Consider the following 288,358-nt stretch of genomic DNA (forward strand, 5'->3'; position numbering starts at 1 on the left):
AGGGCATTCATCAAGGTTGGTAACGCCAGACGATCTCACATGGTTACTTAATGCCCATGTTATCAAATTATTGGATTGGTAAAAGTTTCCGAGATATTTTTGGGTATCGAAATTCAGAGTCGCCTATAAATGTTATTGCTATTGCTGCTGACCCCGAAGTCTTGACAGACCTTATTCAAAACTTGGCAACGTTTTTTTTCTTAAATTCTTGGTTCCAGAAGTTCTGTCAATCTGTGGTCCATTTCCCTCATTTAAACGTTTCGCTAAAGCAATTATTATGTTAATCCTAGCAGAATTTAATGGACTATAGTGCCAGGAATACACATTGAGGATTTCCATTCATTTGAACTGGGGGAAAATTGATTTAAACTTAGCCAGAGTCTAATTCATTTCTTAGTCTGCGTGATTAAATTGTTTCTAAATCATTCTGCGCTACTTTTTGGCTGATGGGAAGAATGAGATAAGTCTTTGAAGAACTGCATTAGACTCACTTGCCCCAGATGAAATAGAAAGAGGAATATAAATCTTTTGTAATCACATGTACTGAAAGTAGAATCTTCGAACATTAAAGCCCCGAACACACGCGTTATTATTTATAGACACAATAGGTGGCCAGTAATTATTAGACTGACAAGTCACAAAATAAAATAAGATTACGTACATATCGTTAGAAAATAAGTAAGAAATGTTATGGAATCGAAAATTGTTTATAGGGCCAACAGTAAGATAAAATGAAATGGGGTTTAACGTCCAACTTTTATGCACCAACTGTAGCACCATGGGCCTTTCTGTTTGACGTGTAAAGCGGGCGATCCTAAAAACCGGTCGCCACATCCTACATACGACCCATGCATCTCTTCTTACTACATATTTCTGTAGCCTTGTGATCGTCTAGAATTTGTCTCTAGCTGTCTTTACTTCTGCTTCACGTTGTGTATTTACTTCTTATAGTTTCTTAAGACGTTTGTCTTCTCAGTTATAACAATGCAACAGTTCGCTTCTACATTTTATATATATATATAGCCGAATACATGTATACAAGCATAATAAATAACAATACAAGCTAAAACCATTTCTCCACCCTAGCCAGCCTCGCGGCTGTCTAGGAACTCAGATGGAACCTCTCTGGAATCTAATGGAAGTCTAACTTAAACCTTTACTATGATTTCTTTTACAAGACTCCTGTTATTCTCACGCAATTACATAAACAATTAATTTGTGTTTTAAATAAACTCATACCATAGCTAATATACTGACATTAGAGAATAATTTGTAAAGATAAAAAATGTTGTTTAACCCATCTTATTTCTCTATTCTTTGTCTATAAATTTAAAAACAATGTCGCAACGACTATATTGTTACACAACTAGATTAATGAAGAAGACCATACGAGGTGCAGTGTACGATAAGGGAAATATTTTGTTCTTATTTCGAAATCCAATGGTTAAGGGTGTACACGGGACTTCGATGTTAGTTGTGCATTACGTAAGATTTAGATACAAAGCTGACAGTTATCGGATAATAGTTTTAAAAAAAAATGAATACAAAATACACTGAACAATTCGGTCAAATTTCTTTATTCTTAGCCAAGTTATAACTGTTATAAAGAATAGCCTAGTCTCAATTTTCATTGAACCGTTGTTACGATAATAAACAAAGTCTCGGGTATCCATTTCTCAATTAGATTATTAAATGACGACCGTGTTTTAATCCCTTCAACATCACAACCATCCGATGGTCTAGAGAGTTGATTGTGGGTTGTCATGTGTATAAACGTCTTATTAATAGTTTATATAACATTTGAGGCCAAAAGAAAGATCTGTACATCACGCATCTTTAATCTAGTATATGCGAATGCAGCCATGTCGCGCCCCTGCACACCAGGGCCCCTTTGAAATATATGCCCATCTAACCCGTGCTTAAAATGCCTTGCCGGTTTTTTTCAGTAAATGGATACTCTCAACCAGAAGAAAATACACAAACGCCTAGTTTGTTTCTTTTCAGGATTCGGACATAAGAGTTCTTGGGTCCAATGCCATGATTATATCTTTGGTATGGTGGATATATTGTCGTGTGATATCCTAGTTAAGAGTCGCGCCCCTGTGTTATTTCTACTTTAAGTGGTAATGATGAGATTACCATAGAGATAGTAATTGGTAGGCCGCGGGAAATAAATTCGCTATGATTAGACCCTACAATATTGTTCTGACATGACAGACCACTTATTTCCTCCATGAAATATATTTCATTTAGTCTAGGGTTACATTATGTTTCCGGTGTTTGGTGACAGTTCCCTCGTTTCCCATAATTTCCTTTTTCTAACACTACTTATTCCAAAAAATAATACAAAGATACAATATTCAGTTAAGGGGTCTGGGGTTTATATAAATTCATCTTCCTTGGAAACTAATATTTATAAAAATAGTAGTAAGGCATCCGGGCTCATTGGTAGGCACCTGGGCTCATTGGAATGCATACGAACTAATAGGAAGGTATCCGGACTAGTATGAAGGCATCCGGACTAATAGGAAGGGATCCGTACTTATAGGAAGGTATCCGAACTAATAGGAATGTATTCGAACTAATAGGAAGGTTTCCGATTTAGTAGGAATTAGGCATTTCCAAGAAACACCATCAGGTATCAGAAGCACAACAGGATTATCAATCAGGAGACAGTAGGATTATCAATCAGGAGACAGTAGGATTATCAATCAGGAGACAGCAGGATTATCAATCAGGAGACAGCAGGATTATCAATCAGGAGACAGTCCTCAGGGCATACTAGGAGGTATCATCAACCAAGATATGGCCAGAAACACCATCAGGTATCAGAAGCACAGCAGGATTATCAATCAGGAGACAGTAGGATTATCAATCAGGAGACAGTAGGATTAACAATCAGGAGACAGCAGGATTATCAATCAGGAGACAGCAGGATTATCAATCAGGAGACAGTAGGATTATCAATCAGGAGACAGTAGGATTATCAATCAGGAGACAGTAGGATTATCAATCAGGAGACAGTAGGATTATCAATCAAGAGACAGCGGGATTATCAATCAAGAGACAGTAGGATTATCAATCAAAGGACAGTAAGTAAAACCAGCAAACAATGGTATGGGTTTTATACCATTATAGTAGTAGAGGATACATCCTATTTCATATAGACATAGTTGGCCATGTATCACAAAATTAAGACATACATAAATATTTAAAATTAAAACGTCACAGCAAAGCAAAATATGTTATTATTTTCTTTACAATCTAGACAAGGAGTAGGGTCGTCTGTCCAACCTCGTAGGTTTTCTCCGGGTCCTCCGGTTTCCTCTCACTACTAAAGGCCCCTACGCGCAAGCGAATTATTGAAATAAAATTAAATCATATGTTAGTCCCGAAATGACCTAGTTTGTGTCGAGTGGACGTTAAACTCTCTCGCTCTCTCTCTCTCTCTCTCTCTCTCTCTCTCTCTTCTAATATAACTTGACTGTACACTATACCGGTTTGTCATTACATTGTAAGTTTAAAAAAGTGTGACGTGACATAACTAGTTCCCCGATAAACATCATCTTACCCATAGCTATATTCTGACAAAGGTGTTGGATGGCTGAATGGCCTAACGCGTGCGCTTTAGATCATTAGGTCTGTCATTTGACGCGACAAGGCTAGAGTCGCATGCCCAACCCCATGGGTTTTCTCATGGTCTTCGGTCTGTCATTGACGCGACAAGGCTAGGGTCGCATGTCCAACCTCATGCGTTTTCTCATGGTCTTAGGTCTGTCATTGACGCGACAAGGCTAGGGTCGCATGCCCAACCCCATGGGTTTTCTCATGGTCTTAGGTCTGTCATTGACGCGACAAGGCTAGGGTCGCATGCCCAACCTTGTGGGTTTTCTCATGGTCTTTTCCAGATTCCTTCCACCGCTAAAGACCCCTATGGGTTAAATAAAAAAAGGCCAATTATATGAAATGAAGGGCGATGACTCCGCGAATAATTGAGATGACAAGATTATAAAGCTATGGGTTAATTAAAAAGACCAATTATATGATGAGAAGGGCAATGACATGGTTATAAAGCCACGTAACAGGTTTCATTCAAATCGGATAAAAACTGTAGATTATAATGCGTTCGTAAGCTACTTTCACAAAGTTATAGATAAATAAATACAAGACCCTTGCAATCTCATTCATATTTCTGACGTAGATTCATTACATCAGATAATCTGATTTCTGTAATCCCCTGTTATATAATTAACAAGTACACTGGTCAATGTCCAGTCGATGGACAATTGTCCAAGGAACAAGCTTGCCACGATGCACGTCGATTGTACGTGAAATGGTGGAGTGGAGCCTTAGGATTTTTTCGAAGAGCGCCACCCACAAGAACATGAACAACAAGATGTGTAGATCCAAGTCCATAAATAATATATAGCGGTCCAGTCTAACTTAAAAATAAAGTGTCCAAATGTTCGCTCGTTCGTTAGTTGGTTAGTTCGTGCTTTAAAAAATTCCAATACTATAAAACATACAAGGATTGTAGTCCATTGAAAAAGTTTTTCTTGTTGTCCAATGTTGTTGTTTGTAGGGATTAACGTCCGCTGCCGCCGTGGGTGCTATCGCAGACTTGTGGTATTATTTTCGTATATTCAGCGAGGAAACCGAAGTAAACCCACGAGGTTAAGAAGGAACGCCTACATGCAACCGACATACGTTCACACAAGGAATGGAAACCAAGACTGGAAGCCAGAAGGGACCGTAAATTAGCTAGAGAGAGAGATCAATGGGGTTTTACGTCCACTCGACACAAACTAGGTCATTTCGGGACTAACATATGGTTTAATTTTATTTCAATAATTCGCTTGCGCGTAGGGGTCTTTAGCAGTGGGAGGAAACCGGGGGACCCGAAGAAAACCCACGAGGTTGGACAGGCGACCCTACTCTTTGTCACGTACAACCGGGGATTCGAAACCACGCCAGTCGACTCAATGACAGACTTTATGATACAGCGCGCGCACGCTAACCATTCAGCCATCCAACCCCCCAAAAATTAGCTAGAACACGAAGGGCAACACCCCAGACCACTAGTGTTAATCTATTATCGTTTTCAAGTACAAGTTCGTGAACACTATTTACGTGAAATATTAGTGACAAAAGTTCAGTTAACACCATTAATGGACTTGTTACAACATCCGAAATATCACTCTTTTGCGAATTGGGTACTTTTATTTTGTGTATATATTTATTGGGGAATAAAAAAATGATAATATAATAATGTCCACATTCATGCAAGAAAAGAAACACAATAATCGACACATCACAATTTTATCGCTGAAACTCCCAGGTCGGTGCCACCAACCATATATTACCATGGTTTTCCACAGTTCAAGGTAAAACCATCGATGCTTAGCGGCGTAATATTGCTTTATCCGTCGTATTAAGGCATCGTTATTTGTGGGAGTCGTATGATTTATCGCTGTCATTATGAGATTTCGATAACCTTCTGACATACGATTATCGATTCTGTCTTCAATAACATGAAATGGATATCATACGTTTCCAACTCGTTATTTCTGAATCAACGAAAATAATTCACTCTTTTTGATTTTCCATTTTGAAAATAAGTCCCAGTTCTTTTCAAATGAATCTGTCAAATTCTAGACAACTTGAGTCAATGTGGATGTTTTTATTTCAAATGATATCTAAAGAAAATGGAAGTCATTACCACAGATACGTGCAAGGAAATGTCACTGACCATGAAATAAACATATCAGAAACTGGTTTCTCAAAGCACCCAATTGACCTGGAGAGAAAGCTATTAAAGATATCGGGGATCACGTGGCTAAGTGGGTAAGACGCTAGCTCGCTAGCCTGGAGGTCGGGTGTTCATCCAGATTTTCCGGCGTGGTTCTCCCTTATCAGTGATGCAGGACGGAGGGGCTGACAAGGAAAGCTGTCTAGTCGTGGTTTCCCCCTTGTCTTTGATGCAGGACGGAGGGTCTGACAAGCACATTTGTGTAGTTGTTCGGATGGGACGAAAAACCGAGGTCCCGTGTACACATTGGCGTGCACGTAAAAGATCCCTTGGCAGTTGGAATTCGATATAAGAGTAGGCCGTAGTGCCGCTGCCCGGGCAAAATTTCCCTCATAGCACACTGTATGGCGTATGCCCGTCTTCATTAGCCCAGGTTAGGAGCAGAACAGTAGGACGTTAAACCCCATTTCATTTCATTTCATTTTCGATAAAGATATCGCCTTTCTCATAGACTTATATATAGTTATATAATTTGGTAGGCCATAGCAATATAGTCTAATAAAACTAAAATAGTGAGAAATCTAATCTTTGGATCAAAATCCAATCTAGAATGCAGGGCCGTTTTATTGGCGAAGCACAATTTCCGGTGTTTTGGAGTTCTGTGAAAGTTTTCAAGAAGTTGACTTCCGATAACACGATATCACGCTTACACTTTTATAGCCAAAATATAACATAATTAACATATTTATATTTATCACCGCATATCAATATTATTAGCAGTCAAAAGAAACATCCAAAGTCGATCAAAAGGTCAACGAACCTTCACTGTCACCTGCTCCAGACCATCATCTGACATGTAAATTTCGTGCTTTAGACTGTTGTGGGAAAACATCAACAAAACAAAACTTTTGAAACAAATCGAAAGTGGTCAATGATCAGAACGATAACTCAGTTTTCCCATACAATCTTCTCGGATTCACAAGGCTAAATAACATTTTTTTCAAAGCACGGATGTCAGATATTCAAAACACGGATTTTTTTATCCGGTGAGCCATTATGAATCCCTTGTGAAAGTTGAATCTCTAAAAGGATTATAAATATGGTTCAGTTCAGTTCCGTATTACAAAGATAATATTACGAATCGAATATTTATCACCATTCCCCTTTTTCTGCGAACGATATAAAAAAAACCAGCGCCACCTCGAAGTGTTGGGTAAAATCTTTTGATAGGTCTCTTTTTAATCCTCATTGATATCTTTAGTTCGTTTTAAAATACTTATTTAATCAAATGTGTTTTGGAGGCGTGGTTTCGAATCCCCGGTTGTACGTGACAAGGAGTAGGGTCGCCTGTCCAACCTCGTGGGTTTTATCCGGGTCCTCCGGTTTCCTCCCACTGCTAAAGATCCCTATGCGCAAGCAAATTATGAAAATAAAATTAAAACCATATTTTAGTCCCGAAATGATCTAGTTTGTGTCGATTGGACGTTAAACCCCATTTCTCTCTCTCTCTCTCTCTCTCTCTCTCTCTCTCACTATTCAAAAACTAAATACAATATTTTAAAAATTTATATAGAATCGAACACCCGACCTCTAGGCTAGCAAGGAAGCGCCTTACCCAATCTGATCAAAACACAGATCCTATTTCGTTTCGTTTTTTATAGTTCAAAATTTCGTTTACTTGTTTTTACTACACTAGAACCTGGAAGAGTTGTTATCACTGATGTGTTCTGGATGATGTGAGGGATTAGCCAATGAAACGGTTTGTTACGGCGAGCTTTTAGTGTGAGGTGCACGGAACTGTGGATAATCCACTAGAAACATCAAACACTCTCACACTCAAACACTAAAACACTCTCACGATTCAAACACGAACAAAACTGCTCTAGGTCTCAACATTCCTGAATTTAATGTTAATTAAGTTACCTGATGGATGTTACATCTATACAGCAGACTTAAAGGCAATATCCACTGCTCTTAAATGGCTTTTATCATACCGCTCAAAGAGATGACATTAGCAGCATTGAGTCAATAAAACAAAACATCATCTAGATCAGAATATATTGTCCAGAATATTCAGGCAAGTGTTAATTCACTTCGAAATAAAAAAATAAAACCGTAGAATTTACATGGATACTATCCCATGTTGGCGTAGTAAGAAATGAGGAATCTTGCAAGTAACGGACTCAACCTCCGCTAGAGCGAAGATTTAAAGTGAAGTGTAGCGGCCAGGAATTTAAAAGTAATTAAATCAGAATGGAAAAATGAGATGGCAAGAGCAAATAAGTTTCAGATTAAAACTAAATAACAATCTAGTTGTAAAGCTAGAGGTAATCATGTAGGTTGATCTCAAGACTGAGAATTAAAATTGTAATAACGGACCATAGCTATAAACCAGTGAAATGCAAATCCCGTCACAAGTTAACCGTTCGTATGTTGTCACCGAGTGCAATAAAATGGAAGAGAAAAGACTCCGATTAAAAAATTACTGGAAGAGACTAACCTTTAATATACCATCCAGAATCTGCCCCCTTTGGAATATGACATATAAGATTGATGAAACTATTTCAAAATTGATAGAAGAATCGGGAATTACCTGTAGCACTGCATGTCTAGTCACGGAAAAGGTAACCGGTTGCGTGGATCAGGTTGGCGACTATATAATGTTCTTGAATGCTTTAATAATTACAGAATAAATTAATAATAATAATACACAGGAAGGAACTATTGTTGTAGGACAAGAACAGCAGTGAAACCTATTGACTAATTTAATATATTGAAATATTTTGGATTTACAAAAAAAAAAAAAAAAAAAAAATCAAACAAGGGACACAACCATTTGTTGACATTTTTGTGCATATGATTTTTTTAATTCTTAGAAATGTTTGAATTATTCTTTTTCCGTATCGACGACAACAAACATCTCCTGTATTAACTTGACTTTACTATGGCGTGTTTTAAAGTGACATTTTTGTTTTGTGTATTCATCCTAATTTATTTTTAATAATCTTAATCAAACCATGATATCATCCATACACGAATTTACAGAGGCTCCCAGTATTTGGCATACGATGGAGTTTTGTATCGAACCAGCCAGTGTCCAGGTTGGAAAAGAGAGAGAGAGAGAGAAATGGGGTTTAACGTCCATTCGACACAAACTAGGTCATTTCGGGACTAACATATGGTTTAATTTTATTTCACTAATTCGCTTGCGCATAGGGGTCTTTAGCAGTGGGAGGAAACCGGAGGACCCGGAGAAAACCCACGAGGTTGGACAGGCGATCCAGGCTGGAAAGCTATAACTTCTACAAAACGTGGTATGGTATACCAAGAGAAAAGACCCAATTGTTTTAGCGGCAATTAGGGGATCACAGTGGTTAAGTGGGTAAGACGCTGGCTCGCTAGTCTAGAGGTCGGGTGTTCGATCCCTGCATTGGCCGAGCAAGTTCATCCTATTTTCCGGCGTAGTTCCCCCTTGTCAGTGATGCAGGACGGAGGGCCTGACAAGGACAGGTGTCTAGTCGTTCGGATGGGACGAAAAACCAAAGTGGCGTGCACGTAAAAGATCCCTTGACAGTTGGAATTCGATATAAGAGTTGGCCGTAGTGCCGCTGTCCGGGCAAAATTTCCCTCATAGCACACTGTATGGCGTATGCCCGTCTTCATTAGCCCAGTTCGGAGCAAAACAGTAGGACGTTAAACCCCATTTCATTTCATTTCATTTTCGTTCCAGAATTATCCCGATTGCGAATTTCATTACTTAGGCTTATATCATAGTTTGGATTTAATACAGTCCATGGAGCTTGATAGGAAAACACACTGTCAGTAATCTGATAGTTATCATTTGCTCTGTGACCGAACGGTTGAGTCTACAATTTAACTGTCCCCGATATCTCAATGTCAATTCGTTGTGCCTCAAATTTCACTTACTTCCTGCAATAGACTTCCCCTTTTTGTGCCAAACGAAGCTGTTGTTGCTATTTTTATTGCTTGGTATTGTAAACTGTCTAATGTAGAACAGCCGCTACTAAATTAGACAGTTTAATCAGGATCCAAGTCGATGAATTTTATTCAATCAAGTGATAGGAACCTATCTAATAAAATTCACGGGGTGTTCATCGTCCATTACCACCGATGGGGATATCGCAGAAAAGTTGTCATATTTTCATTTTATTATTTTAGCACACGCGCAGGTGTTATTCCCGTGGGAGGAAACTAGTGTACACGGAGTAAACCCACTAGATTGAGAAGTGGCCGCTATCAAGCTCACACCAGAGATCGAACCCACGACCACAAGCCAGAAGTGAACGGACAGGTAGAGCTCTAACCGCAACATTTTGTTTGAGAAAAGTTTTTCCAGGTACTAATAATGATAAGTATACAGTACATCAGATTACATGTTAAAAACCCTCACTCATTCTAATAAATCAAATATACAGATGTATGCTATATTAAGAATCACTCTCCAGGCACACACACATTAAACAATTATATAAAAATATAGTACCATTAACAACATAAAGGTATTTACAACACAAACTCAGTAGGCTACATTTATCTATAGCTTTCAATCTCGAAACTTGACAAACGGGCGAAATCGTTTCGAGTCTAAAAGCAAATTTCAATATCTAAAATAATAATTTATATATCAATACATATAGATCCATTATTTTCATAGGAAATAAATAATGATGGCAAAATAAACTTTTTTATAAAATTAATATCATTTTTCTTACAGTATTTCCTTACATCATTTAAGGAGCTCTTTAATACATTTTTAAATATTTTTACAACATCAATTTCTATATTACTGTTAAGGGCTTTCATTCTCCTTTTATGCACAGAATTTCAAAAATAATTTGATTGTAACCCCATTAAAAAAATATGCTTTGAGATATTCCTCACTGGCATTGCTAGTTAGTAGTAAATCATTTAACATTTCTTTAAAATCATTCTTAAATATAATAAATCTAGACAACTATAAAACATATGTATCAAATCGTCCGCTTCTTCCTTGTACCCTGGGCAAATGTCATCTTATATTTTATTTATCTTAAATAATTTTGATTTAGTCCAAAAACTGTTATGTACAACTTTATAATCTAATGCTATCATTTGCGGGTCTTTAAAACTTAAAAATACATTTTCCATTCAATATTTCAATTTATATTCATATCTATTTTCTCCCAAAATACAATACACTTTGTTTTACGGACCATTTCCTAATAATTTACCGGTCATATGGAACACAATTACTGCTTATTACTTGATAATGACTAGAGAAGCCCAGTCGAAACGTCGCTCAGTAAAAAGCAGTAATTGTATTCCATGGAATTGTGAGTTGTGGATTCCAGTTCAATTACTAAATGCCATTGAAGCAATTTCCCAATAAGACTGTTATAAAAGAACTCATTAAATTGTTAATTGGTTCCGGTTCAATTTGTTCGTTATCAATTGATTATCCTTTGATATGAAGGAATTATTAAATAAAGGTTGACAAGAAATATCATAGATATCTATTGGACAAATTCTACTGTTATTATTTAGTTTATTCAAGCACAAAGTAATCTTTGATAAAATACAGGTAAGTTCTTAATTAAATTAGTTGTGTGATGTATTTTAAGAATATCATGGCTTAAATCAAGATCAGGGTATCTCCGTAGAAAATACGTCATTGTCTCTTTCCCTGCGGCTTTAAGTGTATCACCAAAATATTTAATTAACCTTATTTTGATGAACAGTTCATCTGATTTTAAACCTATATGAGGAAGTCCCAATCCGCCTATTGACTTATTTCCAATAATAGTTTTATATTGTTTTTGTGGGGTTTGTTGTTCCAAACACATATACACATAATGTAATTGATTTTATCACCCCCAGTAAAGTTTTTCACACATTAACGTGTTCGGACCAAAATAAACTCTAAGTATATTAATACGATCTTCTTTCACAACAACTGATTTATTGAATTCATAGTTTTTGTTGACTGATTTTCCAATAAGTAATAATTCTGCTTTATGTACATTAATCGTAGCACCAGGCGCTTTACAGTAAATGTCCAAAACTTCGAAAACTTTGTCTACCGAATCTTGATCTCCAAGTATTAAATTGGTATCGTCGACATGTTGATAAATCAGAGAAGTTAGACTACAATATACTTAATAGCAATTCCTTTAGTTTTAATAATAAATTTAGAGACTCTGGACATAAACATATAAAACGACAGACATAAGGCATCCCATCCCTTTTGTACTGAACATTCAAATTTAAACTAGGGTTATAAGTAATCATTACATTTTTCAGCACTATATGATATTTATATAATTGATAAAATTTTCTCCAAAACCGAAATATTTCAAAACATACATCAAGTATTTGTAAGAGACTCTATCGAAAGCCTTTTCGGCATCAATTTTTAAGATAAAACCTTCTAAATCTTATTCTTCCACATACTATAGTCTATAATATCACGAATGTTAGCCATATTTTCTAAAATATTTCGTCCTGACACTGAACTTGTTTGCTCTGACGATATAATTGTGACACTCGAGACCTAACTAGCCCACCAAGTGCGATTGAATTTTCTCGTCCAACAGCAGAGATAACCCAAGGCCTCCAGAGCCTTACTCACTGAGCCACCGCAACTTACATCGTAGGTTCTATCATTGCCTTATGATAAAAGTTTCACATGGTGTCATCTCTGTTTGATCGTTCAGGTGCGGATCTAGGTGGGGCAATCCTTGCGGTTCCACCCACCCGATAGGCCTACCCCTAAATAACAGTATAAAGTATTCATTAATTATAAGTGTATATTTGAGTACTTTGTTGATTGGGGGATGTTATATGTTATATTCGGGCGCAGACGCCGGTCCATCCCTAACCAAATATCGGCGTCAACCACTGGATCGTTCTAGCAACCCTCACCCCCCCCCCCCCCCCGACACAGTTTTAAGTTTTTGTTTTCAGATATTGTTATTCCGGACTCTCTCTTGTTGTCTTGAGTTGATCTACATTTACAGAATACTGGAGAAATTAAATTTAAAATAAGTGTTAAGACTAAAAACAAAATAAAGGAGATATAATAGCTATTTCTAAAGAAAGACAACTCTCCCTTTAGATCTCTACCGGGAGTCAAACTATCGAGGACAGAATTATCCAGCCTGATAAACATTAGTCGATCTTCCTATTCCATTAAATATTTACTGGGCAGCTTCATTTCAGTCAACTGGCAAATGCAGCGGTTCTTGTTTGTTGCTGTTCTTGGTGTTTAACGTCAAAGTTTTCATTTTCATGAGTTCCCGTCCATTAAGGAGCCATGCTAGCTCATTAAGTACGGCGCTAACTTTCACTTAGCAGGTTTCGATCCAGGTGATGGTCGAGAATGTTCCCCGAGATTTTCCAGTGTGGTTTCCTTTAGACAGTGGGAACAGTGTCTAGTTGTTCGGATGGAAAGAAAACCCGAAGTCTCGTATACACATTGGCGTGCACGTATAGTAAGATAACCCTCGAAATAAGAGTAGACCGTAGCGCCGCTGCCCGGGCACAATTTCCTTCATAGCACACTGCATGCCCACTTCATTGGGACGTTAAACCCCATTTCATTTCATTTCGCTTCATAAACTAAAGTCATGATTTATTAAATAAGAGTAAACTCCGATAAGCAAGTTTAAAAATATTCTGTCATTACATCTAAGATCTAGACATTTTTTTTTCATCTATACGATTGGCTGCTGTTAAAAATAATTTCTACGAAAGTCTATCTAAAAATATATAATCCGGAGATCTCAGCTTTAGTCGTCAACGCGCGGCTAATGTTAATATCTAATTAATAAAATAGTATTTATGGTGTCCTTAACATTAGCCATCTTGTCACAAGTCTGGTGTCCTCGGGATTATTTTCCCGCCACCATTGTTCAATCAGAAGTCAATTAATGGAATATGTACCGCACATCATTACAAGGTCTTTAGGGGATATACTATTATTTCGGTTCGGGAACAGATGAATTCTTTCGTGTTTCAATTAAAGGGCCTACCTTCTATTTCGTATATTGAATTACGTACATTTTGTTGACGGATTCGGGTTCTGTACGACCTGCTTAACTACATGCAAAATATTGAACACCATTCATTCCATAAGAGAAATGGTCTGGGCTGAATTGTGAAGCAGGCCAATAGAGCGATATCGTTGAAAGGAGACTATTAACTGATGTGGATATTTGGTTATACAGTCGAACAGTCGAATCCACCTCCGGGCCAACTTCGAGGTAAATTTTGTAATAATGTGAAGAGGCCTTCACAGCGGGATTAGTCCAACATTACTTGAAGGAAAATGATCAAATTGGAAACGCATATGGAGCTGCTTTAACGATTCTACTCTGTTAAAGAAACGTGCATTTACGTTAGATTTGACAACCTCTACGAGTATTGCGTTTATTCCTCGCTTAAATACATTGAAATCTTTCCCAATCTGTTAAATTAATCCACTGGGCATTCACCAATGACAGTAATCATGGCTTGACGTATCTCAACGACCCATTTATTTATACCATACTTATTTCAATGAAATTTATAAATAATAGTCGAAGTCTGAGTATTTGTAATTATGTAAGTAGCGCAATGTCAAGATTACCAATACTTTAAATTGTTGTTTGTTGTTTATTAAAGATTTAACATCCAATATAATACATTAAATATATTATGGACAGGTTGATTTAACGTTCAATACATTAAATATGATATTATGGACAGGTTGATTTAATTGAATTATTTAAAATTGGTAAAAGCATACAATACAAACGTCCGTGTGTATCAAAAGTCTCCTTAAAATTGGTAAAAACACAAAATAAAAAGTCCTTGTACATTAAAAAAAAAAGGTCAATTTAAAGCACACCTATAAAATCGCTGTCGTGAGATGAGAGAGGGCGGGTCATCTTCTCCCTTTGTCATAATAAAAACATGTTAAAACAGGAGGTTCAGCTGACTGATGTTTGGGTGAGAAAGAGAATTGCAATAAATAGCGGAACTACATTCGTATCATTAGCCCAGTGGAAGTGATTTATAGTCTTCACGGAGCCACGGTGGCTCAGTGAGTAAGACGTCGGCTCGCTAACCTGGAGGTTTCGTGTTTGATCCCTGCGTTGGCCGACAATGTTCATTGGGATTTTCCGATGTGGTTCTCACTTGGCAGTGGTGCAGGACAGAGGTTCCTGACCAACGTATAATCGTTCGGATGGGACGAAAAACCGAGGTTCCGTGTTCACATTGGCGTGCACGTAAAAGATCCCTTAGCAGTTCGAATTCGCCCGTAATGCCGCTGTCCGGTTAAAATTTCCTTCATAGCACACTGTATGGCGTATACCCGTCCGGTTAAAATTTCCTTCATAGCACACTGTATGGCGTATGTCCGTTTTCATTATCCCAGACGAAGCAGAACAATAGGACGTGAAACCCCATTTCATTTACCTGTCTAAACCCAGTTGCGATGTTGAAGACATTTACACTTTTTTCTGGTATAGCAAAAGGCGGAGTACAAATGGAATAGTATTGCGGTTCTACAAGGTACTCGGTTCTGCTCGGCTCCTTGTCCATGGAACTGAGTTTAAAAAATCAATTATCTAACTTATTTCATGACAGCAGAAAATTGATTTCTTTCTAACTAAAAGGAATACCAAACCTGGTACTATGCGAAACCGTGATTCCGGTGTAGTTAAATTGGATCAAATTTCAATTACATGTTTATATTGCGAGAAATTAGAGTGGTTTAACCAATATTGATTTAAAATTGTCATTACAGTGTACAGTTGCTCTACATCTATGATGGGTCGCAATAAGAGAAAAATAAATTCGCCCAAGGATTAACAGTTATGAAATATTATACGTTTCTTTTTATTTTCGATAAATTGATACTCTTCAAAAAAAGTAGGGGATATTCAGAAACAATACAAAACTGCGGAATGCACTGCTGTTTTTATTAAAGGTAACTAGTTATGTTAATAACAGGCCAATTGCCTACACATGAACATAAAGAGATACACTGTCAAAAGTGAAAATGGACGTTTTTGATTTTTGTCTTAATAATGAGTAATTGCTCCAGCAATCCTCAGACATTCAGCAATTCGTCGTGGCATGCTCCTCATCAACCATCAAATCACGATTTGGGGCAATCTGATCCACTCCTCTTGCAGTGCCACGGCCAATTGTTGCAGTGTTGTCGGTTGACGTTGACGTCGACGAACACATCTCCCGATCAAATTAATCGTAGCACTCTAAAGCAAAGATACACTAAACAGTTAATCTTATGCAAGAACCGATAGGAAAGCAAACATGGATAGGATAAACCAGAAATGGCAGTTTTCATCAAGCCTTTCTTGAAGTGTCAAATTTGACAATGAACCCCTCCCACGTATATGGCGCTATTGCGTGCCGCACATGCAGCGCAGTGGTTCTGTTGGGGCGATAAGTTCTTCATCTGTGAACATACTCTCAAAGCATGTCAAGTGTCCATGACTATTTATCATATCACAGCCTGCATAGGTATTTGCATTTCAATATCCCCAACTTTTTTTGGAGAGTATATTTTGCATTATGTCACAGTCGTTCTTAGACTGGTCAGTCCAGGGCCGTAACTAGCTCAGAGAAACGAGGGGGGTGGGGTGTTCTCGGGGGTGCTGTAAAATTAACGGACAATGTATATCTATTTTTTTCACGGGGGGGGGGGAGCAAAACATTTTACAGGGGAGCTCCCTAGTTACGGGCCTGGGTCAGTCTATTTGGTTGATAAACAAATAACGGAGAGAGAATCTTAGAGCACGTTGATGTTGTCATATAACAGAGCGATGTGCAAAATGGGTTCAACATGATTTTACAGCAGTCTCTTCTGATGTTTCCAATCAGACCAATACGTCGTCTAATAATTTATTTATAAACTCGCTGGGGGTGCGAATCATCGTAAGGTCTTTCATTTATTGGCTGATTGGGAGGCGTAATAGTCTAACGTATGTGCCTTAATCGCATGGCCTGTCATTTAGTCAGTGTGTGGTTTCGACCTCACACGTATACCGTGCAAGGAGTAGGTTTGCCTGCCTAACCTCATGTGTTTTCACCGGGTCCTACACATTCTTCTCACTGTAAAAGATCCCTGCGCCCAAGCGAATCATTGAAATATAATTGTATAGTCCCATTTCATTCATAGTTCCATATGTTACTCTCTCTCTCTCTCTCTCTCTCTCTCTCTCAAATAAAAACATTAGTAGTGAGAACTAAATGATTTCTCGGGGGAACTAATGAATAATAATCTTATAAAATTCTTCAGAGAAACATTGGTATAAAGTTTATGGTTCTATAACTATCCTATTATTCATATTAAAGCTATAGATCTTCGGTCGGCAGCTAACGGCCAATCTACGGGGGATTCATTCCATCAAGAACGGTAATCTATACATCTGGAATTGGGTCGTTGGCTATCAGCAAGAAAATTCTTTCATTACTTTTTACTTTGATTGTCATCTCGCGGCTTGACATGATTTAAGTAATGGTCAATAGTGATGGACTTGTATCATAAATAATAATAAAGTGACCAGTTAGTGTCCCATGATGAACATCCTAACCCTATTTCACCCACGTTTTGTATTCTATAGACTTCGAATAATTTTGTCATAAAAAAAAGTTAATTATAAGTGCAGAAGAGCCACAGTGGACAGAAACCCAGAATCAAATTCCGCGAACAAAACAGAATTACGCAACACGGACATTGTAATTAGAGAGAGAAATGAGGTTTAACGTCCACTCAACACAAACTAGGTGAGTCAACTGGCGTAGTTTCGATTCCCTGGTTGTACGTGACAAAACGTAGGGTCGCCTGTCCAACCTCGTGGGTTTTCTCCGTTCCACTGGTTTCCTCCTTCTGCTAAAAAGACCCCTATGCGCAAGTGAATTATTGAAATAAAATTTAACCATATGTTAGTCTCGAAATTTTTGTCGAGTGGACGTTAAACCCCATTTCTTTCTCTCTCTGGCATCATCTGGTTTGTTTTGTTTTTTACGTATTTGAAATATTTTATCTTACCTTCTGACATTTCACGTTAGAAATTTCCAGTATATCAACGAAATATTTATTGCTCTAGGTAAAATATTCAGTTTTCATGATGTGGAAGGTGATTTTGTTCCAAATATATTTTTGACTAAAATCCGCGAAATTGTGACCATTTAAAAAAAAAAATCCGCGACCTCCTGGTTAACGGACAAACACTAGGACTGAATCTGAAACCTCCTCGTTAACGAACTAACATCAGGACGAAATCCGCGATCTTCTGGTTAACGAACTAACACTAGGAGTGAATCCGCGAAATACTGGTTAACGAACTAACACTAGGACCTCCTGGTTAACAAACTAACACCAGGACGGAATCCGCGACCTACTGGTTATTGAACTAACGCCTTCCACACTGAGCCACCGTGACTCCACAGTAAGACTGCATATGGTCTTAGATTCTATTTTTGACTTTTATTTTACGATGTAATCCTTTGAGTATTTTCATAGTTTAATTTACGAGCTTGTTGCTTGATTAAGGCAGTGATACAAATGTCACCAATTAATTAAAGCTGGCATGAAAGGAACCGAGATGCAATAAAAACGACGCCGGTGGTAAATGTGTCTGTATATTTTATTAACGACGTCTAGTGGATGAAACTGGATATTTTGAAATATTTAGCTGAGATGTGTTACACGAAAGAGAATATTGACCTTAACCATCATTTGTAATTTAGGCCATTGTTGAGAAACTTCTATTGAAAAAGTCCCAGTTAGCGTTTGAATTCAATAACGTCCTAACCCACAATAATATATGTGTTAAATCTTTTGAGTGATATTTTCGTGTGGTTTTGAACAATGTTGGAAATTGGTCATTTCTAGATGTTTTCTTATTATGAACTTATATGTTTTCATGTTTTGAACCTAGATGTTTCTTATTCTTTAAGTGGCATTTAGTAACTGGGCAGATAAATAAACTATAAACATACTCATGGAAAACAGCTACTGATTTATTAAGGCGACGTTTCGGAGAGTATTCTCTCAGCGTTTTCAAGCTAATCATTAGCTTGAAAACGTTGAGAGAATACTCCGCTTGAAAACGTTGAGAGAATACTCTTTGATACGTCGCCTAAATAAATCAGTAATGATTAGCTTAAAAACGTTTAGAGAATACTTTTCGAAACGTCGCCTAAATAAATCAGTAGCTGTTTTCCATAAGTATGTTTATAGTTTATTTAGATGTTTCTTGTAATGAACCTAGATGTATTCGTGTTATGAACCTAGATGTGCTCATGGTGTGAGTCCAGGGCCCGGTTCGTAGAAAATTCTTAAAGTAAGCACAAAGTCATGCTTCACCTTTTCTTACGTAAGAAACTTATAAAAATACCGTCCCTAGAAAATTCTTAAGACCATTCTTACGTAAGCACAAGTCAAGTATAAGTCTAAGCACATTGTGACTGGTAAAGTTTACCATAAACTGAGACTACGATGCTCTTTAACGTCAAAAAAACAACTTTGGTATGCGAATTACGTCATAAATTTATCGTCTGCTTCATTGACGTCATATATAATATACGGTTGATTTAGATGCATTTGACATGTCCCCTATACACATATAAAATATGCCACAAGATAAAAAAAAACCGCAGACACATACAAACTAAATGAATAATTGTGAGAGCGCCTGATCTTAAAGTAGCCTGTGTGTTTGTAGCCTATTGTTTACTAATTGGCAAATAAATAAAATGGTTTCAGGGTAGAAGCGAAATTTTCTATAGCATTCTTAATTTCTTCTGGAGAAGGATTTTCTCTGTCTTGTAATAATTGTCTGTTTGGTATCAAAAGGTGTCGGAAATGCCGTCGAAAAACTCTACGGTCAGCCATCTTTTTGAAGCAGAAACAGACTTAAGGTTGGTAAGCAAGCCGTATACCTTGCTTGGGAGTTGTACTTAGATTGACTATGTTTAAGAACTAAGTTGTGCTTAAGTTTTTTCTTGGAACGCATAATAACGTTCTTGTGCTTACAATGAAGTCTACTTAAAACCTAGATGTTTTCATGTTATGAACCTAGATGTTTTCATGTTATATGAACCTAGATGTTCTCATGTTATGAACCTAGATGTTTTCATGTTATGAACCTAGATGTTTTCATGTTATATGAACCTAGATATTCTCATGTTATATGAACCTAGATGTTTTTGTAGAACGAAGGTTTATTTTTCTTCATGCCAATAAGGTGATAGTTTGGTATCATAATAATAATAATGTCCATCGCTTAAGCGCCAAATCCACCCATAAGCATGATCTAACCGTTTTTAAAAGCTATAAAATGTATATACGCCAAATTAATTTAGTTCACATAAGATTGTATGAACAAGTGATTTTTAATTGGGATTTAGGATATTGTAAATGTTGGCATACAGTTAGCTGTCCTGAAATGGCAATCCAATTAATACCCCAATCACCCGATGATCTATAGAGTTGAAAATATGTGCATAATATTTAAATAATACGAACACTTTCTATTGTCAAGTACCATTGCTACGATAATAATAATTCGTTTATTATCGTAGCAATGGTACTTGACAATAGAAAGTGTTCACTCAATTTCTTGTCAAAACTTTAAACATTCATAACTGCGCTCAGAATAAAGTAATTTGAATACAATAATTTCTTATTATCTATTTATGAACTGTTATATGTAAGAATGGACGGGTCTCTATCTGAAACATACATAGTGCTTCTTTAATAAATGTAATAAGTATGCCCACGTTATCATGTTTGTTCACCCAGTCTCTTATTGATTACAACTGGATTTCTTTCTTTTTTTTCCATGTCTTGCAAATAAAGTTGATTGGTATTTAGATGATGTATTATCACTGGATAATTATAGGTTAACAGATTAGATAGATCTTATATACCCTCGAGGGTTAGGGATTAAAGAACCATCGTTAACAGCCACACTGTGTCATATTTGTATTAAGAGCCAAGTTCGCTAGCCTGGAGGTCGCGGGTTCGATTCCGGTGTTGGCAGAGAAAGATCATCGTGATTTTCCGGCGTGGTTTTCCCCTTGTCAGTGGTTCATGGCTTGACAATGACAGCTGTCTAGTCGTTCAGATGGGACGAAAACCAAGGTCCTGTGTACACATTGGCGTGCACGTAAAAGATCCCTCGGCAGCTGTCTAGTCGCTCGGATGGGACGCTAAACCGAGGTCCCGTGTACACACTGGCGTGCGCGTACAATATCCCTTGACAGTTGGAATTCGATATAATATCCCTTGACAGTTGGAATTCGATATAAGAGTAGGCCGAAGCTCCTCTCTCCGTTCTCCGTGCAAAATTTCCATCATAGCACACTGTATGGTGTATGCCCGTCTTCATTAGCCCAGTCGGAGCAGAACAGTAGGGCGTTAAACCCCATTTCATTTCATTTGTACCAAATAAATGATCAAAAATAATTTACTGTTGAATCTTATTGCTAATTAATTTGAATGAATTTGTCTAGACGTGTAAATTTAAATTATTTTTCTTTAAGGCAGATGTACTTTAACTTATATATGGAAACACAACAATAACAGATAATTTTACGATTTATCCATACCAGACAGAGAATTTATATTGGCAACATATGATGATCATACATAGTACGTATAATGGGTATTTAAACCATTGAATGACTGGATCACCATGACTTATGGTGACTGCTAATTGCGTATTAGGATGTTGATTGGCCAGAACAGTCTCGATTAACGCGTGTCCAGTGTATAAATTGAAAGTAAATCACATAAGTAAAGACGGTATAGGAAGTATAAATTGTTAGTTAAACCAATAGGCGGACAGCTCGACCATTGCTTCTATATTATGAATATTTACATTTTAGAGGTATTACATGACTCTACGTTAAAGTGGTCATCGTCTATATAGTCAAACCTCGGACATTTTAGTCACAATTCTGTATAGGTATTTCCATATTCACTTACTGTCCATTTCATTGACTATTTGGACCTCTAACCCTTTCAAACGTTCTGTGTATTTTAAACTTTATATATATATAGAAAGAGAAATGAGGTGTAAAGCCCGCGTGGCACGGGCTAGGTCATTTCGTGGCAAACATATTGTTCAGTTTTATTTCACAATTCGCTTGCTTGTAGGGCTCTTTAGCAGTGAGAACTCGGAATCTAAACCACGCCATTTGACAGACCTTATAATCTAAAGTGCACGCGCCATCTTTCACAGATATAGCTCCAATTTATTAAGGATAAATTCTGTCTAGTCATTAGAAAGGGACGGAATGGGAATCTCTCACCCCTGTCTCTATGTACACTTATAGCTATAGTTTCAATATGACGAAGATAAAATATCGAGTAGACGGTCAGCCTCAAATCCCCAAACAGGATTGTCTCCCCTTGTCTCCTATTGACTTGCTTAGGGGAATGGTTTAACCCCTACCCCTTTCTTTAAAAGATTGTCGAGGATGTAAGACTAAAATCGAGTAGACGTTTAACCCTAAATTCCCAAACAGGGTTGTCTTCCCTTGCTGTTGACTTGCATTGGAGAATTGTTAAACCCCGTCTCTTTTCTTTAAAAGATCGCCGCTGATGTATGACTAATGAGACACAGTAAATAACTATAGTAGAAGATGAACCGGTTATTTAATATTCGTTATAGCTATTGGCAATTAACCCAAACGACACCTCTACGTCTTATTTTATTGCACTATTAAAACACCATATTGAAAAATGGCTGAACGGTAAGTGGGTGGACTGTGGCTTAAAGACCTACAGAATAATGATATAAATGTTGATTTGAGTACTAATTTACCTCTATAGTACTGTAAATGTACCCAAAATCTCTTTAATAACGGTTACAATTAAGTTACTGTATAAAATGTACTCTTATTAGTTTTGAATTGAATAAATTGCAAGATGAAGTAATTTACGTGGTCAATTGATATATATAACACGTTAATCCCCATTTTTGATACATTTTACAGAGAGAGAGAAATGTGGTTTAACGTCCAATCGACACAAACTAGGTCATTTCGGGACTAACACATGATTCAATTTTATTTCAATAATTCGCTTGCGCGTAGGGCTCTTTAGCAGTGGGAGGAAACCGGAGGACACGGAGAAAACCCATGAGGTTGGACAGGCGACCCAACTTCTTGTCACGTACAACCAGGGAATCGAAACCCCACCAGTTGACTCAATGACAGACCGTATGATACAGCGAGCACGTGCTAACCATTCGGCCATCCAACCCCCCATTGATACATTTTACAAGTTTGTCATTTTATGATAATAAACCTATTAATGTACACCCCGTAAAGTTTGTGTGGGTGTGTGTGTGTGTGGGTGTGTGTGCGTGTGCAAAATGAGCTTTAAAGGACAATGTTGGTACCAATCCACCAATATGACATATATAGAACTGGTTAAACACATTCCAAATATAACATTAACACCGGGATCATTGCTACGGTAGATGCGTAACGGAGATTTGAAGAAACGGAAAGTGATCCATAAAATAGAAAACATAAGTTATCTTTATAATTATATAAGTGACTGAAGTAGAGAGGGATAATTATATATGGAATATGTTTAACCAGTTATATATGTAATATTGGCGGACACCAACAATGTCCTTTAAGGAAGAGATAGAATTATGAAGGGACTTATTTTATCCAATCTGAATTACTATGTAAAGGGATTACTCATTAGAATGAAAGACGTTTCGACCACATAGGTGTTTAACTTTGACCATATTCCCACCACACCCATAACCCTATTATTATTATTAGGACCAGCTAGCACCTATTTAACCCCTGTGGTCGGAAAGGTGGTCTAGTACCCATAGTAGCCACGGTGTCTGGAGTCTGGAGGTCCCGTGTTTGATCCCTGCGTAGGCCGCGAAAGTTCATGGGTTTCATGCCTAGCAAGGGACAACGTATAGTCGTTCGGATGGGACGAAAAACCGAAGTCTCGTGTACACATTGGCGTGCACGTACAAGATCCTTTGGTAGTTGGAATTCGATATAAAAATTTTTCTCGTAATACAGTTAGCACACTGTCTGGCGTATGCCCGTCTTTATTCGCTCAGTCGGAGCAAAACAGTTGGACGTTAAACCCCATTTCATTTTGTAGCTCTCATTATACTTGACAAGGAGTACCGGTACCCATAGGGTTGTTGCCCAGTCTCGTGGATGTTCTCCTGTTACTACGGTTTCTGCCAATCTTATAAATACCCCTATGCGCATACGTTAATCCCAATCTAAACATGGTTAGTGTTGGGTTATAAGGTTCCAAATGAAATAAAATGGGAGTTCAGAGTGCTATTCTAATGGGCTAATGAAGACGCCATTATAGCGTGATGTGAGGGAAAATTTGCCTACTCTATCAAGTGATCTTTTACGTGCACGTCAACGTGTACATGACCTCGGAGGGGTGGGGGGTGGGGGTACCATCCAAATGCCTAAACGCCGTGTCTTGCCAGGGGAAACTACACCAGGGAAATCCCGGAGACCTTTTTCTGTCGAAACACCTGGAGCGAAGCCCAGACCCGCTGGTTAGTGAGCCAGCTCCTTAAGGACTGATCCACTGCAGCTTCAGGGTGAAGTTCCAGCCACATTTCATAATTGTTGAAGTTTTGTCCTATTACAGTCATCCAACAAACATGCGGAGGGTGGGAGGGGGTGGGGTCATTAAGAAAAGAAATTTTATGGTTATTTTTTATCCGCTTCACAGCCAACCTGAGCCAACCTGAGAAAGTTATTGCATTTTCAAAGAGAAGCGCTAAGATTAAGACATTGGTCTGCTCTCGTGTAGCAATCAAATTGTAAGCTGAAGTGATTGATGAAATCGCCTGGATGTTAGCGTAAGATGTTGATGAATGACATTAAACAGAACAACAGTTTAATTCAATAGAATTTCTTGTTTACTTACACGAGTAATCATAATGGATGGGAGTCTGTATAAATTACTGCCAGGGGACCCATCGAATCTGAAAAGAAATGGGGTTCGACGTCCTACTTTTCTGCACCGACTTGGCTAATGAAGATGGGTATATGCCATACAAATACAGGTCACAATTCTATTGAATAAAATTACTGCGTATTACTGGGTGACGTTTCTACTGGGCTCACAAGTCATTATCTTGCAATGACTAGAGAAGCCTAATGAAAACGTCGTTCAGTAATAAGCAGTAATTGTATTTCATAGAATTGTGACTTATATATTCTAGTTTAATACATCATACAGTGTGCTATGTTAGAAATGTTTCCAGGACAGCGACGCTACGTCTTACTCTTAGTTCGAATTCAAAGGGTTCTTTTACATACACGCCAATGCGTACACGGGACTTCGGTTTTTGTTCCATCCGAATAATTAATCAATGTTCTTGCAAGACACTCTGTCCCGCACGACTGACAAGGGAAAACCGCGCCCTCATGTTATCTTAAGTCAGCTATATGTGAGGTTGTCTTTATCTACTTTTGTAGCACGAGAAAAGTCTCATAAGATGAGAAAGAAAATGGGGTTTAACGGCCACTCGACACAAACTCGGTCATTTGGGGACTAACATATGGTTCAATTTTATTTCAATAATTCGCTTGCACGTAGGGGTCTTTAGCAGTGGGGGAAACCGGAGGATCCGGAGAAAACCCACGAGGTTGGACAGGCGACACTGCTCCTTGCCACGTAAAACCCGCCAGTTGACTCAATGATAGACATTATGATACAGCGCGTAAGTGCTAACCATTTGCCCCCCCCCCCATCCCTCATAAGAAGAAGCCTTCATGATAAGTAATTACTATTTGGCGAAAAACTTGTAATCAACATGTAGACTGAAAGAAGGTAATTCTAAAATGAAATCATTCCTGTAGCTTCCCAGGAATCATTTTTACTTTCTATTATTTACATTGGCATTAACTTTCTTTTTATTAAATCATATCGAACAATACTCGAGGGGAAACATTTCCTTCGAGGTAAAAAGTACAGACGAAAACTGTCAACTGCTAGCTTTTAAATCAAATTTATGAAAGCGCCATTCGATGAAAGCCTGTATATAATTCACTGTCTGTCGATTAATTAAGAGATAGATATTAGAAGGGTCAGGTCTAAATATTAAGGCCACCTGCTGATTTCGTCATGGTAGGGTTAGCACTAGCCCGGTTTACTTCTCCTGAACACCTCATGCCCAAACATACAGTTAGATAAAAACACAAACACCATTCTTTACAGCATATCGCCTTGTTTTATATAATCCACAAAAATATCAATGACATAACAAAACATCCCGTGACAATAACTCGTAACAATAACTTATTCTGTATATTCTATTTATATGTATAAATTGTGCAGAAAGTCCTCAAATCCCAAAGGATCATATAGCTACCATAATTCTCCCCTAATACCATATCTTTGGTTGCCTATATATAAATATATATAAATATCTGGAATATATAAACTTTTAATAATTATCATCATTATTTTTTAAATTCAGTCTGTAGGGCTGAATGATCAATTCCACAGGTAGCCCCCCCCCCCCTCCCACCCTCCCACCCTCCCACAAACATTCAACAGCGCCGCCACCTGTCTAGTTGGTTACAAACAGGAGAAAATAATTCATGTATAATTCATAAATTCAAGCCACATGAATTTAATTTCTCCTGAATAAAAACACAAACACCATTATGCAATGGGGCACGTACAGCACATCGCCTTGAATTCAAAGAACGGGATATTATATAAATTAGATTCCTAGATTCGGTGATATAATTAAGCGTTCAGTTAAGTTATCTTTTATATAACCAAACTTTGCAAACTCTGATTTCCAGGTCGTTTAAACAATCCGTCAGTAATACCTAAATTAGCTGTAACATCAACAGAACGCAAACTGTGCAGTCAATAAGAGGATAACAAAAGGTTTAAAGGCTTCAATAAAGAGTTCTCGCATATACGAGTATACGATAGTGCTTTATTAAATCGAAATCTGTAATCATGTTTGCACTTTGTTAACTTTCGAAAAATGAACTCAAAACCGGCAAGAGTGAAATAGTTTTCTGTAATTTTAACTGAACAGAGATCCGCCAAGGTTCTTGCGATTTGAACCCAAGAGCCATCTCTATAAATATCTGTTTTGCTCTTTTGAATGAAAATACTCATATGTGTAGATAAAATTTGAAAATCGGATCATAAAAAAAAACGGTGAAAGCCAGCAAACAAATTGTTCTTTGATTATAAAGATTATCTATAAAATGTAAACTATGATACATTTGAGTCAAATGCTCAACTGTGATGGGCTATTTCTTCGCACAGGCTTGGCCAGTTTACGTTTCCCCGATTCCAGCATATTCTTAACAATAGAAGTATTAGTAGGAGACGACATATCTGCCATATCATGCGCCAATTTAATACCACAGAACGCAGAAATCACTGGGAGAATTAGCATCTTGAATAATGCTAGTTAAATACAAAGCCACATGAAGAGCCATAGCAGGTAAAATATCTCTACGTGAAATATCATTTAGCGAATACCTACCGTTTCCATTTAATGAAACCTCTACTATACTTCAAAACTGTATTCTTAGAATTAGAATCGTCCAGCAGATCAGTTAGCATTCTTATATTGCCAACTAGACATTCAGGCTGCTCTTGTATTTCCTCCTGGTGGCTCTGCATAAATATATGTAAAAGACAAAAAATAAAAACAAATTAGCTTCTTACACAAATAATATACAACAACCAGAATAATAATAGTTGTCTCGAATGACGAAAAAATATATTTTTGACACTACACTGGCAACAAATTTGAACATTATTCCCAATAACAACCGACAACTGCCCCACTAAATTTGCCACTTTACGAACAAGAAGTCGACCATGATGCTTGGATTTAAAGAGAAAATTATTAATACCCAAAACAATATAATGCATCTTATCCAAACGTTTATCAGGTATAGATATTGGGGCAGAAAATTAATCAAATCGTACCACCAACCATTGTAGTTCTTGAGTAGGCAACCATGTTAATTTGTCGACATTGGGAACTAATCCACTATCAATTAGATTTTTTTTTAATCTGAGAACTAAGGTAGCCTCTTCCTTATCCTGTGAAGTTCCAAATCCGTCGTCCTAATACTCACTCGGCAAACTTTACATCTAGTCTCGGCTGTGTGACGGTAAGTGATATATACCTACGCCTATACAATTGCGATGCGGCACCGGTTTACTTATTAGGAAAACTTGCCGCTTTTAAAAAGAAGTTATAAAAATTGCGTCGTTCAAGGCGTGTTTAGAATTCTCAGTGCAAAGTTTTCGTTGTTTGAAGAAAATTGGATAAACTTGAAAGACAAACAGCTTCAGACTTTGAAATATGTGTATGATAAAACATTCTTCAAAGGCGTCGTCATGGGCAACGCCGTTGGCAATCCGGGAACTTGAAAGTAGTTCCAATGACGGGCGTCGTCATACAGCCGAGGCTAGATGTAGGGTACTGGAATCTGCTGAGGTTTGCTGAATACCTAATACTAATACATAACTACAAATTTTACCTCGTCTCTCCAATTACCTATTAGGGGTCGAGTTATTTTAGTAAATACATACAGCGCTGACCTACGGCCAAAAGCTAAAACAAGAAATGTAAAATAGTTACAAACGCCATTAAATATCCACGAGAAAGAGAGAGAGAGAAATGGGGTTTAACGTCTACTCGGCACAAACTGGGTCATTTCGGGACTAACATATGGTTTAATTTTATTTACATAATTCGCTTGCGCGTAGGGGTCTTTAGCAGTGGGAGGAAACCGGAGGCCCCGGAGAAAACCCACGAGGTTGGACAGGCGACCCTACTCCTTGTCACGTACAACCGGGGATTCGAAACCACGCCAGTCGACTCAATGACAGACTTTATGATACAGCGCGCGCACGCTAACCATTCAGCCATCCAACCCCCCACAGACAGACAAACGACAGTCACAAATATATATATAGATAGATGAACTATTGTTATTCAATTGACCTTGATGGAAACACTGGGTCAATATAAAGGACTTTGCAATGGTTGAATCGCTGTCAAAAGAAATGATGTATCACTACGCCGTAATGTTCAGTAAAAGTGAAATCTACAACAAAGATTATATTTATCTATTTGTGCATGTAAGAAGGGATTGGGTGATAAATAAAATCTCCTACTCGTCTTTTTTGATATCAAAAAATATCAACACTCGTTGATAAAGTAAAAAAAAAAATCGACAGAGCCTCGTTTTTTTTGTTACTTTATCAACTTGTGTTGATATTTTTTGATATCAAAAAAGACTGGTAGGAGATTCTCGATATATAACTCACTGAAGTGACGAGTGATAACAGATACACGGGCGAATTTCTGCGCACTAACAAAATTCCTTCGAAGACAAGAATTTGTTATGTGAGACCGTGAGAGGATATCTGACAATTCAAAAAAGTAATTGAATGTCACTAGATAAGAGAACACAAGAAAATTTGAAATAGTCCGTACATTCACTTGTTTTTATTCATTCTATACTTAATCAAAACATGGTAATGCACGGACTTTTTCGGTAGTCTTTCGTTGTCTCTTTTCTAGTGACAGTCAATTTCTGATTTGAATTATCAGATATCCTCTCGGTCTCATACAACAACTTTTGGTCTTCGAAGGAATTATTAGTGAGCAGAAATCCGCCCGTGTATTTGTTATCACTCGTCACTTCAGTCAGTTATAAAGAAGGATAACTCGTGTTTTCCTTTTGTGTTCGTCACTTCATTACTCATCTATCGTAGCAATGATCTCTGTGTTAAAATTATATTTGGAACGTGTTAAACCAGTTCTATCACTGTGATAATGACTGACACCAATATTGTCCTTTAAGATGTCCCAAATCTAGAATAAGATGTTTTTGGCCTGAACGTTGTATTGATATCATATAAAGGAATAATTACACAGGGTACATTATCATCACTACATTCTAAAATAAGACCTCTAGTATTTAAATCAGAAATAGCTTGGCATACAAATTCTGAATGATTTAAAGGGCCAATCCCGATAATATTTTGGAGAATAAATCTGCTTAATTTTGTGTTAAAATCCCTTAAAATTCTCTACCTTAGGGCCGAGCAACTAACTCAAAATATTATGTGATACGTTTTCAAACAACTTAAACCTCTCAGTCTTTATATGGAAATGGAGACTGGTGTCCCAAGCTGTATTATGCGGTGTCTGGATAAAACCAGACTTTTATTTTATGAAAATAATGTGTAGGTGAAATTTACCTTTCGTTATCAAGTACAGAACATGGGTCATTCATTCTAGAGACCTCTAAAGGAATGGGGGTCGATTATCAGGTCACCTAACGAAAAAATTGACCCAAAATCTTAAAAGGGTTACGTGTCCGGATAAGGAATTTTGACGTTTACGTCCAAAGAACTCAATATTTTGAGCTGTAATTTTGAGACAGGGTAAATACACCATTCCTCTATATTTTGGCGCTTAAATTTCATACGTACTCAGACTTTTATTTTTGAGACTCTGTTAAAATCGGGATAGTCCCTTTAATGCTGAACGATTGTTCTTAAAATGTGCAGGAAATAGTTCGGAATAAAATGGGATTTTATAACCGTTTGAGATTACATCTAAAACAAAATCACTAGACTCGAGGTTTTGAGACGCCCTTTAACAATAATGTCACATTCATCTTGCTCATAATTACATAAATTTTCGGTAAAATACTTATCTTTAATCACGTCAGACTGTTTGAACAGTCCAACAGGTTTATTTTCTGTTTGAAGTTGCAGTTGATGTGTCTTTTGTGTAAGGGCTTGCTTGACGAAAATGGCCGAATTAACCACAGGAATAGCAGCGTCCACCAGATCTTGAATTGGTTTGGAGACGAAAAGAACGAAACCCATGTCCATAATTGTTACTTTTTGTATTGCCACATATTGATAAGGAGAATAAAGTCCATTGAAAAAACGATCAGACTCTTCATTCCTGAACAAAAAACTAGAGTTGGTGTTAAACTTAGGCATCGACGTGGAAGATTTCTGCTTGGTTTGTTTCTTGCGTTTAACAACTTGCACAGTACGACTCTCAGCCTCCTTGATTCTGGTCTCATCATCAGAATCACTAGTAAGGGAGGTAGAAGAATATTGTCTAACGGTTCCCCATCCTCCTTCTGAGGTGTCTGCTAATTTGATCAATTTATTGCGTTGTTTGAGTTTATCAGAAATGCCTTCTAAAACCTCCTGACAATATATTGGTTTCCCGTTAACTATACCCCATACTGCATGTGATAAACTATCTATCAATTCAGAATTAAATGTATACTGAATCTTATTACCGATATTAGACCATTTATGCTCTGAATCAGATTTAAGTTTCTTAACCTCAGACTGAACGGCTAAATAATTACCTCTTACTTCATCCTGAAAACTATTCAGTTTCCCATCGATTTTATTTTCCATATCATCATAAACTGCTTTTCTGTATTCTTCCAGATCTTGTAATTGGGATAAAACCGTCGCCCATCATAGTAAACAAAACACGTGTAGACAGATCAGAATATAATTCACGTGCATTCAAGACGATGTCCGTAGTGCTGAATGGTCAATTCAAGAGTCACACACAAAACATTTAACAGCGTCATCACCTGTCTAGTTTGGTCACGTCATAAATTCACGTCATGAATTTAATTTCCCGTCAACAACCATATGTCAACAACTTCCTGTTAACTGTAATTATCGTGACTGTAAAACTGTAAAATCGACTTCACAGTTTGGGTTGTCCCCGAATCGACAATTGCTTGCCATTTCTTCAATGGCTAAAACTTTGTGACATACCTGGAATTTTTACCCCTTTGATTTCTTCCCTTGCATTCTCTTGTAAATTTAATATATTTCGACATTGTCATTTTTTACCTTTTCGGAACACTTTAGGGGGTTAAAATGTAACTGCCCTTGTAAATGAGCACAGCGAGACGGATGCCAATTTCGTTTTCCTGCAATTTGGAAAATAAGGTTGAAATATAACTAATTTTAAAAGCATATATAAATGAAATGAAATGAAATAGGGTTTAACGTCCTACTGATCTGCTCCTATACTGGGCTAATGAAGACAGACATACGCCATACAGTATCAACAGATCTTTTACGTGCACGCCAATGTGTACACGGAACCTCGGTTTTCATCCCATCCGAACGACTAGACAGCTGTCCTTGTCAGGCCCCCTCTCCTGCATTACTGACAAGGGGGAACTACGCCGAAATATTTATCTGGATGAACATTCTCGGCCAATGCAGGGATCGAACACCCGACCTCCAGACTAGCGAGCCAGCGTCTTACCCACTTAACCACCGTGATCCACAAAAATCCATAATTCATTTTAAATTTTTGACATTTTAGGGAAATAGGCAATTTTGTGGGTATCACTTTTCAAGATTTTTTGCCCATAAAAGAATAAATGAGTGTTCAATTTTCATAAAAAAAACAAACTTGCACCATTCTGTGAATGTTCCTTAAATGTAACTAATGGCGTCATTGTGGCAAAAATTGTATTTTTGCGAACATATATACATCTAAAGATAGCCTTTAACTTGAGTCATTTATTTATAGTTTAATAGACCAGTATTACCGGAAGTAACGCGATTTTGAAAAAAAGAGACTCTATTTTTATCCTTTAAAACAAATATTTGTTCTAAAGATTGTTATTCGCTAGCATTTACTGATACTATTTACTAACTTACTTACTAATAGTATGCAGATGTACGACCATGTTGATAGAATTATATGCAAATATACGATCAGGCAGATATGACAAAATAATCTCCAACTTTATCCATTGCCGAGAGATGACCGATTTATCATTAGTCACTTTGTAAGGTTTTCACACTTCAATATGTGTTAATAAATGGCTATTTCGCGTCTGGTTTTTAACACGTATGGGAATCTGTTAAACCGTATCATTAGTACGGGAAGTGCCGACATCCGCTAAAATAGATCTTTAGATTTAGACACAAAAGATTTGTTTCTTAAGTAGAAAAGAAGAAAAAATAAGAATCTTAGGAAAATACAGTCCCTTGAATAATGGAATATTGTTATGAACGATTTCAAGATACAAAATACGCGATATGTCAAGGAATGTATAAAGCAATCATAATATGGGTATTTGAGAAACATAATACAATGAATTATAAACGAATAAATGCCGTTCAAAGAATTATAAACGAATTAAAAGTTAAAAAAAAAGATTGCCTACGCTCTAAATATGCATGTATATTTTGTGTACAAAACTGGATAGCAAATTAATGACGATTAAAAACTGTTTACGAAAATTTAATAAATTTGACTTGACCAATTAGAGACCACCCACAGTCTACACTGTAATGGCTAGTATTTAAGTGAATTTCTTTTAAAGATTATGTAAGACCTACAGTAAGACCTACATTTGCCAATAACATTGTCTTCTTTAGGCCCACAATATTATTTAAATTATTAATTATACATTTATTCACATAACCAGTACATAATCTACTCTCTAGATCATCGGATGGTCGAGATTTTTAATGGAGCGAAACACGATCACCATTAATTAATAATTAAATTTGAAAATGGATAATCGAGACTTTGTTTATTTAATAGATTCTGGGATGTATACAATTAAGCGTTCAGTTAAGTTATCTTTTATTAGGGTGACCCACCATAAATAAATATCTCCATATATCTCCTTATATCTCGACAATTACGCCACAATATTTATATATATGCCAAGCCTCAAATCAGTTTCACACAATTATAGTCACTAAATAAACGATCATGTTGTACTTAATAAGCTATGACCATTAAACATCTATATATATTAGACTGAAAACTGGTTCCAATTGTCGTCCATTACATCCAGACACTTTTGAGTAAAAGATAGGTTACGTGCCCTTGTTTTGAAATTAGTCTCGCTTAACCAGTCTATCGACCATTCTACGTCTGATTGACAGGTCGGGATAATCAAGACTACTTTTTTTACGAAACATAACAGAAAGCTAGAACAAGAAATTGAATTTAGAAATAAGCACGTTAGGTAGCTCAACAATCGTTTTAAGAACCTTGTAAAAGTAAAATGAAACTACTGCAAGTATCATGTTCCTGTCTAATCCGAGTGATTCAGAGATATTATTTGTACTAAACCAAAAGATGCCGCTCTTAACGGTACAGTTAATGATAAAGCGATTTAAAAAATGAAACGAACGTAATTTCTAAATCTGCTGTAATAACCAAGAAGCTTAATTTCACTGCTATTCAAAATCGTCAACAATAAATTTTTTACGGCTGTAATAGTTGATAGATTTGTAGAGAATTGCACGTGCCATGGCTATTTATAGTATCATATTGTCAGAAAGTTGGTCTCGGCACGGCGAATGTGAACGCTTCAGTGGTAGTCTCGAACTATCAGCGGTGGACTTTATTTCTGTAGAGCACATGGGCCACCCTACTTTTATATAACCATCCTTTGCAAACTGATTTCAACCCCCATTTTGTTTAAACAACCTGTCAGTAATACCTAAATCAGCACATGATGTAGCACCACCAGAACGCAAACTGTGCAGTCCATAAGAGGATATATCATCAACAAAAGGTTTAAAAGCTTCAATACGAGTATATGATAGTTGTTTAATACATCTCAATTGGTAATCATGTTTGCACTTTGTTAACTTTCGAAGAATGAACTCATCGGAATCGGCACCAAAACCGGGAAGAGTGAAATTGTTTTCTGTGATTTTAACTGGATTAAGATCCGCCAAGGTTCTTGCGATTTGAACCCAAGAGCCATCTCTATAAATATCTGTTTTGCTCTTGTGAATGAAAATACTCATATGTGTAGATAAAATCTGAAAATCGGATCGTCTTAAATTCAGCAACTCATTAGATCATAAAAAAAACCGGCGAAATAAGCAAAGAAGCACAAATTGTTCTTTGATTATAAAGAATATCTACAGAATGTAAACTATAATATGATGCATTTTAGTCAACTGCTCGACTGTGATGGGCTCTTTCTTCCCCAAAAGGCTTGACCAGTTTACATTTCCCCGATTCCAGCATATTCTTTACAAGAGTAGAATTGGTAGGGGACGACAAATCTGCCACATCACGCGCCCATTTAATACTATAGAACGCAGAAATCACTGGGAAAATTAGCATCTTGAATAATGCTGATTAAATACAAAGCCACATGAAGAGCCATAGCAGGTAAAATATCTCTACGTGAAATATCATTTAGCGAATACCTACCGTTTCCAATTAATAAAACCTCTACTATATTTCAAAACTGTATTCTTAGAATTAGAATCGTCCAGCAGACCAGTTAGCATTCTTATTTTACCAACAAGACATTCAGGAAGCTCTTGTATTTCCCCCAGGTGGCTCTGCATAAATATACGTAAAAGACAAAAAATAAAAACAAGTTAGTTTCTTACACAAATAATATACAACAACCAGAATAATAATAGTTGTCTCGAATGACGAAAAAATACATTTCTGTCAACACAGTGACATCAACACAGTGACAACAAATTTGAACAATATATTCCCAATAACAACCGACATTGAAATAAGCTGCCCCACTAAATTAGTCACTTTACGAACATGAACTCGACCATGATGCTTGGATTTAATGAGACAATTATTAATATCCAAAACAATATCCTGTATCTTGTTTAAAAGTTTATCAAGTATAGAAATTGAGCCAGAAAATGGATCAAATCGTAGCTGACACCCCCACCATTGTAGTTCTTGAGTAGGCAACAATGTTAATTTGTCGACATTGGGAACAAATCCACTATCAATTAGGCCTAGATCTTTTTTAATCTAAAAACTAACCAAGGTAGCCTCTTCCTTTTTGAAGAAAATTGGATAAACTTGAAAGAAAAACAGCCTCAGACTTTGAAATACGTGTATGATAAAACATTCTTCAAAGGCGTCGTCATGGGCAACGCCGTTGGTAATCCGGGAACTTGAAAGTAGTTCCAATGGCGGATTTCGTCATACAGCCGAGGCTAGATGTAGGGTACTGGAATCTGCTGAGGTTTGCCGAGTGCCTAATACTAATACATAACTACAAATGTACCCTCGCCTCTACATTTACCTATTAAAGGTCGAGTGATTTTAGTAAATACATACGGCGCTGACCAAAGGTCAAAAGGTAAGACGAGAAATGTAAAATATTTGCAAACGCCATTAAATATCCACGAGAGCCCCCAAAACATGTATGAAGTGGATATATGACAATATATCCGAATACATTAGAAATTAAACAACCATGGGAATTAGGTTTCAGATAAGATAATGCAATACGAACATCCTTAAATTTAACAGATTGCTTCCATATAAATTTATTAACAAGTCTCAAATCTAGAATAAGACGTTTTTTGCCCGAACTTTGTATTGATATCCATAAAGGAATAATTATTTACACGGGGTACATTCTAAAATAAGACCCCAAGTATTTAAATCAGAAATAGCTTGGCATACAAATTCTGAATGATTTAATGCTGAACGATTGTTTTTATAATCTGCAGGAAATGGTTTTATAACCTTTTGAGATTACATCTAAAACAAAGTCACTAGACTCGAGGTTTCTCCGAAATTGTTCAATTGTTTTGAGACGCCATTTAACAATAATGGCACATGGACCTTGCTCATAATCATAAAAAATCGTTGGTAAAATACTTATCTTTTATCACGTCAGACTGTTTGATTAGTCCAACAGATTTATTTCCTGTTTGAAGTTGCAGTTGATGTGTCTTTTGTGGAAGGACATGCTTGATCAAAATGGCCGAATTCCCTACAGGAATAACAGCTTCCACCAGATCTTGAATTGGTTTGGGGACGGAAAGAACGAACCCCTTGTCCATAATTGTTACTCTTTGTGTTTCCACCATATGACAGATATCCACATTTGTAGCACTATGGGTCTTTTTTGTCTGACGCGGAGAGCGGACCACACAAACCAGTCGCCACATCTTACATACGACCCATGCATCTATTCTTACTACATATTTCTGTAGCCTTGTGATCGACTAGAATTTGTTTCTAGCTGTCTTTACTTCTGCTTCACGTTGTGTATTTACTTCTTCCAGTTTCTTAAGACGTTTGTCTTACCAGGAACAATAATGCATAGTTCGCTTCTACATTTTATATAGCATATAACTGAATACAGGTATACCAGCATAGCACAAATTACACTACTATATAGCTAAAACCACTTCTCCACCCTATCTAGCCTCTCGGCTGTCTAGGAACTCAGATGTACCCTAGATCTCTGGAATCTAATGCAAGTCTGACTTACAGGGTTCCCCGGTTTCTTTTAAAGGTAAATGAATATCATGCACAATAAAGCGTGATCATGGCCCTAAACTTGTGTAATTAACAAAATGATTGGTTACTTTAAATCAAATGATGCAATTAGAATAATTCCACTCACGTGTAATTCTGGTGGTAAATAATTGACATATGTTTTCGATAAAGAGCTCTTTTTTATATGTCAACTGTCAATTACAGACTAAGTTGATTTAGTGCACACTATATATGTGAATATGTCTGAAATTACTAACTTGCCAAAGATCTTAATTAATGAAATATAAAGGCATCTTATTTCTCTATTCCTTGTCTATAAATTAAAAATCAATGTCGCAAGGACGATAGTGCTACAATTCTTCCCCCTTTAAGAATATATATAAAATATAGATATTCTAACTAATTATTCACGCATCAGGCAAATATAAATGATTACTATACTATAAAACCAATGGCGGATTTCGTCATACAGCCGAGGCTAGATGTAGGGTACTGGAATCTGCTGAGGTTTGCCGAGTGCCTAATACTAATACATAACTACAAATGTACCCTCGCCTCTACATTTACCTATTAAAGGTCGAGTGATTTTAGTAAATACATACGGCAACGACGATAGTGCTACACATTTTGATAAGGAGAATACGACAAGAGAATCATTGTTGAAACGTAGCTTTAATAGAAATATACATTGTGCTTGAAAACGACAAGAGAATCATTGTTGAAACGTAGCTTTAATAGAAATATAGTAATTGTTATCCATATAACTTTGTGTTTATTTTTAATGTGCTCAATTACTAAATGCCATTCAAACAGTAGAATAAAGACCGTTGTTAAAACGATCAGACCCTCCACTCCTGAATAAAAATCTAGAGTTGGTGTTAAACTTAGGCATCGACGTGAAAGATTTCTGCTTGTTTATTTTCTTGCGTTTAACAACTTGCACAGTACGACTCTCAGTCTTCTTGATTCAGGTCTCAACATCAGAATCATTAGCAAGGGTGGTAGAAGAATATTGTCTAACGGTTTCCCATCCTCCTTCTGAGATGTCTGCTAATTTGATCAATTTATTGCGTTGTTTGAGTTTATCAGAAATGCCTTCTAAAACCTCCTGACAATATATTGGTTTCCCGTTAACTATACCCCATACTGCATGTGATAAACTATCTATCAATTCAGAATTAAATGTATACTGAATCTTATTACCGATATTAGACCACTTATGCTCTGAATCAGATTTAAGTTTCTTAACCTCTGACTGAACAGCTAGATGATTACTTCTTACTTCATCCTGAAAACTATTTAGTTTCTCGTCGATTTTATTTTCCATATCCTCAACAACTGTTTTTCTGTCTTCTTTCAGATCTTGTAATTGGGATAAAACCAATTTCAGTGTTTCGCCAATGTTATCTGTCGATTGTCCGTCGCCCATCATAGTAAAAAAACACGTGTAGACAGATCAGAATATAATTCACGTGCATTCAAGACGATGTCCGTAGTGCTGAATGGTCAATTCAAGAGTCACACACCCAACATTTAACAGCGTCATCACCTGTCTAGTTTGGTCACGTCATAAATTCACGTCATGAATTTAATATCCCGTCAACAACCATATGTCAAAAACTTCCTGTTAACTGTAATTATCGTGACTAAAAAAAAAATCGACTTCACAGTTTGAGACCGATAACAGATATTATTAATATTACTGTCCGTTCCGAGTTCATCCCCGAATCGACAATTGCTTGCCATTTCTTCAATTTTTAATTAAAATGGCTAAAACTTTGTGACATACATGGAATTTTTACCCCTTTGATTTCTTCCCTTGTATTCTCTTGTAAATTTAATATATTTCGACATTGTCATTTTTTACCTTTTCAGAACACTTTTGGGGGTTAAAATGTAACTGCCCTTGTAAATGAGCACAGCGAGACGGATGCCAATTCCGTTTTCCTGCAATTTGGAAAATAAGGTTGAAATATAACTAATTTTAAAAGCATATATAAATGAAATGAAATGAAATAGGGTTTAACGTCCTACTGATCTGCTCCTATACTGGGCTAATGAAGACAGACATACGCCGTACAGTGTCAACAGATCTTTTACGTGCACGCCAATGTGTACACGGGACCTCGGTTTTTCGTCCCATCCGAACGACTAGACAGCTGTCCTTGTCAGGCCCCCTTTCCTGCATTACTGACAAGGGGGAACTACGCCGGAATATTTATCTGAATGAACATTCTCGGCCAATGCAGGGATCGAACACCCGACCTCCAGACTAGCGAGCCAGCGTCTTACCCACTTAACCACCGTGATCCACAAAAATCCATAATTCATTTTAAATTTTTGACATTTTAGGGAAATAACGCGATTTTGAAAAAAAGAGACTCTATTTTTATCCTTTAAAACAAATATTTGTTCTAAAGATTGTTATTCGCTAGCATTTACTGATACTATTTACTAACTTACTTACTAATATACTATTCAAGAAAAGTAGGGGATATTTGATTTTGGGGGCATAATACTAAAATATGCAAATGACTACGAAAAAAGTCACTATAGAACCTAACAGAAGAAACATTTCCAGTTACATGTGACGCCCAAACGCACCAATAGCTACCGCATGGAATGCAGGTGATGCTTGGGATCATCATGGGGGTCCAACCCAAGATTTGCACGACTCTGACTTTGAATGTTACAGTCATTGTGGCATTGAATTCCAGGGTGGAAACATCAGTTTAATTGTTTTAGTGACCAGAAAACAAATTTTGATATGCGTCGGCTTACCCAAAATGAAAGGTTACGTGCCCTTGGCATGCTACAGATCGGCACAACACAGGCGGTTGTGGCGCGGACGATGAATGTTTCTCAGTCTGTCATAAGCAGGCTATGGTCCAGATACCGTGATACACAATCTGTACAGGACAGACCACGCTCAGGTCGACCAAGGGCGACAACTCAAGCCCAGGATCGATTTATCCGTACCTTGGCCTTGAGAAATCGTGTCATCACAGCAAATCAGATCAGCGCTCGTCTTCAAACAGACACTGGTGTGAGAGTGAGTGGCCAGACGATTCGGAATCGACTGCATAGGGGTCACCTTCGCGCCCGACGTCCTCGCGTGATCCCTTGTTTGAGAGATCATCACATTCAGGCAAGACGTCGTTGGTGTAGGGATCGTCAACACTGGGATAATCGACGCTGGAGCAATGTGATGTTTTCAGATGAGTCAAGGTTCACTGTTGATTTTTTGGACAGACGTAGGAGGGTGTGGCGTCGTCGAAACGAGCGCTTCCAAGACGTTAACGTCATCAGACATGATCGATTTGGGGGTGGTTCTGTTATGGTGTGGGGAGGCATCACTGTTGCTGGAAGAACGGCTTTACATGTTGTTGCAGGGCGTGTTACAGGCCCGTACTACCGGGACAACATCTTGGCAGTCCATGTTGTGCCGTTCGCACGACGTCATGGCAGCCGTTTCATCTTCCAGGATGACAACGCAAGATGTCACAGGGCCAGGATCGTTACAGGTTACCTCCAACAACAGAACATCACCACATTACCTTGGCCAGCACTGAGTCCCGACCTCTCCCCCATCGAGCATGTCTGGGACATGCTTGGACAAAGGTTACGTCAACGTCAACAACGTCCTGCCAATGTCCAAGAACTTGCTGCTGCGTTGCAACAGGAATAGGACAATCTGGACCAAAATGACCTTAGACGTCTCATTAGGAGTATGCCACGTCGGATCAATGCTTGTTTGGCAAACAGAGGAGGGTTTACCCGTTACTGACTTGGTTGTGATGCTGTGGTAACTTTACTGTTTGACCCCGGGTATCATTTTACCCTTATAATGGTCAGTCTGTGCCTTACTTAGTCTAACGATCATTTGGAATAAATCGATGAATGTGAACTTCATTTCATTTTGTCATTTGTTTCTTCGTCAGTTTCATTAGGTGACTTTAATAACACTTAAAAATCAAATATCCCCTACTTTTTTTGAATAGTATAGTATGCAGATGTACGACCATGTTGATAGAATTATATGCAAATATACGATCAGGCAGATATGACAAAATAATCTCCAACTTTATCCATTGCCGAGAGATGACCGATTTATCATTAGTCACTTTGTAAGGTTTTCACACTTCAATATGTGTTAATAAATGGCTATTTCGCGTCTGGTTTTTAACACGTATGGGAATCTGTTAAACCGTATCATTAGTACGGGAAGTGCCGACATCCGCTAAAGGGTGTGGGCGCCCGTGAAACTCGTCACTATAGTTCTGTTTTTTTATTTCTTTCAGAACTGTTTCTAAATGCAAAAATGTATATATATATATATATATATATATATATATATATATATATATATATATATATATATATATATATATTGGTTACCAGTATTTTAATATTCCTGTGAACATTTATTTTCAGCAGCAGATAGAATGGTAACCTTTGAGATAAAGTGTACATTTTTGGATTTACAATAGTTTCGCATACCGGTATTCCTTTTAAAATAGATCTTTAGATTTAGACACAGAAGATTTGTTTCTTAAGTAGAAAAGAAGAAAAAATAAGAATCTTAGGAAAATACAGTCCCTTGAATAATGGAATATTGTTATGAACGATTTCAAGATACAAAATACGCGATATGTCAAGGAATGTATAAAGCAATCATAATATAGGTATTTGAGAAACATAAAACAATGAATTATAAACGAATAAATGCCGTTCAAAGAATTATAAACGAATTAAAAAGTTTAAAAAACAAAGATTGCCTACGTTCTAAATATGCATGTATATTCTGTGTTCGGGACTCTACAAAACTGGATAGCAAATTAATGACGATTAAAAACTGTTTACGAAAATTAGATAAATTTGACTTGACCAATTAGAGACCACCCACAGTCTACACTGTAATGGCTAGTATTTAAGTGAATTTCTTTTAAAGATTATGTAAGACCTACAGTAAGACCTACATTTGCCAATAACATTGTCTTCTTTAGGCCCACAATATTATTTAAATTATTAATTATACATTTATTCACATAACCAGTACATAATCTACTCTCTAGATCATCGGATGGTCGAGATTTTTAATGGAGCGAAACACGATCACCATTAATTAATAATTAAATTTGAAAATGGATAATCGAGACTTTGTTTATTTAATAGTTTATTATCGTAAAAATGGTAGCAATGGAAATCGAGACACCGCTTTTCTTATCAAAACTTTCAACATTTATAACTTCGCTTAGTGTCAAAATATTCCTCTTTTATTATCTAATTTTTATCCTCTAATATATTTAAACTGTCAGCTCTTTATCTATTTTAAACTATTATATTTGTCAGCTCTTTATCAAAATCTTACATGATGCATTTTTAATTCGATAGCAGACATACGCCGTGTTATTGAATTAATAACTCTCTAAATAAAATTACCTAATAGTAAATTTTATTTTTGTTGAAGGTTTCATTAGAAATTACGCTACAAAGAAAATTAGTTGATCAAAATGCCAGTCTTAGCTCAAGTTTAAAATTTCCAATAGTTCTCAAGGCAAATTTTAGTATGTCCTGCAGCCTCCTTCCAAACTTCCATCAGCCGGTTAAAATTTCTATGTAGCTTATATTGATTTCAAAAGTTACGACCCTCGGACGGAGCCTCTGGGGGGGGGGGGGTAAATATTCAAGTCAGTGAGACAAACAACCGTCGTGACCTGGGATCCAGTAAATAACTCTTTCAAAAGAGTTATATTCTGCCTCGGAGCCACGGTGGCTCAGTGGGTAGGCCGTTGGCTTGCTAACCTGGACGTTCCGTGTTCGATCCCTGTGTTGATCGAGAAAGTTCATCGGGATTTTCCGGCGTGGTTCCCCCATGTCAGTGGTACAGGGCGGTGGGCCTGTCAAGGAACAACTGATAGTCATTACAGGGACGAAAAACCGAGGTCGCATGTATACAATGGCGTGCACGTAAAAGAACCCTTGATAATAAGAGTAGGCCGTATCATCGCTGTCCGGGCAAAATTTCCCTTATAGCCCGTTTTCATTAACCTACTGTTCGACGTTAAACCCCATTTCATTCATTTTGCAATACCTCACTACTTCGGATGCCTTTCATTTCTCATTTTATGTTCTAGAGTTTTGACGTTCGTCTCCTCTAAATTAGCTGAGTCGGACGTTAAACCCCATTTCATTTCGTCTCCCCTGTTCACAACTCTAGGCTGGCATACGCTCCCATATTCTATGTTAATCAGATAATCGATTCGCTAACTATACTATTCAAAAAAAGTAGGGGATATTTGATTTTTAAGTGTTATTAAAGTCACCTAATGAAACTGACGAAGAAACAAATGACAAAATGAAATGAAGTTCACATTCATCGATTTATTCCAAATGATCGTTAGACTAAGTAAGGCACAGACTGACCATTATAAGGGTAAAATGATACCCGGGGTCAAACAGCAAAGTTACCACAGCATCACAACCAAGTCAGTAACGGGTAAATCCTCCTCTGTTTGCCAAACAAGCATTGATCCGACGTGGCACACTCCTAATGAGACGTCTAAGGTCATTTTGGTCCAGATTGTCCCATTCCTGTTGCAACGCAGCAGCAAGTTCTTGGACATTGGCAGGACGTTGTTGACGTTGACGTAACCTCTGTCCAAGCATGTCCCAGACATGCTCGATGGGGGAGAGGTCGGGACTCAGTGCTGGCCAAGGTAATGTGGTGATGTTCTGTTGTTGGAGGTAACCTGTAACGATCCTGGCCCTGTGACATCTTGCGTTGTCATCCTGGAAGATGAAACGGCGGCCATGACGTCGTGCGAACGCCACAGCATGGACTGCCAAGATGTTGTCCCGGTAGTACTGGCCTGTAACACGCCCTGCAACAACATGTAAAGCCGTTCTTCCAGCAACAGTGATGCCTCCCCACACCATAACAGAACCATCCCCAAATCGATCATGTCTGATGACGTTAACGTCTTGGAAGCGCTCGTTTCGACGACGCCACACCCTCCTACGTCTGTCCAAAAAATCAACAGTGAACCTTGACTCATCTGAAAACATCACATTGCTCCAGCGTCGATTATCCCAGTGTTGACGATCCCTACACCAACGACGTCTTGCCTGAATGTGATGATCTCTCAAACAAGGGATCACGCGAGGACGTCGGGCGCGAAGGTGACCCCTATGCAGTCGATTCCGAATCGTCTGGCCACTCACTCTCACATCAGTGTCTGTTTGAAGACGAGCGCTGATCTGATTTGCTGTGATGACACGATTTCTCAAGGCCAAGGTACGGATAAATCGATCCTGGGCTTGAGTTGTCGCCCTTGGTCGACCTGAGCGTGGTCTGTCCTGTACAGATTGTGTATCACGGTATCTGGACCATAGCCTGCTTATGACAGACTGAGAAACATTCATCGTCCGCGCCACAACCGCCTGTGTTGTGCCGATCTGTAGCATGCCAAGGGCACGTAACCTTTCATTTTGGGTAAGCCGACGCATATCAAAATTTGTTTTCTGGTCACTAAAAAAATTAAACTGATGTTTCCACCCTGGAATTCAATGCCACAATGACTGTAACATTCAAAGTCAGAGTCGTGCAAATCTTGGGTTGGACCCCCATGATGATCCCAAGCATCACCTGCAATTCCATGCGGTAGCTATTGGTGCGGTTGGGCGTCACATGTAACTGGAAATGTTTTTTCTGTTAGGTTCTATAGTGACTTTTTTCGTAGTCATTTGCATATTTTAGTATTATGCCCCCAAAATCAAATATCCCCTACTTTTTTTGAATAGTATATATTACCCACTCACGATCCTAACAAACCTATGTGGCGCCCCAGGTGAAAAAATTTCAGTGACGCCCCTCCACCACCCGCATACTGTAATTACTTTATTTGTTTATACTTTTAACGTTTTATCTAAATAAGAATTTATTAAATCAACCTATATGTAAATGTTATGTTTATTTTCCTATCAACACTCCATTTAATCGAAAAACACTATATCTTGGAAAAATCATAATTCTTATCTACCCTCTCTATTTGCTGAAATATTTAACTGGTTTACACAGGTTTAGGGGAAGCAAAGTCTGGTGATTTACAATCTCAGCCTTCGAGGAGGCTATTCCATAAATATTGAAAGATTCCTCTGTTGAATATTTCTGGTATGCACTTAGATAATTTGCTGTCCCAAGAAGTGTCGCCCCCGAGCATATGCCCCCTCAGCCCAACCCAGGGTGAGTGCCCTGTACTGTATATTAATATCGAAATAACCTTTTGAGAGTAAACATCTCTTTCTTTCTAACTTATACTCAGATATAATTTAGGGGAGACTCAAAATGCACTTAGGGAAAGAATTAACGGTCACCGATCAGATATAGTCACCAAAAAAGACAAACCTGCCTCAATTCATTTCAACCAACCAAATCACGACATTTCTGATCTCATTGTCACGCCAATAGAAAAGACCAAGAGCGACTTTGACACTACAGAAGAAATTAAAACTTTTAGGCTAACAAGAGAAAAATTCTGGATTGACAAATTGAAAACAACAGCCCCCCTAGGTTTGAATATTCATACGGCTAGCGCAATAGCTCCTTTTGTAGTTCCATTTAGCGCAACAGCAGCAAGTGCGTCCAAAATCATCAGAAAACACTATACTGATCTTCAAGAAAATCACCCGAAAATATTCACACAGAAACTTATAATTGCATATTCTAAAAATAAAAATCTGAACGACATCCTAGTGCACAGTAAATTAGATTAAATAAGACCAGTCTCCACCCTGACCCAAAACAAACCATATATCAAATCCTATGCCTAACCGTTAGTAATTAAAACCAATTAGATATAAGAATCCCTAGCCGTAACCCGGTGATGTGGAACAAACACGATTTTTTTTATAAAATCCAATCCGTTGTAGGAAACACACTAATGTGGCTCTCTCCCGAGAGCCTCAAATTTATTTTCTTTTCTCTTCAGAAACAACAATACCAGAATACCAGAAGCACCACCCAAGGAAGACCATCAGCGCCACCAACACTAATAAACAGTGAAATCGCCTTTGTATATAAATCTAATGTATTGTATGTATTTTAATAAAACTAGGAAATATCACGAACTAATTTTTCATCATCCTAGGTCAGTGCTTATGTGGAGACTTAACCTCTCCCCCCAAATTCTTAAACCTAACCCGGTGATGTGGAACAAACACGATTTTTTAGAAAATCCAATTCGTAGTAGGAAACACACTAATGTGGCTCCACCCCCCGAGAGCCTCAAATTTATTCTTTTTTCTTCTTCAGAAACAAAAATACCAGAATACCAGAAGTACCATCCAAGGAAGACCATCAGCGCCACCAACACCAAAAACAGTGAAATTACTTTTATAAATTAATCTAATGTATTGCATGTATTTTTAATAAAACTAGGAAATATCGCGAACTAACTTTTCATCATCCTAGGTCAGTGCTTATGTGGAGACTTAACCTCTACCCCAAATTCTTAAACCTAACCCGGCAATGTACACATAGACTGGTATATTTCCACACTGATCCGCAGTGAATATTTGCTTGGCCGCGACAATCACTGATAAGGATGACATTGATGCGGCTTAATGAGCTAGAAATATTAACTTTTTTCCTGCCACAAATTAAATTCTAAAACATTTTTTGTATATATTGGAAAAATAAATAAAGGCGTTTGACATATTTGTAGGTAAAAATTATTTCCGATTTAGTGTAGATGGGTATTAAAATGACTAAAATGCAGCATTCCCTCCGAAGCAGTTATGTCTTATGTAAACAATGCACGCGCCATTCAGCCAATGATTCACACCGCGTGCTGTGACAGCACGTGTTAAGGCAGTTATCTATGACAGAGATATTATACGAGACTCGTAATTCTCTGTGAAACAGATTACGAGACTCGTAATTCTCTGTGAAACAGATTGGTATATTTCAGGCAATGTACACATAGACTGGTATATTTCAGGCATTGTACACATTGCCTGATTGTAGACATTGACTGTCACATATATATTGTATATTTACAATATGTAGATATATACCGGATAAAGTGTTAAGGAAAGAAAAATAGCTTGGTCGTCTGTTACTTGGTTCGTGGGAGTTGCTGATTCGCAAGGGCGCCCAATAAATAACTGTATAAATCAAATCACTTATTATTCTGTTTTTACGGGGGCTTATATGCGCCACAAATCTCCACTGACATCTCGATTTATCAACATTTCTTGGAGGAATACCATCAAGTCTTAGTCCCAGCCCACTCAGATTTCCTTCCTAACAAAATATCCTGCGTTTTCCACTGGTTTATCGCAAGTGCAACCACGTTTATTTAAGATAACTAAGAGAGGTTGAGTGGTCGAATGGTTTAACGCGTGCGGTTTAGATCATAAGGTCTGTCATTGTGAGTCAAGTGGCTTGGTTTCCATCCCAATCTTGTACGTGAGAAGGGACAGAGTCGCCTGCCGATCTTTGTGGATTTTCGAGCGAATAATTGAAATACGATAGGTTGCCAGGCTACGGAAAATACGCCCACAGTACCTAAATCCTCTGATCAGTCGACAAGGATTGTCGCATATTTATTCTTCTGTAGATAATTGGGGGCATTTACAAGATAATTCCATACAAATCAGGTTAAATTTCGTCGTTTGAGGGTTCAACACGTTCTACAAACTGAAACAAGGGTTTTAACTCTGGAAGTAATTTATAGAAATTGCTGAAATTCAATAGGATTTTTCGCTTCACTAATTTAAATGGTGCATATAAATTTCGTACAGATCAGATAACTTTCGTCATTCGAATGTTCACATGGTTCAACAAAGTTAAACTAAGATGATAACTCTAGACGTAATTATTGGAAATTGCTGAAATTCAATAGCCTTCTACGTTTCACTAATCTAAATGACGCATATAAATTTCATACAGGTAGGATGACCAATTTCGTTGTTAGAGCGTTCGCAAGGTTCAAAAAGATAGGTTGCCCACTGCAGCTAAATTGTCCGGGCAGTCAACAAAAGTTATCGCATATTTTTACTATTTTCGGTAATGAAACATTTATAATACATCAAAATCTGATTAAGAGTAACAACTCATTAAGTAATTATCAGAAAACCATTAGAATTTGTTTGGTTTTATAAAGTTCTGCCCCATACTAACGTTTAGTATACGAAACATTTAAAATATTATTGAAAGTCAATATACTTGTTCGTCTCAAGACCTTAAACTCTGTGTATCAATCTGAAGTCAATCGGATGATAACTTTAGCCTCTAGAGTGTCACAAGATTTTTCAAAGTGATCAAGGGCCATAACTTTGACAGTAATAATCGGAAATCGTTGAAAATCTATATGGTTCTTCGTCTCATGAACTCAAACACTGTGTATACATTTAAAGTCAATCGGATATTAACTTTAGCCTCTAGAGCATTTACAAGATTTTTTGAAGTGATCAAGGGCCATAACTCTGGCAGTAATTATTGGAAATAGCTGAAAATCAATAGGCCTCTTCGTCTCATGACCTTAAACACTGTGTATAAATTTAAAGTCAATCGCATTAACTTTGACCTCTAGAGCGTCCACACGATTTTTTGAAGTGATCAAGGGCCATAACTCTGGCAGTAATTATCGGAAATCGCTAAAAATCAATAGGCTTCTTCGTCTCATGACCTTAAACACTGTGTATAAATTTAAAGTCAATCGAATATTAACTGTAGCCTCTAAAGCATCCACCCGGACGGGCGGACGGGGGCGACGACAATATACGACCACATTTCAATGTGGGCGTATAAAAATGAAATAAGAGTCTAATTTTGCTGGAATTCAATAGACTTCTTCGTTCCACTAATCTAAATGATGCATATACATTTAATACATATCGGATGACAACTTTTGTTTTAAGAATAGGATTTTTCAACTCACTGATGTAAACAACATTATATCAAAAAAATCAGATGATTAATGTAGTCTGTAGACTGCTCACAAGAAATTGTAGACAACGTACGTACGTACGGCGACATATTTCTATGTCTTACAAGGATCATCTTAACACCTCCGCTAATCCCGTTTAATTATCTACTCCCCCACCCAAGGCCGCGCAGATCCCGGGGTGGGGGTGTGGGGGACGCGTCCCCCCCCCCCGGATTTTCACTAGGGGTTTTTTCATATGCCTCGTCTCCCCCCCCCCCCCGAAAAATGCATCGATAAAATTTCAAAAGTCTTATTTTCAGCCAAGGAAATGTAGCCTATATTTCCGAACATGCCGATGTACAATGCCCAGAAATGGTCTCAGATAGCATTCTGAGGTATCCTAATTTTAAAAAATCTTCCGGGGGAGGCACCAAGACCCCCGCTATATGCGCGCCTGTAGCGTCTCCCAAAACTTGAGTCCTATTTTCAGGCTGAGGATATTTCAGCTTGGTTAAAAAATGCCCGGTCTTTGATGTAACCCAGATCTGAGAATGATCTCTTCATGACCTCAGCAGCTTATGCTCAGAGCTGGCCACTTGAGAAATTATTCATCACATTTTCATCCGTGACCGGCAATTTAGTAGCCTACCAATATCCCTATATTGCGAGGACTTCTTTGTATAATCAGTCCATATCATCTGTGGTTTACTGTTTATATTTTTAAAGTTTAATAATAAATATTTTTAACTTTTGTAATATAACCAGTCCGCATGCACTCTAAGCCCTTTTTACCGTATTCGTTTATACTGTCGGCTGAAATTATTCATTATGATGAAATAAAGAATATTCCTCATCCCTTATTTGTGTAGTTATTGATTATTCTCGCTCAAAAACGACAATTTATTCTCGGTACGTTCATCTCTGCAGAATGCTCAGAAATGGTCTCAGATAGCGTTTTCAGGCTCCCTGCTTTCAAAATTTTCTAGGGGAGAACGACCAGAACCCCCGCAGAACGGTTCGCGCTTGCGGAGCGAGCCGTAATTCATGGATTTTCTTCACAAAAATGGATAAATATTATCGACTGCATATCAATGGTAGACAGTAGTATCAATGTTGGTACAAAATGACACGTTTACAGAAGATATATTTATTTAATAATTTGTGTCCCAAGCAAGATACAGTGACGGCTAAATCTAATAATGTTTGTCCCAAGCAAGATTCAGTGACGGCTAAATTTACCGATGCAAGTATTGATGTTTGCTCCCAATGCATCCAAGCATAAAATTTACTTGATGTCAGCACTAAAAAACACTTAGATTTTATTAAGAGGTCACTCCCGTACAGCACTACACCCTTACACACATGAAGAAATACAGCCTACTATCCGATGACGTGCCGTTACATATAAGAAAATAACCCAACAAAACAATGTTATTCACATTTTTTATTTAATTATAACAAAATATAAAAGTATATAAATAAATTAAACAGACATTATTCAAGAGCTAAATCTGCCTCTTGCTGGTCTTTCTTTTTGCCTTAATTGTTATATAAATTATTAATCAGACATTAACTTACCATGTCATAATCAACAGTCCATGCCATCGGATGGCTGCAATATTAAGTAGATTTAAATACGATTTGTGGTTGATGCGGTTACCGTAAAAGTGGATAATCAAGACTTTTTTTTATTATCGTAACAACGGTAGTAAGGACGATCGAGGCTAGACTGCAACTGTATCGCGGATGGCTTGGCTCAGACTGAAGTAATTTGACTGAAATTTTCAACATTATTCTCTTTTCATTATCTACTTTTCAATTATTATAGCGAGAACTGCCAACTCTTTATCTTATCTTACATAATGGGACTTTAAATATGTGTCCCAGTTAAAGCGACATACGTATTTATCTATTAAAGATTCCAGATTGATGAAAACATCCTATTATTGTTGATTCTAGAAGCAGTTAATCATTTTCTATTGATAGAAACTCGAAACTATTTATTTAGTGAGGCGATAATTTAAAACATTTCAGTCCCGTGATTATAAAAGCAATTAAATACCAAGATTGACACAATTATATATCACAGTGGTGCTTATTTTTAAATTCATGTACATCACAACCAATTATACAAAAATATTAATATCATATATGTCTTTTATAGGTCTCTATTAACAAAACAAAATTCTATAAAACGAACATAACAGGATATCTATTTCCAACACATACAAAAATGGCATTGGTAAAAAAAACAAAACACACAAACAAAAATCATTATTTTAGTTATTCTTAAAATACCTGCGCATGTACGCAGAATAATTATTTAACATCAAATTAAAAAAAATAATAAGAAAACTCAAATTGAAATAATCTCCTGGATTAAACACATAACGATCAATAGAGAAAGCGATGGGCTTCGGATATCATGACGTTATCTGGCAATAAAAGACTTGTAACTGGCTATTACCGTAGATTGCAAAATGGCGGAAAGTTCAGGTATCCTTTAGATTTGTTTCTACATTGGTATTATTGTTCAGATGGAATTCCTCTATAAATTAACTTACTGATCTCTATGGTACAAGGTACCATTTCTAGCCATAGTGTGACGATATATACATAATACCATTTTGACCGTTTATTATTGTGAAAGAGTTTCGGACAGTTCAATATGAATGACTTCAAAGGCTGAGTGGAATAATCCCTTGGATCTCTTCTAATCTATATTATACAATTAATTCTATATTAGGGCACGGGTGGGGGGTATGTTAAATTTTGAAAGATCATATGGGTCATAATAAAACATTGCTTAGCATAGCATTGCTATCCCCGTAGATCATTTGACTGATGTTGATGATTAATACAGAATAGCATTGCTGTCACTTGGTTGTTGGTGATCAACATGCATAGTATTGTTATCACTGTGGGTCATTTGATTGTTGTCGGTGATTACCAGGCACAGCATTGCTATCACTGTGGGTCATTTGATTGTTTTTGGTGATTAAGCATAGCATTGCTATCCTTGTAGGTTATAAATTTAAAGTCAATCGGATATTAACTTTGACCTCTAGAGTGTCCAAAAGATTTTTCAAAGTGATCAAGGGCCATAACTCTGGCAGTAATTATCGGTAATCGCTGAAAATCAATAGGCTTCTTTGTCTCATGACCTTAAACACTGTGTATAAATTTAAAGTCAATCAGGTATTAACTTTGACCTCTAGAGCGTCCACACGATTTTTTGAAGTGATCAAGGGCCATAACTCTGGCAGTAATCATCGGAAATCGCTAAAAATCAATAGGCTTCTTCGTCTCATGACCTTAAACACTGTGTATAAATTTAAAGTCAATCGAATATTAACTGTAGCCTCTAAAGCATCCACCCGGACGGGCGGACGGGGGCGACGACAATATACGACCACATTTCAATGTGGGCGTATAAAAATGAAATAAGAGTCTAATATTGCTGGAATTCAATAGACTTCTTCGTTCCACTAATCTAAATGATGCATATACATTTAATACATATCGGATGACAACTTTTGTAGCCTCTAAAGCATCCACCCGGACGGGCGGACGGGGGCGACGACAATATACGACCACATTTCAATGTGGGCGTATAAAAATGAAATAAGAGTCTAATATTGCTGGAATTCAATAGACTTCTTCGTTCCACTAATCTAAATGATGCATATACATTTAATACATATCGGATGACAACTTTTGTTTTAAGAATAGGATTTTTCAACTCTCTGATGTAAACAACATTATATCCAACAATCAGATGATTAATGTAGTCTGTAGACTGCTCGCAAGAAATTGTAGACAACGTACGTACGTACGGCGACATATTTCTATATGTCTTACAAGGATCATCTTAACACCTCAGCTTATCCCGTTTAAATATCTACTCCCCCACCCAAGGCCGCGCAGGTCCCGGGGTGGGGGTGTGGGGGACGCGTCCCCCCCCCCCTGGATTTTCTCTAGGGGTTTTTTCATATGACTCGCCCCCGCCCCCCGAAAAATGCATCGATAAAATTTCAAAAGTCTTATTTTCAGCCAAGGAAATGTAGCCTATATTTCCGAACATGCCGATGTACAATGCCCAGAAATGGTCTCAGATAGCATTTTGAGGCATCCTAATTTTAAAATATCTTCCGGGGGAGGCACCAAGACCCCCGCTAAATACGCGCCTGTAGCGCACGTGGCGTATGCCTTCGCCCGTCGTACTCTGTCAGCGTCTCCCAAAACTTGAGTCCTATTTTCAGGCTGAGGATATTTCAGCTTGGTTAAAAAATGCCCGGTCTTTGATGTAACCCAGATCTGAGAATGATCTCTTCATGACCTCAGCAGCTTATGCTCAGAGCTGGCCACTTGAGAAATTATTCATCACATTTTCATCCGTGACCGGCAATTTAGTAGCCTACCTATATTTCTATATTGCGAGGACTTCTTTGTATAATCAGTCCATATCATCTGTGGTTTACTGTTTATATTTTTAAAGTTTAATAATAAATATTTTTAACTTTTGTAATATAACCAGTCCGCATGCACTCTAAGCCCTCATAACTACTTTTTACCGTATTCGTATATACTGTCGGCTGAAATTATTCATTATGATGAAATAAAGAATATTCCTCATCCCTTATTTGTGTAGTTATTGATTATTCTCGCTCAAAAACGACAATTTATTCTCGGTACGTTCATCTCTGCAGAATGCTCAGACATGGTCTCAGATAGCGTTTTCAGGCTCCCTGCTTTCAAAATTTTCTAGGTGAGAACGACCAGAACCCCCGCAGAAAAGCGCGAACCGTAATTCATGGATTTTCTTCACAAAAATGGATAAATATTATCGACTGCATATCAATGGTAGACAGTAGTATCAATGTTGGTACAAAATGATACGTTTACAGAAGATATATTTATTTAATAATTTTTTTCCCAAGCAAGATACAGTGACGGCTTAATCTAATAATTTTTGTCCCAAGCAAGATTCAGTGACGGCTAAATTTACCGATGCAAGTATTGATGTTTGCTCCCAATGCATCCAAGCATAAAATTTACTTGATGTCAGCACTAAAAAATACTTAGATTTTTTTAAGAGGTCACTCCCGTTAAGCGGCCAGTCATGAAAATTCCCTTGAGTGGCTGCTTAATTAATACAGATTCTACGTGTACAGCACTACACCCTTACACACATGAAGAAATACAGCCTACTATCCGATGACGTGCCGTTACATATAAGAAAATAACCCAACAAAACAATGTTTTTCACATTTTTTATTTAATTATAACAAAATATAAAAGTATATAAATAAATTAAACAGACATTATTCAAGAGCTAAATCTGCCTCTTGCTGGTCTTTCTTTATGCCCTAAATGTTATATAAATTATTAATCAGACATTAACTTACCATGTCATAATCAACAGTCGATGCCATCGGATGGCTGCAATATTAAAGATACATTATGGGAGATTTTTATAGAGAGTTGGCCATTCTTGCTATAACAGTTCAAAAGTAGACGACGAAAGAAGAATATATTGAAAATTTCAGTCAAATTACTTTATTCTGAACAAAGTTATCATCGTTGTAATATTTGACTAGAAATGGTAGTCAAATATATCTTCACCTTGGCCGATCGTTTGATTGACAGGCGTTAACTCCACCTACATAATCTCGATTATCAAGTAACGTTTTCAATGGCTTGAGACGGGGTTGCAGTTCAATTCGTATCACATTTTTTTTTACTACAAATTAAAAATAAGACTTTTATTATATAGATAAGAAGCGAAAGTTTGAAAGGAATGGACCAAATCAATGAGGCATAATTATAGCCGACTTCTTGTTAGCCTGCGTGTACTCTTGTACTGTAACGTAACTACGTGACTCCCTAAGCAGACAAATAGGAAACACTACAGTGATCCAATGGGGCTGCAATTCAACTGGGGTGATGTTTGCTGCGATGTTTATCAATTTTTCTGTAAACGCAAGTGACAAAAGAGCGTATAATACCAACATCCAAACTCTCATTTTAACCACAACTGAACATAATATCAAGGCCGTATCGAACTTTCAATTAAATTGACTGACATGCGGCATCGCTCAACAGCGGCCTCGCTTCGTACACTCTATCATTTAGCCTCGATTTAACTGATGACGTCAACGTAACGGTTAATAATCTCCGCATGGGGCGCCATTTTTGATTTAATCAATCAGCGAAATCCTATATAAATCCAAGCTGTAGCCGAGCCATCCGTGGGTCTACAGAGTTGATTTTGGGCTTGCTGTTTAAATAAAGATCTAATTTATAATTTCTATAACATCTGAAGCCTAAATTAAGACTTGCAATAATCAGATTTAGCTCTTGCATAATGTATGTTTAAGTAGATTTAAATACGATTTGTGGTAGATGTGAAGCAGTCAAGAGCCAGGATGATCGCGACTACTTTGTTTTTTTTTATATTTACTGATACTATCATATTTCATTATTTGTTAGCGTAGGACATTGTCATTTATATATATATTAAACATGTATTATATGTCTTATCATAGAAATCTATAGTGTTATGTTCTTTCGTAATCATTTGTTTAAATACCTTAATTGTTCGTACCTTTATAACCAGGGTAATTATATAACTGTTAAATTAAACAACGGATAACTCCTACCTCCTAAAGTGATTTATATAATTAGTAAATAATTATTATTATGTAATGATTAGTGTTTTGTGACATATATAGTGTAACCAATATATACGTTGTACTTTTATAATCAATATGATACTGTTTATTAGTCGTGTTTATGTTCTTATGATTTGAATTTCTTCATGCAATATTTGTGAATCGCCAGTAGGAATAAATGTCTCTTATAGATACGTCTAGATGGCTGGAATTTGCACGGTAGGCTAGCCTCTGGGACTGCGGTCGAATGTCAGCGAAGAACTCGCTGATATTGACAAGCTACGTTCCGATGGCACAGAAGCTCCTTTAAAGCTTCTTTCTCTTTCAGCGAGTACGGCAAACTAGGATTGCCCGAAAAAGACAAGTTGCGGATTGAAGAAAAGTACGGCGAATGCTATTCGCCCGAAAAAGGAAAGACACTGACAGATTCAAGAACAAGTACGGTGAATGCTATTCGCCCGAAAAAGGAAAAACAGTTACAGAGTACGGTGAACGCTGTTCACCTGAAAAAGGACAGTAATTAATAGAAATAAACGTATTTAAGCTGTAAATACTGATATAAATATATTTTGAAAGTTTTTATTGTTACATAAAGGTTTGAAAACTGAACGAGTCTGTTTTATTCCTACGGTGAAGCTTATTATAATTTTAGCAAAACACCGTTACTGACCACTTTTTAGCTGGTCCTTACACACCCTTCCGAAGTTCCGTTTACCGGTGGCTCGTGATCAGCCAGGAATTGATCACTGGTGGCAGAGATACCAAGCTCCCCATACCCCAAACGTCGTTTTCCCTTCAAGGAAACGTTACAGATGATCGAGGTTACCGTAAAAGTGGATAATGGAGACTTAATTATCGTAACAACGGTAGTAAGGACGATCGAGGCTAGACTGCAACAGTATCGCGGATGGCTTGGCTCAGACTGAAGTAATTTGACTGAAATTTTCAACATTATTCTCTTTTCATTATCTACTTTTTAATTATTATAGCGAGAACTGCCAACTCTTTATCTTATCTTACCTAATGGGACTTTAAATATGTATACGTATTTATCTATTAAAGATTCCAGATTGATGAAAACATCCTATTATTGTTGGTTCTAGTAGCTGTTAATCATTTTCTATTGATAGAAACTCGAAACTATTTATTTAGTGAGGCGATAATTTAAAACATTTTAGTCCCGTGATTATAAAAGCAATTAAATACCAAGATTGACACAATTATATATCACAGTGGTGCTTATTTTTAAATTCATGTACATCACAACCAATTATACAAAAATATTAATATCATATATGTCTTTTATAGATCTCTATTAACAAAACAAAATTCTATAAAACAAACATAACAGGATATCTATTTCCAACACATACAAAAATGGCATTGGTAAAAAAAAAAAACACAAACAAAAATCATTATTTTAGTTATTCTTAAAATACCTGCGCATGTACGCAGAATAATTATTTAACATCAAATTAAAAAAAAAAATAAGAAAACTCAAATTGAAATAATCTCCTGGATTAAACACATAACCATCAATAGAGAAAGCGATGGGCTTCGGATATCATGACGTTATCTGACAATAAAAGACTTGTAACTGGCTATTACCGTAGATTGCAAAATGGCGGAAAGTTAAGGTATCCTTTAGATTTGTTTCTACATTGGTATTATTGTTCAGATGGAATTCCTCTATAAATTAACTTACTGATCTCTATGGTACAAGGTACCATTTCTAGCCATAGTGTGACGATATATACATAATACCATTTTGACCGTTTATTATTTGTGAAAGAGTTTCGGACAGTTCAATATGAATGACTTCAAAGGCTGAGTGGAATAATCCCTTGGATCTCTTCTAATCTATATTATACAATTAATTCTATATTAGGGCACGAGTGGGGGGTATGTTAAATTTTGAAAGACCATATGGGTCATAATAGAACATTGCTTAGCATAGCATTGCTATCCCCGTAGGTCATTTGACTGCTGTTGATGATTAATACAGAATAGCATTGCTGTCACTTGGTTGTTGGTGATCAACATGCATAGTATTGTTATCACTGTGGGTCATTTGATTGTTGTCGGTAATTACCAGGCACAGCATTGCTATCACTGTGGGTCATTTGATTGTTGTTGGTGATTACCGTGTTATCACTGTGAGTCATTTGATTGTTGGTGATTACAACGCATTGCTATCACTGTGGGTCATTTGATTGTTTTTGGTGATTAAGCATAGCATTGCTATCCTTGTAGGTTAAAAGACTGCTGTTCAATTTCAAATTTAACTGTTGTACTTTTAAGGTGTTCCTGATAGCCGTCAAACTAATATTTTAACAGATATGTAATGGTTTTAAATCCAAAGTTTCCTTTCTCTTTGTCAATGTCCTTATAAGCTTATTATAATCGTCACAGTGTAATGTTGCCCTCCCTTCAAACTGTTTACTTTTCTTAGTTAAAAGATCATCAGCTAAATCTAGAAGCTTTAAGTAACGGGCCCTTTCATCAACAGTCAGCCATTTCTCACACCGTTCGCCATCCTCATTGCGTATCTTGTACTGAAATTAAATAAAATTCTGTGATAGGAATGGGGTTTAGCATTTACTCAACCAGCCAGCGGCTGCCAGGCAGGATACGAACACATTTTCGAGAGATGGATAGAGAACAAGCTCAAAAGAACGTGATTTTTCCTACAATCAAGGGCCATAATTCAGGAAATTACAATTCGATATGCGCAAATATCGATAGGAACCGAGATCTTTGGGTTATAAACGTACATTTCAAGTTTCAACAAAATCGGATAAAAATTGTGACCTTTATAGGGTCCACAACCTTGATATACCATATTTTTACGCTATTTGAGAACGAACAGCGGCCATTTTGTCTGTCAGTTTTGGGCCGATTTTCACGAAATTCGAACTCAGCCGTCCTTAGGGTTTAACGGTGATATAATAATACGGTTTTTTAAATCAGATAAAAATTATGACCTCTGTAGGGTCCACAAGCTAAAAACGCCATTTTTCGTACAATATCAGGGGCCATAATTCATGAAGTTACGGTCCGATGTGCGCGAATATTGAAAGGAACCGAGATCTTTGTGTTATAAACTTACATTTCAAGTTTCAACAAAATAGGATAAAAATTGTGACCTCTATAGGGTCCACAACCTTGATATACCATATTTTTACGCTATTTGAGAACGAAGGGCGGCCATTTTGTCTGTCAGTTTTGGGCCGATTTTCATGAAATTCGAACTCAGTTGTCCTTAGGGTGTAACGGTGATATAATAATACGGTTTTTTTAAATCGGATAAAAATTATGACCTCTAAAGGGTCCACAAGTTAAAAACGCGATTTTTCGTACAATCAGGGGCTATAATTCAGGAAGTGACGTTCCGATATGCGCGAATATCGTAAGGAACCTAAGATCTTTGGGTTATAAGCATATATTTTAAGTTTAAACCAAATCGGATAAAAATTGTGACCTCTACAGTGTTCACAAGCTAAAAACGGGATTTTTCGTACAATCAGGGGCCATAATCCATGAAGTTACGGTCCGATACATGCCAATATCGAAAGGAACCGAGATCTTAGGGTGATAAACCTATATTTCAAGTTTCGTTGAAATCGGATAAAAATTGTGACCTGTAGACTGTTCACAAACAATTGTGGACGGACGGACGGACAGGGGCGACGACAATATACGTCCACATGGAAATGTGGGCGTATAAAAATAGGGCCATTTTAGTACTAACATATGGTATAATTTCAATTCAATAATAAATAAGAGAGAGAGAGAGAGAGAGGGGAGAGAGAGAGAGAGAGAGAGAGAGAGAGGGGGGGGGGGTTAATGTACAGTTGACACAAACTACGTTAATTTGGTATTAACATATGGTACAAAGTTTATTTCAATAATTCACTTGCACATATAGGGGTCTTTACCTCTGGGAGGAAACCAGAGGACCAGTAGAAAAAAAACCCAGAAGAACAGGCAGGCGGCCCTACTCCTTGGTAACCAAACTATGCCACTTGACTAAAGTGCTTACATCAAACTGCTCTACTACCAACCCACCTCCATTCCCTCCCCTATGTCTGGGATCTTGCTATATAGCAGGTTTAGGTAAACGGCTGGGGTCATCATAGCTCTAATTGCAGAGGTGTCTTCATTGTGTAGTTGTGATGATGTGATGGAGAAAAATTCCCTGTTAAAAACGATTGCACAAAGATTTTCCCTCCTTATCAAATAGATTTTCAGGAAATATTTTATGGCATTTTGGAGACCCATGGTTGCTTGATGAATATGGAGCTGACTAATTAACCAAGAAGTGTAGCTTGATCTCGGTGTTCCTCTGGATCGTCCAGCCAGGTCTTCACTTGTAATAGATCCATCCACTCCACTAAAACTAGGTAATTATACATCACATGGTACAATTTCATTTCAATAATTCGCCAGCGATTATGGCTTAGGGTTGGAAGAAACGAGGACGCAGAAAAAATCCATGAGATTGGAAGAAACCGGAGGACTCAGAGGAAATCCATGAGGAAAAGGACACTTATTAGTGGTATTATGCATGAATAATTTGATATTTTATTAATTTTCTGTATGGATAGATTCTAGCTGTGTGCCATCAATTATCTATAAATGGACTTTTACCCATTTTGATATTTTTTATGAACCCTAAGCACTTATTGATAGTCTCTTAAAAATATATTTGACATTCACCATGGAATACTGCTGCCAATTTAAATTTAACAAAGTACTGACAGTTGTGAATAATTTGGGATGAATAAAGTTGGCTATATCTCAATTACTGCCAAAGTTTATATATAAGAATACATATGACTAATCTCTTTGGGATAGATTGAATTGAACAAAGTACTGACAACTCTGAATAATTTAAGAGTCATTAAAGATACATTATGTAAGATTTAGATAAAGAGCTAGCCATTCTTGCTATAATAGTTTGAAAATAGATAATGTAAAAGGAATAATTTGAAAATTTCATTCCAATTACTCTATTGCCAGCGAAGATATTAGGCTTTGAAGGTTTGACAAGACGTGTGCAATAATTGCAACCACCGTACTGGTTGTTCGAAGCTAAGTCTCGCACCTCCATTTTTAAATTAAATTAAAATATGACTGAACCGTTCTAATCTATTTAATATCTTTCTCTCATGCCATCAAGAGTTGATTATGGACTGGATCAGTTAATTAAAGTTGAATTAATAATTTAGAAAACATTTCAGGCCTAAAGAAAGACCTGAAATAGGCAGATTTAGCTCTTGCATAATGTATGTTTAAGTAATATCCTTGAATGACATTGAGAGAGAGAGAGAGAGAGAGAGAGAGAGAGAGAGAGAGAGAGAGAGAGTTTAACATCCACTTGACACAAACATGGTGATTTTGGGACTAACATATGGTTCAATTTTATTTCAATAATTCGCTTGCGTGTAGGGGTCTTTAGCAGTGGGAGGAAACCGGAGGACCCGGAGAAAACCCATGAGGTTAGACAGGCGACCCTACTCCTTGTCACGTACAACCGGGGGAATGAATGAATGACATTTAGAATCAGAGGTATACTATTCATAATAACACAACTTAAAGAGACCTGTAATAGTATTGAAACATTACATGTAATAAATTAAGACGTAGTAAACCTATAAACTTGTATTATAATGAATTGAGTAGCCTGTACATCAATTACTGCCAAAGTTATAATTGTATAAATATTACAATTTGACTAATTCCTCACAAATTCTCTTTAGGATTGATTAAATTTAACAATGTACTGACAGCTGGGAATAATATCAGATGAATTAAGTAACCTACATATTAATTAATGCCAAAGTTTGTCTAAGTATTACAATTTGATCAATTTCTCACCAATTCTCTGCGGGAGAGATCCGAGCCTTGATCCGCCAGTCTCTTAGCTATGTCTGGCTGATTGTAGTCTACAGCTATAAATAGTAAATCATGATAATCTGGAACCACAGGGGATAACTATAATAATAAAAAAAAATAACAGTTGTCTTATTGTCATTAGATTACCAAACTATTTTGCATAGTTCTATTCACTATTGTACAGTACTAGTATCATCAAGGCAAAATAGATTTCATACAAAAGTAGAATAAACTTGTATATAAATCCTGGAATGAGGTGTGGTATAAGGTGTTCTAGACACAGAGAGAGAGAGGGAGAGAGAGAGAGTCTAACATATGGAACTATGAATGAAATGGGACTATCTATGAATGAAATGGGTACAATTATATTTCAATGATTCGCTTGGGCATAGGGATCTTTTGCAGTGGGAAGAATGTGGAGGACCCGGTGAAAACACATGAGGTTAGGAAGGCGAACCTCCACTCAACACAAACTAGGTAATTACATGACTAACATATGGCACAATTTTATTTCGGTAATTTGCATGCACATACTGGTACTTTAGCTGTGGGTGGAAACCAGAGGAACCTAAGACAACTCAAAGGATTAGGAAAACAAACCCTACAATTTGTCACATACAAGTGTTGGATCAACTAACACTCACCACTCAGCCACCCAAATCCTGGGATTAGTTTGAACTTGACTTAGTTTAATAGCAAGGAAATACTATGAAAATATATGTAGTTTATAATTCTTAGTAACAATACTTACGAGCTGAGCAAAAGAGCTGACAGGTAAATGTAAATATTTGAGTTTTTCACTAAACTCGTGTAATCCTGAATTTTTACTTCTGATAATCTGACGTAATTCTTCATACTGAAAATATAATAATTTACAAATGTTCACCGGTACATTTTATTACTGCTAATAATGCCTCCATACAGCAAGGAGAGAGAGAGAGAGAGAGAGAGAGAGAGAGAGAGAGAGAGCGCTCCACTGGACACAAACTATGTCATTTTGGGACTAACATATGGTTCAATTTCATTTCAATAAAAAACCACGAGGTTGGACAAGAACAAGAACACAACAAGAACAAGAAATCAGTTGGTGATAGGTATTACTGAATGAATAGCAGTAGCCTTGTACATTATTTTCCCTTGTGTAACTTTATGATATTTTTATGTATTTACTTACTGCATCAATACACATAAGTTCTAATTCCATACCATATAAAGTCTGAAACAAATAATTAATTATTTTTAATTTTTTCAACATTTAAGAGGAGAGAGAGAGAGAAATGGGGTTTAACATCCACTCGACACAAACTAGGTTATTTCAGGACTAACACATGGATCAATTTCATTTCAATAATTCACTTGCGCGTAGGGGTCTTTAGCACTGGGTGGAAACCGGAGGACCCAGAGAAAACCCACGAGGTTAAAGAGGCAACCCTACTCCTTGTCACATACAATCGGGAATCGAAACCACACCAGCTGACTCAGTGACAGACCCCATGATAAAATGCGCGTGCGTTAATCAAACGGCCCCTCCCCCATTTAAGAGGAAAGAATTGTATTTAAATTCATATTAATGAATGTAGGTCCATTTTTTAGAACAGTCACTGCCTTGGTATATTTTATGTGTACTGCTATACCAAACCTAGTATTTTCATTCCATTACAAAACTTGTGGCAAGAGCTCACAAAATATTTCTTAACATGCCATATGGCTGTGTAATAAGAATGGTTTACTTTTCTTTTATAAAGTATCCACTCATTCAACTCCATGTTTAAGTAGACTTCAGCTTTCTTTTGTACCTGAAATGTATGAATAAAGCAATTAAATTTTCCTCATGCAAGGGAGCCAAGTATGTCTAAAGTTAAAAACAAAAATACAACAAAAATAATGAAGATAAGGAAGTTTATAAAATGATTGATCATTCATTATTATCATTTGAAAGCAACATTATTTACAGTATGTCTTTTAATAGGATCTCAGTGAAAACAGCAAGGATCCCACTGTGCAATATCCTCATTTTTCAATGGTTGTACTGCACCAGACTACAAACACATTCTACATTTCTCCAATCTGATTATAACACAGATCCTATTTCAATTTGTTTTTTATAGCTCAAAATTTCGTTTTTACTTGTCTTCACAACAGTTAGGGTGACCCACCATAAATAAATATCTCCATATATCTCGACAATTACGCCACAATATTTATATATATGCCAAGCCTCAAATCAGTTTCACACAATTATAGTCACTAAATAAACGATCATGTTGTACTTAATAAGCTATGACCATTAATCATGTATAAATAATAGACTGAAAACTGGTTCCAAGAGTCGTCCATAACATCCAGACACTTTTGAATTAAAAGATAGGTTACGTGCCCTTGTTTTGAAATTAGTCTCGCTTAACCAGTCTATCGACCATTCTACGTCTGAATGACAGGTCGGGATAATCAAGACTACTTTTTTTACCAAACATAACTGTAATAGTTGATAGATTTGTAGAGAATTGCACGTGCCATGGCTATTTATAGTATCATACTGTCAGAAAGTTGGTCTCGGCACGGCGAATGTGCACGCTTCAGTGGTAGTCTCGAACTATCAGCGGTGGACTGTATTTCTGTGAGTACATGGGTCACCCTACAACAGTAAGATCTGGAAGAGTTGTTATAGAACAGGCATTCTAAACTTCTAATTGATGTGAGGAACTAGCCAATGAAACGGTCTGACCATCGAAAGTATAAAAAAAACGAAACTAAATATATATCTGTATTTTAATCATATTGACATTTCCCATGCTTCGTCATAATCGACCAATCCATGCAGATTATCATTGATGCAATGTGTTTTCTTTTAAATTACACCAAGTTTGCTTATATAATTACAATTATGGATAAAGAAAGGGTGATCGATCATCTGGTGATATTCCATCAAAAGATTTGTAGTTATAAAAAGGTTTGTGGTATTTACATTGTCAACTATATCTGTGTCGATCTGGTTGTTTTTCAGCAATTCCCTTATTTCTTCTCCATTTTTTCCAAGGTGACATGCATAATGATATGCTGTTCTGTAACACTGTAATATTCAAATTTATGAATATATGCAAAGGGCTCGCAATACTTTCGTATAATAAAACACCAATTTAACTAGACCATCACTGCATTTGTCTTTTTTTCTAAGCCATGAGTTCTCACAAACTGGGTGGAGGCGGGGCGCTGGATGGCCAAATGGTTAGCAATTGCGCGATGTATCCTGACATAAGGTCTGTTATTGAGTCAACTGGCGTTGTTTCGATTCCCTGGTTGTACATAACAAGGCGTAGGGTCGCCTGTCTAACCTCATGGGTTTTCTCCAGGTCCTCCAGTTTCCTCCCATTGCTAAATACCAGTACGCACAAGCGAGTTATTGAAATAAAATTGAGTCAACTGCCGTTGTTTCGATCCCACAGTTGTAAGTAACAAGGTGTAGGATCGCCTGTCCAACCTCATGGGTATTCACTGGGACCTCTGGTTTCCTCCCACTGCTAAAGACCCCTTTGTGCAAGCTAGTTATTGAAATAAAATTCAATCATGTGTCGGTCCCGAAATGACGTAGTTTGTGTCGAGTGGACTTTAAACACAATTTGATACAGTTTTTAACATATTAACATCCATTCAACACAAATCAGGTCACATCAAGACTAACACAGTTTATCTGTATCTTAATAATTAGCCTTACATGCTGTTACCTTTAGCAGTGGAAGGAATCCTTAGAACCCAGAGAAAACCAACAAGATTATAATAGGCAGGTGAACCTACTCCTTCTGGGTGACTGATGAGTATGGGATTGAAACCATGATACTGGTATTGATCACAGACCTTACAATCTAAAGTGAAACGAACATATGGTACATCTCTATTTCAATAAATTGCTTGCCCATAGACAGGGGGGTTGGATGGCTGAATGGTTAGCATGTGCGCGCTGTATCATGAAGCCTGTCATTGAGTCAGCTGGCGTGGTTTTGAATCCCCGGTTGTACGTGACAAGGAGTAGGGTTGCCTGTCCAACCTCGTGGGTTTTTTCTGGGTCCTTCGGTTTCCTCCCACTGCTAAAGACCCCTACGTGCAAGCGAATTATTGAAATAAAATTAAACCATATGTTAGTCCCGAAATGACCTAGTTTGTGTCGAGTGGATGTTAAACCCCATTTCTCTCTCTCTCTCTCTCTTTTGCCCATAGGCATCTTTAGCTGTGTAGGTAAGCCATAGAATTCACACGCTTAGGCTGGTGAACCTATTTCTGGGGCAGTGTACGTGTGAACGAGCCTTACAACAATCACAGAAATCGGAACTTAGTAGAAATCTCAGTTACCCCAACCCCTCATCAAACAACATTATAGTCCAGAGGGTATTGCCTCTTCCCTTTTCATTGACAACTAAAATAATTGTTCATGTCCTAGAATTTAAAGTGCTTTATTTGCAACCCATTTGTGAAGTGAGGCTATTTTTAGCAATAGAAAATATGAAAACAAAAGGCTTACATTGTCTTGACTATTAATTTCTACACCTGGCTGTTCTAATAAAAACTCCAGAACATCAAGTCTATCATAAAGAACTGCCAATATTACCGATGACCTGCCTCCCTGAAAGTTCAAATCAATATACATGTAAAATCAAATTTTAAAGAGGCATTATCACTTTCATAAAGAAAATTAATATAATTTATTTTATGAATATCTGATCAGAATCGACTGCCTTATTTATCAACCACATTTAAGTAATGGCATACTTGGAACTGAAATGAAGTTTATGCACGACCTGTTTTTTGTTCCATCTGAAGGACTAGATGCTGCTCCTTGCCAGGCGCTTCATCGTAAACTGTTGGCAAAGGGAAACAACATTGAGAAACACTGAGGGACTTTCTCAGACCACCTGTATAGTGAGCTACTGCATTACTCACAGAGCCACGAGCATACCTTATATCTGCATAAGTTGAACTCCTTGAAACATAATGAATCTTCCAAATGGATTCATCCAAAAGAATCAAAGATATAGTACAATTATGAGGTTTATTTAATCTACATTTAGAAACTATGACGTATGTAGACTGGAATAACCAGATGCTAGAAATTGGCACTGGCTTGAGACTGCTGGCTTATTTCGCCGAACATAACTGATTTGAAATTGGAGTAAAAACGGAAACCATTGAATGTAAATCAGTTTATATACATTCATATTACAGTATTATATGCGTTGCGACCCACTTTTGTCAATTTCTAGGTCCCAAATGTTAGCGATTTAGCTCCTTTAATAGTAGTTCTATATTATACAATATATAAAATGTATACCCTCCGATCTCTTACCTTGTCTTTGGTATTAACCAGTAAATGTGGAGAATCACAAATGCTAAATATTTCTTTTATTTCATGTAATTCACTACCAGTCTTCAACCCTTTATGAAGACGTAATACAAGTTTCTGCAAAAAAAAACTTTTGAGTTTATGGTAAGCCAAATAAAGATAACTGTGTTTGTTCCCATCTGTAACTACAAACTACACGTTTATCAATTTGTGAACTACAAAACACTATACTCTTGTCTTAGTCCAACTTTTGACTTGGCACATCTGCATTACATTGGTTCAAGTTAGTTTGTCTTGAAGCAAATGTTTTTGCACTTAAAATAATTGAACACACAGAATCAATCAATGAATCATGAAGGAGATAATAAAAATCAAGACTAGTTATGCAAATAAATTCAATTAATTCTCTTACTTACTTCAAATTCAGGTAACCAATCAATAAATTGGAGTACATCATCTGTTTCATTACCACTGGCAAATACAAACGTATCACGACTCTGAAATAAAAATAATTATACCAGTTAATTAAAAGATACTACAAGAGACAAAACAAAGATTTCACAAGATATCTTATTGCCAGACTGAAAGTAATACAGTGATAACCTTGTCAACTATATTGTTTACATGTATTATTGTTTGAGTGTATGTCGTCTGCGTGAGAGAAAGTGAGTAGTGGAGAATATGCCGAGACCCTTAGAGTAATGTGAGAAGAATGTGCATCGAAGAACTGTGTCCTGTTCTTACTTATATTGTAAATACATCATTATCAACTGGTACCTTCCCTGATGTTCTGAAAAAAGCTTTAGTTTTTCCCTTAATCAAAAAAAGTACTTTAGACAGTAACATCTTCAAAAATTATCGGCCAGTATCTAACCTATCATTTTTATCTAAACTTGTGGAAAAAGCAGTATCTGTTAGATTTAAAGATCATTTAAAATTTCAGCATCTGGACGAACCCTTTCAATCCGCATACAAAAAACTCCATAGTACAGAAACGGCTTTACTCCGAGTGCAAAATGATATTTTAATTAATCTAGATAATAAAAATGTAGTTTTTCTTGTTCTTCTTGACCTAAGTGCTGCTTTTGATACCATCGACCAAGCACTTCTACTTACACGTTTAAAAGATTATTTTGGAATTACTGGCTATGCCCTGAAATGGTTTGAATCATATCTCACTTCACGAAAACAGTCTGTTGTCATAAATAAGCAGTCATCAAAACCAGTAGACATAAAATATGGAATTCCGCAAGGATCAGTACTCGGTCCGTTATTATTTACGGCTTATACTTGCCCTCTTGGTAAACTTCTTAGAGATCACAATTTAGACTATCATATATACGCAGACGACACACAACTGTATGTGGCTGTAACACCCGACAACGAAAGTAAACAAATCATTCAGTTGGAGAAATGTATTGATAATGTAAAAAACTGGATGAAAAACAACTTTTTAAAACTAAACGATGATAAAACTGAATTATTAAAAATAGGAACCGATCATAGACTCTCATCAATTATTACAAAATATGTTAAAGTGGGTGGTGCTGTCATACATCCAAGTAACAGTGTACGGAACCTCGGTGTTAAATTTGGGAAAAATTTTGACATGAAAGAACATGTGTCGAATATGTGTAAATCCGCCAATTTTCAACTATATAATATAGGTCGCATAAGAAACTTTATTGATACTGATACTTCTAAAATGCTTGTCAACTCACTTGTAACCTCCCGCCTTGATTATTGTAATTCTTTATTGTTTAACTTGCCTTCTCTTCAGCTAAATAGATTACAAAAAATTCAAAACAAAGCCGCTCGAGTCATTACTAGAACTAAACTATGTGAACATATCACCCCTATTTTACACCAACTGCATTGGCTGCCAGTTACTAGCAGAATTGAATTTAAAATACTCTCTCTAACATATGCTGTCATTAATATTGAAGACTCACCTGACTACCTCAAACAACTAGTGACCCCATATATTCCTACACGCACACTTAGATCACAAAACAAAAACTTGCTAATGCCCTATCATGCAAAATCCTCATTTGGGGAAAGGTCTTATAGTTTTGCTGCTTTTAAACTATGGAATAAGTTACCTTCTGAAATTAAAGATTCCCCTTCCCTGCCTGTTTTTAAGAAAAAGTTAAAGACCCACCTTTTTAAAAGCCATTTTAATTGCTAAATGCTTAAGCTTTTTCAGAGTTTACTTTTTTATTATTGTATACCATATTTTATTCTAATTGTGCAATGTTCTTATTATTGAGATGTTTTATATTTTATACCTTTACAATAATGTAATAGCGCCATAGAGCAATCTAAGTATTGGATTATAGGCGCTCTATAAATAAATTATTATTATTATTATTAAGATAATAGAAGGGTTTAATTAAAGATGTAATAGCTTTTGGAATTTACAGACAGCTTATAGCTTCAAACCTGGACAGAAGACACCTAATAACACAGCCTTTGTCGGACACAAATTATCACATACCGTTTTCACTATAATATACAGTAGAACTTGCTCGGGCGTGCACTCCTAATCAGCAAACACTTGCTTCAACGAGCACCAAAAAATTCCCCCCCGTAAAAATTCTACTGTTTCAACGGTCACTCCTCTAACACGGCCAGCGGTAACTATTTTACTTATAAATTCAACAAAACATCACCTATTCAACGGCCATTGTTGAATGATACCATCTTGTTGTTCTTTCTTCGTAGTCCTAACACTCCCGCTAATCCTGTGAGTAGTAGTTAATTAACTGGACCCCCACTGATCAGGTAAAAAGAAACGTAAAAATAACAATCAACCCGGGATTATCTGTTTATTAATCTTTTGTTTTATTAAACGACCAGCCTGATCATTGTTTTCACGCGTAACGACACATTATTTGATACTGATTGAATAAAATGAAAGTACCGAGTTTTGTCACGATCATCTAGTATCTCTTTTCCATTGCCACTTTGTTGTTAAACAGACTTTTTAGCGCCCCCTATAATATTGCATGCAGAGTTACACCCCCTGTAAATCGGTGATAAAATCAGCGATGTTTTTTTGTTCATGTGCTTTTTTGATAAAAAAAAAATTAATGCATCGATTTTCTTCACAAAAATGGATAAATATTATCGAATGCATCACAATGGTAGACAGTAGTATCGACAGTTGGTACAAAATGACAAGTTTACAGAAGTTATGTTCGAGATTTGAGTAAAGAATTTCGTTCGGCGCAAGATTCAGCGACGTTCAAATTTATCGATGCAAGTATTGATGTTCGCTCCCAATGCACCCAAGCGTAATTAATTTATGTCAGCACAAAAAGCACCGAGTTTTTTTTAAGTGGTCGCGTAATCGCTAAAATAGTTGGGGTGGGAAATACTCAAATTCACAGCATTTTGAAAAGCTTTTAGATGCTATGATTCAGTATGATGAAAGTAAAAGAAATATTGGGGGGCCAGAGATCCAGTATTACTAAACAAACATGTATACGCGACTACTTTGAATTCACAACTAGATAAAAAGTACATGTATTGTTATACTACATGAATAAAAAAAATATATGCAATCTATATCTTTATTTTTTGTGGTAGGGGTTGGGGCAATATTGGATACCTCTAGTCAAAGAGCACCTCCATTAAGCAAGCATTTTTAAATTTCCCTTGGGTGCTTGCTTAATACAAGTTCTACTGTATATGTTTTGTGATAATTTGTATCTGACAAACGCTGTGACAGGTGCCTTCTGTCCACCCTTGTATATATTATGTTGTGCCCTATGTCCACCTTTGTATACTCTTCAAAAAAAGTAGGGGATATTGAAATGCAAATACCTATGCAGGTTGTCATATGATAAATAGTCATGGACACTTGACATGCTTTGAGAGTATGTTCACTGATGAAGAACTTATCGCCCCAACAGAACCACTGAGCTGCATGTGCGACATGCAATAGTGCCATACACGTGGGAGTCAAATTTGACACTTCAAGGAAGGGTTGATGAAAACTGCCGCTTGCTGGTTTATCGGAGACGTGTTCGTCGACGTCAACATCAACTGACAACACTGAAAGAATTCGGCTGTGGCACAGCAAGAGGAGTAGGTCAGATTGACAAAAATCAAAAACGTCCATTTTCACTTTTGACAGTGTATCTCTTTGCGAGTGAAATGGGGCCGTCAGATAAGCCGCCCATATGAACTGTTTATGTTCATGTGTAGGCAATTGGCCTGTTATTAACATACACTGGTTACCTCTAATAAAAACAGCAGTGCATTTCCGCAGTTTTGTATTGTTTCTGAATATCCCCTAGTTTTTTTGAACAGTATATATATAAGTGCCCATTGTCCACCCTTGTATATATATATACGTTGTGCCTATGTCCACATTTGTACTTGACAAAGTGTCTGTAACAGATGCCTTATGTCCAGGCTTGTATAACTTACATTGTGTTGTATCATTATACTGTCATAGCCATCTACAGTTAGTTTCTCTAACATTTTAATATCAGATTTTCTTAATATCTTCACATAATACTGTAAATATAATAACATTAAAAAAGAGAATTTGAAATAGGGTTGTATGACCTGAAACGTTCTGATTAAACCACCACTCTATGCTATTTATTAGTCTGTTTATACTTCTGTTGAGTGGAGATATTAGAATTACCCAACATTCAATCTGATTAGAGAGAGAGAGAGAGAGAGAGAGAGAGAGAGAGAGAGAGAGATGGGGTTTAAGGTCCACTCCACACAAACTAGGTCATTTCGCGGGACTAACTCATCGTTCAATTTTATTTCAATAGGGGTCTTTAGCAGTGGGAGGAAACCAGATGACTCAGAGAAAATCCATGAGGTTTGACGGGCGACACTACACCTTGTCACGTACAACTGGGGAATCGAAACCACACCAGCTAACTCAATGACAGACCTAATGATACACAGCGCGCATGTGCCAACCATTCGGCAACGCCCCTCTTACCCAAAGAACAATAAAAGTAAATAAATAGAATTTGTTACATGGTAAATAATATAAACCCAGGACATTAGCTGACTAGGGTCATTTGCCGTGCCCAGACAAGATACGCCCACATTTTGCAAGAGATGGATAGAGAACAAGCTAAAAACAAAAACAACTTGTTGTAAAATCAGGTGCCATAATCCAGAAAGTTATGGTCTCAAATGCGCAAATATCGACAGGGACTAAGATTTTTGGAATATAAAGATATGTTTTAAGTTTCATCAAAATCGGATAAAAATTGTGACCTCTAGAGGGTCCAAAACCTTTGTATTACATACTTATACACAATTTGCGTACAAAGAGCGGCCATTTTGTTGGGCAGTTTCATTTCGATTTTCCTGAAATTGTGACCTCTAGAGAACCCACAAGCTAAAAATGCGATTTTTCTACCAATCAGGGGCCATAATCAAGGAAGTTACGTTCGGATATGTGTGATTATCAAAAGCAACCAAGATCTTTACGATATAAACATATATTTAAAGTTTCATCCAAATTAGATAAAAACTGTGGCCTCTAGAGGATCCACAACCTTGATATACCATATTTTTACACTATTTGCGGACAAGGGGCGGCCATCATGTTCGTCAGTTTTAGTCCGATTTTCATGAAATTCGAACTCAACCATCATTATATTAATGTATAACTGTGATATATTCACACGTTTTTTTTTTTAAAACAGATAAAAATTGTGACCTGTATAGGGACCACAAACTCAAAACGATATTTTTCGTACAATCAAGGGCCATAATTCAGGAACTTACAATTCGATATGCACGAATATATAAAGGAACCAAGATCTTTGGGTTATAAACATGCTTTTCAAGTTTAATCAAAATTGGATCAAAATTGTGACCTTTAGAATGTCCACAAGCTAAAAACGTGATTTTTCATACAATCAGGGGCCATAATCCATGAAGTTATGCTCTGATACATGTGAATATTGAAAGGAATCGAGATCTTTGGGAGATAGACCTATATTTCAAGTTTCGTCAAATTTGGATAAAAATTGTGACGTGTAGAGCGTCCACAAACAAATTGTGAACGGACGGACAGACATCCGGACAGACAGGGGCGAAGACAATATACATCCACATGACGGATGTATGGAATTGCTTGATTTAATTGAGTATCAATTATATTCGCTTTGTCATCTATGAATTATTAAAATTCAAATATATCCATTGATGTATAACAGATGATGGTGTGAGGGTATTTTATATTATCAACATAGCATGACATGGTGATCAATCAGGGAAAGTTAAAGATGCATTATGTAAGATTTAGATAAAGAGCTGACAGTTCTCGCCATAATACTTAAAACAATAGATAATGAAAAGGTAATATGTTGAAAATATAAGTCAAATTACTTCATTCTGTTTACAGAACAGTGTAGTCTCAATTGTCATTTTTAAATTAAATCATAAATCTGTTGACAATCAAAACCATCTGAAGTTCCAGAGAGTTGATTATGGGCCTGGTATGTAAATAAATGTCGCATAAATTATTTATATAACATTTGAGGTCAAAGGAAAGATCTGCAATAGGCAAATTTAGCTCTTAAATAATGCATCTTTAACCAGAATAACATCCTTTACAAAATCTCAATCGGTTTCACAACATTTAGCATGATGAAGCTTTAGCGATAAAATCTCAAAATGTTTCACTACCTTCAGCATGATTTAATTTTGGCGATAAACAATGAATGTACATGGATGATAATTCAGCAGTCATTTGATTGTGACTTAAAACTTTCATTCAACTTCACGTATCTTTTCAAAACGGTTCAGTCGCAAAAATTAATAATTTATATATTTTGTTTAAAAGAAAGTTATTTTTACAGAAGCAATTGTGTTCAGTTTTGTTTTTAAATGCAAGATGACGCTGGCACACTAATACAAACAAAACACACTGATATGAATATTATATGACTTGAATTTATATTGTTGCTATGTATATTAGGCCATGTTAAATTAATTCTGTGTTTCAGGTTTTAGGGTCTCCAGAATTCAATGAGGGAGGGAGGTCAACACAACACACCTCCCAATTTTTAACACAACACATACTCAGAATATTGCTGAATATACTCAATAGAGCCATCTCCAGGATTGTTTTTAGGAAGATTCTATTATTACTAGATATTCCATCAGGTGTGGATGTCACATTCTATGTTGTAGAACTGCATTTTAAGGCCGCCCTGGTCAATTTCATTTTTTTGTCGCAGTGCATTTGACAGATAATGACGAGGAAATAATGCGTCAGAGTCATTACACAAAGCCTCTTTAAGATTACTAAAAGTGTACTCATATGGAGTTTCTACAACGGTCCACTGCAATGCCTTTATTTTCCCTGGCAGCACCGATATTTGTAGATTTAGGAGGGTTTTTTCACCAGTGTCTACTGCCACCGAATCCGCCATGATGGAAGTTGTAGGCAAGTTGAAATAAGTCGCGCTGTACCGGAAATAATAGTAAATAAAATAAAAATTGTCCAGTCCGTTAAATTGTTATTAGAAGTCAGCGCGTGTCAGGACAAACAAGTCTATAGATGTACACATGTAACCAAGGACAACGTGGCAGCGAAATTTCGCGTGGTGACACATGGAGTAATGTAATAACGTTTTAAATTTATGACCGTGATTTGTTTTTAAATCTTTCTGTATACAAATTACGATATTATTCTATTTTTTAAAACCAATATTTATGCGTGTAAATAAAAAATGTGCATATGTCGCCTAAAATAGACAGGCGTGTGTTCGATAGTGAAGAATGTACTGTGTGGATAGGTACGCGAGCGGAGCTGACGAAATCAAAACACAACACAAACTACCGTGTAGAAAATCAACACAACCATCGATTTGACGATGTGAAAGCTACGCGCGCGGTTGACCCAAAACACAGAATTAATTTAACACGGCCTTATCCTAAAACATTTGTGGTAAATATCATATGACATACGAATACAAACCAAGCTTGTGTGAATATTTCACAGTTTGATTATCTGTTGTTGCTATGTCAGGAAGTAACTATAAATCAACATTGTTATGCATACTGCCTCAGTTTTTTTAAAAAGATAATGTTCTGTAATATGATCAAGCAAAGATCCTGAGAAAGAGATTATTTTAATATATCTACTTGCATCCAACATTCTAAACAGTCTCTTTAAAGTTTCCAACCCAAGGAGCCACTAGAGTACTACTTTAATCATAACATTTCGTTTCAAACAACCTTTTTTTCAAATGATTAATCATCCTAAATCTATCATCTTTTCTTGCTCATATATTTAGATGAAAAAAATTTGGGGGCTTGAATAAGAGACCTAATTAAGTGAACATATCTTTAAGAATATGATAGTAACATACAGATAAAATGACATCCAGGATACAGTATTATTACTTATTCCTTTGATAAATTAAATTACCTTGTCAATGTAGTCTACAATATCCTTTCTACGAGCTAATCTAGCTACATCTCTTATATTCACTCCTGTCTGTAATATATAAAATAAAACTTAACATCATCCGAAAATATCTTATATTAGTCTAAAAGCTAGTTGGGCTGTATTTAGAACAGGAGGAGAGAGAGAGAAATGGGGTTTAAAGTCCACTCGACACAAACTAGGTCATTTCGGGACTAACACACAGTTCAATTTTATTTCTATAATTTGTTTATGCGTAGGGGTCTTTAGCAGTGGGAGGAAACTGGAGGAAACCCACGAGATTGGACAGGCGACCCCACTCCTTGTCACGTACAACAAGGGAATCGATCGAAACCACGCCAATTGACTCAATGACAGACCTTATGATACAGCACGCACGTGCTAACCATTCGGCCATCCAACCACCCAGAACAGGAGAAACAATGGGCCAGATTAGAGCCCCTGGATGAAAATGTCACTGGAACCCTTGCATCAACAGTGAAAAGGGGGCATATTCTAGTCATTGTCTGCCAAACCCACATAAATGCAAATTCAATTTGTATATGACTATGATAGACAGTTCGATTTATTTGGCACAAACATATACAACTCATACAGTGCCGGACTGGTGGGCTTTTGGCCCCCCTGTCAGGTCATTAACAAAGGCCCGCAGAAGTACGCGCCAAAGGCACGTCACAAGCGCCCGAGGGGGGTCTGGGGTTGAAATTTTGAAAATTGACAACCGCAAACCCATTTTCCAAGCATTTCAGACCAAAGCAGAAGGCAAATTTTTGATTTCCTGATACAATTAGATAACAGAATGACCTAAGAGCACTATTTGAGAATTCTCTTCAGTGTCAAAAACAAAAGATGAATTACACGGTTCTCGGTATAATGAGGTTAAACTAATAAGGTTCTTTCCTTGTAGTACGCTTCTTTTTTTGTGTTTTTTGTCAGTCATTTTTTTCCTATCTTTTCTTTCTCATGTCCTGTGTCCTGTCCTCTCCTTCCTTCCTTCTTTCTCTTCTTTCCTCCGCCTCTCCTTTCTTTCTCTTTACTTTTTTATTTTTTCTTTATAGGCATAGGCCCACGGACAGGTGGACAGGTGGACAGGTGGACCCAGTCCGGAACTGAACTCATATACAACTAATTTAGAAGTCCCTATAATATTAGGGGCTTGATCCGGCCATGAAGGAACTTTTATCAATGATTGATTTATGAGGCCTCTTGAATTGTTTTTTTTTCAAAGTACAACATATGGAATACACATGCCCAGTTGATGCAGAAAAGTAGTATTTTGAACCAATTTTAAAACATTTTCAATATTTTTACCTCATCTCTATCTGCTATATAAGCTCCATTCTTTATCAAATATTCTATTACTGATAGTGGTATACGGCCATTACTTTTATCTAAAGCAAATATCAAAGCATTTCGTCCTCTCTGAAAATAATAGCAGATGAAATATATACATGTGTAAACCAGCAGCAATACAATGTCACAAGCAGCGATACAATTTTATCAAATTCCAAAGGCCAAGGGTTCTTTTTATGTGCATCGCCAGGACGTACTAGGTTTTCCATCCCATCGCAATAATAATTAAAGCACTGCTCACTGCCACGCTACAGCACTGACAAGGTGGCACCTCGCTTGAAAATACTGAAGAACTTTCTCTGACAACACTGCGCTTGAACCTGAGATTTCCTGTTTAGTAAGCCAGCACATTACTCACTGAACCACCGTGGCTCTATTTCAGCAGGAAGCCTGCCAATCAAGACAATTGGATTCCAAGAAAATCTATTTCAGTAAACAATGTAACTAAAAAATATAATAATCATCCTCAAAATGCACAATTTTCAATGAGAAATTTGAATTTAATTATCATACTTTATAGTAGAGTATAAATATAATAATAATCATATTTAAAGTGTAGACTCTGCATTGGCCAAGAAAGTTCATCCAGATTTTCCGGAGTGGTTCTCCCTTGTCAGTGATGCAGGACGGAGGACCTGATAAGAACAGCTGTCTAGTCGTTCGGATTGGTAAGAGGCTGGCTCACTAGCCTGGAGGTCGAGTGTTTGATCCCCTATTGGCCGAGAAAGTTCATCCAGATTTTCCTGCATGGTTCCCCCTTGTCATTGATGCAGGACGGAGGGCCTGACAAGGACAGCTGTCTAGTCGTTCAGATGGGACAAAAAAACGAGGTCCCGAGTACACATTGGCATGCACGTAAAAGATCCCTGACAGTTGGAATTCTGTATAAGAGCGGACCGTAGTGCCGCTGTCCGGGCAAAAATCTCCCCCACGGCACACTGTTTGGCGGATGCCCGTCTTCATTAGCCCAGTTTGGAGCAGAACAGTAGGACGTTAAACCCCATTTCATTTCATTTAAAGTGTAGAATTTTCAGTGAGAAAATACCAGTAATATTTAATTAGAGTTTTTAATATGTTAGTAAAGTATAAATATAGATATAATACATTAGTAAAGTATAAATATAGATATAATACGTTAGTAAAGTATAAATATAGATATAATACGTTAGTAAAGTATAAATATAGATATAATACGTTAGTAAAGTATAAATATAGATATAATACGTTAGTAAAGTATAAATATAGATATAATATAAGAGATAAGATTGGCTATAAGACCTGTAAATTTAACAAACTACGATCTCATCTCAATCCACAAACGAGCGACACATACAAGTTGCCTCCGAATTCCGATCTCAACTGTCATATAATAAAACAATTTGGTACTGAACAATACCAAAATAAATGAACCACCTCGGGGTGCTATGTTGAAATATACAACTGGCGGTCGTTTTTTCATTGATGTCCGTAGCAGTTAAATCTCATAACAACCCGTCATGACGTCATCATAGGTTGATATATTTGTTCATATCAACCACTGATGACGTCATGACAGGTTGATATTTCATATCAACCGCTAATGACGTCATCTCAGGTTGATATATTCGGCTCATATGAACTGCTGATGACATAGATGATCGAAATAAAACAAAAAACACAGAAATAAATTTTTATTCTTTTGACAATTAAAAATTGTTATGGTACAGTTTGTAACATTCCGGGCTGAAATAGACGGCGTACTTATCGATATACATGTATTTAGATCGGTTATCCATGTCTAAGACATGTCAGAATTTTCTTTTCGTCCACATTGTGATTATTTCTCCACACACTACAAGACTTGAAAGTATTTATCGCCCAAGAGTTCCTTTGTAAAGTATTTTTGGTACAGTCCACTTAAAACAGTCGGTCAAATCCTTCTCTGAACATACCGAAAACCTTCAATCATGGTTTACTGTCAGGATTCTTGGAAAAGAATGCTTTTTGGTCCAAATTTTCTGTAGGCTTTGGATAGATCCTCGTCGATATTTGCATTCACATCTATTCCATCGTCAACATGTTGGCTAAGGCAACACAAATAAAATAACTTGTTTCTCGGGCACCGCCCGCACGCAAAATTGGTTGCGCGTGCAGTCTATTTATTAGTCTTGATGAAAAAAAATAAATATGTAACGCCCGCCCGCACATCGACAAGCAAGTCGTAAAAAAAATATCCCGCATGTACCTACATCCGCCATACATGTATATCTATTCAAATGTATTAAAACTGATTCAGATGAACATGCTGTCTTTTTTATCCGAACAATGGCGAAGTTTGGTAGATTTGCCTTTTTTATTGATATCGAAAGAACCTCCATTTTGTATCACGTGATATTAATTACCTCCCCTGATAAACTAGAATTTGATTCGTGTTAAAAGTCATTGGCGACAATATTTCAATCATTCGATCGTAATCGGCTCATTATTGCCGGCTTCAGTCGGTCCTTGTTTGGAAAATCCTATTGATAAAATAATGAACCGTAGAACAGGTTAATTAATTATAGCTAAGAATACGATACGATGACGATAGTCGTCATTATGCATACCTTAGAATCTGGGTCATTATTAGTACGGTAGTTTCGATAATCCGGAAAATAATAATTGGATTACCGATTTGATGGTTTTACTGACCAGTTGTTAGTTAGATTTAAATAGTCATTCAATATAAACACCGGATAGAACACCGAATATCCTGAGAAACACACCGAATATCCCAAGAAACAGTATTTCCGGCAATCTCCAATACCGATGACACGGTGTGACATGCATATTGGTTGGAATTCGGTAAATAATTATAAATAAACCGGCGATACTAGATTTAGTTTTAAATACTGTTTACCATGATTATTATTTTTGATACACCTGGTGAAAGAGGCTTAGTTTTTAAAAATATTGTTGTCTTTATGGAGGGCTATTACATAGTCGTATGGAATTTTATTTTAAACCAATTTCAATTATGTGAATTAAATATGGAAAATTATTTTCCTTTCAGTCAGTGTTCAGTCTCAGTGTTTTAGTAGACTTGATTTTGGGTTTATGTTTTAAGTATGTACAATAAAGTTGAATATAACGGAAAGCAAAAACGTAAACAAGTAATGACTTTCTCATTTAAAAAAAAAAAAAAAAGAAAGACCGCCCTCCCGCCCCAACAATTTTCAGCAATAGCCAAATTTTATTTTGCACCATCAATGAGTAAAAAAAAAAAAAGAAACCGCCCTCCCTCCCTACAGTTTCAGCTGTCAGTTGCCCGAGAAACAAGACATTTATTTTGTGTGGCCTAAAAAAAGTTGATTATTTGTCTGACTATCCATTTTGTTTTTGGTTTCAATTCAATAGTCCAAAATGGCGATGTATAAACAAAAACATGCACGTAATTACTTCGGTAATTTTCGCTATTTGGCGGAAGCTATCGAGCAATTATCCAATCATTGTTGCCTTTTAATGGAAGAGCCCATTAAATTTAAGGGTGAAATGGCGTTGTACATGTAGGATATAAACCTACTCTCCCTCGGATTGATATGGTAGAGAACGCGGGGGCTTCGTCCGCACGTTCTCTACCATATCAACCTCGAGTAGGTAAATATCCTATACTTACACCGTATTACACATTTAAAAATCTGACCACATCATGGAATCAACGACAAAATCCAAACTTGGCCACCCCAACCTTATTTTACTTTGTTCTAAAATATTGATAGTTACTTACTTCATCTTTTAATTTAATGTCTGCGCCACTCTTAAGAATTTTCCACAAGATTTCCTCTGGTAGTTTGGTATTTAATGCTTCAAAGTACAAAGGCCCCTGTAAGATATATTGAGGGATATAACAACAAAGTCAAAGCACTACAAGTTTCGACCTGTTTCAAAACTTGTTACTAAAATGTGACTTAAAATGTTCAACAGAGAGAGAGAAATGGGTTTTAATTCTTTTTAACTGTGGAAGGAAACCGGAGGCCAAAGAGAAAACCCATGAGGTTAGACAGGCAACCATACTCCTTGTCAAGTACAAGCGCGGGATCGAAAGCATACCACTTGACTCAATGGCAGACCTTATGATCTAAAGTACATGCATGACCATTCAATAAGAAAACAAATTTAATTTACAGATATTTAAAGTTTAATAAGAAAAAATTTCAACATATAGCAAACAATCCAAATCCGTTCAGTAATTCTAATCTTAAACCCATGTCTCTCTCTCTCTGTATTAAAACAGTTGATAGTAATTAGGAAGAAAGGTATTAGCAGTCATATAATAATCATACCTGTATTTATCCTAATATACTTATAGTTATTATGTAGAGTAATTATTAACTTTAAGTAATTAAATATTTAAACATTATACCTTATAATAATGATGTACAGTAACCAACGTATTAACATCTGCTCCAGCATCACACAGTAATCGTACTAGTACTTTGTCTTGTAATGACATAGCATACTGTAATATATGACTCTTCTTACTAGCCTACAAAATTATGGTATACTATATTTCAAAAATCAAATTACATTTTCAGGTGAGACCACTCGAAAACAAAATGGTTTTAATTTTATATCTATTAAATTGAGAATGTCGACCGTGTGGAGGTTTTTCTCCTTCACCTTAAAATTGAAAATCGCTCCCTTATTTGTAAATCATGGACATATGTATTTTTTTTTAAAAGAGTGTGAAAGATTCACATTTCGATCGCTGCCATGCTGTCATTGTGAACATTTATTTGGTGTATTCGATTAGTGTATAATGTGATCGCACATGGTAATAAAATTCTGATGAATATATTGCTAAAAATAGATGGCGCCTATGCATCATTGGTTAATTTAACTGAAATGTCAAGTAGAACTCTCGCGAGACGTGAGAAATTACGAGAGATGGCAAGTGAAAATTTCCAATTAACATAATTCCGGAAGAAATAGATAATATTTTGATGGAATTTTCGAGCGTTTATGATTATATTTTGAACAGGGGTTATGTTTTTAAACAAAATTTATACAAGTTATATATATTTAGAAATGTCGACAAGTAATTCTATTTGAATACCATAAGTAGTTTTAGACGATAGCAAAAGTTTGACTTCACAATAGTACTACAGGTACTATTATTTAGTAGACAATGTTTATTATCATTTATGTACTCAGGAATGATCCCTTACATGCAGTTATTGATCTTCAGAACCATTTCTCATTAATATACACAACTAATCACTCTAATTAATATCAGATCACTCTCCTTAATTTCTAAATCACTCTTCTTATCAAACCTGGGAGAGCTTTGTTAGGGGAGCGATTTTATCAATTTGTTCATTAAGGGGAGCTTTTTTCGGCTCTCCTCTAAAATACAAAAAACAACGACTGAGAATGGTACAAGTAGTTAAGAAATGTAATGAATAAGGGAAAACTAGCTTTTAAAAAAAATGTTGGGGGTACGGCAATGTGTCTTTTTGGAAAAAAATATGAAAAGCCTACAGGATTTGCAAACAGATATCTACCACCGAATCACACTGAATTCACGTTGACTTACATTTCAGTAGTGTTCACACTTAATGAAATATAATCAGTTGAATATTTAATGGTATATTAAATATATCAATTCAATGAAATCGACTAATATTTTAGAATAATAAATTGAAAATTTGTTGATTTGAAAGATTCACAATTTCTAGAAGTCTGAAAATACATGTAATCAAATATTGGAATAAAATTCGAATAATGACATAGTCCTGTCTGTTGTTATCACCTGCATATTTTGTGCTACATTAATTTTACATCGAAGGGAGAAATTTTTATCGACTAAAGCCTAAAATATATCGAAAAAATCCTTGAGACAAGACTGTGTGTAAAATACACATAAACGGTCTTGTCAAGTTTAATTGTTGCTTGGTGATTATTTTGATTTCTATACAAATTCTTTTCCGTTGAGATAATAATAAATAATAATAATAATTAATTTTTTATATAGTGATTTACATTAACAAATCTCAAACTGCTGTACATAAAGTTTATAAACATGTAGAAACATTAATTGGTCACTGTTAACATTTTCGAAAAAAGTATGTTTTTAAAGAGCATTTAAAAGATATCAAGATCCAGGCTTACATTCACTTTAAAATGTGCACCTACCTTATTGATATAATTGACATTACATTTAGATTTAGTGAGAGCCTCACAGACTTTTGTATAATTAACTTCTAAAACACCATGTAATAAATCCTGTAATAATTCAATAAAATTACATACATCTTCTATATATATATTTGTGACTGTCGTTTGTCTGTCTGTCTGTCTGTCTGTCTGTTCGGGGTTGGTGGCTACACTAGGTCTGCCCCGAGTCTGAAATTTGGGGTAGTCTACCACTTCCGGTTTCGGAGTTATGACCCCCGAGCGAAGTCTGTCTGTCTGAAATTTGGGGTATAGGGGTAGCTCGGACCGGGGAGTAACATAGGCCAGGTGACGTTAGTCTACCACTTCCGGTTCCGTAGGACAGGTGGCGTTAGTCTACCACTTCCGGTTTCGGAGTTATGACCCCCGAGCGAAGCCGGTCTGTTCGGGGTTGGCGGCTACAATAGGTCTGCCCAGAGTCTGAAATTTGGGGTATAGGGGTAGCTCGGACCGGGGAGTAACATAGGCCAGGTGGTGTTAGTCTACCACTTCCGGTTTCGGAGTTATGACCCCCGAGCGAAGCCGGGTATCCTGCTCGTATTGAACTAATGCATTCAGAGAAAGAGCTGGCCATTGATAATAGTTTAAAAATAGATACTGGTAATGAGAATTTAAGTCAAATTGCAATGTACTTCAATCAGGTTTCAGACAGTGGATGCAACTACATTTTTATTTAATTTGTATAAAAGAGAGAGAGACAGAGGATTTAACGTCCACTCGACACAAACTATGCCATTTTGGGACTAACATATGGTTCAATTTTATTTCAATAATTCACTAGCACATAGGGGGGTTGGGATGGTCGAAAGGTTAGCACGTGCGTGCAGTATCATGAGGCCTGTAATTGAGTCAACTGGCGTGGTTTCGAATCCCCGGTTGTATGTGACAAGGAAAAGGGTCGCCTGTCCAACCTCAAGGGTTTTCTCTGGTTTCCTCCCACTGCTAAAGACCCCTACGCGCAAGCGAATTATTGAAATAAAATTAAACCATGTTAGTCCCGAAATAACCTAGTTTGTGTCGAGTGAACGTTTAAACCCCATTTCTCTCTCTCTGCACATAGGGGTCTTAAGCAGTTTGAGGAAACTGGAGGACCCGGAGAAAACCCAATTAAACTTGTATAACTTTTAATCTAAATAAGAATTTTAATATATAAGAATAGAAAGCTGTTTATACTCTATTATCTGACCTTTTATCCGCAGTGAGTTTTTATTTTTTTTTATTATCCCATAAATATGAACTTACTGATGTAGCTTTCTGTTCATCTAACATCCAAACAATATCATGATATTTTAATACTGCTGCATATTGTCGTACAGTCTGACCATTCTAAAACATATGGAGTAAAAAAACAAACCAATAATAATTTATATACAGAGAGAAGAGCAGTAATTGCACTGAATTAAAGATACTATCATCAGAAGTTTTGAAGATTTAACACCTCCCAATTTGTGGTCCAGGAACTGGTTCACAAGCAGTACTCATCTTCTTGTTCTTACAGGAGACGCTCTTCGAAAAAACCTAAGGCTCAGCCCATTCTTTTATAACTGACATGGAACATGGCATGCTTGTTCCTTGGACAATTGGGCATCAACTGAAGGACTACGATTTTTGATATGTCACAATTCCAAGATAGCTGTTAAGATGCAATGCTCAGTTTCTGGTGCATAGTTATTAGATATATAAATATATAGAAGGTTATTTCTATATATCACTCCTAGTGATTCCCCCAGGTTAAGCCCTGATCAGAAAGTAGTAAAACTCTACCAGGCCTGTCACTCCCCAATTTGAGCTGTTCTTATACCCCAAAGTTCAGCACCGGGGCAGCCCTAGTGTTGCTGAAAACCCTGAATAGACGAACATATAAACAAACAAATGCCTATGAAATCGGCACTGCTAGCCAATTGAGATTTATGACAATATATATCATTCATATCTGATTTGGGTGCATTTTTCAGATTAAATTAAAACATGTAAAGGAAACAAATAATATTTACTCTGACACAGTCTGGTTTTGTCCAACACTGCAATAATTTCTGTATATTTTCTGTATCCCGATTTTCTACAGCTTCAAATATACCAGGCTGCAAATATACAACAAACAATAAAACTACCAACTAGATCTATATACACAATCAACAAGAAACAAATTAGTGTAACATTTTAGAATTATGTGTATGTCACAATTAAAATGAACCTTGTATATTTAGTCAGATTATTTTCTCACTTCTTAAAGGAAAGGTGACAAGGTCACTTTAACACGACACTTTAGTCATTCTAAGACAGTCAGGCATTTTCTATGTGTGCAATTAATGTAAGGAGAGAATTCTGAGCAGACAGGTAACAAGGGTAGTATGTGTGTCCCATGATAAAAATATCTCAAAATATAACAATACTTATATGCCAACATTTAATGAAATAACAAATTGTCCAAATATCTGAAATGTTCTTTTACACCAGGAACATTTTAGTTTTGTGTCCAGTCTCACAGTCTCATAACCAAATGACTAACCAAATGATGTTATGTAGTATGTCAAGATATAATTCAGTAAATCCCTTCATTCACAAAAAAAAAAAAATTTATGATTGAAATCTAATATTTACAGATTGTCAACAAATACTTATTAAATTTTTATGATTTAAATCCAATAATTACCATATATTTATTATAGATTGTCAACCAATATTTATTTTTATGATGTAACTCAGCTGCTGTTTTGCCTTCCTGTAAAAAGACAAACACATTGTGCAAAAACTAAAAAAACTGAAATTTCATCTCTAAATATCACCAAATTCAAAATGACATTTCATCTAAAGCTAACATCAATAATGAATGATAGTTTAAACACATTTTAAGAAATAATTGTTATTATTCATAGAAGGGACATCAATTTAATCAAATCTGCTGCCAAAATATTTTCATTATGTTCTAGACTGGGTGATGAATCCTCTTAGAGGCTGTTCCCAAGAAGTTTACTGGATAGTAAACTATTAAAGGGAGATAACTACCATGTTTTTTAAATAGCAATTTTGATTCAATACACAATTATCCATTCCAGTAAAAATAATGTAAAGGATATAAAACCATATTGATGTATAACTGTAATTAAAAATCATTCATATATTAATACCAGGACTGACATGATTATTTTTATAAAAATGTACCCCATTTTCGCAATACTGATCAAAACTTTCACCTAGTTTATAAAATTAATATGTCTCAAAAACCTTACCAAGCTTTAAAAATATTGATTAAAAATTATCGAATTGTTAAGATTATGCTGATTTAAAATCTTATTCAGTTTTTCAGATATAATGGATTAAGAAAATATTCTTACGAGCACACAGTTGAAAATGTGGATTATAAATCTTTCCCAGTTTTTGAGATATGGATTAAAAATCCTACTCAGTTTTTGAGATGTGGATTAAAAATCAACCCAGTTTTTGCGACATTGATTAAAAATCTTTCCCAGTTTTTGAAATGTGGATTAAAAATCAACCCAGTTTTTGCGACATGGATTAAAATTAAAATTAAAATTCAACACAGTTTTTTAGACATAGATTAGAAAACTTTCTCGGCTTTTGTGAGGTGCATTAACAATCCTACCCAGTTTTTGAGATATGGGCTAAAAATCTTACCCAGTTTTTGAGATGAGGATTAATACCAGACATCAAAAGATCAGCAACATGACAGCATTCACTCTGCATAGCTGATACATGTAGTGCTGAATTACCATGCTATAAAATACAATGGATATATACATTTATTCCACTCTTACTGTCACTAGTCTAACAAGTCATTGGGATGAACATTCACTTCGACCTTGGATGATATTGCTGACAAATGTTTCCTAAGAAACTTATTTTATCAGCATAGTCAGTCGTACTTGAGAGGTTAGTCCAGCAGAGAGCAGGAAAGGTAAAACAGAAAAAGAGTTCTGTCAGTCTCATCCCTGTAGATAAAGGAACAGTCCAGAAACAGTGTCAAATGGGGACCTTTCAGAATCATGAACAAGTCAGAATGTTAAGAGTGCTACAAATCACATAATCTTCAATAGACTTATTTATTGCACAGTTTTCTAGAACATGCAGTAAATAAAAGACATTGCTATTCGGGGTTTTTTTATAAGTAAGGGAAGGGGGATATCCAATATATTGATGTGGTTATTTGTGACTAATACCTGTATATGGGTAAGGCACAGATTCGATCACCATGTCGTCCGAAAAAAGTCCCTCATGATGTGCCAGCATTGTTTCCCCTCGTCAGACTTGCCAAGGAACAACTTCTAGTTGTTTGGATGGAACAAAAAAACGAGGTCCTGTGTACACTTTGGCATGCAAGTAAAAGAACCCTTGACAGTTGAAATTCGAAATAAGAGTAGGACGTAGCGCCGCTATCCTCACAAAATTTCCCCCATAGCACACAATATGACCATATTCATTCAACTTGTTGCCCCTGTTGGTGCTGAAAACTAGGATATTAACCCCATTTTATTTCATTTCAATATAGATTACTGTATTTTGAACTAATAGAAGTTATTAATATTAAGAATACTTACTCTATTTTGATGATTTATATCTATATTAGAAGCTAGTAATTGGTTAACTGTATGAGGTTTATAAATAGTACAGGCATAGTGCAGATAGGTGTTTCCTTTCTGTAAAATAAGAGAATGGATAATGACAGTCTAGCAGGTTAAAAATTTTGTTATTATTTTGGAGTGTTGCTTCCTAGACAAGCCAGACAGGGCCATGTATAGGTACCAATAGATTTATAAAATATGGCTGATTGGCTGTGTGACCATAACACTTATATTCAATAGAATATTTTCAAGAAAGGAGAAATGGGGTTTAATTTCCACTTGACGGAGAAACCCCACGAGGTTGGACAGGTGACGGATTGAAACCAAGCCACTTGGCTCAATGATAGACCTTATGTCCTAAGGGACATATCAGACCACTCGACCACCCATGTTATCAGGTACTACTCTGTTACATCAAAGCTAGAGAAACTAAATTTCAATTTTAAAACACATACCACACCTGGTAAAAAGCACAAATGCCATGGTCTATTTAAAGGGAGATAATACTACTGATGTCTTTGTTTATTTCAATATATCGGATTATAATCAACTTCTATCAAATTATAAAATTAAATGAATTAAATCAGTTGATGTAGCTGCTTATAGTTGTTCATTTCATACTAATGCTGCTTAATATGGTATCTCCTTTTGAAAATTTCTCTGTTGATAATAATGCATGAGAAAAATTACATTTTGTATCGATCATTAAATGTATAATGATGGGGCTTTGTAAAAAAAGGAAAAACCCCAATGCATTTAGGTCTTTTTAATTACTTGTATATTCTGTATATTTCTCTTTAAAGATTCATACAATGTCACTACCTACCCTATCTTTAAATAATAATGCATCTTTTTCTTCCAGTAATTTCTTTAATTCAGCTAAATTACCTGCAGCAATGGCCTTTCCCATGGCTGTCTATAAAAAAATAAACAAAACAGATTACCTAAAGGTTTACAATTCAAAATTCATCATCTTTTTTTTTTGCCATAGGAGCTCTTAAAGATGCATTATGTAAGAGCTAAATCTGCCTAAATCTGCATAATGCAATTCTTTCATTTAGCTTCAAAAGTTATATAAATCATTAATTATACATTTATTCACATGCCAAGCCCATAATCAACACTCTAGACCATAGAATGCTTTTGATTTTCAACGGATTTAAACACGATTGCTAGTTAATAATTTAATCAAAAAATGGATACTCAAGACTTTGTTTATTATTGTAACAACGGTAGCAATGGAAATCATATATGTGATAATGACTGGCACCAATATTGTCCTTTAATTGAATACAATGAATTTGTACTGAGTTGACTATGGATTAAAACATTTTGTCTGGAGCCACTCTACTTTGTGCGACATTTTTCGGGCATCGATTATTATTTGTGAATGCAGCTGCAACAGTCTGATTGGAATTCAGAATGGGATTTTGGTTACAAAACTATTGGATACTTTTGGAGTTGCTTACAATTGCTTGGTTGTTTGGAATTCGGCTCAGCCAGGCAGGCTATATTGGACCAAATTAAGTTGCTGTATTCACAGGCTGGAATAGCCGGAAAACGCGTTTGCGGCAGTGGACTGTAAACGATTGATCTTTTGATTGGAATTCGAGTCTGCCATCTTAATTAGTAGTGCTCCTACGGTTAGGACTTTTTGTTATTCGAATAGCCGTAGCTATTAACCGGTTAGTAACCGTTAACCGTATGGTATCAATTTTAAACATAAAACAGAGCTTGTCAGGAGCTACGAGTCATTACTCGTGCGCACGCTATACTCGCGTTATAAAAGGCATTACACGCGCAAAAATTTCTGGAATTTTTTCAGACATGTAAAATTCTTTAATGAAAATTTAAACTATCTAAGGCCGTAGCTATTTATTTACCTGGTTAACTTGGTTCATTTGAAACATTTTTTTAATTCAATATAAAGATAATATATACAAAACAATACTCAATTTCCCTTCGTACGTGACACACGGCGATAATATTACGATTACACAATGTTACTAAGAATAGAATAAAGTAAATTAGAAGGCGTCTATTGATTGGACAATAAAGAAATAATTCCTCACTTGCAAGTAGAATTTTTATGATTGGTTAATTTAACTGAAAACCAAAGTAGAATTCATTCGAGAAATTACGAGATATGAAACGTGTTCAATGCCGTAACGAATCTAGTATAATGTCATTTTCTAGCCTTTATGATTATATTTTGAATGGTGGTTACGTTTTGAAGTAAATAATAAACAAGGTAGAATATAGTTAGAAATGCCGAGAAGTATTTAGATTGGATTAACAATAGCAAAAGTCGAACAAGGTCCGTTGACTTTGCCGTATGACTACGACGAGTGCTATTAATAGTATCATTGTTTAGCAGTCGACATCGTTGGACGACTGTTACATTCTAAAATTTTCAAACATCAAATACAAAATTACAACGGACAAGTTTTGTTATAAAGAGGAATATAATCAGACACAACTCTATGTAATGGGGGACATCTCCGAATAACCGTACCGTTGAATTCAAACCGTTTAACCGTCCAGTTCTAACCGTTTACGGCTATCCGACTAGTCGTAGGAGCACTATTAATTAGCCTATATTAGGTCTCTTTGAAGTTGCTTTGTTCACGGGCTGAAATAGCAGGAAAACGTGTTTGCAGCCGTCAAATATTCCAAAATTTTCTTGGAGGGAGCGGGGATCCACACAAGGTAAGCTCTGATTCTTCGCCTCTCGAGGAATACCGCGCCGCTGTCTGTAAACCCGAATATTTTTTGGCCATTTCGGGTTATGACCCCCTGTCATCGAGCCCGTACGCCTATGAATAGGCATACCCTTTCCCTGATTATATAGAGGTATCCATATTGTCATATTCCATAAGCGTGCATAATGATTTCAAAATAAGATTCACTGCAAGGCCAGTTTAATTCAAACCAGGGGAATTAAGATACAGCGGTTGTAATAGTTATTTTGATCTCTTGTTATTAAGCCAAATGTGTTTTTACATTCACCTTGCATGTTTAAATAAATACTTGGTAGAGAATGATGTATCAAACTTACTGCAGCCAACTCCCACATTTCACCAGCCATTTTGCTGGATTTTTGTTCATCTGGATCAACAATTTTCTATATCAATTCAAACTCATTCTGAAATAAATCAAGAGACATAATTAACATAAGTTAAAAGACATAATTAACCTAAGTCCTGAGTTAAGGATGCATTATGTCAGATTTAGATGAAGACCTGGTCGTTCTGGCTATTGAAAATTTCATTCAAATTACTTTATTATGAGTGAAGTTAAAGGTCTTGGAAGATGTAGCGCGTACTGGAAAATAGAGGCGACTTGTTTGTCTGTTTTATCATTTAATTTTTAATGCCTTGTTAGTTGAATAAATTCCTAAATAGTAGTTTATATTTAACTTTTGAAGCCAAAATAAAGATTTACTTCTTACATAATGCATTTTTAAGAAACAGAATTACCGGTACTGGTAACACATAAGGCGTAAGAGACAGAAACATAGGTTTTAGTCTCAGAATTTAGGCACCTGTTTATTTTCTAAAGTTATTTTCACAACTTGCCATCTAAAATGTTACTGTAATTCAGACTCGTTAACATTATAATTTGAGATTAAACATTCGCCAAAGTAAGTTGAGCTTGTATCTGAGCTTATTTCTGTTTGTATGGGACACTCTACCTTCACCGACAAGTCAATGTGACCTGATACCGGTACTGATTTGATCTACACTAGCCTACTGGTCTGATGGTCAAAATAAACGATAACCAAACATAATAAATCTTTGTGAATTCGTTTTAACATTACTTATACTATAATTCGTAGTGCAGAATCTCATTTACTGAAACTCCCTTGTTACATTCTGGGCAAATAATTGAAGAACAATTAATGTCTGTGGAAATGAGCAGTTAAAACCTAATAAAACTAATAACATTAGAAATTTTACTTTCACTTGGCGGCCATATTGTTTGGAACGGAATCCAAGTAGACTCTGTCATCCAGACCAACAAATATTGGTTAATTTTGATTTCACAGGTGTACACGAGAATGTCTGTAGCTTCTTCGAGAAGAAATTTGAAAAATACAATAATAGCTTTCCTCCCAAATAAATCATTATACATGTCTCTACCCTGGCAAATATGTATGTACAAGGTCATATTTATTAACTATCCAGACAACGTAGACATCGAAAACTTATTTATAATAATATTGGGCCAGGCGTGCATAGAGAGGGGTAAAAAGGATTTATACCTTTTTCGTACGATTTATCCCAGAATAAACCCGCGGCAAGTGAACTAAAAAGTTCAATTTGTTACATGTTACATTTAAACAGTTATTCTTATTTTCGATATTTCCCGAGTCCCTACAAGGAGATATAAGAAAAGGAAGTACCCCGAGCGGACAGAGCTCTCTGAAGCTTGATTTACAAATATTCTTTTTTACGTTTTTTATCTTGGTTATGCATAACATTTTAATATTATAATATAATGAATGACAAATCAGTAGTAAATTAATTGACAAAATCTGTGGGACCTTTTATTGCGAGATATAAGAAAAGAAAGAACCTCGAGCATACCCAACCAAATAATTATTTTCGATTACCTCTTCAGTCTTTGAATCTTGACGCAAATATACTTCTACGTTTTTATATAATAAATCACATGTTGGCGTGTCTTTTGAGATTCTATGATATTTTATATAATAAATCAGTAGCAAGGTGATTACATATTTATGGGTCCTAACAGGTCAAGAAAAGTTAGTCTATATTAAAAGCACATTGTATACGTTTATAAACGACCAGTAGAGCCGAGCGATGCGAAACAATTGTCATAAAACAAATTTTAATTTTCCAAATGATCCAGACGTTTTTGAATCGTGAATAAAATCCCTTAAACCCAAAAAAACAACCCAACCATTTCCGACAATCCAGATTGTTAGTATTAACGAGAGTCCTTTAAACAAGGATAAATATATTATAAAGAATATGTGTAACTTTATAGAAAACGAAATGGGGTTTAACGTCCTACTGTTCCGCCCCGACTGAGCTAATGAATACGGGCATACGCCATACAGTGTGCTATGAGGGGAATTTTTGCATGGGTAGCGGCACTATGGCCTACTCTTATATCGAATTCCAACTGTCAATGGATCTTTTACGTACACGCCAATGTACGCGCGGGACCTCGAACCAATGCAGGGTTCGAACACGCTACCTCCATGCTAGCGAGCCAGCGTCTTACCCACCGTAACTTTATAGACAAATGACAAATAAATGACTAAGAATAAAAACGTAAACAGTGTTAATCCCGAGAAATGTTTTTATTGTAGTGAAGGTATATTAAAAAAGAATTTCAAATAACAAAAAATGTGTGTGTGTTGGGGGGGGGGGGGGTAATATTTGCTTCAACGCCCGCCATTCCTATTGGGAATTGTATGCTTTAAAATGGAAAGAAATGGTGCTGTTTTTGGCACAACCGAGCTAATGAAGACCGACATACGCTATGCAGCGTGTTGTGGGGGATATTTCGTATTCCAACTGTCCAGCTTTATTTTACGTGCACGCCAACTGGTACACGAGATATCGGTTTTCATATCATCCGAACGACTAGAACTGTTCCTTGTCAGCGTTATTCCAAACAGTAAGTTATAGATTGTAATTTTAGGTTTTGGAATTGAAAATTTCGTTAAAAGTAATATTTCCTACTTTTAAACTCTAAAGAAGTTAAATTGACATTATAGAGTCTGCAAGAAGAATTACACATGATATTTTACCAATGACTTGTGTCCAAAATTACCGTGTACACTACACGATTCCAACCACCATTAGAACTGTTTTATGTTCCATAGATTTTTGGAATACTATTCGGGAAACTTGGTCTAGATTCGACTTTTACAGTACTATAAGAAATGCCGGGATTTGATGATTAGTATAAATTTTGTTGAATCGATTCTTTTTTTTTCTCTGCCCCCCCCCCTCCATTAAAGTATCGGAATTAGACAGTGGGAAACCTTATAATTCTTTGTGGTTATGACATCGGCCGCCGACACAATCCGAAGGGTGAAATCAGAAGAAACGATTTCTTATCGTCAACAAGATACCAACATCGTTGATCGTTGATCGTGAATCTTTGTATGCGAAGGAATCCGAAACAAACAGTCCCCGCGTTTATAAATTGAAATCAAATGAAATGGGATTTAACGTCCTATACTGTTCTGCTCCAAACTGGGCTAATGAAGACGGGCATATGCCATACAGTGTGCCATGAGGGAAATTTTGCCCGAATAGCGACACTACGGTCTACTCTTATATAGAATTCCAAATGTCAAGGGATCTATTACGTGCACGCCAATGTGTACACGAGACCTCGGTTTATCGTCCCATCCAAACGACTAGACAGCTGTCCTTGTCAGGCCCTCTGTCCTGCATCACTGGCAAGGGGGAACCACGCCGGAAAAATCTGAATGAGCTTTCTCGGCCAATGCAGGGATCGAACACCTAACCTCCAGGCTATAGCGAGCCAGCGTCTTGCCCACTTAGCCATCGTGACCCCCCCCCCCCCGCGTTTATAATGACGTCTATTATTATGAATATGCATCGCAATACCTTATCCACAAATTTGGTTACGTAATGTTTAGTAGGTTGTCTGGAATATAGCTAAATTACAGTTTCCCGGACTCTCACTTCTTGGGCTCGCACTTCAAAGATTCATTTGTAGCCCAATGCGAGCCCAACACCCGGGTTATCATATTTCTTTGGACAGATGGGTATAAAGTGATATTTTGGGGGGTATACTTGGCAAAATAAAATGACCTAAATACAAAGACTTTTTGATCTGGAGCAACTCTGCTTTTGGCCAGAGTTTTCGGCGCATTGTTTAATCAGTTATTCGGGAATCAAAAATTTTTTTAAATACGCTAATTGATACAATTTTTAAAAACATATATAATCAGTTTAATAAACGAGAACCTAAAGTTGACACTCTTATTTATGTGCGATATTTTTCGGGTATCGTCATTATTTGTTTCATCACACTTTCGGGGAGTGAAAGTTCTGATGTCCTGTGATGTCCGTAACTAGCTCAGGGCAACGAGGGGGGGGGGGGCGGAAAGTGTTCTTACGGGTGCTGTGAAATTGACGGACAATGTATATCTTACGGTCGACAATTTTTTTACGGGGGGGGGGGGGGCGAAACCTTTTGCGGGCCTGCCTGTGAATAAAACATGCAGCAACTCTTTGATTAATTGGTTGATAGTTCGGGAGGGCATTGAGTGGGGTTTCGGTTGCACAACCATATAAATAAGGCTATATCTATAGTCAGTGACGGATCCTTGTCTACGATATCATCCTAGGTGGAAGTGGATATAAAACTCCAGGAACGAACGAACGAACGAGCGTGGCGGATCATGGCGAGGGCAACAGAGGCAATGGCCTGGAGGAGCCCGGCGATTTTGAAACAAAAATTTCGTTTCTTTTTTATTTTTTGTAGGAAACAATAATGAAGACCCATTTCCCAAAATTTGTGGAACAATGTGGCCTTTTTTCGATGAGTTTTGAAATTACCAGGTATAGGGGACCCAGGGGGATTAGTAAGAAAAAAAATGATATCAACGATGTCATGTTGAGTGGGTTGGCAGCGGGAAGTTGATATCAGAAATGTTTCAAAAACCCGAAACCCAAAATATTATTTCTGGCTGACTGGTAGCGGTGTTGTTAATTGTCCAAAATTTCCGTCGGGCCCTCCATATCTCACACAACCAGCTCACTTAACAACAAGAATCGCGAACCGTTTGAAAAAAAAATCATGAATCAGTTCTCCGAGTACATGTATATTCCCGACAAAACAAATTCTGCACTATTCGGAAATATGAGCGGCAACAACTTCATTCAGATTACTAATTAAGATCGACACTAACTGCTTAGAACTATATGTAAATGACTTCCTGTCCGGGATACACTATAACCCAGGTATCATTTAATCTTGTGTATCTAGCACTAATTTCTTTCACATTCATTATGGGAGATAAGATAAAGAGATGACAGTTCTCGCTATAATAGTTAAAAACTAGATAGTGTAAAGGTAATTTGCTGAAAATTTCAGTCAAATTGATATACTATGAGCCGAGAAAGAAGCGCGTGAAATTTTTGCATAGTCTCGGTCATCATTACTAAAATCATTAATATAAACAGCATAGTCTCGATTATCCGCTTTTATTGATTTAATTATCAATAGCCGTTAGCGGCATATAGGAATCTAATCCAGCCAACATCGAAGGCTAGCCTTAACATCGAGAGTTTATTATGGTCTGGATAAGTTACTTAATGTCTAATTGATAATTTAGATAACATTTCAGGCCTAAAGAAAGGCTTGTAATAAGCAGATTTTGCTCTTGCATAATGCATGTTTAATATCAGACCACCATTTCAGGTCGAAATTTCAAAAACTTTCTCTGGGGAGGACTCCCTCAACCCCGTAGGGAGAGACACCCCAGATCCCCGCTATACGATGTCATCTTGGCTTCCTCGGGACCCGTCGATCTCTTATTCCGACACTTGCTATATTGGACCCCTCTCTTTCAAGTTGCTGTATTTACGGGTTGAAATAGAAGACATTTTCAAAATTTTCTGGGTTAGTCCCCAACACCCATTAATGCAGTGCTGCGAGCATTCGGTACCCACAGACACCTATCTTCGGTGCATCTAAACGGGAATCGTTTCGGTTATTTCATTTCTGCCCCCACCCCCACCCCAAAATCGGGAATATTTTCGGACATTTTCATTTCGTCCAGTATCATCGAAGAATTATTGATGTATTTACACGTATTTTCACGCATGGATTTACACGGCTAACAATTCCTTTTGTAATTCTGTATTTAAAGTAGCCAAGTCTCTAACTCAATATCATCCAAAATCTTCGACATTGAAAACACGATTTATTTGACGGTTTAAATCAACATTGATGTTGTGATATTACCGGGAAAAGATGGCCTTCTGATATACAATATTTAAGACAAAATAAACATTTTACAATTGGTACACGAATCGTGTACCATAATGCGTTTCAGCGATATTTGTAATAAGGGACTCGAAAAACGAGGCTAGGCATATTCCACAAGTCATGCCAAACGGTGACGCTATATTCTTATCTGGAGAGCATGCCCAATAAATAATATCGGCGTAGACTGGAATAACCAGACGATAGAGATTGAAATTCGATTGAGAATACTGGCGCATTTCGCCGAACCTAACTGATTAGAAATTACAGTAAAAACAAAAACGACTGAATGTAAATCAATTTATATACATTTGTGTCAATTTCTAGGTCCCAAATATTCGCGACTTAGCTCCTTTAACAATCTAATTGGTGGTGACCGTTGCTCCCAGATTTCATTCTACTTAGTAACTTCAGTATTTATCTTTTAGTAGTGAAGATAGATGTATTTTCATTATCTTTTGTATTAGTGCTCGAGATAGGTGCTTCCATTTTGGGAGTGCCATGACGTACAAGATCAAAACAACCATGTCTATATAAGATACACACTTGGCTTAGCCTATAGATGTATAAGTGATCGGGTAAATAGCGTACAATATTACCCCTTCATTATAAATATCCACGAATATACTGAAGTGCCGTATCCAAGGCAAAATTAAAAAAGATTATAGGTTATCATCTCGCACCCTTTACTTGGAAGAAATGAATGATCGATGTAGATTAAAGAGAACATGAGTTGTATTTTTTCCAAATATCTTCTGCACTTGTTTTGAATTTGTCTTCTTGTTCAATCATGTGTCACATTTCAGTCTCGGTATTTTTGAGTGCATATCGTTATGGGCAAAATGAAAGAAAGGCTAATGAGTCTTACTTTATGCCTTTCCAAATATGACAGATGATAATTATATATAAAACACGTACCCCGCCAGTGCAGTCTAATGCACATTTCAATAATTATATATTACATATAGACAACTTTAATGAAATAATAATTTAACGAGAAACACTGAATACATATTACTTTTGTACAGTTTTATTTATGCATATTGGACTAAATAATGTAAGTTATGTAATTTTGTGCTGCTCTGCGTGGGCGTTTTTAAGCAATAATGTTTATCTTATTTATGAAATAATAATTATCAATTTTCAGCAGCATGTATAAGGTAAAAATGTTACAGTTTCTGTATATTGATAAATAAATAAATAAATAATAAAACAAATAAGTAAATAAATAAATAAAATTAATTAATGGGTCATGTTGTCTTGATCCCGGCTCAAACTGAATGTAAAGATATTATTGTAAGAAAACAGATTTCAAAATGATTAATAAATATTGAGTTTGGCCTAAGGGAAAAGGCATATTATTTCAATTTACAAATTTCGGAAATCTTCGGCAACGGGCATTCAGGTGCTTTCAGTTAAACCGAAGAATGCTATGGTACAAGGCTAGATGCTAAAACAGACTGGTATTCGAGACTATTTTCCGAGCGAATGCAGAACAAATCGATAAGCCTATTAATTTGTACAAGTATGATTCATCCCGAAAGCACCAAAATTAATAATTTATCCCAAGATATTCCCAAGTTATTTACGTTGTTGTCATGCTTGTTATTCAACAATTAAAATTGGTATGATATTCCGCATAGATGGTATTATCTGAGACTTTCCTGAGAGGTGCAGACAAAAATTTGTGACTTCCGTATATCACGGAAATTGACGGAAGTAGCCGAAGTTGTGTTATTACAATGGCGGATTCAACTTGATGCTCAGTCTATTCATTGTTTGATATTAAAACGCTAGTGCTATGGATACTTAAATTATGAGTGCTTCTGAATCAAACGGTGAAACGGGAACGGATAAAGATGTGGAAAATTATTACAGACCCGGTAGGTCCACTAAAATTATGTTAATTCCATGTGTATCGGGTCACGCTTGCTCATAATAAAAGATAAGGCTGCCAGCCAAGCCTACCCGAGAAGCATTGCCAGGTACTTTCATGAATGCAGGCGGCGCCATTCCTCTTTGGTAGGATTGGAACGCACGCGCATTAGTTTGCACACACGTCAATTACCAGTTCCTTCTTTCCACCCGATATTATTTTTGTTTTCATTTCTAGTCTGGGTTTCTTTTTGACCTAATGCTGTGGAAAGGGTTATAATTTATGAAGAATAAAGAAACAATCCCCGTCTCTGACGTTGGGCTTATTTTTAGAATTCAATCTTATAATAATGCAAAGGCCTAGTCTGCTATGACTATCCAATCAGTCTAGATTTGATTTCTGTTTTGATTTAAAGGGACACGATTTTGGTTTATTAATATTATTAATCAAAGTTCATATCATTATCATTAGGTTATATATTAAGACTGTTTAAATAACAAGAATCATTCATGTACTATAAATGTAGCATACTTCTCACCAGTCCAGACTAGCTTAGGCCAGAAGAATACAGGTTTTTGTGAATATTTGACCAAATTAAGCCAATTCTTTCAAATGGGTGTATAATATTAATTTCTGTTTACAAGGGCATACTATATTCATATTTACGGTATATTGCTCCACAGACAAAATATTTTTTTTATGTAGTATGTACACACAATATACACAGCATGTTAAATCGTGACAATTGATCGTTTTAAATCACCAGTTCCATGGGCCTTATAATTACAGACCATATGGTCCATAGGCCTACTGACTGTAAATAAAACATGGACTGTATAAGAAAATGTGGTATCTCATTTTAAAGAAATAAGTTTGGAAGCTTACACTAACTTCCAGTAACTTCATATTTTCTAAGAAAGTCAAAACATAATTCTTTCTATATAATCTGTTGCTTATTGAAGATACGTGATTTAGATAAAGAGCTGACAGTTCTGAGTTCTCGCTATAATGGTTAGAAAATGGATAACGAAAAGAGAATATGTTGAAAATTTCAAGTCAAGTTAGTGTATCCCCCACGTATTGTCAATAAAATATAAAAAATAAATACGTGTAAAAATTTTGTAAAGTGAGAAATCAAAGTAAGAATTCCCGTAAAATATTATTGTTTATACTGTATCGCGTGCGTCTAGCTAATCAAGATTATTCGTAAAAAAACTGTGCGCGTCCGATTGAAAAAAAATAGTATAACACACGATAAAAAGCAGACAAAATTGTTTTCTATCGAAGAAATAAGAATTAAAATGATTGGGACTTCGGAAGCCACTGCCAAGAATTGGCTTCAGACATAACCAAAAGTCTACATTCAGAAATTTTCACAGCTACCTGTAGCGGTACTAAAATCTTAAGAATGAAATCTAATTATTTGTTATAAATTAAAGAATCTTGTTATTTAGGTGTTTTTTGTTGAAACCGAAAAACTGCTTATCAATTTTTAAATTTGCTAATCAAATTTGGCAAAATTGGACTTTTTGATTAGCAGTGCTGCTAATCATCTGTGAAAAATTACCGACAGCCCTGCTTGTCATTGAGTCAAGTGTTGTGGTTTCGATTCCCCGCTTGTACGTAACAAGGGGTAGGGTCGTCTATCCAGCCTCATGGGTTTTCTGCCTGTCCTCCGGTTTCCTCCCATGGCTAAAGACCCCTACGCGCAAGCGAATTATTGAAATAAAATTGAACCAAACAAATGTATGTTAGTCCTGAAATGACCAAATTTGTTTCGAGCAATGACATCATTGGTTTTGATGGTTAAATGCCACTTCAAAAGTAAAAAATCTGTAAATAGGCGAACAGCCTTCCCAGATTTCTCTCAGCTACTAGTTTCGTTCTTATTCAAACTCTTCAGGCTTAAATGTATAGATGCCATATACATGTATTTATGACTTTAAAAATGTGATTGTCACTTTAAAGATACATTCCCGGGTACAAACTGGCTGATTTGATGATATATTTGGACTAAAAACATATTCAAACTAATTAATTTATCATAATTTTGCTTCTGTTCCTTCTCAAAACATTGCAATTGTCAGGGAATACCCTTCTATAAAAACTCGATCAAAAGAGGTCATGTTTGTGTCACGTGACACAACAGGTTCGATGTCGGAGGAGTATTCATTACATACAAAAGACGATGTTGCCTTTATCACTGACTATTTATTACAAATATCGAAATCTAATTAAATTATCTGATTATCCACTGCCCGCGTCTTTTTCTGTGATTTTTATCTCAGAAAATGTTGTACGTCTAACTCTTCATAAAGTTTAATATAAGAGATAAGGTGGCTATGAAGACCTGGTTATCTCGGATGTCAGTGACTAGTTTCGTTCGTATTGAACTCTTCAGACTGATTGGACTCATGTGTTGGTCGTTTTTATTTATACTATTCCGAAACCCCGGTGGGGTTACTATGGTAACTAATTGGCGGGGTTACCGGGGTTGGCCCCTTGGCGAGGGTTTGCGAATTTGTTACCGGGGTCGGTAGCTCGCTTACCGGGGTTGTACAGAGGTTTGACAAATTGGCGGGGTGCTGAATTTGTTACCGGGGTCGCTAGCTCGCTTACCGGAGTTGTACTATTACTTTTCTGGGAATGTACATGTAGCTTTAAATATGACAATTCTATGATATTTTGAAAGGAAACTACATACAGTACCAGTAGTATTTGCGACTAAAAAAAGCCTCAGATATACTCCAATAATTAAAAGTTGAACCTACTTGTACTTATCTGAATGTTGCATCCGCTGACAAATTCTCAAATGATCACACTACAGCTAAGGGTACCCAGTGCACTCAACTCATATTTGGCAAGACTGTGAAATTTACTTTTATTTAATGATGAAATGTTTTGTTTTGTTTCCCCCTGCGCGTGTTTAGAAATTATGTTTTTGCTAGCACTTAATATGTACATTGACACGACAGCATTGTACATGTACTAGATTATAAATTAGTTCCCTTGTGTTTAGGAACGATCTTCAGTACATGTACCTGCATCTCTGTTCTACGGCTATTTTGGAGTCCTACAATGTACCTTCTATTTTTTACTATAATTCTTCTTCATTGGATTATTATTAATTTATGTCAGTATGTGAGAAATTATTCCTTTTTGCAAACAAGGAATTGTGTAAAATGGTCTTGATTGACCAGTTATGTACAATAAAAATACAATTTGTTACATGTACATGTATCTACTCAAGAGTTCAATATTTACAATTGATTTATTTATTCTTTTGGGGGTGGGGTAAGGCGGCTATGATTTGCTTTTCATCGAACAATAGCAGCTTTCATTTCATCAATCTACATGTATGTGAACCTTCAGTTAGTGAGAATTACAAATGAGCTTGTACTACATGTACATGTAGGTGTTATTAAAGGACAATATTGGTGCCAGTCATTATCACATATGTGATAGAACTGGTTAAACACGTTCCAAATATTATTTTATCACAGAGATCATTGCTACATGTACGATAGATGTGTAATCAATTTTTATACGCCCACATTGAAATGTGGTCGTATATTGTCGTCGCCCCCGTCCGTCCGTCGGTCCGGCCTCCATAATTGCTTGTGGAAGCTCTAGAGGCTAAAGTTAATATCCGATTGACTTTAAATTTATATACAGTGTTTAAGGCCATGAGACGAAGAAGCCTATTGATTTTCAGCGATTTCCAATAATTACTGCCAGAGTTATGGCCCTTGATCACTTCAAAAAATCTTGTGGACACTCTAGAGGCCAAAGTTAATATCCGATTGACTTTAAATTTAAACACAGTGTTTAAGGTCATGGGACGAAGAAGTCTATTGATTTTCAGCGATTTCCGATAATTACTGCCAGAGTTATGGCCCTTGACCACTTAAAAAAATCTTGTGGATGCTCTAGAGGCCAAAGTTAATATCCAATTGCCTTTAAATTTATACACAGTGTTTAAGGTCATGAGACGAAGAAGTCTATTGATTTTCAGCGATTTCCGATAATTACTGCCAGAGTTATGGCCCTTGACCACTTCAAAAAATCTTGTGGATGCTCTAGAGGCCAAAGTTAATATCCGATTGCCTTTAAATTTATACACAGTGTTTAAGGTCATGAGGCGAAGAAGCCTATTGATTTTCAGCGATTTCGGATAATTACTGCCAGAGTTATAGCCCTTGATCACTTCAAAAAATCTTGTGGCCGCTCTAGAGGCCAAAGTTAATATCCGATTGACTTTAAATTTATACACAGTGTTTAAGGTCATGAGACGAAGAAGCCTATTGATATTCAGCGATTTCCGATAATTACTGCCAGAGTTATGGCCCTTGATCACTTAAAAAAATCTTGTGGACGCTCTAGAGGCAAAAGTTAATATCCGATTGACTTTAAATTTATACACAGTGTTTAAGGTCATGAGACGAAGAAGCCTATTGATTTTCAGCGATTTCCGATAATTACTGCTAGAGTTACATGTATGGCCCTTGATCACTTCAAAATATCTTGTGGACGCTCTAGAGGCCAAAGTTAATATCCGATTGACTTTAAATTTATACACAGTGTTTAAGGTCATGAGACGAAGAAGCCTATTGATTTTCAGCAATTTACGATAATTACTGCCAGAGTTATGGCCCTTGATCACTTTGAAAAATCTTGTGGACGCTCTAGAGTCTAAAGTTAATATCCGATTGACTTTAAATTTATACAGTGTTTTATGGCCCTTGATCACTTCAAAAAACCTTGTGGATGCTCTAAAGGCTAAAGTTAATATCTGATTGACTTTAAATTTATACACAGTGTTTGAGGTCACAAGCCGAAGAATCCTATTGATTTTCAAAGATTTCTGATAATTACTGCCAAAGTTATGGCCCTTGATCACTTTGAAAAATCTTCTGGACGCTCTAGAGGCCAAAGTTAATATCCGATTGACTGCAGATTGATACACAGAGTTTAAGATCTTGAGACGAACATGTATATTGATTTTCAATGAATTTTTATGACTTGGAACAGCTAAATTCATGATACAGTAGCATGGGGCAGAACTTTATAAAAACCAAACAAATTCTAATGGTTTTCTGAGTTGTTGCTCTTAACCAGATTTTAGTGTATTATAATTATTGCAATTATATAAATACATGTACATTGTACATGTAGCTGTACAACCCTACACAGAGGCGCAGGAATAATGGATCCGCTTAGGCAATTGGAAAGCGATCTTAGGTTGGCATTTTGCCATGAACAGAGTGGTTGAAAACAAAGTAAACCTGTATTATGAGGATGAAAATTTGATAATATTCAACAAAAAAAAAAATCTGCAGTTAAACGTTTCGATTAAAGTTAACTGTCATAATTTGAATGTGAATGCGTCGGTATATTTTGAAGTTAGTGAAAAACATGTAGGTGTTCGGAACTCATTGGTTTATACATTTGTATTAAGACATTTTTTACACACAATTTTCATAGACCAGAATCCATCTGAAACTCAGTTGTTCTGATACTCTCATGGAAAATTGTTTATCATTCATTCATTAGTCACTGGTTTGTAGTGTAGCATAATCAGTGTTGTTGCTACAGATTGACAATAAAAAGATTGTTCTTAATTGAAACCAATCTATCAAAAATTTGCTTCAATTACTTCTCAAAACTTTGTATTCGCCGGGGATACCTACATGTATAGCTATAAGTAAGCTTTTGTTAGACTTAGCTTCATTGTGGGAGGGTCCATTTTTCAGAATGTATTTATCATTACTTACTGTTCATTTACCATACATATTGAGGCCTAAGTAAATTCTTAATTTTTTTCTGTCAGCTTCTTTTTCCGCCGTTTATTTGCAGAGTCTTTTGTACGTTGACCCCCCTCAATGTTCCCAAAACCGCCTAACCATTTGATCAAGAAATAACAACCGCTCCCTCAGTCAGGTTGCCAGTTAGTGATATCCTGACAATTTTGCCCAGGGCTTTCCCCATGGGCATTTTTCGAGTAATCCAGTATTTTTCTAGTAATATAATTGGGTGTCTACCATATATACCAAATTTGACATACTTTTATTAGAACCACCCGATAAATACTTTTTTGGGAAAGTATCTTTAACATGCTGTGGAATGGACACCGATAGGATTGTCCCTTGTTAACTTATAGGCTACTTAGTTGAATATTGTTGTCACTCTTGTCCCCGATCTGTCCTGCCATGGGATACTCTAGAGGCCATGATTATCATCCAGATGGCTTGAAATTTGTGCTGATTGTTTAGGTTCATGAGACAAAAAAGCCTATTTCCTACAATCACAGGGAGTTGGATGGCCAAATGGTTATCGTGTGCTTGTTGTATCATAGGGGTCGGTCATTAAGTTAACAGGCGTGGTTTTGAATCCGCAGTTGTAGGGCCGCCTGTCCAACCTCATGGGTTTTCTTTGGGTCCTCCGGTATCCTCCCACTGCTAAAGACTCCCTATGTGCAAACGAATTATTGAAATAAAATTGAACCATATTTTAGTCCCGAAATGGTCTGCTTTGGGTTGAGTGACGTTAAACTTAAAGCTTATTTCTCTCTATCTCTCTTTTCTACATGTATAAGTCTAGAAAGATCTGTGGAAATAAGACACATGTACCTTATGACCAGGGGAAGTCGTACATGTGCCAGTATACAAGTTAAATATAAAAACCCTTGTTACTTGTTAATGTTAGTCGTGTGACTACATACATGTACTGTATATACACTGTATGGTTATGGTACATGTACATGTACAGTACAATGCACCACCGTACCGGTACATGTACATGTACATGTAATTATCTTTTAACAAACGAAATGGAATAGGTTTTGTTGTCCTACTGTTCTAGACCAACTGGGTTAATTGTCCTACTGTTCTAGACCAACTGGGTTAATGAAGACTGGCATACATGTACGCCACACAGTTACTATGAGGCAAATTTTGCCTGGACATTAAGGATTCTTTTCACATCCAAGCCACCAGATGCTGTTCAGTGGAATAAAATAGTTGTTTAATCAGTAACAAAATGAATGAGTGAAGCAACATTACTTGTGGACTATAATACATTGTAATAATAAGGACAATATTACCATAATATTACATGTCCCATAAGTTTAGCCCATGGCTAAAAATAAAATAGTGACCTCCCTGACATTGACGGCTGACAAAATCTGAGATGGTTTCACTGGTCAATACAGAATGGAAAGTGACGTTATTGTGATGTACATCACATTGATTGACAGCACTAGAATCAAGGGCCGACATGTGGACAGTGACAGTGACAATCAAAGAACAGCAAACCTTTAGGTAAAATTATAAATATTGACCCATATATCAACAAGTTTGTGACAACTGTCGCTTGAACAATGTGGGCGAGCGACTATCCACTCGTGCAAAAACAAGTTTGCATGAGTTTTGTGTGCGTGTGAGTGATTGCTCTTGTCTTGTTGCAAGCCCTGTACATGGATGCATTCCTGGAGGGTCCAAAAAACTCCCATGAAATTGGAAAAAGGGGAAAAAGATCTATTGCATCTTTTACAGAGACTACCACATGTTTATAATAGATCAGTGCATGTTCTCGTGGAACAGAAATCCCCTTACTTGACTTAAAAATGTTGAGAATGGCAGTATTTTTGTTACAGTACATGTACATGTATATGTACAATGTACATATTTCTTAATTATTTTCATTGAGGCGGGCAATATAAAATTCTCAACTCGCTGAAATCAAGGTGCCTCCTGGAGAGATATAGCGATCACAATCTTTTACATGAAGGCCCGCTTATTACATGTACATGTACAGTAGTTCTGTGGGCAATGTTTCCTAAAGTTTTTGACACACTGACAATAGTACATATATATAAAGACTAAGTCACTTTTTCAACGAACCCCAGTTAATGGCGCCATCTGGTAGCAAATTGTATAAGCTTTCTGTGGAACAATCAATTTCAGGTAAAAAACGATCAAAATCACATAGAACCAAGGTCCTTCTGGAATGGCATCCCGGACAAATACAAGTCTTAAACATCATTTTGAAGTTGTAATTAAACCCACTCGTTTGTTCTGTTCTCGTCAAGCATTCTCGTCCAAAAGTCTGTTTTGCCTTTTATGCGAAAAGACAAAAATGTGACTTAGATTGTTCTTCCCCTGGACTCTTCATATGTATATGTGTGTGCAAGATATTTGTACAAATGTAAACTGTTTCAAGATAATTTTGGCAATGCTTATCTCTCATGCCTAATAAATCTGTATTGGCAATTATGTAGAAAGTTTTAGAAACAAGATTGCATTTATGTACCAGGTATGTATTTAGTAAGACTCAACAGAAATCAAAATATTACAATGTGTGTTTCCCATAATACATCGTATGTACATGTATACTTGTAGGCTACACATATTGCAGTACAAAATTTGAATGGAATTTTTCATTTTGTTTTCATATACATGATACAGTATGTATTAATAATAATTTTAAAATCTCTGAGCATTTTTCAATTCATCTTGCCTTTGTAGCTACTGAACAGAATTGAACAATCTTTTTGGACGGCTATTCTTACTTTCGAAATATTGTACATTTAGTTAGAACGGGATTCCTCATTCACTCAATTAATGTCGTTGCAAAATGTGAGTTCACAATTTACAGGGAACCGTGCTTAATGGTTTTCTAAAGGGCCTGTTGTCTCCTCCCACTACTGAAGGCTGCTACGTTCATCCAAATTATTAAATAAAGAGTTACCTACACCATATGTTCAAGTATTGGTTTTGTTTCTTGGCAGCCCATCTTATGTTTTTTTTAGCTTTAAATTGACTTTATTTTGCTTAAATAATCATTACTTAAACTCCATGTACATATACTGTTGTATACTACTTGTAAATTCACACTTGTTCTCTGAGTGTGATTTTCATGTCTCCTGAAAAGTCTACCAATATTCATTGATTTCCGATAATTACTGTTGAAGTTATGGCCCTTGATCTATCTGAAACATCTTGTGGACTCTATCTGAAACATCTTGTGGACTCTCTATTATAGGTGAAAGTCCCAACTTTTCAAAATGGAGCTACATGTACATGTATACCAGTATATAATGTATTAGACAACGTCTTTATTGATTTTCCAGTTTTTGTTCTTAGCTCCAAATTTGTCATAATTATGCTTCAAATCCTTCTCAAACATTGTAATTGTGAAGGAATGCCCTGCTATTAAGATTCGATCAAACCAGGTCATGTTTACGTCACGTCTTAGGAGTCAGAGGAGAATTCATTGCATACATAAGACGATGTTGTCTTTAATCGCTTACTATTTATTACAAATATCGAATCCTAATTAAATCCTCGGATTATCCACTACCCGCGTCTTTTTCCTTCATTTTTATCTCTTCATAAAGTTTATCAACTTGTACATGAAGCGCTTAATGTTCGCTTGTGACCTTTGACATCATGTGTGCAGAAGTTCCTAACTGTCGGGCTGTTGATTAGGGGAATCCTTACATTTTTGTCCTGTATACGCTCCATGAGTGTTTTTCGGGGAATCCAGTATTTTTCTAGTAAGATTGGATGTCGATACTTTCCATATATACCAAAATTACCGTACTTTTATTGGAAATAACCACCCGATAAATACTTTTCTGGGAACCCATCTTTAACCTGTCGAAAAAAACCAACACTATTTGTCACATGACCTTGAAACTGTTCCATCCAAAATCTGCGGCCCCTGAGGACAGATTTGATTTATGGGAAGAGGAAGAAGTCAGAGGGTGCTAGATCTGAGAATAGGCTGGGTGATGGAGGATCTTGAAGCCACGGTCTTGTGCCGCGCTCACTGCTGCTAGAGCGGTGTGAACTGAAGCAGCCAGACACCTCACTGCTTTTCTTTGATTTCATCATGCAACTGGTGTTATTCATCACCGTAATATGTACCATTTTTGGTGGAACCTTTCTTTAGATACATGTAATCTGACATGATTACACCCTCAGAGTCCCAGAAAACAGAGGCCACGATGTTGCCACTTCTGAACTTTTTGGCCGTTGGTGAATTCACATGGAAAATCATGCTTCCCCAGCATACTTTGACCTTTAGGTTTCTGGGTCAAAATGGCGAACCCAAGTTTCATCCAGGAGTAACAATGACCCAAGAAAGCATGTGTATCTCTTCCATAGTCTGAGTTATGATTCTGCGACATTTGTGTTCTTCATTCAACATTCTGGACACCCAATAATGAGCAGACATCTTGTTCATGTACACATGTTCATGAATAATTCGTTCCACTGATGTTCTGCTAATGTCATGTGCAGTAGCTAACTGTCTAACAGTTACTCGCCTGTCTTGAATATTGTGTTTAGAACATCACCAACTTTATCTTGGATGGTCACTTCACAAGGGCATGCAACCCCCCTGTGAAAAAATTGTCGACCATAAAAACAATAGATATACATTGTCTGTCAATTTTACAGCACCCCTGAGAACACTTCCTGCCCCCCTTGTTGCTCTGAGCTAGTTTCGGCCGACGGCCCTGATGCAACCAGACCTTGGCTCGTTTAAAGTGCTTATCCATTTCCTTGTAAATTCAGCACACCATTGACTGTACTATACATTTGTATAAAGGAGCATTTTCACCTTACAAATGTATGTTTGTGTCATCATGTCATCATGAATTTGCTTTAGGGTAAACATTTGATTTTCTCCATTTTTAGATCAAATGAGAGTGTCATGCTGTTTGACAGCTATAAATAGGAAATTACAGCACATGGAATTTATGTTTTGTATGTCAAGCACATGCTGAGATAGTTTTCTAGCAACAATTTCAGAGTACATGTACATGTAGCAGTAGAACTCTTTCTTTCTTTTTATCCGTCAAATTACATGCATCTGAAATACTGTAATTAATTTTCTAATTCTTTGAAATTACCTATATTAGCACAGTTAAGTACATGTACATGGAGGGGGTCAGATGGCCTAATGGTCTAACATAAGCACTTTTGTCTTAAATCATAAGGTCTGCCATTGAGTTGGCATGGTTTTGATTCCCAGCTTGTACGTGACAAGGAGTAAGGTCATCTGTCCATCGTCGTGGGTTTTCCACAGGTCCTCCAACTGCTAAAGACCCATATGCGTAATGACTTATTAAAATAGCACCAAAATGACCTATTACATCTAGTCATAATAAGTTCGAATATCATCTGACATCCAGTGTCTCAATATCATCTGACATACATGTATACATGTATATATACATGTATATAGAAAGTGGTTAGAAATTATACAGTACTTAGTCATTAATTAGCAGGTGTGTAACCAGCTATATTTGATGCCACTTCTAGTGTGAAAGGGTGAATGCTCACTACTAATTAATACTCAAATGCATCTAATAGTGGCGTAAATTACTTACATGTTTAAAGGGGCTAAATCCCTATTCTTTGGCACCTTGAAATAGACACAAAGGGGTCGCAACACATATGATAATGTAATTTATGAATGTATATAACTGTTTCTGTTTTTACTGTAACTTCTAATCAGTTATGATCAGCGAAATACGCAAAGTGTCCAAATTGAATGGCAGTCTTTTGCGTCAGGTTATTCCAGTTTACACCGGTAGTATTCTCCTGTGGGGTATGTTAAGCCTCGTTCATCGAGTCGCTTTAATACAAATGGCGCTTAAGAGCATTATAGCACACGTTTCGGGTGTCAATTTTAAAGTTTTCATTTTGTCTTAAATATTGGATATCAGAAGCCCATCTTTCCACGGCAAGATACAGTACATACCTGTACATGTATATCAACATCAATGTTAATTTAAATTGACCATTAAGTCGTGTTTGCAATGTCGAGGACTGTGGATGATATTGCGTTAGAGAATTGCCTCCTTTAAACAGTTACATGTACCTAATGACCACTCACATCACATGTATGGACATTACAATTAGGTCCGCTTGAGCACAGATAGTTTAATTTTAAAAACGACAATTTTAGTCAAAAGCACTAAGTATACTTTGAGAATTTTTAGAAGTATTTATTCTGCTTGATAAAATCAAAAATGTTTATTTAATCTTTGTGTGTATTAAAGATGTGTACAACGGATTGGAATGACATTGCAAAATAGCATACTAATTTTTATACTCCTACATGGAAATGTGGTTGTAACTTGTATATTGCCATTGCCTCTGTTGGTCAGTCGTCCACAATTTCTTGTGAACACTCAACCGACTACATTTATTATCTGATCTTTTTAGCAGATTTTCCGTCGTGGTTCCCCCTTGTCAGTGATGCATGACGGAGGGCCTGACAAGGACAGCTGTCTAGTCGTTCGGATGGGACGAAAACCGAGGTCCCGTGTACACATTGGCGTGCACATAAAAGATCCCTTGACAGTTAGAATTCGATATAAGAGTAGGCCGTAGTGCCGCTGTCCGGGCAAAATTTCCCTCATAGCACACTGTATGGTGTATGCCCATCTTCATTAGCCCAGTTCGGAGCAGAACATTAGGACGTTAAACCCCATTTCATTTCATTTTGATCTTTTTAGAATTTATAACATTCGTGAAACAAAGATCCTATTTATTTTCAAGAAAGAGCCACCGTGGCTAAGTGGGTAAGGAGCTGGCTCGGTAGCCCTGGAGGTAGCGTGTTCGATCCTTGCATTGGCTGAGAAAGTTCAACAGGGTTTTCCCACATGGTTTCTCCTTGTCAGTGGTGCAGGACGAAGGGCCTGACAAGGACAGCTATCTAGTCATTCAGATGCGATGAAAAACCGAGGTTCCGTGTATACATTGGCATGCAAGTAAAAGATCCCATGGCAGTTGGAATTCAATATAATAGTAGGCCATAGTGCTGCTGCCCTCATAGCACACTGTATGGCATATGCCCATCTACATTAGCCCAGTCGGAGCAGAACAGTAGGACATTATCCCATTTCATTTATTTTCAAGAATTTCCATTAATTGCTTGGCAATCTATTTTTGAATATGGTGGCCATTCGGGGCAGAGATCTATTCTCATAGCAGATAGTTTTTTGTGTGCAGAATGATGACTACTGTTGGATTACTAACAATTTTAACTGACCAGTAAACATTATAATAATTGCATAAAAAAAATGACAACTTAGAACAAATTTCTGCCAGATGTTTATATTTTCATTAGTAAAACTAAAAGTTGTTGGTTCATAAGTGAACTTATTAACTTTATACAGTACAAGTTGATTCAGGTACACTACTATACATGTATGTAGCTATGTCTATGTATTGAAATAGTTAGACCATGTCTTTATAATTATACACTTTTATTCTATGGATATTTTGTTAACTTTAATTTTCGAATGATGTACATGTACATGTAATTGCAAATATCTCCAACCTGTTGAATTATAATTATAATTACTTAGTCAATAATTAGAAAGAGAAATATCAGTGATTAATTTCACAAGATATTATTTTTAAATGCTAAAACTAAAGGGGTAACAAAATTATTTGCATTGAGCCAATTCTATATGCCAGTATTTAATTTGGTCTTTGTCATAGTCTGTGTCTGTACATGTACATGTAGGTCTATCTGTTTGACGATTATTTCTTATGAACAAACTATAAAATTGAATGTACCGGTACTCTTAATATGAAATATGAATGTCGACTCATCTCAGAATTCTTGGTTGGATTGTTCATTTGTAGGAAAAACCCCTACCTGTATCTATTTTCAGATGTGTTCTATGATCTATTTGAAACAGGAATTATAGATTTATCTCCTCCTATCTACTTTTTAGCTTTTAAACAAATTGAATCTCTTTGATGGAACAAGCTCTATGATATATTTTTGTTTCTAAAGATTAAGCAGATATCGGTCGTCTTACAAATTAGAATTCCATATTTGATTTAACTGTGTTAGCTCCACAAAAGATATTCATGCTTCTGTATAGATGTAGTTCCTCACATTATAAAATCCATGTTATTTTGTTTTGTTTTATTTCAGGAGGAAGAAGAAATGATGGGTTAAAAGCAGCAGACATTGTTCCTGTGCTGCGGGAGAGGATCGCTTACCTCTCGGGTAAATAAATATTCTTTATCAAATACGTTATTACTGATAGAAATGAAATAAAAACTTGATAGAAATTTGCAGTAAAATCACATTTTTCTTTTAAATTTTGATTGTTTTTTGAAAATATTATTCATGTATACATGTATGTACTAAATTCAATGTACCGGTAGATGATACCAAAACAAGCCAAAAGTCTGATATTAATGAGCTTTGATATTATTTATTAAATGGAATCCTACAGAGAGATTTCGATACAATGTACATAATACCAAAACAAGCCAAATTCTGATATCAATCAGCTTTGATATTCTTTATTAAATGGAATCCTACAGAGAGAAGTCAGTACAAGATACATGAAATAAAGGATGATGTGGTAGCCTATAGAAAGACAGAATGTTGTCTATGATGGCTTTAAATTGATATATGTAGTTCATTGGAAGCGTATTGGTATTGATATAAATTAATTAAAAAATTATTTTTTAACTGAAAGATGATATAGGCAAGAGTAAATTTGAATTAAAATATGATAAATTTGAAAGTGAGCATTATATTCCTAAATGTACCATTGTGTTTGATCATACACATGTGGGGTTTATTGAGTTTTTCTCAACCAAAACAAAGGGTCTTTTTGTCTTGAAATATGAAATATTTCTTATTTTCATCAATTTTGAGCAGATGGTAATTTGTGGGAAAAGGACGTCTTGACATTACAGACTTCAGCCTATGATCGTTTTATTGCATACCCTTAATTGAATATTATAGCCATGTTATCTCTGGTTTGGGTATAATTAGGTTTGCCTGTCAAGAATGTGGTTGGATTACATGTATATTTTATAGTTGCAATGTATTAGTCCATTGGATACATGTATATACATGTACTGCACCCACATTGAAATATGGTCGGACAGTTTTGTTTTTATACACTTTTTAAACATAATAATTTTTTTAAATTTTTCTTTTGTTGTTAGGGGGACGTGATAAAAAGGGTGGACCAATTATGACTTTTCCAAACCACACCCATCCTGAACGTTTAAAGTATGAAGATTTGAGAAGATTAATGACGTATTTAGCAAGTGTTCCAAGGTAAGAAGAAATATAAATATCAAGATTACTGCATAATCCTTGAATGGCATTCTACAATTGAGTACAAAAAAAAACCCACAACACAATTTATATATGGAAAACAATCACAGTTTTGTACACATACAGCAAGACATAGCGACAAGGATGCTCTTATTGCATGTTTGTTGCAATGCCGTGTTGATTGTTTTCCAGCACATAAATTGGAAGTTGGGGGAGTAGGGTCACCTGTCCAATCTAATGGGTTTTCTCAGTGTCTTCCAGTTGCCTCCCACTGCCAAGAAAAAACTTATGCGCAAGTGAATTATTGAAATCAAATTGAACCATTAGTCCCGAAATGACCTAGTTTGTGTTGAATAGATGTTAACTCCATTTCTCTCTTTCTATTTAGCCCCCGAATATTAGGAACCAAGTAGAATAAAACATGTTTAATTACTCATTTAGTGGTTCCTATTTAATTATTAATGCATTGATGATCATGTCTTTCACTGTTCCCCTCTTGGAAAAATTTCGAATTTCTTGCCTAAAATTTCTTGGTCCTAAAAAAATACAGATCTGTTAGTGTTAGCTACTTTTAACCCTCTCTGATGATACTAGTGGCAAGTGTAAGCATATGGTTTCAAGGGTGTGATGATTTGATATTAATTTTATTGTTTATTTATAGTGATGAAGTACGTGACCGAGGTTTCACTATAATACTAGACATGCGTGGATCTACGTGGCAGATTGTTAAACCTATCTTAAAGGCATTACAGGTAACAAGAAATATTACAAATGAGCTCTACGTCTACTTTATAAATTATAATTGATATTAGTCCTTTATACATGGCAAATTGAAGGACCTATATCTGCCAGTTTACACTACACTGTGTATGTCCAGACAAACAAGAAAGCCGTGGTTGCTCTGTGAGTAAGCCACTAGCTTACTAACCAGGATGTCCGGATATTGATCCAGGTGTTGGTCGAGAAAGTTCTTTAGGAGTATCCACCATAGTCCCTCGTTGGTGAAGGATGGAGAGCCTGGCAAGGAAATGCACCTATTCATTTGGGTGGGTTGAGATTGAAAAAACAATTTCCCATGTACAAATTGGTGTGCATGTAGAAGAACCCAGCAGTAGGGCAAAATATTCCTCACATGGCACCTTCATTATCCCGGTTAGTGCCGAAACATTTTTTACAAATTTTTAAACAAAGATTGGATATTAAACGAATGTGAAAGAAATTAGTGCTAGATACACAAGATTAAACGATACCTGGGTTACAGTGATACTACCAAAAAGATTCTGTATAACGAGTAGAGTTTGTTTATTAGAACTTTGTTTTATTCTTCAAAATATAGTGTCGACATGATGAAGGTACAATGTAATATTATTTTTTATCATACTCAAAATTGGCGCCATATTGTTGTAATGTTGTAAAGTAAGCTGTTGGTGTCTTTTATATTTTACAGGAATGTTTCCCAGGAAATATAAACATAGCTTATATAATAAAACCAGAAAAATTCTGGGAAAAACAGAGAACAAGTCTTGGGAGTGCCAAATATAATTTTGAGGTAAGTTTGATAATACTATGAAAACAAATCAGGGCCATAGTAAAATCAACATAGAAACTGAATGGATGCATTGTTATATTTTGATGCAGGAACTAGGGTTGCTATTTGTAAGATTAATAAGGAAAAGAATTTCAAGGTTTCACATATGAACACAAAAAATGTAATGATATCGTATATCTCAAACTGTCTCCATGATTTGACCCAACCTTGTGGGGTTTTTCTAGGTCCTCTGGTTTCCTCCCACTACTAAAGACTGTTGCCAATCTGTTTCACAGAGTATTACGGAAATCTTCTAATATCTCTGTAAAAGATGACTGCCTTCAACAAATGACGTCATATCACGTGGCTTCAATCATTGGCGCAATGGCGCGTGCATTGTTTACATAGGACGTTACAGATTTGAGTAGAATGGCACCTTTTACTCATTTTAATACCCATTTACACTAAAATGGGAAGAAATTTTTACCTACAAATACTTCAAACGTTTTTATTTATTTTAAAAAATGTTAATATTTGTGGCTCATTAAGTCGCATCGATGTCATCCTTATCAGTGATTGTCACAGCCTAGCGCATATTCACTGCAGATCAGTGTGCACTGTTGCATGCAAAATAATTGTTAAAATAAAACTGTTCTATATGTTTGTCCCAAAATGACAATTTTTATTGAGTGGACATTAAACCCCATTTATCTCACCCCTTGATTTGGTTTTAAGGGGATTGGGTGTCCAGATGGTCTAACGCGTGTACTTTAGTCAAAATGGCATGGTTTTGATTTACTGCTTGTACGTCACAAGTAATAAGGTCACCTGTCCAACTTAGTGGGTTTTCTCTGTGTCCTCTGGTTTCCTTCAACTACTAGAGCCCCCTACGAGAAAGCAAATTATTGAAATAAAATTGAATAACCTGGCTTGTGTCAAGTGGATGTTAAACCCCATTTCCCTATCACGTTAATTTGGTTGTGTTTGTATTTTAGACGAGTATGATATCTGTAGATAGTTTAAATAAAGCTGTAGATCCCGGACATTTAACAAGGGAATTTGATGGAACTTTAGATTATGATCACGAACAATGGATTCAACTTAGATTGGTAAGATCTGTTTGTATACTTCGATTAAGTATAAAACTCTTAAAATATACCTTTGGTTAATTAAGAATGGCTTGGGGGTTTAGATATCTAAAATAAAACATATTTAGAAATTTTTAAAATAAAACATATTTAGAAAATTTTAAAATAAAACATATTTAGAAAATTTTAAAATAAAACATATTTTTAGAAGATTTTAAAATAAAAGTTTGTATGAACAATTTGGCTTGTTTTGCCCAGTACATTTCGATTTATAGGTAAAGGTCAGTAAAGAGATAAACGTTATGATTTTGTTTTAAAGAAGGGATATTATGTTGGGTACTGAAATATGCTCTATATATACACCTTTGATTATGTTTACAAGCACGGCACATAAAGCAACTAGGGTCATACTGTGAAGTGCTTGACTGTTCCCCAATCTTTCACACTTAGATGTCATTGAGTCAACTGGTGTGGTTTCGAATCCCTGGTTGTACGTGACAAGGAGTAGGGTCGCCTGTCCAACCTCGTGGGTTTCCTCCGAGTCCTCCGGTTTCCTCCCACTGCTAAAAAACCCTACGCACAAGCGAATTATTGAAATAAAATTAAACCATATGTTAGTCCCGAAATAACCTAGTTTGTGTCGAGTGGATTTTAAACCCCATTTCTCTCTCTCTCTCTCTCTTTCACACTTAGAATAGTTTCCTTTTCGTTAATAGCAGGTATTAGGTGCATAGTTAATGGCAATGTTGTTTTAAAATGATCATTGACTGTCTAATGTATTGATTGTTTTAGATGTTAGAGGACTTCATATGGCAAGCATTAGATTTACTGGACAAACTGGATGAATTGGGAGAAATTCTAACAAACCCTGAACTACCAGATGACTTAAACGGTGCCCAGTTAGTTCTGGAAGAGCATAATCGACTTAAAAAACGTGTCACTTTGGCACCGGTTGAAATACTAGGAAGCGAAGGTCAGAATATTTTAACCAGAATTAACGGGGAGGAAGATGGTCAAAGCGGACGAGTTTATACTATATCCGGTAACACTGATTTCCAATCTGCTGTTCCCCAGATCTCACAACTTCTTGAAAATCTTCATTCCACTAAACAACATCTGAATCAACTGTGGACGGTGAAGAAAATGCGACTAGAACAATGTCTACAGCTCAGGATATTTGAACAAGATGTTGAAAAAGTAAGATTTGTGTTGTTTTTAGCCAATTTGTCCGTCTGTCGTCCAAGGGGATTATGTCGTAATTTTGATCTGTCATGATGCAGACGTAAACATATTGTCATTTACAATTAAACATCTTGATGTATTTCAGTGAGATTTGGAAGGTATATTATTACTAAGGTGATGTTTATTCAGATTTGTTCAAAGTGGCTCAGCAGAGGGGGGCAACTTTAAAGGGCATTTTAAGAAATCTTAAGGTTTATTGTCGTTGAAATTTTGTAGGAGTCATCAATTGATGATAAAGTTAAAAGTTTGACCCATATCAGTGAATCGCATCAGGGCCACCACAGAGGGACAAATTTAACATTTTTGAAGTGTATTAATAAAAATTGGTATTAGCCTTGATTATACTAGTCAAAATTTAAATAAGGAAAATAAAATAAATGTAGAATGGTAGAACTCAATGAACTAAGATGATTTTTATAGCAAAACATTGCAGTACTTATTGTTATTTTAGTTTAATGTTTCACAGCTGTTTTTTGGGGGGTTAAAAATAGTTTTATGTTTTTGATGTTAAGGAAAATGAATCATCGGTTATTTTGTTTTACAGATGTTTGAATGGATCATGCATAATCGTGATCTGTTTTTAGTGAATTATACCGAGATAGGTACATCACATCAGTTTGCTGTAGAATTAGATACCGAACATAGTCAGTTTGCTACTAGTGCAGTGGTAAGTTATGTTTAATATTGTTGTTTATAGTTCAAAATTTTGTTTTACTTGGCCTCACTGCACCAGGATCTGGAAGAGTTGTTAAATAATCCATATTCTGGGTTATGTGAGGAATTAACCAATCAAATAGCCGGTTGAGTTGATTTCTTATTGTGTGACATGCAGAACTGTGGGTAGACAGTTGCAGCAATAGAAAACAAAACAAATAAAAAGTTTTATCTCCAAACAGAACAGTCACTTAGAACATATCAATGCTGATGAACAGAAAATTTCGTTGGGAGGGGGGGGGGGGGGGAAGAGGGTGGTAAATTTAACCAGTTACAGGGTCAAAATTAGATTTCAAAGAGAAGATAGAATAGATAAAGCAGTAGTTACATGTACATGTATGTAGTGGATTAAAACCTGAATGAAATAAAGATTAAATTTTATTTACATTTAGTATACATGTGAACAAAAGCCAGAGTAAAACAGCAAATCATTTGCTCAAAGTCCTCACCAATTCTTTCTTTTATTTTTTTCCCCAGAATGTATATGTCAATATAACCAGAATTCTGGGTATGGCTCAGAGATTGTGTGATTCAGGTCATTATGCATCTAACACAATCCGAATGCAAGCGAGTAAATTAGAAAGAGAATGGAAGAGTCTAGCGGCAGCATTAGATGATAGAAGTACAGTTCTTAAAATGTCTGTCATGTTTCACAAAAAAGCAGAACAGGTAAGTTGTTTGTTATGTGCCATAAATAGTAGAAGTTGAATCAGATATAGATAGTTAAATCAGATATAGATAGTTGAATCTGATATAATATAAATAGTAGAATTTGATATATATATAGTTGAATCTGATGATATAAATTAAATGGAAATGCAAGTGTGACTTTCATATCAATCAGTACTAATGACTGGTACATTTTAAGCTTTGAAACTTTCTAGTTAAACGACTTTTGAGTGAAAAAATTGTCATATTTGACTCTCTTTATAAAATAAATGCTGGACTTCTTTCATATTTCCAATATATATTTATGCTTGTATGATTACGGAGAGAGTCTAAAAGTTTCTGCAAATAAATAATGTTTTTGAAAAGATAATTTTTGAGACTACCATATTTTCCAGTGTTATAAGATGCACTTCTCCAAGAATGCACAAAATCTTCGAAAGATGCGTCTTATACACTGGAAAAAAGTATTTATTTAGCATTCATTAAAGGGATTTTAAGGAAGTTTAGATAAAGTACTGGCAGTTCTCACTATAATAGTTAAGAACTAGATAATGTAAAGGGAATATGCTGAAAAATTCAGTCGAATTGCTCCACTCTGAACTAAGATATTAGTGATTCAATTTTAGGTCTAGTCTCGATCATCATTACTGAAGTCGGTATGATAAAAACAAAGTCTTGTTTATCCATATTTGCATTTAATCATCAGTAAGCACTGACTGGCAGATCAGATTCAAATCGAATGAAAATTGGACATCAAGAGTTGATTATGGTCTGGATAAGTTACATAATGTCTAATTAATAGTTTACATGACATCTCAGGCCTAAAGAAAGACCTGCAGTAGGCAAATTTAGCTTTTGCGTAATGTATGTTTAAATATAACAACAAACTTGTATTTGTTATTTACAGTATTTAGCACAGTTTTTAATGTGGCAGAATATGTGTGAAAGTTTAAAGATACCTTCTGTTATTGATGAACTAGAAGAAGCTTTACAACAACATCAAAATCTGATAGAAACAATTAGTCAGGCTTATGCTGAGGTATTATACTATAGTTATAAATTTATATCTATTTTAGCTACTTGTGCTGGCTATATAATAATATATTTCAACTTAAACTTGTGTCGACATCCCTTCATTCTAAGAAGTGTGGTCTAAAACCCATAATTACCAGATATTTCTATTCATAATCTATTTTTGAACTTGTCAATAAGTTACAGGAGATGTGATATTGATACATCTATAAACAACAAGAGATAGTGATACATCTATAAACTAAAAGCTACCAATAACACTGAGGAAGCATGTCAGTGAAATGGGAAACATGCCACAACCCTACACACATAATCAGTGACCCTGGCTTACTAACCAGGGTGTCCCAGTGTCAATCCCAGTTCTGTCAGTGGTGCCAGATGGATGGCCTGGCCAGAAACAATGTCTAGTTCTTAGGATATACAGATACAATAATAGGCTGTAATAGCGCAGTCCTCATGACATTGAACCCCATTTTATTCCATCTGTCAATACATGCTTATGGTTAAACTTTAAAATAAAAGTTGTGTTAAATGTGTTTTATACTTCAGACATGATTTTTTCCCGCTTTAAAGCGGATTTCCGCTCTTTGTTCCGCCTGGTTCTGATTTTTTGCGGTCAGTTCCGATTTTTGACAATGCTTTTGTTACGATATTGTTCCGTTTTAATTCAAGCACCTTGTTTTAAAAGCGTAATATCATAAAAAAAATCATTAATTTTTTCCTGACGAATTTCTAACTGGTTAACTCCAAAATATCTATCCATAACTTTAAAGTCTGCTAACCGGATGTCAGCGATGTAAACATTAACAGTACGGTATCGTAGACTCACGCGAGATTGAACGAGATCGTCTGTCACTGTGTACAAGAAGTAACATAGAGTTTCTCTATCGTACCAACATAGAGTTTCTCTATCTATGATGATAGGTTATCGTTGTCAGTTCTTTCGCGCTATGCCTAAGGTCGTAGATCGAGACGTCGACACCAAACTACATGTATTCCATAAAATGTATGGAAGTGGAAATGGTTGGAACGGAAGGTGGAAGGCGAGCTTGTGAGACGTTCTATTTGTAAAGTCAATGTCTGAAGATTCGTGAATTAATAATATAATTACGGGCGGAGGGAGGAAGATGGGGAAGTTTAGAATTAGCGCAACAGATTCTAGTCTAGAAAATTATACAGGGACAATCAAAAGATCGGATCCGTAGTTCTGTAAATGGAAGAGAAATAAATAAATTATAAGTTAAGCCAAAATTTGTAGTAAATTAGTTGACAAATACAAGAATTTTAAAATTCATTATCAGAACCGCCCCCCCCCCCCCTTACTTTAAAATCGCCTTTGCCCCCATAACACACTGGTGTTGCCCCTCGACACGCACCCTGAGATTTTTTTTCAGCTTTTTTTTCCAACAGCTAAAATCATGTCTGATACCTAATAGTGATGGTAAAGCATTATTAAATGTGTTATGTTTTGTATTGTAGGTTTGTAGTGATGGTAAAGCATTACTAGATACGTTACAGACACCAGTTAGTTGTGGTAGTAGTAATTCTCTAACAGCTAAAGCTGATTATTCGGAAGCCGCTGGACATGTTTTAGATGTTGTACATGAGGTAAGTTAGGTAGATCATTTTCCAAAAATGTAACCCGTGTCACTCTAGGATTTCTTGGTAATTTTTGTGCCCTCCACCGTAATTTGGGTGCCAATAGAATGAGATAGAAATAAAAACATTTTGATTGATCAGTAAGTGTGGACCTGTTTCGGTGTGGTCAAAATAGAAATCTTTACATTTTGATTCTTTTCTTTACACTCTCATTGGCTTCCATTTCATGTATCTATGACAGGTTTGCCTTGGATATCAGGTCAGAGATTATAATGGGTGAAATTTGATAGAATGATATAAACAATTTATATTTTGTTTTCATTTACTCAGAATTTATACTTTTAAAGAAGTATTCAAACCTTAATATCTGTACTACTAATATTACACAAGGTAGACCTTACCGCCTGTTCTACTAATATTACATAAGATAGACCTTACCATCTGTACTACTAATATTACACAAGGTAGACCTTACTATCTGTACTACTAATATTACATAAGATAGACCTTACCATCTGTACATAAGGTAGACCTTACCATCTGTACTACTAATATTACTTAAAGTAGACTTTACCACCTGTTCTACTAATATTACATAAGGTAGACCTCACGATCTATAAAATCTTTGTTTTAGGTATTGGCACATCAAAGACATCTAGAACAAGTATGGCATGCTAAAAAAGTCAAGTTACATCAACGTCTAGGATTACGATTATTTCAACAAGATGTAAAACAGGTACAGCAAACTTTATATTAACGCATCTATATTTCCCGGATATCCTATTGTTAGTCCTGAACATTTCAAATTGATGGAATTGCCATTGATTGACAAAGAATTGAGTTCTGCCACAGCCCTACCAGTCCCCAAAACATATGAAGAGTCCAGGGAAAGAACGATCTAAGTCACATTTTTGTCTTTTCACATAAAAGGCAAAATAGACTTTTGGACAATAATGCCTGACTCGAACAGAACAACGAGTGGGTTTAATTAGAACTTCAAAATGATGTTTAATACGAATCATAATTACCAGTACAACAAATGATTTCCACTTTTCAGCCAAATTAAGGTCAAATAAAGGGTACGATGGACTTGTATTTGTCCGTGAGGCCATTTCAGAAGGGACTTGGTTTGATGTGACTCCGATCTTTTTTTACCTGAAATTGATTGTTCTACAGAAAGCTTATTTGCTACCAGATGGCGGCATTAACTGGGGTTCGTTGAAAAAGTGACTTAGATCGTTCTTCTCCGGGGCTCTTCATATGTGATTTGAGCCGAATCATGACATAATCAAACATCTTATACAATGATTGGTCAAGATAGTATCATCCCGTTTGTTCTTGCCCTTTTGCCCGAAACATTTATTTTTTCTCACACGTCACCTTTCTATGGATTGAGAGATTACAAGAACAAAACATTGAATCATGTATCTCTTGCATTGGCAGATACTTTGGTCAGATTTCTAGTTCCTGCAGTAATTATGAAAAATAATGTTCTCTTGTTTAGGCCTGACAAGGACAGCTGTCTAGTCATTCGGATGAGACGAAAAACCGAAGTCCCGTGTACACATTGGCGTGCACGTAAAAGATCCCTTGACAGTTGGAATTCGATATAAGAGTAGGCCGTAGTGCCGCTGTCCGGGCAAAATTTCCCTCATAGCACACTGTATGGCGTATGCCTGTCTTCATTAGCCCAGTTCGGAGCAAAACAGTAGGACGTTAAACTCCCATTTCATTTCATTTTCATTTCTCTTGTTTACTCAAGGTTCCATGTACACAATGCTGCTGTGCATGTGAAAGAACCCTTGACAGTTGGAATTCGAAATAAGAGTAAGCTGTAGTGCTGCTGTCCAGGCAAAAGTTCCCTCCTAGTACACTGTAGGTGCAGAACAGTAGGATGTTAACCCTATTCTGATTCCATTTCTCTCGTTTACAAAATATATCTGTGGGTAAGACGCTGGCTCACTAGCCCGGAGCTAGCATGTTCGATCCCTGTATTTGCCGAGAAAAGTCATCGGGATTTTCCGACTTAGTTTCCCCTTGTCAGTGGTGCAGGATGGAGGGCTTAATAAGGACAGATGTCTAGTCGTTCGGATGTAACAAAAAACAAGGACCTGTGTATACATTGGCATGCATGTAAACGATCCCTTGGCAGTAGGCCATTGCACCTCTGCCCAGGCAAAATTTCCATCATAGCACACTGTATGGCGTATGCCCGTCTTCATTAGCCCAGTCGGAGCAGAACAATATGACGTTAAACCCCATTTCATTTCATTTCATTTACAAAATATATGTAGGTCAAGCAAAAGTCAATATTTTGAAGTCCTGTTTGTGATAATTATAGAATTATTTTTTTCTCCGGTCTGCAGGTTATAGACTGGTTAGATAATCATGGTGATGTGTTTTTGAGGAAGAATACATCAATAGGAAAAACACTTCAACGTGCAAAAGCATTACAGAAGAGTCATGAACACTTTGAATCTGTTGCTAGGGTAAGTCATACAATATAACTCAATCTATCTGGTTATTGGACACTGTTATAAAATTTTTATGTTCCAGAATTACCGTGAAAAGTTCTCTGTTATTCCAAATATCAACAAATACTGTCCGATTTATAAAATTTTCGCAACAGAACCCTATTGAATTGCAAAAACAATGTTTATTTTTACTTTTAAACTTTAGTAGATTTTTTGACAAAGAAATTAGAGCTAGCACAGATGACTTTACTGCTAGTGTGTTGGGTCTCGCTAATTTTTTTTCGGGGAGTGGAGGTGGATCCATGGATTGATCCCTATATGTATCAGGATTTTCTGGTGGAGTCTCCCGTTGCCTAGTGAGGAACATTGTCTAAAGGAATCATAGCGCTCTGTATGCCTGTTAACATTACCCATTTGGTGCAGAGAATTAGGCTGTTAAAACGCATTTCATTTTAGAACATCATGGATACTTCACCATAAGTAACTCACCATTGAAAATCGAAAACCATTGGCTTGCATTTACACATTCTTTAGTGCAGCCTCATATACATGATGGATTAAGGTGTAAAAAATAACAAACTCAAGTTATATATAACTTTTACTACACCTGGTGACCAAGTCAAATATTTATTAACAGTTTGTACAAGTATAATATAACACTCAGATGTTTGGATGTTTGATGCAGACATCCACCAGATGTGTGAGAATTATCTCCCATTGCCTCTAGAGATAACTTTACCTGGTTCTAAAAGATCAATTATAACAAGCTGTGTACAAACACTGTTCTGTGTAGCAATTAATTCTGGTATCAATAATAAGATAAATGACTTAGAGCTCAGCCAGATATTGAACAAACGAATACTTTACAAGATCTGACATTAGGTCGTCTCACTAGGGGGAAATGGTTCATAATATCTGAATTTCAATATTTCCTCTTAGCCATATTGCCTCCATATTTCAACCAGTAGTTCTTGGTTTCCAAATGCAATTAGTGTAAAAAAAAGTAGAATAAAATGTCTTGTTTAATAATTACAAAATATTAAACTGACAACTCCAGCCATTGCAGACTTTTTGTTTATTTTTAACAACAGATTATTTCGCCTTTATTTGCACTCTGGATGTAATATGATCTCAAGCAATTATGCAGGGTTAAGTAGCCAAATGGTTTAATATGTGCATTTTAGATCATAAGGTCCATCATTGAGTCTAGTGGCATGGCTTCGATTCCCTGTTTGATCCCACTGCTAAAGATTCCTACGTGCAAGTGAATTATTGAAATGAAATTGAACCATATGTTTGTGTCAAGTGGAGGTTAATCCTCAGTCACTCTTGAGAAAACAATTATTTCTTCATGTTCAAACTAATATATCGAGGCTGGAAAACCCCAGATTTAATTAACATCTTGCATTAGGTGCACCCATTCTAGAAATTAAAATAATTGGTAAAAATTGTATTCCTAATGTACCGTAAAATACAGTAGACGTTTACAATCATATGCAAATCAGCTTTTATCTATCATTCATATGTCAGCCCCTGGTTTACATAATTTTATATGAGGATATATTAACCATCCACAGTTTTTGCTAATTATTTTTCACTACAGCAGTTTTCTTTTGTTAGTTGAGATATTTTGAAATAGTTATTAGCTTTTTGATGTTTAATTAACAGTAAACAAACCTTCTTTCTATTCAAATTACAGAATACAATTACAAATGCTGAGAAATTATTAGCTGCCGCAGACGAACTAGCACAAACAGGTGAATGTGATCCTAAAGAGATTTATGGAGAAGCTCACGAATTAGAAGAAAGAATGCATAATTTTTTAACCCAACTTGAACATCGGAAGGCCATAATAGATATGACCGTAGCTTTTTATACACATGTACATGAGGTGAATTATTTATTTATTTTTTAAAACTATTAAAAATTATTACAATGGCGAATTTTATTATTAAAAATCTAAGCACATTTAATCTAGACTCATTCAATAGTTTTGGATCTGCAAAGAAAAATATAATTTCTTCTTGACGAATTGACATTAAGTTTTCCTTGTATTTACACGAAACAGAAAAATTGGGAACCAGTCCGTAAATGTAAATCAATTTTTGCAGAATTTTCGGCCTATATGGTAATCGTTGTCCTGCATTTAAAAGAGCCCATGACCGTTGGCGGGAAATGCAGTTGCTATCAGGCCAAATTTCTCTCATAGCACACTGGTACTGATGTGTATGACCCAATATACTCATGAACAATCAAAGTTAATTATTAAATTTGAAGTACATGTAATTGTGAAACAAATATATATATATTTGAATACAAAATTTATTTCTGTTAAATATGTCTATTTACGTAGTAAATGCGCTTGATCAGGTTTGGAAAATGTCAATTTCATTAAAAAAACAGATCCTATTTTGTTTCTTTTTTTATAGTTCAAAATTTTATTTTACTTGTCTTCACTACACTAGGATCTGGAACAGTTGTCAAAAAACCCGCGTTCTGGGTAATGTGATGGATTAGCCAATCAAATTGTCTGTTGAGTCAAGTTCTTATCATGCACGGAACTGTGGGTAGACATTTGCAGCAATAGACAATAAACAAAGTGAAAGTTGTATAGTTGTTTGGAACACCGATGCTGATTGGTTAATCGAATGACTGATGTCATAAGGTCAAGGATCGCTGTATGACCCTTGATGTGACCTCCCACTACAACTGATCTGATCTTTATGTAGTGGAAGCCAACAAAAGTAGTATAATAAATTGAAACGAAATGTAGATCTGTATTTATCAGATTGGGAAATTGTTAAAATGGAAAATGGGCTACACTGTAGACCTGAAGGTGACATACAAGTGGCTGATAAACTCCAAATTCTACAATATCACTGTCATTGAAATTACATAAGAAGAATCAGTTGTATTCTAAATATAACCTTACAAACAAGGTTTTGATAAATGCATAATTAACATAAAGCTAACCTTGAGTCATTTCTCTTTGATTGTTGTCTCAATATAGCTGTTTTCTTTACTTCATATTACTATTATAGTCATTCTGATTATATTTGAAAATTTGAATGATTTGTGTATTGTTTTCTTAGTTGACATCCTGGCTAGAAGAACTACAACAGGAATTACAGAGTTCCGAGATTGCAGATAGTGTGGAAGGAGCAGAACAATTACTGGCACAATTTAATCAACAAAGGGAGACAACTATTGAAGCAGCCATGCACACAGTTGGTGAAGGAGAATCATTACTTCAACAATTGCAGTAAGTTTCATTTTGTGTTTCTTTGTTAAAAATCAAACACTGGGAAATTTTCATTTTTGTAAGATTGAGACTAAATACCAAGTTCGTGTTGTGATAAATGAGGATGTTTTTACCTTATATGTCATGGCTTACAATAACTATTTTTCATTTAATCACTGTTTACATCGTTGTCCAAGCATTTGTCTTGCAACTTTTTAGTTAGTGAAAATGTATAATTGGTGTTGTGCTCCTATAAGAATCATGACATAGTGTTGACTTTGTTGACTTAGACAAGAAATTAGAAATTGATGTATGAAAGAGGCATTATTAATTTTCAAATCTGTCGTGCTGTGGAATTTAAATTGTTAAAGAGTAACAAGTAGCCATGATTGTTGTACTGTCAAAACGAATAAAGAAGGTTAACTGTAAACATAGGAACTGATATTTTACTATTGCTTCAAAATACAGATGAAATCTATTCATAATCCAATAGTAGAATTCTATTTGTAATAATCCATTTAGAAGGTAAGCACCTCCTATTTAAAATTTAGAGGACTGTTATTGTCAGTGTTGGCCGAGAAAGTTTATCAGGAGTTTCTGGCATTGTTTCCCCTTGTCAGTGGTGCAAATCGAATTGCCTGACAAGGACAGCTCTCTAGTTGTTCGGATCAGATGAAAAACTGAGGTCCTTTGTACACATTGATGTGCACGCAAAAGATCCCTTGACAGTTGGAAATCGATATAAGAGTAGGCCATAGCGCCACTGTTCGAACAAAATTACCCTCATAGCTCACTGCATGGTGTATACCTTTCTTCATTAGCCCAGTCGGAACAGAACAGTAGGACGTTAAACCCCATTTCATTTCACTTAAATCATTAGAGGGTGAATTTTTCTTGGAATTCTCTCTTTCACGATTTTTGTTGATCGTTTTTGTTTTGTTTTTATGACATAATAATAATAATAATAATAATAATAAAAACTTTATTTAATGAGGCAACGTATTTAGTTTGCAAAAAAAAAACTAATCTTCCATAGGTCCCTCCTAAACTACAAAGACATATATACATGTAATATAAGGATAAATTTAAAATCATTAGAAATGCAATAGCATTTTAAAGTGGGAAGTTTGATAAGTCACTCCCAAACTACAAAACATATACATTATACAAGTAGAATATAGGAAGAACACTATAATTACACACAAAATAAAATAGAATGCAGTTGCAAGTTAAAAATAATAAGTATGTCATCAGTTGAATATTATGGTTCCTTCAGTGTGCAAAATAAATGAGTTTTCAGTTTAATCTTAAAATATTCAACATTTTTACACATCTTTATATCAAAAGGCAGATTGTTCCATAAAAGACATGCAGAATAATGAAAAGTACGTTTCATGGATTCCGTTTTGCATTTTTGAAGAAAAAGAGATTTACTGGTCTGTGAACGGAGCAAGATATCCGTTTTGGAAACAAGAGATTTTTCAATAAAATAGAAATTTAGATAAAGTGGAGTATTAAATGTAATAATTTTGAATGATAAGACAATTTTATTGTAAAGAATCCTCTGTGTAAGGGTAAGCCAACCGAGTTTAGTAAATAAAGAGGTGGACGGAGTTTCAATCGGTGCATCAAGAATAGCTCTTGCTGCCCTCTTTTGTAACTTTAAAAGAATGTCTAATCTACTTTTGGTAGCATTTCCCCAAATAATAGAGCAATAATCAAATATTGGTAGTATGTAACTGTTATAAAACAAAATTCTTGTCTCGTAAGGTAAATGATCTTTTATCTTATTTAGGAGAAATATTTTTGATGCAAGTTTTTTAGACATATCTGCTATCTGTGCTTCCCAATTAAGGTCTTGGTCAATTTGAATTCCAAGTAATTTTGCGGTAGTAACCGTCTCAATTTTCTCACCATGGAGTGATAAAGTTAGGTTTTTCTGATTTCTTTTGTGTTTTGTTGAAATCAGCATTGATTTTGTTTTCGAAGGATTGATTACAATCCCATTGTTTTCACACCATTTAGCAACCAAATAGAGATCATTTTGGAGATTTTTGGCGATGGATAAAATATCTTTGTGTGAACAATGCAGGGTACTGTCATCAGCAAACAAATCTATCTGACTTGATTCAATATTGAGTGGGAGATCATTTATAAAAATTAGGAATAGGAGAGGACCCAGGATCGAACCTTGTGGAACCCCGCATTTGACTGTAGTAATTGAGGAGGTAATTGATCCTAAACATACTTTTTGCTTCCGTGAGTCAAGATATGATTCAATCAAAATTTGTGAATTATTATCAAATCGATAAAGATGTAGTTTTTCAATAATAAGCTTATGATCAATGAGATCAAATGCTTTGCTAAAATCAAGATACACTATACCACTCATCGCACCATTATCGATAGCATCAAGCCAATTATCTGTCATTCGGATCAGTGCAGTAGCACATGAATGATTTGATCTAAATCCAGATTGGTAAGCATAAAGAACATTGAAGGTTTCCAAATAAGTTTGAATTTGAGTGCTCAAGTGCCTTTCGAATATTTTTGAAATTGTGGGGAGAATTGAGATTGGCTTTTAATTGTTCGGATCATCTTTAGCTCCCTTCTTATGTATAGGAATAATTTTAGCCAGTTTAAGGGCACTGGGGAACATGTTTTGAGAAATACAAAGATTAATGATATATGTCAAACTGCTACAAATTGTATACGCAGACAATTTTAAAATTTTGGGTCCAATACCATCACACCCAATGGCTTTGTTACTATTTAAACTCAATAAATGTTTTAATACCTCTGTGGTAGTAATACAATTAATAGAAAAGTTGTTATTTGGGGGAATCTTATCATTTACGTAATCTGATATCTTTCGTTTGCACTCTTGAGAAAGTGGTGTATAAGGGGGCTTAATGTCATCAGTTAAATTACTGAAGTAATCATTCATCACATTAGCAATAGCATTTAGATCATTAACTGTTGTTTTTCCATATTTAATACTATTGGGATAAGGGCAATTATTGGGTTTATTCTGTATGTCACTAAAATATCTCCATATGTTTTTAGATTGCTCTTCATTTTCGATAGAGTCCTTGATAAAGTTTTTTTTGGCTTTATTAATGAGATTTTTGGTTTTATTTCTCCATATTCTATAGTCGTCACACCTCTTGGAGGCTTTAAAGAAGTCCCTGAACTTTCGGGCTTTATTTATTTCCTCATTAAACCACATAAACAGAAAGAAAACAATTTTTCTGTAATGATAACATCTGCTCGAGACATAATGAGATAGCATTCTACTCTCATTCTGTGTAGTGTGTATAGATTAGTAGTGCATGTTAAAGATGCTTTGGCAGTTGGAATTTGAAGAAAAGTATGCAGAAACACTGCTGTTTTGACAAAATTCTCCCGCTCATATTGCACACATAACCGTAGAAATAAATATTACCATATGCTAATCTCTAAATGACCTTGGTTGATTGATTCCACAAAATAGCAAAACATTAGCCTTTGGGTTGGTAAACAAATACATTTCATTGATAATTTTAAAAAATTAAATTTTTTATATGCCATTCCACCTCACAAAATAGCAAAACATTAGCCTTTGGGTTGGTAAACAAATACATTTCATTAATAATTTTAAAAAATTAAATTTTTTATATGCCATTCTAAAAAGGTTCGCTTCACTGGTTTAGAATATTATTGGCTAATCATGCATAGAGAATGCAGACTTGTGTAAATTAATGATATACTTAAACTCAATAACAGAGGGTATGTAATGTATGTATATTGAATTGATTCTATAGATAGTGAACAAAATTAGTTGATTATACCTCTATATCATACTATATGTCATGTTACATGGTATGAAAAATGTTGGGTTTTATTACCATTGATTTATACATAGTGTTTTATAAATGGTATTTTTATATACAATACTAAAATTTTATAATGGGATGTTTGTATACAATACAAACATTTTATAAATGGTATATTTGTACACAATACAAAGTTTATAAATGGTACATGTATTTGTACACAATACAAACATTTTATTAGAAATGACCATTGATTTATTTATCATTGTCGTTACATAAAATAAGTCTTTATTATCCAGTAATAATAAAAAAAATCAAAATATTACTGTTAATAAACTAAAATAAAACTCAAGAAATATTTGAAATATCCTATGAATAAATTGTGTGTTTGACTATCATGTGATCTTCTGAATGCTGGATAAGTGAGATCAGCATGGGAGAATAGACCATAGTTAGTAATTCCTCCCTGATGAACCTTAGGAGAATACACCGTTGTTAGTACATGTACCTCGACTCAGTCAGAGCCCGAAGGGCCTGACAAGGACAACTGTCTAGATGTTCGGTTGGGACGGAAAATTGAGGTCCTGTGTACACATTGGCATGCACATAAAAGATCCCTTCGATATAAGAGTAGGCCGTAGTGCCTCTGTCAGGGCAAAATTTCTCCCATAGCACACTGTATGGCGTATGCCTGTCTTCATTAGCTCAATTCGGATCAGTACAGTAGGACGTTAAACCCCATTTCATTTCAGTCAGAGCCCTATTTTATTAAAAAGTACTTGATGCAGCCTTACAACACTCACCAACATAAATTAAACATATTTTTCTTAGAGTTGAATGAAGACGCTACCCCATATACTGAGTTATTAATATGGCTCGCCTTCAATTACTCATTAGTCTAAACAGTTAATATTTCCTTAATTAAACATAGATTATATACTATTGCTACTTGTCTATGAGTTATTAATTACATATTATTGGTATAATTAATTACCTTTAATTTATGTCAAATATAAATATTGATTTGATTACGTAATATCCATCAATTAATGATAACTTGACCTCCTTGATTTAATTTTTGTTTACAAGAAGTGGAGTTGGTTGCAGGACTTCCACTTTAAAAATTTCACTGTTAGCCATTTTATTTACATGCGTCTGTACGACTTTACACAAAAAATTATATATTGGACTACGAAATAAAATATTAGTAGGGACTATAAAAATTATTTATTAATGAAATATTCACTTTTGGCTATATAAATAGGTTTTATTATCAAAATTTCTTCTTTGGTCTAAAAGTCAAAAAAAGAGCTGAATTGGCTGTAGAAAAATCATTCCAACATATTACATGTATTACCACTTGCTCTATTGACAACACACTGACCATGATAATTTTGAGTTGTAAAACAATAACTTAGAAATGAAGATAAATAAATAATTAATCATGGCTTATTTCTGTGGCATTACTAAAAGCAGAATTGTGATGGTTAATCTTGCATAATAAGAGACAACATTTACACTATATACTTGTGCGACACATGGATTATAAATATTGCTATAAAATAGAACTGGAATCCGTAATTTTCTTAATTTCCTGGGCCCTTATTCACGAAAACTTAAACTAAAATACAATCGAAATTTTAAGAAATACTGCAATTCGATTGGCTGACCAATATGCAAATTGGATATATGCAAATTGATTTTACTGGTCAGCCAATCGAATTGCAGTATTTCTTAAAATTTCGATTGTATCTTAGTTTAAGTTTTCGTGAATAAGGGCCCAGATAAACAAGTTAACTGGTCATTAGCTTTTAGACAAGATCGTAACACTGCTGAACCGGTATACATTTTCTAATGCAGTTTTCTTCTGACATCACATTGACGATTTACGTAATTTCTGTGCCTTTTTTTTAATAAGTTGGTTGGAATCAATGAGCTGTGCTCCATAACTGATTGGCTTTATTTTTGAAGATCAAATTAATTTTTTTTTTACACTGTGTGTGACCGTAATAGAGGTATATCGGCTTTGTTCTCGTGAACAATACATCAGTGCTTTAATAGAGAATGACTAAGCAATGGACTGCTTCTCAGCATTGATAATATTCCCACATAACAATTAACTTTTATTGTTCTGCTACCACATTCATAATTAATTATTAACACAACATTCAATATAATCTTCTGTTGAAAACTATGTACATGTACCATATACAACTCTATAACACCAATCATGAGATAATGTGGCTTCTATACGTGTGCGATATAGAATTTTATAGCTACATGGCAGAGGTTGATCGTAACCATGTTTGAAAATTTGGTTTTGAAAAATATGCTATTTTTTCGTTTTGTAGAATGACCGAAGGGTCAGATCAAGTTTCAGGCATTTTCCACAGCCCTTGGTCATGACCAGCATATACAGCCGACATAGAACCCATGGATGGCTGTTTAGGTTAAAATTGCTGTAAGGGCTGAATTTAGGAATGTAACATTTGTGTTAATGAGATATGCCCATCCAATAATAAAGTTACATAATCAAATCTACTCATAGTTTCTTGAAATATCCCTTTGTTGAAAAAATAAACGAAATCTCGAAACCCTAACACCATGTTATTTTTGCCCATTTAACCCCCACTGTCTTATTCACATGCGATTTAGTGAAGTAATGATATATATAATAGTCCAAAAAAATCTACTTTTACAGACTGAATGTTAAATCTCATTCTCCCTCTCTTTCATAAAATTGTCTGATCTGTAAAAAAAAAGTTTTAATTTTAAGTCACCTTGTTTATTAGGAAATTCATCAGAACTGTAGATATGTTTTGGCATTGAACTAAACAACTAAAAGATGTTTCGTAGCCAGAAAAATTGTTTTAGTATTATTATAGGGTTTGAGGATTGTTATGATTGTTACGATTTTCTTACGTTGATTTGATTATGTTCACCACCCCAGTGTCCTGCCAGAAAGAGTCGTAACCTTTATATATCAGACAATTTGTATTCCACTAAGAATGTGTGAGTTCTCTCTGGGTCCTCCGGTTTTGGTCCACTGGTAATGACTATTTGAGGTTCATTTAATCTTGACACCGACTTTAAACAAAATAAATCAGATGTTAATCTACTTGAACCTACAACGAAATTGAATTATAATCTTACTTTATCAGATCAGACCTTTTTATTATGTAGGTTCACAAAAGCCATGGTGTGTAGGAGTATTTAAAATAACTTATAACCACCATGTTTGTTTATATCTGTTTTAATTAGGTCACCAAACTTGATTTTTCTATAGTCATAATAAAAACCTCCTAACTATTTTGTTTGTCTATTATAATGAAAGGAAACCATTTACATATTATTCTGTTAACCTGGACTTAAATTAGCATTAGAAGTTTCCATTTTATCATGTGCATTAATGGATACCTGCCCTTCTGCTAAGACCTGCCCTACCCACAATAGATTATGGTATAACACAGGTTACTCGGTACATGTTAATATTACATGAGACATGAAGCAGAAACAATCTATGTTTATCACTTCATAACAAAACTACACAACATTTGAATAAAGCTGTAAATTTAAAGGGATGTAATGATATTTTGTTAATAAACAATCTGGTTAAAACACAGATTCTATTTCCTTTTGTTTGTATAGTTCAAAATTTCGTTTTACTTGTCTTTACTACACTTGGAAGTGGAAGAGTTGTTATTTAACTCGTGTTCTGAATGGTGTCAGGGATAAGCCAATGAAACGGTCGGTTATGGCGGGCTTTAGGCGTGTTTTTCACGGAACTGTGGGTAATCCACTAGTAACATCAATGCTGATTGGTTAATCAAATGTCTGACGTCGTAGGTCATAAGTCGGTCTTTTGACCCCTGACGTGACCTATCGCTATAACTTGTCAGATCTTCATGTAGTGTAGGCCATCGAAAGTATAAAAAAAACGAAACGAAATATAGATCTGTATTTTAATTAGATTGGTTAATAAAGTAATAATTGGATTATTTTGATTTTCTAATGAATTTGAAATAATATAAAGTAACACTATAGTGGAAGTCATAGTGGTCCAAATATAGATTGAGGGGATTTTTTTGTTTTGTTTTTCACCTGAGAGAGAGGGTTTAACCACCACTCCATACAAACTAGGTCATTTCAGGACTAACATATGGTTCAATTTTATTTGCATAATTCGCTTGTGCGTAGGGGTCGTTTAGCAGTGGGAGGAAACTTGAGGACCCGGAGAAAACCCAAGAGTTTGGACAAGCTTGGGTACCATGTACAGACGACAAGTTTAGAAATGTATGAAGCTTTTTTAAAAAAAGCATTAGCCCTACTCATGTCTTCTGGTTGGTAAAAGTAATTTTTCATTTGACAGGTTTGACTTCACAGTTATTTTGGGCATTTTAAATTACATTGTATGGAAAATCTGAGACTAATGGGATGCGCCATCAATGTGATGTACACATTTTAACTTTCAAATTCTGAGTCACATAAATATTTGAGTATTTTTCGAGGAGTTTAAGGTTATATGAATATGACATTATTCAAAATTAACAACATTAAATTAACAACATTTTTTGTCCCGTTGATAGTAGGGATACGATTGCCCTCTTTTATTGATTTTGTAGATGATATTTATTTGTAAGGTACACATACATATTTAATGATCATTTGAATGTTGGATCTTTGTAATGGTATCATGGTATCAGTATTAACCCATCTTAGAAAGGAAAAACCTATCATTGCCTCTTATAGGGTAGCAATCTGGTCAGTCAGCACCTACCTGTCATCACCACATGCTGAAAAGGATTCTATATGTATTTATCTTTCCCTGGGCATTTACGGCCCTGGATTGAAACTAGAATGGACTTAAATAGCCGATTTGACTCCATATTTTAAATGGCACAATGGCATATTTAATCAAGGGGATGAGGTGGACAATTTGTCTTCTTCGTTATGCCGATCTTGTCAGGCAAGTTTGCTTGGAAACATTTGTCTGTGACATCACCCTCTGTGGAAGCGGACGTTATCATTACTTTGCCGTAATCAGATTGTAAATTCTAGATGCGTTTGACAGAATTTTGTTGGCATCCTATTTAAAAAGACCTTTATGAGAGTCTCCATATTATGTAACCTATTCCCTGTAGTATGAACAATTTCCTTCCATTTTACATTATTTTAGGTGTTGTCTCATTATTCAATAGCTGATACTATAGTATAGTTGGTAAAGTTATATTACAATTAGTCAAATAGAGATTTTTAATACTGTACTTTTACAAATATATTTGTAAGAAGGAGGTAAGAAGGAGGCAAATATAGACATTGTTTGTTAGTGATTTGAAATATTGAGAAGTATTGATAAAATTTAAGAATATCTTGAAGGGACACATGATGGCATGTTAAATTCACTTTTTCTCTGTTCTATTTTTGTACAAAAAGCTAAGGTCCTGTGTACACATTCGCCTTCATGTAAAATAGTTCATGTCATGACAGTAGTAATTCAATATAAGAATAGGCAGTTACCGGTAAACCCAATTTCATTTCTGTTATTGTACTTGTGTCTTATTATTTAGATTTCATAGGGTAACCAGATGGTAGTCGTAACAAATGAATGATAGTTTGTTGGCCATCAGTTTTTTATGTTCTTTCATGTTGAACATATATGTCCCACGCCTTAAATAATATATTCTTCTTAAGTAATATTAAATTTTACAACTGAAAAGAAATCCTTCATCAACTTTAACCTCTTGAGCTCAGAAATAAAAAGACTGAAGTGATCTTGACTATATATTTCAAAATTAAGGTGTCAGGCATTCATTGAAGCATGTCATTTATGCATTTGTATATAACTGAATAAGCTAAAGTCTATAGTAGTAGGTATATATACCTTGGAAAGGTAGTGAGTAAACGATGATAGACTGTGCAGTCAACCTTATATCAACTCGAACATGGATATTTTGAGATATTTCCACACTATGAATATGAACTAAGTGCCAGATATAAAAGATATCAAATAACGTCAGTCACTTGATTTTGATTACTTGTTATTGAGCAGACGGATATATATTCAGTGAAAGTGAGGCGATGTGTGTTAAAGTATAATCCCTCCCGAGATTTAAGTTGACGGTGGACAAATATATAAAATGACGTAAAGTTATGATGACCTCGTTTTCGGAAATTGTTCGTGGGTCGACGTTGATATTTTTCAAGTATTCACTTGACTAAGAGACATGAAGACAAATTATTTAAGTACTGTGTATGGTCTGTGTATAAGTTAAGTATGTAACTGACATACATTTCTAAACACTAAGAATGTGATTTGATCAAATAGTGAGCCCTGCTGTAAACCTATAGTATATAGTGGCTAGGTATGTAGGTGTCATATACAAGTGGTGTAAGATTTTGTAATCAGCTCAGATTAAGGTGTTTTATTGTTCCCACACAAATGAGATAAAAGGAGAGAGTAATAATAGGCTTTTATTATGATCAGGTTATAGATATCATTTCTCTGTTTACTGAGAAAATCTGGATGTAAGCATGTTAGAAAAATCAACACATGTGCTCTTGTTTATTATTTGTTATTTTGGTAACAAATTGGTGACATTATGACTTGAGCTTCAGTAGTAATTAATTTTTTTGCATGCTATTCCTGTATTTTGCATGTGCCATTATTTAAAGTGTGAATTGTGAAATGTTGTGGACGGAATGTGATCTGAGAAAAGTTTGATTTGAATGACTTAACGGGGAGTGCTATTGTTCGTATAAGATAGAATTTATGAGATAATTGCATGATAATGTAAATAAAACTATGGATAAGATTAGATTTGACATACAAAAAATCTGTGTAAATCAAATATCCCGGTGAATATGGTTGATAGTGAAATTGATTAGTGAATGACATGTGCCAATATGAAAGTAGATTTCAAGTGAAGATAAACTTTTGCATGTACTACTTATTGAAAATGTATACCTACAAGTTACGACTGATGTCCCACAGTATTTGCTGCAAATGGAGAATGTTTCTACGCAGAATGAGTGTGCTTGGATTTACCGTCCAAACTATCGTGTCCAAACTTGGCATGTTGTTTGTGATATTAGTCATCAAAATGTTCTGTTTTATGGCAGTGTTTCTGTTAAAAATGATGTGCATGCTGTTTATAGCCATTAAGAAATTTTACAAATGGATTAGCCCAAATTCTAATCTCCATTTTAACAGGACTGTGAATGTCGACCAAGAGAAATCCAATACAAATCAAGACTCGTCACATATAGAAGGTAAGGTTTTATTATTATTAATATTGTTTGTTTTGTTTAATTGGGTTGGGTTGGTCACATAAGTTCCCAAGGACTTTCATTGAGTCAAGTGGCGTAATTGCGATCCCATGCTTATTTTGGCAAGGAACAGGATTTTCTGCCTAACTCTGTAGGTTTTCTTGGGGACCTTCGGTTTCCTACCACTTTTAAAGACCCCTTCATGCAACAGAATTATTGACATAAAATTGTACCATATGTTAGTCTCAAATTGACCAAGTTTGTGTCCATTGGGTGTTAAACCATACTCAAGTGACAGGATTCCAGTCCTGTACTTTTATATGGGAAGGAATACAGTCGCCTATCTAATCTGAGTGCTCTTCTCTGGTTCCCCCCCCCCCCCCCCCCTCCCCGAAAAAAACAAGTTAAAGACATGAAAAATGGGGTTTAACATCCTACTGTTTTGCTCCGAACTGGGCTAATGAACATACACCATACAGAATGCTATGAGGGAAATTTTGCCCTTACAGCGGCACTACGGGCCTACTCTTATATCGAATTCCAACTGTCAAGGGATCTTTTACGTGCACGTTTTTTCGTCTCATCCAGATGACTAGACAGTTGTCCTTGTCAGGCCCTCCGTCCTGCATCACTGACAAGGTGGAACCACTCCGGAAAATCTGGGTGAACTTTCTCGGCCAATGCAGGGACCTCCAGGCTAGCGAGCCAGCGTCTTACCCATTTAGCCACCGTGACAACCCCCCCCCCCCCCCTCTCCCTGTGCTTCAGCACTGAAATCCTATTGCATCAGAGAACTTATATCACATATGCATAGTACCTTGAATTATTATCCCGTGCCGAACCAAGTAGGGGAGAGATATTGAATTTTGAAATGGGCTCCTTCAAGATATCTATATTGAAAACTGTATACACACCTCAACCTATTATAGAAGTTATACCTTTTGCTAATTAGAAATTTGGCGTAGTTTTTGGTATACAATGGTGTAAGATGTGGATGACTGAGTCTTTTTGATGTTTATGCCCCATGTCTCTGTAATAAAAGAGTTATTTTGAATGGTATACATTGACACAATTCATGTGGTTGTAAGTGTATTATCATCCTGGTTATAGACAGATATATAAAGAGAAAGGATATTAAGTTCACTTGCAGGAAGGACACAATACTTTCAGATTTATGGGTCAAATTCCTTGAAATGCACAGCCAGACCCGCTTCCTTACATTTTAATTGTAATATGAAATCAGGATGTAAACATAGTACCACCATATCTTAGAGGTTGAGTGACACAGTACATACATTAAAGATGCATTATGTTCAAGAAATTCTTTTTGATTTCAAATGTTGTTATATTAATTAGGCATAATTTTAATTTTATTTTGTCTTCAGGAGTTTTAAACCAACTAAACGAAAGTAGAAATCAGTTAGAAGATTTATGGGCAGCTAGAAAAATGAAACTTGACTTATGTCTTCAGCTTCGAGTTTTCGAGAGAGATGCCTTAGAGGTAAGAATGTCACCTTATTTTTTTCTTGGTGTATGTGAAAGCTTACTGTGGTAGGATGCCCCACACAGCCAGAAGTGGATTCAGTTCATTATTTCTTTCGCAGGGCGTAACTTCCGCTTCTACAGAAAATGAATGTTCAACCTCAAATGACAATTTCTAGAGTTTTTATAACAGATCGTGTGAACGTGGGTTGTTTGGAGTAGCTTGTATTGACCTATAATAATACTGCACATGCTATTCCCTGTACATCTATCAAATAATAAAGCCCCCAAAATATCTAATGTTAATATAAGGCAAGGCTTGTCATGTGAATATGGTGGCATAATTATTAACAAGTGTGAAGATTATATTTCTCATTGGGCACCTGGACAGCAGAACAGTAGGACGTTAAACCCCATTTTATTTCATTTCATTTGGGCACCTGGACTGAAGGAAAAATACAGGATTATGTTTGAAGTATTGGTTAAACCCTTTTGATTTGGGTCCAAATTAAAATCATGAAATTTTATTGGATTTATGGAATTTTTTTGTGGGATGACAATCTGACAAACGCTTAATAATATAAAACAGTTAAAAGTCTTGATGCATGATTTTAGCACCATATGCATCACTTGCGAACTACAATATTGTTAGATGAATCTCTAATAGGAATGTCAGTCCAAAAAAATTTAACTTCTGTAGAATTGAAATTTCATCGATATAGTGCGCCACCATTTTGTTTTCCGAAAAAATATATTGAGGCCGGTTTTAAATCCAATTGAATCCAGGCAGGGGCATAATAAGCGTTGATGTTTTGATTTGTAATGAGCAAGACAAATTAGCATAGCTTATTAAGACTGCTTTAATTCTCCATCACCAAGACTTTCTCTGTTGCCATATTCCTGGGAGCCATGGTGGTTAAGTGGGTAAGATGTTGGCTCGCTAGCCAGGAGGTGGCGTGTTCGATCCCTGCATTGGCCGAGAAAGTTCATCAGAATTTTCCGGTGTGGTTTCCCCTTGTCATTGGTGCAATACGGAGGGCCTGACAAGGACAGCTGTCTAGTTATTCGGAGGGGATGAAAAATTGAGGACCTGTGCATACATTGGCGTGCACATAAAAGATCCCTTGGCAGTTGGAATTGATATAAGAGTAGACCATAGTGCCGCTGCCCAGGCAAAATTTCCATCATAGCACACTGTTTGGCTTATGCCCATCTTAATTAGCCCAGTCGGCGGCAGTCGGAGCAGAAGAGTAGGACGTTAAACCCCATTTCATTTCGTTGCCATATTCCCAATGTCCTTTTGATCACAAAATAATCGAGTAAGCCAACAATACAAAGGTAAATAATAAGCTTCTGATTAAAACAACAAGATGGGTGTGAAATTGTTATTACACAACTCTTTTATCACACACCTGTGACATATTATAATTTCCTCTATAGCATAATTTCCAATCACAGAGTTATAATATTATATTTGACAATGAATCGAAACAAAAATTCTCCACAAAGTTTCATACATTAGTAATCTTATATTTTTTTAGGGGCGTTGGATGGCTGAACGGTTAGCACGTACATGCTGTATCATAAGGCCTGTCATTGAGTTGTACGTGACAAGGAGTAGGGTCGCCTATCCAACCTCGTGGCTTATCTCCGTGTCCTCCGGTTTCCTTCCACTGCTAAAGACCCCTACGCGCAAGCGAATTATTGAAATAAAATTAAACCATATCTTAGTCCCGGGGTGGCCTGGTTTGTGTTGGGTGGAAGTTAAACCCCATTTCTCTCTCTCTATATATGTTTATATACACATGCATATTACACTTTCTCCATACAGTTTATTATAACTGTTTATTAAAATAAGTTAATCTGTTAATCTCAACAAGTAATAAATCAGTCAGCACCTAACTGTTCAGGGGTTTAAGATTGTTGATTTGGTAATAAAATTTAGTTTGTAGATCATCACAGAAAGCCACCACAACTGTAGTGCGTTCTGTTATCATTGTCACCTGACTTGTGAATACCGGTATATCAAAAATTTCAGTGCAATTACTTTATTCTGAGCAAAGTTATGACATCCAATAGTATAGACAGTTAATTATGGGCTTGTTTTGTGAAAAAATGTCTAAATAATAATTTATACATTTCATGCCAGAAAAAGGATCTGCAATATGCAGATTCATCTCTTCCATAAAAACATCTTTAAAATAAATATTGGACTTGAATTTCAAAATGTTCCGAGATAGGCTTTTTGTAATATAGAAATGATTGTTGTATCATGTTGTTAGAATAAATCATAACTCCACATCTTTGTCATATTAATAGTTTCCAGATCGTATTACACGTATCAATCTTGGATGTTTTATTGGCCATCATGTCAGTTTTGAATAGGCTTATTGAATAATGAAAACAGATGAGAGTATCTTTTATCGTGATGTATAGGATATAGGGTGTGCTACTACATTCATCAGTCTTTGAAGTTATGCATCCGTATAATGCACAGATCTGCACAATAGCAACAGGTTTTCATCAGTGAAAATTGTGCAGACTTATTGTGTAGGCATATAAGTGTACTGCTTATGTCTTAACACATATTGTGTTATATTGGTAATACATTATACATATTACTGTGCAACTTATTTACATATACTTGAGCTTACTCAATTAAATATGAGACAAGTTCTTTATAGATGCATTCGATTAAATATTTATAGGTTCTTTATGTGTATTTTCTCCCTTGAGGGGTTGGGTATGATCAAATGGCCTAATGTGTGTGCTTTAGATCATAAGGTCTGTCATTGAGTCAAGTGTTTTGGTTTCACTCACTCATGGGTTACTCCCAAAATGACCTAGTTTGTTCGATATGACATTAAACCCTATTTCTTTTCCTGATAAAGGAGGGGTTGAATGGCCGAATGGTTAGCACGTGCGCGCTGTATCATAAAGCCTGTCATTGAGTCAACTGGCTTGGTTTTGAATCCTCGGTTGTACGTGACAAGGAGTAGGGTCGCCTGTCCAACTTTGTGGGTTTTCTCCGGGTCCTCCAGTTTCCTCCCACTGCTAAAGACCCCTACGCACAAGCGAATTATTGAAATAAAATTAAACCATATGTTAATCCTGAAATGACCTAGTTTGTGTCGAGAGTGGAGTTAAACCCTCTCTCTCTCTCTCTCTCTCTGATAAAATGACTTGCACTAGTAACAAAATGACTTACACTCACAGCAAAACAAGTAACACTTATAACAAAATGACTTAAACTTATATAGCAAAATGAGTAACACTTATATCAAAATGACATGGGGGTTGGATGGCAGAATGGTTAGCGCGCTGTATCATAAGGTCTGTCATTAAGTCAACTGGCGTGGTTTCGATTCCCTTGTATGTGACAAGGAGTAGGGTCGCCTGTCCAACATGATGGGTTTTCTCTGGTTTCCTCCCACTGCTAAAGACCCTTATGTGCAAGCAAATTATTGAAATAAAATTGGACCATGTGTTAGTCCCAAAATGACCTAACTTGTGTTGAGTGGACTTAAACCCCATTTCCCTCTCTCTCTCTCAAAATGACTTAAACTTAAAACAAACTCTCTCTCAAAATGACTTAAACTTAAAACAAACAAAAAGAAATATTTAACTGTACACAGTTTGACTTGTACTAACTAAATTATCACATTATAATGCAAAACACTCTAAATTGACCTAAAGCAATAGGTTCTAAAAGGGTCCTGCTCCTTTAACAGAAGTATGTGCAATGTTTTGACAAGTTTTTTTTTTAAGTTAAAGACATATTCATGATCTATGCAACAGTTGGAGCTAAGACCTAGTTATATTAGAAATCTTTTGTATAACCCACACTCAAAATGTTATTACAGAAACGCTCTTTATTCTTCTTTATATTTGTAATGTCAACAAGAATTTATTTGTGATTTAAATTGGTGGATTTGAATTGCTGTTTTCCTAAATTTCCAATTAAATTTCTTAAATGTACAATATAGACTTTGATGAAATGGTTTACATACATTATACTATGGATAAAACAGCAATTTTCCTTAAAGATAGGTTCTCTTGATTGCAAATGTGTTAAACATATTTTTTTCTGAAAGTATAATGTTTGTAGTGACCATGAAACAATATTATTGACTCAAAAGTTGACTATTACAAAGTGTCCCCACTGTGTTATATTACTTACCCTTTACCAGGGTTCATCAGTTTATCATCATACTAAATAATGGTGACTACATTCAGATTTATAGACAAAGGGGTAGGGGAGACTAATGGGGGATTGAACATTCCAGAATTCTGTGGAAGTAGTCAATAGAGTAAACACAAGAATTTCATCGCCAACTGAATATAATAATATCAAAACAAATCACTATGTCTGGACTGGTAGAATTGTGACAGGACTCGATTCACTCATCGCTGTGCCATAAATTCAGAATGTTTGAAAACTCCACTTGCTTTCAGGACAGCGAAGATCTTAAACAATCTAACAAACATTCAATAATGCGTAGAAATATTGATTGTAATTACAGGTATCTTCACAGTTAGAGTTATGGTCAGAAGAATTACAACATCAGGAATTGGTTACTGATGGTTCCAAGGCCGAACAGTTATTACAGATGCATAATGAAAGTGTTTTACACATGCAGAATTGTACTTATGAAGTAATACAACGGGGACAGGAACTATGTCAGGTATAACAGAGAAAAATTTTAGCATTAGAAATTCAAGATTAATTTCCCACCATAGTTATCTATTTCCTTGAATACAGGACGCTTTTAAATATCTTGCAATATTTGAGTTTGAGTATTGCCTTTTACTACAGTAATTACTTAAGCCCTGTTTACAAGAGTAATCAATTAAGCTCTGTTTACAAGATTAATCAATTTAGCCCTGTTTATATGAGTAATAAATTAAGCCCTATTTACAAGAGTAATGAATGAAGCCCTGTTTACAAGAATAATGAACTATGCCCTGTTTACAAGTGTAATGAATGAAGCCCTGTTTACAAGAGTAGTATATTAAGCCTTGTTTTCAAAAGTATTTGAAATGACCATATATGGTCAAAAATTAGTGGGAAATTTTTTCTGAATTATTCCCTAGTTTTTATTTGCAAGTCTCCTTAATGATTTACACAAATTTCTAATTACAAAAATCTGTTGGATGAGAACTTTCCGAAATTATTTATAAAGAGATTTATTTTGGCTTAGAGTACCGTAGTTAGTGTTTTTCTTGTTGTTTTGAATGTATTAGTTATTTGAGAGTTCTGGTGTTCAGTTGATGTCGGACTCCCAGTACGATGCCAGTTCAAGAATACAGATTCTGCTGGAGTACCTCCAGGAACGGGAAGTGGACCTTGAAACTTTTTCGGAACAAAAGCGCAGACGGCTAGAACAGTGTGTGCAACTAAGAAATTTTGAGATCGAAGCAAGACAGGTAATAATTTCATTGATACTCCATGCAACATAAGGCCATATAAAAAACATATTCTGTTTCTCGATTACTCTCACGTTACTAAAAAATGGCGGCATGATCTGTTTTTATTTCAGAAACAAAAAAACAGCAGTCTCATTAATTACCATAGACTCAGTTGTCAAGTTTGAAAACCTGAATCATAAATGATGTGTAGCCCAGTAGTGATGCTTTGCAGGAAATTTTTGCTTGGCAAGCCGCGCTACTGCCTTCTCTTATTTTGAATTCCTGTCAAGAGGCACAGGACCTTGTTTTTATGTTCCATCCGAATAACTAGACACTGTTCCTAGCAAGGAACTCACTTTGAGTTGACAAGGGGAAACCAATCTGGTGTTTCTCGGCTAACAACAGGATCGAACCTCTAACCTCCTGGTTAGCAATTTAGCACCTTACTCACTGCGGCACAGTAGTAGCCTTGTTTATATTGTATTAAAGAATGTATACCTGTTACTGTTGTATTAACTTATGCTTTGATTACAGGTGATATGTTGGGTTCGAAATGGAGAATCTATGTTAACAGCTAGTTTTATTTGCCCTAATACATTAGTAGAAGCTGAAACACTGAAGAAAGAACATGAACATTTTATGATAGCCATAGAGGTAAGATTTCATAACAGATAATGATAAAAAAGCTTGTCATTATCTAAAAAAAAAAAAACAAAAAAAACATTTTTTTTGAAATATATAAACTTTCAAGCAGAAACTTCAAATTTTATAATTCCTGTCTCTCTTTGGTCGAAAGATATTTTAAAAACATAACGAACCAGAAAAATAAATCGTCTTGCACTTGTAAGAGTGTGTGTTTATGTTCTGTTATATTCTGACTGGGGGTTTAACGCATTTGGGTGAAATCACAAGGTTTATTCTTGAGCCAAGTGGCATTTTGAATTCCAAGGAGTAGGGTCGCCTGTCCAACCGACTGGGTTTTCTCTGGTTTCCTCCCACTGCTAAAGACCCCAACGCGCAAGCAAATTATTGAAATAAGATTGAACCATATGTTAGTCCCGAAATAACCAAATTTGTTTTGACAGGTAAGTGCTACAGCCTGTCATTTTTATTGTTGGTAAGTCAAGACCGACAAAGATCACCGAAATGAGAGCTCTGATGAAAATCGTTATTAAACAGTTACTTTCTTTATTAAATGACTGTCTCTTGTCTTTTTGTAGAAAACCCATATCAGTGTTGTACAAGTAACACAGAAAGCTGAAGCTATGATACAAGGTCAACATTATAACTCCGATTTAGTTCGTGCCATAGCTGAAAATGTTACGTTAGCATGGCAACAGTTGATGTATCATGCTGAAGAACGACATAAATTAGTAATGGCTTCCATGAATTGGTATAAAACAGCAGAACAGGTGAGAGGGCTTAAATGGCTCAATATATTATTTTTGTGATATCTAACTTTCATGGCTTATTCCACCCTATATTATTCTCAAAATTGATTATTTAACAATGAATTTAAAAACACAATATTGAAGGTTAGTTATCTCCAATCTAGAATTCAATGGGATTAAAAAGTCAAATGATTTTATCCAACTTTTGGAGGATGCTGATCATGAATGTTGTGATATTTTTAATTCATCATATCTTTGTAAACAGAATTTTTAGTTGAAATATATGCCATGATTTTCATGGATTTTTGGGTTGATAATCTTTGTGTGAATCAGATTGTTGTGAGTTTCTAGGCCTGTGTTAAAGTAATTTATGTTATTTTCATGTAGGTGTGGTCAGTATTAGAATCATTGGATAGAGATTATAAACGTGATGAAGACTGGTGTAGCTCGGATAAATCTAATACATCGGATAAATCGTCTTTCTTAATTCAACTTATAAACAAGCATAATGAACAGAAAGAAGCTTTCTTAAAGGTAAGTTGATTTTTTTTATTTAAACCAATAGTTACAAATGATATATCATACTGACTGACTGCAGAGTGTCTGGGTGACCGAATAATCTCTGTTGGGTGGCTGATTGGTGTGACGCTCGTGTTTTAGACCATAAGGTATATCATTGAGGCAAGTGGCATGGTTTCGATCCCACACTTGAACGTGACAAGGAGTAGGGTCACATGTCTAACCTCATGGGTTTTCTCAAGGTCCTACAGTTTCCTCCCACTGCTAGAGATCACGACGCGCAAGCAAATTATAGAGATGAAATTGAACCATGTTAGTACCAGCCTTGTGTGAGTTGATTGGATGTTAAACCCCATTGGTACGATTGGTAAGTGAAATCGTAGACAAAACTGATATCTCAACATGTGATATATTTAATCATTCAGTTTAATATTTTTTTTCTGTAGGCCTGTACACTAGCCAGAAGAACAGCAGAAACATTTTTAAAATATGTAAATAGGAATCTCCATTTCTTAGGAATGCAGATGAAGTTCCGAAGCCCAGAAGGACATGTTAAAGGTAAATTATTGAACAAAATCTTGTTCTATTTAAGATCTGCATTTTTAATTTCATGTTTTTCGGGTTCATCAATGTTTTCTTTTAAAGCTAGACTTTAAATTTAAACAGGGATTATTGTTTACAATACAATAAAATTTATTTGAATAATGTCTTTCAATACTTGTGTGAATCTACTGCTATTTCTGAAAGAATTATGTTATGCTGCTGGTGCATCTTTTATTAAAGAAAATTATTCTGATTGTTTAATTAATTTTACAGCCACTCTAGATCAACTTTTACATCAAGAAAATATAGTGATAGAATGCTGGACAATGAAAAAACGAAAATTAGACCAATGTCATCAATTTTTATTATTTGAACAAAGTGCTAAACAGGTAGGATATAATTTTAATCAACATAATGAATATATCTTTTATATGTTAGTCCCGATATTACCTACTTTTTGTTAAGTGGACTTGAAACACCCATGTTGCTCTCTCTCTCTCTCTTTAATGTGTTATTACAGGGTTCCCGCAGTCCTTGAAAATCCTTGAATATCCTTAAATTTAAAATTTCATTTTCAAGGTCTTGAATATCCTTGAATTTCGCGGAAATAGGAAAATATCCTTGAATTTCAGTTGAGATCCTTAATTTTGTTTCAAATTGGTAATAATAGTAAGTTGATATGAAAATCCCATTTAGATTAGAAGTTTTATAACGATAGTTGGTAATGTTTTGGTTATTTTTAAGATGAAAAATTGTAACTTTAGGCTAAAAAATGTCCTTGAAAATCCTTGAATTTGACGTATATTTATCCTTGAATATCCTTGAAAAAATGTTTGACGAAGCCGCGGGAACCCTGTATTAATTTTTACCATGCTATTCTTGATACTTACAACATTATCAGATATATAAGATACCTATGATGAAGCAGGAAGACAGAATAAAGAAATGTTAGAGCTTTAAATTTCACCTATTTGTGGAAGGTGCATGTTAACCCCATGCCTTGCTTTTAAGTTGAAAGAAGCATCAACGGATATACAGATTAGTAACAATAATAAAGATAAAATATAGAATGTTAGTTTCAAAACTGTCTAGTTGTGTTTAGCAGATGTTAATGATCATTTGTCTTTCTCCTAAATTCCAATGAATACCAGTTCCAATAAATGTTGTAAATGTTACTTTTTTACAGGCATTGGAATGGATCCACGATTATGGTGAAGCTTATCTTGCTACCCATACATCAGTTGGTACTAGTCAACAAGAAACAGAAGTGCTATTAAAAGAACATTATGATTTTAGAAATCGTGCCAAGGTAATGGAAATAGATACATTTAAAACTTTACTATGGAGACATATCCACTAACTATTTCAAAAAGTCTTTATCGTGTAGTTTTATAAAAAGTTTTGTAGCACAGGATGTTTTTTTGGTAATATGATATCACTAGTCTCACTAATCCATAATGCCTTGCGAAGGCTCATCGTTTACATAAGGGAGACATTGAATATCAATGGTTTCTGGTAAGAGTGATTGCCCCTTAATCTTGTTCAAGATTATGGAGGCTCTAGTGTCCCAAAAATTTTTTCACAATAATAGGTTCCTAATCATTATGAATCGGATGATAGTATGTTATGTTAGGAGAAATTACAGTTTCCATAGCCATACAACATTGCTGTAAAGACGAAGTCAATGACTTAAAGGTAATATATGTGTCTTTTAATCAGTGTTTTGTATGGTACATTTTTACAGGAAACAAAAGAAAATGTGAAGTTACTATTACAACTTGCTGATGGTTTTGTAGCTAAAGGCAACATACATGCTAAAAATATAATGACTTGGTGTGCGGCAGTAGATAAACGCCATAAAGATTTCCTGTCTCGCATGGAAAAATATCGTAGTTTGTTGGAGACAAAACTTGGTGTACAAAAGAAGGAGGTATGTTGAAGATTTTATAATATGATTTGAAATAATTTTTTTATTCATGATTACTGTAATATAAAATCCAAGACTATGACAAACTAACTCTTTACTAAAATTACTGTAAATGGGTGGAGGAATCCCAGATACAGGTGCAGGCAAAATCGGATGTCAGTGATATGGTGGGGTATAATAGAAAAAAATGATAATGCATAGGTGGTGCTCCTTACGCAACAAACTAGAGAAGACTTTATTTAATTAAAGAAGAGATATTTTAATCCTGTAACTGTAATATGTTCATCTACAGTTTTGATAATGTTTACATAATGAATTGGACTAATCATAAAATGTTTATTCAACCAATATTTATATCATTGTATTTGTCGATATTCATCAATACAAAAAAAAAAGAGATTTTCTTGATTTTCCTTTCAAACAAGTAGATTTTTCCTTTCTTTATTTCTTCATGAGATTGGATTTTAGAAATTGATATTTGTTTGATTATTGTCTTGTAGCCGGAACCTGCAGAAGTTGAAGAACCCACACCACATAGACGTTCAGATTCGTCTATAGAAGAAAAATTACATCATAGACCTAAAGAACTTACTGAAGAAAAACGTAAATCAGCACGCAGAAGAGAGTAAGTACACATTCCAAATATAATGCGGTTGCTCACTAACCAGGAGGAACCTATTTCGATCCAAGTGTTGGCCAAAAAATGTAATTTGGGATTTTTCTAAATGGTTTCTCTTAGTCAGTGGTGTAGAATGGAGGGCCTGGTATTGTATGGTAGCAACATGTATTGGGTCTTTATTTAAGACCAGTAGTGTTCAGCTTTAACAGATGAAATCATTAAAAATAAAATTTAATTATTGTAGATATATTTGATTTATTGGGTTCTTATTTAAGACCAAGGCTGCCAGCTTCATTAAGATCGTATTTATTGTAGATTTATTGGGTCTTTATTCAGATGAATAAATCCAGCTTTATTTTTTGAAGTTATTAAAATAATTTTGTATTTTATTGTAGATTTATCATGGCTGAATTACTACAAACAGAGAGAACTTATGTTAAAGATGTTGAAAATTGTATAAAGGTGAGCTAAATATTGATATTCTATATGGGAATAATTGATATCATATATAGCTATAATTGTATAAAGATGTGCTAGATATTAAATTGATATGATATGTAGAATATTGCATAAAGTATAGAGCTATTGGCAGTGATGATTGTCATGCATGAGGCAGGTCATGGTTACAATTATTTTTTAACATCAAAATTGTTTTCATGCATTTTATTTTTGAATAATTATTTTAGAAATTTGAAGGTAATAATTATAGGTTTATGTTTTGTAAAATGCAGAGGGGGTGTGTGGTGTTCACTTTATATTATAAGGTCTGTCGTTGAGACAAGTGATGTGGTTTCGATCCTACACTTTTATGTGACAAGGAATCGGATCCCTTTGTTGCCCTGGATCCTCCGGTTTCCTCCCACTGCTAAAGACCCCTACGTGCCAGAGAATTATTAAAATAAAAAACGTACTGTATGTTGGGTGGATGTTAAACCCTAAAGTACTAAAAGTAGCTAATAACTGAATTATAGCAAGCCTTTTCTTCAAATAATTTATACTAATAATAAAGATTAATTACTAATTAGATTAATAAATGTTTTTCAGTGCTTTATGAATGAGTGTTGTGATAGTAGTAATAATGTACCACATGGTATCAAAGGAAAACATAAAGTTATATTTGGAAATATTGAAGAAATTTATCATTTTCATAACAAGTAAGTAGCTTTAAACTTTATTTGGGTTTTGGATGGTCGAGTGGTATAATGTGTTTGCTTTGGATCATAAGGTCTGTCACTGAGTCAAGTGGCATGGTTTTGATCCCAAACTTGTATGTGACAATGAGTTGGGTCGTCTACCAAACCTCATGGATTTCTCTTGGTCTTCTGGTGTACTCCCACTGCTAAAGACCCCTTTCTCTCTCTCTCTCTCTCTCTCTCTCTCTCTCTCTCTCTCTTCAAACTTAATTAGTTACTCTTACCTTTATAGAATAAAATGTTTTATTTGACTTCAATTAAAAACTGCATTCTCTATGTTCTTCAAAATAATGTCCAGTTTATACCTTCATAAAATTATGTCCAGTTTGTACATAAAATTATAATTTACAAAGGAAGAACATCCCATCTTCTGATGTTCTTCAGATTAGTGTCAGATCCCCAGGTATGATGTCAACAATGCCATGTTAGTTAATCTGGTCGAGCTTGTAGTCTGTGTGAATATGATTGTTACCTATAATATATTTTATCATTATTTCAGAATATTTCTAAAGGAGTTAGAGAAGTATGAAACTATACCAGAAGATGTTGGCCATTGTTTTGTGACATGGGTATGTCAGGAGTAATTTTTCTACACAATGTTTATGAAATTAGCGAACTATGATTTATTATAAAGATTTTAAACAACTTTAGGTAGACATAACAAGAAAACTTAATTCTTATGAACCAGAAAATTATTTATTAGTCCAAATAATTACTTACTTTATATATGTTCTGACCCATTAATGTGTCAGTTACATATAAATTGTTTATTATTTTTTCTGTATTATAGGCTGAGAAATTCTCTATTTATGTAACTTATTGTAAAAATAAACCAGAATCAAACTCGTTATTAGTGGAATCAGCTGGATCATTCTTTGAGGTAAGTTGACAGACTTCTTTTCTATTTTATTGGCTTGATTTGATCCTCTTTGGTTGCCAAATACAAATAAGAGGATACACAGTTTAACATTCAGGATTCAGTTATTTAAATCCCTAAATTAGTCCGCAGTGGATCTTACTGTAGTGCTGAAATGATCAGTTATAAAGAAAGAGTATGCATATGAATATTCATAGTTTTTGATGATTGGTTGTTTCTATGACTACACTTGACACCTAATACTAATAACATGTGCATTGTAATTGTCTGTGTACTTTCTATAGACGGTTTGCTAAAAACACAAATACTTATGTGTGGCAGTCTCAGAAGTGAGTGATGTATGTAGCAATAATGATTTAGCACTTCACGCAAACATAACCGAAGAGAAATCTGCAGACATGTCACAAACTACACAGACATTGCAAGCAATGAACAACAAATGGATCTGTGGGCCAGCCGTAAGAGTCCACTACCATCGAGCACACCTTAGGTTCTTCTATTAGTCCAATATTACTATTTGGTCTAGAATAGTCAGTCTAGTCCAAATTTTCAAAATATTTTCTTTTATCATTGTCTGAAGGATTAATATTTTTTGTTAACTGTCCGGTAGATTATTTCAATATTTTTATTTGGATCCATAAGTGGATATATGTTTCACAGTGAATGGCCCTAAAATATCAATTGTAAAAATGAACCTTCAATATTTGAGAGCAAATATTTTTATGTTACAGGAAATGCAGAAAAAACACAAGTTAAATGAACCACTAGCATCATTTTTAATCAAACCAGTTCAAAGAATTACGAAGTATCAGCTGTTATTAAAAGATCTATTGACATGCTGTGAAGAGCATACTGGAGAAATAAAGGTAACCTTTACTTATAGTTTTAAAAAACCTATTAATCTGGGATATCTTCTTCCTTGCTTATGATAAAGTAAAGAACCACTGGAAGCTGCATTGAAACAAGAGTGGAGAAAGATACCACAAGCAGCCATTCAGAAGCTTACCTCCTCTATGCGGCAACATTGCATGGCATGTGTGGCTGCTAGAAGTGAAGAAACACGTTCATGACGTTTCATTTATAAACCTTGTGCCTACATTTCATCACAGAATATTTTTTGACAAGGCCTAATCAGAATGTTGCTATTTTTTCGGAAAAAGGTCATGCAGCCCTTTTTAAGTGACCCAAGCTTATCTGAGAAACATGGAGTAATAACTATGTGAAAACGGTTGTGTATCTCTTTTTAAGTGACACAGTGGTTTTGGAAGAACCATAATATTTTCTTTATATATATGACCTTATGATTTTGTCTGATGTTTTTACCATTATCTGGTTTGTCTTTCAGGATGGTTTAGAAGTGATGTTAAATGTACCAAAGAAAGCCAACGATGCCATGCATTTGAGTATGCTGGTTGGTATGGAAGATAGTCTAGAAGCTCTTGGTGAAGTTATTCTTCAAGATAATTTTACAGTTTGGGATCCAAAACAATTAATCAAGAAAGGACGAGATCGCCATATCTTTTTATTTGACGTTTGTCTTGTATTTGGAAAAGAAGTGAAGGATAGCACTGGCAAATCTAAATATGTATTTAAGTTCAAATTAATGGTAAGATTTTGTTAGATAGAAAAAAAATATGATTTTGTTTCCAACCTATTATCAATAATCAGTGATCAAGATTATAATATACACCATAATTGTTTAACTTGGCTGACTTGTCTTCGACTAACGCAACAGTTTGTTTATTGTGAATAAGATCCGAATTTAAGCCTGTTTACACAATATATATAATTTTTATATTGCTTTTAAAAGTTTATTGTAGATAAGATTTACAATTATACATGCATATATTCACACGAATATTCTATAAGATCGCCGCTTGTGGTTGGGTAACAGGAAGAAAAAAAAGTGATAACAAAAAATAGACAGCTTAGAGTGATCTCCCTTGATGGGCACTTTCTATTGGGATAGACAGAAATCTTACTATCTTGATCTTGGTATTCTTTCATATAGAATAATAGCTAACCAATAAAATGTTTGATATTCATATAAACTATTTTGCAGTCTTATCATTAAAATCTATCCAAGAATTCAGAAGAATTTTACAAGTCTTTTTGCAAAAATTTATGGATTTTACAAATATCAGTTTGCTATATTTTTTTCTTCACAGATATCTGAAATAAATGTAACAGAACACATTGAAGGTGATGAAACTAAATTTGCATTATGGACTGGTCGGGCTCCTATTTCTGATTACAGAATAATCTTAAAGGTAACTATATGATACAAAAATATTACAAAAACGAGTTGTTGTTTGAGTCTTAATAATTGTATAAATAAAATGTTTTAGGAAAGTAAAAGTTAGTTCATGCATCTTCCCTATTGTTTGCTGATATTTAGGCATTAAAGTAATTGTAATTCAGAAATTAGGTTTAATTTGAAATGTTTCATTTTCGAAGGCCTCATCATTAGAAACGAAACAACAATGGGTGAAAAAGATGAGAGAATTAATACAGGAACGTATGATGTACATGCATGAAGCTCTTAAAGACAAACAACCCACCATGTTTAAACCACCACCTAAAATGTTTAATCCAAGCAGAATCAGCAGGTATGTTCTTAATACTATTTATGGGGGGAGCGAATACTGTCTACAGGGAGAGCAAGTACTGTCTATGGCATTTGCTCCCTCAAATATTTAATGTAAGTTTATGCCACAAATTATGATATTTTATTCCACAAATTATAATATTATGTCTTGGCTGTTAGATGGATTTTGATATTTGATTAGCAAACTTACATAAGGTCATATACAAAAAAGATTTTGATTTTCTGGATATTAAGTCCATTTTTTTGGATGATAATTATACTGTGAACTATGTCTGTTTTTCAAAAAATAAGAAATGACTGAAATTATACTCCATGGAGAATGGCTGAATGGTTAGCATGTGCACGCTTTATCATAAAGTCTGTCACTGAGTCAACTGGCGTGGTTTCGATTCTCCAGTTGTACGTGACAAGGAGTAGGGTCGCCTGTCCAACCTCGTGGGTTTTCTCCGGGTCCTCCAGTTTTCTCCCACTACTAAAGACCCCTACGCGCAAGCGAATTATGGAAATAAAATTGGACCATATGTCAGTCCCAAAATGACCTAGTTTGTGTCGAGTGGACGTTAAACCCCATTTCTCTCTCTCTCTCTCTCCTTTTAAAACTAGATAGTTTAACTTGAGCAGTGCTATGCCAGTGAGATATATTTCCTTAACTTCACTGCAACAGGTTACGTTTTCAATAAATATTTTCTACAGTGTCAAGAATCGACAAGTCAACACTCATATTGTTGCTGTTAAGTAGGGTACCTGCGTTGACAAATGTCAAGATTTCGGTTAGCCGAATGCAGTGTTTCTAGGCTATGAATGTTGTCATCAGTCTTACATCTGTCTACAATTTGTGTAGTTCTATTCAGTATATTTCACACGTGCATATTTTAATTTTATTTGTTGAAATTATACATTATTTTGTTGTTTTTATAAAGATGCAATTTGTAAGATTTAGATAATAAATGAGCTGGCCATTCTTGTTATAATAGTTAAAAAATAAATTACTTTTAATATCTAAGAATAGAAAAGTGTGCATAACTCTATTGTCTGGCCTTGAGAACTTCTGTGAGTAACGTTATGCATTTTCTGAAAATTTGGGCTTGTCAGGCATTTTCTAATGCACTTGATAGTCATAACATTTGAAGCCTTGCAATAGGCAAATATATCTCTCCCATTATGCATCTATGAAATAAGTGTACTATGGTGTTTTAAATAATGATTATTTTGTTATGTATTTAAAGGGACCTTGAGAGTGATACTAATTCATTAGAAGAATTGAGTTTAGAGAGACGAGGATCTTTAACGTCTATGACATCCACAGCTACAACTGGCACCACAGATAGTAGTAGTAGTGGTGGGGGACAGAAGGTAAGTTCATTTCACTTTTTTACATAGTGGTCGGTTAAAGAAGTCCTATAGTATATTTTTGTAAAAAGAAAAATTTTAGAGATAAAAATTAATTTCCACTTAATTCATGAAGCACTTAAATGTTTCAAAATATCTGTGAAGTGAGAAACAATATTTATGAAAATATCTTTTTTTATTTAGGGTGCTTATTCTGTTATCTATTATAATAAAAACATTAGAAAACATTTGAAATTAAACATATGTATTTCATCTAGAATATTTATTTTTATGTGTCTGATGAAATGTATTATCATTATTATTCATATTACCGGGACAATCCCATGTTTTAAGTTTAAATTTGTTTCATTTAATACATCACTCATTACTGCACTGCATAAAAACTCTACACTAATGATTAATTCAGGAAGTTCAGCCGCCAAGAGTAAACCTAAATTTGCACTACTATGATTTCTATTTAAAGTGCATGTTCAAGCAGAAAATTGTGTTTTAGTTGTATACCAACTAACATCTTACTGAACATTACAAACTAATAATATTACATGTTTAAGGCGCGTTTGATACATAAACATTTGAAATTCTGGGATTCGTTCCTGAAACAACGACCGCAGGTTTTACAACATCTAGATATTGCTAAACTGGTCTGCAATTCCAGGACTGATAGCTACGTTATATCCCTTTAATGCAGACACATGAACGATAGTGTCCAATCAGAGGTTGTGACACAAACACACTCAAATGAAACAGGGCGACCTCCACAGAAAACTTGACATTGAATGAACCTTGAACTTTGCAACTCGACTATCACAGGTAGACATTTTAGCTAGGACAGCGCAAGACTTGATATTTGTGATGATCGAGGAACCTGATAGGCTCCCCAACTTGGTCAGTAGTGCCGAAATATGTAGAGTATTACGTGAGTTGAAAGCGAATTCAAGCCTTCTATTGAAGATGGTGGTTGGAGAATTTTGTCTGAACAAGGGATTTTTTTGTGTGTGCAGTGCCATTGTGCACAACCTCATTTCATGCTTTGATGTATTCAGCACATTAAGCTGTTATTTAAATTTTTGAGTTATCACTTGGAATTTTTTCTTCTTATTCTTTACATAAGAATCACAATGCAACATCCTTTGCATGGAAATGAAATGGGGTTTAGTGTCTTACTTCACATATCCTGTCTAATGATGATGGGACTGGTCCAAAGATTTTTTATGACAACTTTTTTGATCCATTGTATACTCTACAAATGGAAAATAGATCTTCAGTTTGTAAGTTTCTCTAGCCTGGAGCTGTCTAGTCATTCGGATGGTAGGGAAAAGCGAGGTCTCGTTGGAATTCGATATAAGAGTAGGCTGTAGTGCCGCTGTCCGGGCAAAATTTCCCTCATAGCACACTGTATGACGTATGCCCGTCTTCATTAGCCCAGTCAGAGCAGAACAGTTTGGACGTTAAACCCCGTTTTCATTTCATTTGTAAGTTTCTGTTAAAAGCATATAATCTGCTCATTCTTAATAAACCTGTACAAATCATGTACATGTAAACAAATTTACACTGATGACTTTGATCTCTGGTCTATTCAACTATTTTAAGTCTTATTTTATTAACTCAGAAGTTAATATTCATATTACATAAGAAATTTTTGTTATGGAAACTATTCCTCATGTATATCATACCTCTTCTCTTTAAAATAAATAAATCTTCTTTAAGCATATGTTTGACTTGGCTCACAAATCCAATTTTCTGGAGGGAACAACAAACTGGGTTATAAAGTAAATAAAGTTCTGTATTTCACCTAAGATCTACATGTAAATACACGAGGTATAGATGTATAAAAAGATTTAAACATCTTCTCCTCTTCAACAAAAGGCAGTCATCTATAAAGTTCAGAAACTATAAACAACCCAATTCTAATTTATATAAAGTATTGTGAATTCTGATCAAAGTAGATTCTTTCATTTATGTTTGTATGTCCAGTGATGAACTAGAATTTCTCAGTGTTAAAGATAGATTTTGTGAGATTTGGAGAAAGAGCTGGTCGTTCTTGTATAACAAACACTTCAAAAATAGATAATGAAAAATGAATTTGTTGAAAATTCAGGTCAAATTACTTTATTCTGAATCTGTGTGATTTTATGAATGTTTACATTTTGTTGAGAAATGGCCATAATTGCTCACAGTTTGTATTCTCGAATGTCAGTACCATTGCCATGGTAATAAATGAGGCCTGGATTGACGGGCATTGTTTAATCCAATCTTAAGTCATCCAATAGTCCAAAGAGTTGAGTATGGTAATCTCATGTGAATAAATGTCTAAATGATAATTTATATATTTGTTCCCCCCCCCCCCCCAAAAAAAAACAAACAAAAAACAAAACAAAACAAAACCCTTGAATACATAATACCTCTTCAAAGATGCATTTCTTCTCGAGCATCATTAGGTCATAAAACTGATATTTATTATTATTATAATACTTATGAACAAGAACAATAAACATAAAGACCCAAATTGTTTTGAAAAGCTCTACCGTGAATAAATTAAATAAATAATCATTACTAAATGTCAACCGGTGCTCTGCCATTGGTATTTGAGGTGCCTTCTGAGTAGCCCAATGTTGCAACAATGCTACATGCATACTAGCTTCTTTCAATACAATACAAATTGATGTGACTTCAGTTAAAATTTTGACTGTAAAAATGCCACGAACATTCATGAAGAGAATATATTTTCATACTCTGTGATTCATTTTAAAATTCATTATTTAACTACTGGTAATATATTCAGTTCCAGTACAAGGTCCTACAGCCTATTTCTTTAATTAATATTACTAAATTATCCCCCTTCCAGATCTTGGACAAGTTGATCTTTTTTTAACAAGAGCACTTTTTGTATCACGCCCACATTTTTTTTTTTTTTTTAGCTCTCTTGAGATTTAGTAACAAAGATTGTAAAATATGCTTCACTAATGATATGACTGTTTTGATAACATTTGACTCGTAATATTTTTTTAGCATCTGATCTGTTAAGGGTTTGATAACTGTACTAAATAAACAAGTATACATTCTTTCATAAGACAAGAAAACAACCTTGAATCTCCATGTATAAATATCATGGTTTAGCTTTATGGTTATGGCAAATTCCTGTATAACTTCAGTAAGGAATTTGAGATGAATATATTATGTACATCTTAGATTAAAATGAAGTAACCTGAAGAACTTTGAATTCCTGGCAATTTTAGAGCACATACATTTTAGCAAAAAATTACTCATTTGCGATTAAAGACAAATATCTGTTTAAAAAAGTGCCACGAGGAGAGAGATCTGGATTCTTGGTGATCCTCCGAAGCATGCGATCCATTTATCGAATAGAATGGAATGGCAACCTCGGATTGTCCATCAGATATCGGTTATACATGTATAAGTATCTTTTTTTTTTTGTATGCCTAAGTGTAAAATTTTGCTTCAACTACGTATCTTTTTCTGTGTGCACTGCTACTTTGTGTGCGCCATCACATGCTTTGATGCATTGTATTCAGCTAAAATGAAATGTGTTTTAACTTTTATGCACTAACTGGTCTTATGACATTCATTTTAAAGTTGGTCTAAGGGTTGTGAATTTATATTTATATATAGCCCCAATCACCTTTTCCCTATCCTTAAAGGGACAATAACACTCATGCTGGCTTGAAAGCTCCAGAAAATAAATAATATCTCTATCTAAGTACTAGATGTTTAAGTGTCCTACCTGTTGTGTAAATTATCCATTACATCCTGTTTTACTTGTCCAGAGGGTTCGAAAATATTTTTAAATCGAAGTTTCATTTGAAAAGGTTTACGTTAGACGTTTCAAACCATTATGTTGAATTTTTCAAAATTTTTAAATAAGGTGCGTTAAGATGAAATTTGTATCATCAATTAATTGGAATATTGTAAAATAGTACAATTTGTTGACCAGAATAAAGATTGGGACATATTATTCAGTTACAAAAAGAGTGGTATTGAGCCTTTAATAAAATGGTAAGGAAATAAAGAGACCTGATGATTGAATATAACATTAGTCAAAAAAAAAAATATGGCGAGTGGTATACACATCTTCTGCATATTTACAGCATAATAGTTGTGTAAGCAAATCATTTCAAATGCCTGTACCCAAAACAAATAGTCATTTTCAAACCAGATTTAAAGTAGCTAAGTCTCTAACTCAATATCATCCAAAATCTTCAACATTGAAAACACGATTTATTTGTCAAATTAAATCAACATTCATGTTGTGATGGGCTTTTGATATCCAATATTTAAGACAAAATAAACATTTTACCATTGGTACACGAATCGTGTACCATAATGCGCTTCAGCCCCAGTTGTATCAAGAGACTCGAGGGATGAGGCTAGACACATTGCACCAAATTAAACGGCGTATGTAGACTGGAATAACTAGACGCTAGAAATTTGCACTCGCTTGAGACTGCTGGTTTATGTCGCCGAACATAACTGATTTGAAATTGGAGTAAAAACGGAAACCATTGAATGTAAATCAGTTTATATACATTCATACTACAGTATTATATGTGTTGCAACCCACTTTTGTCAATTTCTAGGTCCCAAATGTTAGCAATTTAGCTCCTTTAATATATGTTATATATCAATTAATTCCTCCGATAAGAGTAATAGTAGTAATATTTTGAAACCAACTTACAATGGGACACTATATTATATTCTTATTTTCTTGATACTGTAGTAGAGTCTGAAGGCAAATATATTTCTAGTTTATTATAATCGGAATATGACATAACCAACCAAGCAGGAGTAATCATTGTTTTAGTCAGTCCTATTTTCCAGTCTTCAGTGAAATTGACTGGTTAAGGTATTTCAAAGAATTAAAACACAATAAATTCAGTTAAATTTACGGTACTTATACATAAAGATATAATAAAAAATATATAGGAAAACAGCCAAAATTTGCCATATTTGAACAAACTATCTTAGTAACTAATCAGAGCTAAACAAAATGCATAAAAAACTTGACCAACCCGCAAAATTTTGAAGTAAAAGCCCCGTTTCGGATCAATCCCAAGCAATCATAACAGGCCATGGTGAGATTAAACAGAATGAAAGCTAGAGACCAATGTCCTTATACCACAAACATAATGCTGCCCTACAAATTCCAACATGGATAGTTTTAAGATGATTTCCTATGCAGTGTTTATATAGACTGTGAATAGAATGTGAAACAGATTGATAGAAATAACACAGCTGTCTTCATAATACACATTATACTTGATCTTCTACTCTTGTTTTTCTATGCACGTTTGGTTTTGTTACATGTACAGGTACTGATACTTGGTAAACCTGGCCCAGCAGTCGACACCAGCAACTGGATTAACAGCTTTAGATTGTGTACCTGACCAAATGTAAACAATATAGTTTAATGATTACCCATTTCATGGAAACAGTTGTTAATACCGCACACAAAAATGTTTCAGTTTCAACCTGAAAATAACGTTCAACTCTAAGAGATATCATTATTTTTTCTATGAATAAAATATTTTTTCTAGGGTGTTTACCACATGTCAATTGAATACTACATGTATTTGTAAAACTAGATCTTAATGAGAGCTGAGCTATCGTTTAACATACCTTTGTTAAAGAAGAGCAATCACTTGTCTCACCTTAACTTGTCTGAATATCAAAAAGAGAGCTAACTGAATATGTTACAAGGTCACTGACCAGTATACAAAATGAACACCTTGTAGACTGCAATGATCTCCTGTTCAATAAAACCTTGTAGGAAGTTTTGCTTGCCCACATGTCTTTTAGTAAAATCTTGGGAGAGTGATCCTTTATCTCATACGTCCTATGACGGTGATTGATTGGACAGTTGGCAAGTCAGTGTTTTTTATGTAATAATTTTGAGCCTTAACTACAGTATCTGATAACAAGTGTCTTTACCTACTTGTTAAACTAAAAAAAAATCACTTAATGTTCATTTGATAAACAGATAAATCTTGGGAGAGTCATCCTTAATACCTCATATGTTCTAGTTATTTTGAAAATGAGCAATGCTCGATACACTAAATTAATCAATGTTGGAGATTACAATAGTACAGCATAGTTACCTAAAACATCAGAATTAATCAACAATGATTGATTAGACAGTAGGCAAGTCAGTGTTTTTGATGTAACAATTACAGTATCTGATAACAAGTGTCTTACCTTTGTTAAACTAAAAAAAAAATCACTTAAAGTTCATTTGATAAGTTTCATTAAAGAAAATGGTCACGCAAGCAGGTTATTTGCTTAGTCTTAATAGATAAAATATTAAACATTTATTAAATTTTAAAGACCTAAAAGGCTTATTGTATTAAATGAATTTAGTGATATAATGCGTGCACATGAAATCATAAGGTCTGTCATTGAGTCATGTGACATGGTTTCAATTCTCTGCTTGTACGTGACAAGGAGTAGGGTCACCTGTCCAATCTCATGCGTTCTCTGCGGGTCTTCCGGTTTCCTCCCACTGCTAAAGACCCCTATGCTCAAGCGAATTATTGAAATAAAATTGTACCATTTGTTAGTGCCGAGTGGACATTAAAACCCATTTCTCTCTCTCTCTCTCTTTGGCTGTGGAACATTGGTACCTGTTATAACAAATTTAAGTTCAATGACAATGTTGACAAGCACAAGATAAACAATAATACCTTCTGCTTGATAACTACAAGAAAAATATTTTTGGTTGAAACGTCCCACTACTAAATTTGTTAGTGATTGTTATCCATGAAGTTGAGTTTTGTATTATTTCAGTTTGCACTCAAATAATAAGCTCATTGTACTATCAGTGGATATTTTAGTTGATATAATATTATCAGTGTGTTGTGATTAAGTGTTGTTTTTTTTAAATCACATTATCACACCATTTAAGAACAGATACTTTTTGCACTCCACCAGTGCAAAGGATTACTACAGAGAAAGATGTTTATCTCAACCATATCGCCTTACTCTTTATGACAGGACCAGTATATAATATATATTTTAAGCTTTGATCCATTATCCACATGCTAAGATTGTGAACTGCGTTTTATAAATGTGTTTTGTGAAAGAAGAAGAATAAAAAAAAGAAAGAATACATTTGTAGTTACATGATATTATAATGAAGTTAACTTTAATAAAAACTTTGGCACTTTGCCTTTAAAGTTAATACTTAATTTATAGACACTTTTTATTTTATCTAAGTTCTTAATAAACGTGGGGATATATATACTGTGGTGCTTGAAACAAAACTTGAGTGAAGTGCACAAAATGATAAAACTTCTGCTAATAAGCCATCTTTGATACATTTGGACCTGTAGATGGTAGTGTGGGTTTTTTCTCACTGCATCCACTCTTTCAATGTGGTTTATAGTTTCTAATGAATATATTTGGCAGCCAGTATGAGGCGTGTGCCTGTCTACAGAGAAATAGATTAGAACACAACAACATAGTAACTCTATATATATTGCTATCATTTATAGTCTTCCAAAATTAAACTTTCTTTAGTGCAAAGGTATATAGCGGATATATATATATATATACATGTATATAAGTATATGTAACATATGTTTTAAAACTGTACAAGACCTGTTGGCAACAATAAACAAGTTGTAATTATGATCTTGATTGACTGTTAAATGAGAAATCTTGCGCCTGCGATTCATTTGAGGCTGCTACGTCATAAATTTACTTCTAATTTATCAAACCGATTTGGTGAAAAGCGGACCAACTGCACGTTCGGCTACGTGCAGTAGAAGTTTTGTTCTTATCGTGTATTCTGTGGATTAACTGATATCATATATAGATCAGGATGTCGTTTCAATCGTTCGGAATGGTAATGGTTAAATTAGTGCAATGGAAAAAAAGAAATAAACGCAGTGTAAGTTTCTTTAACAACTTAACGAACCTCTCTGGGGTTTTTGATTCCTGTTCAAGCAGATATTGTCTGTTTATGTTTTCAACTTCTGCCAGAGGTATGGTGCAACCATTTTAATTTATAGCTTCTTGAGGTGTTAATGTGTTTTTTAAATTAAGGTGCAGCGAAATTGGGTTTAATTCAAGTTATGTATTTTCCTCTTTTCTGTTGGTTTTTTGGTTGGTCGTGAAAAGGGGTAAAGGGAGGGGGTGGGGAAAGTGATATTAAGTGAGTTGTAGTGATTGACTTTGACCTCAAATTGTCCAAGGGACAATTTTGTTTTTAATGAATTGGACCATGGAATGGGATGAAAATCTGTGTAGTAATGTCTCCCCTTTTGTTGTTTCTTAAGGGTTTTGCAACCGAAGACATAATGATCTGCTGTGTTGTTAAATTCACAAATGAAATACTACTTACAAAATATTATTTTGGTTTTTTTTTATGGTACCAGTACTAACAGTGGCTTTAACTTAATAACATTATATTTAATTTCACATTTGCAGATAATTCAGTATCCAAAATAACCCATGACTCATCTAATTATCAAAATACCAACAAGCAATGTGTTGTGTAGACCATGAGCCTTCCGAGATATACATGTAGATAGATAGAAGCGTATCTTTAAATATCATTGTAAGAACTTGAATTATAGGATAAACAAACAAATCATTGTTAAACATATGTCAAATGGACATTATTGTCTTACTTCACTGTCCAGTCGATCAGTGTTAATCTTGTTTATTGCTGTTTTTCTTGGTATTGGTGTTAAAATGGTGTAACATCATACACCTCCGATGATAAGGTCTGTCAATGAGTAAAATGTTGTAGTTTCGATAGTGGGTAGTGTTGTGGTTCTCCTCCAGTTTCCTCCCAATGCTTGAGATCCCCATGTTAGCACAAAATGTCTCTGTGTGTTGAGTGGTCATCTCTCTCTTTCAGGGGAGTGGATTATGAATATTCTCTGAAGGGATGTTTAATCGTTATAAAGGGATGTTTAATCGAATTTAGTTTAAATTTCTACATCCATATGATGTTATTTAAAGATGCATTATGTAAGATTTAGATAAACAGCTGGCTGTTCTTGATATGATAGTTCAAAAATAAATAATCCACAAGGAATATATTGGAAATTTTATTCAAATTACTTTATTCTGAGCGAAGATATTAGCCATTGAAGGTTTGACAAGGTGTGTGCACTAATTGTAAAAAACATACTGGTTGTTCGAAGCTTGGCCTTACTTCAACATTTTTAGGTTAAATTATTAAATGGCTAAACCGTTCTAATCTACTTAAAATCAAACCAATGCGATGGCATCGAGACTTGATGGTTGATAAATGTCTATTTAATAGTTTACATAGCATTTCTTGCCTAATAAAAGAACTGCAATAGGCAGATTTAGTTCTTGCATAATGTATGATTAATATTGAACCACTTCTTTGCATTTCCTATCTTAGAACTGATATTTTCTTGCATAGACCTGATGGGAGAAATCTGAACTACAAGGTCTGGATTGTTACTCATTGAATGTAGACTTTTTAAAGAGTAAGAAGACCACCCAGGAAATTCAAATAAGCAAAGTTCTGCTAAAGACCTCATAGAATAAAGATAGAAAAAATTAAAGCTGCTGCCAAAAATTTTAAACGGCTTGATCAAATTAAGATAAAACTTATTTTGAGGGGATTTAGAAACATTGTTTATATTTTTTATGGTAATGTCTGATTTAACTTGGAAAGAAAATCAAAATTGTTTACTCTGATAATGTTAGTAGTTTTAAGTTGTGGTGTGGCGAGGGCATACTTACCTATAACACTGTTGTTGGAGGAACCACAGTATCTTGGTGTGCATGGAGCTTGCTTACTCGGTGTCCTTGGTTTGATTCATATGCTGGCCGAGAAAGTTCTTTAGGATTTCCCGTCTGATTTTTCCTTGTCAGTCATGCAGGATAGAGAGCTTGACAATGAAAAGCATCAAGGTCCTGTGTACACATTTGCAAGTATATTAGAGAACCCTTAGCAGTTTGAATTCATAGACGAATATGTAAACTGTCATAGAAAACTGCATGGAATTTGTATTGAAATCTGTTTGTAATAAGTTTACTAAAATACACTAAGTATAATGTATTTAGGGCATACAACCCCTTGGCTATGTGAAATGAAAATCTGTCTTCTTTACAGACTATACATTGGTAGATAAAACCCATGTTGACATATAACCAAAACAAAAGTAATATTTTGTAAACAGACCGAGTTCTGCTTCTGTTGAGTCTATTGATGTATATAGTTTGGTTATTAATGAAAGTAACACATCATATCAACTCACCTTAATACTTTATTTTAAACTAAATCAAAGAGATTGTACTACTTTAAAGGCACAGTGTAAGTGTCTACGAATATTACATGTAATATAATTTAACTAGAGTTGTCCTAGAATCAACTTTGATAGTTTTTATACAACACAATCACACACTTATACATTAAATACAAGATCTAGCTAGTTGATCAATGTGTATTTTTGACCTATTTTTTGGGGTAGGGGTCCAAGAATCTTAAAGAAAATAATTATTAAAATCGCCAAAAAATCATTGACTTTAGCCAGTTCTTTCACGTAAAATGGTGGACACTAGATTTGGCCTTTAAATTAAAAGTAAGATGGGAACTTGCAAATGGTCAACACAAATCCTAAGTTTTAGTGTGAACATTTGAGACAGTAAAATGGTTGAGATTATTTTACGTAAGGTTACAAAAATTTCTAAGTTTTTACTTGTTTACACAGAAGAAGTTTTTTTTTTATGAAAGTCTGAACAATGAATGAAGCTAACAGTAACATGTTATATTTTCCTCATTACAGGGAAACAATGACGTGACAGTTGTGGTAGATGACTTTTCTGCTTGTTCAAATTCTGAACTGAGTGTTAGCCGAGGTCAACAAGTAGAAGTTATAGATGCCACTCCTGGTCAGTTAGATTGGTGTTTGGTGCGAGTAACAGATAATGACGGCAGCGGAGAACCTGGCCAAGGACTCGTCCCGATAGCCATTTTAAAACCTATACCAATACTTAAAGGCACAGGATGCAGAACCAGCATGGACTTAGATGGTAAATCTTTCAATTAAAAAAAATTTCAAAAAATATTGAGATTAGCCAATATTGCAGGAAAAAAATTGAATAAAAAAATAATAATTGCTGGTTGACATATATAATCAAATAGGTTTGGATCGGACTTAAGTATTCATAGAGACAGAATATCAAATTATAGTAATAATGCTTCATTTTATTTTTCGAAAGATATCAAATTTATAATACCTTGATTCATGCTAATATACTCGGATTGATTATTTTATATTTAATAAGAAAACAAAATGAAAATACCAGCACTAGATAATCCTCCAGCTTGGATTCAATCAGCTTTTTGAGGGTTGGGGGGGAGTGATGTTATATGATGTAGTTTAAAATTTGAAAATGTAATTTTACTCCCTCCAAAACTTTTATTTCAATATTTAATGTTATGATATAATTTTAGTCAATGCAAAAACATTTATTTCATTATTTTATTTTATTAAAAATGGCATTATGTAATATTTTGATAAAGAACTCACAGTTTTTGCTATAATAGTATTTTTTAAAAAAAAAGAACCAATAGTCAGTAGCCTACCTCGTATCTGGACTAATCGATATTTTATTTTCTTTTAGAATCAATGGAAGGAATGCCAGGAGCATCTTCTCCAGTTACAAAAAGAAGAAGCAGTTTTAGGTATTTTAAAAATTTATTACATATAGTTATTTAATATACTGTCTAAAGTTGAAGCCTTACATCAACGTCTTTTATGTGGAAGAGTCATGGGTTCATGACAAGAAATAGGGTTGTCTATCTGCCTAACCTCCAGGCTTTTCTCGGGGACCACGTGGCTGAGTGGGTAAGGCGCTGGCTCGCTAGCCTGGAGGTCGGGTGTTCGATCCCTGCATTGGCCGAGAAAGTTCATCCAGATTTTCCGGCGTGGTTCCCCCTTGTCAGTGATGCAGGACGGAGGGCCTGACAAGGACAGCTGTCTAGTCCTTCGGATGAGACGAAAAACCGAGGTCCCGTGTATACATTGGAATGCACGTAAAAGATCCCTTGGCAGTTGGAATTCGATATAAGAGTAGGCGATAGTGCCGCTGCCTGGGCAAAATATCCCTCATAGCACACTGTATGGCGTATGCCCGTCTTCATTAGCCCAGGTCAGGAGCAGAACAGTAGGACGTTAAACCCCATTTCATTTCATTTCATTTCCAGGGTTTTCTCTTGGTTTTCCAGTTTCATCTTCTCACTTTGAAAGAGTCTTGCCTGCAAGCGGATTATTGAATATAAATAAACCCTTTGATGTCTTTTCCATTCTTTCAATTTACTATAATTAACACCCACTTCTTATCTGCTTTATTGAAATGAAATTCATCATTAATAATATTACTAATTTTATCCAATAGAAAATGGTTAACAAACCCTGTCCGAAAATTGAGTCATGGAAAAATCGAAAAACAAGCGCCTCCATATCTAGAACCAGCACGACTGACTCGTGTCGAAAAGAAGGCCATTATAAATCCTCTGTCCGCAGTAAAGGTGAGATAATTTATTTTATTTGGTGTAGCTACAATTTTAGAATAATTAAGTAAAGGATCCCTTAATCCAAGAAGAACAGAGCCCTGGACTTAAAGTAGGTTCACTCTGAAACCATAAATGGTAGTGCATGGCTACCAGGCTGGTTACTTCCAACTCAAGCTACTGTTATACCTCAAACTTCAGCCTCAAAGCAGCCTTACTGAGACTGCTAATCACAACTAACAAACAGGACAGACAAACGACAGTCACAAATATGTATGTAGATTTAAATGTCTGTTTAGAAATGTCAACAATACAAAGATCCCAGTTGAACTAAAATCATTACATTACTGATATACATGTACATGTTAAGAGCAATGTCACGTTAATTAGGAAACAATATGCATGATAAATTATGTTTATGTTTACAACTCATCTGGTATACACTCAAATTGAGAAAGCCCCTCAATGTATTATTTGAATTTTTGTCCATGCTTTCTCGCTCTGTACTATTATTGTGGACACTACATCAACTTTACTTCATATAAATGAAGGCTGAATCAATCCACAATTTTAGAATTCTCCACATAAAATCACAGGCAATACAAATTGGAAAACAACTTTGTAAACATGTAATCCAAATGTCTGAGTGAATCTAAAACTGTTGGTTATGTCAATCTACCACAAGAGGTATACGATGAAGATGAGACTGATGGGATGTGATACCAGGTGTTCTTGAACACATAAGCGGATACCAGTACCATGCCAGTCCATAGTTTGTTTGGCTTCATTCAATGAAATGTAGAATGTATAAAAGCATATTAAATCAGAAGAAGATTTTTTCCCAATACAAGGACTCCAGACTCAGTGGAGTAAAATGACAACTTTAAGATTAAAGTGATTCAAGAGAGCTACATGAACCTATCAACATAATAATCTCTCTCTCTCATACTTCCAAATGTTGTGTGTTCCAAAATGAGATGCAGTTTACTGTCTTATGCACCAACCGAGCTTATGAAATGAAATGAAATTGAGTTGAAATTCCTGTTTTTTTGCACAAGTAATGAAGATAGACATGCCATGCATTTAGTTAATATTGTTATGATTCCTATGAGGTAAAGTTTAGCTGGACATGTTCATGTATACGCGGGTGGAGTCCACCTGGTGAACCTCTGTTATTGTTTTTTCTTATCTCATCCATAATGCATTCCAAAAATGAAGTAGGTATCGAGCTTGACATCAGTAACAAAATGAAAACAAAACTGGCCAGAGTAATTATAACATGTTTATAAAAAATAATAAAGGAGAAACATCACTCAGTCAGACTCAAGAAACTTCACAATAGCACCATGGAAGACAGATTTTACCAGTTACACAAAGTATCAACAGTTAATCTGAATTCAAGGATACTAAATATATTACCCTACCAGAAGAAGTATCGGTCTCACATATTGATCTATTTTAATTCATATTTTGTTCTATTCAAAGTAGCCACTGTGCAGACAGCTGTGTTATGCACAAAACTGTAGTGAGTTTATAAATAGATCAGTAGATGTATGGATGAGATAGGAAAAGAAATGTTTTCATTAGTTCAATAGTTGACTAAGAACACGACACAATGATAAAAAGTGTCAAGTATAAAATGAGTCCAGAAGAAACAAACAATAAATTGAGATACATCAGATTTTAATCAGATTTCCTCACAGATTAACACAGTTGGAAATGAAATGGAGTTTAAGTTTTTGATGTCTTAACTTTTCTGAAACAACTGTGTTAATGAAGACGGAAAATAGTTGGAAGTGGTTTAAGTTGTTCCATAAATTTGCACACAGTGATCACAACTAGCTATTGTAATATTGTATACATTATCTTAATTACTAGACAAAAGACTAGCCTCTCACTAACGACCCATTCCTCTTACAAGTTTCCTAAGGAACACGTGCCTGTATAACCCTCAGTGGAAGCCCAACATCAAATTAAGTTAAACAGAAAGAAGGGCCCTACAAAATTTAAACAGAACACATAGATAGATTTTACCTGCCATTCCAAATAAAAAAATCTTAAAGGCTCAATACCACTCTTGTTGTAACTGAATAATATGTCCCAATCTTTATTCTGGTCAACAAATTGCACTATTTTACAATATTCCAATTAATTGATGATACCAATTTCATCTGAACATACCTAATTTAAAAAAAATGGAAAAATTCAACTAAATGATTTGAAAAGCCTGACGTAAAGCTTTTCAAATGTGACTTGGATTTAAAAAGTAAAATAGGATTTAATGGATAATTTACACAACAGATAAGACACTAACACATCTAGTACTTAGAATAAGGCTATTTTTTATTTTCTGGAGCTGTCAAGCCAGCAAGAGTGTTATTGTCCCTTTAAGTGAAAGTAAATGATGTGCAGTGAAGTTGTGGATATCATATATAATAGAGAAATCTATCAAATGTGACTGGAATATTTGCAGATTTGTTTATGAGATAATATCTGTTTGTTGTAGTGGTTTCACAAGTTCAGGTATAAATTAATAAGAGCTAAATGATGATAATTAAATTTATGTTGGTAGAATCAGGATGTTTTCGGGTTCATCAAGTGTTACAGTGTCCAGGTTTTGTCAAAGTAAGGTTTCTATAACCTGCTATAACGTGGTGGAAGTATTATACCGTAGTTCTTCAAATACATGGATATACAAAAATAGGCCCAGCTAAAAAGTAATAAATTTTAAGACTATTATTGCCTAAGGTCTTGACTCTGATTTAAGCTGTATAGTATTGTTGAGTTGAATATCAGTCTTAATCATATGGTTCAATTTCCGCTAGTATTTACAAATATATGATAAACTGAAATTCATTGATCTATGCTGCTCCCTATATAAACACAATTCTCACCTCCATCTTTATGTTTCGCAAAATCTAATTGATGACCAGTTTTCAATCAGATTGAATCCAAGCTGGGTCATTTTCAAGCGTTGATATTTTGAGATGCATTATTCAAGATCCAAATCTGTCTAGTGCAGATCTTTCGTTTGGCCTCAAATGTTATACAAATTATGAATTAGACATTTCTTTACATAATCAACTCTATAGAACTTTGGATGGTTTTGATTTTTCAACAGATATAAATATGATTGGCAGTTAATGATTTAATTTAATAATAGATAATCGAGACTTTGTTTAATATCTTAACAATGGTAGCAACAACAATCAAAACTTCACTGTTCTGCAAACAATGATAACTCTTCTCAGAATGAAGTAATTCAACTGAAATTTTCAAAATATTCCCTTTTCAGTTTCCAATTTGAACTTTAAAAGCTGTCAGCTCCTTATCTAAATCTTACATAATGCATCTTTAATTAAATGTTAGGATTAGTGTAGATTAAGCAAATCATGCACAGTTATTTTAATTTGTAATCTTTTTTTTTTAAAAAAAAAATTATTCTAATTAAAAATTTCATTGTTACACATATTGTTAATTTAGATTAAAAACCTGAACAGATGCCAAGGCTAAGTAAAATAACATAAATACTCTACAGTAATAACTTCTAGCTTATTTATTTCTATTTTTATCATGGTTTATGGAGTTTATTCCTGAAATATTTATCTTTGATTAAGTAGGATTATTGTCGTGTGACATGCCAAATGTATTACTAAAGGAACTGCGACAGAATTTCAACGGATTGTGACATTCTTTAAGGAAATTAAACTGATGGGGTCTGAGTAAAAGGTTGGACTTGCTAGTGCAGTAATGACTGTTTGGGAGTCCTCTGTCCACAAGGTGGATGTAAAAAAATTAAATTTGATGAAATTTACTATTTCGCTGAAATCAAAGTATTTGAGGTTTTGTTTTTAATGATAAAATTATTATTTCCCTGATGTCAAGATTTTTGAAATGGTTACGATGTATGTATATTGGTGACCATTGATAACTTGTTTTCTCAGTTGTAACTTGATGTTCCCCAGGGGATTAATAGGCCCTTAAATCTTGACCCACCAATTGGATGATTTGGGTCATTATGTAAAAGTCCATGCATGGAATCGTGAGAATTCAGTCATTCTGACATTGTGTTATTCTAATTTATTTCTGATTATCTGATGGATATTTGTTATTATATAATAAGTAATTATCATGGCTTGAGTCATGGTCACAGTCTTAATTTGTTATTATCCGTTTTTGTTTTGTATCATGTATATTATGGTACTCTTTATATGTTCTCTAGCTTAGAAATGTTTCCCCTTTTGTTGATGTTCCATTTTGTGAGTAGAAGAAGTGAAAATGAAACATAATGTGTAACATATGCAACACTATCTACATATTGGGACCCAGTCTAAGATTCCATGAGCAAAATCAATAAAATATCTGCATACAGCCAAGCCATAGGTTACCATGGCGTCTGATGGCAAGGTCAAGGCCACTCAAAGTGAGAGTGATCAAGAAATGATTTTGATCAGACTCAATCTATTCAGTGCAGATTAGTTACGCCTTATTGGAAGGAAACAAATGGATATTAATGATGTGCTACATCTACTCCATGTTTAATTCATCAATTGATAGGAACGGGTGAATTTGATTGCGTTCAATAGTTTATTTTTTTTTCTGTAAAATTAGTGTGGATGAAATTTCACAATGGCAGCAGCCTGTGCTCTCAGATGTAGAATTTTCTATCTTTTATAATACTCTGTTAATTACACCTGTTACATTGTCAATTCAACGAATATCGTATCATCAGTGACACGGCAACATAAGTACGTACATGTAGGCTATATTTAGGGCTCCGAACATCATTCAAATAATTAAACAGCTCTACATATAGAAGATGATCAGCAGACAAAGCCATCAGTCGTGAAATTTCTATATTGAAAATTTGAATATTTTATGGTGTTAATTCTTGTGGTAAATTAATGCCAAAATGATAGACTATGCTCTTCATTAGTATTCTTTTGATATTGAATGAAAAATTACAAATGATCAAACTTGCAAAGAATACCATTATCTATATTCATTAATTAATTAAATCATTGCTTTAGCTGTTTATATCGGAAAAAAACAGTCAAACGTTGAAAACAATACTTGTGATGTTGTCTACAAATATGTAAATAGAATATTTTTTTTATTCATTATATATTTTGAGTCTGTTTTTGATAGGTTAATGCATGTGGGAAAACATCTGAAAGGTAAATATCGGTGGGAACACATTAAGTTACTTTCTTATTACCACCAATGAAGTATGGTTAAAGATTAGACACGAAAATAGACTGATGCTCGATTTGATATTTTTTTTTATAAAAATGGAGACGAAATTGCTACAACATAAAAGAATGTCTATTTGTAGTATTGTATAATGGTAGGTTTAAAAATAACTTTCCTTTTATCATCTTTAAGTACATGTTTATTTACCGCTTAATTAAAATAACTACATGTATGTTATGTTCTGAAATTATACCTTGTCTTAAAGGGGTAGTTGCTGAGTTTTTTAATTTTCAAATTCAAATTACATTATGTACGAACTAAGTCTGTTCTCTCAAATTCAAGTTACATGTACAGATTAAAATATCTATCGATTTCAGTAATTTTGATGTCTCAAATTCAAGTTAAATGTACGCATTAAAACACGTAAAGAGAGTTTTTAGGCTTGTTCTCTAAAATTCAAATTAAAGGTTCGAATTAAAACGTCTAGGAAATGAGAATTATCAAATCCACATGCGCAAAATTATTATTTTCACTCAGAACATAGCCGGCTGGAAGATTATACCAAGTATTTTGTCTATAAAAATAAGAAGAATCTGCCCATAACAAAATTCTATGATAATTTGACAAATGTATATTTGGCTTTAATTCTCTGTTGTCAAGTATTGTAAACATTTTATTTATGACATTAATCTTGATTATCCTGACTTTTTCATAGCTCATTTTCAGATCAATTTTATATGAGCTTCCATTAATGACAGATTAATAACTAACCTGCTGGTCATGTTCTGATCTTGTTAATTACGATAATAGATAATAAACAGTACAAATCGGTGAATATTTATGATTTACATAAAGAATAAATTTAGTTATTGTGACGTTGGCTACAGCATGCATTTTTATAATTTGTTTAATTAACAGGAATTTTTGAATACTTTAATTTCATCTGTGCAAATAAGTATATTTGATAAAGGTTGTTGCTATAAAATTATATTTATTTACTGTTAAAAAAAATAAGTGGAGCTTGTAGACTCAAACTTTGGAGATAACTTGAAGAAAAAATAGACTCAAACTTTAGAGATAACTTTTTGTTGAAATTAAAAATATTACCTTGTCGATCATGGACTTGTAATAATAAAAAAAAACTAATTGATCAACTATCTTGACATTTCGATATGTAATATATAAGTCATATTTTATATGTATATATATAGCTGCAAGTGGTAAATTTTCTATTAATTTAGGTCAACAGTATTCAGTCATAGCCACTTATCGATAGGATTTGTCTTATAATATATTGTCAGACTATATTGTATTGGAGATTGTATATCTATTTAACTGGATATTGTGTTTGACAGTTAGTCAGAATGTTTAAGCCAGGTTTTATCTTTACCTGTTCTAGTTTTATAGTAGGCCTACATATCACAATTTGAGGTGACCATTTACGTAATATGCTGTTTGAAGTCGGAAACAATCATGATGGTTGGTTTTGATCAAAACTTGACTGTAACTTAATGTGTGAAAATTTACGTAATATAAAACTTGAAGTCAGAATCTTTTCTAGATTTTGACCGTTTGTTTGAATTAGAGTTAACAATTTAAAATTTTATGAGATTTGCTCTGTGAGAAGTTATGATTGATTTTTAATACAGTTTGAAATGGTTTTGAAAAGCTGTTGTAAATTTGCAGTTATTCTGTTTTGGAGATATTTTATATAGCTAGCATAAGGAATAGATTTTGTGACCGATTTTTAACAAAAATTCTACAAGATTCTGACATACTTGTGTAAATTTTTCTTCGCAATGAGTTTACTTTTTACTGCCACAACGTATGTTAATAATTACATGTGTGTTTATTGGCATTTATTATTAGATTAGACGTAACAATATGTGCACAGAGTTCTTTACGATTATTACGTTAATGAGATCTGTGGAAGATAGTTAGTTCCTTCATGAGAAACACACCTAGTTCTGTGTTCGTAATTCAGAGAGTCCTGTTACTAGAGACAAAAATAACATTTGTCCCACATACATGTTGATAGCATGGAATCATGCTTAAGAAGTATTGGGTGTCAGAGACTGATTTGGTGCTACCTGTATCACGAAATCCTGAAAATTAGCAGAAAAAACTACATAGCAGTGACAGATAAGTAATATTGTGCCAAGTTTTTTCCGTTCTGAGTTGTATACCGTGAAATATTGTAGAGTTAGAATTTAGATTGGAAAATGTGAAAAACAACAGCAATTATAGCTTATCATATCCAGGATTATATACCAGAAGTTGGTATCTAAAAACGAAATACGATACTTATATCATGGGGTGTCTCAAAGTGCTCTAATATGTGATGTTCTATTTATGTGTGAAGCTGATGAAAACAACGTCCTAGTCACTCATTGATTCTAATTCCAACTAAATTGGTGCAATGGTCATAATTCCAAGTAAATTGGAGAAGTCGGTAAATGGAAATATGCTCAATCCGGACAAAGACAGAATTATGTGGGATAAAACCGTGCAAACACAATAAGGCATGAAATACATGTACACCTGGATCACGTCGTACAGTACAATTGTTGTTGTGTATTAAAACAGGAAATGCCAAATATGTTACTTAATGGAGGCTGTTTTACATGCTGCATAGTAAGAGGACATTTTATTATCCTCATTAGCAAGACTATGGCAAAATATTTGTACAGTTTTTTAAAGACATGATTAATTGGAAAGCTAGTTTTTTTTTTGTCTTCCCAATTTCTATACTTCAACAAGAATTAGAAAGGAGAAAGTTGAAAAGAATTTAGAAAGAAGGAGACTGTGAATCCAGAGTACAAATGAAATTAAATCTAAAGTAAATAATGTGATTTACAATAAAATATGCATGGCAAAGAATCAAGTAGGCCATTAATCATAGATCTGTTACTAGATTATGATCTATTTATCAAATCATTTGTTTGTGGGAATTGAATTTCCAATTAACACTGAAGAAAACGTCTTTGATTGTTTTGCCAATTTTTTGTTCAGTGGGAATGGAATATATTTTTACACGTTGCCTATATGATTATTTCTAAGCGTTCATCAGTACAAGTTTTGTCTGTTAACCCACTAAAAATGTGATCTTCAGTACCTCGCAGTAGTCAAAGAAGCACCTGTCTTGTGTTTTGGAACCTAATAAAAATGATCGCAAATGAATTATTACAACTACTTTGGATGAATCATGTTGTTTAGTTTGAATTTTTTACTGTGTTTAAACGGTTGTCCAATAATATGTAAAGATTGACATTGGATTATGCCAAAAGTTCTGCAGACGTCACCTGACACCTGGAAAGAAGTGCGTCAGGAAATGATGGTGGGTAAAAATAGGAAAAAGACACGACACAAGATGTCATTGTTTAAGCTTTGTTCGTGTATGAGAGGTGAATCAGATGCAGACTATCCGGATACAGCTAGACCATATAAAAGAGAAACTAGTCCTACAAGTCCAAGGGTGAGAATTGTATTTAATTTCACAGTATGTTATATATCCCCCCCCCCCCCCCCCCCCGACAAGTCTTTAGACAATGTGATGGTATAACTAGCTGATTCACACAGCCTTATAAAGTAGCCATATTATTATTTATTCATAAAAACCAACCACGTCCAGTCTTTGCATGAAGTCCAAACATACTACATTTTGATCACCTGTTTGAATCTTTATGCATTATGCAAATATGCATTATGCATGGAGTCCAAACATACTACATTTTGATCACCTGTTTGAATCTTTATGCATTATGCAAATATGTTGGAAAACTCTTAATTCTTAAATTTGTTGGCTACCAAAAAAATGTTTGTTTACTAAGTGACATAACAATGGACATTATTTGCTTAAACAGTTAGAATTTCTAAATGAAAATGAAACATTCTTTTTATTGAAAATTTATTCTGGCTTGTATTGACTTATTGGGTAATACCAATAACCTTTTAATTTAAATAAGGTTATGGTATCTTTATATCAAGAGTACTCTACATTGATCCCTATATTATATAGTATATATAGATATAAATAAATGATTATGTTTATTTTAATGTTTGTCAGCATAGCATTGAGTATTGTGTAGCTAGCACACTCCCAAAACATAATCCTTATTTATATACCAGATAAAAATTTATATGAAAGAAGTGGAGTAACATGCACTTTAGATCATAAGGTCTGTCATTGAATCAAGTGATGTGGTTCAATCCTAAGCCTGTACCTGATAAGGAGTAGGGTCACCTGTCAATCCGTTGTGGGTTTCCTCCAATTGGCTGCCACTGTTAAAGACCCATTCACGCAAGCGATTTATTGAATTGTACATGTTAATCCCAAAATGATCTAGTTCGTGTTGAGTGAACTTTAAACCCTAAATCTATCTTTTGAAATTTACAACTGTGTTCATGAAGATCACAAGGGTATAATCATAAGCATCTGTATGTTTAAGGTTTCAATTTTCAATGTTATATGAAATCAGCAACTTGGTATTATATGAAAATATGTGTAAAAATAAACATTACACTTACACAATTTATGAAAGTTTATGGCCCCACCTTTTGAATGAAACACTAGCCAAATAGAAATGGCTATATATATCCATTAAATAAACAAGGGGATTCAGTAAGTTATCATCTATTCTGGCATTGTAGGTTAAACATCTCATCTATTAATTATACAAGCTCGTCTGGGATGAGATCCAAATATTTGAGAATAGTTGTGGTTTGATAAGATTACATCTAACTTGAAATTTAGTGGATGTCTTCTTCCTAATTCACACAGTTAAATGTCATATTGAGAAATGGAACTCCGTTATATTTTCAGATATCCAAACATGATTCTGTAAAGTCGTGAATTGTCATTTGGAGGCTTGTTTTTTCTTTGCCAGCTATAATATTGTAAAATTTGAAACTCTAAAAGGAAATGGAACAATAATAATAATAATATCAGTCCAGAAATTGTTTAATTTCATTCAGTATTTTACTAAGATAGGATGAATTGAAAATTTGCGCAACAGTTGACACCCTATGTCTATTAGCAAAGCAGTTGTAAACCAAACCCAAAATTTAGTAAAAATTTATCTAAATTTATATCACTGTCTAGTCATTCTGATGGTATGAAAACCTGAGGTCCTGCGTACACGTGCATGTTAAACATCCCTTGACAGTTAGAATTCGAAATAAGAACAGGTCATAGAGCTGCTGGTGGGGCAAAAATTTACCTCATAGCAGGTTGCATGGTGTACACCCGTCCTTGAACAGTGCAGAAAAAGAGGATATGCAGTATACCCCACTTTATTACTTGTGTAATACCTCGGTGGCTAAGTGGGTAAGGCACTGGCTCGCTAGCCTGGAGGTCGGGTGTTCGATCCCTGCATTGGCCGAGAAAGTTCATCCAGATTTTCCGGCGTGGTTCCCCCTTGTCAGTGATGCAGGACGGAGGGCCTGACAAGGACAGCTGTCTAGTCATTCGGATGAGACGAAAAACCGAGGTCCCGTGTACACATTGGCGTGCACGTAAAAGATCCCTTGACAGTTGGAATTCGATATAAGAGTAGGCCGTAGTGCCGCTGTCCGGGCAAAATTTCCCTCATAGCACACTGTATGGCGTATGCCCGTCTTCATTAGCCCAGTTCGGAGCAAAACAGTAGGACGTTAAACCCCATTTCATTTCATTTTCATTAATTTATATTAAAACAAACTACAAACATTTTGGGTGAGTTAATGTTAATCAGGAAAAGCTATTAATTAATGGATAAGCTCAAGTGTTGATATAAAAAGGTACATGATTATAACTAGAGACAATTGCATACACATGTAATAACAAAATAAACAATAAAGGATTAATGCGCTATTGGCATTTTTCGCTAAAATATCAAATTTCTCAAGGCTTAATCCACACTAATATGTACTCAATTGATTATTTAGAATTTAATTAAGAAAACAAAAAAAAAATATCAACGCTAAATAATGTTCTGGCTTGGATTTATTTAAAAAAGATCTATCAATAAATTTTCGTAGATAACAAAATGGCGTCGGCATAGATCTATGAAATTTAAATTTCACATATCTTTTTATAAACTAAACAGAATTGAACCATCTTTCACAATTTTATAGTTTGCAAGGGATTCTATAGTTGTTGAAGGATGCATCTGGATTTTAATTAATAACCCTATAGCCTGGTAAGCTTATTAACTACTATCAGTATCAAAGGTGCCTGGTCATACTCAATATCCTGCTGTGTTGACTACCATATTGTTATTTGGGCTACTTTCCCCGCTGTTGACTGCCATACATTTAGCATGTAATTGTTTCACATAAATATTTATTGTGACAGTAGTTATGTTGGTAGGTATATAATTGGCCTTTTGTTGCTTTAACCCCATTCTTCAGCTTCAAAACAAATATTATGACTATCACATGGTTTTTATCTCATTTCTTTAATTATAGTTCTATTACTACATAAAATTCTTGTAAATAATAGACCCAAACTATTTCTCTACAAGGCTATGGGGGGTTGGATGGCCGAATGGTTAGCACGTGCGTGCTGTATCATAAAGCCTGTCATTGAGTCAACTGGCGTGGTTTCGAATCCCCGGTTGTACGTGACAAGGAGTAGGGTCGCCTGTTCAACCTCGTGGGTTTTCTCCGGGCCCTCCGGTTTCCTCCCACTGCTAAAGACCCCTACACGCAAGCGAATTATTGAAATAAAATTAAACCATATGTTAGTCCCGAAATGACCTAGTTTGTGTCGAGTGGACGTTAAACCCCATTTCTCTCTCTCTCTCTCTCTACAAGGCTATATACTAATTAGTATTCTTCTTTTGTCTCTATTTGGGGCTGCAGTGGCTCAAGTGTTCAAACCTATGGATATGACACAAACTACACAGACATTGCAAGCAATAAACAACAAATATATCAAATCAAGTTCATTCATGAATAGATATGGGTGTCAGCCGTAAGTGTCCATTGCATAGTTTCGTGTCTGTTTTTAAAAAAAACTCACAAAAGAAACTGAAAAACTTAGCAATGAAAACAACAAAGAAGCAATAGAAATGATATTAAAATGGTTAAAATTAACCACTTAGGAATAAAGAGTATTTAATGTGTAATGGGTATACAAAAGCAAATATATTTCTTTAAGGTTCATTTTTAATTTTATTTACTACAGACAAAACAATAGTGAGAATTTAGTGAAAATATAAATTGCTCGAGGTCATTATTCATATCAATGACAAATTATGAATTATTAGAGACTGTTACCGCAGGCAATAAATTTTAATTAATATTACCAATAAAATTTGGTTTCCGTTTCATTTCACAAATTGAAATATAGTTTGAATAAATGCAAATTTTAGTTTCAGAACGACATACTCCTTTACAGTTAATTTGCTGCAAAACCAGCCTGTATTCTTTCTGAAAATAGTTTCATTTTTACAATGTTTAAAGTCGTATTTTTCTATACCATGTAAGCTTATATCAAGACGGACATACACCATTTTGAATCCTGATTGCCATGGTTTCTTTTATGCACATTTCAACATGTATATGGCACCGTTGTCTTTCGTGCCCTTGCTATGACTAGACACTGTTCAGTCCTGAGTCTTGCACCAGAAACTCCTAGTTATTAAGTCAGCGCTTTACTGAGTCAGTGTGGTGCTCCCTTTTTGACTAATATTTACCTGTACCTATTGATAAATATTGCCCGATTTCTGCTGGAAAATGTCATATTTTTGTCTAAAAATGCTTTCTTGTGCCCCAAAATTGTATTTTTAGACATCCTAATATGCCTAGTAGGTTTTCTCAATTCATTAAGACTAAATTTAAGCTTATCTATATTACTTATTGTTTAAGAAACAGATTATATTGTTTCTGAATTTATTTCTAGCGAGTTACAAGCACAGGACCCTCAATTGATTGGAAGCTAAAAAAAAAATATATAATAGTTATGGATTTTCACATGTAATAACTATGTATTACTGTGATTTAACTGGTAACAGTTGATCAGATTTTCCATTCACAATGAAAGTATTGATTTTCTTCAACCTAATCCCAGCTTTTGCTGTTTTCACTTGATTGCTTTGCAATATGTGGTGCCTCACAGTTTATTCTAAACAAGCATCAAATGATATGTTGTTCGCACTTAGACATATGATTATGATCATTAGGGACTATAGGCTCTTTAAAGATGGTCTCATTTTGTCCAAAGAACATCATCTCCCTATCTCTTCACTCACTCTCTCTCTCACTGTCTCACATCATTTCATGGTTCATGTGAATAAATAGTATTGATGCCAGAATGAGGCTCTGCTTCTGCTGAAGTCGTCTGCCTCTAAGGATATGCAGTAAATGGTTTCAGTTGATACTAGAGGTGGATTTGTTGTTAGATAAACTGTATTTGTGCTCTCATTTGGCATAGTTTATCTGGTGGAAATGATAAAACCACTACTTAAAAGATTGTTTATGTTTATTTCGAGTCATAAGGAAAGACCAGCTTATGTGTGATGATAATAATACAGCTGTGATGTGTTCATCACCGTTTGTTGAGCTCATGTCAGTCTCCATTGAAATAAGCTGAATATATCATAGGACTCTATTGTGAAGTGAAGTATTTAAATCTTATGTTATATACTGATGTACTAATGTTTTAGTGTCATTGTGAGTTAGTGTCATTAGTATAAACCTACTGCATCCATGATTGATATTTTGACAAGAATTACAGCCGAGAATGAAACCAAGCTGAAATATTGATTTTGTGCTATTATAAGAAGGACGTAGATTTCCCAGCTCTGGATGGTGGGCGAGCCATGTTTTCATAGATATTTTCAATGTTGTGGTCAGTGAAACGACCAGTGGTCGTCTGAAAATTGATTGTATTATGATGCCAGATGATAATTTGTCCGGCAGTAATATAAAAGAACAATATTGATCATCGTTTTGAAAAGAAATCATCGTGATTTTCATTGTGATAGTTCGATATTTGTGAATGATCGACACATAACATTATCATATTCCAACTCACAGGAAATGACAACAAGATGGATATATTTTGGGAGATCTGTCGTACAGTGCTGCCTTAGAGACTGACATCCATCTTATAATCAAAGTAATTGCTCAATCCAGTTTATATTAATTGGGGAAAAATTTAATCTTAATTAGTGGTAGAAAAAATTAGGATAGAGAGATACTGACTGAATCCAACTAAGGAGAGGTCTAGATTTTTTTTTGGCAGACAGCCATTTCAAAGTTAATTCATTACACAAAAGGCAATTTAAATAGTATGTTGTACTTGTAACGTTTATTTAACTCTATGTTATCTGTAGAGATAAAAAGGACAAACAAATGTAGTTATAATTTTTTATCCCTTCCGAAATATTTTCTAATTAAAAAAAACACATCCGTAGTTATTTAGGTCTGCATATTTATCATATCATAGAACAAAACAAACTTACGACTTAATGAAGATTCATGTTGATATAATTTTTATGACAGAAATATTTTCTAATTTAAAAAAACACATCCATGTTTATTTAGGTCTTGATGGGTCTCTTTATTTATCACAGAAGGAAACAAACCTCATTTTTTAATGAAGATTAATGTTGATATAATTTTTATGTTGTCAAAAATATTTTCTAATTAAAAAAAAAACAACAAAAAAACCCACATCCATATAGTATAAATTTGGTCTTGATGGGTCTGCATATTTATTGTACAACAAAACAAAAGCCAGGACTTAATGAAGATTCAGATGGAATGTAGCTAGGTATACAAGCAATTAATCATCCCGAGTACACATTGAGAATTTAGCTTTATCCATGCTAAATGTAGACAAACAAAAGGTAAAACTCAAAATTCGGGATACGTGACCTTTATGTGACTTATCAGTTACAGTACAAGTAATTTTGGCTATAATTGCTACTCTAGCTGTCAGATTGCTACTGTGCGTGGAAAACTTCTTGTTTACTAATAATTGATTATTTTTTCCTCATCCTGTCTGCTTTAACAGATAAGTAATGAACTATACGAATATCAGTATTATATATAAATATCACTCACTTTATAATCAAATTTCTATAGGTTTGAAAATAGCTAGAAAATCAATTAATTCTATTTATATCCATCTGACGGGGAAAACACAGCAGTCAGTCGTTAGAATGTTATGAATTATCAATATGTTGTAAATATTATTCTTTAATTTGATTCAAAATTTGTCAGTCTTTGATTCTCATTGATGGGATCTTTGTCAGTCTTTGATTCTCATTGATGGGATCAGATATATCAAATATATACAGTAAGAATTGTTGATGATAGTATTAATTTTTCAAAGAAAAGTATAACAGATAAATGGCATCAGGTTTTCTAAAAGATTAGGCATTAGTACTTTTATAATTCAAGAAGAAAAACCTTGGAAATAAGAATGTACTTTACTTGTTTTTAAAATTGTAGGCATCCATACTTTTTTAATTCAAGAGGATAATTATTTGAAAAAAGTACAAAGTACGGTACTTGTCTATAAGAAAAAAAATCATTTCCGAGTGTTACTCTGTTTAGAAACTTCATAATGGGTTAATGAAAGGAAGGAAGCATATGTAAATGATTCAGTCTCCACCTAAAATATGTAACAGGTTGAAACCAATTTATGTCCTTCATGATGGAATAAAAAAAAAAAGTCTCCACTTTAAGTTTCTTTTTGATATCAGAATCTGATTTTCATAATTCTAATTTGTTTTATTATTATTATGGTTAAGCCTTTTAATTAAAATTTCTCTGAAACTATGTTAAGTGTTTGTTGACACTGATAATTTGAATCATAACAACACTCTCTTTCAACAGTTCTATCAAAGGTTGGAGGAAGTCTGGCTACAAACATTAGATTTACAGGAAGTGTTGAGCCAAATTAGTTCCTTAATATGGCCGAACATTTCATGGTTATAAATTCAAAGGAGGAAGTCAAAGATAAAGTACTATGAAAACATTAATAACTCATGAATCTAAAGACCATATAAAAGTTACGAATGAACTCCAGTAAGCTTTTCCAACAGATGCTCAGATCAAAAGACTATCGGGACGAAAACACTAACCCGCATTCATAATTAACGCATTGGATGATTTTATGCATGCGTGAAAGATATTGAATCGACCATACATACGTGAAGCTACAAGATAATGAAAAGACATTAATTTTCCATCAACTTCATGTTCCAAAGAAACAAATATTGTCTGTTTTTGTCTCCAGAGGCGTGAAATCATTGGACTAGAATGGGAGAAGTTCAATCAATGATCAGTGCCAAATTCCAGGTAATTCTTTAACCAAATATGAAGTGTCGCTATCGATGGTAATTGTTACGCCCTTGTTTTTACAGCACAGCAATTACCGGTAGCCGTAATGTATTTAGAATACCAGTAACTAATCCCAATGTTTTAGGTTTGTTTATGAAGTAAACAACATTTCATGTTATTATAGGTTTTGAAGAGTAACAATGCGCAATTAGCATGTTTAATGTTCTCGATGGGCTTGAAAAAAGATCGGAATGATTTCTCTCTGTTTTAAGAATCTTGGGGTTAAGACTGTTGGGGCTTGGGTGGGGTCAAGTGGTCTAACACTCTTATTACTCTCTCTCTCTCTCTCTCTCTCGCTCTATTTATTGAAATGTTTGAGATGGATGTATGTAATATGATGTAATTTGCATTCACCACACCTATAATAACATTTTTATTACTTTCTATCTCTTAATTAGTCAACAATTTTACATTCCTTACAGAGCTGCATCTTTAATTATTGGATGAATAATCCTTTAGGGCAGACACCATTTAGTTATACAACTTCATTTCACACTTGGCTGATCATTTTGATCTTTTCAGTGCTTGTTTGAAATTGGAGAGCCAGTTTTCTTCTCATTTTTTGTTCGGTTTAGTTCCATTTGATGGTTTCCATCTTCTGCATCATCATCATCATCATAGATTTTTACAACTTTAAATTCTTTTTCAACTTTTGTGTTCACAATCAAATTTACAAAAGGTCCAGTTTTGAAGCAGGCAAATGTGTGTAGAACTTAATGGTGCAGTTAGGTCTCTTTCAAATGTTGGTGTTTAAAGGTGTGCCAAAGGAGATATACCTATTGTATTTTCAATAAGGTATAATTGTGTCCAGCAGGTGGTTTACCTATCAAGTTTTCATCTTTTTAAGGGGTTTTGACTTTAAAACTTTAACACCTGATAGGTAGAAAACAACCTGATCTCCAAATATTTTTGGAGTGACCTGACCTTGGGCTAAGCTATTAAACAAGTCACCGGTTGAGATTGTCTTGATATGAAATCTCAGTAGATATATAAATACTTACATACCTACATACAGTGATATTATATATCTTAAGTTGTGAGGTGGTTTAATACAAGATTATGGTTGGTTTGAATGTATTTATGGTGTGTTTCTATGTAGGACAGCATGAATAAGACTTTATATACAACTGGGTCAAGCTTTGTTTGTCCAAGTCCAATCTTTTATAGATGTTCATGTGAAGTAGTATGTGCAGAGTTATGTTTCCAGTGCAGATGCAGAACATTGAAATATATTTTTTGAATTTTGGAAATTAATTAATTAAGCAGATTTATTGTGTTAACAACATACTTTTACAGGTGCCTAATTTGACAGATGAAAGATTGTCATGGATGATCAAGTTTATTGACTATACACTGCATTTATACTATGTAGCCCAGATAGTGGGATAGTCTTCTTTTTTTAAAGTCGGCGATAACTTACATGTTTAAATCTGTGTTCCGCATTTATATATGCGTGTGATAATGGATATGGATAATTTTATCGTAAAGATATTTTGTCCTTGTTTTCGTTCAAAAACTAAGAAATATCATGTGAATGCCGTTATTGAAACAGAGCTGAAGAAACAGGTATAAGATATTTTCTGTAGTATTTTAGAGTGTATATTATTTGGGAGGCTATTGTATCACACCTTTCTTATTGTGTTTGAGTTGTGTTGATCGAATGATCAAAAGAATGTAGGGTTCACCTTGTCTGAAGTACTATACCACATATTTATCCTGGAAAATTCTTTAGTTGATGTGGGTTCTTTCATTTGATACAAAGATATTGTCATATAAAATGGTGTTTTGAGCAGATTTGTACATATTTCACTGCAGGTTTATTACCCTGTGCTTGCGTTCTCTTCTCTTGTTGTGGGAAGTTTTGTTTTCATTTGCACCAAAATCAACCGTTCATGACCAAAGCTTGCTGGAAACCACAGGGTTATTCTAGAACTTGTTGAAGTAAAATGAAGCTCCTGGAAGTCCACTTATTTGTGGTATCCAATGTTATAGGGTGTTAAATTCATACAATTCAAACGCTGCCATGGTATCTAAATTTATTGGCTTTGTGTCGAACCATACAAACTATTAACCTTAGCTAATGGACTGAAAAAATGTGAATATTACAGACTGTTATCTTTTTTAGAAGCTCTTGTACAAGAGGGTATTTTAGACCACATTGTTTATTGGGTTAGTTTGGAATTTCCTTGGCAGTGTTTTGGGTAATCAGTTTTACCTATGACTAGGAGCCATGGGTGGTTTTATCTGATGATACCAACACCTTATGTTATAAGACATCTGTTCTGCATTCTATTCAATTGCCGATAATTCGCGAACATCTTTGGGTTTTTTGCCTTTAGTTACATGTAAATAGTTTAGATTATAATGCTGTAATACTCTGAGCAACTGTTCCAATAATGGCGTTCTCAACAGGATTTTGGACCGATATTTATTGCATAGATCTAAACTTGGATCAGATTAATTACTGATATATTCTATTACGTAGATCTAAACTTGGGTCCTGGTTACTGATATATTCAATTACGTAGATCTAAACTTGGATCAGATTGCTGATATATTTTATTAGTAGATCTGAACTTGAATCCTGATTATATAGTCTGTTGTCCATCTGATAATTCACAATAAATTGATCTTTCTTATATAGGATTTGCATTGTCTGCAATATCACTGCTGTGGATGCAGATGTTAATCCACCTGGTAATACTTTTAGGAAAGCAGTAATAAAGTCATTCCTTTTGACAAACAGAAACACAAAAAAAAAATGGATCCTACCAAAGTCATAATTGAAACAAAATGGTGACCTTACTTATTTGAAAATATTTTTTAAATTGATTTTCATTTGCTTTTCTTTTTCCAGGATCAGTCTGAAGGATCTCAAAATGCCGAACAAATGGTTGGTCAACCGGTGGTTTCTCCAAAAGGAACTCTTCAAGTTACCAATGAAGAGCCAGAACCAGCTCAAGACATTGAAATGCCGCCACCTATGGAAATACAGGACCATTCTTTTAAAGCCAACCAAGATTCATCACAAGATGAGGTACGTTAAAATAAATGTATAGCAGGATCTGTCCACAACTCATTCAACAGGGAACATCAGTTAAGGCTAGGGCTAGGTTTATCCATTGGTCGACAGACTCAATGTAACAACATTTGGAATGGAGATTTGAATTATATTAACATTATATAGCTTATTTGAGTTCATTTTATGTTTCATTCAAAATTGAGTCATAAAGACATAAATTTGTAAAATCTGACTTGGTTACGGTACGTTAAGTTGATGCTATGTAGCGAAATTTTGAATGTACATTCTAATCATGTGCATGGCTCAATCGTGAAAATTTGAGTTTGTTTTATAGCTCATTAAAATTCAATCCACAAAGCTTTTAATTTATTCAGAATATCAGAATATCACAAGTAGGCCTATGCATAATTTAGTTTACAGTTCTGGAATAATAATTTTTATAACATGTTCATTATATAGCTCAATCGTGAAAAATTTGAATTCGTTTTACAATTCATTAAAAATTCAGTCCTCAAGACTTTAATTTATCAAATCTGATAATGTGATAAGATATCTCACAATTGATGTATTACTAATTCAATTTACAATTGTTAAAAAATAGAAATTATTTATACTACTAATGATACCACTCTCAAACAATTCGCATAATTTTCAAGATAATTTATGATTAATTGGCATGCAATAAGTTGAACTAGTTATTTCCTCTGTATGTGACATTTTTATGGCCTACCAAACATTTCTGACAGACATATTCATGATGGACTTAATGTGATAGCAATATACTATTATAGTCAGCCAACATACATTAGTTTACCCGTACATACCGTAGTTCTGGTATATATTTAATAACTTTGAAACAAGATTTTTTTATATTTAAACACACACTTGAATACTAACATATTAAATTTATCTTATCTAAACACTTAAGAGCAAGACTTATTAATACAAACAAAAGCTCTTTTTTGGGTGGGGGGGGGGGAATTCATGTTAAGCTACTTTTTTCTCTATAAATTCAATTATTTCATGTACGGTATTAAATTTGTAAATATTGTTGCTCTCTCTGTATCAAGATTTTTGACACTCAACAGATGATTCAATACTGATATATATATATACAGCCCAGGAAATATTAATTTGTAGTTTTACCTAACTGTCAAACACTGTGTTAAACTACTACCTGAGATTTACACATTGTGCAGTCATGTATTAAAAACATCAATAAAAGCACTAGATAAATGGTCTTTTTACTTAGCATTGATACATACTTAAAGGCTCAATACCACTCTTGTTGTAACTGAATAATATGTCCCAATCTTTATTCTGGTCAACAAATTGTACTATTTTACAATATTCCAATTAATTGATGATACAAATTTCATCTTAACACACCTAATTTAAAAAATTGGAAAAATTCAACTAAATGATTTGAAAAGCCTGATGTAAAGCTTTTCAAATGTTACTTGGATTTGAAAATATTTTTGAACCCTTTGGACAAGTAAAATAGGATTTAATGGATAATTTACACAACAGGTAGGACACTTACACATCTAGTACTTAGAATAAGGCTATTTTTTATTTTCTGGAGCTGTCAAGCCAGCAAGAGTGTTAAACATTGTAACATGTGTAGGCCTACCAGTATATAGTTTAATTTATAGTCCATGATCATGAATAATGTATAGCATCTCTATTACATTTATGCCCATGACATTTACATGCTTGTATGCCTCTAAATGTTTTAAATATTAACTTATTTTAGGCAACATCATTGAAAACTCAGATTGATAATGCAACCAGTTCTTTAGACCTGGCCACAGAAATAGAAAAAATAGTTAAACAAAGAATGGTAAGTTGGTTTGTTTTATACCCTGTGATTTGGAAGAAGCAGAGGACTATAAAAAGGGGTTTGTCTCTCGGTCCATGGAACACAATAACTCTGCTTCAGATTGAGATAGAATATTTTAAAATGGTGCCGATCAAGTTCATTAGATTAATCTCTTGATTGAGTTCGATGATATGCATTTTCCATTGAGACCAAGCACAGATAAGAAATTTGATTTTTTGAAACACAACAACTCTGATTCTAATTGAGTGAGAGTGATAAACTTCATTACATTTACTATCAATACCTTGAGTAAGTGTGATGACGAGCATTAATCTGCTCAGGTTATATAAGCAGGTTGGTAAACAATTGGATTGCTTGATGCGTTATAAAAAGATAAAATTAATGAGTGTGAGGAGACAGTAGACTGACTGTTGTCAGTTTAGATAATATCTTGGACATTCATAAAAAGTTGTCCTTTATTTCACTAATTCATAATACACCTTTCAAAATTTGAGTTCCGGTCTTCATTAGCCCAGTCGGAGTAGAACAATAGGATGTTATATCACATTTCATTTTAAAACATGAGTGGATATTTGAGTATGGTTAATAAAGGTCGAGTACAGTCATATGATAACAGATTTGGCATTTAGTACCAGACTTACTATAATACTTGACCTTTGGTATTAAATTTATATATGTTATTAAAATTTGATCGCTTGACACAGTCAATGGTAGGAAAACAAATTGTACATATATTCAGACTGGATAAAATGCTCTAAATAATATGAGATGGAGAAGCTATTGTTGGGAGGTCGGAAAAATCCACGCTGCGGGATAGACACCACTAGAGTAAGACGTGGGTAACTGTAAAACTAGTCCTAACCCTGACCTCACCAATTGGTGTCAATTTCTTCCCAGCCATCCTGAAAATAGACAACCAGTATTAGATTTGTTCCATCTGACAGCCTTGATTATCAAGATATGAACCATTGCACAGTCGGTGATGCTTATCATTATCAAGATACAAACTATTTCAATAGTAATGGTCTTCACTACTTTAAATGAATGGTAAAAAACATATCACATTATTGTTTATCAGTCACTATAGAATTAGATCTATTCACTTAGTGACACGGCAAAAAGGAAATATTGTCCTTTCAAAAGCTGTCCGCTATTAGAAGAAAGCCTTAATAATATAACAAAAATAAAGATTTGAATAGGGTGTTTACAATTTTTTTTTTTCTCACTCTTCATTGCCATTGCAACTCCACAGTTCATATTTCTTAAAACACTATATGATTTATATAGTCTACTGGTTTCTGGGAAACTCTAAGTTTATTTGTATATTTGCAGGATCCTCCATCTGAAAGTGGTAGTAAATTTGATCCTAGTCTAGGATTAGGAGCATCACTAGCTGATGATAAAGATGAAGAGGATGATAAATCTGATGGTAAAGATTCAGAAGATGATAAAGCCAAATACCTTAAAAAACGAGAGTAAGTTTCCTCCCAAGATTAATGCTTCCTCCGAGTGTAATGCTTCCTTCTTGGAATTGAGTAAAAATACTCAGTATGATTCCCAGAATATTAAATGTGCAGGATTTTTTGAGACACCAAGAAAAAAGAGTGCCCCCCCCCCCCAAATATGAAGTGTGGCTTAACATGGTAGACATGTTAATTAAGCATACATACAGTAAGTGGGTGTGGCTTACTATGGTAGATATGTTAATTAGGCAAACAGTAAGTGGGTGTGGCTTACTATGGTAAACATGTTAGACAAACAATGAGAAGGGGTGTGGCTTACTATAGTAACCTACCTTAGCTTCATTTGGGGTGGACTGGAAGGGGGATGTATTCAGATTTTTTGTGTATAATTGAAAGTTCTGTAAAAAGAATGGATTTAATGGAGGTCTTAAAGTCGTTCGTAACAAAAGAAATGGTTTGGGTGCTTATCATAGAAAAATTTGCCCTAGTAGTTTGAGAAGAAAAGTAGTTAAGATCTCAACTATGTTACAATAAATACAAACTGTTCAAAATCACTATATTATTTGGGTCATTTTGAACCTGTTGTTTGCTAAAAGTAACAAAACTACCTTATATTGGTTGATTTGATCACTGCCCTGAGCATTTGATTGTGATGATGAAGATAAAATATTGTGTACCTGTTGTTTGCTAAAAGTAACAAAACTACCTTATATTGGTTGATTAGATCACTGCCCTGAGCATTTGATTGTGATGATGAAGATAAAATATTGTGTAAATGATGTACCAATATGTCATCCATTTCTATAGTATTGACCCCAAGGGGGTTGAGTGGTCTAACATGCACTTTAGATCATGAGATCTGTCATTAAGACGAGTGGCATAATCCGATCCCAGACTTGTACGTGACAAGGAGCAGTCCAACCTGGAGGGTTTTCTCCAAGTCACCAGGTTTCCTCCCTCTGCTAAATCATAAAGACTTTTATGGGCAAACGAATTACTGAAATAAATTTGATACATGTTAGTCCCAAAATAACTTAAATGTACAGCGCAGTGGATGCTTACGACTGGCCCCAGATCCCTTCACTTGATTTGATTTTTGTTTATTTCTTGCAATGTGTCTGTATTCTGTCTTGTAATGTAGGTTTATCTTGTAGAATTTGGTTTGTGTGTAGTGCCGTCCCCCTGTAATACTATATTAGTTTATGATGTCCATGTAATAAAATGAATCTTTTATTATAGGTTTGTGATACAAGAATTAATAGATACAGAAAGAGATTATGTTAAAGATTTAGGTTTAGTTGTTGAGGTAAGATTTTTAAAAATCGGCTAATATAAATGTGTTTTAATGACTTAGTTCAAGGTTCTTTATAAAGTGATAATTTGCCAGTATTTCCCTCTTAAAAGTTTTAGCATATATTGTAACATATAAAACCAATCCTGTATTTACAACCTGTTCATTATTGTTTACTTAGTTTTCAAGATCAGGAGTGGTCACTTTTTTTCTAATGTATTAAGTAGACCTACTATGTTAATTAATTAAATATCTGGGGATGAGTATAAACAAATTGAAGAATTTTGTAAATATTGATGTTGGTTTTCAACTAATCTGACTCAGCTAAGAAACATCGGTATGGGGGTGGGGGGAGACATAACCTGTCCAGTACATAATAAAAATCCTGCACTGTTTATAAAATTATTGTGAATGACCTAGGGTGAAGATTGATTAATGTGCCTTGGAAGAGATCGTTAAATGGGGGGGGGGGGTCGTCGAATGGTTAAAGCGTGCAGATTTGATCATACAGTTTGTCATGGAGTCAAGTGGTGTGGTTTCGATTCCTGGCTTGTATGAGACAAGAAGTAGGGTTGCCTGTCCACTTTCCTCCCATTGCTAAGGACCATATGTTTTTCCTGAAATGACCTAGTCAGTGTTTCTTCTCTAGATCGTTATATAATTGTTTTCTGGAAATTTAACAATTGCCTATCATTCTAACCGAATATGGAAAAATTGCCAGGCGAGTAAACGAGCAGGTTTTTTTTGTTTCATTTCGTAAGGCAACAGCAACACTAGGACTTTGAACCCCATCTATTTTATTTTCATTTCATGCAACAGCTGCATATATCTAATTGAGAAAAACCATGGCGAAATAGAGTGTTATTTTAAGCAACCAGAAAAGGAGCAACTAAAATTCAGTAATTTGTTATTAATACTGACTTTGATGATAATCTTCTTGAAATTTCCAATGTTTCAAGTGTATGTTCTTTTCTCATCAAAGAAATAAATGATAAATGTGTTGATGTTTTCTAGGGTTATATGGGGTACATGAAGGAAAATGGTATGCCTGATGACATGGTAGGAAAAGATAAAATAGTTTTTGGAAATACTCATCAGATATATGATTGGCATAAAGAGTGAGTAGATTGATTATGATTGTGTGAAAACCGTCAGAGAGACAACAATAATGTCTTTGTGATAGATTTGGTTAGCATACCAGAATATCATGTATATTTAGATAGTGATGCACCACTCATAAACAAAACCCATAACAAAAACCCACGGGCGTCCAAGACACAGAATATACATGCAGACATTGCAAAACATAAATATCAAATATATATGTCAGGTCAAGCAAATTGATCCGGAGGTGGGGGCAGGGAGTGTCCTGTACCCTGTAGACAAACATATATATATCAGGTAAAGCAAATTGATCCAGGGGTGGTGGGGTCCTGTTGTAGGCATTCACTGCTCTGTGCAGTCATTAACCTATAGTGATAAAGGTTTGAGATGGAGCAGTGTAATCGACCCAGGTCATTGGTAGCCATGTGGTTTATTGCATGAATTGTTATCTATGAACCAATCCTTAGATTGATCTCTGGTTTGTATGTGATAAGACTGTAGGGTTATCTGGTACTCCCTGTTTTCACTTGTCAGTTTGTATGGGACATACTGTTGGGTCATCTGGTACTCCCTGTTTTCACACTTGTAAGAGGTTGGGTCTGCTGGGCTGATATGTAAAGTTTGGCTTAGCAGTTCAAATGTGATGAAAACATATGTTCCTTCTGTGCAACCCATGACGGTTGAAGTTCGATAAAAAGTAGGCAGAAAGAAGTCTGTTGTCGGGGCAAAATTCTCCTTCCTAACCTTGCACATGTGACTATAGCAAAACAAATACGGAAGTGGTGATGAAGTGTTAAAATCCCTGCATTGGCCGAGAAAGTTCATCCAGATTTTCCAGCGTGGTTCTCCCTTGTCAGTGATTCAGGACGGAGGGGCTGACAAGGAAAGCTGTCTAGTCGTTCGGATGGGACGAAAAACCGAGGTCCCGTGTACACATTGGCGTGCACTGTGCACGTAAAAGATCCCTTGACAGTTGGTATTCGATATAAGAGTAGGCCGTAGTGCCACTGTCCGGGCAAAATTTCCCTCATAGCACACTGTATGGCGTATGCCCGTCTTCATTAGCCCAGTTCGCAGCAAAACAGTAGGACGTTAAACCCCATTTCATTTCATTTCATTTTCATGACCACCATAAACCCATCATATTGAATAAGGAAGTGAATTTTCATTTAGCTTGTCTCTTTAATATGTTGTTTTTCCCAACAAGGCATGTTCACTGGAAAGGTGTTGAAATAAGAGCACAGGTTGTGTGAGGTGTGATTACAGTTGTTGTGAACATGTTACTGACTGTTGTCTGATTGATTGTGACATATCAGTATGATTAAAACATGGAGAACATTTCTATTTATAGATATCATCAGACATTAACACTTATGTCTTAATGTATATTCTACTCACATTTCACAAACTACTCATTATTTATACAAACTTAATAATATTTATATAATGGGTTTTTTATGGGTAAACTCATTTAAACTTTAAAGAAGCAAAACCTCTAAGTCTATATAATCCATTAATGTTTTATAAGTACAGAAATAAGATTTAAACTGTTTATCTTGAAATTCTTGAGAAATAAATGTGTTAGTAGGGATAGGTGGTCGAGTGGTCTATCGTCTATGCTTTAGATCATAAGGTCTGCAATTGAACTGAGTCAAATTTGATCCCAAGCTTGTAGGTGCCTGCCCAACCTCATAAATTTCTTCCCCCTGCTAAAGACCCAAAGGTAATTATTGAAATAAAATCTATCATATGTTAGTCACAGAATACCCTAGTTTTTGTCATTGCTCTTTAAACTACAATTAGTTGAGATATTGAAATGATTTTGAATTTGTTTTTCAGAACATTTATGGCTGAAATAGAAAAATCTAGTGAGGAACCAGAAAGAATAGGTTCTTTATTTGTAAGATATGTAAGTAATTTTACTTTTTCTAGAACACTTGATTATAACTCATTACAGTATGTGATTACAGTATGTGAATTATTTTTGTTAGTCCTTGGAAAGTAGACTTTCCAAATGGGGAAAACATATCCTAAACAAAACTAGAACAATTATGTGTGACACAGGCATAACGATAAGAGAATATTTATCGAAACGTTGTGTTTTGTGTATAATAAACCAGTGATTGTTGTCCCATATAACTGTTCTAGTTTGGTATAGGAGGGCTGGCTGAAAAGTTCTAAGCTTGTCTGTGAAAGACCTGTATGGTTCAACAATATTTATGTAACCTGATATTGCTGTAGGAAGGATTCTTATTTAAAAGATTTTAGTGAGTCTGTGAAAGATCTGCATGTTTCAACAATATTTATGTAACCTGATATTGCTGTAGGAAGGATACTTCAAGACAATAAATAAAATAACATTGCTGTATAAAAGAGTCAAAATAAATCCAACAATTTCTTGTCCATAATATATCATAATTAATGTATTGGATGTTAAAACCATCTGTGTCATGGTCTCATAAATACACCAACTATATATACCAAGACATTATTTGTTATTGTTGTGTTTTATTTTTCAGGAAAGAAGGTTATATATGTATGTAAAATATTGTGAAAATAAGCCAAAATCTGAATATGTGGTAGCTGAATATATAGATACTTATTTTGAGGTGGGTATAATAAATAAATAATGGCTTTCTCTACCAAATAATATTATTGATGGTTTTATGTTATAGTATTCATTTATGTTCTCAATGCAGTGTTATTCTTCGGAGGGGAATCACGTGGCTAAGTGGGTAAGATGCTGGCTCGCTAGCCTGGAGGTCAGGTGTTCGATCCCTGCATTGGCCGAGAAAGTTCATCCAGATTTTCCGGCGTGGTTCCCCCTTGTCAGTGATGCAGGACGAAGAGCCTGACAAGGACAGCTGTCTAGTCATTCGGATGGGACGGAAAACCAAGGTCCCGTGTACACATTGGCGTGCATGTAAAAGATCCCTTGACAGTTGGAATTCGATATAAGAGTAGGTCGTAGTGCCGCTGTCCGGGCAAAATTTCCCTCATAGCACACTGTATGGTGTATGCCCGTCTTCATTAGCCCAGTTCGGAGCAGAACAGTAGGACGTTAAACCCCATTTCATTTCAGTTATTCTTCGGTGGGTGGGATGTTTGAGTGATCTAATTCATTTTAGATCATAAGGTCTGTCTTTGCATGGTGCCTGCCCGACCTTGTGGTGTTCTCCAGGTCCTCCGATTTCCTAATGCTGATAAGGATCCCTGTACAAAACGAATTATTGAAATAAAATTGTTCCATTTTACCTGGTATTTTTTGTAAAAATTGGTACATTGTTAAGATGTTTTGTTTTATTTTGTAGGAAATCCGACAAAAATTAGGTCATCGTTTAACATTATCAGATCTGCTGATTAAACCTGTACAAAGAATTATGAAATATCAGTTATTATTAAAGGTGAGTCTTTATCATCAGTAATTTCAGGTCTATGCCAGGTTCCCACTGTCGTGCGATGCGTTACAAATATGGTTGTCCCTATTAAGTCTACGTGTAGATACATTTGGATATGTTTCGATACGATCAACATGACTGCTACAACTGACTTCAATATATGATAAGACCTGATGGGTTCACCATGATTACTGCACCATGATTTCAATCGTGATACTTGGAACCTTGCATTATTGGCAGATTTTCAACAGAGATGGGTTTACATTCTTCCAAAATGTACCTTTTTTTTTCTGGATGTTTTTTAACTGTACCGTTTCTTTTTGTGTGTATTACGTCCTATATCGTAGAAATAAGGTTTAGGAAAAAAAGGTACAAAAAATAAATAGGTGTAGATTGGAAGAAGATAAAAATCATTGGTCATTTGATTATCTGTACAGAAATGGACAATTTCTTCCTAACTGGTTTCAGAATTTAGTCATCATGTACATTTTATTCCTGGATAAAAAATAGCATGAAACATAGTATATATATATATATATATACCCCTGTTCAACATTGAAGAAAATATATATAATACATGTTTCTGCTATGAACAATATTTAAGTTAAATTGTTTGTTTGTGCTTTTAGGATATATTAAAATATACAGAAAGAGCTGGTTTAGATGTAACTGATCTAAAGAAAGCTCAACGGGTTATGCGTGTTGTGCCAAAAGCTGCTAATGATATGATGCAAGTAGGAAGGTTACAAGGTTTTGATGTAAGTAAACTGAGTGATAAACAAACTATCACGGATTTCAGATTTGATTAACGCATGCACATTGGATTATAAGATCTTCATTGAGTCAAGTGGCGGTGGTTTCAATTCGCCGCTTGTACGTGACAAGGGGTAGGGTCGCCTGTCCAACTTGATGGGTTTTCTCCGGTTTTCTCCCACTGCTAGAGACCCCTATGTGCAAGCAAATTAAAAATGAAATAAAATTGAACCTTATGTTGGTCCCCAAATGACCAAGTTTGTGTTTTGTGGATGTTAAGCCTCATTTCTCTTTCTCTCTTTCTCATTCCTGTTGATAAAATAAATCTGGGTGATCGAGTGTTGTAATACGTGGACTTTAGATCATAAAATCATTCTTTTAGTCTTTAGATCCCAAACTTGTATATGACCTGTCCTGTCAAACATCATGGGTTATCGCCATATTTCTCTTTCTTAGCGGGCTGCTAAGTGGGTAAGACCCTGGCTCGCTAGCCTGGAGGTCGGGTGTTCGATTCCTGCATTGGCCGAGAAAGTTCATCCAGATTTTCCGGCGTGGTTCCCTCTTGTCAGTGATGCAGGACAAGGACAGCTGCCTAGTCCTTAGGATGATACGAAAAACCGAGGTCCCGTGTATACATTGGAATGCACGTAAAAGATCCCTTGGAATTTGGAATTTCCCTCATAGGACACTGTATGTCATATTGCCCGTCTTCATTAGCATAGGGCTGAAAGTTTTACAGAAATATAAAGCATCTATTTATATCTACAGTTTCGGTCACATCTTTATAATTCTTTTTAAAACATTTCTCTTCAGGGTAAAATAACTGCTCAAGGGAAATTACTACTTCAGGTAAGTTATGTCAATACTTCACTATATCTCTATTTTCATGATGGTTACATTTTCAACCTATTATGATTTGGCTATTTTTAACCAAAATATGCATTTACTTATCAAATTCAAAGACATTTCTCTTCTCAAAATGAGTATTTGTTGAAATCACTGTACATAGAGGTTTATTACAAGCTCTCGAAGTCTAGTTCTATCCAAGAATAGCCCTCAAATGAACCATTGACTTGGAAACAACTTATATTTCACAAAATTCCATTAATAGCATTTAACAAGAATATTCTTTGTTCATAAGCCTTGTACCAATTCTTGAATTTTGATATCTATTTTTGACTTTCCTGTAAAAGCCATAACAATTCCTTGAAATTTAGGTTCTATTCTTGATTTTCCTGTAAAGCCCAAAAGAATTCCTTGAGAAAATCTATAGAAAATCCTTGAATTTTGAGGTCTAAAAGTTGTGTATCAATCGAACCCCAGTATGTATGATTATCTAACGTTTCTCTATATTTGTTTTCAGGATACGTTATTAGTAGCCGAAGTTACACCTACTAGTCAACAAAAGTTTAAAGAAAGACGTGTTTTCTTGTTCGAACAAATCATCATATTTAGTGAAATGACTGAAAAACGAAAAGGCGATTTTTCTAATGCAAATTATGTGTTCAAAAATAGTGTTAAGGTGAGAAAACGTGTGCTTGATAATGTAGATAAAGTTCATCCATTTATTTGGTTTCAAGTGCTTGCACTTACGTTTTATCATTCGGCATAAAAGTATCAGCTCCAAATTGAATTTTGTAATGGAACTGTTTTGTTATCTGGATGTTTACAGTTTCTTGGTTAACCCTTTAACACTTGGTATATCTAACTGGAAGTTTTGTATGATCTAAGGAGCCCTACATGGGGTTGTCCATGGGCTATAGGGTTAATCCAGGTAAACTTAAAGATGGAATATTTTTACAACACACAACACAGATGGTAATATGTAACTATAATGTAGTCCACGAGCTAAAGGGTTAATCCAGATAAACATAAAGACCAGATATTACAACACAGATGATTTAACTATAATGTTGTTATATTTTTTGGGGCCCAAAACAATTTATCTTCCCACTTTATTTGTAGGGAAATTATATTTTCAGTTAAAAAATTATGTTTTTGTTGAGCAACTTAAAAACAATGCAAAATCAAAATGACTGTTATGAATATAATTTAATGCAAAATTATGCAAGATTTAGGGAAAGAGTTGGTCTTCCATCAAGTAACATTAGTCTGAGTGAAGTTATGAGTGTTTGAAGTTTTGAGAAGAAATAGCCATAAATACTCTCAGTTGATTATGGGCTTGTTATGAATAAATGTCTAAATAATAACTAATATAACATTTGAAGTCAGAAAATCTAATGGTAGTCCTTCTACTTTCATTTTCTCTACAGGTTAATAAAATGTCAATGACTAACTCTGTTGATAATGATCCTCTGCGGTTTATGCTGATTGATCGAACCCCAGGTTCCGATTTAAAGTTTTTAATACAAGCCATTTCAGAAGAAAATAAAGAAACATGGGTCAAAGAAATTCGAAGTATACTAGATATGCAGGGTGATTTTCTCAGAGGTGAGATGTTTGTCTAGATAGAATTGTTTAATCCCTGCGTTGGCCCAGAAAATTCTTCAGGATTTTCGGGCGTGGTTCCTACTTGTCAGTGGTGTAGGACCGATAGCCTGGCAAAGGACAACGTATAGTCGTTTGAATAGGACAAAAAAACGTCTGCACATTGGCGTGCACATTAAGATCCCTTGGCAGTTGGAATTCGATGAAAGAGTAGGCCATAGCGCCACTGTCTGGACAAAATTTGTTTCAGTAAATCATATAGTTTATTTAGTATGAAATCCGATTGATAGTGATTACCTCGCCTTTTGGTTGAGTCACAAAAATTGGCACAGTCTGTATTGGCTTGAAATTATAAAAGACTTGAGCTGCTCGGACTAAATTACCACTTAAAAGAATTAGGCAGGTTTTAGTAAAGAGCAAAATGTTCAAATGGGAATTGTTATATCTTTCAGCCCTGCAGTCACCCATAGCTTATCAAAAAGAATTGACCAAAGAACTGTAAGTATTATGTTATTTATGGCTTGTTCTATCTTTTTTTGACTGATGTTTGGTCCGGACATTTAAAATCAAAAACACTCAAATAAATAGCTATTCTTTGGATGTTGATGAAAGTGTCAAGCGACCAGTATGATAATATCTATAAGGCATCCATGATTTATCATATATAAATCTACACTTTTATCTAGTTATTGCATGTTAAGGTCTATTGCATGAAATTTTATAGCATTTACATTAGTGAGATCAAAAGAAATGAAAATCAAAGTTAATTACAAAATTTTGGACCAGAAACTGATCCCCAGAAACTACTCGTCTTGTTCTTCTTGCGGGCGATGCTCTTTAAAAAATGGTTCAGGCACCGTCAATGCAACTACAGTCGACATGAAGCTTGGCATGCTTGTTCATTGGACAATAATTGTGCATCGATAGACGGATGTCGATTTTTCACATGACATCACAATTCGAAGATGGCGGCAATGACGTATTGCTCGCTTCCTGGTTCATATTGCACTAAGCCAAACATTATAGCTTATGAACTCAGAATTTCCTTAATGCAATCTCTCGTAATTTTATTTACCCATATATATTATATACCTTTTGCTTTTGATTTTCTGCTTTCAAATCTTGTTTTTGTTGCAACTTTTTTTTCAAATTCCAAAAGAGCCTAATTCCCTCAAGTTCGTCCCCTGTCGATACTTTGGTCATAGATCAATAAATATTATTACTTCTAATAGTTCATGAAGAAAGAACTCTTCCCTTACAGATTCATTATATGACTTCATTTGGATAAATTATTTTGTGAAGTCTGTCAAAAACATTTGGTACTATTGGTACTACTTCAAAATTCAGTGCATTAGAATGCTGAAATCCTTTGACTATCTGAAAACAGAAATGGATTTATTTTGAAATAAGATTTTATTTATATCCAGTATTTATGCATGTGTTTATTCTGATTTCATTTGTTCTCTAACATTTAGTTATCCTTATCCTTAGCAATTGTTTACCATTTTTTGCAGCTCTGCACCTGAGTTTGGCAGTTTGCCTAGAGACTCTCAATTACGTAAAACACAGTCCCATCCTCAAACTAAAGGAGGGGCACCAGGGCCATCACCTCTTGCCGCCCAGGCAAAGTCCAAGCGTTCACAAGATACAAAAATTCAGGAACGGTGTAAATCAGTTCCAAATCCTCTTCCTGAAACTGTTGATGAGCAAGCTGAAGATCAAACATCTTGTCCAAACTCACCAACAGATACATCGAAAGACCTCAACAATGTCAAGCAGCTCAAAGCAGGATGCCAAAAGGCCACGCCTCCATCCTCCACCTCATCTGATGGACTAACTTCATGCTCAGATTCTCCAAAACCTAGAAAGACCATTTTTGAAGGATTCCGTAACACATTAAGAAAATCAAAAAATGATGTAACGGGCACAAAATCTCCTGAAGTGGCTTATGCAAATACAATGCCCGATTTACTGCAAGGAAATGACGTTGGATTAATATCAGGTGCAACATCTATTAGCAGATCTCAAACTTCAGATGACTCCTCCCAACACGATGTAGCTTCGGTAAGTGAGAAGCATTTGAATAGATGATGATCATCAGCTATATGATCGGATGGATTATTACCCTTTCTGTATTGTATGATGTGCGCTGGATTATAAGATTATAAACCAGTAGATTTCATTGACTGCTGCATGCAGCCACTTTTGCCATTTCCAATGATAATAATATAGATTCTTTTCTGAAACCGCCTGGGTGCTCTGACAACCACGTGCAGCTTGTCTGAGAAACTAGCTGATTTGCTCAGTGTTTGTGTGAGATTTATGATGACGTAAAAATTTAATTTACATATCAGATAATTCAATTAAAACGCAAAACATTTATCAATCAATAAAAAAAGTGATTTTGTGGTGGCAAAGAAATGCATGTTTCCAGGGAGAATAGGGAAATGTGGGGCATTCTTTGCTAGTTGTTTGGTCAAGTGATGTGTTTTTAAAAGACCTTTTTTGACATTTATTTAAGTGATATACTGCATGCTGGAGTTGACCAATCAGTGAATCTGACATAAAATGCTATGTCATGTGACTTGAGTTTAGTTTGGCAATAGCTACCAAATATGATTGGCTCTTGTTCAGTTTTATTTTTAGTTTCTGACTCTGGATTATTATGAGGAGAAATATGCATTATGTTTTGTTGAAAACTCTCTACGATACTTTCTTTTCAACAGATTTTTAACTAGACAGTGCATGTGCAAGAAGTTTGCTTGTAAACATTTTAACAGGAGTTGACCTTTCATATTTATTTTTATTTCATGTATATTGTAAGACTTTTAACGTAGAAATATTAAATTATTATGAAATAGTAAGTCTACGGCAGTTGTTACTGTAGTGGCTGTTATTTCTATCTTCAAAAGAAAGTGTTCAGACATTTTATACATACAGGCATTCAACACAACTGACTTAACATTTATTTGAAAAATAAATCATGTACGAGGTACATTAATTACTAATGCTGATGCTCTGCCCAGAGTACTGGTAATAATGATGAGATACTCAGAAGAAATAACAAAGTGAATTAAAAGTACACTAATAACATGTCTCACTTCCAGCTCTGAGCCTAAACTCTGACAATAATCTTTAGCTTCCATTTCATCATACATTTTAAATCATTCTCGAACAAAATTCTATATCAGAAAAAAAAGCACTTCATCATTTTTTTTTAAATTTGATCATTTACCATTCATTATTTAATTAGAAAGTCACACAGAAATATCAATATCTATGTCGTCTGTGTGACTATTCAAGGGATTTGGTCAATAATTTTAGAAATTGACCAATCACATCATATATCATTTAAATTTAGAAACTGACCAATCACATCAAATCTTGTTTAATTTTAGAAATTTGCCAACCACATCCAATCTTGTTTAATTTTAGAAATTTACCAACCACATCAAACCTTATTTAATTTTAGAAATTTACCAATCACACCAAACCGTATTTAATTTTAGAAATTTACCAACCACATCAAATCTTTTTGAATTTTAGAAATTTACCAATCACATCAAACCTTATTTAATTTTCGAAATTTACCAATCACATCAAATCGTTAATTTTCGAAATTTACTAACCACATCAAATCTTGTTTAATTTTATAAATTTACCAACCACATAAGATAATTTTAGAAGTTTATTTAATTTTTTATATGCAGTTAATCACACATCTTGTTTTATTTTGGATGAATGGTACTAAAATAGTTTTCAGGTTTAACTTGCACTCTAATCATCACTATTTAATGTCGGTTGGATTTATTAGATGGTTTAATTTGCATTCAATACTTTCCAAAAGCCCTTTTAATAAAAAAAAACAAAACATAATTTGAAAGGAGTAAAGCAAGACCATATTTATGTGACTTTTAAAAAGACTGAAAATTCAATCTATATTAGTATGGATTTCTTCAACTTGACAATATAGAATAAATTATATGTACATCTTCAACTACATTATTTTCGTCAATGGAGAAATAACCAGAATTGGTTAAATTGACACATGAATTACAAAACCAGAGGTTAATAAGTCAAAATGACCAGAGTTCCTCCCATACAAACTATTATTGAGTGGTTTTAATGATTTTTATAAACTGTGTTTATAATTTAGAGACTGTTTGAATCTTGCATAATTAGTTTTTATTTGAGCATAGATGCAGACTTGACAAACAAATGTTGCTGAATGACCAAAGAAATTCTTCTCTTGAAAAATAGGATCGACATGAATATGTACTGTACATATATTAGTAGATGGCTCTTTTGACTTTCTTCTAAATCTGGAAAATATTATCAGTTTGTATGATTCTTGAAGCATAATATAGATGAACATTTTTAGAAACGGTGTAGATTTAATATCAAAGTATCGTCATATTTCTATTCTTTTTAAAACATTATTTCATGTTTTCTTAGCATTATTTCTTTATTGAATGAAGGTTGAAAGCACCTAATAATCTAATGTATTAACAGAAAGAATACTGAAATATTTATATCGTTCTTAATCAGACAATTTTTATCTATCTGCTATTTATTTATTTAGAAGTTGTTAATATTCCGTTACGATTCCTTCTTGGCATTATGGTGATCAGATGCTAACGTCTCCACCGCTGTATTGTGAATGTGGGTGATCGACAATACAATTCGGATCAGATGTGGTTAGTACATGTTAAATCCCATTGAGAAAATTCCATTTAAAAATGATCACGTATATGTTACTGGCTTTCAATAAGAACTAAAAGTCCAATATGGAATCGTCCCAAGTTGGGAATTAAAAATCTTGAATATTCCTGAGATTATAAGGTTTTACGTTAAATAAAGCAGATAGATAAAAGTTCAAAGAAGATATTTTATTTCATTGGTCTATAATAATTTGTATATGAAATTATCTGCATCATCATAATATATATATATATGTACCGTATGTCCTTGTATGTATAAAAACTAGTCAACTTATTGAAACAAATTTGAATGACAATAAACTTTCTGAAGATATATCAAGTATTTATTTTATCATCTTATGTCTTGTGCATAATTTTATACACTGTGGCCTTGTTATTAAGATCATTTCTCCACTCCCAAATTTTATTGTAACTTGATAAACTTGTTCCCCTAACAAAAAAGAGAAGCTTTTTAAACCTTTTCAGAAAGATCAACAGAGTATTCTGTGGTTTGAATGAGTTTATGTATAATATGCATGAATTAACACATTTTACCACTAGACTGCACTTAATGATTTGTAAAATAATAAAATAACAGTGCTGTATTTATTTAAAAAAAAAAATACTGGTTTAAAAATTTTGAAGCCATTGGGAATAATTTAATCTTGAGATACATGTCAATATTTGATTTGTGTATTGAAACTAATTTTCTAAATTTTCTCAACTGTAAAATAAATCTACCAGTACATGTATAATCTAAGAACATTTAATATCCAGTTGATATTCATTGAGAAATGTCACCTGCCTACCCTCATGGGTTTTCTCTAGGTCTACCCTCTATTAAAGACCATTATGCGCAAGTAAATTATTGAAATGAAATTGTAACACATATTAGTATCAATCAAAATGGCCTAGTTTGTGTTGAGTGGACATTAAACAATATCTCTCTCTCTCTCTCTCTCTCTCTCTCTCTCTCTGGGGGGTTGGATGGCTGAATGGTTAGCGTGCGCGCGCTGTATCATAAAGTCTGTCATTGAGTCAACTGGCGTGGTTTCAAATCCCCGGTTGTACGTGGCAAGGAGTAGGGTCGCCTGTCCAACCTCGTGGGTTTTCTCCGGGTCCTCCGGTTTCCTCCCACTGCTAAAGACCCCTACGCGCAAGCGAATTATTGAAATAAAATTAAACCGTATGTTAGTCCCGAAATGACCTAGTTTGTGTCGAGTGGACATTAAACAATCTCTCTCTCTCTCTCTCTCTCTCTCTCTCTCTTTTGTCTCATCTATGACCTTACACCCCACCCCCCTCCAATTTCATTATTTGAAGGGTTAATTCAGATTTAAAAAGCTCTTACCCACTAATGGAGGATAATTGTTATGGAGAGATCTTTTAAATACTTCTGATTAAAAAGTATTATAAATTTCCCTTGCAAGTGTTGTGTTGTTTAAGTGAGCATTTCCCCGCCATATGAATTAATGCATACTGTTTCTCACTTCAATTACCAAGATTTATCTGCATCTTAAAAACTGGTAAAACAGCAAGTTTTAAAATTCTTGCAAAATGAAATGAAATGGGGTTTAACGTCCTACTGTTCTGCTCAAACCGGATTAATGAAGACGGATATATTCCATTCAGTGTGCTCTTGGAGAAATATTGCCCAACTGAAGTCAAAGTTCTTTTACGGGGCACACCAGCATGTACATGGGATTGCTGTTTTTCATCCCATCTGAACAATTAGGCATTGTACCTCGGAAGGACCTTCCTCCTGCACCACTGACAAGTGGAAACCATGACGGAAAAGCCTGAGAGATTTTCTTGGCTATCACTAGGATCGAACCCAGGACGTCTTGGTTAGAAAACCAGTGCCTTACCCACTGAGCCACCGTGGCTCGCAAAATTTTTAGGATGACTGACTATAATGTCATGGAATGGATTCTATTCCTGATTCTATAGATTTATTTATATGATTTTCATCATTCCCAATATGTGTTATATACATAACCAGAATGGCCTTAACCTTTAAAGAACTTGGTCAGGAGGTGTCAGTCCCAAAATGACCTAATAAAGACCCTACTTGAAGTGAACTTAAACTCTCTCTATCTCTCTTGATATGGAAATGCTTTATACCTTCTAGCAAAGGGCTTATGAGAACATTTCAGCCAATAGGATTAAAACCTCCCATCTCTTTACCCCACCCTGCTCCCCTTTCTTATTTTAACAAGGTTACAGTGTATTTTGATATAAGTAGTAGTAGATAGGTAAATAGTTTAGTTGTAGATTTAGATATAGTGCATGTTGTCATGGTTACAGGCTGGAGGTAACAAAGTGAAAAATTCAATACATACAAATAAGCATGATTAATTAGATGAATGAACATATTGTTAGATGAAGTTTGCAGCTAGTGTTTGCCAGAATTTTATCTTCAAATCTATTAGCAAAAGTTAATGGATTATTTAATAATACTCTTTGTTTAAGAACAGCTCAAGTTGAGGTCGAGGCATTGCCTTGAGATGGAATATTACACTCACAGTGCCCATAGCAATGCCATAAGTTTGTGTTTTGGTTTTTAAAACAGCCCAAAGAGGAGTTTACCGTGTATTTAGGAGTAATTTCGCAAAGAAAAAATGACCCCAGATCACAAATAATATCAATGGGGAAAATTGATGATAAAACCTAGAGTAATTAAAAGAGACTTGGTCCATCCGATTCAGTCCAACTAGTGTTATACAAATGAGTCACCAATGCGGATCATCCTTAATCCATGTTAATAAAATGTACCCTCAAGTTGATTATTTAACACTGTGGCACACAAACTGTGTTGGGGGGATTGGGTCTTCTAGTGGTTTAACGCTGGCATCTGGAATCATAAGGTCTGTCATTAAGTCAAGTGGCGTGGTTTTGTACATGACGAGGAGTAGGGTGACCTGTCCAACTTTGTGGGTTTTGTCCAGGTCCTGCGGTTTCCTCCCACTGTTAAAGACCCCTACACACAAGTGAATTTTTGAAATAAAATTGAACCATATGTTTGTCCCAAAATGACCTAGTTAGTTTCAAGTGGACGTTAAACCAAATTTCTCTCTCTCCCTCAAAACATTTTATTCGTCGGAAAACCACCCCATGCCGCGAGAATCTTATTTTTTATCAGCCGTGTTTATCACGTGACTTGATTGAGGAAGAATCCATTATCAGCTTGTATTGGTTGATAAGTCGCTGTCCATTATCAAAGCCTAAGTAAATTCCTGGATTATCCTCTGCCAACAGATCAACACGTAAGAAGCACTCCTTACGTCACTCAAAGAATACCTTCGCAATATTATTCTAGTAATATTGGGTGTCTCTACTTCCCATAAATATACCAAAATTACTACGCTTTTATTGAAAATAACTACCCAATAAATACTTGCGTAAGAATATATCTCCTATTAAGAAAATAAAATCAAAATATCCATGATAGATAATCTTCAGACTTTGATTAAATCCGATTAAAAGGAGGCCAATCAAAATATTTGAAACAAAATCTAATATTTTCTGGGAACTGCTAAAGATCCCAATGTGCAAGCGAATTAGTGAAATAAAATTGTACCATATGTTACACCCAAAATCACCTGGTCTGTGTTAGTGGACAGTCATTTATTATTTATTGGGCAATGGGTCTGTGTATCTTACCTGACTGGTTAACTTATTTTTGGAATTTAGAAATGAACTGAAATGCCCCAATATTAGAAGTTAAAAGTCATATAAACAGTGGTTAGTTTTATTAAAGCCACTTATCATCATTTGCATTTATATGACAATATATTATTGACATTAAAGACTGCATCATTTTAGCACTGTAGAATCCCTTGCAGACTATAATATTGTGGAAGTTGTATGACTCGCTAATAGAAATGACAGTCCAAAAATGGTTCAATTCCTTTCAATATTTATAAAGGTAGGACAAATTGAAAATTCCACTGATCAATGCTGCTCCATATGTAAAGAGACAGCTGCCATTCTTATTTGCTGTGAATCAAATTAGATCCAATTGATTACAAGTTGGGAGATTATCTAGCCTTGTAATTTTGATTTGTTTTCTTAATTAAATGTTAAGTAATCATTATTAGCAGGGATTCAGCTGTGAAAATTTTGATATTTTCCAAAAAATGCAAATTATGCATCATTACTTAACCAACAAATGATATTTTTAATTTCAAAATTATAAATAAGTACTTTATAATGCTTTTTGGACCAATGCCCATCCTGAAAACCCCCCTAAATCTATGGTGCTAATCTTTTTAGAGTGAATTTATAATAATGTAAAGATCTGATCAAACAACAGCACATTCTCAGTTAAGCCTGATGAGTTGAAATTAGAACGAAGCTAGTTGCTTACTAAGAGGAATCTGAGAAGATTGTCTGCCACTCAACAAATTCCTTGAACAAATCACAATCTTGTAATTTTCAAATGGTGCAATTGAAAAGTGTAATCTCTCTTAATAGATTGAGTGTATCTAAATTACTTCCTGTATTGTTAATGGCATACCTCTATCGTAATATCTCTTCATTATTCCCAACTTGAACTCGCTGTAAACTTCGTTTAACAAAGGATATTTATTACAAGTTATTCTCATTGACATGCTTTAAAGGAACTCAACAATCTTGTTCAAGGGTCGGTAAGGGGTGTGTGTGTTGGGTGGTCGAGTGGGCTAAAACTCAAGCTTTATATCATTTAGATCATAAGGTCTGTCATTGAGTCAAGTTGCGTGGTTTTGATACCAAGCTTTTGAATCACAAGCCAACGTGTAGGGTCACCTGTCCAATCTTGTGGATTTTCTATGTAACCGCATGTTTCCCCAGATTGCAAAAGACTCCTTTGCGCAAGCAAATTATTGAAATAAAATTGTATTATATGTTAGTCCCGAAATAACCCTGGTGTGCAAAAAAATGATTGAAATAGTTCCAAAATGCCTTGATTATTTTCAAGCAGACTTTAAACCCCATTTGCCTCTCTTTTTTTTTCTTTTTATTAGTATTCTATTCCTTTGCAAAATATAGACGACCTTGAATAAGACAGTTGAGTACCTTTAACATATCCAGTTCACAAGTACTTTATGTGTTATGCATCACAGAAGCATTACAGTAGCAATTAAAATCTTTATGGAAAACATATCGGCTCATTATAGGAAATGCATCTTGCTGAGTCCTAGTTGGGGGTTAAATAATTGAAACTATTCAGGCCTGGAAATATTGATTTTAATTCTATCTGACAAAATATCAGTCACTGTTGTCCCTCCCGGACATGTTTCAAAAATATCAATCCCCCCCCCCCCCCCCCAAAAGGCAAATTTGTACCAAACACAATGACAGGCACCAATATACTTGTGCCTGGCAAAGGCCTAAATTTGTGCCAGACTATGTCTATGCCTTATTTCCAGGCTTCAAACTATTCAACAATTTAGTAATACTTGTTGTTATATTTATTCCTCAGAATTGCTAGATCTTGTAAGGATTTATAATATAATACTGTTTTGTTTTCCATAAAGATTAATGGGGAAATGTACTTAAATAAGCATCATTCAAGTTGAACCAGAATTGCAGATTGCCAAAACCAATTAATTTTTGTGAGCAATTAGAGCTAACTCAGCCTGCTAACTCATTTAAAATTTGATTACCCTTAGTTTGTATGGTATGTGAAGGAAACGGGATAATCCTAAATTTTCCCATTCAAGGGTAATAAGATAAAATCAATCAGAAACATAATATCACCAGAAATATCCACAAAACTACAGATATTTGCTTCTTTAACATGGTGACATGACAGTCAATGGAGCCTACTTTAACATGGTGTCATGACAGTCAATGGAGCCTACTTTAACATTGTGTCATGACAGTCAATGGAGTCTACTTTAACATTGTGTCATGACAGTCAATGGAGTCTAACTGATTCAAAAAATATAGAACAGTACATGAATACAGCACACATTGCAAACTTTATAGTATTGGGTGGATATGAACTTTCAGGATTTTCAAAGCCTGGTACCATTTATCATTTGGATGGAATGACAAATCAAGGTACACATCAAGCAGCGGGGATGGGTGGTTGAGTGGTCTAGCAAGTGCTCTTTACATAGTAAGGTCTGACATTGAGTCTTGAGTTGTTATTTGATCGCAAGCTTGTACATGGCAAGGAGTTGGCTTGCCTGCCTAATCTCCTGAGTTGTCACTGAGGCCTCCAGTTTCCTCCCACTGCTACAGAAAAAAAAAAGTAATGGACTTACAGTGGCAAGTTGGTTACATTTGATGAACAAATTGGTTTTGTGAGATGGACAACTAATAGTTCACTTCCCTCACCTGGGGAAAGCAGGGGACTTTTCAAATGGGTTTGTCCTGTCTTTCCGTCATGCCTTTAGCAACACAATGAATCTGCTTCTAATTGAGGTAGATTTACTTCATTACCAGTAAGGGTGAGTGGTCGACTGGTTTTACTCATGCATTTAGATAAAAGTGACTGGGATTGAGTGAAATGCTGTGGTTTCTATCCCAAACTTGTATGTGACAAGAAGTAGGTTCACTTGCCCAACGTGATTGGTTTTCCCCAGGTCCTATGGTTTCCACGGGGGATTTCCACTGGTGGATCAAGATTCTACTTTACATTTACCTGTTAAAGCCAATTTTCCAGATTATATTTGGGACAGCTGAGTTGAGGGGAACAAGTGGTCTGACATGTATGCTTTAGATCATAAGGTCTGTCATTGATGTGATTTCGATCCCAAGCTTGTACGTGACAAAGATCTAGGGTCACCTGCCCAACCTCGTGAGTTTTCACCGGGTCCTCCACTTCCATCTCAGTGCACGCAATGGAATTATTGAAACAAAATTGTACCATATGTTATTCCCAAAATGACCTTGTTTATGGTGAGTGGATGTTAAACCTCATTCTCTCTATCCCTCTATCTGGTACAAGTTTTTGTATTTAAAACATGTAATTATTTTAAAGGTACAACATTTAGACGGATGTATAACTCAAGGTCGCATCATTTGCGATTATTTAGCAGTTAAAGAAGATGAAATATCTGTGAATCGGGGAGAAATTGTTCAAATCCTCGGAACCAACCAATATAACATGTTTTTAGTTCATCGACCAGCCAATAATCACTGTCCTGCAGCAGAAGGCTGGATACCAGGCCAAGTGTTAGGACCAAAGGAGGGAGATGGCAGTCTAAAGTAAATAAATTATAAGATACTACATTATTACAGATCAAGTTAAAGAGCTGCAAGCTGCGATGGGCTTATGTGACCATTGGTGACATTGTGTTCATTGCCAGCTTCCAAGGATGTTCTAACTTTGCTGGCAATAATTCTTGTGCAAGGCTTGTAACAAACCGTTCAAAACTTCTCCATTCCTCAGAAATAGACTTCAGGAACCTTATTCATGGAAATTTAAACTAAAATATTTTAAGATGGCAGCCTTTTTATTGTCTTCCTTTCCAAAAGTAAAATTGGGTCTCCGAAATTCTTCTTTGTGTTTACATGTGGAAATCAGACATAAAGGCATCTTAAAGTTAAAAAATTTTTAAACTGGTATATTCTTTATTATTGAGGAATTGTGAATTTTTGGAAAGTTGCGCAGAGTTTTACAAAAAAGAAAACCTTTGCCGGCGCAATGCACAGATTCAAAGACTGTTGAGATTATTTAACTTCCAGGGTTAGGGATGGGAGCAGCAGTTTGAATGACCCAGATGACTTTGGAGGGCATTTTTCAACAACTGATGCTGCACAATTATAGTATAAAACAATAATGAGCAACAATAAGTTGTCAACATTGTTTAATTATTGGTACTTACTTGCTTTATAGCAAGGCCCTAGTAGTATACAATATGCCAAAGGGTTTCACAAGGGTTGTATTTCAAACGGCTTTCTTAACAATACATGAACAAAGGCATGAACATTGTTTTTGTCACTTCCTATGTCACCAGGAGAAGTTTGAAGTTATTTAATTTATTATAGAAATTAGGATAAATATTTAATTTTTTTATGAAATAGGGTAAATATTTAATTTGTTACATGAAATAGGGTAAATATTTAATTTGTTATATGAAATAGGGTAAATGTTTAATTTGTTATCAGATATAGGAGTAAATATTTAATCGGTTACATTAAAAAGTGTAAATTTTTAATGTGTTATATGAAAAAGGTAAACATTTAATTTTTTATCAGAAATAAGGGTTATTTAATTTGTTATATGAAATAGTGTAAATATTTAATTTGTTACATGAAATAGGGTAAATATTTAATATGGAATAGGGTAAATATATGATGTGTTACATAAAATATTTAATTTGTTATAGGAATTAGGATAAATATTTAATTTGTATATGGAATAGGGTAAATATATGATGTGTTATATAAAATATTTAATTTGTTATAGGAATTAGGATAAATATTTAATTTGTATATGGAATAGGGTAAATATATGATGTGTTATATAAAATATTTAATTTGTTATAGGAATTAGGATAAATATTTAATTTGTTATATGAATAGGGTAAATATTTAATTTGTTTTATGAAATAGAGTAAATATTTAATTTGTTACATGAAATAGGGTAAATATTTAATTACTGTTGTAATTTTTCTCTGGTGAAAAATATTGTAGACTAATACTTACCATTATTATCCATGGACGCCTGTTGTTCTCATGTTGCCAAGAACGTTGTTTCAAATACACCCACTGAGTAGCAATGATGAGATCCATGTAGATTTCTGCTTTAAAGCAAATCACAATATTGTGACAAACCAATTTATTTTGACGAAACGTGTGTTACTGTCTTAATTATTTTGACGTGATATTAGAAATTCCCACTATACATGAAAAATGCTTATTAGATAGTATGCTTTTTTAAAACCCTTCAGAAAATTATCCTGGCAGATGTTTAAATTAAAGAAACCTAGTTTTAAAGGTGAAAAGGGTCATGGTGATGGTATGAATAGTTTAGAGAGACGGACCAAGTCACTTGGCAGAGATGGAAAATCAAAAGTCAAGGTAAGAAAATAAACTTATTATAGAAATTTCGAACATTCTTTCGGGCCCACTTTTCGTTCAGAAGGATGAAAATCTCTTGTCCACCTGTTTACACAATGACATGCATATAGAAGAACCCTTGGCAATTGGCATTTGATGAAGAGTTGGCAGAAAAAAAAATGCTACAGTCCAGGCAAAAGAATAAACATGTGTTGTTTACATTACTGGGGCAAAGAATATTATTGAATTTGAGTAATTTCTTTTTAATTATTAAGTTGTTTCCCTTTGTAAAATCTTGTGAACGTTTTAACAACAGAAGTTGTCATCAGATTATTGAATTTCAATAATTTCTGTTAATTTTGTTTTGACCTTTTTTTGTTAATTAGAATATATATATATGCTCCCATTACCTACCAATCCATACTAGCCCGGTTGGTATCAATCCTATCTGTACTGCTTGCACAACTTGGCTGTTGTGGGCATGTGTATCTTTTGATGCACGTAGATGATCTGATTATTAGCCCTTCTACATCTATTAAATAGGAAGTGAGGGTTGTTCAGTATGTAAGTCTTTAGCTGACCAACCAGTGGATGATCCTAGGTTCAATCCAAGTGTTGGCTGAGAAAGTTCCTGGATTTTCCAGTGTGATTTCCCCTATGAAAGCTGCAGGACGGAAGAGCTTGGCTTAGAACAGTAGTAAAGAGCTTACACGTAAAAGAAGTTGGAATAAGAGTAGGTCATAGCGCCACTGTCTGGACAAATTTCCCTCATAGCACACTGGTGTAAGCTTGTCTTCATTAGTGAGGATGGAGCAGAAAAATAGGATGTTAAACCCCATTTCATTTCTTTATTTAAATAGATGGTTGGTCCAGATGTATCATATGAAATGCCACCCGTTATTCATCATCCATTAACCAGTGTTACAGTACAGAGTGGTGACACAGCCATGTTATCATGTAAAATATGTGGTCGACCACGACCGAATATAGCGTGGAGATTCCAAGATGTTACACCTATTGCCATTGGTCCTCGAACTACTTTAATGTATAATGAAGATGGTGTTGCTACACTTCAGGTAAATTCTATCTTTGTGGTGTAAAACATGGTTTGATTTGGTATGCAGTTTATCTTAAAGAGCGTATAATTCTAACTCAATATCATCCCTAACAGTCACCATTAAAAACACAAATTAGAATATTGATGAATTTCAATCAATATTGAGGTTGTTATCTTACCATGAAACTATAGCATCCTAATATTCAATATTTAAGACACAGTGGGGGATCATGTGGCTAAGTGGGTAAGACGCTAGCTCGCTAGCCTGGAGGTCGGGTGTTCGATCCCTGCATTGGCCGAGAAAGTTCATCCAGATTTTCCGGCGTGGTTCTCCCTTGTCAGTGATGCAGGACGGAGGGGCTGACAAGGAAAGCTGTCTAGTCGTTCGGATGGGACGAAAAACCGAGGTCCCGTGTACACATTGGCGTGCACGTAAAAGATCCCTTGGCAGTTGGAATTCGATATAAGAGTAGGCCGTAGTGCCGCTGTCCGGGCAAAATTTCCCTCATAGCACACTGTATGGCGTATGCCCGTCTTCATTAGCCCAGCTTAGGAGCAGAACAGTAGGACGTTAAACTCCATTTCATTTCAATTCATTTAAGACACAGTGAACATTTTAAAATCAGTTCCAGATGTTAGGTTCACTATGGTCTCAAGCGCCATTTGTAATGAATAAAGCAAAACATATCCCACAAGTCAGTACGGAAGTAATTACTAATTACATAAAGATAAAAGATTGACATTCCATTTGGACTGCTTACATAACTTTAATTAGAATTAACAAAATTCATGTTTTGTATTTGTATTTTGTAACGGTTGCTGATAGTGGAGAATATTCATGTTTTATATTTGTATTTTGTAGTTATCTCAAGTAAAGGTGGCTGATAGTGGAGAATATTCATATTTTATATTTGTATTTTGTAGTTATCTCAAGTAACGGTGGCTGATAGTGGAGAATATTCATGTTTTGCTAGTAGTGAAATAGGTTCAGTTGTTACTAGAGCTACTCTTGTAGTCTTAGGTAAGTTTCTTGACTAGTGGAGGCAACATCTGAATTAATAATGCTTAGAATCTTCTGGGCTTATTAGAATATTAGATAGTTATCTTGTGCCATTAAAGGTACGACCTTATCGATATCCCTTGTTCTGTTATTCATGTTGTTCTAGATCAGGGTAGCCACGGTGGCTCAGTAAGTAAGACACTGGCTCGCTAAACAGTAGGTCTCTGGTTTGATTCAGGTCTTAACTGAGAAAGTACCGTTGGATTTCTAAGAATGGTTTCTTGATGCCCTGTGTACACATCGGCTTTCATGTAAAAGAACCATGACAGTTGGAATTAAAAATAAAAGAAGACCGTAGCACCACTGTCCGGGCATATACAAGACCTCATTAACATATTAATGTAGAAAAGTTACCCCATTTCATTTGTTTTAACTGTTGATTTATGTTAATTTAGATCGTCCTGGAGAGCCAGGTAAACCTGTGATAAGAAACCAAGTTGGTACAGCAGTACATCTAGAATGGTGTCCACCCCTAGCAGCTCAATGTGGTCAAATACAAGGTTACACAGTTGAGTTCAGAGAAGTTGGTGAGTTATAAATACAGGCTTAATCTTGGGAGGTACCAAAAATTCAGCAGGAAAAGAATGATGATTACAAAATTATTGTAGCAACTCAATATTTTAGGCAATATTTTATTTCTCACTTTTCTTGTTTGAATAGGAAAATTTTGTTACAAAAGGGCTGATAAGTTGTAGTTGGTGCTGGGCACATTTTGAGGTCATATTGTCAGTCATGTCAAACCCCAGTTTTCAGTAAGTCAACTTCGATGATCTGTAGCCAGTCGAGTGGTCTGACATGTGTGGTTTAGATAATAAACATACAAGATGGGTCTGATTGAGAACAGAGGACGGAGGGCCTGACAAGACAGCTGTCTAGTCGTTTGGATGTTACGAAAAACCGAGGTCCCGTGTACACATTGGCATGCAGATTAAAGATCCCTTGACAGTTGGAATTCGGTAGAAGAGTAGGCCGTAGTGCCGCTGTCCGGGCCAAATTTCCCTCATAGCAAAATGTATGGCGTATGCCTGTCTTCATTAGCCCAGTTCGGAGCAGAACAGTAGGACGTTAAATCCCATTTCATTTTCATTTCATTTTGATTGAGAAGAGACACAAAGCTGATTGACCAACATTTTAATTCTTACATCGATTATTTTAATTGAAAACACTAAGTATACTTCGAGATGTTTGAGAAGTTTTTATTATCCGCTTACATTTTTATTTCCGTCTTCATTAGCCCAGTATATAGGAGCAGAACAGTAAGACGTTAAACCCCATTTCATTTTTCATTTACATTTTTATTTAATGACTATGTGTGTATGAAAGATGTAAGTCTTGTTAAAGAGAGAGAGAAAGAAATGGGGTTTAATGTCCACTTGACACAAACTAGGTCATTTCGGGACTAACATATGGTCTATTTTTATTTTTAAAGTAGATAGTTGTACTGCATGTGTATTGAATGGATCATAATGTCTGTCACTGAGTTAAGTGGGGTGGCTTCTATAACCATCTTGTATATGACAAATGTCCGCCGAATCTCATGGGTTTTCTCACGGTTCTCTGGTTTCCCTCCACTTCTAAAAACCCCACGCACCTGCCCAACCTCATGAGTTTTCACTGGGTTCTGTGGTTTCCCTACAAGTAAGTTAATTATTGAAATTAAATTGTACCATGTTAGTCCCAAAATGACCTAGTTTATGTAGCGTGGATGTTAGCCTAAACCTTTCTCTCTGTGATATGAGATATTATACTATTTGTTTTCAGGGAATCATGCATGGCAACTGGCTATACCCTACGTCCCAAATACCTCACAAGTTATAGGTAACCTGGAACCTGGTGTTATGTATGAGTTCCGTGTCAGTGCCAATAATGCTGTTGGTATTAGCGAACCAAGTCCTACCTCAGATAGTGTAACCATTCCCACAGAACATGGTAAGCCATCTTTCTAATTGTTTCAGATATTTCCCATTTATTAGGTGTACAATTTGTCAGTGTATGTATTAGATCTCTTTCCTGAAAACTAAATGTTACTGTCCCGCTACAAATTGTCATTACACGACATCGTAAATAAACATCAAGATACTATCAGTTGAAAAAGGTTCAATTTCAGTCAGTATTTACAAAGATATGAAAATTTTTGCAACATTCAACATCCTCTCCTTGTCAAATCTTTTAATGGGGGTCTTTTTAATCCAATTGAATTCCAAGCCTGGGGATTATCTACTACTAAAGGTATTTTCATAATTAAATGTCGAATAATCATTTTGAGTACATTTTTGGGTGGATGAATCCCAAAGATGCAAATGACGTTCAACGTTATTAAGAATATTGTCCAGTTATTTATTTAATTTGATTATCCATGTATTATGTATGTTTATAGAATTATGTGAGAGAGAAGAAAGTACAGGAGCAATATGGAAAGCAACATTTGAAAATGATTTTATGGATGTTGGTGAGATAGGAAGGTAAAGTTTTGTTTATAAAATGTACATGCCCTGTTCCCAGTAGTTGTGGGGAGCCATGGTGGCTATCTGAGTAAGGCGCAAGCTCACTAACCAGGAGGATCAGGTTTTGATTCCGTAGTTGATTGAAAAAGTCCCCCAGGATTTTCCAGCCTGGTTTACCCTAGTCAGTGGTGCAGGATAGAAGGCGGCAAGGTACAGGGCCTAGTCGTACAGAGATGGGACAAAAAACAGAGGTTGTGTATATACGGGGCATGCACATAACAGAACCCTTGACAGATGCAGTTAATTGCTGTATGGGGAAAAATCTCCCTCATAGCAGACTCCATGGCATATGCCTGTTGTCATTAGCTTGGTTCATTTCATACATTCTTTTATTTCCACTTGTTGCATAAAGCGTCTCTAGGGTTGAAAGTGTTATGTAGTCATTCAGATAGTCCATAAAACATTGATCCACTTGTGTGCACGTAAAGTAACTTTTAACGCTTGGAATCTGATGAAGAGCTCATGTGGGCAAAATTCTACAGATGTGACCGTAGAAATAAATAACTGGATGTTATGTCTATCATTGTAAATAACAGAAGTAGAGTGTCGACACGATTGACTAAATTATATTAGCTACGTATTTCATTTTGTTTTGTTTTTCAGGGGTAGATTTTCTGTTGTAAGAAAATGTATACAGAAATGTTCTGGGCAAGAAATGGCTGCTAAATGTATCACACGGGAACTCATGAGTAAACAAGCAACAGAGACAGAATTTAATACGTTACAAAGTTTACAGCATCCAGCATTAATACAAGTCTTTGATCTGTACGAAGCTAAACATAATCTCATAATTATTATGCAAAAGTAAGTTTAGCTTTTATAATGATCTAAACAAACTGCCTTTGAACTTTATACATATCAGTGAGAATTTCCAATAAAGTTACATATTCTTTTCATGAACATCAAGTTTGTTTATATAATTTTTATACTCAATGAAAGAAAGGTCAATCCTCTGCTGGTGTTTGACTGATAAATTGTCGGTGGACGGATGATCATGCATAGAACATGGAGTGTGTACATTATGCATGGGAGTAATGATCACTGAATTTGCATGAGGAAGAGGACACCCCCCCCCCCCCCCCCCCCCCCTGGATGCACAAAAACCCCAACATTTATATCATGTGGGTGGTCCAGGCCCGGCATTGTATTTCCTTCACTTAGCCTATGAGATTATGGTTATAGTACCATTTCAGTCATTTTTGTGGCAGTGTTTGTATTCCTTTCTTCTCCAATTGGTGTGATGGCTAAATCCATGTGACCCCTTGGACGTACCTTCCATGTAAAAAAGATATATATTTTATTTTGTATTTTCAGTTTACCACATGGGCGTTTATTAGAATATATATGTTCTAAACCACATTTTGATGAGATCCAAGCTGCTGAATATATCAGACAATTATTAGAAGTATTACATTATTTACATAATTGTCGGATTGCCCATCTAGATGTTAAGGTAAATATTGCTACTTTTAATACTGATGTCTAACTTGTATAATGGAATAACTTCACCCAAATAACCTCTAATTTATACAAGAAACGAACATCGAGGTGTATTCTAACAGTCTCAGATCAGGTGCCTTAAATTAACATATTTTAATAAAACAGTCATTTTCATTGGCTATGAGGATTTTAACCTTCAACCAATGAAAAGGCAGCATCATTAAGGTTTTTTGGTTTAAGTTTTCATTAACAGGGGCCCAGTTGTATAAAATTAGACATGTTTAAAATTTGTCTAAAGGCACAACGGTTCACATTGCTGTCTTTACATCACGTGTGCAGTGTTCATATCATCTCTGTATAATGCTGGAGCTTTTCAGCTTATCAGCTTGTATTCATTGAGAGAAAACAAGGGATGTAGCTAAAAGGGAGGAAGAACGTCTCACTTCCTCCGGGTCCTCTGGTTCCTCCCACTGTTAAAGACCCCTACGCGCAAGTGAATTATTGAAATAAAATTGAACCAGATGTTAGTCCTAAAATGACCAAGCTTGTTTTGATTGGACGTTAAATCCTATTTCTCTCCCTTCAGAGTTAGGTGTTAATAGCCTTCTAAAAGTCATTCCACAGTATTGATCTGTGAGCTAACTTAATCAATTATAAATGGGATATCAATCACTTATAAATAAATATTAGATATTGTTAAAACTGGTCATTAATATTTAACATGTGTTATTTTACAGCCAGAAAATTTATTAATCGAAGTAGGTGCCATGTCTACATGTGTTAAATTAATAGATTTTGGTGATGCACGACATATCTATAATAGTTATTATATACATCCTATGGTAGGAAACCCAGAATTCATGGCTCCAGAAATAGTTAGTTCCACACCAGTTGGTTTACTAACTGATATCTGGTATGTATTCTTTATAGTGAATTATTAGTGGTGTGTGTGTGGTATTATTGAGACAGATACGGTTGATATTATCAATGTTTTGTTGCCTGGGGAGCCACTGTGGCTAAGTGGGAAACATGCTGGATAGTTTGGAGGTGGCGGGTTCTCTCCCGGTGTTGGCCGAGAAAGTTCATCAAGATTTTTCGGCGTGGTTTCGCCATGTCAGTGGTGCAGAACGGAGGACCTGACAAGGACAGCTGTTTAGTCGTTTGGATGGTATGAAAGGATCTATTGGCAAAATTTCCCTCATAGCTAACAGTATGGCAGAATATGCCTGTCTTCATTATCCCAGTCGGAGCAGAACAGTAGGACGTTAAACCCCATTTCATTTCTTTTTATTTTCGTTTTGCTGCCTGTGGTATTATTGAGACAAATGTTATTGGTATTAGCATCTTTCAAATATATATTGAATCTGTGTGTACAGTGTTGCCCATCACTGCTATTCGATATCTTATAACACACATTGTCAACAATCAGAAATAAGACATAAAAAGTATAATTGAGAATCTGCAAGGAATTATGTTTCTGAGAGTATAAAGCTTTAATTTTATGTAAAACTTCTTAAATAATCATAGATTCTTGAATAATACTGTATATTTGTATTTATAGGAGTGCTTGTATAATACTGTATGTTTGTATTTACAGGAGTGCTTGTATAATACTGTATGTTTGTATTTATAGGAGTGAATGTATAGTACTGTATGTTTGTATTTATAGGAGTGCTTGTATAATACTGGATATTTATAGGAGTGCTTGTATAATACTGTATGTTTGTATTTATAGGAGTGCTGGTATAATACTGTATGTTTGTATTGATAGGAGTGCTGGTATAATACTGTATGTTTGTATTTATAGGAGTGCTGGTATAATACTGTATGTTTGTATTTATAGGAGTGCTGGTATAATACTGTATGTTTTATTAAGTGGTGTTTCACCTTTTCTTGATGAAAGCCAGGAAGAAACCTGCTCAAATATTGTTCGTAATGATTACTGTTTTCCTGATGAGTATTTTGCTGGTATATCTTCCGATGCCAAGGACCTCATGCGTCTCATTTTAGTGGATGAGTTAAGGTAAGGAATATCATGTATTAATAAAAAAAAAATCAAATCTTTGTTATAGAGCAGGATGGACTACCAGGCATAGAACAGTGGTCTAGTTGTTTGGAAGGAGTGAAAAAAACACTTTGAAAGAATTGGAAATAAGGGTAGGGCGTAGCTGTCTGGGCAAAATTTCGCTCATAGAACACTGTATGGTGTATGCCTGTCTTCATTAGCCCAGTCTGTGCAGTATGACGTTGAACCTCATTTCATTAAGTTGTATCTATTTAATAACATGTTAGTTATACTATTAGTTATATTAATTAAGTTATACATATTTTTCATTTCAGTAAACGGCCCACAGCTCAGACATGTTTAGAAAGTGCCTGGATACGCAAAGCTCTTGTTCCTAGAAGTTCTCCATTACGGCCTAAGCCAATCCTTACATCACGATTAGTTGATTTTATGGAACGGCGAAAACATCAGGTAATAACTTTTTACATTTGGGGGTTTCATTGTCTGAATGGTATAACGCATGATCAAGTCACATGGTTCTGATCTCAAGCTTACACCTTACAGTTGGTTCAACGGTCAAACATATTGCAGATGTAATAGAGCAAGAAATGGGGTTGTGACCTCCACTGGGCACATACAAGGTCATTTTGGGACTAACATATGGTTCAATTTTATTTCAATAATTTGATTGCGCATAGGTGTTTTTAACAGTGGGAGGAAATCGGAGGACCCAGAAAAAACCCTTGAGAAAAAAAGACAAGTGAACCGTACTCCTTGTAACATACTTGACTTAATGACTGGCCTTATGGTCTAAAGCACAGATGTTAAACCATTTGGCAACCCAATCCCAAAATGTAATTTTTAAAAAAAAGCTTGGTATTTTGCAAGATCCCTTGGACAGTTGGAACTACTGCTGTCGAACTTCTTCTCCAAACACTTCACAAGTAACCAATTGATAGTTGAAAAGTAAAGTGTTGACCCAGTTGTTACCATTAAACTCCAATAAATTGCGTTGGGGATAGCGGGGACATGGCTGTGAATTAAGGAGCAACCTTCAGGACTATTTAAGCTCGACAGAAAGCCTTTCGGATGGGACCCCAAAAAAGCCCCATGTACAAATATATATATTTTGGGAATTGCATGTGGGGAAATTAGCCTCATTTTAAAATTTAATTTACTTTTCAATTGCAGACAGAATCTTTGAAGCATTAGCAAGAAGAATATCATCAGTTTCTTTTTTTATTCTTTTCATATAAAATATGTGTATATTAAATAGCGGATATCAAAAGAGGTTTTTTTTTTAGTGTAACACTGTAAAAAAATAAATTGTGTGGAATTGTAAAATTGTAACCACATGTATGTTTAAAGTGACTGTTAATTTTGAAATGTTGCGAAATAGTACTGAAAAGGAAAGGGAATTAAGTTTTGTCCCTTACCTTTTAAAATGATCTCCATAGACATTCTTTATTAATATTGAATATTAAGAGGTTAGGTGTTTTTTTGTAATTTATTAGATGTAAAGTTTGTAGACAGATCTTTAAAATTATCATAAATTTACACAAATCAGCATTCATAAAAATCAAATCATTTACATGATTGTAAATTTCATTTAATTTGTTAACATTATGTGTGTGTTTGTGTGTGTTATTCAACTGCTCTGCATAAAATAAGCAATCTGAGTTATGTCCCTTGTTTGCTGCTGTTGGGTCGATTTTGGAGGATGGCCAGTAATAATTTCCACTGTTTGTATGGATAGGCAAATGTAGTTTTAGTTTGTTTTATATAAATCGTGTTTCCATCTCAATCTCCTACTAATCAGTCAGTGAATTGAGTGTACAGAATGAAAAGTACCTATAGCACCACACTCATTAAAGGAGCTATACCTCTATTTTTTGGCACCTTAAAATGGGTTAAAAAGCACATATCAATGTAATATTAGTGTATATAAACTGATATGCATTCAATTATTTATTGTAATTTCTATTCAGTTATGTTTGGCGAAATACACAAACAGTCCAAATTGAAAGGCAGTTGTTGGCAACTGGTTAGTCTAGTCTAGGTGTTTGTAGATCAGCCATTTTTAATTGCTTCCACATTGATATATGGGACATGTTTTGCTTTGTGATTTGTTCATCAAACCTTCTCATTACAAATGGTGCTGGAGATCATAGAGAATCTTGAACCTGGCTTCGGGAACTGTTTTCAACATGGTTTCTTTTTGGGGGGGGGGGGGGCATTAAATATTAGATATCAGGATACCATATTTTCATGGTAACAGCATCAATATTGATTGAAATGGACTGATGTTAAATTCTAATTCATATTTTTAATGTTGAAGATTATGAATATATTGAGTTTAGAGGTTTAGCTCCCTTAAGTCCTGGATTCACTGATCTTAAGAATATTGTAGTACATGTGTTTTAATTTAAAATAGCATAATTAGTATATTTTTTTCTGTGCTTGAAAGGTGACGAGGTTGTAGTGGGTGTGCAAGGAGCTTTGTGTCTATGGCGAAGGACAATCTGTAGAACAATATAATAGGGTGGGTTCACAATCTTTATTACATGAAGTGTTTGAATTTTTATAAAATAAGTTGGAGCTGAAATATTATAAACCCATACTCATCTGTGTTTTAAGTTTGTAAAATGTGTGTGCTTCCATCTTATTAATTTAAATGACTTTTTTCTCACTTTTTATGGGAACCAATACTGTTATCAAATTTTATATAAAAATGAAACCTAAAGGTCTTGTAGTTGTTTGTTAATACAAAACAAGAGTTATCTCCCATGAACAGTTGACTACTAAATAACGTGAAGTGCAATAAAGACATTTCCTTGCAGTTATATCCTTTCGTTTTTATTTCAATCTGTATAAAAGTTTTACACATCTACACTTGATTAGTATTATATTAGCTACATCACAGTAAATGTTATATACAGTTTAACTACAGCATATTAACAATGGTGTATGCATATATCCCTGCCAGGCCTCTAATTTTAGTCTTATTTAGCCAATCTTAACCGACAGCCATTGAAATTGACCGGCTAAAGAATTTTAATCAGTCAGTCAATTTACATACCTTAAACTTATTTATTAATTGAAAAATGGTAAAAATTCTCAAATTCTTTTCAAAAAGTAACTTAGTTATCTGATGATAATGAAAATACCTGTGATATGGACTGGTTGGCTAACTTAGGAACTGGACATTTTATTAACCAAGGGTTTTTTGATAAAAATAATCCCTTTCAGTCTTAAATATTACATAATAGTAATTATATGTACTTAGATCTAGTTTTAGAATTCTAATCTCCATAAAGACTGAAAGATTTATCGCAATTCTTTTAGAAATTTATAGAATTAGTCAATTAATAATTATGCAATTTGATATGACTGAAAGGAAATAAAATCTGAAATAGAAATTAATTTATTTAATTATTGAATTTCAAACTCAAAACAACTTTTGAATCTTGTTAAATGATCAAAAACAAAACATATTTCTAACAATTTACGTTAGGCTAAATAAAAGGGTCTATAAAATAATTCGGACTGTTATAAATACCGACATTTCAGTCTGCCAAAAATCACGGCAGGACCGAGTTATGGGACCTGGGAAATGAGAATAAAAAAAAGTGTTAAGTGTCGACGGTTTAGACTGATTATAAGCTTATCTGATGTTTATCTGTTGGGGTTTTTTTGTGCATTTTTTTTTAAAGTGAATAATACTCTCCGATGTTCTTTATTTGTAATGATCTAGTCTAATTCTTGAATTTATTTCACACCATGAAAAACATGTTGGGCGACATCTGATTTTTTTCCCTTAAATTTAAAAATATTAATTAATAACGAGTCTAGTTTCTTCCCTTCACTTTAAAATTATTAATTAATACTAAGCCTTGATTCTTCCCCTAATGTGTTCGGTTGTTACCGTATTTAAATAAATAAACCCCAGCTAATGCATGAAAACTTAAGCTAAAATATTTTAAGAATGCAAGCATTTCATTGGTTGATAGTTTAAAAATCCTAGTACAAATATCAGCTAGAGCCAATGAAAGAGCAGAATTCTCAACATATTCTCGTTTACGTTTTTGTGAATAGGCCCCGATAATTAATTTTATAGCCTTTAGGAACAAGGCCAAGTACTGTACATGTGTAGCCTATATTATATATATAATAAGCTTATCAATGTAATATTTATTAATAATGTTTATATATATATGTATTTATGTACTCTCCGCAAGCCTTGATGCTATCCCTTTTTGTCTAGTAAGAAAAGGTTTATAATAGCCGATACACTGTGTAAAAATTTTCACTTAACGACATGTTTTTATTCATGCAGCCATGTGATAATTAATATCAATAAAACTTAAACAATGGACAAATCTTGATTGTTGTATTGTGCCGGTTGTCATTGAACCATGCCCGTAGCCTAGCCATGCCCAAAAAAATGTTTTGCGCCCCCCGCCGAAAAAAAAATTGCCGACCATAGCTCTAAAATACCTACTTTAGACTGTGCCGGTGTGCTCCCCCCCCCCCCCCCCCTTAAAAACTTCACTGCCCCTCCGAAGCTAGCAAGCTGGCTACGTGCCTGCATTGAACACGGGAGCCGTGGTGGCTCAGTGAGTAGAGCGCTAGTTCAGTGTGTACAGCGCTGGTTCGTTACGGTCTCGGTTTAGCTCCCGCTGTCGGCCAAGAAACTGTCTCGGCATAACTACAAGGGGTGAACTTTATAAATTGAAAGTCATGGTCACCTCTTCCAGGGAGGCAATGTAGGCCTACCGATGAAAACAACAGCAAGATCATGACAATTAAGCCAGCAATTCAGGGAATGTGTCTGATTAAAGAAATAAAAGAAGGATTTATGTGAAAGCAAAAAAAAAAAAAAAAAATCCAGATGCATATATCTCAGAAACAACAAGTCCTTCCATTCTGTTCTGCCCCCCCCCCCCCCCGGCTTTTTACACAAAATGTTTACAATAAAACTAAACATATATGTCAAGTATAAAAAGATGAGATCGATTTTGATGCTAATCGGATTTAACATTCTGGAGTGATTCCCCCTGTGAAATATGTCCAAAGTTTGTTGATCTTCTGGAGCTCAAAACTGTTGTCAATTCAGATCAAAATTAAAATATATTTTAATGGTCTCGGAAGAGTTGGTTTTGCTGCGCATCGGACCTGCCCCCTTTTCCGAAAACCTTTTGAATCCGATACAGGCTATAGATTTTAACAGGTTTTTTTTTCTAATTTGGTTTGAAGCATCGGGGTTATGAGAGGAAGAATTCTAATTATGATCAGGTTTCCGCGAACGTTCGTTTCAGAGTTATGCCCCCTTAGCGCAAAATTTTGTGAATGCGAATTCAATTGATATTCAACGTTACACAACCTTCCGTTCCGAGGTTACCTCCTTTCCCTAAAACATTCTGTACGCAAAAGCAGCTAAATTTTTTAACATATCTTCTTTTTCAAATTCAATGTTAAGCATTAGGACAATGAAGGGAAGAGCCTTGTCGATTTTTATAATTCTCCGTCAATCTCTTGAAAAATGTGGGGAACGTTAACCGATTAACTGATGGGGGTGGCCGAGAAAAAATCCTAGGGATATTACCCGGTGCGATTTCCCATTGCCAGTCGTTCGGATGGGACGAAAAACCGAGGTCTCGTGTAGGCCTACACATTGACGTGCAGTTAGCTTTGAGCCTTTACATTAAACCTCGCTTCATTTGATTTCGCCTAATTATTAGTTAATAATAACAGAGCATCGTAACGCCACAGTCCCTTCATTTGTGGTCGTGTGACTTACTAAATAATAGATGCTATGTTAAATTTTATTTTTGAATAAAAATTTCTTTGAAGTATCAAAATATATTACTTGGTAACAAATATATTTCTTCAGGTATTTATGCTATGCCAACGATGGTTACGCCACTGTCACTTCGTTAACGTGTAAGTTACTAAATGATGGAAGCTACGTTAATTTTTGATTAAAAAAGCTTTCTTTGACATAATCTCAAACGGCTACTCGGTAACGAAGTATGTTATACCACCAACTCTTACGTATTTAAATTAGACTTGTGACTGTTGCGTTAAGTGTCACTGCACATTACAATTTCGTGTAAAAATTACAAACACTTGTGTTTTATATTATTGCGAAGGATATTGTGGCTTGTCTTTAACTCACGTAAAGACTGGGTTTTGTTCGGGTTTCTAAACTACGTTAAAAAGATGAATTAATTATTGATCTAAGGAAAGCGAAAATTGTGGACACAAAAAAAAAGAACTGGCATCTGACAAAATTTCAATATGCCCGATTTACTTTCTATTTATCTTGTTTTTTATCACTCTATTCCTTTTCCTCGTGGATCATCCCCTGCACGTGTAGTACACGCGCCACAAGTGACAGCGCCCACGTGCCTAACTGTTTTACATTTGTGAGATGCGAACCGCGCGAGGACATTATGCAAATGCTTTTATATTCCAGAGAAACCTAAATACTAGTAAATGCGTTTTACGCACGATGAGCCTCTTTTCTCCAGTTTAAATAGAGAAAAATAATATCTAATAAACGACACGTGACCACCAACCCCCGTTGTGCGCGCCTTTTGTTTTTTTCCGGCTGATTGCTTCCCTTTCCGAGCTTCATTGAGTATTTCCTGATGTGGTCAGGTATTCGGATGTTAAACGTCCATTTTTGACGAGAAATTGGTTAGGCATTTTGTGAATTAATAAAAGCTTCAATTGAACCAATATCCCGCCCTCTAACCTTTCAGTTTTCTTAAGACGACTTGATTATTTTACCTGTCAGGTGGGCACACTTTTAGAATTAATGACACCCCACTTACAGAATCTTTATTAATATTTTTTATTCGTAATTAAAATTCTGTCAATCGTCTTATCAATCAATTCGCGCCTTATTTTCTTGTTTAATACGCAATTCTTATTTGGGGGCGAACGCTGTAAAGACGTTGTTAGCAAACAAGGCATGATATTGCTGCCATGGACAAATGAAAATTGGTCTGTAAAATGATAAGAAGGGTTGCATGCTAAGACATTTAACTCCAGAAGTTATACATACCCCCACCCCTCCCGCCTCCTAAATTAAAAAAACCCAACAACATGGAAGATTCAAGGTAGGATCAATGACATTTGAGAAATATTCGCATAAAAATTTTTAATGGGCCTATTCTCTTGGATTAATCGTAACAATAACGTCATTTTACCTGTGAGGAAATATAATCATCATTATTTAATCTTCGAGCGATAGTTTCCCATGTTATTTCATATACCTTTATTACCACTAAATCTGTCTGACAAGGAACATTGTCTAGTTGTTCGGAAGGAAATAAAACCCATAAAAGTCCCGTGTACACAATGGGGTGCACGTAAAACAAATGAAATCGGGTTGAACGTCCTATTTTTCTGCACCAACCGGGATAATGTACCTGTACGTAAAATAACTCATGACGTATACGTAGCCCCACCGTCTGAGCAAAATTTCACCTATAGCACACTGCATGGCGTATGCCCGGCATTTCCGATCGCGAAATTTTGTGTTCCATATTGGCCTGCAAAATTTGAGGAATCCTACGTAAATGACGTTGTAAGTGAGGATTTCTAAGTAATACACACCGCGAACCAAAATCTCTGCCATTTAGGAGTTGAACATGCAGCAACAAGAGCCGTACTGGACATAAACGTCAGGTTTGGCACGCATGTGTACAGTGCTAGATGCGAGAAAAAATACTTATTTTATGCCGCCCTTGTAATCATCTGTCGACGTCTGAACCAAACTCATTTGTATCTATGAACATCAAGGCCAAGATGATCCTAACCCACGGTTTTTTTTTTGTTCTATATTGCTGTCTAAAGAACACTTTTCAGCCCTTATTTAAAGATGCATTAAATTAAGCTTCAAATGCTATATGACTTATTATTTAGACATACATCTATACACATGCTGAGCCCATAATGAACTCTCAAGAACATCGGATGGCCGAGATATTGAATGGATTAGAATATCACACCAATTACCTATTAATGATCTATAATAACAAGAACAGTCAGCTCTTGATTTCAGTCTTATACATGTATAATGCAGAGAACCCTTTTACAAATTTGTACTCGTACACAAAATAAAGAAAAGGGACATCTTCATTATGATCAGAGCCGTCGGGGGCATCAACCCACCCCACCCCACCACACCCCTTCCCCATCTGTGCAAGGACATTGAGACCATCAATACACTAAACACATTTATGTCCAACAATCTTTATTTCTATAGTCGTTCGGATGGGACGAAAATCCTAGGTTCCGTGTACACATTGAGACCATAAATACACTACAAAACATTTATGTTCAACAATCTTTATTTCTATAGTCGTTCGGATGGGACGAAAAAAACCCCACAGATCCCGTGTACGCATTAAGACCATACATACACTACAATACACTTATGTTCAACAATCTTTATTTCTAAATAACTGAAATATGTTTGCTAGCACTGAACTGTAATACACCCCATATGCATCCCCTGGGGCATCGTGCACCCCGGAACGACGTACCGGCTGCACCCCCGCCCCCTCCCTGGGTCTGAGTATCACTGCGCGGACAGTCTCCATCACATGGGTTCCAAAAGCCAGACAAATATCGTTTCTCAGTTCGTTTGCGATATAACCCTAGGTGGAATCGGACGTTAAGCCCCACTGACTGACTAACTGTTTCTCAGAAATTATCCACACATCCATTCTATAATACAGGTATTTTCAAATTGTCTATCTATTGAAAGAAAATAGCAGCTCATACATGTATCTCTGGTGTCAATTTTAGCCGTGTTGGCCTTACATTTGTACCCATTCTTGTATAGAATTTGGTTTATTTTGAATAGAGAGTGACTAAAACGAAATAATTAATTTGAATGATACAGATCGTCTGATTAAAGCAAGAACAATAGTCACAGAATCACATAAGATTGGAAATAAAACGTTAAATATCTGGTATATCTGAGGACGGGTCGTAAGTGAGGGCAATAGGCGTTTCTATTAAATCTGGAGCGCCACAGAAATGAAATGAAATGAAATGGGGTTTAACGTCCTGCTGCTCTGCTCCAAACTATGAAGACGGGCATACGCCAGTGTGCTATGAAGGAAATTTTGCCCGGACAGCGGCACTACGGCCTACTCGTTTATCGAATTCCAACTGTCAAGGGATCTTTTACGTGCACGGGACCTCGGTTTTTCGTCCCATCCGAACGACTAGACAGCTGTCCTTGTCAGGTCCTCCGTCCTGCATCACTGACAAGGTGGAACCACGCCGTAAAATCTGGATGAACTTTCTCGGCCAATGCAGGGATCGAACATCCGACCTCCAGGCTAGCGAGCCAGCGTCTTACCCACTTAACCACCGTGATCCCCGACAGTTAAGCAAAGATACATTTGAAACAGTGCTGCTATAATAGTTTTAAAAAATGCAAAATTAATATAATGAAAATTTTATTCAAATTACTTTATTCTGAGCTTAGTTATCATTGTTTTGATTATTTATTATCGTAACAATGGCGTTGGCTATTCTATAAGCCGTAGCCTCGCTTCTCCATTTTTAGATTAAATCATTAAATGGTCTAACAGTTCTAATCTACTTAAAATCGGAGCCATCCGATGGCATCGAGGGTTGATTATGGTCTTGTCATATTAATAAATGTCTAATTAATAATTTATATAACATTTAAGGTAGATTTAGCTCTTGAATAATGCCGCTTTAATAATTACTTCATCGTTCCTTTCTTTTCTTCAGGCGTGATCTCCCCTTGTCAGTGGTGCTAGACTAGAAATAGCGTATAGTCGTTCGGGTGGGGAGAAAACCTAGGTCCCATGCACACGTTGGCCTGCACGTAAAAGAATCCTTGACAATATTTTCACCATAGCACACTACATGGCGTATGCCTGCCTTTATTAGCCCGGATTGAGCAGGAAAGTAGGTTTAACCATTTCATTTCTAACATCTTGAACAAAGGTATTTATCTTGGCACCAGAACCAGTCTGATTTCCAATATCCACTATTGGTTTATTACAACAACAAAATATTCCATTGTTTTTATAAAATCATTTTCCACACCTGTTCCTGATCCATCAGTTTTATAAATGACCCATTTGGAAAATAAATTGAGCAATTCTTGGTAGCGGTTGAGTATTGCACACTCCCGGAACGATTGGGCGATTTCTTCATTTGCATGATACAAACTTAATGTAGTAAGCACGCTGACATAAAATAGAAATCTTCATATTAATATTCAATCGCACAGCTACGAGGCACTTTGTTAGTGATAGAGGCTTTTTTTCTAAAAGCCAATTTATTTGGTATTAGGGACAAATAACACTTATCCAACATATTGTTAGAACGGGTGGCACGGCTTTACCAGTCATCGTTTTCCTACCAAAACTTTACAAAAGTGAAAATTAATTTTTGGTCGAGATATAATGTGCTGTCACCCATTTGGAATAAAGTAGGCGGATATATCGCCTTCAACACGTGTATGAATGCAAAATACAAATCTGTTTTGTGTACATAAATGGAGTGTCCGCGTGTCGTGACGTATACTCTTTCAAGGTATAAATTATCCACGTATTTTTGACCGACAAAGCACTCAACTTCATTTCACCCCTGTATTTTCTCGGAATTAATTCCAGATTTAGGACAAGAGATAACTAATAAACCCAATTAATAACAACTGAATACTTTAAACATACACTATGCAAGAGCTAAATCTGCCTATTGCAGGTCTTTCTTTAGGCCTGAAATGTTATATAAACTATTAATTAGACATTTATTAACAAAACAAGACCATACTCGACTCTCGATGGCATCGGATACTCGAGATTTTAACTAGATTAAAACGATTCGCCATTTAAAAATTTAATTTAAAAATGGGAAAGCGAGGCTAAGTCCCGATTATACCAGTGTCTTGGTTACCACTGTGCACACATCTTGTCAAAACTACAAACTTGGCTGAGAATGAAGTAATTTGAATGAAATTTTCAATATTTTCTTTTTTTATCATCTATTTTTGAATTTCATTAGACGAATATAACTAACTCTACATGTATTAATATAAAAACTGAAATAATCAATAAGTTCTGGTTTAAAATACACATAATTCCATGAATGTTTTCTAATGTGATCATTAACCAGCATTGATATATACATGTGTTTATAAGCTTTGATGTGTGAAACTTTAAAGTATTGGATCTTTAAATCATAATTTAACACCTATTGTCTTTTTCATTTCGTCTAAAATCAAGGAATACCAAAAGATATTAGTTCTTATCCCCGTTTCGTCCTGAGTGTCACTAGTTCATTTGCATAAATACTAAATAAGCATGGACACAGGACACGGCCCTGTCTTACTCCGCTACAGCATTATCTAAACCTGAGATTTTGCACACATGACAGACACAAGTGTTTTATTTGTAAATGAAGAAATTTAATTGACTGAATGCATCTCATTTTCATGTACTTGGCAAAGACATAAAATTAAATAAATTGGGGGTTAACGAGCTACTTTTCTGCTCCATCCGGGCTAATGAAGAACGGCATACGCCATGCAGTGTGCCATGCGAAAGAAAATTGCCCGGACAACGGCGTTACGGACTAAGCTTATTTCCAAATCCAACCGTCAATGGTTCTTTTACGTATACACCAATGTGTACATGGGACCTCGGTTTTTGTCGTCCCATCCGAACGACGAGACGCTGCTCCTTGTCAGGAACTCCGTCATGCACCACGGACAAAGGAGAAACCAGGCCGGAAGGGGCCTAGGAACTTTCTCGGTCAACACCGGTATCGAACCTGATATCTCTCGGTTAGCTAGCCAGCCCCCCTTAAATATAGACAGACAAAGCAAAACAGGAGGCCCAGACGATACAACATTTTTCATTTCCGATAGTTAAAAAAGTGAATAAAGCTTATAACTCAAGATGACTACCACATAGTTCCCCATTGTGAAACCGTTTTCACTTTTCCTAATCCATGATAAAATATGTTGTAAAAAGCAGGAGAATCGTTATACTGGATGACCTTAGAATATGACTAGCTTTTATGAATTTTATGGAAAGAACATAGGATATTAAAACCCTACTGTAGAAACCAGGTGCGTTTTGGGGGAAATAGTTTGTTAAGATTTGACCATGGGTGTTAATTCGTTGCGTTTCTGGCGAACCGACGAATCTGATATTTTTAAGTATTGAGAATTATGTGTTTGAAATTTGCGTTCTGTTGTTATCTCTGTTAATACTAACATTTATGTAAATGGCGTTCGGTGTCCTGATGTATATGTATGAAATATTAAATCACAAATGAATGTTATTATTTGATGTCTACAGATATAACAACAGAACGCAAATTTCAAACACATAATTCTCAATACTTAAATATATATGATTCGTAGGTTCGCCAGAAATTCGACGAATTGTGTTCAGAGAGGCAAAAAAGGAAATATCCATTTCTTGATTGTTATTTATTTTATCTATCATTAAGCTAGTGGGAATTATCAGTCCAAATGGATAATACCCTGGCTTTTATCACCATTGGTCACCAGCGAAATTGCAAGAACAAATATTTCACGCTTGACAGAGCACCTGTATATGATTTCTTTACTCTATTATTCTATCTGGATTTCATCTTTAATTCTAGCGTCATATCTTTATCTTCCAATCCATAAACTACATACAACCTTTTATGTTCTAAAGAACGGCGTACCTCGATGATTAGGGTATACAAAAACCACATATGAATTAGCCCAACTACCCCAAAAGGTAAACACAATAAAAAGAATGTAAATAAAACTAGTATTGTGTTTTGACCATAAATATTTTTTATGGATGCGCATTTTGACTTCTCGCATCCTTGTTGACAATACTTTGATTTTTTCTCAATCTTTTGTGTTTGAAGTTAAATAGGGTATATGATTCACATCGTTATTTTGCTCTTTGTTGATAGTATACGATTGAATCGTTCGTGTTTGATTCATCTATTGATGGTAGACTGACGGTTGTAGGCCTTTCACCAAATTGATCATTTGATGGAAATATAATTGATCGGGCGCGTGCCCTTTGAATTCGATTATTCAAATGTTAGTATATCATTTTGACCTATATTTTCTTTTATTAGAATATGATTTTGCAATATTTCCATTCACGGCCTTATCAAAATCACATGTGGCTTTTATTTTCTTTAAAAAAAAAAAACATGTGAAAAATCAAATAGTTCATTAACCCGTCTTCATTAGCCCAGTCATTGCAGAACCTGACTTGACTTCATTTAACAAATGAAGAGAAGCTTTGTCCTGTAGCAAATATGGTGTCATCCAATCGCAATAGGAGCCACGGTGGCTAAGTGAGTAAGACGCTGGCTCGCTATCCTGGAGGTAGCGGGTTCGACCCCGGATGTTGGCCGAGAAGTTCCTCGAGTTTTTCCGGCGTGGTTTCCCCTTGTCAGTGGTGCAGGATTGGGGTGGGGCTGACGACAGCTGTCTAGTCGTTCGGGTGGGGCGAAAAAAAAAACAGGTACCATGTACACACTGACATGCCCATAAAATATCCCTTGACAGTTGGAATTCGATATAACAGTAGGCCGTAGCGCCGCTGTACAGGCAAAATTTCACTCATATCACACTGTAATTCGTCGCGTTTCTGACGAACCTACGAATCTGATATATTTAAGTATTGAGAATTATGCGTTGAAATTTGAGTTCTGTTGTTATATCTGTAGCCATGAAATAATAACATTTATGCAAATGGCGTTCGGTGTCCTGATGTATATGTATGAAATATTAAATCACAAATGAATGTTATTATTTGACGTCCACAGATATAACAACAGAATGCAAATTTCAAACACATTCTCAATACTTAAATACATCAGATTCGTCGGTTCGCCAAAACGCGACGGTATGACGTATGCCAGTCTTCATTAGTCCACTCGGAGAAGAATAGTAGGACGTTAAACCCCTTTCCATTTCATTTGTTTTGATTTCCAATCACAATAACCCAAACCAGACTTAAAAGAATTGATAACGACACGAAATATAGAAATCTTATTTATTTATTTATTTTTTTATTATTCTTATTATTAGTATTACCACTTTTGGAGTTATTAGCAATAACCGTGATGCAGGTTTTGTTTCTATTAACTTGTCGAATAAGCTTAACAAAGATCTGGTCGGATATACGACATCAACATTAAAGATGCATTATGTAAGATTTAGATAAAGAGTTGGCAGTTTTCGCTATTATAGCTTAAAAATAGATAATATTATAGCTTAAAAATAGATAAAATGAAATGAAAAAGGAATATATTGAAATGAAAAAGGGAATATATTGAAATGAAAAGGGAATATATTGAAATGAAAAAGGAATATATTGAAAATTTCAGTCCAGTTACTTCATTCGGAGCGAAGTTATGACTGAGGAATAGCGTAGTCTCAAGTTTCATTGCTACCGTTGTTACGATAATAAACAAAGGCTCGATGGGCCATTTTTAGATTAAATCATTAAATGGCGACCGTGTTTTAATCCGTTGAAAATCACACCCATCAGATGGCCTAGAGAGTTGATTATGGGTTTGTCATTTAAATAATTGTCTAATTAATAATAATTTATAAAACATTTAAGGCCAACAGAAAGATATACAATAGGTAGAATTTGCTCGTACAGTGGACATTAGCCAAATACAAAACAGTATCCGTATGAAAGTGTATGACACTGGACTATTTTTCGTGTTTATGGTCGTGTGGTTTAGGGTAGATATTAATCATTATAAATTTGTCGTTTGAATTGAAACCAAAGCGGTTTGGGGAAGATACGTATTTAACTTAACTTCGATTTCAGCCCGTTGTGGTTACTCTTATTCTCATCAGAGTCGTTCTGCGCCTGCCTGATAAAATGGCAGGAATCGCCACAAAACCTTAGTGTGGACTGTAATGTAGTTCACATTATACAACTTTGAAAAAAACTAAACTGATTTTCTTAAGCATTGATTCATCAAATAATATTCGATGAAACGATGCAACGAGGGAGAAACTTTTAAATTTTATATTGTTCCTTTTTAAATAGTATTTTTTTTTTTAAATATTTTTATTCATTTACTTTATTACGATGCTTTTCCCAACTAATCAAGGGGTGCTAATTATTTGATTACAATCATTAATAAAGGTCTATCAACATGATGATCGGGGACTGGTTATTTTTTCTTGTAACTCATGGTACTTCTTATATAAGTTTGAAACAGATAACATTGAAATTAAAGCGCCGATCTCCGGTACAATAAGATATTTCCGATTCTAATGTTTGTCAAAGAGATAAAAATCAAGATGATACGCTCTGATAGCTTTAACACGTGGCTATTCTGTTTCATCAATGATCGAGGTTCACAGATATGATTGCTTTGGATTGAAAGTTAATTCTGGCATGAAAAATTGTATATAAGTGTGTCGTTTGCCTTTTTAAACATCGGTACGGTCGTTTATTTAGTTTAGAGTTTTTGCTTTTTTTTAATAACTTACATCAAGTAATGTCGCGGCTAGTATTTTCCACCCAAAGAATAGACTTTGGTATGGTTTCTATGCATTGTTTAAATTAGTGTGTTTAATGCAATTTGGCGACGTACATCTTTCATAACAGTCAGAAAAACCGAATGGTTAGCACGTGCGCGCTGTATCATAAGGTCTGTCATTTAGTCAACTGGCTTGGTAAAGATCCCTACGCGCAAGCGAATTATTGAAATAAAATTGAACAAATGTTAGTCTCGAAATGACCTTGTTTGTGTCGAGTGGACGTTAGACCCAGTACCACTCTGTGGATATAATGTTTTTTGGCACCATTTGTAACGAACAAAGAAAAACGTTACACAAGGCAACCCGAAAGTAATTACAAATGGCTGATTAACAAATGACAAGAGAATAGGCGTTCGTTTTATTTCTATGCATTGCCAAAATTAATGTGCTTCATGTAATTTGCCTATACGTACATCTTTCATAGTAGCCCAAAAAATAGTAACCATGTATGGTTTGGCCAATATCTAATTTCTCAGTGCTTCATTCGCCCTAATGTGCACTCAGATTGATTATTTTACATTTAGTTAAAAAACAAAATTAAAACATCAACTCTAAATAATTTCCTGGCTTGGATTCAACCGGATTAAAAACCAGCCCATCAATTACATTTCACGAAACATAAAGATGGCGTTGGTCCTTTTCATGACGTCTTTCGATAATTAAAAGACTTGTAACTGTCGATAACCGAAGATTGCAAAATAGCAGATAGTTGACCTTTGAAGAAATGTAGACCGGTGTTGTTGACAGATACTGTAAAGAAAAAGAAAAATACAAAAAGTAAAGGGTAATATTTACATAGGGAGCAGCATAGAACGATGGAATTTCAGTTCATCAAATCTTTGTAAATAATGAACGGAACTGAACCATTTTTGAGCTGATATTCAACTTTTACAATAGTGTAATTTGTAAGAGATTCCTGTATCGCTTAAATCACGGGGTGATAAGGGGTGAAACATATAATTTGTTATAAAAGTTTTTCGTATATTTAAAAATATTTTTACTTTTAGAAAGCAATCAATCTATATTTTAAACATGGGTCACAAACCATTAATATTTCTTAAACCAGTTGATTCTAATTACTAGAAAAATAACACCATGTACATGACTTATTTCCCTTTAATGTTTCTTGGCAAAATCAGTAACCGTGTCACTCGCCTGTCGAACCCCCGGTTTCCCCCAATGCTAAAGACCCCTATGCGCAAACGTTTTATTGAAATAAAATTGAATCATATGTTAGTCCCCAAATGACCAAGCTTGTGTCGAGTGGACGATAAACCCCAATTTGCTTTCACTTTATAATATATTACATTTTTATAAGCCAGGTTTTCATTGAAAGCACAGAACTAATCAAATTTATTTATAAATCTCTTTATTGGAAAGATAAATATATTAGACCACGAAATCTTTTTCACCTTTTCGTCTGACACGGGATTTGAAATGTGTTGTTTTTTGTGGTTTTTTTTTTATATTACATATAAATGCATTGGTTGGCAACACAGATCCTATTTCGTTAGGTCATGGTGCATAGGTTTTGATATCAATGTTATCAGGTTAGCAAAATTCAAAGATTCAACGGAAAGTAAACGCAATCTGTGCCCCCTGTGTGTTTTGTAATTCTCCATTCGTGACCATTTGATTCGTCTACCTCTTGTAATCAAGTAGGACCAATAAGGATCAATTGTTCTGTATTCGATTTACTCTTCTATGCAATAAGTTGGTTTATTTTTAATTGTGTTAAGCTGTTATTATAGATTTATCATATAATCAGGAAGGTGATAGAGCAATAGAAAAAGGGAAAAGTTATAAAATTACGTACGAGCTGTTGCCTTGTTGGTCACAACAGCTGGACCGCCATAGCGTTAAAGCTGGAGAATGCTGTGAGAATAACAGTATACAAACATTATAATAGGTACTCAGGTCGGAGAGACTTTTTTTTCTCTGGTCACTGACGTTATGAAGTAGCCGTTGATGTATGATCCAACACCGATATTTGTATACAAAGAAAGCCGGGTGCTTATTGCCACTGGTCAATGTCAGGATGAAGTAGTTGGTAATATATCGGCATCAATATTGCCAAACTATTAGACAAACTATTATGTTGATTGATAATTCAATCGCTAATATTGAATCTCGAATATTATTGTAAGTCTTTAATTGAAAACAACATTGTCCAGGTGATTTTGGTAAAATTGGCTACTATCTTACAGGACTGGCTTTCTGGGCTTGGTCCGGTTTAGATTTAGAAGACTTTATGACTTCAAACTAATTTTCAGATGTCCTCTTAACGATATTTTTGACGTGGCTGAAGAAATCAAACTACAGAAGAGAAAGGTTTTCTCTTTCATTTCAAGAGCATAAAAAACAAATTTATATGGAAAACAATCACTGATTTTATTTCAAATTGTTTTCCATATAAATTGGTGTTTTTATATTATATGTTCAATTACTAAATGCCCTATAAGTATTTCAAGAGCATATATCAAAACCCATATTGTAATAATTTTAAGACTTTAATACACATATTATATTGTAATATTTGTAATACTGCAATAAATATATATATATATATATATGTATGTATTGTAATATCTGTAATACTTTGATAAACACAGAGCCGTAACTAGCTCAGAGCAACGAGGGGGACGGGAAGTGTTCTCTGGGGTACTGTAAGATTGACCGACGCTTTATATCTATAGTTTGTTTATGGTCGACAATTTTTTCACAGGAGGAGGGGGGCCGGGGCGAAACTTTTTGCAGGAAGCCCCCCACCCCCCTGCGCCACCCTCCCTATGTTACGGGCCTGGATATACATAATTTTTATTGTCATACATAATTTTTATTGTAATATTTTCAATACCTTAAATACATATATTGTAATATGTTTAATACTTTAAAATATTGTATTATGTTTAATAATTCAATATACACATATTGTAATATTATACTGTTATAGCTGTATTATTTAATTTTGAATAACTTAAACTCAATTAAGCAGTAACCGATATATTTGGATAATTTAAAGCGATAAGATGAAATTACAATATAGCAATATTTCCACATTAACTCCAATTAATGTGATAGTTTTATCAGAGAGCGTGGTCACTGAATAGATTTATTTTCTTTCATCTCTGTCTGTGGTTTAACTCGTATTATGATAACCGTATATAACGTTCTTCCATTCAGGTGATACTCGCTCCTTTTATTGGTCACTACAAAAAGGCATTGAATGCCCGACCCCTATATCCATTGATGAAAGGATATAAAAAAATCCCTTTTTATTATGGAATTGTCTCAATTATAGTTTGGCTGGACAGTCTTGTATGGAAGGCCGACCCGAACATAACTAACTTCAATAAGAGATCAAACATTGCTTTATTAAGCCACCAATAGTTTACCACCCAGCAGATCATTCAAAGATAAATGAGGGCTTGGTTTGTCAACACGACCGCCATCCTCGAGATTAACTGCATCCAGACTCGTGCCGGTAACGAGACTCCATGCCGGGCGCCCTTGGATTTTTTACCTTCTTTTTATTACATGGCTATAAACCGGACAATGGTCATTTGTTGATTGTTTAGAAGTGGACAACCGTGAATCGGGATTAATAATGTAAAATGCTCCTTTTATTTATTTTCTTCAATATTTACGACTATTTAAACTGGGGGTTATTTTATTTCAGTGGTCTGATATATAGTATCCCCTGACCTCTATGTCATCATTAATCACCGAGCACAGACTATGATTATTTTAAAATTAAAACTGTTTTGTATCATGATATCGCATTTTATGAAGAAAGCCAATACTAAATGCCGACTAAAGTTCATATATAAATACCTAATGATAGAGTTTTTATTTACTCTGAGATTACCTTTGAAGGGGGGGGGGGGGGTAGAGGGTCGTGGGTTGCTAACGCGTAATTCTTCTATTTTTGCGAGCCATTATGGCACTGGCTCACGTTACATGAGGCCCCGAGTTCGATCCCGACGGTTTTTTTTGGGGAAATTCCAGCCCCATTTCCACTTGTCAGTGGTGCCGGTCGCAGGCCCTGCCAAGCACAAGTGTCTTGTCATTCGGGTGGGACAAAAGAACACAGTCCCGTATATTCCATTGGCAGCACGTTAAAGATCCCCTGAAATAATCACCTATAGCAAGCTGCATGGCATATGCCCGTCTTTAATAGATCGATTGTATCCTGAAAAGTAAGAAGTTAAACCAAAAAGTTCATCAAAGCTTCTTCCTTTAAACCAATTAATTCCATCATGTATTATAAGGTCCATGATTCCATTTATTAGAATTTGGTGTACAAGATTTGGGGTATTTATTGCAGGTTAATCTACATTGCAATGTCATTATAAAACTACAAAATAAGATTCATTATACCAAGTGTTCGGTAAAGTAAAATACAGTTTATATCATTACTTGAGGCACCTGTAACCTCGATTGCATACGTTTAACCCCCAGTATAATGGTCTGATGCAAGAGTTTAAAGGGTTAAGCTAAAGGCGAGACACTTCAGTCAATAGAGCGATTAATAAAGCTCTTGAATTAAGGCTAGACAATTGTTACAGACGTATGGTCGCTAAAACCAATCTCGAAAATGATGATATGTGTAAAACGTCATGGGGGTTAAGCCAGAAAGGTCGAATCAAAAAATCCAGAAAAGTCTAAAATTGTAATTCGGAGATTTATAATAGAAAGATCGTAGACTGCTTTTTAATTTAAATTCATTCTATTATTAATACTAGTTTTATTTTCTTAGTCAAGGACTGCTCACTAACTCTTGATTTTAACGTTAATATTCAAAAACATGTTAATCAAAATTACACAGTCAATGTCTGAATTCCCCGCTGTTGCATATCAAGCACATCTATTTATAATCTTATTTGAGTTCAATAAATTGCCCCAGCTCCTGAATGGGTTGATATTGAAACGGCAATGAAATATACCACGAAACAACAGTGTTTCTTATCGATCAGGGCAACATATGTTGTTTTAAATTGATAACGGTACAATCCAGATCTCACTTTTGAATACATTCATATAACGGAAATCATACATTTCATCAAACAGAACGTGTATAAGGGAAACGTACATGTATAATTACCACGATTATGATTAAAATGTCTAACTTCTGATATAGAAGACAACTAAAACCATTGTGTGTATGTAGCCCCCAGCTTCAAATTGAATATTAATTAGTTTGAAACTCGTGAAAACTAATTTCAAGGAATCGGTTGCACCATTAGGCCCAGCTTGAAACCAGTTTCTATGTCATTAAAAAGCTTTCATTTGGCTATAGGCTAAATGATTTTTACAACATCCCGTAGGGCTATGTTGTTCGTAAAATATAGACTTGGTTTAAATGCTTAGCACTATGTTCAACGAAAAATTTTACAAAACGGACAAATATACATTATATTCATATTTTAATTATATTTCATGGTATGTATCTTGGATTGATAACTGTTTTTCTAAACATACACTCCCCTTGTCAGGGTGCAGGACGGAGGGCCTTGCAGGGAACAGCGTCTAGTCTTTCGGATGGTACAAAAACCGAGATCCCGTGTACACATTTGCGTGCACGTAAAAGAACCCTTAGCAGATGTAGTTCAATTGCTGTCCGGAAAAAAATTCCCCTATAGTACACTTTATGGCGTATGTCCGTATTCATTATTCTTGTAGATGTAGACAAGTACAAAGTTAAAACCCACTTCACTCATTCATTCATTCATTCATTCATTCCAAAAATCTAACAATTTATTTTATGTTGAATATAAATATTTGATATTAATTTAACGCCATCAAAATAACTTTTACTCAATTATCAATCAATAAAAGGGGGAGAAATCGGCGTTTAATAAACTGACATTATCAAATAATCTTTTCATTTTCTGTCTCATTTTAATTTAAAATGTGGAGATAAAGTTTTAACATGACATTGTGTTCGATAAACAACCGATGTTAACGACTAGTAACAAGTATTGTTCGGAGCAGAACAGTAGGACGTTAACCCCATTTCATTTCAGCAAGTATTGTAATAAATAAAACACACCTGTGACGTGTCTGTACCGTGTCTGCTTTACATCGCTTATGTCATTGGATAAAAGTTACCACGTTGCAACATGTTGAGCGAGAGAGAGAGAGAGATAGAGAGAGGGAGAGTTTAACGTCCACTCGATACTAACTAGGTCATTTCCGGACTAACATTGGTACAATTTAATGTCAGCAATTCGCTTGCGCAGGGGTTTTACAGTGGGATGAAACCGGAGGACCTTATTACTTGTCATGTTCAAGCCTCAGATCGAAACCATGCCACGTGAACCGTTATTTCATAATTTTAATTCGGCTTTATTATTTCGATCAAATATTCTAACTACTTTTAATGATTCAGAATATGATTTGGAAAAAGAACCAATAATGGGTTTGTTCGGTGGAAGGGGTGTGTGTGTGTGGGGGGGGGGGGGCTAAACCTTCGATCCCGCCGGGTTGCCTGCGATTATATTTTTATATATTTCGACCACCATTTAAATCTAATATAATAATAATCTGGTCGAAATCAAATTTATCATTTAGAAAATTTATGAAAAGACGTGGGCCTAAAGAAAGCATCCAGTGGTTTGCTCAAGAATGATCAAAGCATGAATATAGCCCCACTGTTCTTAAATTAAGTAGAATTCATTTTACTTTTAGAACGATCCTTAGTATCTACTACATATTTCAAGTTAGGGGAAAATCTCAACTTAACAAAAACAGAGAGAGAGAGAGAGAGAGAGAGATATGGGATTTAACGTCCACTCGACACAAACTAGGTCATTTCAGGACTAACATATGGTTCAATTTTATTTCAATAATTTGCTTGCTCGAAGGGGTCTTTAGCAGTGGGAGGAAACTGGAGGACCCGGAGAAAACCCACGCGGTTGGACAGGCGACCCTACTCCTTGTCACGTACAACTGTGGATTCGAAACCACGCCAGCTGACCCAATGACAGACCTTATCATACAGCGCGCACGTGCTAACCATTCGCCCCCCCCCACCCCCTTAACAAAAACAGACACGAGTTCATACGACAGAACATCTCAGTTGTCTGCAACCTAATGACGTAAAACAAAAGAACTTCAAAATAGCTCGAAAATTGTTTGTACTGGAGTTATTATTATTGCTGCAATAAATTAAAAATAGCTCCCAAAAAATTTCTATTAAAATCATTATTATTGCTGCAATAATTGTCTCCCTCATCATTCGCGTCTCCTACACAATACAAATATAATATCAAACTCGCTTTCAATCATAACTATTATACAGAAAATATATAGATATGTTTGATTTTCATCAAATAAAAAGAATCGAACAATAGATCATAACGGCATTCAAACATCTGATTATTCTACAAACAATAATACATTCTGGAAAACCCAGGTGCGCGTTTAACTTTCCAGGGAAAATAAATCTACTCAAAACATCCATAGTTTTAAAAGAACATTTAATCTCGCCGATATTCTCTAAAAATCGTACTATTACCATTATAATGTCTATTATTGTAATAATAAAAAAGCGTGGACTTTGGTGATTAGATTGGAACTCCTTTGACTCGGGGAGCCGCAGTGGTTAAGTAAGTAAGACGCTGGTTCGCTAACCAGGAAGTTCCGGGTTCGCTAACCAGGAATTTCCGGGTTCGTTCGCGGTGACGGCCGAGAAAGCTCCTCGGGGCAGAAACAGTGTACACATTATTTAACGTGCATGTACAATAACTGAGTAGGTCGGAGTGCCACTCATGGCACACTGTATGGCGTATGCATGTTTACATTAACCAAGTAGGTGCTGAAATCTAGGACGTTAAACCCCATTTGATTTGCTTTCATTTTCTTTCACTCGTGAACGATTTTAACTCGTGAGGGTTAGATGATAACGTCTGTCACTGAGTCAAGTGGCATTGTTCCGATCCAACACTTGTACGTAAAAGTAAGGTCGCTGGGTTCTCCAATTGCTACAGACCCCTACGGGTAAGCGAATACTTGAAATAAAACTGTACCATATGTTAGTCCCAAAATAATTGGCCAATAATTAAGTATGCTTGTTTAAAGTCCCAATAAGTCAGAATAAAACTTGAATATAGTGTTTTAAAAGTCCGTACACAATCCACGGTACTTTTATAAAAAAAATATAATTTAGTAAACGAATTATCTAAACCGAGCAATTCTTAAAGTAACTAAGTCTCTAACTCAATATCATCCAAAATCCTCGACATTGAAAACACGAATTATTTGTCAATTCAAATCAACATTGGTCTTGTGATCTTACAAGGAAAAGATGGGCTTCTGATATCCAATATTCAAGACAAAATAAACATTTTACCATTGGTACACGAATCGTGTACCATACTGCGTTTCAGCGCCATTTGGAACAAGGGACTCAAAGAACAGGGCTAGACATATTCCACAAGTCATGTCAAATGGTGACGCTATATTCTTATCTTGAGAGCATACGCAATAAATACCATCGGTGGAGACTGAAAAAAACAGACGCTAAAGATTGCCATTCACATGAGACTTCTGGCGTATTTCGCCGAACATAACTGATTAGAAATTACAATAAAAACAGAAACGATTGAATGTAAATCAGTTTATATACATTCATATTACATTATAATATGCGTTGCGACCCATTTTTGTCAATGTCTAGGTCCCAAATATTAGCGATTTAGCTCCTTTAAGTCCGTACACAATCCACGGTACTTTTATAAAAAATAATAATTTAATAAACGAATTATCCAAGCCGAGAAAGCCTTACTTAAAGTCTCTGCCCGTCATTTCAAGGACTACAATATTGTGACAGCTGAATCTACAAAAAGGAATATCTGCAGTCCAAAAAGGAATCAGTATTTACAAAGACATGACGAACTTTAAATTTGTTAACATTCGGCATCCAAGACAGGCGATATAGTATACAGCAAAATCAACCGACTGCCACATATAATTTACACTCATATCATCTGATTGAATTCAAGCTGGGATATTATCTACCGTTGATATTTCGATTGAATGCAAATGACTTCCAGCTTACCATTTTACAATACCATTTTTTATCTAAGATAAACATAGTAATAATAATTATTCTTTATTTTTCAGAGATGCCCGCTCATTCTTTATGGTCGCCTTTTTATACTCAGATGTACTTAAAAGTGTATTATGTAAGATTTAGATAAAGAGCTGACAGTTCTCGCTATATTAGTTCAAAATAGATAATGCAAAGGGAATATGTTGAAAATTTCAGTTAAATTACTTCATTATCCATTTTTGATAAAAATTATTAATTGCCAATCGTGTTTAAATCCGTTGAAAATCAAAACCATTCGATGGTCTAGAGTGTTGATTATGGGCTTGGCATTTGAATAAATGTCTAATTAATGATTTATAAAACATTTGAGGCCAAACGAAAGATCTGCATTGGGCAGATTTAGCTCTTACATAATGTATCTTTACTTACATAATGTATCTTTAAAACGTAATGTATCTTTAAAACATAATGTATCTTTACTTACATAATGTTAATTACATAATGTATCGTTAATTACATTATAGCTACAATCTTTACATTAGAATAGTGCATTCTTTTGTCAGTTGAAATGTGCACGATGTGGTTGTAGGGCTTAACTACTGCTTCCACCGAGTGTGATGTCGCAGACAAAGCACGATTTGAATTGCTATCCCTTTAATAAGATATCAGGGCTTAAATAATTCCAATCTTAAAGATAATTTATTTTTTTAATATTATAATTTGATTTATATAAAATTTATAATTGACTGGAATAAAATAACCAGATTCAATTAAACGGTCAAACTGAATATTATCATAAAGAATTATAATTTATTGGAATACAATAAACAAATTCAATTAAAAATTGAAATTGAATGTGATCTGTAAAAAGTTATAATTGATTGGAAGAAATAAAATCAAAAAGGTAAAATCCGCATCACTAATTCATGAATGAAATGTAGTCAGCTTCTGTTTCGAGAAAAGGTAAATCAGTATTCTGTTGATACTTCATATATGGTGGTGTGTCCTTTCATTTCAGACGGTTTAATGTTTCCGGACAGAATATTATTTTTGAGTTATGTGAGCGTGAGTTATGATATCGCTTTAATAATTAATCGGCTTCCGATCAAATGTCCATGAAATGGCTTTTACAGAATAAACCCAACTGGAATGCCAGTAGGCCTCACCAATTTACTTTTGTCTTCTTCGGAAACCACTGTCATAATTCTGCTTCTTATTTGTTCGGGAAATAACCGGGAACACGACTAATTTAAAAGCAATAAGTACTTGCTTGCACTGTTCACATGCCTTTGGTTCCAAATTTGTAAATTTTGAAATTTTAAACAAAACATCTTTCACGTAGTTCAAGTTGCTATTTTTATCAACACCGCGAAGAACAGAAAATTAAATTGATGGAGCCTAAACAGAATTTAAATTGGCAGCTGAATAAAAATAATCTATAGGACATAGACGGAAGAGTAGTACCAATACATGATAAAGTACTGTACAACTCCGTGGATTTATCCGGGTCCTCCGGTTTCTTCCCACTGCTCACTGCTAAAGGCCCTATGCTCAAGCGATTATTGATATTAAAATTGTATGATATATTAGTGCCGAAATGATATAGTTTGCGTCGTGGACGTTAATCTCTTTCTCTCTCAGAAAGGTGTTGGTATTATGCAGATTTGGTAATAAACTGTGTCCGATTTAAAATCAATTTGTTCCTAATTGTAAAAAAAAAAGTTTTCTAGAATTGTCTACACAATAGGATTGGTAGCCTGCTTAAAAAATTCTCTGATAACATATCATATGATAAATCAGAATGAAATGTAATGAAATAGGGTTTAATGTCCTACTATTCAGCTGTCAAACCTCGTGGGTTTTCTCCGGGTCCTCCGGTTTCCTCCCACTGCTAAAGGCCCCTATGCGCAAGCGAATTATTGAAATAAAATTAAACCATATGTTAGTCCCGAAATGACTTAGTTGTGTCGAGTGGACGTTAAACCCCATTTCTCTCTCTCTCTTTCTCTCTCTCTCTCCCCTCTCTCTCTCTCTCTCTCTCTCCCTACTATTCAGCCCTGACTGGGATGATGAAGACGTGGTGGTAAATCGAAATTTACCTCTAAAGTTTATTCGTCTCGCTTTACTATCCTTCCATGCAACTTCATTTGGGAAAAAAATCCAGGTACGAGCGTCTAAAGTATTGGACCAGAAATCGATCATGGCGTCATCGCAGCCATCTTGGAATTGTGGCGTTAATTGATGCTCAGTCGTCCAAGGAACAAGCAATTCAAGTTTTATGACCGCGTACTTGAATTTGGAAGGGGTGTCGAATGGTTTCATGCGTGCGATTAAGATCATATGGTATGATATTGAAGGAATTAAGTTTGTACGTGAGAAGGAGTAGAGTCGTCTATCAAACCTCGTGGGTTTTCTCTGGATCTTTGGGTTTCCTTCCACTGCAAGTGATTATTGAAATAATTTGTACCATATGTTAGTCGCGTATGTGGTGCGGACGGACGTTAAACCCTATTTCTCTCTGACGCCATAATTTGTACTGTAATGATTGCAGGAATGATCTGTATGAGATCACAGTATAAAACAAGATTTATTTCTCTCGCTTTCTTTGTTTTTATGACCATATTTTCGTTTTCCAGGAAAGCGGAAATAAATAATTTGGTTTCTTGTAGAAAATAAAAAATGTGGTTAATTAACAAAAGTTTAAAAAAATATAGCACGTGCTAAAACGGCAGACGACAGAAGTTAAAATGGCAGTAAAGGGAAACGTGAAAACGCGGCATCACGTGCCTGTGCGACGTTCCATTCTTCATTAGAATACATCAATGATTTTGTTTTTATCAGAATATTTCCAGTCGCCGACACTTTCGCGAGTTAAAGTTAAGGGTTATTTTCGCATTGACGTATGATCAAGATAATATTTTGTAAGATCTTGGAAGCAGATCGGATGAATCCAGACATCACTGTTATCTTTGCGCAGACGGTGGGGAATCATCAGTCGTGATTAGTTTTGAGAATGAGAAATGTTACAGCAGTTTGATACAGAAATTTTATACCGGTTGTTGATCATTTGTTTCCTGTTAAAGTGACAGATTATATACGACGAGCACACAATCTCTAGTCTCGGTCAATCCGGTCTACGTTGTTCCGTGACCAAGGATCTGTGTCGTGGTTGAAAGGAAAATGACCAGTTTATCTAAGTTTTACTTCCGCTTTTTTCTAGCGTGGCACCACAGACAAGAGGGAAATACCCTTCACCCTGTATTTGAAATATTATGTATAATGGGTCTTCTTCGTGTCTAAGGGTCTACCTCACGCATGATGTTCTAGACTGCAAAGTAGCGGGATAGTTCTAGCTTAAAGTAGCTAAGTCTCTAACTCATTATCATCAAAAAATTTCGACATTGAAAACACGAATTAGCTGTCAATTCAAATCAACATTAATCTTGTGATCTTACAGGGAAAAGATGGGCTTCTGATATCCAATATTCAAGACAAAATAAACATTTGACCATTTGACGAATCGTGTACCATAATGCGTTTCAGCGTCATTTGGAACAAGGGACTCAAAGAACGCGGCTAGACATATTCCACAAGTCATGTCAAATGGTGACGCTATATTCTTATCTGGAGAGCATGCACACCAAATATCATCGGTGTAGACTGGAATGACCAGACGCTAAATATTGCCATTCAATTGAGACTAATGGCGTATTTTGCCGAACATAACTGATTAGAAATTACAGTAAAAACAGAAGCGGTTGAATGTAAATCAGTTTATATACATTCACATTAGATTATTATATGCGTTGCGACCCATTTGTGTCAATTTCTAGGTCCAAAATATTAGCGATTTAGCTCCTTTAAAGCTTAATCATCTCATGCAACCAGTGCTGGATTTAGATGAAGAGGGGGCCCTTACCCCCCCCCCCCCCAATGCCCCACTCTCATCACTAGCCCAAGATGAATCTGTGATTTAAACACTATTGAGCAAAGCCGAGGACGACGGATGTTTAAGAGCGTGTAAGAAAGGCCTATGACAGTGTCAAAAATATTATACAGCGTGGCTGATAAATCCGGCACCGCATGCAAAACACCGTTGATTTTATAATTGATTCCCTACAAAATGTCAATCAACTGAACAGGATATGTTTATTCTCGAGGTGATATTTTAACGCTGGTGGAGACAACTTGATAGCTTAATAACACATTTAACCGCAGTCCTGCCCATTTTGGCGTGTGAAAGAAGAAATTCACTTTTAATTGATCCGGCGTCAGGTCGAAATTAAACTTGAATTTGAGTGTAATTTAATTAAATCCGGGTATTGATTCACGCCACGAAGAATGTGTCGGCCATATTGAATTTTGAGTTAACAGACAGCAGGGCATGTTATATATTAAGCCAGTCTAGTTGTAGGATTAGGTCAATTTAATTCCGGTCCCAAATAATCTTTGGACATTTTAGCCTCTTTATTAAAACTTTGTGCTTAAGCAACATTTCCTTTATTTTTGATACGTAATGAAACTTTTGAGTTGGCAAATAATAATCGCAAATCATTGGGACAAAAATATGCGATTGCTCATAATGTATTTTATTGAAACATATAGCCATGTCGACTGATATCAAAGAGACAAAAACACTGACCTCAACAAACAAATCAACAAAAATTTCATATTATGTATTGGACCCATTGCTTGATATAGAATGCAGAAGCCTAGTATTATCATCGCTCAGTTATAAGGGGGGTTGGATGGCCGAATGGTTAGCACGTGCGCGCTGTATCACAAGGCCTGTCATTGAGTCAACTGGCGTGGTTTCGAATCCCCGGTTGTACGTGACAAGAAGTAGGGTTGCCTGTCCAACCTCATGGGTTTTCTCTCGGTCCTCCGGTTTCCTCCCACTGCTAAAGACCACCACCACCACCCGCACAAGCGAATTATTGAAATAAAATTAAACCATATGTTAGTCCCGAAATGACCTAGTCTGTGTCGAGTGGAAGTTAAACCCCATTTCTCTCTCTCTCTCTCTCTCTCTCTCTCTCTCGCTCAGTTATAAGCAGTAATTGTATTACATAAAATTATATCCTGCGTATTTGTAGTTCAAATACTGAATATCATAGGTGAAAACGGATTAACAAATCATTAAAAAACTTTATTATGAATAGCGTTCGATGTCTAAACAATGAATGTAAACTATGCGATGATCAAATGAGAGATTTTTAAAAAAACAAAAAAACACAAGTACCACTATGGACTGGGAAGTGTGTATGACGTCATGTCAGCCATCATATCAAAAATTTAAACCCAAGGAACAAGAACAACAAGATGAGTAGCGGTTGGGGACCAGTTCCTATCATGTCACTCCCAAGAACAAGACGTTCCTGGTCCAAAACTAGTTTCCTTCGGGTGTTTACAAGAATTAAAAATGAAAATTTGAATCGGGACACACAGACTATGAAAGTTAATACATAATTAGAGATGTAAATTTTTCTAATCAACCATCCTTGCATGGAAATTTGGAAATTTCGTTATGATCTCATGACCAACCCATGCACGTTAATCAGTTCAGAACTGTGTAGATAGTGTATGCTCTAGAAATGTAAACGGACCAATGAACACAGATTGTCGAACTCAGACGTCAGATGGTCGAACTCAGATGTTCGAACTCAGATGTCAGAAGGTCAAACTCAGATGTCATATGGTCAAACTCGTGTGGTCGAATTCAGATAATGACGTTAGATGTGAGTGTGTTTAAAATGACGTAATTCATTTAAAAATAAGTTGGCCTATTAGAAGTAACGACAACAACAACTCGGTTGAAATGCAGATCTAAATTTCAAGTCAGGGGTCGACATATCTTAAATGACGTAAACTATGCTTTATATAATTATGTCTTCCATGATTCAGTGCACGCCTCGCGTGAGCTATACTAAACAGAACATTTCATTGGATAATCTCTAATACCAATGAAAAATAAAGCGGTTTATTTAAAATAATCTCTCAGACCATACTGTTGCGAACACGAATAAAACGAAATTTCAACTATCAAAAAAGAAACGAAATAGAATATGTCTTTAAATCAGATTTTGAAGACATGATATAATTTTTTTTTCTACGCAATATCGACGATATAAAATGTACATAGTTTGCTTTGATATTTTGGCCTGATAAATAATCGCTAATGAACATCGACATTTTAATTGAAAGATTTACCTTCAATATTAGAATATAAATGTTTCGGCCTATGACAACAGCTTGATGGTTAATTTTACTTTTAAAGCTGTCATATATACATGTATAAATTATGACTCATAATTCATAATTTTTCATAACGAAGAGACAATCCACCAACAATCGATTTTATGTAAACGACTACGGTAGCCGGACGGTTCATGCACAGTAGTAAGCGGAGAAAAAGCCTTTGAATTTTTTTCAATCTATTCTTCATTTGGTAGTGCACGTAAAATATATCTTGGTTCATGCACAGTAGTAATCGGGATAAAAAAACTTTGAACTTTTTTAATCCTCTCTTCATTTAATAGTGCACGTAAAATATCCTTTGGTATTGGAATTCGAGGAAGAGTAGGCAGGAACTGTACAAAAAAAAACTATCATGTCAAAGTCAAAATAGCCGAAATAATGTATACAATACCATTTTATTTTTGTCCTTTCTATATTTTAAAGACGCTTAATTTATGATATCCTTAAATTTATTTATGAGTACAGAATAGTTCGCAGTGAGCCTATATAAACGCGAAACTTTCATTGCGCGTTGACAATTTCACGATCTGGTATGCCCCCGAAGGATTTAAGCCTGGACAATTTAATCCTTCGGAATGTGTTGTGCCCAAATTATCAGGATATTAGAACGAACATATTTAGTTATCAAATGTGCATGTATAACACGAAAAGTGCTTGGGTCTGATAAAAATATTTTGAAACCATCCAATACAAATTTAAATCCTTTGTATTGATGGATAGTCTAGACATTTTCAGTGGAATGTCTTATTAATAAATTTAAATTATAAGAAAATCAATACAACACAGTTAATGAGATGATTTATAATAATAATGACAATCTATCTATCACATATTCAACTAAACATCTAGTTATGTGAACTTTCACAAATTATTTTTTATTACTGTACAGTCCCTATAAATTGAAAACAAAACAACAGTGTTTGAATATTCCGTTTACCTTTAAACGGCATCATAAGTCTTTTAAATATATTTATATATTTGAAGCAATGTAAGAAAGCGTCGAGCTGATTAAAATTTCTTTTTTTTAGGATCCATGTTTTATTCATTCCGATTGAGAAAATATTTATCATCATAAAATGACATATTTGGCTTTGCTAGAATTGACAAGTATACTCATATTGTAAAATCCATTTATGGACAGTAAAACACAAAATACTAAAAAATAATTCACTAATCTTTAGCACATAGTTATGGAAGAACAAACGTTGTTTTTGTCATGTATGGTTTCTGATTTGTCGTGATTTCCTTATCTATATAATTGTCCTATACATTTGTTACTGCACGTGCTTAAAAACGTTGAGAAATGGGATTTAGCGTCCTGCTTTTCTGTGACGTCGCCCAAATAAATCCGTAATTCTTCTTCCATAAATATGTGTTATAGTTTATTGCTCTAACCTGTTTCTAAATGCCTATAAATCATTGAATGATTCATTGACATTTATACCCTTTTATTAACCTATCATAACGCCCACGCGACACAAACCGGAGGACTCAGAGAAAACCCGCGAGGTTGGACAGTCAACCATACTCCTTGTCACGTACAAGCGGGGAATCGAAACCACGCCACTTGATTCAATGAAAGATCTTATGATGAATTGCACACGCGTTAACTATTGCCCCCCCCCCCCGTATGTTTTATAAGAACCAAATATTATCTATTGGTGATAAATATTTTCTTGAGGAGATTCAGCTATGGCCAAATAAACACGTTCTAAAGCCGAACGAGTATATTAGAAAGGAGTTAGATATCCTAATTAAAAAAAAGGTGACCCACAAGAAAGAAGATTTTTCACATTAACCTTATCGACAGCCAGGCAGCGGTAGCCACGAACAACTAGTGTTTCTCGTTCGTTCAGAACCGGAATTAAGCAAAAGCTAAAGAAACTACAGCAAAGGGCGTCACAATCCCCAGAAGTCGCACAAAATTGCGGATTTGGGAGCAATTTTCGTAGTTTTAGAAAGGCTTTTATGTTTTGTTCTGTTTTTTAAAACGCGAGGCCACCAGTTTGGCTTCGCCAAATATGAATCTAGTACCGAGTTCGTCTAATTTTAACGAAATATATATCTATTGTAATCTAAACAAAGTTTAATTGGTATAATTCTGCAAAGCATTAACATTCCTCTGAATCTCATATTCAGCCATTCCCCAATTAAAAATTAAAAATAAAACATCTTTAATATACAGAGCACTAATGTCGAACTTGGCACATAAACACATTAAATAAATTCACAAAATTCGCGCCACATAAAGTTACTCATCACATTGTCCATGGATAACTGATCCAGATATCTAATCTAAGACCTTGTCTTCATATTATTCTCAAATTATATTCCAACAGTCCATTAGTAAATATCAGTTTTAACATAACAGTCCGCAAACCTGGTATTTGTTGTCGACTTGACATACATAACACACTTAAAAAGACGTAATTCAATAAATTCCATGGATTTTAAACGTCTCGATTCGCATAAAAAAAATGAAGTATCCTTACCTCCTGTTAAACATATATCTAATCCAAAACAGAAAATATTTACAATTTATTACGCAGAATTGAATTTTGCTGGATAAACTAATAATCCTTGTTGGAATAACTATTTTGTTGTTTAATCTGAGTGTTTTACATTTTCTTGTAGTTCTTTATCCATTTTCACCTTCACTGGCGTTTTAACAATATTGACCCGAGCGTCCTTAGAATCCTTGCCGTTTAGAATCTGCGTCATGAACGATATGTATCCCATGGCCAACCGCAGTGTCTCAATCCTTGACAGGCGACGTTCGTAGTTGAAGGTGGGCACACTTCTTCTCAAAACATCAAAAGCTTCATTCAGATTCAGCATTCGTCTCCGTTCTCGGACGTTAGCTGCACGACGCTGAGCAAGTGATGGTGAACGACGTTTCTTGGTCCGATCATCTCTTTCGTCTACTATTCGGTTATCGTAAAACTGTTGCGAATGGGCATCGGGAATACCAAAAGATAACTTATTTTCTCCAGGCCAATAATACGCTGTTGGAAGCATGCCCCTACAGTGGGCATCTGTTAATACATTGGCAGAGGTACTCCGCAGGTAGATCGCTGGTGTATCAATGCTGCTTGGAACAATTCGTGGATACATGTGTCCAGAGTAGTTTTCAGAACGTTGGTACCGTTGACTGGAATGATTTGCAGAAAGAATCGTGCTTTCAGTCGGTACTGCATAATGACCATTCATATTCTGGCTATTTAATAAAGTTCCTTGTTGAATTACTGGGAGTCTTTTAACCAATTCCTCCAATTTAATATAAATCCTGCTTTCTGTCGATCTTTCTCGAAGATTTTATATTAAACGCTGAAACGACTCCGTTTTGTCATTTTTCGTTTTTAATGAAGGTCTTGGGGTCGATGATAGAATTGCTAATGAGGAATTGATATCTGGACGGCCGATCAGACCAAGTTCCGTTATTAAAAACTGATTCCGCGTCAAATTAAATAGTGTTATTCCACTGTAGAACTTCCGTCTTTTAACCAGGAACCATGTCAGTGGTATTAATATGCAACCAAGAGAAGAAAGCAGTGTAAATGTTATTTTGAATCTAGTTTGGTGTATATAAATAATATATATTCGATAAGCTGTTGCCAATATGACAGTACACATCTGAAATTATGTCGTCACAGCTTGAAATTTACCACAATATGTTCCACTGCAAGTTATAAACATATTTTCTCTCATACCATTTATAATCAAACCAGGATACGAAACTACAACAAATTACATTATTATAAGATTACATTATATACAAGGAAATAATGAATAGTCCAAAATTGATGGACCAGAATACGAAACTACGACAAATTACATTATTATAAGATTATATACATACAAGGTAAAATGAGTAGTCCAAAATTGATGGGAGGGAGCGCTTTAGGTAACAAGATCTGTCATTGAATGGTCGTCTACATAACCTCGTGGGTTTTCCTATGGTTTCCCCCCACTGACTGCTAAAGACCCCCATGCACAGGCGAATTATTGAAATAAAAATTGTACCAATCAGAATGTGAGTCCCGAAATGACCTAGTTTATGGACGTGTAAATGGTTGTCAATACAACGATAACTGGAATTGATCACATAAATGTTGGCTCCTTTAGTAATCCGGTCTGCGATCGGGTGCTGTGCGCTGTGTGCTGTGTGGGGGGGGGGGGGAAATTACAGTCACCTCGTCAAGAACTTATTTTATGAACCACAAAAAATTATAATGATGAAACTTATGTATAGGCATATTGCATTTTTTTGGTGTATATGGTTGTCCATATCACCTAATACCTTTCCCACTTATTTGAGGAGTTTTTATGGTCAACAACTTCCCTGTATTTGTACCTGTTGCAGTTTCCGGCATCGGCCGAGAAAAACAATTTTCAAGCCCAATTCTCACATGTCAAGGATGGGTCCTTCGGGTTGGACAACATATACGCCTTGTTGTTCAGAAAGGACGAAAAAACAAGGTCCATCTGTATACCCGTTAAACACGGCACGTTATAAAAAAAAAAACATCACAGTGGGAATTCGAAGATTAGTAGGTTCACTTTAACCATGCAAACGTAACCATGGAAATGAAAATTTTCAAATGTTAGTCTCAAAATAAGAGAAGCATCGTGTTGATCAGAACTTTAACCATTAGTCAAAGCTTATAATATTTGAATTGAATTTTTTTTTCTGACAGTAATTTATTTTAAACGATCAAATATGAGATGACATGAAGCGTTATTTTGATTAAATGTTAATTTCGGTCTTTATAGTTTTTTTTTTGCTAAAATGTCATTTTTTCTCATCATTGACTTAATCTGCGGACCTAATTATTTTAAATATAGACAGACGGCCCCTTCGTAAAATACACAACAATTTAAAAAATCGACAATTATAATTATTTTTTTTACCCAAAATAAGTGGTCTAGTCATTATTATTATTATTATTATTATTTTGTTTCGGTGTGATGTTAGAATTAATAAAATTGAGTTTGTGCCACGGTACCAACATAAAAGCACATTCAACGCCATGGAGTCATATGAAGATAGCGTCGATGCTGGCAAACATCCGGGTTATTTAACAATAGCGTCATGAAATCAAAGACAGCCAAATATTGATCTGTAGACTGTGGACCTATATCGAATGAAGTATCATTCATGAAAAGTGTAAAAAATTTAAAAAAAGGGAAAATTTGTTCACACAAATCACAAAGAAATAACAAACAAGTTTAAAGCTGCTCAGTGCCAAACATTCTTCCATTTCATTCGTTCAGTTTTAAAATATGGTTTCACGCGATAACCCTTGGCTCATTTGATTTACAGTTTTGAGCAACACGTATCTTCAAATTGTCTATAGAACTTGCAAGAATATGAATCAACATAACATAAATATTAATGAAGTAAGGCAGCAAGGTGAAACGAACAAGGAAAACTCTTTGTTTCAGACAAGGAAGTTGAATAAAAAACAGACATCTCCAATTTATCTTTCATCTTTTTTTATTCAACAACATTAGCTGCTTTTGTCCACGACACGCGTCTAGCAGTTTATGCATGTCATGCAACAATTGATCGCATTCATTAAAACTAGGCGCGAGTCACGAGCCGGACATCCTGGAATAGTTGTGTGTTGTAGCGACACCTATATATGACAGGGGAGTTATCCAACCATGTCATAGATATAATTATTATGTTAAGAGATCGCAGTAGTTGAATACAGAGCTACAAAGAAGTTTAGTTAGATATGTGAGCTATGTGGTATTTACAATTCTAGCATGACCCATCGAAGAACAACATGCGACAGCCTCGGGCCTCCATTATCAGAATCCTCCAATCAAAGAGTGAAATTTAAATTACGGTTTTTGAAAATTAATGCGAAATAATCGACGTTAACTTCGTGATACATGCTGCCCTACTAAAAAAAAGTCTATTTCATCTGCTTTTACATATTAAAAAGGCTACCCTTTCGCATGTCTCTCTTGAGTCTTGGAGCATAGAATTAAGGAGTTGGATCCTATTCATAATGATCTTCATAATAACACAACTTTATGGATTTATCTTGGTTTATTACATGCTACAGCCTTATGACTATCTTGTTATTACATGCAACATTTCAACACTATTATAATTATCTTTATCAAGCATTATTATTACGTTTTTATGAATAGTATAAGAAAATGATTATCAGCCGTTTGGCGCATTGATTCTTTAATGTAAGATGTAGATAAAGACCTGGCCGTTATTGCTATACTAATTCATAAATAGATAATGAAAAATGAATACATTGAAAATTTCAGTTGACTTACTTTATTCTGAGCGGTGTTATGAATGTTTAAAATTTTTTAAAAGAATAGAGTAGTCTCGATTGCCATTGATATGAGAATATACAAAGTCGCGATTTTTTTTTTATTTTAACGTTAAACAATTATATGGCGCGGATAATCTAATCAACTTAATATCCAAGCCATGCAATAGTCTTGAGGGTTGAGCATGGGCTTATCTTGTTAATAAATGTTTAAATAATAATTTATATAACATTTGAAGCCAGAAAAAAACCCTGAAATACGCATATTTCGCTCTTATATAAGGCATCTTTAATTTCAATCAATAAATGACAAATAAGAATAATATTGTTAGTTAGTTAGTTTAGAGTTTGATCTAAAAGATACTGTCGCGAGAGACGTTACTTCTCAGATTTTAAAGATACCCTGATTCAGCCATCATAATAAATAACGTCCCATTTGCATAATCCTACAGAATCGAGTGATACAATTAGATTTCTAACAAAGGCCAATCGGAAACACCATTCTAAAATTAAACTAAACTCCATCTTGTAACGTCACAGTGAACCTTTACAAAGTTTCGTGTTAGATTAGGTTGGGGTTTTTTTCTATATTAACGCAGCTTCATTTTTCACCAATTATGTTTTCTTAACAATGGAAAAGAAAGATAAAAATCTAATTCTATTCAAGTGTCGATATGCAGAAGGGTACATTGCTTGTAATGCTACCCCAGTGGAGTGCAGATGGGGTGCAGAGGGGGCGAAATCCCTGAGAGTTCATTTCATGCGGGTATCCCACCAAAGAGTGAAATTAAAATCAAAATTTGAAATTACCGCCGTTAAATTTGTTGTACATGCTTCTCTCCTTAATTTGAAAAAAAAGTTTTTTTTCATCTGTTTTGACGTTTAAAAAGTCTCCCTTTCTCACATTTCTTATTAAAGGTCCTACCTATCAAGGAATTGGCCCCGAGCATCAACAAAACTCTGCACACCCTTGTGCTGCCCCACGCATTAACATCCTTCTACGGTCATTATTTCTTCATAACATAACTATCAAATCCAAATATTTTTAAAATCAAGAGCGTGTGTGTTTTATTGTAAAATAAGAAAATAAACATATATGTTAAAACGACTAAACCTGTTTGATTTGTTTCAAATATAAAATTGTCGATTTCATTTTTATTTATTTAAAAAAAAATCCTTGCCAGAACGAATTCAAAATAAGAGTAGGTCGTAGCGCCGTTGTCCTGGCAAAAATTTCCTCATAGGGAATTGTGTAGCGTATGCTATCTACATTTGTCCAAAAGACCCCCACACGCAAGCGAATTAATAAAATTAAAAACCATATATTAATCCCGAAATGACCTCGTTTGTGTCGAGTGGACGTTAACTCCTCTCTCTCTCTCTCTCTCTCTCTCTCTCTCTCTCTCGTTTAACATAATATTTCGCCTGGTTTGAAAAGAAAAAATAAATACATGATGTTATACAATTCAATATTCAATATTCAATATTATATCTATCAACCATTTCGAAAGATTACTGCCGTTTACTATTTGTATTTGAAATACAGTTTGATTTTTTTCAACTGATTTTTAGATTTAAGTTGTATACATACATGTATATTAACTGAATATATATATATATGTATATGTATAAATAGCATTCCGGTCAATGAATATGATAAAACTGTCTGATTTTTAACATGAAAAATCGATTTTTGGTAACAGATGCTGTTGTTGAATATATTAAACTATCTATCTATCGTTTCGCTTAATAATCGCAATTTCCATATTTTTACAGAAAATCAATTTAATATAATATAATAACCATAATATAATAAATGCTATATATCAGTAAATATGACCATTCTTGTGTTGTATGATATTTGGTAAACTGGCAATTGTCCGTACAATTTCTTTAATCTAAATAACAACGTAACCTAACGAAGTAAACCATTAAACGTTTGTAAACTATCTTAAATCTTACACACACATACATCTGATAGATGCGTTTGTTGTTTGCAATGTATATGTATGCTGTGTGTCTTGTTCGCGTGTTTGTCTTGTGAATTTTGTTTATGCGTGATGCGGCCTCCTACACTTACTAATGAATGATATTAAAGAAATGGGGTTTATACCAGAAAAATGAAGACGAGGTACTTAAAAATGAAACGTATGATGACGGGCCTTATGACAGACCGTATGATGCCACGCGCATGCGTTACCCATCCTTCCCGCCTTCTGCATTGAGAGCTGGCATCGATATACCCATTTGCAAATGTATGTGTACAAGCGCAAAACAGTAAGGGTCCTAACACATATCCATAGCGAACTCCAATACAGAATTCGTTTAATTATTTTTATTTTTAAAAAAGATCAATTATCAAAATCTTTAACGAAGCATTATCCCTCCCCCCTCCCTCCTTCCCCTCCCGCCTTCCACAAATTCTTTAATTATTAAAATAAGATCGATTTTCAAAATCTTTAACCAGATAAAAAGCACCTCAGACGACTCACCTCCCTCCCCCGAGAATCCAACTAAGATCTTACCAACTTGATCTTTTTTTTAAAAAAACATTGTATATTCAATGAGAGATATTTTTTTCATCAAATTCAAATGGACTAAAACTTCGACACTGATCAACATCATCAACTCGAGGATTCGAATACGATCATTGTTTTATATTGTATATTCTACGAGATATATTAATTCTTCAAATTTAAATCGGCTAAAAACTTCAAAATTAAAAGGAGTTTATTCTTAAAATATTATTGTATTATACAAATTTAAAATATAATCAAATGACACGTGCAAAGTTCTGTCCCGAGGGAACTTCTCGACTGACGTTTAAATTATGTCTACGGTTATCTTAGACGTATAATGGTAGTAAATAAAAGATGCTTTATCTCTTAGAAAAGGTGTGAACCATACTTAAGGAAGGTATTTATTTTTATTTTTTAATATTTCTTTTGTTCGTAAAATGCTTTAAAAAGACAATTAGCCGAGAATATAGGAGAAAGCCCGGTGTCTCTCATTACCCTCGACATGAGTCGATCGGTCGGAATTGTGACGCCATAAAAGCAACGTGTGTCCTGTGACACTGATTCTGAGAACGGCCACGTGCTTCAAAGAACTGACTTGTGTTGCAATAAAGAATATTTTTCTTTGGTTAAATATGTTTCCTCCAAAATATTCAGGTGTGGGATTTATCATCTTCGATTTCTTCAGCGTAATCTCATACCGTATGCTTGAAAGGCAAAATTTGCATAATCAAGAAATGGCGCAGACGAACGGGTCAGTTTGACTTTTACGAAATACTTTAAAGTCACCCAAAGCTATTGTATTCTATCTTAATATGAAATCTATTTTATCTGTTCAAATATAATTTATAATGGAAGAGACAAAAGGTGACTAAATGTGCTTGTATATGATATAGACTACTGAGAGACTGAAAATATGGTTTTGATTCATTTCCATTTCCAGCACATGTATATTGGATTTAAATATTTCATTATGCATTCCAAATAATTGCACTAACGCATTAAATACTTATTTATTTTATACTATAATTTCTTTGTCTATGTAAATACTTTTGAAAGTTGTACATATTATTTCATTTTATATTCTTAATAATCGCACTAACGCATTACTACGTATTTCAAACTATAACTTCTTTGTCTATGTAACTATGTAAGCTATATTTTATACACATTAGTAATTGTATTGAAATGTTAAATCACATGAAGATGAATTTATATAAGCTTTGACTTGTTTTCAGATCCATTACATCAATATCTTAATATCTTAATATATACTGAGGTCGTACTCGAAATAACATACTGTTATAAGAAAATACAGAATCCATAAGTATTATCTTTATTTAATTTCTGTAAAGGACTAACTTTTTACGAATTGAACCATTCATCGTAAATCCCCCCCCCCCCCCCCCCAAAAAAAAAAAAATGAAATATTAAGGATTATAACAAATGAAAATTGTTTTAATTTCATTTTTATTTTATTATTCAAAAACAAAATCTTTGTATATAATTTCCAAAAAAGCCTAACACATTATTTTCATAATAATAACAAATGAAAACCGCTTTTATTTCCTTTTTATTATTGTTCAAACAATATCTTTGATGACTAATATACGACCAAATGAAATAATTAATATTTATACAAGTATAACAGAAAAAATAAGAACCTTTGACTGATATTTTCAAATTCCATTTCACTTCAAGTGGACTGTTATAATTATTGAACTATTAAAAAAGGGCAAATTGAATAAACTTTTTCAATCCGGGATATGAGGGTTTTGTTCGGGGGAAAAATCTGAGCTTTATATTAACTGAGTAAAGTTGAAAATAACAGTTATGACAAGCAAGCATTCAATACACACCAGTATTTTCAACAGGTTACTATTCAACTCCTGTCGTAATACATGATAAGAGAAACTAAACACCTGGGCAGAACCCACGGCAAAACTCCAGCGGGAATAAAAATGCGCACTCTATTTTAAAAAGAGAGATTAGCTTCACCTATACAAACCTATTGTTAGTGTTATATAAAGGACACATTGACAATCGAGCTATTGTACAATAACGATAAATAAAAAATACAACCAACTCTCAACTACCCCACCTTTTCGACTGCTCTCACTCAGAGGACTTAATTACTTTTAAATATTTTAATTATCATAAAAGAGAGCGTAAATCCGTTTAAAAAGTCTACCGTTGAAGTGGGGCCCTTTTGCGAGGCGCAGTACGCCGATGTATTTAAAAATGGGTAGAGCATGGCCCCGTGAACAAACCCATATGCGGTCATATTGTACCAAGCTGCCCTATTAGCCCAAGAAGATTGAATTTCTTGAAGGATATCTTATGTTACAAGTTCAAGCCAACACGTGCGTTCTTTATTTTATGCCTTCAACAGAAAAGAGCAGGAAACCCTCGGTCGCGTGCCGTTTCCTGTACACACAAAACGTTGACGTCACGTGGTTTAATGATCATATTCTAATCATCACGTTAGTCCGTGCGGCACGTGCCACGTGGTTTTATCCAACTTCAAATGTTTTGTATCTGGTGTCAAATTCGAGAAAAAATAGATTTACCTTTTTCATAACTTTCTTTCATATTAGATTTGGAGATGACGTTTGTTTTGATTAAATTCTTTGTGCCTCTGCGCGTACTCTAAATTTTACCCCTATGTTGTCAAAATGTAAACACGGTGAGCGGGGATCCCTTGGCGGGATCCTGGAATTAACACAAACTAAGATAAAAACACAGAAGCGGTCTGAAGTATAGTTTTTGTTTGCTCCTTTACATAATCGTTCGTGTAGAACTTTTCTGGACGACATTGTCACGATGATCTCATATTGTATAATTCTTTGGAAGAGTCTGTTCAGTGTCACCCTAACCCAACAGCCCGCTTCTTTTGGAAGGTTTGGTGTTCTTAAAGGGCAATATTGGTGCTAGTCATTATCACATATGTGATAGAACTGGTTAAACACGTTCCAAATATTATTTTATCACAGAGATCATTGCTACGATAGCTGAGTAATCAATGTTTCAACAATCGGAAGTGACGAACGCAAAAGGAAAACACGAGTTATCCCTCTATATAACTGACTGAAGTGACGGGTGGTAACAGATACATGGGCGAATTTCTGCTCACTAATAATTCCTTCGAAGACCAAAAGTTGTCCTATCACATATGTGATAATGACTGGCACCAATATTGTCCTTTAACCTTTCAGATTGTTGACCAATGAAAACCCAGGGTTAATAATTCTATCCACCAATATCCAAACGACCTGGAACAGTGGTTCCCAAGCTTTGGGGCGTTACTCTAATCTTCTTGGACCCCCTTATCTGCATTTACTCACCTCAATCAATGAGCCACTGTGGCCCAATAAGTTAACGCTAGCTAACTAGGCGGGGGCCTTGGATTCGAACCCGATGTTCGAGAAAATTTTCTCGGGATTTTCCAGTGGATTTATGAATACTCAGTATTCTTGGTTATTAAATACGAGATCATAAAAACGTCTGTTCGATGCGGAACAATTCTGTAGAGGCTTCTCATACATACGAAACTGGCTGAACATCACAGACGACAAATTATTTCCCTCAATATTTTTATAATAGTAATTTTTCAAACGTAGTCTTTGGTTGCAAAGATCAAAGTGTTTCAAATGGACCGAGCTGCCGACATAGAATACGACATGCGACAACCTTTCAGATCCAATTGCTGTCGACGTAGCTCGTTTAAAATTAAAAACTGCCTATTTTTTTTATCAAATAACCCCGTGCAAGCTTTAATACACCAGCCAAAATTTGGAACAATATGGTGTCTGAATTTTAGATCTTTAGCTGATATGTGAAGCGCATGTGCAATGTTTGGTTATTCTAGCAGTGACGGAAGCACGTGCTTGACACACACTCGACCCATGACCTTAAATAAGCCAATCGGTTTTTGTGTTACTTTTGTAACTGATATGCAAATCTAGAACGGACGACAAGCACCCCCAAGATGTGAGGAGAATTGATAAAAAGCCATTGTTGTGCCGTTTGTGTCTCTGATCACGTGGACGGTCCATTTCTATGAATTAATACATTTTGATATTTTAATGTTCTCTCGGAAAACAAGCTGGTATATGGTTGAACATTAATCCAGATGTAGCGATTCTAATTTTGAGTTATCTTTATGTCACTGACCCCGTGCTTACATCATTTCAAGTTTAATGTCGTGTTGTTAACGACTAACCATTTCAGGGTATAAAATCGAGTCTTTTCAGGTGGCACTCCTTTTTATTGTTAACAAATGGTGGGGATCCCCGTGCACTGAGATTATCATCAAAATTTTCAAAACGAATATAGAAACTTGAATGTTTTGTTTACATTAACCATTACTCAACAGGGGCACACTTTTAGTGAAAGGTCATTGTTTGGGCTGTCTGTGTCATGTGTAGGGAACTTCGACTGCTAAATAACCAGGATGTTCCTAATAACTTAATAATAATGTTACCCATTTTAGACAACTATTTCTTGCATGGAATACAATCTATCTTGTACATACGATGAAGATATTTTTGTTAAACAAAACAAATATCATTGCCGTGCATGAACAAACTGGCATTGGTCGTGTTTATAAGAATTTGGCTAAAATTATTTATCAACTTTACCCCATCCCACCCTTGTTAAATGATTCCGGCCAATATCGCCAGAAACAATCCGGCTTTAACACACAACAGATAATGACAGAGATAGTGTAGGTCACGTTATTTTATTAATGTTGAGCCACATATGACTAGAATTGAAATCTTCAACAAAGGTAAAACAAAACATTTTCTGACGATATACAAAACAAAACATTACTGACGATATACAAAACAAAACATTTACTATGATATACAAAACAAAACATTTACTATGATATACAAAATAAAATTCAAGTAATACATGTATTTGAATGGACTTTATCTAATCGGCTATGAAGTGCATGATATTTGCTTAATATTTTCTACATATAGTTGATTTCTGAGGAATTTTGTTGGACAATATAACATTACGTTATTTTTTCTGGATTTCATACTTTTCAAATTTATCGAAATGAAACTGGTTTAAGTTTCTTTTTATCGGATCAATTTGTTTAAGGTCATTTTTCTTTCAAATATTTCCTTTCTCACATTTTTGAGTACTAGACCCTATTTACCCCGAGCATTACCAAACCTCTTCATGCCACTGCTAATAATTTGGTATTTGGAATCTGTTCAGAATCCTAACTTTGAAATTAAAAACAGTATGCGTACTATAGCTTGCCCCAATCAATGGGATAAACAATGCAAATATTACATAATTTTCCACGTTTACATTGATAGTTGAAAAGGATCTGTACTTTGGTGACTACAAGAAACCAAACTGTTTAACTTCGTAATAACTAGCCTTTTACAAGTAAAGTAATGGTGCTATTTATTTTGTATTTAGTGCAGTAATTAATAATAAAATTGACAATTAATAATTATTGCTTATTATGGGATGTTTGAAAAATAGAGGTTTTCACCCGTGTAGCTCCGTGTAACTAAGCGAGTTTATGATAAAAAATTAGGATGACAGTTTTACATCGGCCTAATTCAAAATAATATCAAATATCTATTTTGAATAGACATTGAGAAGATCATTGTTGCTTCAAATGCTGCATATAAAATACACATAAAATATACATTTAAATGAATATTATAAATAACTATTATATTACATCTATTATATTATAATACAATTGGAAGACATTATTATCTTGTTGCCATTTCATCAAAAAGCTATACGTTTTTAAAAATCAATTTAAATAAGTCCGTCATTTTTACATAAAAATATAAATATCCCATCATATAATGGATTTTTAAAAATACAAAAGTCATTTTATTAGTATTAATTACGCTTTAAACCTAAAATAGTAAAAATGAGAATCCGGGTTATATTATTAATCCTTTTATTTCTTTTTAAGTTGCATTAAATATTATACAATTCAGTTGTATATTGGTATCATTAAAGTGTATTTATTTATATTTTCAGAAATATTCTTCACTATTTTTTTTAAAATAAACTTGTGCTTGAAAATTATTTTATGAAGTAAATACCTATCATAACGTTGAAACCCTGTTTTATTCAAACTATTAATTTGGAATTAAATTATCGTAATGCATAGTAGCAAATCAAGTTATCTGTCAGAAGTGAACTCAGTAATGCATAATTTTCATGCATGTGCATTAATGGTTTTATAATATAACATATTTACCTTTAAAATCATATGAAGGTAACAAAAAATATATTTCTTATTATATAAACAAATATTTTAGTTCCGAGGGCGCAAAATAATGACGTTATAAAATAACATATTTATATGAGTAAAACAAAATTATTACTTATTATACACAACTATATACAATTTTAGTAAGGCACTAAGGAATGCTTGTGTTAAATGTACAAAAATACATCAGCAGCATACTAGAAAGAATAACGATTAACTAAATGTTTAAAATAGCATATAAACGAATATTTTAGTTCCGTGAGGGTAAAATAATGATGTTATAATATAACATGTTTATCTTTAAATCTTATATGCGTAAAACAAAATTATTATTACTTATTATACACAACTATATACAATTTTAGTAAGGCACTAAGGAATGCTTATGTTAAATGTACAAAAATACATTAACAGTATGACTAGAACGAATAATGATAACCGAAATGTTTAAAATAGCAATATTAATTTATTAAAAAAATCTACCATATCCAATCTTTGCGAGGATTTGAAACATGATATTATGGTCATCTACAAACTTATTGAAATTGTAGAAGAATTTTGAACTCTAATTCTTAAATTGTAGAGGAATTTTAAACTCTATCTCTTAAATTGGTGGTCATCTACAAAATTGGTTAATTTTTACCAACATTTTAAAACTATAATTCTTAATCAGTTCGTAGGCTATCAAAATAACATTTTGTTTACAAAAATGGCGTTATAGAGAAATCAACAATGGCGTTATAGAGAAATCAACAATGGCGTTATAGAGAAATCAACAATGGCGTTATAGAGAAATCAACATTATGACGTTATAAAAAAATCAACAACGGCGTTATAGAGAAATAAACAATGGCATTATAGAGAAATCAACAATGGGCATTATTCAAGAATATTGCAATTGCAGGAACTTAAACTGGTATGTAAATTAATATGTATATTCAGCATTTAGTATGATAAAAGGTTGATTAATTACAACACATTATTTTGACTTACATTGACCTATTAAAATATCAAATATCTTAGTATTCGCCTCAACCATGTCAAAGGTCAATAGAAAGGCAATGCTCAATACTAAAAATCAAGAGAGAATTTGTTTTGTAAAACTGACTTTAAATGGTGCTGACTGTTTGCTTACCAATTTCACCAAAAACGACGTAAATTCAAAACTAGAAAGACCCATTCACTACTTGAGAATCACTGAAAACATTCACAGTTAGGGCCCCCGAGACAACCATACTCACGGGTTAAATGTAAAATAATATTTATTTTTATTGTAAAGGTAGTAATAGGAATATGATCTACCTGAGCTGTAAATGTATTAAACTGTCACTTTTAAATACCGTAATCAAGCCCATGTCATTGCACGTAGGTTTATTATTCACGCAGTATCGCTACAGTCCGGTGCGTCTTGCAATGGTCACAAAATACATACGTGTTTATTATTCACGCCGTATCGTTACAGTCCGGTGCATTTGCGATGGTCACAAAATACATACATTTTTATTACCAATCTCCCGGTAGCGATGACTTTCGTTTCGAAATTTATAGGAAGTTTGTGGATTTTACCACTGTTTTATGTTTCTGGGCAGCTGTTTTCTATTATATCTGTTGTTTCCTCAGCGGTATCCGATTGCTGATCGGTTAAAACCTCTAGATTTGTGACCGGTAGTGTTATCTGAGCTGGGGCACTGGGTAACATTTCTACGTGTACTGCCGTCATTGGCAACTCTATTAATTGGATTGGGGGAGGAAGAGGAACTTCGGCTATCCTGAGATTTCCAACCATTTGTTCTTGGTCAATGTCTCCATTTATTCCGTTGTGGTGTATTGGTGAATGACATCCGTTGGTCTGTAATGTTAGATCATGCGGAGGGTTCGAGTTATCCGAATGATAAGCTAAAAGTTTAACATCTTTAGGGTCGGTACCGGTAGTGACCTCTTGCATAAATGATATGTATGTCATTGCCAGTCGAAGAGTTTCTATCCTAGACAATCGTTTTTCGTAGTTAAAAGCCGGTAGCTTTTTCCGCAATTCGTCAAATGCCTCATTTAGTTGAAACATACGACGGCGTTCTCGGACATTAGCTGCCCGTCTTTGGATAACACTTTGGGTCCGTCTTCTTTTTGGTCTCTGGGATGACGATGATCCATTTCTGGAATGTTCCCGCCGAACAACCAAACTGTGATGAGATATGGGCGTGTCTCCCCCTAGCTGTATACCACTATCTGAAGGGTGCCAAATATTCGCTCCAGGATACAAATCAGAATGGGTGACAGGTGCGTAACTGGGATAAAACTGAAGTGGTGATATTTCCTGCCGGGGTGCTAATGTGTATACGGATCTGTGGTGATCTAAAGCTCCACTTTGCCAGTCCAGTTCGGAATAGTAACTTTGGATTTCGTTTGAAATGTGTGCCGTATCATAAGACGACACATCGCTCGTCGAATAAGCGACGTTATATCCATCATCCTTTTTCATCTCGGGATCCATTTTAATATCACGAATACATGAAGAAGATTTCAAACGAAGTAGCCTACATTTAAATCCTTGGAATTTTTACTCAACCTGCAGAACTTTCACAACGTACACAGTTTTAAACTGAACTAAAAAATGTTTTTTTCTTCGAAATGGACACAACAAAAACCTTTATGAAGCACAATAGTTCACACATACAGTGTCATTTGCAATGTTTGACTTCTAATTATTTATAAATATCAAAATAAGTTACCTACTTTGCCCTGACAACAGACGGTGCGAACAAGATGGTGCCATTTTGAGATATCATTTGCTAGGCATATGAGCAACGGTTAGTTAAAATTGAATAAATTAGTTGAAAACGGGTGGCGATAGAAAGAAATAAATATACATGTTAGGAATAAATTTTTACTCATACATGGTAACAGATATGCGATTACTTATTGGCTGTTGGCGCTGTAGTCATTCATAGATCAAACGTCACAAATGAGGCGGGGCTATGATAATATGTATGTATAATATGATAATATATTACTATCCCATTATATATATTCAATAAACATAGGCCTCTAGTTCAACCATTACTTTATCTATTGTAAGTCCAGCTTTATAATAACTCGGGCTTTACATTCACTTGGCATAACAGCATTCTGTTATTGGTAAATGATAAACAAAATGACTGGAATTAATTGAAACCTAAACTTATAATATGCAGGGCCGGATTTACCATAGCAGGCCATGGGGCTCACTGAAACTAATTTGTTGCGCTGCGTGCCAGCGTATAATCGTATTTCAAGAGTGCATCTGGTATTTCAGTGTAATATAATATATTCAAAACAATGGGAACCGTTGTAGATAAGTATAGGACCCGGAGAATCTGGCTATCGAGTACCGTAAGTTTAAGCCCACGTTGGGCTTTCACCTGGTGGAGCCATTCATGAGTTTGGTCTAGGACCCACAAATAGGTAAATCCGGCCCTGTGAAATCAAGACGGACGGACCTGGCATTGGTTAACGGCCCGACCAAAAAACACAGAAAAACACAAAATCCAAATTGTCAAAGATAATGACAAAGCCCAATGATATAATATCATCGGTCTCTGATCGTCATTTGGGGGATTTTAAATCCCTTGCAAACTACAATATTGTGAACATCAGTCGATAAAAGTTTCAGTTCCGCTCAGTATTTAGAAAGATGTGCAGAACATATAAACAAACCAGCGCCGCCTGTAAGTGGTAGGTAAAATCGCTTTTTTAAATCTGATATTATCTGCCGTTGATATTTGGTGTTATTTTCATAATTAAAGTTAAATAATAGTCCATTTAAACCGGAATTTTTTTTTGAAAATGCAAATAACCATTAACGAATTTCATATTAAAAATATAATACACAAAGTGCCAAAAGGAACCTTAATATCAAAATGAAAACAATACGACGGAAGGGCTCAACCTATTTGTTATATCTGCTCCAGTTCATTACTAGCGAGTCGGTGTAGAAAAAAAAACATTTCATTTCTTTACTAGCGTCAATTGGGAAAATATTCTTCTATAAGTAATACATAAACAGACTTGCAAAATGTTCCAGAAAAATGTAAATGTTTTAATTCATTTGAACACCAAAGCGACGATAATCGTAGAATGAACTTTTAGATATCAAAGACCAATAAAATTAATGGCCGTGAATATGTGCAAATATAATATCGTCAAGTTTGAAAGAAGAACAATTAAGTTGGCATCGGGTGGTTTCAGAATTTCCGTAGTAGTAGCTGGCGGTCTAGAGTCTGCATTGACTGTAGTGATACCACAGACAAACAAAGTTTTGTTGCTGTTGTTCGTAGGGTTTGGCATCTGCTTCCACAGATATTGGGTGATATCGCAGACAAGTCCTATCTTAATAAATTCCGCGCGTGCGTCTCTCCTGTGGGGGGGAAAATTGGAGTACCGGGAGTAAACCCGCGAGATTTACATACGCCCACAACACGAAACCAAGGCCGCAAGCCAGGGGTAACCGGCCATCTAGGGCTCTAGACGATTCGGCCATCCAAAAAACCCCATAACTTTTCATAGTTGATGTTGATGTTATAGCACGAGACCTCCCACCAGACAACGAAACACAGTATGTGGTCTATGACGGTCTGTAGTTCATATAAACAACAACTACGGGCCACACCGTGATACTGAATCAATAAGGTGTAAGGTCCAACCATAAACATGACCAACCGATTGTATCATTGAAAGTAAACGTTGAATAACAAACGTCCGGTAGCAGTGTAAATTATTAGCAATAAAACTAGCTGTTAAACCCCCGATAGATTAACGACCGTTATTATCACTTTTAACTAAAGAACGGTCCAGGCCAGGACACAGATGGAAACTTTGATAAAATGACTTTTAAGATACCTTAGTAGATTGCTAAAGACAATCGCTTTTCACCTAATAGCATCGAGTGTAACACCTTGGCGCCACGCGCCTTTGCACCATATGGAAGAAATTTACGAGAGGTAACAACAGCTCGTTGGGGCATAAACGATTCTTTTCGTATTAAAATAAATTTATATCATTGTTAAACAAACTGATGTCTCTTTTTGTTTGAACTGTTTCGTGAATTGTCGAAAAGGACATTAATTTCTGTGTGTATAATTAATATTTATTTGTTTTCGTATGATTCTTTAAATGGATTGGGTTACAGCAGGGTTCGTTGCTTAACCCTGTTGTATTTATAAAACATACAGATGAATTTATGTCTCAGATAAAAAGCTATTTAGTATTGTGTCCAATTATTTATTTATTTTTTTTTTAAATCCTTATCAAATTTAATCAGATTTAATGTTTGAAATTTAAACAGAATTCAATTTTACAAGGATAATATTTAATATCCAGAAACGAATAAATTACACTTGGTCAGAACTAAATATATTGCAGTTAGCACTTGAGCCCCAAGGTTCGACCGTGTGTCAATTATATATCAGTTCCGGGTATCATTCTCTTTAATTGGACGTTGATCTGATTAGATTCATACAGACCATTCACCATAACTGACACCAAACATTATGTGGATTAACAAAATTTTATAAATCATTGTTGATGTAAAATTGCGACTTTTGACACCATAAAACAAGTCTTAACGATAACTATATTAATGTTCTTATCGGGGGTAGATGTGCATGTTGACTTACGTGAAACACGTGCATTCAGTCAAATACTAAATCCTCGTTAGCATGTCCAGTGTAAATGGTGGTTTTTATTGGCTTTTCTCTAAACGGACAGATGATTCTGAAAGCAAAAACATCGCCCATTCTTGAATGCACGAAACCCTTTCACATCAGTGTCAAAATGGCATGATAGGGTACCTGATTCTAAAATTTATATTGTGCCCTGACACGCATCAGATTTATAATAATTAAACATATTGAATAGGTTGTTAATTAGATTTTAAGCGTATTGTTAATTATGCGATTTAATGATACACGAAAGATAATCGTGTCATTCAATTTACTCATATTTATAATATAGTGATATTCCGGTTCATACATTATATTGTATTCAAAATTAAATTTCGCTCTTGTATAGGCAGTGTTGAATTAAATAAGAATTTTTTTAAACGTCAAAATATTTGATAAATTGCCAGCCTGCAGCAGTATTCCCGCATTAGATTTTTTTTACTACCCATAGTATACTACCGTTAAAATGATGTGTTAATTATGGCTAATTAACATAACAATAAGGGGTAATGATCTTGCCAATAGTGTTATCTTTGATCATCCAGATACTTTAATCAAATATGCATTTCATTTGCATAAATGTTCACTTTGGTCATTTGATATGTTTAAAAATTTCTTGTATACGTTTATGATAAGTTTATTGTTATCGTGGTATTATATGTTATTATTTTACGCGATTGTGACTTTAAAATATGATTTTAATTATAATAGTGTTTATCAATCGGGGCGATTGATGTTCGTTTTCAGAAGGAATCGAAATGATCCGCCGTGGCGATAGTTCCAGTCTGTAAAAACAAGTACAGATATCAGACATGATAACCGAGATTCCACTTCCTTTTGATGTGTTTGTCTGTTGTGATGCACGGAGATGATCCACGAACAAAAGTTGGATTAATGTTTATTAAGGCACATTTAAATACAAAGGGTAATTTTCTGTATCAATGTTTCAGATAAAGTTCTTCTCGTGTGGGTGACATGTCCATGGCTGATATAATATGCGCAGTGGATTTGTGGGGGTTTTGTTATGGAAATGATCCTGAAACAGCATTAGCCTTTGCTGTAGGTGACTGCAAGTCACATTTCAGGTATTAAATGACGATGGGAGATTTATGATGACATAAAAAAATTTGACAGCGATCGAAATGGTTTTATGTTACAGGGGATGATAGATGTAGAATATGCGCTTAGGTCGTTTTAACCATAAATTTAATTTTGAAACGAGTAGACTAAGTTGAGAATGAAATAAATGAAATAAATAAGAATATAACAAGATGACTTTATTCCTATATTAATAGTTTTATTCAGTTAACAACAGTATCCACTCATACATTTTGCCCTTCCAACTTCGTGAGTTTTCTCCGAGTCCTCCAGACTGTAAAGACACCTACACAGCAGAGAATTATTGAAATAAAAATTGTACCGTATGTTAGTCCCGAAATCACCAAGTTTGAGTTGGGTGAACTTTAAAACCCATTTGCCTTTCTGTGTCTCTCGATTTAGATCCATGCGAAGTACGCGACAATCTATGAAAGAACCCTTTAAAAACAAAAGTTGGGGGAGAATCCGATAAAACATCAACAGTTTTCTCATCGAATTGAATCTTTTACAAAACAGAGAAATATCATTTCCTGATACGGATGTGAAAAGTTTAATACAATACTTCAAAGGTAATAATAACGTACAAACAAATTCAAACACGATTGGCTTTGTTTTAAAACACTTTTGTTTCATCGTCAGGTGTCATAAAGTTCTCGATTGTCAGCGTGCGAGGGGTCATTAATACGAACGTGTACAAGACAATTTATTATGTTCTAAAGAGTAAAGGGTTCGGAGAGAATATCTACCCTAAATCTACAAATATAGGGTGGAATGGAGCGTTCCAGTGGTCTAACGCGTGCGCTTTCATACGGCCTGCCATTTTTATATGACGTCATGATGTAATGGTTTGTTGGTTCCGGATTCATAGGGTACGCTTGTACTTTTCATGCAACAAAAGCTAAAACGGATGCTTTCTTTCTGATCTCTCTTTATGTAATGACTTCCTACCTGTTTCATAACGTATGTAGCATACGAATTTTAAATCATAATTGCTTATATATGTGAATGTTTCTGGTGGATTAGATGTTTAACTCATCTATGTGCCATTTTAGTGGATGGGGTATCTAACCAAACAGTGGATTCAATATTAAGATATTTGAAATTACCGCTGTTAGCATTGGCGCAGTTAAGGTTATTTCACATTTTCTCACATTTATGAGTAGGCCCATTACTTGAGTTTTAGGAGCATACCATCAAGGAATTGGCCTCAGACAACCTCAAACTTCTGTACACCATTGGCGCCTTTAATATACAATTTATATATTTTGCACACAAATGGAATCCACAATGCCCGCTAGTTATAATAAAATAGGTATTTCAGAGCTAACGCAGAGCATTAAATTTATAAATAAACGCTACTTGACATTGAAATTCGGGTTTAATATTCATGTTTTCTGCACCGACTGAGCTAATGAAGACGGGCACTACTTGCAATCGTGTAGGATTTCAAAAGTAAATAGTGCGACTAGAGTAGCTTAACCAAAGTAAAATGATCAACAAAGGCGAGTCAGAAATATTCTTCATGGAAATGCCTTATGTTATCAACACACTCGTGTTTAAAGTTACAATAATTGATCGGAACGACCAACATGAAAGACACATAATTAAGTTACTCAAAGACTGTGTAATTCCTCGAGTAGTTGTATTTGCTTAATCGATGCAACCCTAGCAATCCATTCTATTAAATAAATCTTACAACGCACATGAAAATATTGTTTGAAATTCAAGATTGTTTTATTTATAAAAAATTCCTTGCAAAATTCAAGTACGACTAAGCAAATATGTTGATACAATCGGGTACACAATTTCTTTGGTGTAACTAAGATATCATTTGCGACTTTTATAACGTTCTGGGCCCTGTTTCACGAAATTTTAACTAAAGATAAAATCCAAATTTTAGTAGATACTTCAATTCTGATTGGCTAAACACTAAAATCAATCTAATATTATCCAATCAAATAACTAGAATTTGGATTTTATCTTAGTTAAAATTTCGTGAAACAGGCCCCGGGCTCGTAGTTTCCCCCTTGTCAGTATTGTGGGAGCTTCTTGGCCATCGGATTGGACGAAAGACCAAGGTCCAATGTACACGTAAATAAACCCTTGACAGTTGGAATTGGAAATAAGAGTTGGCCGTAGCGTAGGCATATCCCCCCCCCCCCGCCAATAGCACACTGCATGCCCGTCTTCATTAGTCCGAATGGAGCATAAAAGTAGTACGTTGGAGACGATTGGTTTTCATATATCAAGAAAATTCATTGATGCAACGGAATATTAACAAAGGTGCTAAACAGTCACCTTGCTTCACACCGCAAGTGATGGGACACTTTAGTATGTGTGTAATTACGTCAGTCAGCATTAGAAATACTTTCGATATTTTATCCGCCATATTTAATTGTTTATCGCATCTCTGCATTCAAAAATAAATTTATTGTGATTTATGCTTCCGCCAGAGCTTGAAGCCAGAAGATAATCTGTTATCAAATAAACTGCGTACAATTAGTGGTCTGGAGTTAGCGACCCGGGTTACTAATTGAGGGTTAGATCTCCACCTGCACAGCCATTCAGGTAGAATTTAAAGCCGGCCTTTGTAATCGACATTTTTTTAACTGCGGTTTCAAAGGCGAAATAATATAGAAGGCCCAATTTTCTCCGCAATAATACTATTATTATGAGTTAGTAAGTACTCTTGAATCGTAATAAAAACGAAAGTGATTATCTAACTAAGGCAAACGTTTCAATAGCCCCGGGACACAGATCTTTATTTATTGTGACTGATAATAATCAAAGTATTATGCCTCTTGAAATATGAATATCGTTGTAGATATTTTTCAAAATTTTAGTGCAAGAAGACTGATTTAATTTATCCAAAATACCAGATGCGTCTTATTGATGCTTTAACAAGAGATCATTTAAAGGAATTGATCAAATGTCTTTTATTCTATCCGGCTGTGAATTAGTTTTCACTAATTAAAGTGCCAAAACCGGCTGTGATATTTTAAAAAAACAAAACTGGCGGTAAAAGCTTTACGCAAGTTCTTCACTGTGATTTGCAGCTTAATGAGGATATTTATTTTAGGATTTGTGTCTTAAGTATGCTTTATATATCTTACTATGTTTTTACCCCCCCCCCCCTCATCCCACGATATTTCAGTTTTATATAATATATTTGTCGTCTCCCATAATTCGAAATGAATGCCAGTTTTGTAATATCTTGTATTTTATTTTTGAATATGATGTAATTGTAACTGATGGGACATTAAAAAACTATACTTATTTACTTACTTATTTTTACTTATTAACTTACTTACTGTTTCGATAGTTATTTTCAACTTATCTAAACCTTGTGGAGCTGGAACATGCATGGAAATATTTCTAGTAAACTTTAGTGACCATATTTATTAGGTCCACGATTGATATCAAAATAAAATTCTAATGTTTGTATATACATGTATATTGAACACTTACGTACAACTGTATGTATTTTTATGCTCCAGTATTTTAATGGAAATGAAATGAAATGAAATGGGGTTTAACGTCCTACTGTTTTGCCCCCGAACTTGGCTAATGAAGACGAGCATACGCCATACAGTGTGCTATGAGGGAAATTTTGCCCGGACAGCGTCACTACGGCCTACTCTTATATCGAATTCCAACTGTCAAGGGATCTTTTACGTGCACGCCAATGTGTACACGGGACCTCGGTTTTTCGTCCCATCCGAACGACTAGACAGCTTGTATTTTAATGGGATTCTTTATTATCGTCACCTGTATCTGCAATCTGATTAAAACACAGATCTATATTTCATTTCATTTTTTATACTTTCGATGGCCTACACTAACACTACACTGACCGGTTGTACTGGAAGGTCGTGTCAGGGGTCGTACGAGCTGCTTTTGACCTATGGCGTCAGACATTTTAATCAACGTTGACGTTTCTGGTGGTTTACCCACAGTTCCGTGCATTGCACGCCAAGAACTCGCCATAACAGACCGTTTCATTGGTAAATCCCTCATTTCAACCAGAACGCCGGTAATATAACAACTCTTCCAGATCCTAGTGTAGTGAAGACAAGTAAAACGAAATTTTGAATTATAAAAACGAAACGAAATAAGATCTGTGTTTTAATCAGATTGCTATATCTGTTGAGGGGTTGGATAGCCGAGTGTTTAGTGTTGTATCATAAGGTCTGTCATTGAGTCAACTAGCGTGGTTTCGATTCCCCGGTTGTACGTGACAAGGCGTAGGGTCGCCTGTCCAACCTCGTGGGTTTTCTCCGGATCTTCCAACTGCTAAAGACCCATACGCGCAAACGAATTAACGAAATAAAATTGAACCATATGTTAGTCCCGAAATGACCTAGTTTGTGTCAAGTGCACGTTAAACCCCACCCCCTCTCTCTCTTTTGTCGATCGGGAGCCACGGTGGCTAAGTGAGTAAGATGCTGGCTCGCTAGCCTGGAGATTGCAGGTTCGCTCTCGGTGTTGGCCGAGAGAGTTCATCCGGATTTTCCAGCGAGGTTTCCCCTTGTCAGGGGTGCAGGCTAGAGGCCCTGACAGGGACAACTGTCTGAGTTATTTCGAATTCCATCTACCAAAGGTTCTTTTACGTGCACACCAACGTGTTACGGGACTTCATTTTCCCCCATCCGAATGGACGTTGGACTAGTGACGACTGGATACCACGCCGGAAAATGCCGAGGAACTTCCTCAGCCAACACAGGGTTCGAACCCGAGACCTCCTGGTTAGTGAGCCAGCGCCTTCCTGAAGGCCGGATTTTAAACATATCCCCGCTGCTTTAAATTTATAACAGATCGAAAGAAACCTATTCATTCGACAGTTATTATTGATGGAACTTAATATTCATAGACGTTAAAATCCAACCAGCGAGACTGGGAAAGACAATTTATTGTCGCGTGCCAACCAGTAATCCTTAATTATGTTACATGAAATTATTAAGAAAGTAACAAAAGCGGTAAAAGAAAGCTATATATATTCATGATGTTAATTCATATAAAAAAATTGATATTAAGCGGGATTTGAGATGATCACCAGGAACAGAAACAGACGTTGCATTGTTCCCTTAGAATCTTTTGATGCTATTTTTATAATCAGAATTGAAACTTATTTTATGAAAAGAACGTGTAGCCAATGTAAAAAATAACAAAAGACCTGCTTTATTTTTCTATCAGTTTCGAATCAAATAGTATGATATCGTTTTAGTTTATCATCGTCGCAATCAGTAGTACGTGTGTCGGCACGGTATTAGTACTTTACGTACATGCATTCATGATTCGTATATCCATCAAACCGTGGTAGTGGGTTATTTAATTCAATAGAAAAAACTTTGTATACCACTATGGAGGTCACAGGTTTCATGAAACAATTCAGATTGATATCCATTCATATTTGAAGTTGTCTCCTTTTCAATTAAACAGTGTTATATGGTTTTAGCTTCGCTTGTCATGTTAGTAGTAAATTTAAGGGACAAGATTTAATGATAGTACCAACCCAACGCATACTTCTGTATTGTTCCTATATGTCAATTATGTAGGAACTTCGTCAAGCTGCTATCCATTATTTGGAATCTCCATAACAACCTTTATGGTTTGGTGTGAAATAACAACCCGTTCTTCATTAACCTCTCTGGGTTGTGGCGCACTGAAATTTGACGATTAGGTTTACTGATTCAATCATCCATTATAATTATATGACCTGGTGGGCAGTGGAGGGAAGGAATGTATTTTATAGCAACCCACCTTGCGGAATATTTCTAAAATTATTATCTACGTAAAAAACATTTCCAGATATTTAGATAAGTAACACGGACCAAATCATTTAGGCCGACTAATGCCCATGCGCTCCAGAATGTCAAATACAAAAATTCGCGTTGGAAGACACAGTTTCCAATAAAACGGAAGTACATAACCGCAGTTTCGGCGTAGTATATTACTTTGTTTTTTAGTTTCATATAATGACCGTTGACACTTTTTAATAATACAAACTACCTTACTCATTAATTTTAATAATAAAGATACGAAAAATAAGAAATGATATGATGAAATAGCAAATATATAATCAGAGATTTATGCTAATAATAAACATCTGAAATTGTCGTGAAGCACTTTGTGAGAGAATATCATAAAGGCGGTGAACAGAAATGAAGCAAAGGAATAAATCAAGTCTCTACTGTTATGGAACAGGTACCGTATCAAAACGGGAAACCAAATGGGTACATAACCTTGTTGTTGTTTGTTTTCTTCGGTGGCGGGGAGGCCTTATATAGCCCGCAGAACACCTGTTGGCATTGTTGGTGCAATGACGTTGGTGCACAAGGAAAGCTTAAAAAGCCTCTTCCGAGTTCCAAAATCTCTGTCACAACAAAGCAGGGGCAAAATAAATTTATCGGGAATGTTTGTGGTCAATTAGTTAACACCCAATGTTGTTGCTGATGCTGGGAGTTTTAGTTCAACACATTCTTTAAACGTTCCAGTCGGTAGGAACACCCGCTTGGTTTTAATACCGGCGGACTTTAAAGCACATGGAGCAACCGTAGATTGCGGGATCCCTAAACTATGTGAGCAACCGCTTTGATACAGTGTAGTAGCGATTTATCCTTGATCGCAACTGTTTGTGACCAATTAGTTAACACCCAGTATTGTTACCGATGCTGAGGGGGTTTTGTTCCTTACTTTCTTGCAACGTTCCAGTAGGTAGGAACAACACCTTTGAAACAGTGTGGTATCAAATTATCATTGATCGGAACTGTCTGTGACTAATTGATTAACACCCAGTGTTGTTACTGATGCTGTGCATTTTAGTCCCATACCCACTTGATTTGTTATAGTTGACAGGTCTTAAAACAATCGGAGTGACCTTAAATTGCGGGATCCCTAAATAATTATCATTCATCGGAACTGTTTGGGATTAATTGCTTAACACCCAAAGCTGATCCGTTAGTTCCATACTTTCTAGCAACATTCCAGAGAGTAAGAACACCCGCTTGGTTTTACTAGTGATATGTCTTAAAGCAATCGAAGTAACTTGACTTTGTGGGGATCCTTGGAGATAGTGTAGCAACAAATTCGCAACAAATTGCGACAGTTTGTGAAAGATAGGTTAACCCAGAAGTTTCATGCTGGTTGTGTATTTCCTGGTAACTTAAGCATCCGGGATGTAGGAACAGACAGCTACTAGTATAAGTATGTACGTAACTCTTTTTGGCACTGAATCATCAGATATATGGATAGAAATGAGGTTTAACGTCCACTCGACACAAACTAGGTCATTCCGGGACTTTAGCAGTGGGAGGAAACCGGAGAACCCGAAGAAAACTCACGGGGTTGGACAGGCGACCCTACTCCTTGTCGAAACCACGCTAGTTGACTCAATGACAGACCTTACGATACAGCGCGCATGATGAGATGATGAGATACAGGTTGATGAGATTAACTAACACTCAATAATGTTGTACATGTAGATTGAGCGTATACATTTTATTAAGCATTGCCACTTGAAATGAATATATTTTATTGTCTTTAACTATTAAACCCAGATTCAATTGTTTTCTTTAAAACGCTTGTATTAATGACCATTAGTATGTATCTTTTGCTTAGTTTAAAAGAGACATAATATACCGTGAGATTAGAAATTCATTAAAAGTCCATGAAAAGGATATTTTAAAATCTTTTATGATCATCTGAGGACAAAATTAAGTCTCACCTCCTTTAGTTATCATTAGGTAAAATGCTCTAATGTATAACCCTATTGGTGTAAGGGGAGATCATTTACGATACAAAGGCGGGATCGATCAAAAATACGACTCATGTTGCTTACAACGCTGAACTAATGGGCATTAGCGTAAAGCGGTTATGCATTTATCTCTGCAGGGAGCACTCTCACGGCTAGAAAAATACAACAGTAGGCATAAAGTTGTGGCTTTGTTAACTTTGAACATGAGCGAGCTCAGCGGGAACTCAACGCAAGTGAATCATCTCGTTATCCTCATCGGCTTGATTTAGCATAATGGTTTTTCAATAGGCTTTAGATAAGTTTCAGACAACTTCTCACATTATTATGAACTGCCAGCAATTGTTTTCCCCGAAATATTGTTTTCCCATGTCAGCAGATTGAAATGTTTCTCGGTGGTATCCTACGCAGATGATCACACATTCAACTTTGATAATTGTTTCGTTGCGTTGGTCGAGTGATCTAACGCATGTGTTTTTAAGTCTGATATCGATGCAAGGATAGTGATTGCAAAATATACTAATGTCCAAAAGAAAGTATACACTGTGCATTTTGTGCTGCATCAACCAAAGTCGTTTTTCCATGGTATACGGTATTTGGATAGAATGTCAATTTGTTTCACATTTTTATTTTGCTTAGAAAGTTGAGTTTGGACGCAATATACAAACTCAGTAATGCTTTATCAAATGTTTTTAATCTAAACAAACTTAGTCATACTTAGTATACTTCCTTTCGGACATCCATTTATATGCTTATGGTGACAAGGAATTGAGTAGCGGAAGTCGGCTCGTTTACTTATTTTAGGGTTGTTGTTTTTTTTTGTATCGGTTATCTCTATGGACGTAAAATTGTGGCACAAAGACAGATTGTCATCCCACAAAACAAATCAACATATAAAATCAATAAAATCGAAAAAATAATTTCATTTTTGACCAAAATGGAATAGGTCGTATTGTAATCATTCTCATATAAAAGGGAGGGGGAGGTCTGGTTGTTCTAGCAGCTATGGATATTGTCACAACGTCGGGCTACGATGACCCGAGATTACACGTTCGAATGCCAGTTAATTAACACAGCTGATCTACGGCAACAACAGAGTCTTATGGTTGACTCCGATTTGCTAATTGATGTATTGAAATTGGAAACATGCCTTGTTAGATGTTGTATTTTAACTGGAGCATGTATGAATTGTTTTATTTTTGAATTGTGTAGATTTCTGGGAATTTCATTCACGTTTCCATATGATACCTAATATTAAGAGTACACCTTTTGACTCAACAAATTTCAATTTAATTATACTATTTCAATAACTGTAATTCTAAGTTTGAAAGAAAGTGTATGTTGTATTATATTTCGCTAATGACCCACTTAATGTGATAAAGTATTTTAATTTATCCTAGTTAATGATTAATGAATTGTAACTTTTAGACAAATTTACTAAACTATGTAATATTTTAACTAATATTTTTTTTTCGTTGGATTAAAGTCCATTCGGTCAGACAATTAGATACTTTTAGATCTGACAAATGCGTGCACGTAGTAACTGAATAGGTTGGTGTGGTCACTAACCAGGACGTTCAATGGAGCCCAAAACGTTCCTCGGGATTTTACCAGCCTAGTTTTCCCATGTCAGTGGTACAGAACAGAAAAACGTACAATCGTTTGCAGAGTATTAAAGATTCTCTGACAGTTGGAAAGCGAAATGAGAGTAGGCCATAGATGTTGAACCCAATTCCATTTCATTTTAAACTGTATTCAATCCATATATACAAATGCAATTGAAATGGTTTATATTCAAAATCATTTCATGAATCCCTCTCGGTAATAGAATCAAAAGTTGAATCATTATTTACCTTAACCAAATACTAACCGACCTGTAATTATTGACATGAAAACCAATTAATTAATAGCTTTCTATTTCCGACTATTAAACAACTTTAAACAACAAGCAAATTACAACTGCGAACAATTAAACAACGAGCAATTAGTAACCACTTCAGCAGATAATTAGTAATTATGAGTTTTTATACGCCCATAAGGATCATAAGATGATTTGTGTTTGATTTAACAACTAACCTGTCATCTTCATCACTTACTTCTAGCAAATAAGAGTAACTGATGAGTTCATTAACATCACAACAATTTGGGGTAATTATAGGTGTTATAATTAGTGGTGTTTACATACAACCGTAGAACTTATAAGAAAGCGGTGGATCTGTCATCTGCAATATATCACCACAAAGATTTATAGTAATTAAACACAAATTACATATGTGTTGTAATTAGAGGTTTAATCCAACATACAAATCATGAGAAAGTATAATTAAAAGGTCCATTTGGTATCTGTAATGAGCCAACTACTTTTTGGCATTTTGTTTCGTATTACCTTATTGTTTCATATCCCTAAAAGCTTCATTAATTGAACCATGGTTTATTGTTAGTAAAGGTTCATTAGAAACCAGTTAATTACGTGACTACTAATATCATAAGATGCTTGTCATCTTCATCGTTTGACTCTTAACCTCAACATGCGGTTACTAATTACACTTTACCGTTCTGAATAAAATATCGATTAATTACCGTGTACCGATTATTGATACGCAATAATTAAAACCGGTAATTTTTAATTAATGGTTTTAGATACAACCATAATGATCACCACCTTGTCATCTTCATCCCCGCATCTTCAGCACATTGTTTCAGATAACCGTTAATATAAGTAAACGTGCCGAACAAAAAAGACAATATGAGATTCTTTGCGATTTCGCAAAATTAGTTGCAGAAATTTTAATTAAATTTTTGGACTAATATGTTCTTATAAAATGGATGTACATTGACTGTGTATGACATGTGGACTTTAGAACATTGGGTTTTGAGTAGTATCGTGTTTTAGGTAAACTTTAATCACCCAGCAAACTCCGAAATCATTAACTGATTTTGTCACAATAGTATTCTTACAAATTAAAATAAATAAAAATAAATGTAGGCTTTGATAAGCATCACTCAATATATAAACCTCAAAGCCTTCCCACATAATTTGACGAGAGTCAAGGGGAGTATATTATGACGATTATAACCACAACACGCGGGTCAAAGTCTTGGTTCTAATAACACAGCCTTTTAATGGGTTGTTCGTTACATGAAAGAAAAACAGCTACAGGGGCATTCGTTTTAATTGTTTAATTTTAATGGGTTGGGATGTGGGAAAAGTAATGAATTTTATATATTTAGCGAGGTGTATTTTCAAACAGTACTATATATAACACTAGAGTAACCTTATTCTATACATAGTCAAGACTTTCAAATCCAAGAGAAGTCGCCGTGGCTCACTAAATAGGAGATACAGGGTTTGATCCCGGTGATGGCCAAGAAAGTTCTCTGTGGCTTTTCAGCGCGATTCCCTATGGCAATTGTGCTGGACGAGGTGGTCTTTCAAGAAACAATCCGGTTTCCTCACACTGCTAAAGATCCCTATGCGCAAGCGAATTATTGAAATAAAATTAAACCATATGTTAGTCCCGAAATGACCTAGTTTCTGTCGAGTGGACGTTAAACCCCATTTCTCCCCCCCCCCTCTCTCTCTTTCAAGAAACAATGCCTAGTCATTCGGATGGGACGAAACACTCAGGTCTCGGAGAGTTAGAAATCGAAATAAGAGTAGAACGTAGCGCCACTTTCCGGGGAAAATCGCACTGCATTATTCCAGTTGGTTGTTGCATAAAAGGTATATATTAGCGTCCTGTGATCGTTTAATAAAATCACTTGGTGACTTTTAATGTGCGAAACATATAAGTGTTCGCGTGGGTACTACTATAAGACATCAAAAAGAAAAGAAAAGAGCTATACACTAATGATGCTATTTGCTTTATAGACGGATGCATGTGGATATATAGAGTTATAAACATACAACCATAAGTCACAATGGACTGCTCATCTAGAATAAATGAACCAACCAATAAACTAGTTTTCATAATGAGATGAGGGCGCATGAACTTAGGGGAATTTCAATAGAACAGAAAGATCACTAGTGTAGTTCTTTCTGTGACCAGTAGCTTCTTTAAGGGTGATTCAATTGAGAGATCAATCGCTGCTGCAAAGAAAGGGTTTTTTGTTCATATGGGCGGCTTCGTTTGATTTCTCATCGTATGTATAGTAAGTATGATCGGTAATGACACGTGACATTGTCGCACCTGCCCACGTGCCGAATTGTCGTTGTCAGGGCTAATGATCTAGGTTTGAGTGACAAATATATGATGGGGATAATAATACGATAGAAAGACTACGAAGGATCAATAGAGTGATAAAGAAAAGAATGGGTTTATGATCGTTTCAAGAGTCATCGCAAAACATCAAGCTGCATAGATGTATTCCGCGGTCTACTTAAGTATATAGTTAACAATAATGATGCTTTTCAGCTGTATTTCTTATCTGAGCGGAAAGGTGGCGAAGTTTCAATATACAAAAAAAAATCAACAACAAAAAAACACAGAGTTGGTGATCGCCTAGTTGGGTAGAATTTAAGATCTGGTGATAAAGATCCTGGTATAGACAATAGGTAAAGCGTTTTAGAATAAAGTAAGTATTGAATAAAGAAAAATGATATAAAGAAAACTTATAGTCTGTAAAATAAAGAAACATATCAAACGGAGAGAGCACGCTATAGCACATATTTCTTGCCAAAATTTAATAAAAGTAACTCGTGTTTAACAAACGCTACATCATTGCGTAAATAGGGCATTTTATTAGAATCTGAGCTTTGGGGCATAGGGGGTCTGTGGAGTTTGAATTTCAGCATATCGAGAGAGGGGTGGGGGGGGGGAGAGAGATAGAGAGAGGGGGGGGGGCTTTAGCAGTTGCAGGAAAAACCCGGAGAAAACCCACGAGGCTGGAGAGGCGACCCTACTTCTTGTCAGGTACAAGCGGGGTGCTTATTATACTAAAGATTGCCCTTTGAGTAGTATTTGTGATGGTTTAGTTTCGGTAAATAGAAAATCACTACTGTTAACAGCTCTGGTACGGGTTTTATCCTTTGACTGTAAATAAAAGAGTTAAATACATTACCAAGTACGACTTGTTGACAATGCAATGTATTGGATTTATAGGCAATCGAATGATACAGTCAAAACAGATTTCATTTTCCTATCAGTCGCCTGCCCAACCACTTAGAGTTTCTCCTGGTCTACCCCCACCCCTTCTCTCTACATTTCTTTACAAATAACAGATTGCCTATCGATAAGTTAATAGCGTGTTTGGGTCGGAACTGCAAAAGAGCAACTTTTCGTTTCATTACCAATGGTTTCAACTGATTAACTTAATTGTAACCCCAGAAAGACCGTTGCTTGCAAATTAAATCTTTTTCTCGTTTGCGTCCATTAGTATTGTGTAATTTCAAGAGCTTAATAGGTAGGTTATGTAGTCATTCGAAAGTAAAATACCACAATGCTTTGGAGTCATGCGTTGAGTGCGTCGTTTTTTATAAGGGGATCATAAACTATAAAGGGTTTTTAAATGAGTGCTCGTATTGTGTTTTGTGTGTGCTTCAAGGGGGTGAATCTGGTTAGGGTGATTTGAGG

The 288,358-nt window shown here is 35.1% G+C and overlaps 3 protein-coding genes across 5 annotated transcripts; 1 reads left to right on the forward strand and 2 right to left on the reverse strand.

Annotated features, from left to right (window-relative positions):
- Nucleotides 1-54,320: 54,320 nt before the first annotated feature.
- Nucleotides 54,321-91,528, reverse strand: LOC126831907 (putative ankyrin repeat protein RF_0381). Its single transcript, XM_050562575.2, has 23 exons — nt 91,490-91,528; nt 90,589-90,675; nt 88,357-88,446; nt 87,507-87,605; nt 86,587-86,685; nt 85,604-85,672; nt 84,945-85,031; nt 84,193-84,276; nt 82,912-83,001; nt 81,140-81,262; nt 80,504-80,599; nt 76,717-76,827; nt 75,388-75,456; nt 71,397-71,486; nt 67,376-67,456; nt 66,963-67,076; nt 66,141-66,242; nt 64,593-64,697; nt 63,358-63,423; nt 62,802-62,843; nt 62,379-62,483; nt 61,610-61,726; nt 54,321-58,284 (listed from the first exon to the last, which is right to left on the reverse strand). The coding sequence occupies exons 2-23, from the start codon at nt 90,616-90,618 to the stop codon at nt 58,060-58,062; spliced, it is 2,094 nt and encodes a 697-aa protein (XP_050418532.1). The 5' UTR covers nt 90,619-90,675; nt 91,490-91,528; the 3' UTR covers nt 54,321-58,059.
- A 6,742-nt stretch (nt 91,529-98,270) lies between these two features.
- LOC126807812 (kalirin) lies at nt 98,271-226,620 on the forward strand. 3 transcript variants are annotated; one of them, XR_007674178.1, is made up of 67 exons: nt 98,271-98,419; nt 112,381-112,455; nt 113,415-113,529; nt 114,191-114,281; nt 114,977-115,078; nt 116,053-116,166; nt 116,938-117,342; nt 117,932-118,054; nt 118,579-118,770; nt 119,678-119,809; nt 121,282-121,410; nt 122,036-122,137; nt 123,768-123,890; nt 125,575-125,766; nt 126,968-127,137; nt 138,142-138,200; nt 139,583-139,698; nt 144,203-144,364; nt 144,924-145,106; nt 145,623-145,742; nt 146,309-146,500; nt 146,867-147,013; nt 147,445-147,556; nt 147,815-147,930; nt 148,728-148,850; nt 149,286-149,471; nt 149,969-150,093; nt 150,483-150,549; nt 151,132-151,241; nt 151,780-151,849; nt 152,071-152,160; nt 152,889-153,023; nt 153,503-153,763; nt 154,326-154,427; nt 154,615-154,766; nt 155,992-156,118; nt 166,903-167,149; nt 167,744-167,804; nt 168,518-168,650; nt 188,020-188,199; nt 189,941-190,027; nt 191,360-191,502; nt 192,730-192,796; nt 193,796-193,899; nt 195,725-195,794; nt 196,405-196,494; nt 197,197-197,289; nt 197,913-198,041; nt 198,850-198,885; nt 199,400-199,558; nt 200,310-200,487; nt 200,937-200,982; nt 201,999-202,548; nt 212,158-212,384; nt 214,073-214,202; nt 215,042-215,257; nt 216,163-216,259; nt 216,694-216,825; nt 218,060-218,227; nt 218,676-218,760; nt 219,406-219,606; nt 220,117-220,255; nt 220,980-221,155; nt 222,086-222,265; nt 222,583-222,718; nt 223,439-224,457; nt 224,495-226,620. XR_007674178.1 is itself a non-coding variant. In XM_050532647.2 (66 exons), the coding sequence occupies exons 1-66, from the start codon at nt 98,353-98,355 to the stop codon at nt 223,457-223,459; spliced, it is 9,168 nt and encodes a 3,055-aa protein (XP_050388604.1). In that variant the 5' UTR covers nt 98,271-98,352; the 3' UTR covers nt 223,460-226,620. The 3 variants fall into 3 exon arrangements, 2 of the variants coding, with proteins under 2 accessions (XP_050388604.1, XP_050388605.1); XM_050532647.2 differs by having other exon boundaries at nt 223,439-226,620; XM_050532648.2 differs by having other exon boundaries at nt 144,948-145,106; nt 223,439-226,620.
- A 40,079-nt stretch (nt 226,621-266,699) lies between these two features.
- LOC126832295 (myoblast determination protein 1 homolog) lies at nt 266,700-271,090 on the reverse strand. Its single transcript, XM_050563016.2, has one exon. The coding sequence runs from the start codon at nt 270,730-270,732 to the stop codon at nt 269,815-269,817; it is 918 nt and encodes a 305-aa protein (XP_050418973.1). The 5' UTR covers nt 270,733-271,090; the 3' UTR covers nt 266,700-269,814.
- Between the last annotated feature and the right edge of the window lie 17,268 nt (nt 271,091-288,358).

The sequence above is a fragment of the Patella vulgata genome, chromosome 9 (assembly GCF_932274485.2).
Source record: "Patella vulgata chromosome 9, xgPatVulg1.2, whole genome shotgun sequence".
In the NCBI taxonomy this organism is placed as follows: Eukaryota; Metazoa; Mollusca; class Gastropoda; family Patellidae; genus Patella; species Patella vulgata.

What these genes read in the sequence shown, in the direction of transcription:
- LOC126831907 (XM_050562575.2), bottom strand. Translation starts at nt 90,618, where the DNA reads ATGGCTGGTGAAATGTGGGAGTTGGCTGCA. An exon ending in GGATACTTTATAAAAGAAAA is followed by an intron (nt 62,844 to 63,357) that starts GTAAACCATTCT and finishes TATTTGTTTCAG; the next exon opens with ACTTTATATGGTATGGAATT. An exon ending in AACTTATGTGTATTGATGCA is followed by an intron (nt 62,484 to 62,801) that starts GTAAGTAAATAC and finishes TTATATTTTCAG; the next exon opens with TATGAAGAATTACGTCAGAT.
- LOC126807812 (XM_050532647.2), top strand. Translation starts at nt 98,353, where the DNA reads ATGAGTGCTTCTGAATCAAACGGTGAAACGGGAACGGATAAAGATGTG. An exon ending in GGAAAATTATTACAGACCCG is followed by an intron (nt 98,420 to 112,380) that starts GTAGGTCCACTA and finishes GTTTTATTTCAG; the next exon opens with GAGGAAGAAGAAATGATGGG. An exon ending in AAGGGAAATTACTACTTCAG is followed by an intron (nt 198,886 to 199,399) that starts GTAAGTTATGTC and finishes ATTTGTTTTCAG; the next exon opens with GATACGTTATTAGTAGCCGA.
- LOC126832295 (XM_050563016.2), bottom strand. Translation starts at nt 270,732, where the DNA reads ATGGATCCCGAGATGAAAAAGGATGATGGATATAACGTCGCTTATTCG.